The sequence below is a fragment of the Zosterops lateralis genome, assembly GCF_965231275.1.
Source record: "Zosterops lateralis genome assembly, chromosome: Z".
NCBI lineage: Eukaryota > Metazoa > Chordata > Aves > Passeriformes > Zosteropidae > Zosterops > Zosterops lateralis.
Window position 1 is genome coordinate 37,293,350 of NC_139800.1, and position 218,302 is coordinate 37,511,651.

At 38.2% G+C, this 218,302-nt stretch overlaps 3 protein-coding genes and 1 long non-coding RNA gene across 5 annotated transcripts; 1 reads left to right on the top strand and 3 right to left on the bottom strand.

Annotated features, from left to right (window-relative positions):
• Nucleotides 1-27,754: 27,754 nt before the first annotated feature.
• On the bottom strand, nucleotides 27,755-154,324 carry FRMD3 (FERM domain containing 3; the record flags this gene model as incomplete). The annotated part of the gene is made up of 14 exons (XM_083883424.1): nucleotides 27,755-31,176; nucleotides 42,611-42,732; nucleotides 45,830-45,898; nucleotides 46,462-46,536; nucleotides 49,811-49,899; nucleotides 50,933-50,996; nucleotides 53,223-53,311; nucleotides 55,102-55,189; nucleotides 65,728-65,851; nucleotides 66,901-66,998; nucleotides 78,744-78,822; nucleotides 83,579-83,621; nucleotides 96,466-96,570; nucleotides 154,226-154,324. 14 exons carry the CDS (start codon nucleotides 154,322-154,324, stop codon nucleotides 30,581-30,583), a joined length of 1,740 nt encoding a protein of 579 aa, XP_083739550.1. The 3' UTR covers nucleotides 27,755-30,580.
• An 11,141-nt stretch (nucleotides 154,325-165,465) lies between these two features.
• On the bottom strand, nucleotides 165,466-168,123 carry LOC310922496. Its single transcript, XR_014592442.1, has 3 exons — nucleotides 168,016-168,123; nucleotides 166,631-166,745; nucleotides 165,466-165,856 (listed from the first exon to the last, which is right to left on the bottom strand). It is a non-coding gene; the product is annotated as an uncharacterized lncRNA (long non-coding RNA).
• On the top strand, nucleotides 167,842-183,012 carry IDNK (IDNK gluconokinase). The gene is made up of 5 exons (XM_083883101.1): nucleotides 167,842-167,937; nucleotides 168,034-168,064; nucleotides 168,715-168,801; nucleotides 172,527-172,570; nucleotides 174,516-183,012. Exons 1-5 carry the CDS (start codon nucleotides 167,894-167,896, stop codon nucleotides 174,874-174,876), a joined length of 567 nt encoding a protein of 188 aa, XP_083739227.1. The 5' UTR covers nucleotides 167,842-167,893; the 3' UTR covers nucleotides 174,877-183,012.
• Nucleotides 183,013-183,578: 566 nt separating this feature from the next.
• Nucleotides 183,579-210,406, bottom strand: UBQLN1 (ubiquilin 1). 2 transcript variants are annotated; one of them, XM_083883100.1, is made up of 11 exons: nucleotides 210,232-210,406; nucleotides 196,776-196,927; nucleotides 192,935-193,050; nucleotides 191,296-191,558; nucleotides 190,433-190,591; nucleotides 189,584-189,827; nucleotides 188,947-189,089; nucleotides 188,013-188,096; nucleotides 185,590-185,705; nucleotides 185,107-185,275; nucleotides 183,579-184,329 (listed from the first exon to the last, which is right to left on the bottom strand). In XM_083883100.1, exons 1-11 carry the CDS (start codon nucleotides 210,385-210,387, stop codon nucleotides 184,177-184,179), a joined length of 1,755 nt encoding a protein of 584 aa, XP_083739226.1. In that variant the 5' UTR covers nucleotides 210,388-210,406; the 3' UTR covers nucleotides 183,579-184,176. The 2 variants fall into 2 exon arrangements, with proteins under 2 accessions (XP_083739226.1, XP_083739225.1); XM_083883099.1 differs by having other exon boundaries at nucleotides 183,579-184,332.
• Between the last annotated feature and the right edge of the window lie 7,896 nt (nucleotides 210,407-218,302).

Genomic DNA, 218,302 nt, shown 5'->3' on the forward strand with positions numbered 1-218,302 from the left:
TCCCCATTTCAGGAACAGTTTCCTTGGACATTATAATACTATCCACTTTCCAATGTAAACACAGTTGTGCACATCTTTACTGAGACAGGTCAAAACAGATGATGAAACTTCCAAGCTAAAAACTTTTAAGCTTTTAAGATAAAAATTTTAAGCCAAAAACCCTGCATCGTCACAGTAAACTGATAATTTTACTACACATAATTTGCATGGCAGTTATCTTTTACTGTGTTTTGCAACCAGGATATTTAAAGTATTATCAGTTATCTGGCATCCATGGGCAGAAGAAGTACCTCGAAACTGAAATGCAAAAAATTAATGTCTATTTCTCCAGTCTTGAAAGGAAAAAATGAAAAAAAAAAAATTAAGAACAGAAAAGGGAACAGAAAAGCAGACACAAGACAACAATAACAACAACAAAACAACCCAAAGCTGCCAATTTCTCTGGCTTCAGATTTTTCTTTTTAATAGAATTCTACCACCACATTTAAAAATACATAGGCACATGTATATATGTAAACCTACATAATTCATGCACTATGTATTTTTCATATACAAAGAGTAGACTAAGATGTGGAAAATTAGCTGTGTTTGCAATACCTTACGTGTGTTTAGTTACGTGTTTTGTATGTTTCAAAACTCAGTAAGTTTTTCTGAAGGTGTGAATAGGGTACACCTTTGCAAAAAACTAGCTGTTTATTGATGTGGCTGCATGCTGCTGAGTTTCACTTCAGTTTGAGTTGAAATTGTTATACCTCAGTGTAATAGATATTCTCAACATTCTAGTCCAGTATAACTTGTTTATTAGTTAAAGTCACAAATGTTGACTAGAAAATAATAGATAGTAAAGGTGATTTTTGTTTCCTTGGTCTATTGTTACAAATTAAATTATAAACTGGAAGTAGCTGGGGCATTCATATTTGTTCTATCAGTTTTAAATGTCCAAAACCCCTGCTGTAAGTTAAAAGCAGTTTTAATTCAACTTAAAACAAATTCACTGGAGAAATGCTCTACTCAGGAGTGATTGGTAGGTAGCTACATACACCAGTTTAGAGCAAAAATTGGAACTCCTAGCTCCCACTCTGCTCAGCCTCAGGAATTAGGAAGCATGAGCTGTGGGCAGCAACAGTGAGCGATTACTCTCCCAGCCCACTGTCAGTTCATCTTTAGTTAGTTCTCAGTGTGGTAAGACTCACCACACTCAGTCTTATGGACAACCAGTGTATATTTACTGTGTGTGTAAAGACAGCCAGCACCTGTGTCCTCCGTCACCTGCTGTTCAGCCAGATGAATCCCCTATCCCAACCCCAGTGGTGCAGTAAAGCCTTTGGGACCTGTGCTTCGCTCTGTCCTCTGAACAGGAAGCAGGTTCACAGCTGATAATCATATTACAAGGCTGTCCTTGAGGCACTCCTCACAAAGCGATCTAAAGTCCTTTGTAAGTTCTGTTTTTTTCTCTTGGTTACAGTCCACTGAATGCCAGTGTCTGTGAACTCAAGCCTGGTATTATGGGCTGCCCCACTCAGATATCCCCTGTGGTTTTCCTCTGGTTGACAATCTGTCCCCTTGGAAACTGAAATCTTTCTGCCCCTGCTCTGAAACCTATTCACTCCAGTAGAATGAAACCAATTGTAAATGCCAGAAACTTTACTATGGTACCACAAATCATTTCTCTGTAAGACAGGATACAAACACAAATTTCCAATGAAGGCAATAAAATTTGTGTTAATCAATGAAAGACTTATTATTATTCTCCTATGGAATAAAGCATTGAAACAGGTTTCTATCATATTTTTGATAATTTTAAAATCAATTACGAAGTAATGGTTCACCTATGCAATCTTCAAATCACTAGGTACTACAAATAAAACACTTCTATTGAATTGGCTCATTGGACTTCAATTAAGTATTTTAGTTTCTTTCCTTTTCTTGCTTTCATATTTGAAATGATAGATATATTAACAAGATTGAAAATTATTTATAATTTTAATCCAATATTTTCCTCCTACTCATCTTTCAAGATTATTTTGTCTTTTCTAGGATTGTGTTATCATCATGCTTGACAGGTAAAGAACACATCTCCCCAGTGACCTCTGGGAATAAAAGTGTCATGATTAATCCCATAAAAATATGAACTGAAGAGATGGATATGAGAGTTCTTGAGCTGCTACAGAGCTGTGCAACCAGGCAGATTTCTTCAAGTTTTATATAAAACACTGGAAATAAGACCATATATAAACTTAAAATAAACATCAAAACCTGTAAACAAAGAGGAAAGGAAAAACCTATCTCTCACAGTAACCACTAGGATCATTTCTATTTTCTGTAATGGAAATTTTATGGGCTCTGAACTGTAGTTATATTAAACTACATTTGAGTAGCTGAGCTCATCATATTGAGCTATGAGTGGAAAGAGTATTTAGTTCAAATTTCATAAAATATAAATTTCCCACCACCAGAGCTAAGAATTAATACTGTTACCAAATAAAGTCCTACTAAATACTGGAACATATATCCTGTAACTGCCATATCAGAGTGGATTTTTTTCAATTCACTCCTCTGAAACTTACAGAAAAGGATATATAATGAAATAGTTATTGCACAAAAAGGAACTGCTGCAGAAATCAATTGAACTATTCTTAGTAATCTTCTATGTCTTAAAACAATTTTACTGTTCAATCTAAGACTCTCATTAGGATGCATGCAGCCACAGCTAACATTTGGAAGAAAACTAGTAAATTTATGTAACTGACGATCTATTTATGAGTTAATTTCTTTTACCAGTAACTTTGGGTTTGCTGCTAAAGGATTTGTTCACCTTACTTGGTTGTTACCCAGATCAAACTTCTGATTTGGGGCATAATAAATATGTGAAATGTGTAAAATAGTTTGTCTATACCTATGTGTTTGCAACTGTACTCTTACCCAGTTGCATATGAAGTATCAGTCTCTAACAAGACTACTTGAGTCCTGTTGTTGAGAGATTTTCCAGTAGAACTGTGAGCAGTAGCAGCTCTGAAATTCCATCAGTTGAAATGTCAAAAGCTATCTTGTTTCTTCACTTCTTGCCTGATGTGAAGCAACATGACATTACTGATACATACTCAGATTTGTTACCTAATCCTGACTGGCAAAGCCCTGCCACACCCCCTCAGTTTGGTTTCAACTACAAAGCCAGAAATATCATGAGGACCGCCACTGAAAACTCTAAACTATAGAGGACCAAAAGCAAAGACTGCGAAGGGCTCAAAACATTCTTCTCTACTAAAACAAATCACTGCCATCTTCTCTTGAAATAGATTCCAAACATTTTTTAAATTTATTTGTAAATACTTGCACATAACATGTTTCCCTTGATTGCTTGTGAAAAGTACACAGAAAACAGTGTCAAAACCTTATTTGCTGTCTACTCTTACTCTCTCTTCAAGAGAGCTAGCATATTGCAGAGCAAGGTAGGATTGACTGAAAGAGAGTCTTTTGCTATTTTTTTCCCTTCACTATTAATAGTGAAATTTGATTATTTCTCTGAAAATTTCTCAAGGAATGGAAGTTATACATAGTACACTTGCTTCTCCTCCTTTCAAAAATAAGCACCGGTTAAGGGCTTTTATTCTTCCAGGACTCCTTTCTCCACAATTATAACTTTATATATATGGCTGAGGTTTTATCTGCCTGCATTTTAGGAGCAGTAGTCACATGGAAGCACAGAAGGCCAAATCAGCTGCAAACATGTAACTTATCCAGGTCTTCTCTAACCTGTGTCTCCCCTACAAAATGTTGAGCACTTAGCCTTTCATCTCTGTTGTCAATGATTTTATCCAAATGACTGTAATTACCTTATGTAAAATTCAATCTAAATATTTTCTCCATGTTGTCTGTTAATCACTCTCCTTGTCCAAATACAATATGGACAAGGAAATACAATACAATACAAATACAATCTTCTTGCCACTTTTGTAGAAAGACCTCCTGTAACTTGGGATAAAATGTCCTAGCTATATCTCCTCCGGAAATATGTAGCTATCTTGTTAATAAACACACTCAAATTGTGTGTAACAGCTCCTAATAATGTTTCAAACACTAAATTCTTGTGTCCTCTTATAGTTGTGAGACAGTTCCCTGGGAAGCCATTATAGATCTAAGCTCCCCAGTCTTACACTATGCTCACACTTAATTAACAGAAAATGCAGTATATTTTCTTTGTAGCATGAGGCCTTGACAGTGGATTTCTTCTGCTTTTCTGTATGTTCCTGTTCACCAAATAAGTTGTGGATGTCCCACATCTCTGGAAAGAGATGGCAGGTGGTTTGGAACAAGATGATCTTGCGGGTCCCTTCCAACTCAAGCCATTCTGACTGTAGGTATGCAAAAGTATATCTGTGTCAATTGCTGCCTGTGAACATTTTTCTCTTCAGTGTGGCAACACAGAATGAAAACTAAACCTAAATAAAATTTGATAGAAAAAATTCTGAACTCAGTAGAGACCCGCTGAGTCAAATGACCTTCAGGACCTTCTTTTTTTTTTCTGGTTTTATACAAAATAAGGTTCTTACCTGTTCAATCCTTCCTCTACATAAAGGTGACATTCAGAAATCTACTGTATCAGATAACTTTTCACCAGTTTCTGTTGAAGAGAAGGCTAAAGACTTGTAACTACTAAAGAAAAAATGTCATGGTACCTCTTTTAAACCACAGAGGATCACTTGCGCAGTGTATTATAAAAGGAAAAAAAAAAAGAGCAAGCATGGTGACATGAGCTCCCCCTCGTGGTTTTCATTATGAAAGATTGTAATTCTGCACACAAACCCCATAAATTTACGAGGACTAGTAACAGACAAGCAAGGGAATGCTCTGAAAGGAAATGTGTTCCGTGTAAAAACGTTTTTCTAAATCATCTGTAAATGATCACAATCGAAGAGTTCTTGATTCATCATTTTTAGGATCAACAATTAATTAAGCATACTGACAGATCATGCTGCTAGACATCTGGATCCTGTTAAAGGCAACCAAAAGTTAATTATGCTTATGGTTGCATTTGCTGGAGTGATATGGCTGGGTTTTGAAACCACATGTCCAAGATTTATTACAGGTTCTGCATCAGTCTTTCTCTTGCATTAATGTGGAGATTTGTCTGTCTGCCTCCCCGGCTCTGGGCTTTTTGAATGTTTTTCAAAAGAGGAGATAGGTTTTATTAGCATTGATGTTGCTGCTGATGGATCAGGAACACTCCCGATTTGGTATAAAAAAGGTACAAATGAGACAAAAATTCGCCGGTGGCTAGCCTCATGCATCCAGGTTAATTGTTCTTTGCATTAGCTGTAAAACCAAGACAAAAATTATGTACCATAGCAGAAGTGCTGCAGAGTTAGTTAGTCTCTATTTTAATCTGAAAACCTAATTTATGATACAAATACAGAGAAATGTAACTGTATTGGTTCAGTAAAACAGACCTTTAATTAACCAACAGGTCCTTAGTTGACTTGGGTTAAGAAATACCCAGTAATTAATGAAAATCAATAGTTCTGATCTAGGCCTTGTCCTACAACTGCAAGACCTGTGCCACTGATTTCTCTAGAATGACAGTTCAGATTTTTTACAATCTGACTGTGTATGAAAATTGCTTTAATTACCTGAATTTTATTTCACTCCACTTAAGAGAGAAGAACTTATGATATGCCTAAACTAGCAATACAAGACACTTAATATTAGCAAGCAATGCTTCTCCTATTCAAATTCAGTATTAAATGTGCAGATTTCTTCACATCTTTATTTACAGAAGCAGCAATATACATTATACAAAAAAAAAAAACAAAAACAAAAAAACCCAAAACAACCAAATGAAAAAAAAATCAAAAGAAACCAATAACAAATGAACAAAAACATCAAAAAACCTGAAGCTTGCTATCTCCAGATGAGACCAGACAAAAAATTCCTTCTTTAATATCTTTGTAATAGACAAAAAGAAAACCTGAGGACTTCTGAGTAGATGTCAAAATATTTGTTATACAACACTTCCATGCAATGAGCAGTAAATCATAACATTTATTAATACTGTAGAAGTGAATTGAGAAGCAAAGGGTTTACACAGAACAGTAAATAGATCTTCTTTAATCTCAGTAGAATAAAAACGAATTACTAGATTGCAAACTAGTGGTTGCTTGAAGATCAGTCATTGTAGCACACATGTATTCATTAGGGAATACATAGTTCCCACAGTTTATTTTCTGTTCAAAAGGGCTAAATTTCCCACTGCAAAAAGCTGTAAGAAAAACTATTGGGAAGAAGAATGCTCAGAGAAAACTGAACTGTGAGCTATTTAATAAAATTTGAAGTAATGACAAATGCTGTGTTTGGCATAACTCCTTAATTCTGGCAATCTCTGTCTAAAGAACAGAGAACAGCATTTAGAAACAACAATTAGAAAAAAAATAATTAACTTAAAAAGAAGAAAATTAATTATAATACAAATGAAATTATAAAGTGTGGGAAGAAGATTACAGAACTTAAAGATTTCTGAAATAAATATGGACTCAGATATAAGGACAGCAAGATAGACATATTTCCTATAAATTAGCAACAAAGAAAATAATGCCAATTATATACTCCCGCTTCAGTGATGGAAAACCATTTACACTGTTATTATATATTTATACTGTTATTATACTATTTATATATAAATATATATATATTTATACATATATACTATTTATAGATGCATGAAAGGAAAACCTGTGGGTCCTCTGGACAAGTCAAAGCCAGCAATTTCCCAAAAGAAGACTAAGAGTTGCCTGGGCTGCCTTAGGAAAGTGTCGCCACAGGTTGAGTGAGGTGATCCTTCCACTCTACTCAGCACACCTGGAAAACTGGATCCATCTCTGGGGTCCCAGGACAAGACAGAGATGGACATATGTGACCAATGTTAGCAAAAAGCTGTGAAGGAGACTGATGCTCCATGATTAGAGAACTTAAGCATCTATCACAGAAGGAAAGGCTGAGAGAGAAGGGAGAAGAGAAGTTTCAGTGTGCATAATTACCTGATGGGAAGTTATAATGAAGACAGAGGTAGACCTCTCTCAGTGGTAATCGGTGGCAGGACAAGAAGCAATAAGCACAAAGTGAAATGCAAGAATTTACATTTAAATACATTAAACCCTTATTGATAATAATGACTATCGAACACTAGATCATGTTGCCCATGTAGGCTGTGGAGTCTCCCTGGTGAGTCTCCATCCCTGGAGATATTCAACACCTAACTGGAGACAGCACTAAGCAACCTGGCCTAGCTGGCTGTCTTTGAACTGCAGTATTGGACAAGCCAATATTTAGAGCTCTCTCCTACTTCAGCCAATAAGCGATTCTGTGAAACAAAGAAATCCAAATATTGAGAAGATATGCCAATTATCAAATCACTTTCTAAAAATTCTCTCCTCTCTTCATTTAAAGTCTAGTCTCAATAAATATAGCTCAAAATCTTTTACAAATCCACCTGTTTAGTGGAAGCCTTGCTAAGGCAGGATTGAAGATCAGCTGCAGCAAAAGCAAGCTGGCTTACCTTAAACGTCCAAGTGTTTCCAGCAGGATGTTAATCCTTATGGTAAATTTTCAAATATTGTCCCTTGTACGGAGTCCTTGTGAGTGCATCTACAGCAGGAAATACCATACTAGGGAAAGAGCTGATCTAGTTATTAATGAACTGGAACACCACATTGCCATACAACAATATTAGCTTATGTATCTAAAAGCTGTGTAATCGCATCAGCACAATGCTACATCCAGACTAATTAGCTCTGCCAATCAAACTAATTAGCATGGAGCAGAGCCATGCTGAATAGCAATTCTAGCTTCTGAACTACTATCAAAGCACTACTAGACAATGAACACCAAATAAAAATCATTTGAGTATATTCAGCAGTGAAAAATTCTATAATTCTGTCCCTTCTGTAAGTGTGTGTAAAACTTTTAGAAAAAACCTTTTTCTTGTTTTTCAAGACACATCTTTTTTATCACATTTGAAGTCATTGCAAAAAATAATGTGAAGATTTTAAAAATGTGCTTTGCTGAATGCTTGTTACTCTGGGAGATGATTAGATGCTATAGCAGATTCCTGTAAGTTTATTTCTCATACAAGGTGAATCTATAGAAGGACATGGATTTCATAGATGAGAGTTTGTTTCTTCACATAGTGCATTCACAAAGTTCTGCTTCCTTTAACACCAGTGGTGTAAAAGCACAGTCACTTTTATGGTTTTCTACTACCACTTTCTTTGAAGTGTCACCCCCAATTTTCATCTACATTTAAAAAAAAATGTAGTTTCTGATGTTTGGTACATTTTTGTATTTGTTTCAAAATGTTCCAATAAAGTTTGGGCTAGCTAGTGCTTGCTCAAAACTGAAGGTGCACTAGCAATTTCCTGTAGCATGTCAGGCTTCCATAAAGAGCAGCTCAGCCTTGGTCATGCTCTGCTTATTGCACAGAAAATGATCATATTGCTCAGGTGGATCATGTTTATTTCACCTGCTCCCAAATAAGTAATGTCTTTGATGTCAGCTAATTTGTTCTGCACTGTTTGAGCCTGTTTAACAACATTTGTGTATCTGGCTAACATAATAAAACCTTTCAAGAAAACTCATCTAAAGTACACTTCTCAGGTCATACTTGAGAGTGGATTCACATTCCACATTATGTTTTGAATTACCTCCTCAATATGGTCATGATGTGACAGTAGTTTCCATCTAGGCAAAGTCCTTCTGGACTTGATAAAACTTTTCTTCATTTTGGTCTTGAAAGGATCTTAATACCCAAGATTTTACTGTATTTCTCTCCAGCTGCGACTTTATTTTGAGCTGCTCATTTGTGAAAGTGCTTTAGCCTTGGCTCCAGCTAACTGACTTTGAACAAAATTACTGAGGCAAAATCTGAGCAGAAACTTGAGTTACCTCTGGCATGTATCTAAATAAAGTATCCAAAACACTCATAATACATGCTTAAATGCTAATGATTTCTTATTGCAAATGTCAGTTTGACTATTACTGCTGAAAAATTAACCTTAAAGGTTCAAGGTTTTCCAAGTTGCTGAAACTTGAACTACAGAAGGGCGCCCTGGAAAGTTCAGTCCTTTTCTGTTTGCAGCACATTGTATACTAGTGCCCATAGCAACCCCATAAGGAATCACTGCTTCAGGGCAGACTTCCTTCTCCAAGCAGAGGACAAGGCAAGGCACTAATAAATGCCACCTCAGTTACCTCCCTTTCTCTGTTTTGAATGTTGTTACTTGCTTCATGATCCCACATCAGGAAGTACTGTATATAAATACCTGAAATACACTTTGAATTAGCTACTTAATGTCAAGAGCAGTAGACAGCAAGAAAAAGAGGAAAGTAAATCTCCTAGTCAAAGATTAAATGATGGAACTTTACTAAGCTCAGTGCACAAGAAGGAGAATCCAAATCTAGGACATGAAAAATAAGTCGTATTTTAGTTGTTGAAAGGGAAATTCTAACTGAGATTGCTCAGCAGTGGTAATTTGTGACAGAGTGGAGGGCAAGGAGGCTTTGCTGAAAAAAAAGGGTTAAAGTGCTGGGAGCAGGAATGCCAAAGGCAGAAGAACTCTTTGACAGGGATTAGTTTCCCTTGGTGATGGGATAAGAAACAAGACTCAGTATTGTCTTGGACTTTCCTGGAGTTGGAGAATGTGGGGCAAGCCTTGGGGCAACAGAGCCGGGCTGGGGAATGGACCCACGGCAAAGCTTGGGTGCCTCAAACAGCTGCTCAAGGGGCTGGTGCTGCTGATGGTTGAAGTGCCTATAAGGGATCTGCTTGTGAAGCATCTTTGCAGAGTCCGTGTAGAACCATGTATTGCAGTAAAACTTTGCCCAAGCATTGTTCATTGAATTTTTCTATTTTCAGCACAAACATGTTGAATTCTCCTTGAAGAGTATCATAGAAATTCCCTAAAAGTTGTCAAAACTATCTTAAAGAACACGCAGTGAGTTCAGGTGGTAGGACTGCTCTGTTTATGTATACCAGTGTTTATGCTGCATGCAACTAAAGCAATACAGAATAATACCTGTTAGACTATTTCATATGGGTCTTCACATTCTCATTATTGCAAAGATATTCAATGTAAGAGCAGCCTTAGTTTGCACTTTCATTTGAAACATCTGTTTGAAGAATCTGTTCTAGTAATGAGAAATATTTGAGGACACCCTTTAAACAGCTGGTTGCTGCCATTTATGAATTGCTCAATTTGCCTCTATAAGGATCTACAGCTCAGGATTTCAGATTGTCACAAAAATATATTAAGATCCTATTATCATTTATTCCGATTTATTCACTGTCCTTTGCTTCAAGTATCATTAAGTTAATCTAGAACAAATCTAAAATACTTTGCTTACTTGTCAAAAGTATACCACATGCACGTCAGATGGTGTATAAATGGGACAAAAGCAATAAAATATTAATTCAGAGAATGTCTAGAATCTACTGTTTCTCACGGTATGTATTATATTACCTTAAATTAATCTCCTTGGTGTCTTCTTCTGTGTGCCAAAATTATCTCTAGCATTTGATAACAAAACTTAAAGCAATTAAAAGTAACTTAAATTAACTTAAATTGCAGTTCCAAAGAAAGTACAAACAGATTCTGTGTTAAATGACGTGACTAACCTTAGTCATTTCAATTCACTGACTTAATCTCTTTCTTCTCATTCTGGGATGTACATTACTTCAAACTGTACATATAAATGACTGTGTTGTATGTAGTATACTGACAAGCTAGGGCTTTGCTTGGAGATTATGATAAAATCCCCCAGGCTTTATTCATCTACAGAAGCTTCTGGTACTCCAAGAATGAACCCAGAACAACTCTTTGCTTTCTAGGGTTTGTAACTCAAAAATTTATTTCTTCTAAAATCACTGCCTCTATGGCAGTTACAAACATGTATTTATATACATCCATCCATGCTTTGTATTCATACAAAGCTTAAGAAAAAATCAGTAACTTTTGCTAGGACCCATTTTCATCTGTTTTCTTAACGAGATATAGGACACAATATAGCTGATCTAAACAAGCCAGCTATTTTAAACAGTCAGATAACAGTTTATTTACTCAAATAATTCCATTTCCTGAAGAAAAGTGCCTGATTACATGAGATTGCCCTATGCTCAGTCCCCAAATCCTTGCTTAAGTGTCACTCCCTGAAATTACTTTTGTCATTACTACAGACTAGTAGTGATTATATCTAAACAACTGGTTGGAACAGCAATTAAGAGTATGAGCCAAGCAGTAGAAGTAGAAAAAGGCTGAATTTTCAGCAACATAAACACTGAAGAGCAGGAACTATGCAGGGGGATGCCTCCCACTCCACTCCTGTTGCATGAGAGAATATTTCAGAACCAGCTGAGAGAGTGCTAATGAACCCAAAAACAGCTGTCTTCACTTATGACTACAGTGGAGCTAAATGACATAATTATTTCTAGCTCAGCCTGATGAGGTAATATATTTGTTTGCCTATAAAATACCCATGAAAAGCTAATATAGATATGTAGTTTTTCCTGTAGTCTTAAATATAAAATATATGCCAATAACACTAGTGGCTAGAATAACCTACAGAAGCTGATTACAGGAGAAACCAAGGACCTTCACATCTTAGTATACTCAGAATACTAGCTCTACCATCCTGCCATTCTTTCTGTTCCAGCAACTGGAATTTTTCTGTGAACTTTCCCTCAATACCACCTTGGTGCTACCATGCAGATTTTTTATAGTTTTCTTTGTATAGGCTCCACCACTTTATTTCCCTACTCTTAATTATGCCAGTTAAGATACTGGTATGATTGAAGTGGAAAGTAGCTACAGTTATCAAACATATGAATACAGGGATTTATGAAAAATTTAAAAAATATACATATAAAGTACATGATTGTGTTCACAAAGTGGGCTGAACATGATTTTGTATCAGTATGAAATGTTAGGGTGAGAAAAAGGCTGTCTATCCCTTGAAACACCTTCAGCTCAGAAAAAAAAATAGTTTAACTTGCTAGAAGCTTCCTATCCAGCTAAAGAGGACCCACATTACCTTCATATTTTCAAACTTTGTGCATTATAAGTAGCAGAGTACTAGCAGCATGGGAATGAACATACAGAAGTATCTGCTGTCAATCATAACAGTGTACCTTAATAGAGTCTTGGAAATTGAGTACATATCCTATCTTTGGAAGTACTGCATAACTACCCTGAAAGAAAGCTGACAGCCTTTCTTATGCATCTGGGCATGTACAGCTGAAAAGACCTTGCTGAGTTTGAAGTTTTGGTTCATGACATTCACAACAACCAAAGCGAACTAAAGTACAAGAACCAAGAGAAAAACCCCTCTGACTTGCTTTTTTTCATGCCTGGCTGATGATTGCCATTTACATATGAGCGTTACCTATAGTTGGTAGCCTGTGACACCAGACAAAATCCTGCACAGAGGCCTCCTGCCTTGCTCTGTCCCAAGCTGTCCTGTGCTGTGGCTCGGGTGGGCCGGGCCTTGAGGAGATGCGGGTTCTGCTGCCGCCGCCTCTCCACAGGAACAGTACGCTCCACTGCTGGAACGTTTGTTCAGCTCTGCTGAAATGCAGCCCCTGACGTTTGTTTGTGCAAGGTGTATTTGCTCAGGAATTCACTGTGAGAACGTGACATAAGCCGTGACAGAGTTACCCTGCAGCAGGTGACCTACAGTTTTGTTTACTTCTTTAGTCACAGCCTTGAGTTCCTTCTTTTTTTAGAAACCACCTTCCTTATTAACTATTCTGGTCATCCAATGCATGCAGGTTTCTTTTGCTTTGTTTCTGTTACCTTTTGGTCTTTGGCTAAAAGTTTGCTGATGTTTTCACTTTATTGTATTTGACTTAAATTCTTGTGAATAATGAAAGATTTTTTTTTGCCAATGGAAAACATTTGATTTTCTTTTTTTTCTTCTTCTTCTTTAATAATTTAAGTGAACTGAAGCAACTTGGGTTCACTGAGTAGTCCTAGTCACAACAGAAATTTGTGGTAAAAATCTGAATGTGGAAGTCCCTGATCATAAACCTACAATTCCCCTACATACACGTGTGTCTAGGTGGTCAGAAGCTCTTCTAAAAGACAGCAGAAAGCATTTTTCATCACAGAAAACTTTCTCAAGTAACATCTGTCATAAGTTGTATACAGATTAGATCCAACAGAGTGGCATGTATCTGTATGTTCTTCTGTAACAATAAAAGCATTTCTTTCACTCTTGGTATACATCTAGCTGAATAATAGGACCTTCGTTAAGGAAAAACATCAAAGGCTCAGTAAAAGCAGTTATCCTATGGGAAATAGCAACAGACTTTTGACGGGGCAGTATTTCCTTGTATTTTACATAGCACACATAATTCAAAATACGTTTCTCAATGCCACACAAACAATCCCAATCTACCTGGTTGATATTCCAGTTGGTTGTGTGTTGTCAGACAGCTGGAGAAATAGATAAAGAGGAATTTCATTAACTTCAGCAAAGGGGAAAGAAAGGTTCTTTTCCCGGGGAGAAATAACGACATGCTTCAGAACAAGCTGGAACACTACAGCTGAGGACAAACTTGATAGAAAAAGACTTAGGGGTTCTGTAGGCAACTGAATATGAGTCATCACTAGACCTTTCCTGCAGATGTGGCTAACAACCACTGTCTGGGCTGCATTAGGAGAAGCATTACCAGCAGATTGAGTGAGGTGATCATTTCTCTCTACTCAGCACTGGTGAGGCACACCTGGAAAACTGGGTCTAGCTCTGGGCTCTCCAGTATTAGAGAAACATGGTCATACTGGACTGACTCCAGCAAATGGCCACAAAGGACACTGATGTAGAGTCTCTGTTCTTGGAGATATTCAGTACCCAGCTGGAGATTGGCCTTAAGAAATCTGCTTTAGTTGTCCCTTTTTTGAGTGGAGACAGTGCATGAGGCAATCTCTGGAAGTTTCCTCTACTTCAGTGACTCTGTGATTCTACATTCATCCAGGGGCCTATTAACTCCCCAAATTTTTCAGGAAGTGCTCTGATTTTTATTCGTTATTAAGGCTTATCTCAGCAATGTGAACAATAAAATGCTTAGCTGAAATAATCTCATGATAAATGGGGTGACATTACTTTGTATATTTAAACTTGCAAGCAAAGAACAAAGCACAACCCCTTGTGAACATTTTTCAGCAGGAGTAGAATGTAGGCAGTGGAAGTCCTCACCAAAAACATGGAGAATAAAATCTAAGAATGCCAAAGGAATGAAGGAAACAAGTTCATATATGGCATGTAGAAATAATATACTTTTGAATTAATAATCAGTTACATTTTAAAAGTAAGTATAATGCATTTGGTTTTTCAGAGTCAATCTTTCAGTAACTTTGTGTACCACACAGCAGAGTTAATTGGAAATAAGGGAAAGTTAATAATCGACGCTGACCCAGAGGGTCCAAGTTCTTCTTGGCAGGAAAGAGACACAATATGATTATCACCAAACACTGGGATGCTATACTAGTCTAGTTTTGTACTAGCTGTGAATTCCTAGGCATATGTGAAATCCAGTTCCACTTTCTAAGCTGATAAGAAGACAATTCTATGCTTCCTTTTCACTGGTTCATATTGTCTATTTAGAGTGGGATAGAAGACAGAAGAACATCACATTTAATGGAACTGATTCAGAGAAGTGAAACAGGAAGAAACAAAGGGAAGAATATTGGGCAAGTCAAATGCATCACTTCCCCTTTCATCAAAAAATCATGAAGTAATCATTTCTGTTTTAATTAGTATATACAAAAAATTGAAATCAACTTTCATTCCTTTATGAGGTTCAATAAGGAGAAGTGCACTTGGGTCACAACCTGATGCAATGCTGCAAGCTGAAGGAGTTGTTTGGCAGAAAGGTACTTGGGGGAGCTGGCTGAATGCAGCTCAGTATAAGCCAACAGTGTGCCCGGGTGGCCAAGAAGCCCTGTGGCATCCTGACCAGCATGACTAAGGAAGTGATTATCTCCTTATACTCAGCACTGGTGAGGCCACACCTTGAATCCTGTTCAGTTCTGGTCCCCTTGCTCCAAAAGGCCTTTGAGTTGCTCTAGCATGTCGAGAGAAGGGCAACAAGCACTCAAGAGTTTGTCTTGTGGGGGATCTGGGTTTGTTTAGTCTGGAGAAGAGGAATGTCAGGGGTGACCTCCCCTCTCCACCCTGAAAGGAGGGTGCAGTGAGGTGGGGCTGTGCCTGAAGTGGTCTGCTTTACTGTGTCTTCAGTGAGAGGACCAGAGGAAATGGCCTTAAGATGAGACAGGAGACATTCAGAACTTTTTTCCACTTTCAGGGTCAAGAACTGGAATTGGTTGCCCAGGAAAGGTGGTGGAGTCACCATCCCTGGAGGTGCTCAAGTCTGGATCTGTCGCTGGGTGGTGTGGTTTAGTGGTTAAGAGATTGCTGTGGTAGTGCTGGGTGGATGTTTGGATTTAATGACCTGGTAGGTCTCTTCCATGATGATTCTATGATTAAATTTACCTCCTATGTAAAGGCTTATAAACTTTAGCCATGCTAAACAATCTACTCTACCTAAGTACACAAGCTTTCTATTTCTAATAGTTATTTTCTATTGCCTGTCTTAAATATGTCTCTTGACTAAAAAAAAAGAAAACAAACAAAAAGAACCACCCAAAACAAAACAAGAACTAAAAAAGAAGCAATGAAGTTCTGAAGACTTTGAATAAAAATATTACTACACAGATATTATGGAGCTTTAGAGCATATTAACAATACAGGACCTGTCTTATTTATGGACGTGCTTCAATGAGATAGAAACATCGATTAAAGGAATGTATTCATTGTATTCTACCACTTTGCTGAAGAGTATATCAAAGGAAAGCTCTGAAAACAGTATTTTGATTTATTTGACCTAAATAATTCACTGGACACTCCATAAGGTAAGGCACTAAAATTTGAGAAAAAATATTAAAAATAAAGGTAAAGATTGAGAACACTGCAGTTTTAGAAATCAGAATTAAAGCCCTTGGTATAATATTCCTAAAAGATAAGAAATATCTCATAATAAATGTGAATTTTAAAAGTAAGCCAATCTTGGTTTCAGCTGTCTTTTTAGGTAAGATGACTATGCAGCTCTGGACTTTTCTGTGTGCATCCTTGGATGGTTCACTTTTGTTACAAGGACTATTTGTTTCAGAAACTTTCCAATCTATGCTACGTAACAACACTTAGTGTTACCAAATACATTTATTTAATGCAAATCATGATGAATGTTGCTTTCAATAAGGAAAAAACAAAACTTCTCCACTGTAAAATAACTGTGTCATTTTAGCATAGTTTCATAGTTCTCCATTACATTGTGCTGCATTACAATCAGTTTTTGATATTGTTGCTTTGCGTATCTGTCTCTCAGGTCAGCTCAGCGTTCGGCTGGACCACCCTGCTAGCTCTGATACGCCCAACAGTACCTTTGCGTGGGTCTTTGGCTCTGCAGCACCTTTGCCTTGGCTGTCACGGCCATGGTTCGAAGGAGGGGACACTCTCAAGGCTCAGGAAGAAAGGTTTTATTCGGGGATCACAGAGGCAGTCCCTGGTTCCAGGCCTGTGCCTCTGGAGAGTGACCCCCAGCCTGGTTTGCGAGGGGTTTTTGTTCCCCCGAAATCTCAGGGGTGGGCACAAGTTACAAGACCAATGAAACAAAGCCAGGTGGGTAAGGCCAAATGCAATATACAACATTAACAAATCAGGTGAATTGGGATGGGGTCCTGGGAGATCCACCAATCACTGTCTGACACCTCTCCGAAGGTTTTGGGCCTGGGGGATGATGGGCATGGGGGGGAGAATACATTGTGATGGGGGAAAATACAATAGGATGACCGAAACTCAGGGCAGAGGATTAGGTTGCCTTGGCAACTCTTATCAACTTCTGATAAGAACAATCCAAGCCAAGAACTTTACCTGGCTGGGGTTAAAGTCCAAATCACATCAAACCTACAACTAAAAAACCTATGAAACAATTTCAGCACCCCCACATGATATTATCCCAGGTGAACACTCAAAACCAGCTTTACTTCAAATGACTTGTGTAGAACCAGGCTGTAGAAGTGCTAACATTAGCATTATACAAGCAACCTTTATGTGTTGTTGGATAACACTTTTCAAATGCAGAAATTGACTGTGCTGGAATAGATCTATCTATTAAGTAGTTATTTTTTTTTAAAGTAATACCTTTTCACTTTCACAATGCAATTCTTCCTACTACTACATTAAAAACAGGAGCAAAGTGTATTTATTAAATAATTAATAATAGCCATATAAAATGCATGACTTGTATTTAACAGTCATTATCATATTAACAGAATCACAGAATGAATTAGCCTGCAAAAGACCTTTAGGATAACAAAGTCCAACCTATGACCTAACACTTCCTCATCAACTAAACCACGGCACTGAATGCTCATCTTCAGGAGCTCGTCTGTTTACTGTTCAGTAATGGTGATGACTGTAGATTTGATCCTGCCTCCAGTAAAGGAAATTCTTTAATGGGGACAAAGACCTTCAAGATGAAGAGCTCAGAAGATACCAAATGAAGACAGAACTGTATTCATTTATTGCATTAGACTACATGCCTAACATGAAATAAGTGAGAAATTTAAGGTTTTTTCAATTACAACATTCCTGCAATTAGAACTGGGTATATGCCAGCTGGATTCTCTCCACTGCCTTTTTAAAAGTAACCAAAGTTTGATGCTTTCATAGCAAATAAGACATGTCATTCAAACTTTCCTTTACTGTCTTAAACATCTAGAACATTTTTTCTTTATTTTCTTTTAATCTGGATAAATAGGCTCTGATTGTATGAATGTATTAATATTTTAAAATAGCTGATGTTTAATTTAATAAGTTAGAAAGCAAGAAGCCTTTTACAGAGTATTCTATTGCTACTTTGATATATTGCAAATCAAACCACAACTACATTGACTATTAGTTTAAGTGAGATGCAATTATACATGAAGTTCCAGCTTTATCAAAACAGTATGTTTTCCGCTTATTAAACAGGATTACATTGCTTGATTTGAAAATCAAATCAGAAATTTAAATGGCACAACAGAAATAAAACTATGAAGGTATTTCCATAAAAAATTTCTTGGAACAGAAACATAGTATAGGGTATTAAGTAAAATTGATACTTAATGAATCAGCCGTGGAACTTAATAAAAACTATAAAACCTAATTTTAAAATAAAATTCTTAATCACAACATACTATTCCAAGGGTCCAATGAGTGAAGTTCTCAGTCAAAAAAAATAGGAAGAACATTTTTAAACTGTTAAATATTCAACAAACTCTCCAATATAGACACATGTGCCTCCATAAAATTCTTTTGATCTGCTAAAGCTACATGAAATCCCTACAACCTTGAAGTGAAATCCTGACTTCATTCAGATCAGTGAAAACATTTCTAGCAGTATGAATGCAAAATCCACAGTTTTGTTTGTTTCCAAGGTCCAGCAGAGTCTAGAAGGCTCAGAAATACTAAATTAGGTCAGCTTTGGGAGACACAAGCAAGCTCTCCTGAATGCACACTGCAGTTCATATAAATTCATTGCCTCAATTCATATGAAATACACTGACATTGCATGTCAGATAAAATTTATTAATCAAGATGTCATTCAAAAAGGATTATCACATATTTGAATTTGATGTTTGTCTTTAATATGAACAGCTGCAAGGAGGTTGATATTACATATATGTTTTGTTGTAAATCTAGATTTGCATGGATCTTACTGATGGAAAAGAGGTAGTAATGGAAATAGCAGGAAGTCTGGCCCATTCATTCTTCACTTCAACTTTCAACTTCGAATATATAGATAGCCTAGGTTAAACAAAAAGCTGCCCTTTTCTCTCTGTTACAGCTTAATGCCAAGAGCTTTCTTCCAGAATGCAATCAAATAAGGAACTGTTGCTATCATTATCTTGCATGGGACTGAATATATAAGGCCTGAGTAAGGGTTAATCTCAGAAAGTTTTCAGTGCTCACCTCTGTAATCATGAATTCCCCTTAAGATGAAGGAACTTCAACAATGTCTCATTCAGGCAGAAGTGCTCCTTTGAAAGTAGATACTCTTTTAAAGTACTTTCCTTGAGTATTTCAGTCCTTGGAGTCCTTGGAGTCCTATTGCTACTTTTTTTTTTTTTTTTTAGGAAATAAGGCAATAAAATATGTTACAAGTTAATAAATCTCAATTTTAATGATCAAGAAGAAAGGAAGAGTGAAAAGGAAGGCAGGGTTGAACTGACAGCACATCCAAGACTGATTTTGCATTTTCACAGATCAATTCTGCAAGTTAAAATAATCATTAACATAAATTCATTCAGAAGCTGCTTTTGGGACAAATTCTCCCAACACAAAACTAGCAGATAGTTTTAATGCAAGCTAGATTCCTTAAAGTCTGAAGATTCCACAGGGTTTAAAGTCATTAAGGTGAATTGATACAGATTATCAAGGATTACAGGTGAAACACTGAATATTCTTGGACTTCTGTTCCCACCTTGATGTTACTCCTTTGCCCAAGGAACTCAACTAAACAGGCTGACTCATACAAAGCAAATAAGAAGTCAGAATTCACAAGTCATATGATATAATTTTTCAGGTTTAAGATATAGATTAGACACCCATTACTACCGACAATGGTCTTCCACTTCCTCCTTCTTTGCCATTCTGCTCATGGCCCAGAGGACACATGGATCCAGCTATCAAAAGAATCAAGAAAAAAATTACTACTCTCTTGATTCTCTGCTCCAATGAAGTGTTCTTGCATATCTGCTGGCCTCAGGAACAACATCCACATCAACAAAGCCAGTGGGGTGAATCCAAGGAGCTTGCACTGCCCAACTGGTTCCAGCAAAGCAGGCAGCATCATCACCACAAGGCTGTCAGAAGAGCAGCCAAATACAAATGACATCTGATAGTTAAACATGGGAGAATTCCTCTGAAATTATGGGAAATTAATGACATCCATAAAGAAGTAGGCCCCAAATGAAACCTATAATAAATTAAATGTTAATAATATGGTTTTTGCAGATCTGAGGATTGCTACCTGCAACTAAAAAAAAACTGTGTAAGATAGAGCAGGAAATAAAAAAAGGATTACAGAGGAGATAGTGAGAAAAAACAAGTCTTCTTGTTAGAAAGCTTACTTGGAGGTCCTTCAAAAAAATCAGTTACTCATTATTTCACAAACTAAGTTTCTTTCTAAATTTTCCTTTGAAGGCCCAAAGACTTGACATTCCCTACATATTAAGGGTGTTTTCCTAACTACTTCTGAGTTGCTCAATTGATCTCTATTCTCCAATTTAGACACCAAGAATAATAAGGGTCTTACAAGCATTTTCTTAATTGTTAAAGGTAAGAAAAATATCAAATAAGCAGTTGACTCCAAATCTTAACCAGCAGGGCAAGAAATTCAACCCAGCCTAATGGGTTTGATGAAAAGCAAGATAAAACTAATAACTTACAAATAATATGGGCACAGAAACAACACCCAGGAACACAGAAACTAACTTCATCTTGCAAACACCATCTGAACAGTCAAGAACAAGCTTATTTATAATCACTCTTCTCAGAAACCTGGTTTTCAGGTTATCAGCCCACAGTAGTTTTCAAAGCAAGCCTCTCCCACATGATTTTGCTTCCTTGCCTTCTCCAAGAGTAATTCTCAAATATCCTTGGTTTTCTTGCTAAATGAAGTCTAAACCCACAGCTCTCTCTCTTGGTTAACTTTTTTTTTTGTGAGTGCATCCTCTACAAACTAAATATTAGAAACTAATTTCCTTTTGTATCACCTCAAAGATTTTTCAGGGAATAACCAGACACTACAACAATTTTATCAATGCTAGTTCTTTGATAAAATTCAAGAGAACAGATTGATAAAATGATGGAGATGATGATTTCATTTTGACCATTTCATGAAATGTAGCAGAGGCCCTGGAGCTATTCATCTGAAAATGAACAGTGCTAGCAGGAACTTTTCATACCAAATTTGTCAGTGAAAAATCCTGCTCCATGAAAGTACTGTGAGACCTTGCTCTTTCTTAAGTAGTTGACTGTTCAAGAGACAAGCAATCCCTTATAAATTAAATATTTCTTCCTGGCATTTCATACCTCATCAACTACACAACAGTATTGGCTTAATTTCTGTTCCCTCTTTTTCATGTCTGCTCTCCAGCACTGTTTTAACCCATTTTCCAATGTGATATCAGATTCTTGAGGTCTCCCATCCTACCACACTGTGCTCAGGAGCAGCTGCCTACATAGAAATACAGCCACAGTCATTAGCACCTTTTAGATCAATCAGTGAGGTGTATGCACATAGAGGCCATCAGCCCTGGATGGACGGATTTCTCTTCTATGATTCTGCCCAATACCCCCATTAACTTCTGGGATAGCTGAACTATAGCAGTCCTTCAGCAAATTAAAAATCACCTGTTATTTCTCTGAGTTTGGTGAGAAAAGTAAGTTCAAAAGCACAGGCAGCAGAAAAAAGTGACTAAAGGTCTTCCATTTGACTAAAGTGGAAGAATCTAAGCTGTGGCTGTCCACATTTATCCATGATACCATCAGTTGAACCTGATAGCATAACAAACACTTTTCCAAGCGGGGTTGAGAGGCATGGCCAAAGGCAAGCATGACCTGTAGAGCAATGCACAGTGCCAGTGAGAGGGTCCTTAGAACCACACCAACCCAGCCCAGGACCTAAATGCAGGGTGCTCTCACTATACCTTACAGACACAACTCTATCATATGCCTATGTATACCATGCAGTGCAAATACAGGGAGACACATGTGTTCATGGACCTGCAGGGGGACCAACAGTGGCAGAGCTCTGACCAGGACAGCTGTGCATTTACAGCTCCATCCAGACCCATCCCCTTGGGATGGCAAGAAGGGATGCTGCTGGAGACCTTTGGCATTGTGTCTTCCTGAACCAGTGTAAAAGCTTGTTCCCAGATCAACTAACCTTGAAACACTTATTCCTAAGATTATAAACACCTATTCAAACAGGTTTGCAAATATTTATTTAGTACCACTAAAAAAACCCCCAACAACTAACAAAACAAAACCTACAGAACCCCAACTGACTAACCAAACAAAAATATCTACAATAACACCCTAACCAACTCCAGAACCTAGTGGTGAAGAAAAGTGTTTCTACACAAGGCAACTTCATATGACTTATTCTATCATGCCACAAGAGGACACTCTTGAACAGTGTTTTTTTTTTTTAATGAGGACACATGCTTGATGAGTTATTTTGTATTCAGTGGTAAATACAGATTTCTGATCCCCAGGATCCCAGAAGATAAGGACATCTCTTCGTATTCATTCAATCTTACTTAAGCTCAAATTTCAGGTGGTAAATAATTAACAAGTTTTGTTGTTATAGCTGCTTTAAAAGTTTTAGATAAGCTAGCAGTCGTAGCCCTTTATGTAAGTTGCATTAGCCTTGGTTTATAGAGCTTTTTCTTATACTCTGTTCACAGTTTTTCTCTGAAATCATATAATATATTCACAGTTTTTCTCTGAAATCATATAATATATTTTACATTTTAGTTATAATATTGTTGGAAATGTGCTGTTTCCATATGTATACAATTCTGGTACCAATACCTTGTGTCTTGTCTTTACTTGCTAGAAGCAACTAAGCACGTATAATTTTTTAAAGAAAACAACTTAGGAAACACGTTTTGAGAAACGTAAAACTACGTTCTTAAAATTAGTGATTGCATTAAAAGTATTGAAATAACTGCAGAGATGTTGCTTCATGATTATTTTAAGGCATTTGGTAAAAGTTTTTTAGATGGAACAAAGCAAGTGATTACAATATGTGAATCATACATTAAAACATCTGGGATTATGTAATCCAACAATGACTTAGGGACAAAAGGAAAAGAAAGAAATAAAATATCTTGCTTCTTTATAGCCAACTCAATGAAACAAGTATTTTTATGTAGAATTTACCTCCATTTGGCCTTTATATTACCTGCAGTAAGTTCTGTGGCCTGAACAAGAACAAAAAGAAAAAATAGTTAAATGATAAGTTAATGTCTTCATACATACATCTTAACAAGAACCTGATTAGAAACAATAGAATTTAAGATATCTGGTGATACTCATTGTATTTGGGTTAAATGTATTTCATACTTCACTTAATTTTAAAGTCGTAATGAAGTTGAGTGATACTGTTATTCAAGCTGAGTAGGACTTTAACACTTTTACCAGAATGGTTCGTTGTTTTAGGGGGAGGAACTTCAAGTTGTTATTGAGGGGTGCTAAATTACACTTTTAACTTTGACTTTCATCATGGCAGCAATTAAGTAGGGGCAGGAGATTCCAATTACCTGAGCCTTGACCAGTGTGTCTGGCTCTGGGACATTCTGCTAAGTCTTGCATAGGTCCTCCATATCTCTTTACTGATTTTAATTCAGTCTGATGTGGTACTTACCTTTAAAACAGCTTTTCCCACATTACTAGCTCCTGTCTGGTTCATTACAGCATTTCCAGGGGGCTAAATCCAACACACACTCACCACAAACAGGAAGGAATTGCAAAAAGAAAAGATTTAGAAAGTCGTAGTAAAACAGTCTCTGAAGAACACACAGTTAATAGCTGATAATACCACTGTGGTATTTGTCATTGCTACTTTTTGTTTTATAATCTATATGGGAGCCAAACACTTGGATAAATACAGCTGCAAATAGGATTATACTCTTTACTTTGCATACCTATAAATACCATAATTATCAAGGCTTTCTCATGTACATTCAGAGTTTTAAAATGTTTCGCTAGATGTGAGGTCTACTTTATTAACACTTAGTAGTGATTACACAATTTTAGGTTTGCTATATCCTTTTTTCTAAGTTGCTACTTTGTGATGTATTACTCAAACTTCTTGGGAGGAATATCTTGAGATTTCAGAGTTTTGCTGATCAATTTTTACTAAATGCACTTCTTGCTGCTGTGCCAAAAGAGTATTGATAACATCAGAAGTCAATATGCAAAGTACAACCATAAAGCCAGAGCTGTTACTCAAAGGCAGCAGTGACATCAAAATCTTTGAAACAGATGTTTCATAAGGGTTCTGATGATTTATAAAGTTTCTGAGAGTGCTATTATAGTATAATAGTCTAAAATTGTGGGGTTTTAATAAAAATAGCAAAGTGAGCGCTGCAATGCAAGTCATAAAAATTTGCACAAGTTAGGCACTGTTATAAACTTTAAGAAATTAGTTGCACTGTCCAGCACACAATATTCAGGAATGAGTTGTACACATCTTACACCTCAGGGGCTATGCTGAACTTCAGTACAATTGTTTGTACATCCAGGATGTGTACTAATTTGCACATGAAAGGTGAAAGCAGAAGAGAGACTTTGGAAATGACATTTTGACATGTGGTGCTTTGTGCTTTGTGGAGGGTAATTGCCTAAATCAGAACAGCAAAGGAGGCTTTGATCCGAAGAACGACATAGACAAAGGAGGAAGTCATAAGTACATGGCTGGCAGTAGAAATTCTGTTTTCAGCTTCTGAGTTCCCTTCCCACATGAAAAAATGCCTGCTGTGCTATTGTAAGGACACTTAAAATAGTACAGCTATGGGGCACTGTGACAAGGGGTGCTCACACATTAAAAGATGAATCCTTTCTCTGAGAACCAATAGCAATTCTGCTCTTTAGAGACAAGATGTTTTACCTCATTTCTGAGGTTCCAAAATAATTTTTTTGGGAAAACAATGTGTTTGGGAAAGGGTAGGGGGAACTGCTGAAGAGGATGTCCCACACATCTGAGGATGCAAAAGTTGTGGGAATATAATAATGGTCTCAAATATAGAGTAAGAAACATTTCTGGTGATCTGTCCAAAGAAAATACATGTCAGCTATTCTGGCCCAATAGTAGGTTCAAATTTCAAGAGCAAGTTAGACAGCTATGAAACAAAATTGACTCAATCTATTTTTCACTACCAGTTGATGTTTGGTTTTATGCCCATTAGTACAGCAGATATTTCCTTACATTACCTTTGTTATTACAATTTCCTGTGGTCGTATCAGGATCTCAGGCAGAAATGGCTCATGCCATGAGCTAAGCAAAGCCAGTAAAGTAGTGCTGATGGTTGCTGTGCTACTGAGTTGGGTATATCCAGTGGTTATACACCTTCTGAGGGAGGATTACAGCTGTTGACTTAGCTCTCAAGGAGAAGATTTAAGCAAACTTGGTGCTTAGAAGGTTTTATTTTGGTTTTGGTTTTGCAGAAGTCCCTTTTTTCCCATATCCAAAGTGTATGTCATTCTGTACATACAGCCTTATCATGAGGAAGAAGAACCTAAATATTCGAGAATCTGAAGATTTGAGAAAAACACATTAGACGACATTTAAGTTCCTATTGAGAGGTTCATTGCACTAGAAGTTAATTCAAAAGAAACTGCAGCTCTATCAAAACTTCTCTGTAGGGAATTATTCATGTGCATAATACTGCAACACAGAAAATATTTCAAAATGGATCTAGAACCAGACTTTTCAGGAGACACCATATGCAGTAGAGATTTTTATTAAGAATTTGAAATAAGACATATAGTATTACAAATATGAGGCTTTCTATGTTCTTCTGTCTACATTTTTTTGTAGAAATAGGTGCCCTATTCAGTCAACATACTTAATCATTCTTCTATTTGGGAAATACTATATAATTATATACTTATTGCGCATTTAAATACATATTTAAATTTTTATATATAATTAAATATATTCAAACAATATACGTTATTATTCTTCAATCACAGAAATGTGATCTGTTTCACCTGGATTTTAATCCATTTAAACCAATGATGTTTCTTCATCTTTTGCAACTAGCAGGTAATATTTGGTCATCATGACACCGATGAAGATTCTAGGGGGCCACTTTGCTTCTCCAAAGTATCAACCATCTCATGAGCTCAACAGACATTTCTTCAGTGAAATTAAAAGTGAGCTAATATGGGAATGATCAGAATGAAATAAATAGAACCAGTTATTTTTCAAGCACATGTTGAATTTTTACTTTTATAACTATGCTTTGCACTCCATCACCATATGATGCTGCAGAAATTAATGTCTTATTATTCTTCAATGTAACACACAAGCAATGATCTGTAGTTAGTTATAGCAGTTGATGTGTGCGTGATGAGTTGTGCCACAGCTATAAATTCATATTACACCCTTAAGCATCACAGGGACAGATAGCGCCCATACTTTCTAGTGATGAGCTACGAGACCTGTGGGCAGACTGTTAATCTTTGTAGCAGTGCAAAATAAGATCACTGCAGAGAGTTCCCCTGGCTGAGATATACATCCATCCCCTGCCTTTTGAGAATGAAACTCCAAGCAAGACAGCTTCTAAATGGCACAGCAGCTCCCCCAGATTTCTGAGGATAAAACTGTTGAGGGAATCACCTTTGTAAAGAGGCAGTATGAAAGATGTAAACTATGGGATCAGTCTTGTAGCATGTCATTTAAGAGCTGTGACACCTGAAATGTTCACAGGGTGTCTCAGACAAATGTCTTTTTCCATATAAAATGACAGCTTTAAGGAAATCTACAGCAAATCCATGCAAATAGGAGAATTACTTCCTTTGGGATTTAAACACAACAAAAGCCAACACAACCAAACAAATTGCTAAGAAATGTACCTTGACTTCCAGATGAAGTTTTCTACCTTCCAGTGCTTGTGATCTCCAGTTTGATCAACACTGTTGTCAAGGACCTATTGCAAACATCAGCACCAAAAAATGCAGCCTAATTTCTTCAAATTCACCTCTGGCATGACATTTCAGTGAGTTGTAATTTTAGAGAAATTTGTCATTATTCAGAAAGAATTTATGGCAAATGCTGAGTTTCTGCCCAAAGTAAAAAAATACTTTGTTTCACAGATGCTGGTTTCATAAATTATGGTAGGGACTTCAGAACACAAACTGTTGAGGAGGACATATTTATTCTTATGTTAAAGCACAAACACAACCTCTTTTGAAGGTTGTATTACAACCTACATCCTTTTAATTGAATAAATAGGTCTACCTGTACTATACAGTCCTGGTTTTTTACATTTCAGGTTGCCAAGGTGTATTTAGATTTTTGCACTTTCTATACAGTACAATAATATCTTCATCTGAATGTTTTATGTGCTCAGGAAGTAGCTTCTATTTCTCTTAGCTTCTCAGAATTATTACCAACTGCTTCATTGCAGACTGTACATTTCTTACCAAACACTTTTTCTCTGTTAGAGCTCCAAACCAACTCAGTGTAAGAAAGCAGATTTTCCTACATAACACTCTAGGAGACCTGCCTCTAAAAGGTTGCAGCCATGTGTCCATTGCCAGAGCCTGACTGTAAAACCAGCCTTTCAGGTTTTACTCTGTTTGTAGCAATTGTATCTCAGGACTCTGACTCACTCTTATGTGGTAACCAGGCAAATCGACAGTCTCTTGGTAAATGAGCCATGTTAATATCATCCTATTTTAAAGTACTGTTTAGTGTCTGACCAGCTGATGAATAAAGAAAATTACACTGTAAGAGTCGTAAGAAATCTGTACTATATTATATTCCAAGTAGTTTGAGACAAAAAGTACTGCTTATATGAAACCTTTCCCCATAAGAACGGTCATAACTACAGAAAGTTTTTCTCCAGTGTAATTTTATTAGGGATTCCTGCCATCATATCAACATACAAAACAATCAGGATGTTGACATATAGAAATGTGAAATTCACTGTACAAAGATAAGGCTCAAGTTACAGGTATATTTTCCCCTTACACTCCATGAAATAAAACCATTTTTAATTCTTCCCAGAGTTGTGTTTATAAATGTTAGACAAACCACAAAATAGATTTCAAGTACATAACATTTTACAATATAATCCAAGCACAGACAGAAATACACAATACTGTAGCTACAGACGCTCCATAGTCCAAGTCTGTCATCTTTACTCGTAAAAAGATGCTACTCTCTGAATGTGCCCACCCACATCCTTCTATGTATGACATGGTCCTGGCCTTTAATTTCTAAGACTCTCATGACTTTTAGTTAAATTACTTTGATAGACCAGAGAATATCAGAAATAAAGGTGAAAATTTTAAAAGGCCATGTCTGAATGCACATGGTTAGTAAATGCAAGCACATGTGCAGACACACTTGCATGTAACCCTACATAAAACTTCACTGCACTGGACAATTTTTGAGATTATGTTCTCATGCAACTGAGCTATTTTCTGACAAGAGTTAAATCAAGCATTACAATATTCCTACTTCTGGAGTGCTGTAATTCACAGGGTCAAGACTGTTGTATCCAACTTTTTTTTTTTTTCTAAGTGATTATCAGACTTTCTAGGAGGTTGTATGGAACCATGTGTTCACAATCCAGCAGGATGTCTTCTCTCACAGCCTTCACCACTGAAAACACATTTTCTGACCCCTTTTGTTTACCAACAATGCAAATGAATAATTTCCGGCTAAGACCAAATGTCTACATTTGTTCACTCTCCATTTCTATTAGGCTGAATGATTATTACCTTGTGAGAAAGGATCATTTAGCTGCAAGTAGCACAGGAAGAAATAGACATTAAATAACTAATCATTAATGACTCTTCTGGGAAACAGATTAGCAAGGACAAACAAAGACAATAAAAAACCACAGTTGTTTAATTTAGTCTTTGTTGGAGAGGACATGAATAGCAATCTAAAAGTTTTCAGCTAAGGAAAGGAACTCCTAAGCCCCAAAACTGTTCTGTCTTTTAAAAACTGGAGAAGATTAGAAAGGAAGGAAAAATCCTCTATGAAAATTGCCATTTTAAAACTAGATACTTGCAAAAGCTTACAAGAGAAAACCAAGCAAAAAAAGATTCCCTGATACTGAAACTAAAGGAGTTTATTTATTAGGAATTAGACGTGTGGTTACAATCTGTTAAATGCACATCTAGTAAAATAGCCTCAAATATGCCTCCAATTCATAAATGTCTATGCAGGAGAAGGAGTCTGAAGCCAAAATTCAAGTTCCTTAATTTAAATATGAAACAAGGCTGCACTAAGATTGTGGGAGAGGAGGAATAAAAACCTTCTTGTCTTAAATACAACCTCTGTGGTATATTTGAGGGCCTTCAGATGTTCTCAGCATTGGCAAGATTTTACGTAAGCATATTCTCTAAGCTATATTGGAATACCTTTAGAGATACAAAATCCATGTTACACAAAACAGCATTAGATTTGTAACTGGGCTCATAATAACAAGGAATGAGGGTAAGTATGGTGCTATATGTGAAAGGAAGCATATTAGTATGCACAGAAAATATGTTGACTTAGAGATTAGTCATAAAGGGCATAAAGCATGAAGATGCATCTCTTAAAAGTGTTTAAGCCTTTAACTATGAGCCAGTAGATTATTTTTATATTAACTGTACAGCCTAATGCTTTGCTTTTTAAAAGAAATATGAAAAAATTTATTCCTTTTTCACCTTTTCATCTTCTTTATGGTTTTTAAAAGTAGATCACTCCCCTACAGGTTTATTTTCAGGTTCTTTTTTTTTTCTTTTTTTTTTTTTTTTTTTTGCTACTTACTATTATTGTCTTCCATTATGTACAATAATCTACATTTAGACTGAAGAGTCGATCTTTCTCTAAACAAACTTGGACTATCTCTATCTTGTAAAGACTTTCTACAGAACTGGTAAAGTGGAAGACAAGCTGACAGATAAGAGGAAGGATCATCTCAGTTCTGCTCAATTCCCCAAGCTTTAGAACTGTGCCTTTGAGAAATTCTTTTGCATACTTGCTGTCGTTTCACCTCCCCCAGGTAGCCTCTACTGAAATTGAGTGAACTTTCTGTGTGTTTCCCAAACAAAGTCCCTTTGTATAGGGCTACATTAAATTCATTCATTCTCCAGCCATAGTTTCAAAACAAATAATTTGTAAAACACTAAAAACACCCTACATGCCCCTCTGCATTATTCTTACCAATTTGTACATTTAAATAACATCATAAGTTGTCTTTTACTAAAAATTTACCAAAATATCTTAAACACATAAAAATGTAAAAAAACAAACAGAGAAAAAAAAAACCAAAACAAAAACCCCAGCATAAACATTGCTTGTATAGGCATTGGTTAGAAGAGATTGTTGTACTAAGGATTATATTCAAAAAGGTTTCTTTCAAGATCATCAGTTTTAGTGTCATGGATTGAAAGGTTAAGGACAATGAAACTTATTGTGACCCTGTCTTATATAATGTAATAAATGAGCAGGAAGTCTGAAATGTAATTATAAAATAAAGCGTCTTTTTGGTTATTGAGAGGCAACTGTGTAAGCTGGTAACTAAAATGACAATTTAAGTATATAAAGGGAACTTAAGAACCTCCAGAGTCTGCAACAGAAACTGTACATGAAGATATGAAGGCAGCTGCCAACAGATAGGCCTAGGGGCATTATGGAAAGCTCTCACTAACTGAAATTTTGAATATAGCCCTTAGTTGTATCATATTCACGTAAAATTTAAAAGCTGCCCAGCATATCACGGATGAAGTTTATTTTGCAAGCCATCCATTGCCTAAGAGGGCAGTAATATTCAATATGGAACTGCTGAAACTCCGGTGTCTGGCGGATTTCATGGAGGAAAGAGATTTGAAGGTCCGACTCCAAGAGAGCAAGGAAAAGTGGGAAAACAAACAACAATAGTCCAAGGCCTACAAGAAAAAGTCTGGAGAAACTCTTCACAAAAGCATTCACCTCTATGTTGCCCATTAGAAAGTCATAGCTCCATCTCAGAGCTCTCCGAGCTTCTTTCAGTTCTTCCTCCTCTGCAATTAAAAATGCGTTTTCATCTGCTTCAAGTTCCTCAAACGAATCAGTTTCATCTTTCTCATTCTCTGCCCTTGGACAGGTATCAAACAGCATGTCAATCTCATCATCAATGGGTGTGGGCAGCAAGCTGGCACTTGGATTGTATACCAGCTCTGAGATGGTTAATGGCTCCTCTTTCATCTTCTCTTCCTGTTCAATGGCAAGGTCAACATCCTTCCCAGTATCCTTTACTGGAGAGCTTGAAGTCACAGGTATTAAAATCTCCTCTTCCTTTGGCAGTTGGACACCTGAAAAAATGAGATTAAAACAATGACACTAAATTTCTCACAGCCTGGTGGCAAAAGTCAGGCTTCCAATAATATCTAATAGATGTATGGAAAGAAGATTCTGCAATAATTTTGCATATTAAAACCAGACTGTACACAATTATGAAAAACTGGAAAAGCTTTTTGAAGAGGACAGTATCTTTACAACACTGCAGTACATCAGATCTGCTTAAGAGGGTCTGACACAACTACTGACGATAATAGTGCAGTGCAAAGCAGAAAAGAGAGCAGCTTATTTTCTACTGGCAATCTGACTTCTGTATACCTACAGAATACCTACTACTGTAGGTATACTTCTGTATACCTTCTGAATACCTATTACATCTGTGACTTGGTGCTCCTTCTTGTATAATAATAATAAGAATAACAACAACAAAAACCACCAACTCTCATTGCTTTGAGATTAATAACTGTGGTAAGATAATAGCTAAGGTTGAGAATAGAGCATGACATTAAAAAGAGAGAGATTATAATGATAAATTCATTTTAACAGTAAAATGGGCAAAAGGAGAGGAATGTTAACACATGATATGTGGGTTAGATATCATTGGAACTGCATTCTAATAGCCTCACCAGTTTAAAAAGTTTCTTCTCATGTCTCTTTTTTTCTGTTCATCTAGATATTTAGCTCTTTTCTCTCTCCCCTTTACAAAGGAGGTTTTCTTGTGACACTAGTCTCTGCTCAAGCCCTTTCCTCTCAAACTTACTCTCTTTTTTCCAGTCTATCTCTCACAGCAATAAGTCTGCAAAGAAATCTAGCTGTTTACAGATACTTAGTACCTCAGTAACTGCTGCTAGTCACAGGAGTGGGAAAGAGGACACTTGGGGACACACTGCCTTACAAAGCAATGTTAAGACACCTCCTCATGGAAATTTCCCTTTTCAAGTATTCAAAATGGCCCAGACAGATCTCTTCCCCTGTAATTTGTTATCTTTTCCTCGCTCTCTAGACCTCACTGGCCATGCCTCCAGGTGAGGTTTCACATTTTGGCCAAATTACCAAAAAGACATTTTCTGCTTCCTTTCATTTCATCTGAGCAAAGCAAGCTTGGGTTAGCATCTGAAGTTTTTTCTTCCTGAGCTGGCTTATCATGCGTTCTTGTGGAGACAGCACATAACCAGGGAAGAGAAAGAGAGCAAGAGAGTTCCTTGCAGCAGCAAATGTGCATAGCTGAAATGAAACCTTGTCCTCAATAATTATTAGTTCAATAATTTAATTAGTTTAATCTTCATAAGTTTAATTTGACTCTCTACCTAATAATTCCTGGGCTCAACTACTTTGTCCTCTCTTATGACAGCCAATTTAGGAATTCAACACTTTTCAGCACAAAACTTGTTTTGTGCTGGAACTTAATTGTCCACACCAGTCTTTGCATTAAGAAATACACTTGTCAGTCATCAAGAGGAGGATACAAACCATATGAAATGAGACAAAACAGTGTATGACCACCAAGAAATGAGAACAGATTTTGAGGACCTTTCTCCTTAGCAACTTTATCCTAAGTAACAGAGGATAATGCTGTATCATCAAACCATACTCAGCTACTTGAGAGTACACCCATAATATATTAAATTACAAAGGCCAAAATTGTTTAACCCCGGGACCCAGAATTAAGAATCTACACATACATTTAGATATGTAAGTACTACCATTTGATTCTCAAATATGCTTTTCAATTTTTCTTAATATGAGTAAAATTTAAGTTGAGCCACTTACTTAGGCCTTTCAAAATGATTGAAAGTACCCAATTTTACTCTCCCAAATTTGAGAATTCTGGCCATAGGCCTCTCTATACCAGCTTAGGTGCAAGGTCAGTAATGTATCTTCATCTTTTTTCTCATCATAGAGGACAGCTACCACAAAGAAAAGTCATCCCAATTTATGATTCTTGAGCCTCCTCTTCCTCCCCAGAGAAAGTTCCAGCTTGCATAAAATACATAGTGAACATGAACAACATGTATCATATTAAATTTCATTAAAATTGTATTTTTGTCAAGTAACTAGCAAACTTCTGACTACGAAGTTAGCCTGTTGATAGAAGGCAACAGAGGAACTTTTCACGTCAGTGTTTTTGTTTCCTGAAGGGATTTTATTAAAATTGTAATGTGTTGCAGCTCTGAAGCACACATGAAATTTACATTCCACTATTTAATTTCAGCTGCTAAGTATTTTCAACTCCTTTATTCATTATTTAAATTAATCAAATCAAAGTAATTGATTTATATCAGTCAAATACATTTTATATTAGTCAAATACTAGTGTAAATCAATATTTGAAAATTTAGAATGGGCATTAAATGCTGCTTCTCTTGCAAGCTCATTTGATATTTTAAAATTTTAAATATATAAACTTGTTCTTTTTGTTCCTTCATAATCTTTGTAGCACCATAACATTTTTAAAGTCAAGGACTGAGGAAAGAATAGGCTAATAATCAGGGTCAACATGACTGATTCCAGCCAAGTTCCAATCAAATTGCAATATATAGATAAGTATGTCAGGCCATTCATATTTTGATGGTTTCAAAAGACATAACTGTGAAATCATTATGGCAAATATAATTTACAAAGCTTATGCAGGTCTGAGAATATCACATTAAAGTACCAAAATTCCACAGTACAACGAATATTCCAGAAACACAAATTTAAGAGAGAAGAAAGGTTTTCACATTTTTTTTACCTTTCAGATACTCATAGTTTTTTTACTCAAGAGATCCAGTTATCTGAAGTAATAAAATCAAGTTAAAAAAAATCTTCAAAATATTCCAATGAAAAAAAAAAAAAAAAAAAAAAAAAAAACACAACCAACAACCAAACCCACAAAGTAAAAAATTTAAAGAAAGCCCAAATCCTTATACTATTTAATTATTCTATGACTCTACTGGAAATCCTTTGCTCCTATTCATACATAACAATTATTTTGGTACTACCCTTATAAGGCTATCATTTTATATAATTTGTTGGCAAGATTTCGAAAAGTCTATTACCTCTTTAACAATAGTAAATTTATGTGGCATTCAGATTTAAAGGACTATGAGCTGAGAATTAAATTACATTTGAGAAAAACCTCTTATTTCCATTCTTTACTTTGTATTCTTATTGGCAATTTTACATTCCATAAATTAGAAACATCTAATTCCTATTACTGGAATATCAGGTAGATAAACTCAGGTTTGTTTCTTATATTTCCACAGCAAAAGTTTGCTACATTTTTCTGGCAACTGAACAAATTTTACAAAGCCAGAGATCTCATTCTCCTAGGTGAAACTCAATATTCTTCTTCCACCAAATACTGTGATTGCTCTAAACCAGGAGCATGAACAGCTGAATAAGACATACGATTACTGTGGTCATCTGCTGTGAACATGAACGTGCAAGAGGTCAGACATAAAAATTGTTGGCTGCTAGTATTTCTACAGGGGCCAAAACCAGCAGCAGAGGATTAACAAATGAAGGGCAGGTCTAGCTCCACCATTCTTAAGAAGCTGCAGTTGCTGGAATACAGCACAGAAAAATGTATCATCTGCTTATTAAAAAATTCAGTTCATACATTGTCTGTTGGCCGGATATCCTGGACATGGCTTGTCTTACCAGAAATACAACTACATACCTGTATGTATTTGCCTTTTTTGTTGGAGAAAGGAACAAGTGTGAATATACCCTCATTTTAAAGAGAGAAATGGAAAATTAGATATGGTCCAGAGAGAGCAGTGCTAGGAATATTCCAGACACACAGGTAAACAAAAAATGCCAGCCAGGCTGCAATTAGGAGAAATCCGTCCTGTCCTTTTTCTCTTCCTCTAGAAATATCTGTATCCTTTGCTTATTTTCTATGTGGACAAAATTCATTTGTACTGGTAATAGAATGACCTTTCAGAGGAAAGAAGAAGGGGATTTTCTCACACGAGCAAAGTGCCTGAATGTCACAAAGAAAATGTAGAAAAATGAGACAGACTCTAGAATTGCATTGAATTTGAATATTTCCCTACACAGGATCTATATCAAACAGGATTTGCATCACAGCCAGATCTCCTGCCCTCTGAAACAGGAGGTCACAGATTTGTACCATACCCACATCTTGTGCCCATAAAAGACACCTCTTATAGCTTTGCAAGGAGAGTTAATCAATGACAGTTTACAGTAACTCCTTTTTAGGCAGTGACCTGGCTTTCCTGCTGACCATTACTGTTTGCTTTAGTCTAAGGAGAACTTCTAGAAGGGAGCAAAGCCCTGTCCCAGGTGCCAGTGTATAGGAGTTGCGTGTTTTGTGGCATTACATCTCACCTCCCAGCTGTGCTGTGTCATGGTGCACAACGTCACGGCTAGATAGTACAGCCACTAAAGGCCGCTGCTCTGCTTGTCACACATCACAAAGGGCACCCAAAGCACAGAGGCGGGAGCAGAGCAGAGCATACTGCATGGCAGGCATTCTGGGATGCCTGTCTTCAAACTCCCTTTGCATACTGCATGGCAGGCATTCTGGGGTGCCTATCTTCAAACTCCCTTTGGCCTGGAAGGAGTTCAACCCAGAGTAGTTGATCCCCTTCCAGAAACAGGATTAAGCAGCAATAGGACTGAAGGAAGCATGAAGGAGAGACAACTGTGTATCATGGGAGCAGGAATGAGAAGACAAGATACATCTGTCAGCAGTTCAGAAAAAGAGGGACCTGGTGATGGGACTGCAGTGGCTCAGTGTCCAGCACTACGCCAAGGACAGTGAAGCTGAGAAGAGCTGAGTGCTGATGTGAAAGCTTAGCACTCAAGCAAAAGGGCAAGTGGGACATTTCACCATTCCCACTCAGCTTGGGTGACCCCTCCTGGCACAAGTCAGCCTTGTTCTGGAAGGGTTGCAATGGAGTCCTCCTGAGGAGTTACGTCCCATATTAGGAGTCTTGCACAAGCTACCTCCTCTGCTTTGGTGCTGGTATACATGTTTTATATGCTGATATACTTTTTTTTATGGCATGTGTGCTTCAAAAGGAATAACATACTACGAACAGTACTACAAAATCAAGTTGTTTAAGAACTAATGTAGTCCCAACATACAAATCTCCTATGATTGGTATCATTATATTAAAACAACAAGATATCTTGCATTTATTTAGAGCCAATATTTAACCTCTGAGATATAAGAATACAAAACACATGTCATGATTTTTCAATTTGGTACTATTTTTGAATCAAGGGAATTAGGTGCATTCTCATAGATTCTCATAATTTCCCCTGGGTGGTGCATTCAGGACGCAAAGACAACCAGGAGCTGCTGCTACTCAGAGACAAATCACTGCAAGAAGCAGTTTCTCCTATATCTACTGCACTCACTGTATTCTAATTTTCAGATATCAAAAGAGTAACAATATTCTAATCTTTGCCAGAACGTTTCAGTTAGTTCTTGGATTAAAACTAATTTCTGAAATGAAGATTAATAAAAACAGAAATAATTCAACCTATAAATGCCCAAATATCAAAACAAACAGTACTATGGAAATAATGAAAAAACAAATTTAAGAAAAGCCTTATGGTATTAAGGAAATGGACATATTTACTGACAGGGTGGGCAATGGATCTGGCAAGGGCATTTCCAAAAAAACCCACCACTTTTCTGTGCAAAGCAATACTGAATGCTTTTTGTTCTTTGGGTTGCACTTCTCTTGTGTGTAGCAAAAAACAGAGATAAATCAGACTCTGCCCAAGCTCCACCTTCCTCCCCCAGCCTTATACTATTTTTTAGTATATGAAATTATTCAGTATTTAGAAAAATAAACCAAAGAAAGCTACAATCTGGAAAACTCATTGAAGTAAAAAGCTGAGCTGTCTCAACAACTGCATTCAGCTCATATTCAAAATCCACTACCTTCTAGTTTAACAGCTATGTAGTTTGGTCATAAATTACTAGAGTTTCAAAGTATTTCCTCCCACCTCTGTCCCAGAAAAATACAAAGGCAAAATTCCAGTCCCTCATTTGTTACCAATTAACAAATAAATCCAAACAAATTTTCTGTAAGATAATACAATCAATTTTTGTCTTTTCTCATTCATTCTCCAGGTTCATTCTTATCAGTAATTTCTCCCTATTCTCTGCTGTACATGTTATTTACAGTACAGTTCCTTTCCAAGAGACAACTATTAACATAAACTAGGGTAAGAAGGTTAAAAAAGGGGGTAGAGGAAAATAAATGTAAATTTACCAGCCCTTCTGGCTGTGATCTTGGAGCCATGCCGCAGTAAACGAATGCACACTTCCTTATTGCAGTGGTTAACCATCCGCAAATGAATGCTTCTCTTGGTTTGGATTTTTACAAGACATTTCACCATTTTGACTACTAATTCCTCTTCTCAAAGCCTTGTAAAAGCTCTAGCCATACCAGCTTTGACCTTTTATTAAGTTCCCACTGAGTTTTAAGAGACTAACAGAAGTCACTCTCAATGAATCAAATGACAAGCTTCTAATGTGGCCAACAAAAATATCCCAGCAGGGAACAGAACCAGAGGTTATTTTTAAACATTTCCAAATGCCTCATAACGTACAATACAAACTTTCACAGCACCCATCTTAGTTAGCAGTTGGTAGCATAACAGCTGAAGCACACACAGAGGCATAAAAATATCTAAGGCACCAAAACATAGTGCAGTTAAGAAAAGAGGCCAGCATTCATAGTCCCATTATTTTTCTAAAAGGCTTTAATATGCCAGCAATGTCATTTCCCCATCACTGCCTGGAAATTATTTATGAAACATGTCAATACAATGGAAAAATCCTATGCTGTGCTTAAAAACGCTAGTCACAAAGCAAAACAGTGAGACAAAAACATTCATTTCTAGCCTAAAATGAAAACTGACATGCCCATGAACAAGAACAGAAAGTTTCTAAGTCTGGAAAAAAAATTCTCTCTTTACATATGGGCTCCAGTTCCCACTTGAGGACAACCGTTGGACTTATCCACCAGAAAGAAGTGTTGTTTCAGAAGGCTGGGCACATCCCTGTTCCTGTCCAGCAGAGATATACAGGTTCCCAAAAAAATCATGATGCAGCTATGCTGACTGCTGATTGTTTTCTCCAGCTGGGACCTGGAAGGCAACCATACGTATAACATCACACTATCCTAGTGGGGAAGAAACTCTTTCCTGGTACAACAAAGCCACAGAGAAGAGATAAACTGGAAGTAGTGTACTGGTGGGGATGTAGTCTCTCACTTCCCAGAATACTCCCAGAATATATCCCAGTACTCTGTATTATTTATGACATGTTGAGCTATCTGAGTCTTCATTATCTGATGTCCTTGCTTTCTTTGTACCAAAAAAATCAGTGATGTGCATGCAAATATGTAGGAAAGAGAGTAAGAGGGGAAGAAGTCCTGCAAATGTCTACACTCAGATATCTCTCCCATAAAAGACATCTGCTTCAATGAAGATTTTGGAAAGCATCTTTATGGTGGCTCCCCTCCCCACACAGCCTGTATAGTAGAAGTATCCAGCAGAGGTCCTGTTAACTCCTTCCTCTGCCAGAGCAAACATTTCTCTCTTCCTTTCCTTCTCTGCAAGTGCTTTCTTGTGGGTGTGAGGAAAGATCAAGTACCCCTTCACTTCCTATCTCCATTTTGTCATCCCTTCAAAAGTAAGATTCTATCTTCTTTTCTCATTATTCTGGTAACTGTTGTAGCAACCAAAATAGATCATTAAATTCTAACTAAAAAGAGTTGACTCTTCATTGTGTACATGGCTACAAAAACTGGAAAGCATGAATTCTTAAAAAAATCTAACCACCAGTGTGTTCAATAGATAAACGAAGGCCTATACAAGGACTCAAGTGCCAGCCAGACAAGGTTGTGAAAGATTTCCAATATTTGAAACATTTCCAAATGCCTCAAAACATACATTGCAAACTTCCACAGCACCTAGCTCAGCTAGCAGTTGCTAGCATAACAGCTGAATCATACAGAAGCCTAAAAATATCCAAGGCATCAAATCTTAGCACAAGGGGAAAGAAGGCCAGTGTGTTCCTGCATATTGATGTTGAGAAGTAAAAGATATCATTTATGTTTCATGTGACAATGCTTATGCAAAAGAGAAATGACTGTATCAATTTCAAATCGCTCCCCATAGTTTTATCTACAGCTAACTAAGGGAGAAATCTTAAAATCTTAGAACTGACTCAGAAACTCCTGGTCTATACTAACTCTCAGCAAGAGACTATCTAAAAAAAATTAAAATAGTTGTACCTACAAAAGCTCCACATATCTCTCTCTCCTTTACAACCAAATCTCACACAGCTGAGTACCCTCACATAGACAGACAATTTGATTGATGGTAGCATGTGTGTGCTCATTCCTGTGCACAGAATCATAACAGCTGGAAAGCTCATCAAGTCTGTTAACCCAGCATTGCTATGATCACCACTGAACCACATCCCCAGGCACCACACCCACACACATTTTGAATATTTCCAAGGAGGTTGATTCAACTGTGTCCCTGGACAGTTTGTTCCAATGTCTGACCATCCTTTTTATAATAAAATTTTTCTTACATCCAAAATAAACCTTCTCAGGTGCAATGTGAGGCCACTTTCTGTAGTCTGTTATTTATTACCTGGGAGACAAGATCAATCTCCACCTGGCTGCACACTCCTTTCAGGGAGTTGTAGAGAGCAATAAAGGTCACCACAAGCCTCAAGACTAAACAACTCCAGATCCCTTGAATAATCATTATAGGACTTGTGCTCCAGACACTTCACTCACACCAGTGCCCTTCTCTGGACCATTCTCCAGCCCCGCAATGCTTTTTTTGCAGTGAGGGTCCCAGAACTGAACACAAGATTCAAGTTACAGCTTCAGCAGCACTAAGTACAGCTCAGTTCTTGCTCCATGTGTAATTGAACACATTATGATTCTTGTAGTGCTGCTATACAGATTCTGTGGCTCCTGTCTTTTACTATCTGATTTTGGTGAGACAGATTACTGCCTGCCCTGATCACTTGGCAACAGTTTTGCAGGTGGTAGTCCATTGTTTGTGGATTTTCTAGCACCAGATGCTATCACATCTTCACTAACTTGAGTAGACTATTTAAAAAAAAAAAAAAAAAAAAAAAAAAAAAAAAAAAAAAAAAAAAAAAAAGGTAAAATCATACCTCTCTCCAGTCACAGGATATTAATGTGTTTTTGACAAAATGTTGAAAACATCTTTTCAGTCACTTGATACTTCTGTGCTGAGATTTCATGCATGAATTATTGATCTGATAACATTGACTTTTGCCTTTGGAACAACAAGAGTGAAAATATGCTTCACTGGGCCGAGACATACACAGAGATACCAAGCTGTTTCATGTCTGTAGCACACCAAAAGCAGTTTCCCAAGGCAATTGTGTCAGTCTCAGGGCTGGATGCCTCTCCTCTCCCCACCTCCTGCTCATGCCCTTACCCCAACACAAGACCTTGGTTGGCCCTCTTGGTGAGCTACTCAAAGGTTGAGTCAGAAAATTACAGGACGCCATTAAGGGGGTTTTGTTTGGGTTTAGTTTTTTTTGTTTTAATTTGGTTTGCTGTTGTTATTGGGTTTGATTTGATTTTCTTGTTGTTGTTTTGAATTTATTTTATTTACTGTTTTGGGGGTTTTTAGCTCCTTCTCCCAGTTCACACTGGTGCAAGGGAGAAGGTTGGAATCCACAACAGTGGATGTTGGGAAGAGAGCCAGCCTCACTGTCGGAGAGCTATGAGGTCAGTTCAAGCTGCATTTTGATAATATAGCCAAGTTTTCTGCAGGAAAAGACTGCAAAAGCCTAAATACTGTTAACATAGCAGCTGGTGATATTTAACAACATATAAAGTTTGTAGTTAAATACCACCAGCAAATATGTCTATTAGCTCATCATAGTAACAGCAATCTGTCTGACTGAAAGAAAATGTAATTTTCAAGCTCATGTAACAAACAAACATTTAAAACAAGCACTGTATGGTGAGCATCTAGCAATAAGTCACCCATTTCCAAAGTTGGATTTCATTTGGTAAAGAGTTGTAAGTGTGGTTACAGGATGCAAGCAAGTGCAGGCCTGATATTTCTGAGTCTGAGGGATTTTAGCCTGCTAGCTTTTTCCCAAGGAAAAATTTCTCAAAAAAGCTTCTCAAAACAATCTTGGCAAGCAACTATCCTTTCTCAAAACAATCTTTCTCCATTTAGAATTCTAATTTCTAAGAATTAAACAATAAAGCCTTTTTTCTATGCTCTCTGTCTTCTGAATTATTTGGAGTCTCTCCTCTTTCTTTCATGTCCTACAAGGACAAGCAAGGACGCATGGTTACACACAGTAAGCTGTTGTTACTCCGTAGTGGTGACAACTGCCCAGAGGAAACACAGAGCTGGTACTCGGCTGCTGGCAGGAGAATTTTTAGATGCATGTATTTCACAGCAGAGGTAAAATAGTAACTGCTAAAACTAACAGCTGCCACTGCTAATTATAATAAGGTATGTACACAGACAATGTAATTCACTCTGTTCTTGCTACGTCCAAACTCTGAAGAATGAACAAAACATATTCATACAACTCCTATAAAATAAAATTAGGACATATTCCCATGAAAAGGAAGATTCTCACAGCTATTTTCTGTTTCCCAATGACCAAAAAAAAGCAACAGCAAACATCACATTTCCCAACCTTTGAAACAACTACCTCACTACATTTCAAGCAAGAACCAGTGTCAGATTTTGTTTGATTGGCTTCCTTTTTATGAGGACAGAGGCAATAATCTTAATTTAAGCTGTTCATGTCCATGTCATTGTTTGTAGTCACTATATCTCAAAAAAGAAAGGTATTCAATGTGATATTTAAAATATCAAGGAATACAGAAATACATGGAAAACATTGTTCTACAGAACAAATTCAAACTGATCTTCCAAAAACATCCCTTTTTGTCAAGGAAGATAGAATAACAGAAGACCTTTCCTAGATGATCTTCAACTAATGTCCTTTTTTTTCCATCAAGGAAATTAAATTAGCAGACTAAAGCAGAAAGAAGGAAATATAAAAATAAAGGGAATAGAGAAAAACAAAATATTCAGCAGTAAACTGCCAGCTTTTACTCCTGAGTGACTGCTGACACTACTTAGAAAAAGGTGCCATCTTGAGACTATTTATTTCCTTTTACCTGACAAGCTCCTTTTGCTCGACAATTTAAAAGATTTTTTGAAACAGAAATCAAATAGCAGTAACTTTCCTCACAATGTATCTCACATAAGGCTTATGTGCATTTTTTTGAGATAGTGATAATTTCTGAGTATGACATACAGAGGTTTAATGATGTATTTCCAATGAAAATTATGAGATTTTTTTCCATATCCCTGAGTCAGTATCACCCTTTTCCCATATGCTTTGTAATAAATATTGACAAGAATTGAGTAAATGACGCACCTTCATCTAAAGGAACCTCTTCCTCCTCACAGGGAGAAGGAAGGAGAGGCTGCAGAGGTTCCATGTTGATTATGAGTTGCTTGTTCAAGGACGGAGAGCTGCGACTCTGGGTAATGCTGGTTCTAAAAAAATAGGCAAAACAGGGTCAGTTTGTTTAGAAATAACTGCAGTCCAATAAGTTCCATCTCAGAATCATTTTGCATAAATTACTAGGCCTTGAGCTGTTGTGAAAAGCTCTATGCATTGAACGCTGCTTTCAGCTGAGTAATGTTGAACCCTCTGCAGATGTAAATATTTCAATATCCAAAGTGTGAGAGAAGTTTTGTGCTGATTTACCTCCTTTACACTGCCTGACTTCCTTTTGTCTTAGGCAGGATTTCTGTGTGTTGCTCCTCTCTACAGCACACAGCAAACATTAGTATTTGGATTCAAGGAAGGGGAAAGTTGTTCCATCACCTCCAGAACTGGATAAAGGATTTGTTACAGTTAGAGCATTGAGGATTAAAGACTAAAACAGGAACAACTGTATCCCTCTGGTTTACAGATACAGAGTGCTCTCACTGGTGCCCACGCACCCCAGCTGCGCCTCTCCACCATGGCTCCCGGCACTCAGGGCGGTTCTCTTTCTTGTCTTACTTCACTGTGAGGCTTTCCTGGTAGCAGGTGTTAAATATGCTCTGGAAAGTTTTGGGAATGTTGCTGATTTTCTTCAGTCGTGATGCTTATTAGCCTAAAAATATATTACTGAGAATATAAAATGGCTCTTTTGAATATGCTATTCGGGATTTAGATGATACAGGCCTGAAGCAAGAGTCCTGCAGTAAATCTTAACCATTATATTATAAAATATTTTCTTTGACAAAAGCAAAGATGAAAGGGAAGAGTATTCTACTTGAGTTAAATGGTATATTGATACAGTGCTGAAGTTTCACAAGAGGCATTTCAAGTCTGCACAAAAGACTCAACTTAAAATTCCATATAAACACACTGAACAATGAACCTATTGCAAGCCAGAAGATGGAACTGTGTATTGCTGAAAATTTAGGTAAACTGGGGACACAGGTGTGCAACTCTTAACCCACACTACTTGTCAGTAAATATTCTGTGGGAATAAACAAGCTTTCTTGCTCAACTGGCATAATTTCTTGTGCTGTAACATATGCTCAAAGATATCTATATCCTCATTTGCAATCTCTGAACACTCTTTGATAACAATTTAGTTTAAACTTTCACTCTTCATAGAAGGTTTCCACTCAGATTATTATAATTATAGTTACTCTAACCCAGTGGTAAATCCATAGGCTTTTTATGCAATCCCTTAACCTTTGTGCTTGTTGTAAAAAGCTCTCAAGCAACTCCCAAAACACAAGCTGTGCCTGGCAACACCCACAGGCTTCTGCTTCATACTTATTTACAAAGATGCCTCCTTTGGGCATGCCCTGGAAGCAAAACATTAAATCACTCATTTTGTGTTTGTCAGAAGAACTTTCCACTGCATTAATCTTGCATGACTACACACTCCAGCAAATTTTCAGTACACAGTGCTTTAGGTGTAATATCCAAACATAAAGATGCTGAGTAGTACCTTCCTCTCAACTGCATGTTTCTTTCTTAATGCAGCCATGGTAAAACTGAATTGACTCTGACGGTGAGGGCACTTTATATTGATATATAGATACATGTTTACTGTCAATCAAATATTTTTTGCTGAATGTTTTACTTCTGAAAAGCCTATCGTTTCCTATCCCCAAATCCTCTTTCAAAGAAAATTTTCTGAACATTTCGCCTGCATGTGCTTTTAGAAGGATCAGCTACCTCTGTCTCCCATTTCACAACTGGAGCTATAAAACCACCTGAAATCATTATATTCCTGTCTAAGAAATTGAACTTGGAGCTTCCATAATATTATAAATGCATGCTTTGTAAGAAGGTTAATGATAAAAGATATGTATCAATATTTATGGGTGTTAAATTCATATGATGTTGCTTTATAAAATTATTTTCTCTCTGGTATGTTTCTTTTTGTACACTAAGTTTTAAGCTGTATGTTTAAAATGCTTCTAAATAGAGAAATCAAAGAAAACAAAAAAAAACAAGATAAAAACAAATGTATGAAAATCTTTTCTTATCCTGGAAAATAGAAACCTCCTGGAAAGTAGGCAATAACCTAATTTCCTAAAGTGAGTACCTATTGTCATTTAAAAAACATTTGTATGCCCAAGTATTTTATACTGTCTCAATGATGAATCTATATTCTGCCTTCTGTGTTATCATTTAACACACTCTAGACCTTCACTTATCCCATTTTAAAATGCAATCTGGAAAAATGTGTTAGAAAGCATCCCTGCATAGTTTAACTATTAATTACATAGTAGAGCTGGACAACATATTATAAATATTTACTGCAAATATATTTCCATCATTTAGTGAAGACAATCCACTTTTATCTCAAATATAGACAGAATATCAGTAGTCAATTAAAAATAAATAAAGCATATTCTCCCCAAACATAAAACCTCAATGAAAATAGGAATATGGCTGTAGAATGTTCAGAGTGTTAAGTAACCTGTTTTTTGAAACCTGAAAATGTTTCAAATAGTTTTCCCTGATGGCTCCTCCTTTTCTGAAGTGCTTTAATCAGGTTCTTAGGAATTTTTACTGCCACTACAATGACTGATAAGGACCTGAAAGCATTAGCTTACTTGAAAAAACTAGCAGCTTATATCTTACAAGTTAAGTTTTCCTCCAAAAAAAAAAAGATTTTCTAATATTTTTCATCTTTACTGAATGAATTTCATACTTTTTAATCTGACTGCATTATGGAAAAACTATGAAGTATATTTTGAAACACCTATAAACATACACAAACCAAGAACTATGAAAATCAAATGAAACCTTGGAATGAAATTAGAATATACTTTTCTGTCAGGATCATATATTAACAATTTATGCCATAACACACAAAAAAATATAAGTCATCAATCTGACGATTAGTTAAACTCAGCTTCAAAGCAGCACAGATTAGGTTCTACCTTATAACAGACATTTGTCAGAATTTTTTAGCATTGTGAGACATATATTTTCTAAGGCTTGGATGCGTAATTGTGGAAGCTCAGAATGACAGCCATTGCACCTGATAGTAAAGGAAGGAGGATATTTCTGTAGAGAATAATAATCCTCCCTAGTTCTTAAAATTTAATTCTGAATATCAAGTCATACCTGTGAACTTCAGGAGGTTCCCTCTGGATTTTAGAGCTTGCCTCCACAACCTCTTTGGCTACTTTTCCACTGCATTAAAAGATGAGATTAATATTCAAATAAAGACTAAGATACATGCCAAGAACTACAGAAATGTGAACAATTAAGTTACATTAAACAAAAATTTAAAAGAAAGGGAAAAAATTTGCAATACAGTGCATACATAATGTCCCAGAATAAAATTGTGCTGACTACTTGCCTACAAAGCTACCAAAGAAAAAGAAACCTTTTGTAGTAGAACACCACGAGTGTAACTGGACTGTCTCCTTATCTCACACCTGGTTCAGAGCTGGTCAGCTACAGGGGGCATAAAATCTCTGTGGTGGCCACACATCCTTGTTTTTACAGAAGCTGCACCAAAAGTGGAGCTATCTGCTGTGGACTTAGTCTTGACAGAAGTGTCTATGTGAAAATTCCTGCTTATTTTTTAAGTGACACTAGAAAAGGCAAAAGAAAGACTTTCAAATCTAAACATCAACTAGGCATGAACAGATCCTCCAGCAGGAAAAGCCCTGAATTTGCCATGAGTAATTACTGAGATTTTCTTACTTCCTGAAATTATTTACTGTGAATAAGAAACAGCAAAAACTCACCTATAACGAAATCTACTGCCTTTAAAAAATATCTTGCTGCTGGACATTGTCTTGATCTGACTAGACTTTGCATACCTGAAGAAAAATAACAGAGGCTGTCACCTTTTTGAGGACATAATAACCAAAAATTAACAAGCCAAGCTACAAGCTTTGTTATTTTTATACCATAGAACAATATTCAAAAAATTAACTTTTCAACTTTTCAAGTTTATACAAACTAGACTATGAAGCACACATAAAGTCATTCAAACAGTTTAGAATTACTGAACATGGAACAAGTGATTGTCATGAAAACAAGAAAATTAAATGCAGGGCACTTGCTGCATCTCTATGTATTTTCATTCCCAGGATGCCATGGTATATCAAAAGTCTCTGGGACATGTCTCTTTACACCACCTTGTTTGTGGGAAAATATAGCTATTTCTGCTTTCCACTAGGAAAACAAAGAAATAATAAAGACAAGAACTTGTATCCTGAAGTAGGTGCTTTTCTCTATTCAGTCAACTTCTTAGTTGCATACATCATACCCTACTGCTTCTCTGTAATCACCAAATCCACAGCAACCTTTTATCGCAGCCTTTTATAACAAAGACCATGGAAGAGTACCTCACACATGTCATTTCCTTGATGTTCTCTTGAAAAATGGCAATCTGATTTTCTACTGAGTCTCTCATTCCCAGCCATGATTAATATCTACTTGAATAATTGCAATGGTGACCCCTGAACCTGCATCATGACACGACTAAAGCTCTATTTTTCAAAATATGTCATAAGATCATGACCTTACCCTAAATTCCAAGTCTCAAACTCTTCTAGGAAGAGGAGAGGACCAAATTTAATTAAGGCAAAGTGTCATTGCCATGATTCATATAATCTGACTATGTCTGCTTTAATCTTATTAGAATATCTTGTTGGTATTATACAGAACTTTAAAAAATGGGATTTATCTAATGCTGCTGAGTAACATTCCCCACTGTACAAATCTATTTTCTCTGAAACATGTGAAAACATTTCTTGTTTCAAAACTGCTATCTTAAGGCTTTACTTATTGTTTTGGCTTCAGTTTCATGTCTGAAGGATTATTGTTATTATTCTGCACTTCACATATTAAACATTACAATTTTCCAATCTGTTATTCATGTCCCTAGCCACTGAGTAACATTATCAGTCTTCATTTTATTAAAGAAATCCTCTTAAAAGATCCACCAAAATTGAGAGAGGTGAGGATAACTAAAAGAAATCATTTTTAAGAAATAATTCCACTCCATGAAGTAATTTGGAAAGTAGAAAAATAGATGAGAGAAAGAGTATTGGGCACACAAAGGTCAGAAAAGAATGAGGAGGAGGAGATGCCCAAGGTGTCGGAGCAGATTCTACCCTGAAGTCAGCGGAGAAAACTGTAGAGAAGGAAGGAGGCTGTCCCTCTGCAGCCAGCTACAGAGCAGATATCCTCACCACAGCCCAAGGAAGACCCAGCAGCAGGCTGATATGCCTGAAGGAAGCTGCAGCCCATTGAGAGCTCACACATGAGCTGGCTCCAGGCAGGCCTTGTGGCCCATGGAGAAGAACACAAGGTGCAGCAGGTATATCCTGAAGGACTCCAAGCCCATGGGGAGGACCCATGCTTGAGGAGTTTGTTAAGAAGATTGGAGTAGAGGAAGAATGTAAGAAGGAAGGGGAAGCAGAAAGGAACTGCAATCCCCATTCCCCATCTCCCTGAGCTGCTCAGAGAAAGCAGGACATAGAGGAGTCAGAAATGAAGGAGTAAAGTTGATCCTGGAATGAAACAGGGGAAGAGTAGTTATTAGTTTTGTCTCTTTTGACAATGTGAAATAGAGTAAAAAGATTAAAAGAAAGTCAAGTCTGTTTTGCCTGTGACAGTAATTGGTAAGGAATTTTCTCTATCTTTATCCTAAGCTGTAAGCTATTTTATCATACTTTTTACTCCTGACCTGTTTGTTGAGCAGGAGTGAAAGCATCTGGGTAGACATCTGGCATCTACCCAAGATCAAATCCCCTGAAGTAAGTATTTGTAACCAAACCCCCAATAGTTAATGTTACAGCCATTTAATAACAAGAGCAGAGATGGGATACACCTGTGACTTTCCCTGAGACATTTTAACATTGATCTAATTTCTACTCAAATAAATAAATGTCTCTTCTTTAGATGGAAATCATCTTCCATTGCTATTTATTTCTTGTAAAATAAAATAAAACTATTTAAACACCATGCTCTATTTTCCTACTTAAGTCTACTTCCAATAGAAAATGCTTCCAGATAAACTTAAAATTAGTCTTTATTTATAGACTATATATAGGGGCTTGATATAGCCTCAAGAAGAGTAGATGTTGACATAGAGAGCTAACAAAGGCATTGTGCCAGCTCCTACTTGCTATTTCTTTTTTCATCCAATTGAAAATATCAGTTGGATAGATTATAGATTATATTTGATTATATAGATTATATAGATAGATTATATATTGTTGTATCAATGTTGAAACTAAAGAGAGACCCTTCTCCAAATTAAAGCAGGTTATTAACATCCAGGTTAGAGGACACATTTTTCTACTTCATTTTTATTTATCCTTAGAGCAGCCCCCTGGTGTGGCTATGTGCCAAAAGAGAAAGTAATATTTATAAAATATGTGAGAGGCTGTAAGGAAACACTAAGTAGCAAGAATAAAAGCTACATGCCTAGAGGGAAGCATCAATAAATGGATCTATGTCAGTGGAGGGCAGAAAGAATGCAGAGGAGTTTTTAATGAGGAATTATTATTAGATTCTCCCAGAGAATAAAGAGGTAGATACTACTTCTTTTCTTTTTTGTCACTTTACGGATTTTTTTATGCATAACAATCACAGGTATCTTTCAAAATGTATCTAAATATTTCTTGTCTTCCTTAAATCATTAAAGGGAACTGTTTTTTTCCCCTTTCAACTCTAACTAAGCCTTGGATTTCTAGTGTAAGAACAATTACTTCCTGTCAGAAGAGCCCAGAGAATCAAGCACAACAGTTTTTTTCCTCCATTCTCAAGATGTTCCACAGCAGGGCTAAGATCAACAGCTATGTTCCCAGACAAGTGCAGCAGTTTATCCATCCAATATCTCGCTACTGAGCAGTTAAAGCACTGTGCTGGAGCCAAAATCCTCCTGTCTTGTTTGCATTCTAAACAATTTCTAATATTGGCTTGAAGTGAAATAATATTCCCCATTAGCTTGCATATTTTCTGTTTGCATTTTGGCTTCTGCTAGTTAAATGGAACATTTCACAATGAACAATCTACCACTCACATGCACTTTTTTTTTTTTTTACTTTTAGTATAGATAATGATTTGAGGTGTACATACTTGTAAAAAGCCTGGTTCTCCACCCCACACTTCCAAAGATGCTTACAGGCTGCTGGTGTAGAGGTATGGAATGATAGCATAGCCTTCTTCTAAGTGCAAGGAAAAGAAAGTAAATGAAAGTAAAAATGTTGAACTCCCAACATTTGAGAGTAACTATTAATATACCAATAACTATTGAAATAGCTGTACCTAATGGCATTACCTTTAACCAGATACATTGAAGACCAAGTTTTCCTACGTAGTGTAAATCTGTGGTTCACCCACAGGTGTACAACCCATACATAGTTGATATTTAAACTGCCCAGGCAATTTTTTTCAGAAATAAAAAGAGATGCTTGGAGGGGGCATGGAAGAGCATATGTACAAGTGGCTTTTAAAACAACTGTATAACTGGTCAAAATCAGAGGGAAATCTCTATGTCCAATATTCTACATCACAGAGTTGCTGCACTACTTACCACTCACCTCTCCCTCCTCCCTACCATTTGATGTCCTACCATTGGAATCTCCTCGCAACCACATGAGCAGTCCTGATATCTCTGGCATTATCACCTTCCTTCATTTTCTTTCCTCACCCCCATTCAAAATCATGACCGTAGACTATATCATTCTGATCTAGGGAAAGAACTGATTATAAAATGCCATAGGCAAAAGTCTCTAGGATTTCAATGACAGTGATAGGACTCCTGATTACATGATACAGACTCTAACCTTTTCAGCTCGCCTAGATTTGAGGATAGGATTGTAATTATCCAAAAAATAACGCACATTGATCCAAGTATCAATGCCTACTTGAATTTGCAATCATATACAGACGTCTTCCATACTTTAGATTGTGGGCAAGATTTAGCACTTTAAAATAAATTAAAGCTTGACTTTAAAGGTGTCTGAAACCATGAACAATCCACATAGCACAGGTTGAATATTAAGTGAGAAATCTCTCAATCCTTAAAAATTAGATATTTTTTTCAAAAATAGGTCATATTCATTCATATTCTATATTTTAGTCACAATATTAAATACGATTATTGATTATTTAGAAGGTTGTTTAGCTAAAAACATATATTATGTCTCATATAGTCTAAATCAAATACAGAAATTCTGTAAAAATATTAAATGTAACCTCTTTCTGAGCTCCAAACACATAAAATGTCTTCCCTTCAAATTTCAGTTTATAGACATCACACCTAGAAAGACAAAAAATATTTAAGTATAGGAGGAAAAAAAAAAAGATCTATAAGTAAGAAAACTACATGTAAGTTTCCTGATTACCAAAGTCAAGCAGGCTATCAAATGACAAAATCCCTCAACAAGTCTTACAAGCTTTATGATAAAATTATTTATTAGTTCAATTTTTTTCAGAGAACATAAGCTCAAAGTATTTCTTTTACATCCTTATGTACCTCTAAAGAATTAACTTTGTCTGTTGGAGAGTGAAGAGGAAATTGAAGGTAGACAGAGGCTTATATTTATATTATATTTATGGCATAGTTTGTAATTCCTCTTACATCTTAAAATCTTACAATGTCTATTGTAATTAAATTGAGAGAAAGATAATGTTCTTTTCTCTATACTTATTTCTCTGAGGCTTCATATCACATGTCTTAGTAACTGGCTACAGAACATAACATGAAAAAGAAAATGTTTAACAGCATTTGTTATAGAGAGGCTTTTTGAGTTAAGAAACTGTATCAAAATTTGATTTAATCAAGGTTGAGTGCTCAATCTACATATAGAATAACAGACACCATAAAAAGGCAACGCCAGGCCTCTGTTTAAATTGTAATGGAAATTTTATCATTATCAGAGTTAAAATGGAGACACTGTTGTTTTTCATAAATTTCCCTAAAGGTTTTGGATGTCAGAGTTGAAATAGCAATAATCTTGGAGGCAAGGACAATGCTGTAACTGAAACTTTACAACAAGAGTTTTCCTTTTACACAAGAACACAAAAATCATTGAGAAAGCTTTTACATTGAAAAGAAAATCTTAAATACAAATTTGAGTTTTATTGTGTAGTACAAATTTCAGCTAAAATAAGTTAAAAATAAGTTACAGCTACTTGCATTTACCTCTAGACCTCTGAATGGAAGAAGCATACACAGTGTTCAGATAAAACTCATCAAAGTGACCTTAAAGCCTCTACCGTAACACTAAGACAGTTTATTGGCTTTTCCTCTATCACTGCTTTATTTTTTATTTGGTTTACATATTAATACACTTAATAAATATGCCCAGATGGCCAAGAGGACACATTAGCCTCAAATAACATGAAAAGATAAATGTTGTGAGATTCATTTCCCACAGTATGGTGGTCACATGCTTGGCAAGTGCTACTCTCTCCTCAGTGCTACTCTCTCCTCAGTCATAGAGTGACTTTACTGTTATATTTTTTTTTGTGCCAAAACCACAAACCACTGAAGTACTGTGACCACAGCTCCCTGCAATTAAGTCTGGGAAAACTATAATGTAAATCCAGGATTGCAAATGGGTGGGTTTTGATAGGCATTACCCTAGAGCTCTATAGGGAACTCAGTTGTACAGACAGCACTACACTGACTTTACACTTCTGAGGATTTCAGGTTATATATTTCCAGAAGTTTCTACAGACATGCAGCAAGGAGCCTATCTTCACCTTTTTTTCACCTTCTGCCCATCTTGATCCCATAAGGCAGGCTGGTAGCTCACTTACACCTAAGTAACTGTTGTTGGCATGCATGTAGCAGCAGGGTTAAAATGAGATTATCAGTGTCTAAGCATAACTGGTCGTTTTGCAGCGCGCTGCTGAGGGTGTGGCCAGCTGCTCTTAACACCATCTGCAGAAGCTCAGCTTTACCTCTTCCTCAAATGTGGCTGAGTAAGGCTAACAAATTAAGTCCAGGAGTTCAAAAAAAAGCAAAACCAGACAAACCAAGGACAATTGCTTAAGTGCCTATTTCTTTAAAAACAAGGGAAAAAGAAAAAATAAATTCAAAGGCATTCTCACCTCCACCTCTTCTGCTTACCAAATAAGTTATTTTACAGCTTTCAAATTGTGGGTAATTAAATGAGGAAATTGCAATATTCCCAGAAGTCAAATAAAGATTAAGGTGGACTCTTGTAAGTATTTTAGATGTCTCTGCCAATAAACCTCACAGGTGTTTTACAGCATAGCTGAAAAATCAACTTACTCAATTTTAGCATTTGTTGACTAATGCCCCCTGGGGAATAATTTTCACTGGGAGTTGAACGAGACCAAATTGTTGTTGTTGCTATTCTTGTAGTTGTAATCTAAAATCCTTTAAAACAGAAACATGATGGGGCAGGAGATGTAATATTCACATGTTTCTCCTTAAAAACAATAAATGAAGGTGAAGATGGTAGGAAGAGAAGACATGCTTAATTATTAAAATATTCTTACATCATATGCTTACCATTTTAATAAATGAATTCTTTTGTTCCCCTGGAAAACTACAAATCCTGCAGCTGTGAAACCTAAAAATGTAGTTGTCCCAAATGAGTCCTTGAAAGAGAAAAAGAAACATAATATAATTTCCCCTCATCCAATGAGGTATTTCTTATAGACAGCATAAATTGTTACTCCATTCTAGATTACCTTTATTTTGTTTTCTTCTTCAAAACAAATTTTGCCTTCAAAATGTATACTTCTAAATGATAGGACTGCCCTTGGCAATAAAGGCATCATTTATTTCTAGGTATTTGCATTACAGTATCTTATGTTTTGTTTCCATCTACCTGTAGCTGATGACAGCAGGGACCCCTTAGGTAGACTTACCAAATTTATTGAAAACATACTTCTGTGAATGTCCCATTCTTAAAAGGAAGACTAACTACAAACTAGGGATTCATATCTGCTTCAACACTGATATTTTTTAAGATTTCACAATACACTGTTGCTCTGCAAGATGTCATGCTGGAAATACTGCTGATAGACAATATTTACTAATATAAGCTTCTGTTTTGTACTCATGTACTCTTCAGTACAAACCAGAAGTAATAGTTGTACTCGCCTTTCAAAAAAGAACTTTTAAAAAATATAACTCCATAATAAAAGTTCTGGCTTATCATTTTTGATTAATGATTGAGATGAATTTTATATTAACTGAATTTTCTGTCCATCCCAAGTTCCATACCCTCATCCTCCTAAAGATAATGCACTTTATTATGGCTTATGTTTTACCAACAAAGTAAAGGGGAACAGAAACAGGGATGGATTAGCAGCCACAGCACAAGAGGAGCATGCCATAAAGACTCAGGAAAGAACCTTGCTTTGCACTTCACTTCCAGAAGACAGAAATTTTCCTTAGGCATGGGTGATGAATCTCTGATTGTCCCCCACACTACAAGCTCTGCCACACACATAAAGAAGTAATTCTGAGCCAGTTACGCTCCAGTTTCTGAGATGCCTTTTGAAAATCTGCAGTATAGTTTCAAACTTTACTACATCCTTGACTTCACTAAAGCTCTGAACCAGACCCTGTGTTCCACACAGGAGCACCATTCCTCACAAAGTATATACAAAATCTTATGCAGTTTTGTGTTAGAGCTGACTGCTTAAGGATGCTCACCTCCAGAACAGCTAACTAAACAGTACTTCCATCCCAGCAGAAGAGATAATACATGAGCCAAAGCAAAAGCAGGAGTTATAACACAAAGCAAGTCACTCTAAAAATAAACACTGCAGATTATTCAGATACAACCAGGTAATTAAAAATGCATGCATACAAGATAATCATAACTGGTAATTAAGATCACCTTCTTATAGAGGACCACAAAATACCAAAGTGGGAATGGGAAGTGGGTACTCCTCCTTGTACATTTATTTGGCTTGTTGCTCTTCCTAAGATTTACATCTTTTGATGGTGTTTGAAAAACTGATCTGCCATGGACAGTGTGCTCCATCTTCTTGTCAAAATAATGGTAGATCCTGAAAATCTTGGCAATCAAAAAGTATTTCTTACTTGAAGTAATTAAAAGAAACCTTTGCACTAAATGCAAAGAAATTATGGACAATAATCAGAGCTTATACCATTACAATCTGCTAGATTCTCTTGTGATGTTCTTCTGCTTCCTCTGGAGAGACCCTATTTTTGACTGATGCAGAAATGCCAACCAGGCAGTGTTCTTCTAAAGCTCAAGCATAACATATAGTTCTGGGGCAGTTTTTTTTAAAAAAATGCTCCCTATTTGTGCTTGGATAAAAACCAGAGGTAAATCAATTCCATTACTAGCTTTTAACTAAATGTTAGTAAAAAGAAACTTTTATTAAAAGTTAGTGAAAAGAACTGTTACCTTGCATGGATGAGGATCAACACCATAAGTTTCCAAAGAATTTGCTTTTAGAAGCAAGTTAAATTCAGCGACAGCTGGGGTCTGACCTCTGAAATTACAAAAGAAAAAAGAGTTTGACAGCAAAAATAAATAGGAGAAAAAGACTTTCTGACTGGAGATGTTAAATGCCTAAAAACAAAGGAAAGGAAGGTTTTTACTGACATTCAAATAATTTCAACCATGTTTTGTTTGTAATAAAATGATAGAAATCTTTCATGTCCTTTCTTCTGCTGAATTGTACAGTGCCTAATGTTTTCAGGTAAATTATGATTTTTTTTAATAAATCCTAGGATAGCCACAACTAATCAGATTTATCTAATATTGTGCAAGTATTTCTTGTCTTTCGATATATGCGCATGTCAGCCTGAATATGAAAAAAATCTCAGCATCTTTTTTCCACAAACTCTTGCTCCCCATCTCATTTAAAAGGATTGCGCACATTAACAAACATTCCTTCCAGTGCAGAGTATAAACATGGCAATCATATTACACTGCCTACTCAGATGCATGCCTAATTATAGCAGTGCCTGCTACCAACATGATAGCTCAGAATCTGTCAGCATTTCCATTTATACACCCCTATTTTTAGGGTGTCTATAATCAACAGCGAATATACACTAAAGCCCAAAACATGGCATGAAGACTTGGAGTTTAGAGTAAGTTTTATCTGATTTTTGGTAACTACTGCCATTACAATAAGCTCTAATGCAGACTTATCATGCCTATTATAAAGTGAACCGCTTCAAGTATTATATAATTTCTGTATCCATATTACTAGAACACATGACCTTTTTTTTGGATAGATAATATACAGTTTTATATAATGAACAGTGCCAAGGACCTTTAGAAAACCACACCTCATAAATACTCTCCATGCAAATTATTTTTAAAAAAAGCTATAAACAAATTTTCAAGGAGCATAGCAGTAGTCATATTATTTTACCCCTGAATTTTTTGTGAGTGCATCCTCACATGGTGACCAATTGTACACAGGAATTAACATGTAATAACCTAACTCTTTATTGCTGTAGCGTAATTTCCCTGAAAGCCTGTTATTCTCCATCAGGTAGAAACCAACAAGCATTGACATGTGATATTCATTATCTGGTCCAAAGTTCAGTTTAACAAGTAAAACAACATCTAGCATGCTTGTGGACATCAAATCCTATTTTGATCATAATAGAATGATGACCTGTGGCAATGTACGTGTCAACAATCATTTCTTTTACAAAGTTTTAAAATTGATCATTTTTACTTCCTGTTTATAATGTCCTAGTCAACCCCATGATATTTCTTGGGCTTCTTCAGTACTTTTTTGACACTATACAACCTTCATTTTATTTCAGACCATATTTTTGTGAATATTCTACTTCTAAGTTAAGTGTATATATTAGAGAAGAAGTGGCCTTCTTTCTCTTTCCTGTTTTGGTCCCTTTCTCACCCCTTGCCAGTGGAGAAGAGCATGTATTAAGGGAAACACCAAAAACTACAAATGTGTATTTATATAGCTAATATTTAAGGAGAAAGCAGCACGAGAGAAGCAATCAAAACAAAAATGCACATTTGTCCCCTGAGTTTTTTGGTATCTCTACTAAGCTTTTTCTTCATTTTAAATACTACTAAATCGCAACTTTATGTGTCATTATAACTGTATGACCATAAATGACTCCTAAAAAGGCAACAAGTTTATTTCATGTACCAGTCAACTGCATTTGACAGAAGTAATTAAATAGTTTGACCTAAATTACTTAGAATAGTTATGTTGCACAGTGATAAGCCAAACAAGTAGTTTGGTTGCTTATTAGATGTTGGGTCTTACAAAAACAAAAGATTACAAAATGCTTTTTTTATCTACCTCTGTTTGCTGGTACAAAGGACAGTCAATCTTCTGTTTTCAGTGGACCAAAGAATGACAAGTTGTTTGCACCAATGTGGTTTGGAGAGTTGGCATATTCAAATGAGGAACGAATCTCAACTTGCTGTTACTATTAAAGAGACGTTTTAAAATGTATTATCAGGCTCCCCTCCCCTACAGCCTCTGCAACTATGATGATTTTGTATACATCAAGTGAAACAAGCTGTGACATTTGGGGAAAAATAGCAGAAGACGCGGACAAATTTGATCTTATCCGATTACAGACTAATCAAATGGCTACAGTGCAAAGCCTTAAAAGAGCATCACAAAGCACGAGAGTCAAGGACAATATCAAATGAAAAAAATCCTGATTCATCTCTTATCAAAGGATTAACATTTAAGCCTTGATAATATGCTTTTTATATGTGTAACTTAGTAATGAAATTTTTCTTACTAAATAAAAATATAACTGTAACAAATTCTACCAGCAAAGTCAATGTTTTTCTATCAATCACTGATCTAACATTAGATATGCCTTTCATTTGCTTTGTTTAAAAGCCCTTAAGCTTTCTATATGCAACAAACATCTCTACACAAGAATTTATATATGTTTACTCACTTACGCAAGTGTTTTACAGTGGAAAAACAGGGAATATTTAGGCAACACATATTTACTCTTTTGGAATCCAGTACTCTCAGGAAATTCAGGTCTCTCAGTGCATTTACTGTTCTTAACCTTATTTTTTAGTATTAATTCAGCATTAAGGGACAGATATATTCTCTTTCTATATGTTGCAGGCACTACAGCACCCATCTGCCACATAGCAAAGGTATTGAACAGGACCAAAAAAAGAAACTACTACTCAGAAAAGTTTCTTAGTTTCTTCATACCATACAAATGGTAAAAAGTGGATTTTTTTGAAATCAGAGCTCCACAGCCATTAGCTATGAATTAATGATTGAACCTAGGAATCAATCAATCCAAAAGTTCCTAATAAAATTTTAATGAAACAAATACTTCAATAAAACACTGAGAAGTATGCAACACACTCTGTTTTAACTTGAGGCTCAGGAGAAGTATGCATTAGAGGATGTAAAAGCTCTTTTTATTCCCCACAGGGTCCCCAACTCTGAAGCGCTTCAAAGGCAAGGAAGCTCAACAGAGAATAACTTCCAGGGTGTGTCGCAGTGATGGTCTACTTGCTTCACTCACTGCTAATACCAACTCATTCCAGAAGTTTCTCCCTTTTATACCTTTCCTTTGAAATATATACTGAAGTCATAAATCTTAGTGCAAGTTAAGGATGAAATAGCACAGGATTGAGCATTAACTCCTTTTGACAAAGACCACATAGCAAAAACAGTAAAGAAAAAACATTTTCAATGCTATTCCCATCCTCTTGGTTCCTGAGTGCCATTAATGAGTTCATTTGATCTGTCTTCTCTGATTCTCTTACTGACTTAAAGAGTGCTGTGAGATACTACTATTAACAAACTAGTAATAATAACATTTATAGTCCACCCTCATCTCTATGTCAAGAAAAGGTATTTGCTGCAGAATTCAATAGCAATATTTTATTAGAGTATGTTCTGTCTGCATTTAATAGACATTTGCAGTTTGTAAGGTGCATTAGTAATAGAGTAAATAAATATGTATATAATATGTATATAATGATCTGGCCTCTAGAGATGTTACGCATCCACCTCCATACAGAGACAGCATCCATAATGCTTTAAACGACACAGGCTCAGACTCCATCAAACACTCCTTGCCCTGCCCTGCAATCATGGGCATCTTTTCACTGTGATGTCAGGAGAGACAACAGTAACAACTTCAAGAAGGATGTCCTCCTATAAATATTCTTGCTGTTATATCCCAGAGCTTGTAGAGGACATCTCCCAGCAGAACTGAGCTACCTAGAATTCCTTTTAACCTAAAATAAAGCTAGAACTCTGCTGAAGAATCATACATTTACCTGCATTGTACATTAAACACAGGACTGCTTACCACATGGATAAGTTTTTTCTGTTGTGTCTTTAAATCTTTTTACGTGTAGCTGAGACTCCAGCTGTTATAAAATCACAGTGCTAATGGTCTTGATCAGCTCTTACTTTAAGCTCAGAATATTTTGGCAGATAGTGAAGATGTTTTTAAAATAAAGTCTTCTTGCTACTATTTTTAGTCACAACAATGGTACTATGTGGCATTGAAATAAACCTGCTATGATTCTGAATGTTTTAGTTGTAATGGAAAAAAAATAGCACAGAAATGTCAAAGAAAAGCACTGAATGAAGACACTGGTAAATTGCATTGAAGGCTGTAGTTCAGTTTATCAGAATGATAAGGCCAAACTCAGCACATTGCCCAAGCGGCACTGTATCTCCCCAGGAACTCCATGATCTGCCCAGCCTGGCACTGGCAGAGGAAAGCCTTTAAATGGGTCTGTATATGAAAATAACATTATCATCTTGGAAGTAAATGAATTGCTGAAAATTGCTGAGACTTAGAAAGCTGTAGAATGCTTAAATACCAATTTTAACTTTCACTGCAAAGTTGTTTTATTCTCTCAGACAGATAGAATTTGAGTAAAAGCCAAATAACCATTTTAAAACAATAATCAAACTCTTTTACTGAGTCTATTAAATGCTTATAGGTTTAATTTCACAGCATGCATGCTGTGATGATATGTGCCACTTACATAACTCCTTCAACCAGAACATTTCAAATTACTTGTGTGCCTTCAGAGATCAGACTGAGATGGTATCTCTGAAGTGTGTGTTCAGATATTTTTATTCAGCTTTGCTTCACAAATTGATGCAATGACACAGACAGGTCTAAGTGTATTCAAAGACACAATGCATTTACAGAAGAGATGCAGTTTTAATTTACCTAATATTAATTTAAAATCTATTCCTATGATATAGAGAAATCTACTAAGCTTTCTGCTTTTATTATCACAATAGATTAATATTTCTGGTCCAGACATATCTAGTCCATAAGGCCTTTGCCAAACAGGGAAGAGGTGAGGAGGGAGAAGGGAAGCAGAGGAAATAGCTCCTTCCAGCTGAAGAAGAAATCTGTATGTTTTAAAATTTCACACAGACACCTGAAGTGTGTTAAGTGTGCAACCTGAATTCAAATGTCACCATGAGACAAGCAAAATCAATGACATTTTCAGATCATGATTATGACCACTCTTCCAGAGAATAAAGAAGAAAAAAAATGCAGTGTGTGTGCAAGTGCAAGAAAAATTTTTCCTAAAGCTAAAAGATTATCAATGCTGCCATAAATTTTACAACCTTTTAAATTCAAACAGATTATCCTTTCTACTGAATACTTACTGGAATTATATTAAAAAAATCCCATGTATTGATACATCTTTTCAATTTTTCAAAAGAGAATGGGAAGGAAAATTCTTTTGTCTGTGAAGTTCCTTCCTCTAGATTACTGCTACAGCTGCCTCTTCCATTAAATTCCCACTTCAGGAAAGCTGTGCCTCACAATAAAGCTTCTGGAAATGTTCCCTGTACCATGCAAACATTAATTAAACAAAAAACATCTCACTCTTACTTTTTTCTAGTTAATGAAACCAGAATGACAAGAATAGTTCCTTGATTTGAATTAATTTTAAGTACACTTCTGTCAGAAGAAACATGGTTCAAAAGAAAAAAGCTTTGAGGAAACCAGCACACATGGAATTCTTCAGGGAAAGGACAAGGTAACTACATTCCAACTATCTCTCTGATCTATCCAGATTACAACTGATACAAATTGTGGAGTGAAAACACTGAGAAAATGTATCAGAATAGGAATAAATTATTCACCTATTACACCACTCACAATGACATTTTAACACTTAGAGAATTAGTTATTTTTGAAGCAGTGAGAGTTGTCAACATATGGCCTGATAGATTAATCTAAATGACTACACTGGGGAACTCTGAGGAAGCATAGGATACTAAAGCTGAAATGAATACGACATTGGACTCAGCATATTTTGTAAAACCAGGAACTAAAAAGCTTTGTGCTCTGAGGCCTGGAAGGCACTTATCCCTGCAGCAGCCTAAGCCCTGTTCTTTTCCAGACATCCCCTTCAGCTCCACATAAACCTCAACAGATCCTTGATCCCCAGAGAAGTGGTTTCTGTCTCCAGTAACATGACTTGCAAGTTTTGGAGCACACTGTCAGTCCTTTCAATTGAATTCCCTTGGTGTATATGAGGCTCTTAGATACCAATGTGATTAGGATAGTACTAGAAGCTAAATATAGGGTGTTCATGAGTGGGCCACCAGAATTAGACATAAAAACCATATAATATATACTTTTAATTCTAAGAAGCACTTAAATGAAATAAATCCACCCTATACTGGACTTGCTAAATCTTAATTTAGCTTTTAGTGTTTTTTAATATATTCAACGTATGCTGAATTTCAATGTATTCAGCACGCAAGTTGTTTAATCGCGAATGAAATGATATTAACACCCACAAAGAAAAGCATTTTCTAGCAACCATTGCCAAGTCTTTTAGGACAGCCTCCTAGATTGTACTCAGGCAGTAACCATTTGTAGTTATGCTTGCCAGTGGCTCCACTGACAGCTATACAAGACCTGGAGAGCCACATCAGTAAAGAGGGGGATGTACTGCTGGCACCAGTGTAAAAGCCATGTGGGGAGCTGATGGAATGGCTAAAGTAACACAGTAAGAATCAAAGCAGCACAGGAAACTGAAAAGTATTTAAATCCTCACTGAGTAGTTACAATGCAGATGATGCAGCAAAGGATAAAAGTGTTATATGCCTTTCAAAACAAATTTAAATTACACTTCTCATTTAGCTTGGATCAAAGACAAGCATTAATTTGATACTCTGGTTTTCAAGAAAATACTCCTTTTAGCTTAACACTTTAAATGGTTTTTGAGATAATTATTATCAGAAAATGGCAGTGATTTCACATCCTCAGAGAAAAATTTTCTTCCTCCAAAAGAGTCTTTCACATATGACTTCTGCAAAGCATTTGATACACGAAGCAGAGACAACAGCCAATTCAGTAACACTCAGGTATCTTAAGCCTGCATCCACATTGGCCATCCAAGGGAATAAAAAATAAGTTGCATTTGCCTATATGAGATCAGCATTCAAAATAGGCATTTGAACAGGTCATGTAGCTTTAAAAAGTAAATATTTGTGGGGGGCTTTCAGATAAATTCAAGGGTTTTTACATAACACTTCCATAAATACATGGTGCAATATTTAGCATCAGAACTAAAAATGAAATATTAGTTTTCAGATGAGATAGAAAAAGTGCTTGACTTTCAACCAGTGAGTTTTTTTAAAAACAGGAAAAAGCAAACAAAGGCACATCCCCCATCATCCCCCCCCCCCCCTCCAAAAGAAAGAAAAATAAAAAACCCTACCAAAACATTAGTACTATAAATATAAATTCCCTTGGGGAATATGCCCCCCGTATGTTCCCTTAGGGACATATATCAATATTTCCCTTAGAAACATCTGTATTTCCCAGTGCCTAGCCTCTGAGAGCTCCAGTTGAAAGGTATCTTTCCAAAACTAGGGAACTTTATCAAAGTAAGAAATTCTTTTAAAAGACGTAGGTAAGACCTGATATCAAGTTCATTAGAAGGCACTTTTTTCTTCTGTGTTTTGTCTTCTTCTGTACCTCCTCCTTGCTTAATGAAGGGAGAATAATTAACTAAAATTCACAAAACATTCACAACTCAGCAAACCTGCCATGTATTTCTGTCTGTCGCATTTATATTTTTGCAGGTGCAACAGAAAGTCACATAATGGATTACATTTTGCTAAAATCCAGTGATGCTGTTATAGCCAAAACCAATTAGAAATATTGACACACCGTCATACATCTGCTTTAAGTAATTAAAAAGGGCTTCTAAATAACACCCAAGGAGTTGCTAGAAGCTGCCACAGTACCCTACTGTTGCTTCCAAGACCTCTTGATCCTTATGTTCCTTTCTATTGCTAAATTCTTCCATCCTTCTGTAGGAGAGAAGAAAAGATGGGACCAATGAACAGGCCTTAAGGATGTTGACACAGTGTTCAGAGAAGAACTGGGCTCTTCCAAGCTCCAGGGCTTTGATGATATGGGAGCCTACTGCTGGAGAGAGTTGTCACCTTTCCTTGTTTACACATGTGAAGAAAACAAAGAATCTGGCTCACAGAGCTGAAACTGAGAGGTAATAATTCTGAAGGCAGATAAATGGCAGCTGGATTAAAAAGGCTCTCAGCCTCATCTATTTTTCTCTCATAGCTGTCAGCTAAAATGTCACCTGAGTATCTTACAAGAAAATACCTGAGGAACCTGTTGCAACTTTTAAAAATACTCACTGAATAGCTCAATATTAATTATTATCAGAAAATTCGACTTGCTGAGGAATGCATTTAAACACGTGCTAATTAATGCCATGGAGAAGCCTGGTTTTTCCTATAATTTTTTTCTAGCTAGATGTACCAAAATCTTATCATCTAGTGCTGAAACTCTTTGTATATAGTTCATTATGTGTCAGATACGTTTTATTAATTTGTACTGCTAGAATAGAGATCCATGGAATTAAATATCTAGAAAAAGACAAAACTTCTCTGTGACTGGTAAATGTCTGGTGTAAAAACGTTAGAGGATAATCAGTTTGGGGAAGACAAAGTGCTGCAGCGGGAAATTGCCAAATAGCAGCTATCCAGACAGCTCTGAAACTGCCTTTGTTATCTGAAAATAGTCAAATAGGTAAGGCACATGGTACACGGCACATAGGTAAGATGCTGACATAAACAAAGAAAACAGAAAAGAAAGATGGTGGTTCCTTAGGGCTACAAGCCACTGAGCCTAAAATTCATAGCATGCAAATTGACAAAATACAGAATAGAAAGCAAATTAAGGAACATATAAGTGGAATACATGAGAAGAATTCTGCAATAAAACATAGTTAGGCTTCAAACACCTCCTGGTTTTGTTTTGGTTTTTTTTATAGGGACCAGCAGATCGACAAGCAAAAAATATCAGCCTGATACTCTTTGATTTCCAAAAGGCAATAATGAATGGTGTCCCTTGACAAGACTACTGAAGAAATTTATGGATATCCTCATGTGCTGAGCAACCACTGATTAGAGGAATTCAGGACCTGGAGAATCCCAGAGGGATGGACCTGTGTGAAAGTTTATAACATTTACTGTCACAGGATCAGACAGATTACACCAACAGGAAAAGGGAATTTAAAAGATGAGCTCAAAATGTATCTGGTTATTCATAACAGGAGAACTAGATGATTACATTCACATAGGATGTGCAGAATTACACATACATAAAAAACAAACCAACACAGAAAAATACATCTCTCCCAGTGTTATATAATATAAAACCCACCAGCACTGGTCTATCAGTTTTCCTTCTCGTCTCCTAACTTTAAGTAAAGCATGAGCCTGTTCTTGAAAGACTGAATTTATCAGACTTTTCAATTGCACCTTGGCTTAACTAATGAAATATCTTGGTTTTTAAAGGTTGAATTTATCCTTTCAGAATCTGTAGATGCTGTATGGAAAAACACTGACAGTAAAAGAAATTATTCTTATTTAAAAATGTTGTTTCTATGGGTCTTTGTACAGTGTAGGCTGGACTGCTTTAAAAAATGTTAGACATAACCCATTTAAAACATCATTTCACTGAAAGAAATACAAAGAAGGTTTCAGGAAGAAAAAAAGAGAAGACACATTAATACTGAAAAGCTTATTGTCATGAGTGTTGCACTTTACTTGAAAAACATATTTTACAGGCTTCTGGAAATAAAAAGTATTTTAAGCTTTAACTCTCCTGAAAAGGAAATTTTCTCCTTTCTTTGCATATACTGAAATATGAAAACAACACAGGGTAAGCAAGTGAAAAGGGCCTTGTAATTTTCCAATAAAAACTGCCCTTCTATTTTATGTAATCAATCATTTGCATTCCTTTGGTTTTCTGTACATCCTTTGCCTTTCATTATGTTGTGAGGACTATCCTCAACCAAGCAAGATGCCAAAGGGCCTCATGAAATCTCGCTCTCAGAGTTCGGCATGTCATTCACTGACAACCCTGAAGAGGGTAGAGTTGCACAGCTCACTGGTTCTTCTTTCCTGAAGCTCATTTAACTTAAAAATCAAAAGATTGACTAATCTGTTTTCTCCTTTGCCTTTTGTTACAGCATTAAAAGTTTAGGACAGTAAAAAGAGCATGCACAGAGTTCTGGATCTCACCTCCTTAGTCTCCCAAGGAAGTTATTTAAATACATTTCTGTGCCATTCACCACTATGTTAACCACCTATAGATAAAAGAACCTAATTATAGTTTCAATCAGGTCAATATCTGTTAAGAATTTTAGAATTGCACTACAGACAGAAATTTCTGAGCAAAAAACATGTGCTCCCAAATGAAAGATGTTGTTCCACTAATCAGATAGAGCAGCTCTGATCATGAGAGCTGTTCCCACTAACCAGACCTACATTTCAAGCAAATTACCAGCAGTCATGCAGGAATCAGCTATGATTAATGAAGGTTAACAGGCAAAGAAAACCCCCTAAGCTGAAAACCACATTTTCAAATACAGCCTATTAGCATATTGGTAGAGCTACTATTATAATTCATGGAACAAACCCTCCTAAGTTAACATGCGCTTCTTGGAAACAGATGAAAGTATTTCTTAGCTGTCTCTTTACCAAACAGCATTATAAATTACCTGAATTCATTTTTATGCATTTCAGCTATTTTCTTCTCAAGCTTTTGTGACTGTTTGGGAAATATCTTAAAGTCGCTGATGTAATTCTCTGGGTGTTCATCAGGATCATAATCACCAAGCTCAGCTGAACAGATTCAAAGCACAAACAAAACAGAAAAATCGAATTGTAACATTAATTAATAGCAAAAAGTCAGTAAATGCAGTGCAATTCAAGATATGTCCACGCTCAGTAAGAACACAGCATGTCTCAAGAGATGCTTCTTTGAGGAATTTATAATTAACTGAAACAACAAAATCCTTATAACTGTCACTTTAATCAATGAGTTTCTAGAGAAGTTCAATGCCTTATTAACTACGGCATTAATTAACAATACTGAACTGTTTTCTGTGGCAGAAAAACGCTCGATAAAACAGAAGCATCGGCAATGTTCCCCTTTGAGTATCTTTTATTCTGGTACCAGGCAGAACTAAAATAATGCACTCCTGATTCTCCCCCTTTTCAAGTTATTTATCCACACTGGCATGGACTGGTCCTAATTCTGTTCTAGCAAAAAACACAGTCCACAATGTTAATCAATGTACTGGGCAGAACTTGATTTCTCTTCTAAAAAATGTGTCATCTAGGTACCCAGACCTGACATTTGGTGCTGTAATTTTCTGAATGAGCCTTGTTTAATAGGGCCTGGGCTCAGTTTTGATGTGGATACACTGCCTTGAAATGCATTAAGGCTTTGTTCAATTTAAGGCAGAATAAAGAGACCTTTCACACATATGGCTTCCCTAATCAGATATAGAGATGATTATTCCTCTCTGTACAATTCAAGACATATATCTGAATTTGATCCTAAGGAAATGATTGGGGGGCGGAGGGGGGGGGTGGGGAACCAGACAGGGAAAATAAAACAAAATTTATTTCCTCTTGAATTACATCTTCTATTTCTGTCAGAGATTCTATCATCACACAGGTCTTCTTTAACATAAGAAAGAGCACCAAATTACACTTTCTCCTGCTTAATTCAAACAGAGGAGCCTACATTTCCATTCAGGATCCCATTCAGAACAGAGGTTCTTTTTTTTGAAACAGTACAACAACAAAAAAAGTTACTGCCAGCTGTAGTCACACAAGTTCTGTATTGCTGCTTTGAGAGAACCAACACGAGCGCTCACACTTACCTTGGACAATACAGGCACCCAAGTAGGCAGCATCAGAAAAGCAACACAGCAAACGGCCATGGAAAATGTCCCTTTTTATTTGTAGATATAAGAGGTATCTGAAATATAATTTTAAAAAATAGGAAACAATGTGCTATTTTTTGTAACAGATTAATGTATCAATGTGAAGCCAGATGTGGAACTATTCTGGATCTTTTTCTTGTTATTTTAAATGGCAGGAAAAAGAGGCAAAACACAACCATATGGAAAAAATAGGGGTAAATAGTTGGGTTTTTCAATAACAGTGAAATAATAAGAGCACAAATAATAAAAAACCACTAAGAAATGTCATAGAACATGCTTTATTTAAAATACATAGATATTACAATGTTCATTAATAATGTGCAATAAATTATGGTAATGCAAGCTTGTTTGGGCAGCCCTGTTCTCATTATATACAAGTTTACACAAGGAAATCTTTCTCTTTTGCTGTAAGCAAAATAGCACAATGACCACAGTGGAGATTTTTTTCCTCTTCTGCCTTTTTTTTTTTTTTTTTTTTATTTAATCTGTAAAGAATCTCAGATGAAGTCTGAAGGCAGAAATAACTTAATGAGGCCTAAAGAGCATGGGAGCATGGGGTATCTGCCTGGGGTGGAGGTCACCTCTGCCATTCATCTCTTTCTCTAAAGAAATGGGGAGAAGAAAACAAAAGGTTCCTTCTACCTGTCCTCTGCCTTCTACCGCAGAGGATCTTTAATCTTTATTCCTAAGAGCAAGTAGAATGGTACAGCTTCAAGATCACCACTTTCTCTTCTGCTTTCCCCCCTGCAGAACAGACGGATCAAACAGCACACAGCAAGTCACTCACAGCTTCTTCTCCAGCACCTAGCAAGTCACAGCCACACCATCCAGCCACTCCACACCTCTGGGAAAATAAACTACTTAAACATCGCTTCAACTGGATGACATCTGCCATCTGGAGGGTTTGATCAAGACTCAGTGGCTTCTGCAGACCATCAGGACATTCCTTGACAGTGCAAGTCCTTTCCAATCTTGAGCAACATACAGCATAGCCAATTAAAAATGTGGTTTATGAGTAACACCAATGCAGACATACTTTGTCTTAGTTACCCACTTCTGTTACCTGCTCATATCATGAGATTCTGCATCAAGAGCAAGCCTGGAAATACTATCTGAAGTGCAAGAGGAACTTTTCTCTTTTCCTTGGACTTTTACTGAATACAATAAATGGGATACAGTTATCAATGAGAAAAGCAATTTTCTCTCATTGTAAACACATCCCTTCACTGCATTACAAGGTCTACAGGATCTTTGCACTTCAGGGCATTTTTCTTTTATTTCACAGCACCTTTTTTTCCCCCTGTAATCAATGTCCAGTAACAGCTCACAAATTCACTTCCATATGTTGATACTGCTATTCTACAGGTAGATCCCAGAGGAACTACCAGTACCAAAGGCCTCAGTGAGATGAAGTTAAGATTCTTAATCTGCAGTGACAGTGCACCAGAAAAGGTACAGTGTATTGATGTAAAATACCATATATACCTTGGGCAGTTGAGCAGTCCCTATGCAAAATAAAATTGGTAAGATTTTCCAAGGTGAAAAATAGGATGCCATTCTCCAGAGTGACTATTAGCTTGACGCCAAACTGTGTTCAGCTTTTGAGCAGTGCTGAAAAAACCCACCCAAGGTTTCAGAGCATGGCTTGTTAGCCAAGCCATGAGATCAACAGGCCAACATGTCATTTCTAAGGAAATAGTTTGTTCCTGACCACAATCAAAGATCCTCAGTGTCATTGGCCAAAAAAAACAAAGCAGTGTGGGGGTCTGTCAACACAGCTGCAGGAAAGAGATGCCATCCAGAGGGACCTTAACAGGCTTGAGAGGTACATCTGTGGAAATCTCATGAAGTTCAACCAGGCCAGCTGTAAGGTCCTGCACGTGGGTCAGGGCAATCCAAAGCACAAATATGGGCCAGATGGAGAATTAATTGAGAGCACCCCTGAAGAGCAGGGCTTGGGGATGTTGGTGGATGAAAAGCTCAACATGACCCAAGAGTGTGCAATCACAGCCCAGAAAGCCAACCTTCTGCTGAGCTGCTTCAGAAGAGGTGTGAGCAGCATGTCAAGGGACGGGATTCTGCCCCTCTACCCTGCTCTGCTGAGACCCCATCTGGAGTACTGCATCCAGCTCTGGGGTCTGCATACGAGAAAGAGGTGGACTTTTGGAGCAAGTCCAGAGAAAAGCTATCAAATTGATCAGAGGGCTGGAGCATCTGTCCTATGAAGACAGGCTGAGATGTCCAAGCAAGAAGAGCAGCCTGGAACAGGATTAATACTTTAGAGTTCTTTCCAGTGAAGAAGAAAAATGGATTTTCAATTGAAAGAAACTTTTGCATGTTTTGCCAAAGGCTTGTTAGACTTCAGACACTTCCTGTAATCCTGATGTAGTATTTTATACCCCAGGTCAGCACACTTATGAATGTATACCTGACTCATAAATTCACCAAGGTGTTATGTATGTACTTAAAACTGTATATACTTACAGAAATAACTTGCAAAATCAGATCTGGTTTTGCTTCCTCATGTGTCCTTCCACCACAGCTGCTTTTTCCAAGCCCCAGAATATTTTTATAACCTGATTTACAGCCTTAAGTATTCAAGCTTAACAAGAAGCTAGTAAACTTATGCTTCAGTGCTTACACTCACAAATGTCTCTCATTGGAATAACCTCATTTCCATCTATCATCTCTTTGCAATACAGATGACTCAACTTCAGGTCAGCCAAGCCTTTCCTGCCATGCAGATTAAGGGTCAGCAATATCTATTCTTGTTTTTAAGCAGGCATCATGACCCCCAGAGACCATGTTGCTAGCTGCTTAACAGACAATTTATCTATTTTAAGATGTTCAGTGAGGCAAGAAAGCTTTCCCACAGCCAAACTTTATGATTTGGCCACATAGTGGTTTTTTACTTTCTTCAAGTCATTTCACTCAGTTTATTCTCATAGCAAATGTATCTCCTAGTGTTGTTGCACAATTTACAGCTGACAGATATGGTCACCTCCAGAGATCCAACAATGCTTCAAAAATTCTTATCTCAGCATGTGTCTGACTTTGACTCCCTACTCTTTTCCATGGTACTGTGTGTACTCAGGTACAAAGTGGCAGAGGAAAAGATGAATGTGTTTACAATATTCCTGGATTGGGTCCCTTCTACCCAGAAGAATTTTGGAGTTCTTTAGGCATATTACTCTGAATACCAACTTCACATTTTGTCTTCCACAGTAGTACACACATTAAGTACACTGCAGGAACACTGTTTTCTACTAAATAACATGAGTCTCCACTAAACACTAGCTACTACATACAAGTACATAATATCACAAATAAGAGAACATATTTTCTATGCTTTACAGAGCCGTGAAGTGAAAAAGGCAGAACATAAGACTGCAATGTGTCCAGGCCAATGGCATCCCAGCCTTTATCAAAAACAGTATATCCATGTATCCAGAGATACTAGGGAAGACATTCTCCCTGTGTACTCAGCACAGGTGAGGCCATACCTCCAGTCTTGTGTCAAGTTTTGGGGTCCTCACTTCAAGAATGACAGTGAAGAGCTGGAGCAAGTCCAGAGAAGGACAAAAAAGACTGGCAAAGAAAAGAACTGCAGCACAAGTGCTACAAGGAGCAGCTGCAGGAACTGAGGTTGTTTAGCCTGGAGAAGAGGAGGCTCAGGGGAGACCTTATCACTCTCCACAACTGCCTGAAAGGAGGGTGCAGGTGGATGGATATCAGTCACTTCTCCCAGGAAATCAGTGACAAGACAAGAGTCACCAGGGGAGGTTTATGTTGGACATTAGGAAGAATTTCTTTGCAGAATGGGTGATTAGTCTTTGGAAAGAGCTGCCCAGAGAGGTGGTGGAGTCACTTTCCCTGGAGATTTTTAAGACAAGGCTGGATGTGGCAGTCAGTGGCATGGTCTACTGAACATGGAGATTTTAAATCATAGGTTAGACTGAATGGTCTCAGATATCTTCACCAACCTAATTGATTCTGTGACAGACAAAATAATTACATTAGCTAAAATACATTGCTTACTTATTTGCTAATACTTAAGAAAGATTTTTATGTCTTTTAAAATAAGGAAAAGTCATCACTCTGAAATCATCAACTCAGGGTACAGCATCAGCCAAAAGCAAAGCCAAGAGAATGCTGGGCATCGCTGAGAATGATTGTGTAGAAAAGACAGAGGGGCATTTTGTCACTACTTAAAACCTTGAAGTAATCACACTGGAATGTTTTACCTAGCTCTGGTCCCTGCAGCCTGAGTAGGACATAGCTGATCTTGATTAATAGAGAAGAACTAAAATGAATGAGAGGACAGAGCCTCCCTTACATGGCAAGATGGTGACCAAGGTCTTTCTCGCTGTAAGAGTGAGTCTTCTGGAATCATGAGGCTAGTGGGAAAGGCAAATGAGAACTGCTATCCACTGAATCCTGCAATACTAGAGCTAGGGGAAAAATCTGTGAAATCAGAAAATTCCTTAGGGCAGAGAAAAGAAAGCACCTGATAAAGCAGATAGTGAACCAACTTTCTCAGGAGGCTGTGAAGAAAAGCAATATTACCAAGTGAAAATATGAATGATTACACAAATGTGAGTAAAATATCCAGAAAACAATACTAAAATGAATATGCATTAATTTAAGTGTTGAAAGTCCTAATATAACAGTTCAAGTGCATTTGAATGGGAAGGAGATTGTCTATTAGTCTTCTTGTTTTTCTGAAACAATAGGAAAGTTTGGTTCATGATAGCATGGCTTAAATCCAGCTCTCCATTTATCAAACAGATTCATATGACAACAAGCATGCCACACTGATGTCAGTACAGCAGTTGCCCTTTTAACATATCTGATCAGTCATAAGCCAAATTCTAGCAGAGGAATTAGGAACTGGGGACATATTTATCATGATTTCAAAGCATAATCTTCATCCAAACACAAGAAAAAAGGAAATTCTATTTCTCTTAAAATATCTAATACCAAAAGTAGTGGGAATCACCTTGTTAGGTTATTTAAGAAACTGCATGACTAGTTCTGTATTAACAGGCACCTGTAGAAAGAATCGATCTTCTTGTTCTATGTCTTCTGAAGAGGTATACTAATGCTAAGGACTCAAAACATAATGAAGGTATCAGTACTCTATATCTCCATTCTGAACCTATCCCCCTCCTATACTGCCAAAATTATGCCTACCTAATAATAAAAAAGCCACCAAACACCCAAAACTATTCCTTAAAAAAGAAAAACTTCATTTTATGCCTGGAGTGGGGAGCGGGAAGGTGACTTTAATAACAGCTTTCCATAATCTCAGATCTCTGACTTCTGCAGGTGAGATTATGACTGCTGCTTGCATCAAGTATGATATGAGTTTGTCCTCCTGGCTTCAGAGCTGGTCAGTGCCTGCATTACAGTGTATGGTCTTTCCTTGAGAAAAGGCTGATAAATTACTGTCCAAATGAGTTACTTGACTGGGCTACAGGGGAGGAAAAAAAAAAAAAAAAAACAAAACCAAAACTTTTTATTGTTATATAATAATTAATTTCACTAATAAGTAAAGCAGGCAAAGGAGTGGTAAAAAATAGGCATTGTTTTGGCTCCTGGCTACATAAAAGTCCCAGCACAGCACAGGAACAGTCTTTTCTGCAAAACACCATGACTGCATTTTCTCTGCCATTCTGCTTTTCCTCAGAGGACCACAAGAAGAGCACTGAACATGTACAAGGTCTCTTACCCCTCAGTCAGAAGCTCCACTAAAAAAATGACTCTTCTTATTAATTTTTTACCCAAGCTGAATGCTACCTTTAAGCCTGCAGTGTCAAGTGCTCTTGCTAATAAAACACTCACTTTTAAGATTTATGCTATTCAATCTGATCGTGTCCACAATACTACTGAAACTATAAACTTTGGCAACTACCAAGATGGCCTTGACAAAGCCAAAATAGATAAGTGGAGTTTCATAGAGATCAAAACACAGCTGTGACTGCACACTTCAAGAGGAACAGAACAGGGTGCCAGGAGGAGCAGAGGTATTCCTAAATGATGTCTGGAACAGGGCTAGCAGCACAGGGCCAACTCATATGAACTCACCTTAGAACTATTAATCTATTGCACAAATTTCCAACTTGCAAATAAATCATGTAGTATTCAGGCATTAACAACCAGATTCATTCAAGCATTAACAACCGCTGTCAACCAACTGGCCTCCTGCTTCTGGAGGGAAAAGGACCAGACTCTTCCAGCACCTGGCAATATCAAGTACCCTTGAGATTGCAGAGTACAGCTGATTGAGACTGGACTAGATAAACACTGAGTGTGTCATGTTTATATATCCCAAGTTTTTCTTATTAAACAATTTTTTCATCTGCTTTTCCTGTCATCAACTACACTGATTTATGACAGACTTGTCATTGAAGAATTGCTTCTTGGATTAGGAAGTATGGATTAGGGAAAAATGGCATGATGAATGCTAGCTGATATAATCCATCTTTGGTTAATTCCACCAGCTACTCACCCATGCCCTCTTCTAGAACTGTTTGTTGTTGTTTTTTTTCTATAATAATAATGGATTACTGCTGATACAGTATTATCTGTAGCATTTTAGAGCATTCCTTTGAGAACTCAACTGACTTTATATTCTCTCATTTTAATTATGCATACACACTAAAATATAGGGATTTGAAGGTTGGAGAGCATGAAGCCCTGGGATGATTTCTTATATAAGAAACAAAAAAATACTGATTTATTTATTACCTAAACAAGAACACTGAAGATAAAAACAAAATAGAAATCCGTGTCCAAGTATGGTTTTTGGATCTATCTGTTCATAGGCCCTTGACTGTTCACATCCTATTCATGTACAACATGTCAGGCTTTCCCACTTGTGGACCTTCTCAGGGCTCTGAGCTATGACCAAGAACAGGGGAGAAGGGCACAGACCAAAATATCTGTGCTTTTCATAGAGTCTGTTGGGGTGCTACAGATTGAGTGATTTCTGCAGGTAAAACTTTCTTCACAGCAATTTTATGTCTTTGTATGCCATGCCGCCAGAATAACCTTGGGCATTATAATGAATTATATAATATTCTTTTCTTTTTACACACAGTTTGATACACACAGCAAAAGAAAACCTCTTCCATCAAGCTATTATGATTTCTGGAAAAATAATGGGAATTAATAAAAAAGAATTTATTTTTTTACAAAAGAAAATTAAATAATACCAAAACTGTATGTGTTGAAGGCCTCTACCCCCAGTCCTGACAAGTTACAATGCAAATGCTGATTTAAAAAGAAAAGAAACTAAAATTATGTTTTACAGGGATATGTGGCAGGGGAGATGTGAAGATCTGGTGTCATGTTGCTATTGCATAATTAAAAACTGGCTCTTGCTACTCTCGTTAGATATGTTCAATGATGATAGTTAAGTGCTATTTTCTGAAACTGAAGGACTTTGTCCTGACTTCACACCATCTGTAAGTGATAGATAACCAGACCTAGAAGGCCACAGATGTAACATTCAGAAAAGCCTGATACCCTTTACATACTATACATGGAACAGAGAAAAAACAGAGTGAGAACACGAGAGGAACAACTCTGCAGACACCAAGGTCAGTGGAGAAGGAGGGGCGGGAGATGCGCCAGGCTCTGGGGCCAAAATTCCTCTGCAGCCCATGGGGCAAACCATAGTGAGGCAGCTGTTCCCCTACAGACACTGGAGATCCAAAGGGATACAGAGATCCACCTGTAGCGCATGGACAAGCTCCACACCAGAGCAGGTGGAGGAAACTTTGATCATGGATATCCTATGGAGAAAGGAGCCCCCACTGGAGCAGCCTGTCCTTGGAGGACTGCACCCTGTGGAGTGACCCAGGCTGCAGAAGCTTTGAGAGGACTGTTGGGATGCCAATACTGGCCATGGGATGGACTCATATCAGAGAAGTTTGTGGAGAACTGTCTCCAACAGTGCAGAAGAGGAAGATCTCCTCCCCTTAAGCAACAGAAGAAACAACTTGTGATGAACTGACCATAACCCTCATTTCCCACCTCTCTGTGCCATTGAAGGAGCAGGTAGGGATGGGAAGGGTGGAGAGGTGGGAGGGAAGGCATTTTTAAGGTCTTATTTTACTTCTCATTAGCCTGCTCTGATTTTGTTAGTAATAAATTCGATTAATGTCTCAAATTCTACCCACTTCCCATGCTATTTGGTAAGTGACCACTCCTGCTCCTTGTCTCAATTCATGAACCCTTCATTACATTTTCTCTCCCCTGTGAGAGGTTTAGCTGTGCAGGAAAGTGAGAGAAAGGCTTTGGTGGGTGCTAGGCATCCAGCCAGGGTCAACACACTACAAGGAGCATCACTCTTCTGCTAAGTCTGAACATCTTTCTCCATTAAAAAGATTATAAAAACTATTCAAATACATATACATATATATATATATATATATATATATATATATATACTGCTTGTGTTGCAGTCTGCTGAACCTCCAGTGCACATGCAGAGGCCTAATCATTTAAGAAAAGTAAGTTAAATCCTTGCTACTTTCCCATCACGATTTTTTAAAAGGCATTGGGAAATTGCCTAATTAAAAAGAAAAAGTGTGTCTTTAGTCTTTCTCAAACATGTTTCAAATGTGCAGCCTCAGTACCCTGCTGTGGAAACTATTTCCAAAAATAAAGACAGATCTAAATCCATGTTGACACCCATTAAGATGATGATCTGAAAAGCATTGAAGTGCATTAAGATTTAGACTTCATTGGCAAGTAGGGTTTCAGGTGATCTAGTACTACATCTATAGGCAAGAGAGATCAAGGCAACAACCCCTATGGCCTCTGAAGATAACTTGTGAATTACCATCCTAACACCTGATCACCCAAGAGTAAACAGTGACACACAGAACTTCCCTTCCATAGTGAGAGGCAGAAATATTTTCCACAGAAGTTCTTCTTTAGCAGTAATATTTCAGAGTGCCTTGACATCCAAAGGCAGGCACTGATTTTACTTCAAAAGCATAGCTATGGAAGCAGTTGTTAATCAAAACAAGAGAAGATGAAAGTAAGGGGCTGGAAAGGTACAACGTGACTGACAATATTCTTAGTTGTCTATAGCAATGTAATAAAATGAAGTGACAGGCAAGGACACAGCATCATCTGTTCCCAAAGCACTCCTGGTCTGCAAACACACAGTGTACCACAGGGGTTTTTTCTATATACCATAGACATAGTCATAACTTCAGGTAGATCATTCTCCACTTTCATTTTCTGAAAGCAGTTTCACATGTTAAACTACAGAGTAACTCAAGGATTACAGTCAAGTCCAACTTGTAAAGGTAGGGCAGAAATGAAGCATCAGTAATCTGAAGGGACAACTCTTCAAATTTTCTTCCTGTAAGCGATGTCCTTAAATCCTAAATTCTGAAATCTCTAGCCATGTTACACTGGTTTCACAGAAATCGAACCTTTACCCCACAGACACACAGCTTCATGTACTGAATAGATGATTTTTTGCATAAGCTATTTCTATGGAGGAGTAAGAAAACCCATTCTTTTTAAGAATTGTAAGTCTCTCTGATGTGCCTAAGATGCTTTATTAAAGATTCCTATAAAGCTTTTACAAAGACTGCATCAACAATAATCCACATGACGGATTAACCATAGGGTTAATTGATGTTCTGAACCAAGAAGTGGTATGGCAGTGTGACAGAATGCCTTACTGTAACTTAATTTCATTATTCAAATGGGGACCACAGACACCCATCAGATTTCCACCCAACTGAAGAAGTGCAAGAACAGCTCTGGCATACATAGGCACAGACAGTAAGAGAAATGCACGGCACTATTACTCTCACTCAGGTCACTGTACATACAGCTGCAAAATTCAGATGGCTTTAAGTCAAAAGGTGACAATATTATTAATTTATTTTCAAAACATCTTAAGAACACACAGTAAAAAATACAATTGTCAAGTAAACACAGAAACACTAAAAAAAAAAAAAAGGTAAAGCAAAAATCTACCAAGAAACCAACTAGTCCTCAAGCTCTCATGACCATCCTCTGCAAATGTCAACAAACATTCTTCTGTTTGAATTTCATCAATCATTGGAATTCAAGGAAAAAATAACTCCAGACAATATAGAGCATCGCCTTGAATCTGACCCTCTGCTTTGGTCATGAAGCAATTCTCAGAGGTGGGTTACATGAGTGCACTTCTCTTGCTCATTTCAGGATCATTTTCTGTATTTTGTTATTGTGTAAGACATATGGGCAGAGATGAAGCAAATCTTCCCAAATAACAGCATTGGGAAACTACTAAGATGATCCAATACAAAAACCTGTTGAATCAATGATGTTTTGAATTATTTCTCCTTTTTAAGCTCTTAATGGTATTAATTTTTATAAACTACTGTAACCCATTTTTCACACAACAACTTGAGCTTAAAAATTCATTTGAAATATCCAAGCAAAGACTAAAACATACAGCACAATTCATATCAGTGAACCAATTCTTGGAGCTTTGCATTCAGTAAAACTTGTCCCGGAAGGATTTCCAAGAAGTTTTAAAAAGTCAAGTGATTTAGAATCTTGAATGAGAAGGGTCTATACAATCATGCTCTGGATCATAAAAGGTAAAATGTTAATCCAAGGACCAACAGTAGCAAATAATGAAAATCCACTGATTTCCTGGTTTAAGACCTGTTCACTCAGCTGTACAGTTTCAGTTTTTCATCCAAGATAAATAGCTATAATATGAACAGCATGCTCCAACTGTTCTATACACACTACAAATGTGCCATTCATCAGAACACAAGTTGTTTCTGAAACTCTCAGTATGAGGCCAGTGGTAATGGGATCACCCACTTTAATGAAGTGACTTGTGAGCATAAGCACATGCAGTGCTTGGGGAAAGGAAGAACGTAATGCAACAAGTGCTAAGGCACTTAGTGCTTCTGCAGCATGCAGCCAACAGCATGGCCTGCTCACTAACAGGGTGGTAAAGTAGATATACAGTCCTGCACAGCTGGTACAGAGCTCAATAGAACTGTTACTTTCCTATATTCTCCTCCCAGCCCCCATGTACACTTCTTGGAAAAATACTTAGAGCAACATAATATTCACAATGGCCAGTAGGAAGGACAAAGCTCCCATTCATTATGTACAACTGAGCTGTTGTACGACTGTTTGCACAGCATAAATTTCAAAATTCTGACAAAAACAGCAAGAATTCTTATCCTCCAGAGCAGCTGTACTCGAAAAATATGAATATATTGCACCTCTACATCAGATTGTTAAAGGTCTGTCACTACTTTGAAAAGATTATCTTATTTGTGATCCTAAAGACACGCCCAAGAGAAAATTAAGCGAGACTATACATAAACCTGTTGAAATATTTAGGACTGAATGAAACTTCCCAGATTAGGGAAGGAAACTTATCCCTTCCAGGAATCGGGAAAAATTTTGCCTAGGCATTTGACCACTGCTTCATTTCTTGAATGTTCATGTATAGTGTAACTACTTGTTTGTGTGTTATAGAAAAGTTTCTCTAAATTGCTTTTAAAAAAATCTATATCTATCACAGTAAAAAGAAGATTATCAGTATTGCAAATTTCAGCCTATGCTAGTTTTATCAGAAATAGTGAAAAACCTACCCTACACAAAGATCTGTCTTTTCTTGAACTTGTTAGCAATGCACATTGAATGCACAGACTAAAAAAAAGAACTGAAACAAAACAAAGAAGCAAAAAACAAACAAACAAACAAACAAAAAAAACCCAAACAAAAAATACCTGGTGAGCTCTTCTTTAATCTTCAAGGGTTCATGTGGGTAGAATTTCACTCTAAAGCACATAGTATATGGTGGATGAGCTGAAAAATAAAAACAAAAGCATGAGAACACTAGCAAACAAACATTGCTTAAGCTGCTCTTGAGACCTTAAAGAGTCTAACTAATGGTTAGTTTAAGCAGAGATTCAAATGAGCATTACTATATATGCTTTATTTTGGGGTGCTCTTTCTTGGCAAATGATAAGCACTAAGCAATAATAACACTGCAAAATTGAAGAAACCATTCAGTTAATGAAACTAAAAACAGTAGAAATATTTCTGTTCCCAGTATTTAATAAGGTTATAGTACCTAACACTGAGCAATGGTATCAATACCAGGCCTGACATGCAGTCCTTTCAATAGAAAAGAAAGAGGGGAAAAAGAAAGGGGAAAGGGGAAAAGGGAAAGAAGAGGAAAGGATCACAACAATTTTGCCTGCTTCTCACGCACTTTGATGCAGAGCAAAGTGCAGATATATAATATTCTATATATATAATATTCAGATATATAATATTCTAATTAGTTTTAAAATATTTTGGTCTTGGTATATTCTCAATGTACACAGTCAATTTTAAATTTCCAAGACCTTGAACGGCTGGTGCTTTTACAGCCGGAAAAGGGAAGGCAGAAGAAAAGGGCAAAAAACATTACAGAGAAAATAGAAGACAACACCAGGTGAAATCAATAATTACTTTTCAAAATTGTAAATTATAACAGTAATAAATAAGCTACCAGAATATTTTACTGTATTATCTTCTTAAGCTTATCAGTTCTAAGGCTCATATAAACATCATATGGTAATTAGTTCAACAATTATGATACTCATCAAGCTACTCTGACTGCAGTATTCACCTGTATGCTGCGGTGTTCCAGAAACACATCTCTGGATATCACAGTTCCATGTGATGTACAACAGCAGTAGAAAATAAAAATGCATTAAATCTTTTATTATTGTTGGTGTCTTCTGGAAGGCTCAATTCTTCTTGAAGATAAAGGAATATTTTCCTCTTTGAAAACCTCACATTGTACTTAAAATAAGTACAGTCAGCCTGAACAAAACTTTTGATTTCACTTTTAGTCCCTTAATTAAATTACTATTCATTTAGGACACAAGGAGGAATTTTGGAAGGGATGGGAATTAAAATACGAAAAACACAGGAAGAAAAAAAGCAACTAATCAGTAATAAATAGAAATTAAGAAGAAATGAAGAAAAAAATAAGCCTTAATTGTTCTCTAGAAATGGTTTGAATGTTCACACTTTTCAAATCTGGAGAAGCCCTCTGAAGGCTAGAGAAACACTCTGTTTTCTGTGGGCTTTGCTGTCATAGATGTGACTTCAGCATTGTCTTACAGTGACTGGAAACAGTCTTCAAAACGGAAGACATCATTCTGTCTTCCCTGCCCTTTAACAGCACAGTACAAGGTAAAGTGAATTCACTGTCCCAGAAAGGAAAGCAGCCATGCAGAAACTCATTAAGGATTCATGTTGTCTGGACAAAGCAAAACTAACTTAAGTCATCTTAAGTTCTGTCACTCCTCCACAGCCATGTTAACACTAAGCAAGGGAGGAAAATCTACGCTTTTGCAATACTGTTCCACTTTAAAAATGGGACAGAAGAGACAACCTGTATTAAACAAGCAAGAGCTCTTCCTCTGGGAAAAAAAAATAATTTTTTTTTAGAATTAGTTTGGAAATAGTGGTGCAGATATAAGAATAGCTAATGCATGGGTATTCAAGGCCCTAGCAAATACAAGCCTACTGCAAGACCCCAAATATGTACTGATTTTTACCCAATTTTACAGATCCAACTTTTAAAAAATTGAAAAATTGCCAATGGTAAAAATAAAAAAAAAAGAAAAAAAGAGTTATATTAGAAGACTCCCATTCTGGTAGTATGTGGTAACCACATATAAGTATCAACTGCCCAATGTGCCCTATATCACAGTAAGGAAATGACAGCATACACCACACTATAAAAATAGCCCACATTCATAGGAAAGGTTAAAGTAGGAAATGTTTTACTTCTAGCAGAAGAACAGTATGCGGCAGAGGTACACACCAATGCACAGGACATGCAGGAGATTTGTCAAGGCAGCTTAAAGCCTGTTTCTCAAATCTTTTCCTAGACTCAAGCTTCTGCAACAATATCCCTCCTCAGCAGTGCAGCAATACTATACAAGTATGCTGCAGCCTTCGAAGCCAAGATCCCCTCTCTATTGCTGTGCAAGAATGAAACAAAAACAACTTGCAGTTTGAAATGGTATAAAGAATATGAACATATCTTCTAATTCATCGCTGCAGATAAGAAGGCTCCCTTCAATTACAGAAGATCTTTCTCCATTTCTTCTTCTCAACTGGAAAACCAGCCACAATGAACATTTGAATGGGGAAGGAGGCAACCCCCGAAGCTATCCACTTTACTGTCCATCTTAATTTTAAGGTAGATCATAAGCCTAAAATTCCCCCAAAGACACATCTGATGATATGTAAACATTTAGCAAGGCCTTTATCTTGTAGATTTTACCACACTGGAGAAATGCACATGAGGACTTCATGTTCTCTCTTTGGTCTCTCATAGCAGAAACCAAGACAGGCATTGAGTTTTAACAGCTCAAGAGATATGACCATCAAGACAGATAATTTCTCAATTTCTTGAAAGTAAAATTACTTTTGAGTACTTACATATTAAAGTGGAAACACTAACAACAAACCTTCCCAAAACAAAGCAGAATTTGCAGAAGCACACTTCATCAATACAAAACTAGCAAGCACATAATTAGTTTTCTAATAGCTGTTTCTTATAAGCCTTTTCTTTCAGAGAATCCTTTATGTCCCAGATAAGGAACAGCTGGCATAATGAAATGCCCAAGGCTCTGTTCAGGACTTCCTATCATCAGAGTTCAATTTCTTACTAAAAACAATTCACAATTACAATAATTTCAAAAGATTTTAGTGCGGAGAATAGTATTGACAGCAAACTCCATTGAAGCAGAGCCATTAATTTGTCAGTTTACATATTAACAGTCCATAAGAGGTTAAGGAAAAAGTACAAATAAAATAATTTTTTGGTTATGTTAAGTGCTGAAACCAGTCATGATCTAAACAGTCATGAAGGAGCTACACACAGAGCATAGTTACCCAGGCAACTGGTTTTACGTTTTCTAAGTTCGAATTCAACTTCTGTATCCTAAACCTAAGGCAGGTAACAAAAATCCTTTGTTAGCATCTTATTCTCTTTGGCTGTTGTTCTTAAGACCTTTTCACCATGATAAGCAATCTCATGCTAGCTGCATTTTATTTTGTTTTTATGCTATGTATTCGTTTGTTTTTATAATTTTGATTAGAATTCTATAACAGAAACCACAGATATCCTCTCATGAGGGCAACAAATCACTACATCTATGGAATTCAGGGACTACCATGTATCACATCTAGGCAACATCTATATGCAGGAAAGGTTGCTTTGAATAAGTCAAAGCATTCTCAGCACATCTATTGGCAGAGCCCCTGCATGTGTTGCCATGCAAAGTATTCCACAAGAGGAATGAGCTCGTATGTTTTGTTGGGTAAAAGCAGTGACACAAATGCAGACCAGAGGACATATTCAAGAAACTATTCAACTTTTTATAACACATTGGAAGGAAGGAAGAGATTAAGATAATTTACAATTACTAAAATTACTCTGTTCTTCCTTTGTTTCTTCCTTTAATAGCATTGTCTGAGGAGCACAACTTAGTTCTAATTTGACATTTTTGAATTTAATTGTTACTGGATAGTAGTCCAGATAGATATATGTGTGTTGGCATATATACACATGTATGCATATATTGCACTATGGCTGCATTAATGGAAGAATCCCTTGAAGTATTCCATATAGTGCAGGAAACATCCAGCATTAACTGGTTTTGTGTATTAGACTGTCTCTCAAGCCTCACCACATTTTAAAGCAAATACATTATCTCCCACACAAGACTCCTTGTACTCATGCTTAAAACAGAAAATTGTATAGAACTATATACAAGTAATATAAGAATTCTCCTTCATTTCATAAGGTAGGTAAGTAGATAGGTAACAGCTAAAGCACAACTTCTAATACTCTATGTCAGTTCTCCAGAACTGTTAAATAAACTCTTCTGCTGCTGGATATATGCTTCTGAGTACCAAAGCAGTTCTGTTTCCTGAAGAGGTTCTCACAGTTCGACTATTTAATGGAAACCATAGGCCAGACAGAACATTTCAAAATGATAATTAAGATAATATATTCTTGTTTTAAAGACTTTTTTTTAAAATACTGATCCTAAGTCCCTCCCACCTGGTGAGGGGAAAAGAAAGCTCAACACTTAGCCCACAGTACTTGAGTTTGCTGGACAGTAACAATGATCTCAAGCCAATGTTCTGCATTTTCAGGAAGCAAGGGATAGCCGAAAGAAGGAAAACCAGAAAAGACCCAGAAGCAATTGCCACACTCCACTTTTATTGCCGATCTCCTAGGGGCTGATTGCATCTGACTGAAAATGAGCTGGAATACACAGGTCTTCTGACCAGATCTGTCCCCCCATTTCTGCTGACCTCTGGCTCTGGTAGCCATGAGCAGTAAAGAAACCTTTTCATGTGCAGAACACTGTGAGATGGTAAGATCAGAGTAGCATGTAATTTTTAGGACTCCATGTGCTAACATGAAAAACCTGTTTGCACTGAGAAGCAAATCAAGCTTATTCTAAATTACTGCATGGAAGCAAAAGAAAACCTTCAGTTATTAAAAATTGGTTTAAAAACATGAGCTTTCAAGACTTACATTTCATTTGCTTGAAGATGGACTTGTTGGGCTCAAGCCAGTGCTGGAAAGACAAAGCAGAGAGCAGAGGTTAATATGGACCACAGTAGACAAAAATAGCCTTGTAAATGTGTATGGTACCAAAAATGAGAAGTGGGAATTTTGTTTCACTGAGACATACATAAATAAGAAAAGCACCTCCATACAGTAATTGTACTGTATAAGCATACTTGATATCACCAGTGCCTGTAAAATAGACGTAGCTGAGATAGAAATAAGACAGATATTTCAAAGACACATTTAAAACAGACAGGTTGTAGTCCTCAGATTGCAGTAGACACTTTAGTCTCGTACTTTCAGCCATCTTTTTTCAGAAGAATGATCATATCAGATAGTAGGGCAGACTATTCCAAAACTTTAACACTGTCTTTTCCTTAGTGTTGTCTTCCACATTTCTTAAAACTAAAGAATGTCTAAGTACTATATTTGCAGTCAAAACACACAGGACATATTATTGTTCAAAATAAAAATTGAACAAAATATTGTTCTCTCCTAGCAATAACTAAAAATCTCAAGGGAGAAAGATTGCACTTTCCAGGAAATGTTCACAATACAGGCAGCTAATGTACAGCAGAGAGGTATGGATGCTTATCAGTAGGTGCATAACTTTACAGGGAAAGATGAAAATTTTTTTTTTTTTTTTTTTTTTTTTTTTTTTTTTTTTTTTTTTTTTTTTTTTTTTTTGGGTGCTTCTGTAACCAAAAGTTAGGCTCACATTTTATCTAAGAGCCTTAGCATATCCCCTGCTAGCACTAGCTGACCTCCTCAGGAGGATGTTTTGTCAGACAAAAGAACATGCTGATGTTCAAATGCCACTTCTGGCCACAGTCAGCAGCTTTTGTGTTAGTATTTTTCATGTAAGCAAAAACCTCCACAGTAAAATGAGATTTGTGCTGTGGAAGCAGCTGGTCAAAAAGCACAGCATTCAATTTAATAAGCATACTCAACACTGAAAGGCGTTGCACTAAGGGGTTTCATTTTTTAACCATTTCATTCTAGCTCTAAAACACTTCGGTCAACTGCAAAAAGAAAACCTAGCATTCATTAACCTATACCTAATACTTAAAATATCCTACATGGGCTACTATTTCTCTTCTTAAACTTTAATAATTCTATTACAGAGAAAAGTCAGGAGTAGATATTTTGTAGGAGTTGTTAATAGCTGACAGAAAAATATTACTTCTAAAATTATGACATGTCAAGAATTCAAATGAAGTCAGGATAACTGCAAATTAGTTTCCTGAAAGAGAACTTTTGACAAAAGAAATACCTTGGACAGAACATTTTCAAATATCTGCAGTTTATGGGCCATGGTTGCTCAGAAACACACACATATATAGTTTACAGTAGTACTGGAGATAAGCTCTGCAACACAATTCTATTTGAAGTTCACTTATCACTGAGAGACTGATATGGAACCCTGGTACAAACAAAACAAAACCCCAACAACCTCAAACTTCAAACAACACACACAACAAAACAACAACCCTCCAACATTTCTTTACCTATTCCATTTTCCCAGTATCTCTCTTTCTAGGGGAAAAAGATGAAAGAAACAGAATTGAATCAGCAATGACAGCTTCACTGACTTACCAGAAATATCTAGCTTAATTTAATTCTTTTTTTAGATCATACATTTAAATTATTTATATGTTTCACTCTGAATAATGGGGGCTGAGAGTTGCTCATAAAAAGGTAAAGACTGTCTGATTTAAGAAATCTTATACAGTCTGCAGTGTGTTATAGTTACATAATCCAGAATGAATTCACAGATAAGAAACCATACATACAGATATACAAATGCACTTTCCTTAACCTCTTCACAGACCCACCCCACATCCCCCAGGATCAGGCCAGTCCTAGATGAAGATTCAGACAGCAAAGCGGGATTTGGACAGTGAGCCATGCTGTACTGCTCCCAGGAAACTGAAAGAGTATTCATTGTTTTCATATAGCAGAAACACAACACAATTTTCTTGATATTTCTTTTTGGAATACCAAGCTGGAATATCAGCACAGACCAGATCAGCATTTAGAACTGTTCAAAAAAGTTAATTACTTATTATAACAAAACTGTCAGAGGTAAAAAAAAACAATTTGCAAATAAGAAACTCTCATTAAAACCATGTGAATAATGGAAGAGGGGAAACATAGATCAAATTTCCTCAAACCACCCAGAATGCAGATTTACCCAACGCATCCAAAATCAAACATGTTTCACTAAGGCCTGGCCTTCATGGGTTAAAAACAGATTGAAAAGACACCAAGCAATTAAGCAATCTAGGCTTTCACATGGAGGTCATGGAACGGAGAGTTTCTACAAGCTCAGGTTTCTGTTGTGACCTTCTGTTGGTGGAAGATTGCAAACGTTCACACAATTCAGCTGAATCTTCCAGAAAACTGAGGACTTATTTTATAATTTCTGGAGACTTTGAAAGACCCAGCAATTAGGTGCTTAATGCTCTCTGACTGTCAGGGGAAGATAAACACCTAGTCATTGCTAATACTTCTGGAAATAGCCACCCTTATATTTGTTTGCATATTTCAGTTCAAGTTTTAGGAAAGATTTTCCCCTGAGTACTTATCTTTCAGCCTTACAGCATTGACTATTAATGATTAATACTTGTGCCTCATCTCTACTATACAGTATCCAAGCTATATTTATTCCAAGATTAATTAGCTGTTATAGTTCGGAAGAGATTAGGTTCCTGTAAATTAATCAAACTGCGTCTGCAGAAACTTTAAATTGAAAAGTACTCGGTTTTCAAAAATGCTTTTTTCATATAGCAATATTTTTAAACAATTTTCCTGAAAAAGAAAAAAAAATCTTAGATGAAAGGATAATATAACATTTTGAGTGAGCTTGTCAAGATAAATTTTAGAAGCATTTTAAATTTTCAGCTGCAGAAACATGTCATTAATATGTATGCCACACTGCCTTGCAAGAACAGTCCACAAACATTTTTCAATTCTTCATTGTAAGGAGTTATTGTACCCTTCATTGTACTTGATAAGACTGATAAAAAACCCAAACAAAACTAATCAGATATAAGACTGTAACTAGAGACAATAATATTTTAATTTTTTATTAACACTACAGTGTGCAAATGAGGGAGAGAAAAAACTCCAGCAATTTTAAGCAGTTTCATTTCTGTCTCATGTATTTGACATTGTAGTCCACAAAGGCTGCTCTTATTGAAGGATGGCCTACACCCTTAAACCAGGTTGGCTTTATGTGTGATAGTACCTAATGATCGCCAGAAATCATTCCTGCGGGGGCTGAATTCTTGTTTCATTGAAAGCATGTTAGCAACGTGGTTGCTGCCCAATGGGGAAGGAAATACTTTGATCCTAATTCTGCTAACACATTGCCAAGCATCCTGAGAGGAGATTCATGTTCAGCACTACTAATTTCTAATCTCTTTGCCAAAAGAGGTTTCAGTAGCTGCTGGGTGTCTCAGTGATCAGACAGATACCCTCAAAGAAAACAGAAGAGAGAGAAAGATGTATAGAAATCTTGAAGGTCAGTCATGGGATAGCTAACAAGTCTTGGAGCTTCAAGTGCCAGTGGTGCTTAAGTAAGCTGTCATGGATATCACTTTTGGTGCTGGGATCCTAAAATATGCTGAACATTGCCTTCTGACTAAGATTTCATTGCAATTGTATGCTATGTTTCAGACTAGTGCAATTTTTACTTTGTAAATAGAGCTTTCACCTTTGACCAGCCCTTAAATGGTGCTGAGTAGTCATTAGTGAGGCCAGGTGTGTTCTTGCTTACCCACAAATGCTGAACAGCTGATGCACTATCAGCTTTCACAGCAAAAATCTCAGGGTGAACAAGGACACCCTGCAAGGGTAAAAGCTCCGTTCTAGAAAGTCAACTCCACAAACATGCTTTCAGTAAAAGCACTTTAACCTGTTTCAAATGAAGCCATTCACTGAGAAGGTCTGAGAGGACTGAGCTTGGTCTTGATTCAGCACAGGATTAAGATTTTTAAAATAAGAAGCTGTGAGGAAAGAGGAAACAGTGATAGAATCATAGAATGGTCTGGGTTGAAAGGGACTTTAAAGACTGGTTTTTTCCACCTCCCTTGCCACTGACAGAGATACCTGTCACAAGACCAGGTTGCTCAGAGTTTCTTCCAACCTGGCCTTGAACACTCCCAGGGATGGGACATCCACAGCTTCTCTGGGCAACCTGTCCCAATGCCTCACCACCCTCAAAGCAAAGTCTCTTACCTTTTCCAAGCCAAGAGGCTTTTGATTAAGTCCCTATGTTTGCAAGAGGAGCAGTTAGGAAGGGGCAACTGAAAGTGGCCAAGTACTACAAATACTTAAATTTCACTCGACAAGCCATACTTAGCCAAGTGCTTGGATGTGCAGACAGTAAAATAGAATCAGAAGAACCTGCAGGTTTTACAAAAATATTCCAGGCAAGAGCTGGATTGCAAAACTTTGTTTAATCGACAGAAAAGAGCAGGAGAATGGAGATATGAAACATTGCTGGAAAAGTAAAGAGATAATTTTTCTTAAAACTCCACCCTACATTAATCTTGAAAATGAACATCTAATCTTTTTCTTGAATGGATAGCAAAATCTAGGTAAATTTGCTTTAGCTTCAAAGAAATTACTTACATGGGGTTACCACCTGCCAAAAGAAAAAAACAAAACACAACAACAACAACAACAAAATATATCCAAAGCGCATGGAAGCACATAGGTGTCCACTCCATACAGGCACAAGAGACACCAAAGAGCCCAGGATATAACATTATAACATTCTCCTTCTTCATGCCCTGAGACCAATACCATTTTTTTAATGAATTCAAGAACTTTTATTCCAAGAATATTGACATTGTTCTGCTGTAGCAAAAGAGATGCTCCTCTGTATTTTTTCCAAAATCAGGACACTGATGCTATTTAGTGGCATGCTAATGAGGAAGAAACAAGGCACATCACTATCACAAAAGTTTATCTGGGCCAGAAAAGGTAGTCATATACACTGGACAGAATCACCATTTGTAAGATTCTGAACTAGAATTTATTAAACAAATTTCCAAAGTATCACTGCTGTGTGTTGGAGTGGCCGAACTTATCCATAGGCTCTATATCACTTGAACATTGCGCCATAAAATCTGCATATATTGATCTATGCATGAGCCACTACATTCTCACAGGCAACAGGTTCACAACTGATGGGAAAATCATCTTTGTTTTTATCAATATATCTTGCAAAATTATTTAGCTTGCAAGTTTATTAGTTTTCACACAAGATATTTTGTTAGTAATTCTGCTGAATTAAGTGTATATATGCTCTGCATGCTACTATTAATTTCTGCTACATTTTTGTTTAGTACATAAATGCAACTCAACTAGTAAAAGCAAGCTGCCATTTAACTCAGCACTTAATCTCTGAAAACCGTTTGAGGCAAGAATTTAGAAAAAAGGACAAGAGCAGTAGCTCCCACTGTGCTCAATGGGCTTTTTCCAGCCAGACTCCATTAAAATTTGCTTGTAAATCTTTGCAGGCTTTTACCAGTTTGTCCAAACTCCCATTTCTAACACTTCTTTCAAATTCATGACAGCTACAATTTTATTACTGCCCACGGTTTTCTAAAAACTATTTCTCAATACCGGTGACTTTATACTTAGTTTACTTTGGAGTGTTTCAGTTCTGAGAACTAGAGGGCAACTTTTCCCTGTTCACCTTCTTCAAGATAATTTACATCATATCTTTCTCTCTCATTCACTTTTGCTTACTCTCTAACTCTCTCTTTCTCTCTCTCACTTGCCTCTTTCCCTAGCTGTATTATTCTTGTCTAATCCATCTTTGGATGAAATCCATTTCTATTAGATATAATTCTCACAGCCTCCTTTGTTCCTTTTTCCAGTTCTACTATAATTTTTTTTTGAATCAGCATGACCTGAACTGTGCACAGCAAGCAGTGTTGCAGCAAGAGTTCACACAAATGCAATAACTTTTGTGATAATGCTGTTCTGGAGCAGATGCATGGATAAGGATTAAGATTATTATTAACCTATGGCTCAGTCTCTCTAGGGTTCTTCCCATAATACTTTTGTTCTACCCCTTAACAGAGACTGGAGATCTCTCAGACTGATCTCTTCTCCTAACTGTATGGAGTATTACAGCTCCTTATACAAAAACATAACTTCATTAAACTGAGGTTGCAAGTTATCTGATGTGTCTTTCTGCCAATCTTCACTGTTGGATCTAATCTCCAATAACGGGATAGCGCAACTGAGAGGCGTTCCACAAGTTTTTTATTCCATTTTCCATCTCAGTTACGGTGGAGACATTAACAGAAGCCAAAGTTCTCTTTGTTACAAGGCCTTTTAAAAGTTTTTTAGCCAATAGGCTAATGCTAAAATTTACAAGCACCTACTTAAGCTAATCAATAAACACTACACATGTACCTCACAGCATACAATAGTTGCTTGTTTTATATTTTTTGCGGCTCAGAAACTTTCTATGCTGTAAATATTTCAAGGCCTAAAACTGAACTCTGTTTCAAACCCCTGTCTATATAAGCTTATTACAATGCTGTGAAAATCCTCTGCTTTTTCAGTTCCAACAATTCCCCCTCTCGAGGGGGAATCCCACTCTCATGTGGGACTAGGTACACATTTTTAGAAACATATATTAAATACCTGCTCTTGCTAAAGGAGAGATCAGCTGCACCCAAGATTTGCTCACCCTTTCCAAACGTATCTTTGATGAGGAACTGCTGTACATTTTGTCTATAGCTCCCACTAAAAGCAGAAGCACTACTTCATGATAAAGAAATTAATTACCAACAGACTAGAGGCTACAATTTCCTTCCCTAGTAAATACTGGTACAAGGCTGAACTTCTTAGATTGTAAGCTTAAACCAATATTCTGCCCAGGTAAATTGTAAGTGACATACTTTGGTATACAATTGGGTCTCCCCACCCTTACTAGTGAAATAAATGAAATAAAATCTGACAACAGCCTTGCCCCACCCACCCCCCCCCCCTCCCAGCCCCCAATATCTGTGTAGAATTTTCATCATATTTAAGCTTGAAGGCAAAATGAGAATTGCATCTGTGACAGTCATTTAAGGGGAAATTAGCAGGGAGGCCAACAAACCCAGCGTCATTTTTCTATCAAAACACCAAACCAGGCCCAGTGCTCTGGGAAAGTCAGAAAATCCCAGTGTACTCAAAGCTACCATTCAGGATCAGCTGAGGGATACTCTCAGCTGAGGGATGCTCTCAGATACACTCCATAGAGGGAGTGTACTCACAGAGTAGTTTTGCTAATTTGAAAGCTTTCTTTTCATACCGCCAGACATACAAGCACAGAGCTAAAACCACTGCACTGCTCTGCTCCTCCCAGACAGCCCTGCAACACACTCACATGACAAAGCATCTTAATGCTTAAGGGTGATTACAATTTCAAACATCTCCGTAGTGGCAGGTAAGACTTCATAGTTTCTTCAGGGTCCTACAAAGCCTTTTTATGACACTTCCAACCTATCCCACGGGTACCTCCAAGGTGTTTCTGTCTAACCACCAACTCATACTTCCACATTCAAAAACAAAATCACAAGTACATGCTCAGATTGATCCCCTGGGAATGAAAAATAAAAGGAAATAAGTATTTCAAGTTTATATCATTGCTGAGGTACCCTTCTGAAGAGACTTAAAGACTATATTTTACCACACTAATATCTTTCTGTTGAATCTCTCCCTGTGCTCAAGAACAATGGCCTCTTTCAACAAGAAATCCACTCTAAAGAAGATGCTGAACTGCGGCGTCACTCCATCATTCTATTCTCATCTTGTACCAGTCCAAAACACAAAAAAGCTATTCAATAAACCCAGGGTATCTGGCACAGAATTAGCCATTCTGCATTTCCACAACTGTGAGAGTGTGACAATTGGCCTCAAAATAGTATCTAGTATATAAGAAGGTAGCAGGAATCATTCCTTGAGTAGGAGAATCGGTAACAGCTCACCCAGGCATGGTTCCTATTTGAAACTCTTAAAGTGCAAGCTCCAAATGATGGTTTCTAGGTTCTCACAGTGTATCTCACTTTACTCTCTTGAGATTTCCTGGGTTGGGTTTGCCCTTCAGTGTAAAAAGTAGGACGTATTTATTTAGTTTCCTCCTGTCAGTAAGGAAAATTACTATCAACCAATGTGGCAGCTTATCTTCATGAAACCATACTTAATTTAAGTATGTTGTCACTGTTACTTTCCCAAAGACTCAAAGATGTAAAAGAAGATACAATGCTACCTTCTGTTAAGAGTGTCTTCCAGAGTTTGGGTTTGGTTTTTTTGTCTGTAGTAGAATACGGAAAACTAGAAAATTTTTAAAAGTTTAAGTATGCCCAAAACATACACACGTGTTTATTTATGTGGGAGGAAAGGATTATTATAAAAGTGGAGCTGGGGAAAGGAAGAAATAGATATTATTAGTTACTTAAAAAATAACCTATAAAAACACTAGCTTTTTCCCACATTTCAAAATTGTTTTCTAACATAAGACAATTAGCTCTGTTTTCTATATTTTTTACACACTCAGAAATTCTGAATCTTCTAAACATAAATCTTGAAACAGGTAAGCATCTGAAATATTGAAACAAGTAATTTTTTAAGTTCCCAAACTCAGTCAAACATTTCAATATTCCTAAGTCAAAATGCTACATTTTCGTAGCATACCCTACATTTGGAAGACATTTTGGATTAATTAAAGCTGGTATTTTTGCCTGCTTGAGCTTCCTCATTACAAAACAAAAGGACTGCAAATTAGCTTTCAGAGAAACTGTGGGACCTTTACACAAAAAAAATTAGATTTTAATAAGATGGAGGCAAGTATCACTGCTAGAAATGCCAGCAGGAGTAAATCTGCATAATATTTCATATATATATTCGTGTGTGGTACGCTATATAACAATATACTATTATTTCATATAGTTTAGCTATTCAAAAAAGCAATCAAGAATTATTTACCAAAGGCCAGAATTAAATGCATGATTTTGGCAGTTTCTTTTGGAACCACTGATATAGCCTTTTCTGTGCAAATACAGAGACTATGCAGTCAAATATAAAATTCTACAACACATAAAATTAACATTTCCAAGGCATTCAGCAAAACAACATCCATTGTGTGCTATGTGCATCAGAATCAATAATAACTCCCCTTAAAAAAGTTCTGCTTTCTCGTTTCAGGTCTTATTACAAGATGTTTGAAAGAACAGTCAGAAGATGATGCTGAATCTCTATCTTTGCCAACATTTAATATAAACTCCTTCCATAAAATCATAGGGAATTTTCCTAAAATTATTTCCCAACCTGATAAAATATTTTTTCCCACTGTCTTCATTAGGACTGTCTCAGACAGTGCAGTTCTCACTTCCTTCAAGAACCACCTGCCTTGCTTCTTCTTTTTTCATTTTACACTCTGACGCATGTATGATCTATCTTCCCAGCCTTTGTTTCTTGTACCAAAATGTTGCAGCAGCCCTCTTGTTAGAGCATAGAAGTGAGCCAAGACACAGACTTCTTGTTTATCACAGCATGAAAAGGGTCGTGGTTTATTCCTCTTTACAGCTCAGCCACCCTAACTCCAACTATTCACTGACTCTGGCTGCAGCAAGCTCCTACTGTAGGTTTCCCTTGCAGCCTCTGACTGCTGGTTATTTCCTGCTAAACTCTAACTGCAGGTATTAGTTTGCAGACTCCGAATGCAGGCTTTTACCCAGCTGGACTGTGAGTGCAGGTTCCAACAACAGACTCTAACTGCAGACCCAGACTGGCCTCACAGCAGTGATCATCTCTTCTCAGAATCCTTCTTATTCATGATTCTCATGTTTGTGATGTCTCCTACACTACAAGGGTGTGCCCTTCTTAAAATCAACTTATGAACAACCCCTCCACTCCATGTTTCTAATACTCCTTCTCTCTTTTCTTCTTCAGTTAAGTTGATCTTTCATGAATACCGATATCTAGATCAGAGCAGCTGAGGTTTCATTAGAGTCTAATGGTATTAGTACCTTCTCGCAAATACAGTCCTAAGAGGCAAACAAAGCATTGTGTTTTACCATAGCCACATCAGCACCAAAACCAGACTAATTGATATACACTTTATTCATTTTCCCACATCACTTTATTTGCGTCTGGGGCACTGAAGTACATTGTCACACACATTATTAACTGGTACAGCATGAACTATCGTTTTCCTTCAGAGTAATTGTGGTTGGACAAACCACAAGGTTTAGATTCAGAAAGAATCTGTTGCTGAAATCCACCTACTGATTTTTACTGGGCTACTGTTTGTGTTTTGTGACACATCTCATCAAGCCCTAATAATGTACTGAAGAAAATATTTCTCCCTTTCTCTTTGAAGGAATCTGTAAGAATTCCATTGAGTCTTGGAAATTTCCTCTACCAAATTATTCTGCTGAGCTTTGAAAATTTCTTTTATGGAACTATAAGGTACTGTTATCTGTACGGTGGCTACAATCATACAACATTTCTCCTGTGATTCCTCCATATCCTATACCTGCTATAGCATACCTCTTTAACCATATACCTAGACAATTACTGATGGTTTTTTGTTAGATGAATTCCAGGCATCTAAATTCACAACTGCTGTAATAAAAAACAGTGAGGAAAACTGTCACATACCTCATAAATTCAAGACTGTAATTTCCTTAGTTTTTTTACTGAGCTATCCTGCTTTTGGCCAGGACAGAGTTAACTTTTTGCAGTAACCATGAGGTGGCAAAGCCTGAAGCTGTGAGGGCATGTCTGGGTTATACATTCACGTCATTGCTGGGGTGCAGAAGTAAGGAATTCTTGGACTTCCAGGAAGATGTTAATGACAATATAAGTTACTTAATACATAAATAGCTTATTCTGATGAATTGTAACGTAAAAGAAGAATGTAGGTTGCTTTCCACTCAACAAAGCATTTAAGTCTGTACAAAGAATTAACTATATCTGAATTAGTGAATAAATTAAAGAATAAATCATATCTTATAGATCATATCTGAATTAGTGACAGAATTTAAAATAAAGAAACAATGCCCAGTTAGAGATGTTATCGATATGCTTGAAAACAGTGAGAGCAATTGCAGATCAGCACTTAAAACTGCACTTATGAAAAATATAGGTTTGGCAAGTGTGTTTAACAAAATCCAGTTGAAGAGTGGACCAGTTGCTACAAGCTACCATGCTACAGGTAGTGGCAACAACATTCTCTAGTTGTGGGATACAAAGCGAAATGAAAGCACAAGACCTTTTAGGTAAGAACATTTTTTTTTCTCATATTGTCTTGTGCTGCTAAGCAAGAGAAAATTTTAGCTTCTGTGTAATCTTCCATAAATTTAACATTAAATTAGCTAAATTGTGAAATGTAAAACAACAACTGTATAGTCAAGATGGGTAAGAGACTGCAAGGAATTTAGCTAACAGTATAGCTAACAGCTCTTCAAAACATGGTAACTGCATTTGGTATGATATAATGGGCACCACAATGGGTTTGGGGTTTTGGATTTTTTTCTGAAGCACCACTGTTTTAAAGTATTACAACAAAAAATAAGGGTTTTACTTAAAAGACCTTCTTTATTTCCATTAAGTAAAATAACATTTCTGTAGCTTTTTAAAGTGACTGTCAGCAATGCTCAACAGAAGTAAGTGTTTATTAAGTCTTTCTTAATTGTAGCCCAATCCAGTGCTCCACCTAATTTTCCTATCAATTCCAAACAGGTCAATATCTCTATAATTTTTATGATTGTGAAGAATTAAGAGCACAGGCCAGAACAACTGGTAATTATTTTTACTTTAAAAGTGGATGACATGGAAATTATTTGGTGTAGTTTACAAAGTTTTTTTAATTTTATAAGATTGAGCTGATGGTGATACCCCAATTACAATGATTTTTGACAAAACTAATTAAGGTATAGCAAGAGATATCCAGGCAAATTATTTTTTCTCTCTTCAATCACAGCAGCTTTAAACTGGTAATTGTTTCCAGAGATTAATGCCATTATATTTACCCAAGATATTTAAAGTCACATATCTAAGTCTTAATATTGAGACCACCTGGCCAATATGGTGAAGAAGCACTTCTGAATTTCAGTGTCTGAGGACTTCTGCTTCCTGTGTTCATCATTTACTACTACTGTCATACAGGAAAAGGCATCTGAAGCCATGCAGGGGGTAGCAGTAGCAAATCACCTATAAAATACAACCTGCAGAACCACCCAACACCTAGGAAAGATGACTAATTACTGTACACAAAAATGCCTATAGCACAGGCCTGAGAATTTTATTGCAGAAATGCAAAGATGCTTATAGGGAGGACCAACCTGAAGAACCCCACGAGCCTTGAAATATCACATCTGTTTTTCTGTATTACAGATTTTAAATCCATGAAGCCTGTTATGGGTGAGATAGAATGACTGCTTTTACCTGATAAACATAATGGGATTTCTTCTTACATATCCCAAAATCATACACTAAGAGAAAACTAAAAACCCCAAATTGCAGTGCACTGTCAGAACCTGGAGCTGCACTGTCCCAACTCTGAGTCATGCCTATAGATTCTTTTCTAATTTAAGTGCCCAGAACTGCACAAATCAGAATATATCATAATATAATATCATAACATAATAATAATAATGCATGAAGTGAGGGGGAAATTAATTTAATAATGCCACTTTAGGAAACTCTACGGATTATATCTCAAGCACAAATACTCAGAGATACATAACTTTGCATTAGAACTTACATGCTTATTAAAAAAAAATCAATTAACTTTACTTAAAAGCAAATTTAGTCAGAGATTATATACATACCCTCTGCTTCTCAGGGTCAACATATCGAATGCCAAAATAGTCTTTTTCCAGCAAGCTGTAATAGTTGCAGATGTGATCTATAAGAAACTGACCTTTGGTTTCCCTCTGTAAAACGATAAAAAAATTATACATTATGTTAAGTATTCTGAATTTGCTGTCTACAAATCTATGCAAAGTGTCAAGGAAAATGGCACATGAAATTTGTTGTTATTCAGATGAGGACAAGGATTTAACCATTTATCTTCTCTAAAAGATTCAAGAGATTAATGATCAATACACTCCCTACATATTCACAGATTGGTTAAGAAAATATCATTACTACTCCTACCTCAGGAAAACTCATGTTGCTTTAATGGCTACAAATTTTAAGACTTAATATACTACTAGCAATCATATTTCCATGGATGCAATAATGGCATAACAGATATTCATTTACATATAAAATTTCAAAACACTCTGGGTTTTGTTTTAATCCCCCAAATTTGTAAGCAGATCTGAATGTGAGTATTCTACTGGATCACTACACAGTGCCCACAGCAAGAGAGATCTGATCCTTAATTCCCTCAACTAAGTCAGAGCTACAGTAGAAAGAACAAATGCCCAAATGACTGAAAGAGAGGTTTTCATCTTTGTGTTGTCACTGGATAACTATGCCCTTATCAAATCTTAGTGTTACATATGATGTTTAGCTAACAATCTCATTCTTTCTTTCTATTTTCCTCAATCTCAAGAGTATGTATCTATTCTCCTTTATTTGATGCCTAATATGGAGATCCTACATGAGTTTTCACATTTCTTCTGATCCAGCTAATGTGAAGTTTCATCTTGGGTATTTTTCTGAAATGTGATTTGTGTCAATATTAGCATGGAGCTAAAGTTGTTCATGGGGCTAAACAGTTCACTGCAAACAGACAAAGGTGCTTCCCTACACAGTGGTGTCAGGTCTCTGCATTTTTCTCCCTCTATGTGTCTACCCTGGTCCTGCACTGAGACATCTCTGCTGTGGACCAGGTAGTGACTCTCTACCCTTTGCTGGCATGAAACAATTTGAATTTAGCTCTTCAATGTCTACTGAATAGAAATTACACAGGACATGAAATCATGTTATGTAAAAATAATACCTAATTGTTTTTCTCCAAACTACTCCCTGAAAACTTTAATGCTATGCCTTGTTCAAACTTTTTTTGAGAAGTTAAGAGGCAATTTAAGCCATAAAGAGCATGGCAAGCAAAATTGACGGGATTGCACCAATATAACTCATGGTAGTTTACAAACCTGGGTATTGCTATCATCCTCATTTGGCACAGAAGCAGCTGAGCCAAAACCAGTACCATGGCCTGTTGGAGGTCATACTCTAAAGGGCAGAGGAAGCAATGGCCCAGGCACCACCATTGTCTGGTGAGACCTACTGCTTCCCACAGGAAAAATGAGACATGATTCAAGACTGGGGAGTTAGAAAATAATACAATCTGTAAACTAATTTTTTGTTCTCTTATCTTTACTATTAATAAAGAATTCTCATGTAGATTCAGTTGCTTGTGTTTTGGTTTCCACCACTCAACCAACAGATGATGGATAAAAGGCACCCTCAGTTGAGGCCATGACAGTGAGATGTGTTACCTTTCTATATGCTGAGGCTCCTGAGGACATAACCTTGCCTGCCATGGGGACCTCCTCTCCTCTCCTCCCAAATTCACTTCCAGACACAATGGAATTGCTCATTTCTCTATAGATTTCCTTTTCCTTGATGTGCATGCCTCTGTTTCAAATGCTAGCTGTGTAAGCCACTTGCTTCCCCTACTCTTATCTGTCTCCACCTTCTATCTCCTATAAATTTGAGTCCTATACTCTTACACACATTCCGACTTGCCTGGAGATATCTCTGCCTTGTCTGTACATGGTGCTTCCATAATTTGTTTTCCTATTTTTAAACAGCCATTGTCAAAGGATGTTAACACAATTTGTCTCTTCAGCTCATGCTCATGCTTTGCACCCTGCATTTTTACCTTTTTCCATGTAAACAGAATGCAACAGGTTTCCTTCTATAATTGTTTCCTTCCAGCCTCAAGACATTAAAAAGACATTAAAAAATCAACTTGTTTACTGTTAGGAGTGGTTAACGTATTCACTGACACTATTTTGTGCTGTATCCAGTTACAAGTATGGGCATTCTGGAGATAACATAGAGAACACTTTCCTCAAAAGGAGAAGTCCTATCAAAGACTGAAAAATAGAAAAGGAAAATTGTTACTCTCCCTGTAGGTGACCAAAAAAAGGTCTACCCTTATGCAGTCATATTTCAATTAACTGCTTTCTAACTTAAAATTTTGTAAGCCTCTGGAAAGTTTTGTGACTGTGAGAGACCATTGAAATATTGACAAAATTGCATTATGACATTTCATTACAAAGGCAGTAGGAAAAATTATAAACACAGATGTGACATTTAAGTTGCATACAGTTTCAAATGAATCTACAGCAAATTAAATAGGACTGGGAAATAACAGCTATTAGATGACTCAGGTGCAATCAAACATGAAAATAGATTTTACCAGCAACAGTGTACAAACGAAATCCATTTTTTAAAACATTGGAAATGAGGAAACCAGATTATCCATACTTTTATGTGACAGTATTAGAGGGTGTTACTGGAAGAACCGTCAGTAATAGAATTTCCTACAACAAACTACTAGAGGTTTACATTCTAATCTAGGAATTTTAGAAGCCCCTTGCTTCAGTCACCTAAATAATCACAAATTTCTGAGTTCCTGAAGAAACTGATGAAAGGGTACAGCACACATAATGTTTATAAATCCAGTAACAACATTCTGTTTCTAAAAGGAACTGATGCCCTAGTTTTCTTCCTTGGAAAATAGATGATGGGAACAAACCAAACGAAAAAGAGCAAAAAGCCTCCAAGCTAGATTCATGCTCTAGCAATTTTTAGCCTTCCATCGACAAATAAAGGGACTAGTTAATAGCTTCATCCTTGGTTAGTATACACTCTTCAGTTCATTAAATTTAAAAAAATATTTGAGATGAACAAAAGTGGGCAAATTCACCACACGCATAATGTAGTGAGAGTCCTCCTATGAAATTGTAAATGTTATTAAAGCCTTCTAGACACCTGAAATTTTTGAAAAAACACAGATCTTAACTGATACACAGAGGAAAGTACTTGATGTGGCACACAGTACATCACGTCTTAATTCGCCATGTATGACAAGAAGGATGGGCAATGGTGATTAATTCTATTTTCTGCAAACAGCATACATAAACATTTTCTACATTTCTCTAGCAATGCTTCAAATTCTTCTGAGCTTTAGAGTCTAAACATCTTTTTCTTACACATAACTACATATTACCATGCTACAAAAGAATATATTAAAATCAAATTTTATTCTGATTTGTGAAAGAATCTGAATAACATAAATTAAGAACAGCTAGTCATCCACAAAAGAGCAAAGGAATGGATTTGGGTCAGAGAATAATGAATATAAAACATTGCCTGATATTTCAGTCACTTGTCATACAGCTTTCCAATTAAGTGATCCTTAAAAAAAAAAGAAAACAAACAAAAAAAACCCAAACAAACAAAGACAATCCCTTAACCCTTCTATGCAAAAAAAGAACTTTGCAGCAATTCGGAAAAATAATTTTATATTACATTTTAGAATGGTTGTCAGAACATGAAAATATTACATAATATAGAAAGCCATTTCAAACACTACAGAAGGATTTCAGCCAAACAGCAGTAATCTCAAAGTAAAAATCAAGCCATACATTTAAAATTTTGACAGGTCAAATATTTGAGAATTATAACACAGTTCACTCAGATAACTCCAATTATTTTTCATTAAAGAAGATACATGCAGGCAGAAACAAGAGTCAGAAAAGTCTGTAAGTTAGAGATTTGAAAATGTCCTGGATTGTAATCAATACATTGTTTTCAATGAAATAATAACATTATTTAAGCCACTTTTTTCTAAGTCTATTCATTCAAATATATCTGTCTTTCTCAAATGAGAAATATTTTCGTTCAGATTTTTGTAACCCATGCACTGGCTTTGAATAAACTGCTATAATGTAGATATTCAATACACTCAAAACAAAAATTTGGATATTTCTATAAATAATTTAAAGAATGGCTTTCTGATTTATTTAGATAATAGGCACAGACAAGATTAGTATGTTTTTCCTAAGGCAGTATTTGAATATCTGACCTTAATACTGCTAAAATCCCACAACAAACCACAGCACATATGCAACAGATATAATACCATGTAAATGACAAAATCCCCCAACACACAAGGTCAGTCTGCAAATAATTGTTAAACACTGCTTTTTAAGCTGGATCAAAAGTTCTCGTTTCTATGGACACAAATGCGATCAAACTAAATTTGCAGCTTTGGCAAAAGAATTAAGCAAAACAGGAGATGTTCTCTACTCCAACAAGATATGAAAATATCATCACACAGAGTCTTCCATTGATGGACTCACAGGGCAACCTCATTTTGCTCCTCAGCTCCAGGAACTGAGTAAGAAACTGGAGAAATGCTTAATTTTCCCTACCAGGCACTCTTATTACAGCTTCTCTTTCTGCAATTCTGCAAATTTATGACTGAGTAACCTAATTCCTTGGTAATTTCTCTGATATACAGAAAGTAATCCAAACAACAATCTTTGTCTCTCTTGAGCAGTTACTATCCCCATCTCATGTTTGCATTGGGGTTTTCTTATTTTATTTCAACTATGTTGATGCAACTTAAAAAGCAAGGCAGAGTGTAACTTGTTCTACCAATTTACAATTTTCCAATGATGTAAAATGAGACCACAAAACCTTTGCAACTGCTCCACAAATGTGAAAGTGAGAGAAAAACTACTTATAGCAGTTTAGGATCTTACATTCAGTGAAATATTTTCCCCATTCACATTTGCTTCACTGTGGAGCTCTGTGTCTATTTTTCTGAATGTCTTCACAAGGAAGAGCAAGAATTACAAGCAGATTAAATACAATGTTTCTGCTCTGTTATCTAACTACTGAAGTCCTGCCAGCTGCGCTTATCTCTGTCAGGAAGCCACTGACATTATTAAGAAATGTGCAGAGTCATAAACACAGAATTTATTTGTACCAGGGATTTCAATCCTCATCCCATAAGTGTCTTTACTTGTGTGAACAGCTCCCAACAGTGACCCTGTGTGTAAAGCTGTTCACATACTTAAGTGCTTACTTAAGCACAAAGCCACACACAAAAAAACCCAAACAAGCAAAACAAAAAAACCAAACCAACCAAAACACCATTAACACAATAAACAAAGAGCAATGAAACCATCATTTCTGCCAAAATTAATGGGAAGGCAGACTCTCAGGCAAGATAAGTGTACTGTTTGATTTTGTATGCTAGTTTTCTACAACACATTTTTTCTGCAACATATTTTGAAGTTCTGTGCATGTAAAAGAATAAGTATTAAATACATGTGTTGAAGAACAATCATGAGAGGACCATAGAATGAAAATTAACCCAGTCAGAAAAATTGAGAAATAGTTCTGTGGGCCATACATAACAATAATTATAAAAAGCAACAGAGCTAAACTGCATCTTTGAATGCCACATCTCAGTTTTTGACTTTTCTTTGGACATCCTCTACCAGTGATAACATAATATTTCTTCTAGGCTTTTCATGAGAGAAATTACTTGAATCTCAAAAGGCACACGTCTTCCATTCCAGCAACAATGGAATAGTTCAGTAGGGGCCAGCTCTCGTACACCAAAATATGGCTGTGAAAGGATATTTCATGTCCATTTTGATACAGCTATCATTTTGATACACCTTTGCATTTGTCTCCAGTGACACAGCAAAAAAAGTTCATTAGGCATCACTGGACTGGTATGTGCCCTGGAATGGGACTCATTTAATATCAACCCTTTGAAGCTGAATAGGGAGGAAGAACAAAAGGCACAGAGAAGAAAGACAACTAGGCATGCCCGAATTTCTCAGTATCTTCTACTTCAATTTTTAAGTCTTGCCTGAATAACAGAATCTGGAACAGAACCCTCATTCTGCAGCAACCAAAGTGAGTGAGATGGAATAGATTCAACTCCAACATGGCAAAACTGGGCCAGTCCTAACCCTGACAAACTCCAGTGCTTTCTGCAAATTTCTTATGGCTTTTTGGATTTATGGATTCACTGAGACTACAAATGACAGCAAGAACTGACAAGACAGATTCACAGACAAGCAATTTGCTATTTTTTGTTCCTTCTTTGGAAACAAGAGGAATATATGAAAATGCTTCACGCGAACAGAAAATTGAATAATGCCTTTATATAACAATAAAAGCATGCCTGTTTCATGCCTGTTTCATTCCTTTCTAAAATGGTATAAGTCTTTCAAAGGAATTCCTTCCTTCCATAATCAGGATTGTACTGTATTTTATACTGTTTGAAAATACACTGGAAGTCTAGTCCAATATATAACATTTAACTGCAAAATTTTCTCACTTGTAAGAAGAGCCAGTTATAACTTACTTCTTTTATTGTAGTTTAAGTTCCAAAATAGAAAAGGCAACAAATTTTTGCTGAAAGAAAATTAACAAATTGAAAATGGAAGATTTTATTTTAGAAACAAAGTATTTATCACAGATTTTTCTTCTGCTAACAGTGAAGAATTAATTATATTTCTACAAACCTAAAACAAAGCAAAAAATAGGGCCAATGATTTTTAATGAAAGGCACAAAACATGATAAATTAGCTTGCATTTACTTAATTATGACAGTCCTCTTCTGCACATTATTTTATATTAATTATGTCTTGCAAAGTATATATTTTGTTCTATATACTGGTAAATATTTCTATATTAATTAAAATCATTTATATCAATATTATCTAATTCTAGAATCTAGGGAAGGAGGAATCTTTAAATCTGTCATTTAATACATTTTATTATGTATAAAATATGTGAATAGATGATAGAAAACATTAAAGAACTAATGCCCATCTTATTTCATTGGGAATTTACCAATCAGTAGTGATAAATACTTTATGTCTGAGACACAAACTACACATACTCCTCTGGGTTTAGAATTCATTAGGTAACCTGCAATGGGTCTTAAAGAACATAACTTTTACAAATATATCAGTCCTTAAATTCCAATTTCTAAACTTTTAATTATCAGTTGAGCCCAAAGCTATAGATACTAATAAAGGGAACTAAAGAGAAAAAAACCCCATAAACTAGTCTTTATTTATAGTTTATTTTGAGTAAGAAGTTTACAAATACATCTAAAAAATAAAGGAGAAAGGAAAGAAAAAAGAATAATGTCTATGTTGACAAGAAGATAAATAAGGGAAGAGCAATTTCAAGGTTGTATGTATGAAAGTACCAGAGAAAGTTCTATTAATCTTAAATAAAACTGCATGGCTAAATGCACACAGCATTGAAAATTTACCCAGAACTAACTGCTACAGTGAGGTCAGAAACATGCTTTTCAAATTTCTCTTATGTGCTAACTTGTTTGGAAAACAAACCTCATTTGAGGTTAATTTTTCTTTAATTTACACTATTCATTTGCCACAGATGGACAGACTTGTTCATAAGACAGCATAATTTTATGCTCTCTTAAATTAGAGGTTATTGTATGAGGATAATGATCAAATAGTAATAAATTAAGAGGAAAAGGAGAAAATTACACCACAGAAAAAATTCCACAATGCCAGTCCCATGCAATGAAAACTATTCTAAAAGCAAAGTACTATGGAAAATATATATACATAAAAGCAATATACTATGGAAAAGTATATTCTACTACAGAGTAAAACCTGGACAGCAGCAAAGAAGACAGGTAACAGCTTTCACACAATCAGTTCTTGACCTCAGTGATATTCTGCAGGTAAATGACTCATGGTAAGTTATAAATAATAAAAATAAATATTTATAGTTTGCATACTGCAGTTCTTAAAAGTCTCCACCAGTCTGGTCGGCAAGTGCTGAGGAAACCACAAATGCAATATTCATTTACAGGGCTCATGCTCTTTTTTCTCTGCACATGGGCATCACTTAGCCATTTAGGTTTTGTGTCCCTGAAGTGTCAGCCTCCCAGAAGGCTTGCAGCATTAACTGCTCTCTTCTCGTAACAGCTTCCACTAGTGCAGCATTTGTGATGCCATCTGAGGCACTATTGATTTCTTAAAAGGGATTGAGTCCTTCTGTCAACAAATCTATCATTTATACAGTATCCCACATTGTTCAGCAAACCTGACTCTGCTTTCCCTCTTTCATTCTTGACATCATACCACATCTAAGAAAGTGGATTAGAGATTTCAAGAATGAGTCCTCTACAAACCAGTCCACCTACAAACCAACAAAAATGGCAAACCAGGATTTCAATAAAAATACCTAATGTCCCCCAGTACAGGTGATGGTCAACAATCCTCCTTTAGCCTGAATCTTCTCAGTAGTTTCAAAAGACAAAGAAAAATCAGTATATATCAGGTACAAGTCCAAGTACCATTCTTTAAATACATCTTTTCCAGCAGATGCATGGAAAAGAAGTCTGCCCTTATTTTACAAGAAATGTTTTTAAAAAAGAAAAGCAACCAAAAAATTCTAGCCAGACAAGACACTTCCCTGAGCACAGGAGAAAGAGAGACTCAGCATGGTATGACACACCTCACTTATGCTGCCCACACAAAAACAGACAGCTGGACTTGCTGTGAGAATGCCCCTTCAGGAGCACATTCCAGGGCTCAGCTGAACATATTGAGCCATATCCATGGTAAGGGTCATGCAGGAGCAAACACGCCTTTGCTTCCACACCAAGTGGGAGAGAAGGGTGGCTTGAAAGAAGCCATGAGTAGAGCTAGGGAACCCCTGCAAGCACTGAGAGCAGCACCTCAGCTGGTCCCCCTCAAGCCCCTCACAGCTTGGGGTTATCCCTGCATGTTGGTTGCCTCGCGTGAGGAAACATATCATGAATACCTGCAAGCATGATATAGGATCTGCATGCATTGGTGGGAGGAATGGAGGAAGAAAAGTACGATCACGGAACATATTCCCTAAAGAGGATGAAATAACGCCCATTTGGAAAGGTATTAGAGTGATGTGAAAGGCTAATAGCTTATATAATGTACAGAATATACAAGTAGATATTACAGAAATTTGATCCATCACTATGTGGATTATTCCAGAATCATAAACCCAGTTGTGTAGTCATTGATCTGGCAAATATCATCTCTGGAGCACACCCAATCACAAGTGCTGCAACTCACAAATAATATCTCCTGATAGACAAGACCCTCAATCATGCTGACAAAGTCATCGGCTCTCAGTGACCCAGCTGAAAATGCAACTCACACATTAATCTGAAGTGATAAAGACCTAGATAAAAACTTCTGGTTAGCTGAGGAATCCTCACTATGGTATGCACTTGAACTGTCAGACAGACACACCATATAATTATATCATTACGCCTCAGAGGACGCTTGTCATAATGCCTACTGTGCATTTAAAAAAAACTTTATGGAAGAGTGTGAGAATAAACACAAAGACCTCCTACTTATTTAGAATCCACTAATACACATTTTTTTCAACTACGCATCTTGCTTACCTGCCTCAGGTAACTAATTCATTTCTATCCACCTTTGGTAATATTTCAGTATGCTTAATCACTTTTCCCATGTGCTTTGACTGCAGAAATTTTGTAACGTCAAGAATCATGTTGGCTCATTTCCCACTCAGCAAAGCATTTTATTCCTGTACTTTCTTTCAGCAGACTGTAGGAATAATTTCCCAATGAGAAACTACTTCCAAGCTGCTCAACTAGTGTTTTATAGACACATATGGTTAAATATATTTAGTACTTTATAGACCCATATGGTTAAATCTATTTCCCTGTCAGAAATAATTACCCAGTAAAGAATCTTTCATCAGTACTTTTCCCCCCTCATAATAATCCCAGTTGTTAAATGTTTGTTTTGAAGGAAAACAAGCATTAAATTTATAAGATTTGACATTCAATCTTCAGAAGAGCAAATGAGTGGTAGATTGAAAACACTGGAGAAAGAAGTCCTCCAGAAGCATTCCTTGGACATGGAGCCTACACCAGTGCACCCCAATGATATTTAATAAAAGCCAGCTATTGGCATCAGGGCAGGAACTCATACAAGTTTCTGTTCCCTTGCTAAAGAAGATGTTCCCAGCTCACAATATTTTGTAGTAGGGAAAGCTGGATTTTCTTTCTTTCTTTCTTTCTTTCTTTCTTTCTTTCTTTCTTTCTTTCTTTCTTTCTTTCTTTCTTTCTTTCTTTCTTTCTTTCTTTCTTTCTCTCTTTCTCTCTTTCTCTCTTTCTCTCTTTCTCTCTTTCTCTCTTTCTCTCTTTCTCTCTTTCTCTCTTTCTCTCTTTCTCTCTTTCTCTCTTTCTCTCTGTCCTTCAAAGACATACAAGCTGCCTTATTAGCACTACCTAAAATAAAACCTCCATTTGATAGCATAGCCAGAACTACCTTTGCATTCGTAATCATAACCTCACAAAATTACAACCATGGTCTTTTTTTTTTTTTTTCCACTCTTTAAGGAGCAGTTTATAAGAATTCAGATTTAAAACAAGTCTTTCTAAATTTCCTTTAACTATCATCATAAAAAACTCAACACACTATAGAAATTCAAATAGATGGCTCTACAGACTTATTCCATTAACCACAGAAAAAAAGATAATAAAGCAATACATTTTACAGACTCGTAATTGTTTCACCTTTACTAGACTTCATTTTCTCCCTTACTGTGCCAGATTCATCTTCATCTTTCCATCATGTGCTCAGACTTCCTGTTCCCACACATTCAGCAGAGATCAAATGCAAACTGACCTCACTTTTTACTGTTTCAGTAATTGGTCTGTTTTCCACACTTTTTTTTCAGTTGAGGAACATACTGACACACTATTAAAATACATCCTTTTTTACTAAGTTAGGAATTCATCATACTTTTTTTCTTCTTAGCTGTAGCTATTCTTGTATCCCTTTTAAGATGGCCTCCCCCAAAATAAATCCTAGGATGCTGCAATTTTTTCTTTCCATCTAGTAAATGGAAAGCAAAGCCTTGAATTACACACCAAATGTATACAGCTCACTTCTCCTGACCTTACAAAAATACTATTCTGTCTATTCTTTCCTATCTATTCAGGGCAAAATATTTATAAAATTTTAGCCCTTGGCTAAAACTGAAGGAAAAAAAGTTGGCAGAAAAAAGGCTGAATATTATATGTTTATATAATGGAAGTTTTCTGATACACTTCACAGTGGCTGGTATTTGGAGAAAGCCTTGAAAAATCAGCGGATGCAGTGGATCAGTGGACCCTTAACCATCCACATTGCCTCTTACAACTGAACACAAAGCCCATTAAACAAGAAGAAAAACAGAAGATGATGCTTAGCAGGATCACCTGTATTCATTTTACTCTGTGGAGTGGCAGATAAAAAACAATTCAGTGGAAGCTACCTCCTGTATGAAAATTAGCACATTTCTCCTGAGCAAATTTTTTCAGAGAATGTGCCTTGTTAACAGGTATTTAAGCATCAAACCATAATTTTGGAAATAAATTCCTGTTCTCACACAGGTGATTATGGAGTGGAAGGAGACCTGGCAAAAATTATAATATACAGTAACTTTCATAAATAGCATAGGTACAGCTGGTTCCAAGGTCATTGTTGTATTAGAAAGGCGTCTCTTTAAACACTCTTAAATTTAAAATGAAGCAGAGCAGAGCAATATCAAATATCAGGAAGACAACTAAGCAACCTGAAAAAAGGAGTGACTGGCTTAGAATATTATTGCAAAATAAAAAGTAAAGTGAGATTCTATATTGTTCCCTGAGGGTAGAAAACCTGTGCTGAACCTCTCGTAATTTGGGTGAAAATTAAAGCTACATTCTCCTCACCCAGGTCATCTACAAGTACTACAGGCTTATGTGAAAAAAGAAAAAAAATTTAAAGTTTCTTAAGAAAGAGCTAGATGCAGTGCAAAACTGACATGCATATTCTAAGAAGCAAAGCTCTGACAGCTTTGTACCTGCTCTGCCAAAACTGACTGCAAAACCTCAGGATGAGATTATTTTATAATGAACCTCTTTTTAAAACTGGAGAAGTTACATAAATGAGCAGATGACACCAAAGAAGAAAAGGTATCATGTCTTGCAGCACAAGACAACTTTTTTGATTTCTCTTTCTGCCTGACACATAGATGCAAAAAGAACTTTTGGGAAATAAGGCAAGAAACAAGCCAGCACGGAAATTGGCGAGAGAGCAATCAGATATTTCAGTGGCATTGCACCCTTCCTTGTGGGATGTAGCAAACATCCTTAGCCATGTGCTCTGAGTACAAGAAAAGCAGCAAGCACAAAGCAAGCAGAGAGCAGGGGAAGACCACTGGGATTGGCTCTGTTGGTTAGAGCATGGTAATGTCAAGGTTGTGGGTCCATCTTCATATGAGCTATATGCTTTAAGAGCTGGACTTGATGATCCTTGTGCATGCCTTCCAATTCATAATATTCTGTGATTCCATGATCCTCTGAAGGCTTTGCCATCAAGTGCACTGCTGCCATTAACCCTAACCCCGCCATTTTCACATGTTCTCTGGAAGAACCTTGAGGAACAGACTGCACTGAAAACTCAACTGAAAATGCACCAGCTAAGCAAAACCATATCAGAGATATGACACCCAGTAAACCAGGAAATATTTTTCTAGAAAATATGAAAGATTCCCTCTCTTACAAGCGAATTAAAACTTTCAATTAAAGTTAACTTAAACTTATAAGGGAATTTAATCCCTTTCTTAAAGGCATTTAAACTTTAGTTTAGTGCAGAAATCACACTCTGCTCTCATGCTGCCTAGTCTCACCGCCTAATCTTCTCTAACCCTTCCCACTTCTCTCATTCTTCTTCTTCACCATGCAATACTGGGTGGCCAGCTTCAGTTCATGCAGGTAGGTATCACACATCAAGGTACCCAGCAGCCAATCCTCTGAAGCTTTGTCTTTGTCATCTTCTCTCAGCAGCAAGCAGAAAAACAAATATAAATGAATATGAGCATGCATGCTCTAAGCATTGAGTCTTTACATTGGGTTATAGGCATGGCAGGAGGACAGCACAAGTGTACAAGAGTGCACAGCTGTCAGAAAGCACCAACCTTCTGAAGGATACAGTTTCACAAGATAGCTGAAAGGTGTTCCAGTAATTCCAGACATTACTACCTATTTAAGCACTGACCCTACTGAACCTCTGCAGTGCATACTCATACATGGCTGAAGATATTAGTCTTGAAATATTTAATAAAGAATCTCTCATAGCAATGGCCAATAGTTTAAATATGCTGATCATCATCATGCGTTTAGCTCATTAAAGGCATTTCCTTTTCTAGCTTATACTGCCTTTGTTACATCTCACACTTACACACCCTGTGTTTTTGTGCGTGTGTGTCTATGCATAGACACACATGTACACACTTTGTATATAAATATTAAAAAGATGTCAAGAAAAAGAGTTAAAGCATTCTAACACTAGAGAAGACCATTAGATGATTTGGCTATCTGCAAAATTTGAAACATACTATTTTATCCAACTGACAACTCATACTTGCTAGCCTTATCTTTTGTAAAATGAAATACTTGCATTTTTTTTCTACAGCATGTCTTCAGACAAGACAGTCAATCTTGATTGAAATCTTTTTTAAAAAGAGGTTAAAAATATGCAGATTCTGATGCTAGTTAATTCTACTGCATTATGAGCTTTACAAAACAAACTTGAAAAAAACATGCTTCAGTTGTACTGGCAACATAACACCACAGAGCACCATAATTTCCAACAAATATTTTTACTAAAATAAAAACACTAAAAAGGAGAGCTACCTATCTAGAACAATCTCTTTTCATCAAATGGATTTAATGAAGGACTATGATCTATTTGACAGCATTCAAAAACTGTTATTTTAAAATGTATATATGCTGTCATATTTAATAATATTCACTTTATCACAAGCCAGAACACATTCCAAAGTTTTAAGCATAGCTTTCCTCAAAAAGTTTTAAGGTACAGTTTTGTCCCTGTTTCCTCGAGTCCCTAAAACTGTTACGACCAGTCAACCTGAAGCATCATATTTGGTGAATTTTTTTACAGATCAACCAAATGAAGTCTTAACATATACATGCACAACAATCTACGTCAAACATCTGCCTTTCTCTTCAATGTCGTCCTTCAAAATTATTCAAAACTTCACAATCCCAAGAGCTCCTCATACATATACTGAGAAGCTGTAGAGATTATAAGCATTCTTTCCCCAAAAAAGTATGAAAGGAACAAAAAAGCATTTGAAAATTGGGAAAATCTCCTCTAATACCTGATGCTGAGCTAGCACCAAGGAAAGAGTAAAGGGGACAGATAGTCTTTTTATATCAGCCCTGGAAACACCCAGTCAGTTCATGGTAGGCTAATGAAACAGAAGGCAGGTGGTCAGCTTGCCCTTGGATGGAATTCTGCATTCTCTCCCATGAAAACACAGGAAACCAGATGTCAGCTCTGGCTCTGTGACTGTCATGATTTCTGTCTCACTGTGGTACAAATTTTCAGTGTTACCCTCTACCAGGAGGGAAAAATGGGCATGGCTCCTCCTTCCTGGCAGAATCATGGGAAATCCTCAGAGCTGTGCACTGAATTCTTGAGCTGAATTTTATATTTATCAAGGTTCTCAAATAAATCTCAGCTGAAAACAGATCCTGCTTACAGCAGCTGGCAATTCCTTCCACTTTAGACTCCTTGTGGCCATTTCAAACTCTCCTCTGTTTTTATGAAAACATTTCCCTGTTGACTTCATCCTCCCTCATCTGCCACTTGGAACAATGGGTTCTGCCAGAGATCTTTGAAATTACCGGAAAGCTAAAATATTAAGATTCTTCTACTGCAAAATTATTATTGGTCAACTACATTGTGTACATGGAAAAAACAAACAAACAAAAACAAACAAACAAACAAACACCACCACCTACAAAAAAACCCCAAAACCAAACTAAAAAAAAAAAAAAAAAAAAAAAAAAACAAAAAAAAAAACACCACAAACCACCTCTGACAGATTAAGCTAGAAATTCATATATGTTTTCAGCTTCTTTCTCAACTCATCAAAGGAAAAATTGCAATACTTCAAAACAAGTTGTACAACAGGAGCAGGTCTTAAATTCTCAACTACACAATGAGGTCGCAGCTGTCATACCCTTCCCTTGTTTCACACCACTCTCTGTTATGGGTAATACCAGAGGATGACAGTGACAGCTCCCATTATTGAACTAAAATCATTGTGATATTTGATATACTTCTGAAGGAATCATTTGCCATAAAACGGGGCAAGAATCTTTGGTTGAACTTAAAACCAAAATTTCTCGTGGAAGAATGAGCCCCAAGCTAAGGGATGTGCACACATCCCCTCAAAACACCAGAAAGTGAGAAAGGAAGCAGACACACTGTGTAAATATAGTTCTCTTTTCTTAAAAGACAATCTGCCCTTTTGGGGAGTGATTTGAATGTTTGGAAAAGAATAGCAATGTGCTGTGTGATATGCAGCAAATGAAATATTGCAATCAAAACAGTTATCAATAAACTATTAGCCTTCAACAGCATCCTGTCAGGAATACTTAAATGAGAATTCAACTCGGCTTTTCTCCTGAACATTGAGATATTAATCTATGTCAAGGACAAAGTTTCAGCTTTCCTAGGGCAATACCCTTCTGCCTACAACATGGAAAAGCAAACATCTAATGGTCATTTAAATCACAAACTTTAAATTTTAAATTGCAAAATTAATCCCTTTATTACATAATTATATCTGATCTATAAATCAATACAACACATTCCACTGGAATGCCTTAATGAATTCAAACACTAAAACAAAAACTATTTGTTTTACTGGGAAGTTCAACATTGCATTTAACTGCAGCTGCAAGACAATACAGAAGAATATCTGCTGTGTGAATTCTACACCAAATGTATAAATAATCTTTATTCTGATAACCTACGACAAGCAGGTTATCTTTTCCAATTAAATAAATCTTTTCCATTAAATAAATTTTCGTGGTTGGTAATCCAAGGTTTAATGACAAATTGGCTTGATTTAATGAATTATGTTTTGACAGTTTTCCGCCTTACCACTTGTTTTCCTATCATGTGCAAAAAATAGCTGTATTACACTCCTCACATTTTGATGTCTATTTTGCTACAGTGAGAAATAAGGTACTTTCAAACCCTATTTTATTGTATTCTTCTAGCTCTGAACACCCATAATACAGCAGGAAAACCATCTGCATTATTCAGCTTGTAAATCTAATCATGCATCCTTTTCATCCACTTAACAACAGTCAGGAAGACAGTCTTGGTCCAGACTAGCCTGAACAATTAGCCCCTCTACAGAGGGCAAATTCTTATTAACTTTTCATCTTAATAGGATGACTGTTTCCTGGCAATGTAAAAAAACATAGGTATAACAAAACTCCTCTGGAAAGGAGCTGCATTAAGGATGTAGGAGGAAATTTGTCTGGTAATAGCAGCATCTCAGTTGCTAGCACATTCATGGAAAACATCTAAGTAACAAAGATACATATTTGTTTTCTTTTTAAAACTGGATTTATTTATTCAGAATGAAAAGGTAAAGAGCAGCATCAGTGAATACCAGAGCTTGTCTGCCCTCAGAAACCTGTCTAGGGAAATATACTTCCTCTTTCCTAGATACATCCTGAGTTAATAAAATTCCTACCTACACTTGCACCTGCCAAAAGCATCACAGGGCAAATATAAAGGCAAACTGGAAACTTTCTTGCCTGTACTGCCTTCTCAGAGAAGCTCACAGGCAATTCAAGGTCTTAGTCAGACTATTAATTGCAGCCCAATATATCCTAAAGATCACATAAAGGAAATATGGACAACATTTTCATCCCCCAATGAAAAATGTAATTTTTGTTACAACTCAGGACAGGCAGATGATTCCAGTGGTGAGACACTATTATACAGGGTAAGGGAAAGCAGAATCATCACAGAAAACAGAGGAGGAAACGATTACTATGGGATGCATGCAGCGGTTGACTCAGCTTTGTCTTGGTAGAGTTTATTGTGGCTGCCTCTACACCAGCTTTACTGGTGACATGGTGAAATGCAAAAATAGCATTCAAACATTCAATACTAATTCACTTCAGGGTGTGCCGTGCCTAAGGCATGTAACAGTGAGAATGACAGCAGAATCAGCATAAAAGCAACATACTACTATCACCTCAGTAACACCAGCTTCTGGGCTAGCAACACAGACATGCAAGTTACCATGGCAAATTTTTCATGATTTTCAAAAATGCCTGTGTGAGAAGAATGGTAATGAAGAAGTTCATTAAGCCCTACTAAATCAGTAAGTAGTATAGCTAAATACATGTTCAGATTTCACTTTTAAAATACTAGCTGAAAAAATGGTTTTAGGGGATCCCTCCTGCAAAAGGTCATATTTTAAAATTATTCATTAGAAATCTTGGATCTCACTCTGAAAGTCTCACCAGCCTTAAAAAAAAAAAAAAAAAAAAAAAAAAAAGTCACAGCCTAATTCTGCAAGGGTCTGTTGCTGAAGTAACTTTACATTTGTTAGAGTCTGAATGAGTTAACAGCTAGGAGGAGGAAAAAAGAAAAATACTTTTTCCTCTGTGCACCACACAGCATTTTGCAGTCTCAGGCTAGCATCTCAGCCTACAATGCAAGCTGCTATTCACACATCACAAAAAGGCTCTTCCTGCTAATCTGTGGAGCTGAAATTCATACACAAATCTGGTGGTCAAATATAGAAATCAGAGCACAAATTCTCTTGTCATAGTCTCAATAAATTTCAGTGTATATATAGCATGAGTTAGCCAGAATGACCCTTTCTTGTGTTTCCCTTTGCACGCACTTACATATTTTTGTTAACCTCTATTTAACTTTTTTATTAGTTTCAGTGTGTTAAACATTGGAAAAAGTCAGCGCTGCCCATCACACAGACCTCCAAAGGTCTGAAACACATGCACATGTCATGGTAATGCCACATGCATACATCATGCGTTCTCAGAAGAAGAGAGACAGATTTGCAAAGCAAAAGTGTGTACCTAGATTACACTGCTCACTTGCAGCGTCCTCTGTGCAGGGCAGTATAAACCAGAAAACTGCCAGCTGTCACAAGGCTCAGTAGTAGCACAATGTACACTTGAAAGAGGCAGAGCAAAAGCAAAAAGCTTTTTACCAGCATATAACCATTAGCTAGGACGAGTGAAGGTTCAGCACTCAAGATATACATGGACGTGTAGTATCCCAAGATGCACAAGGACCTATGAAGAATAAAACAGCTACTGACTCCAGATTGCTGTATTCCTTTAACCTAGTTACAGCAGGAGACTTTGAAAAGTTTACTATATTCCCAAAGGAAAGCCAGAAAAAGTAGGCTTGTTCTCAGTATCAACCGTGCAGTCATGGGAAATTACATCAGACCACTGTTCAGAAATGGTATGAACTGGAAACAGTAGAACAAGAGGAACAACATCTTCAAGGCACAAGGATTGAGTAAATTATGCAATGAAACAGAATGATTAAGCCTCATTTCTTCACTCTGCTTTCATGTATACCAAAGACATCTGTGTATTAATTTCATTATTATTATGTTTTAAAGTTTTCTAGAGATGAAGAAGCTTATTAATTACTGCTGCTTTTATGTTCATTAGTTCAAAAGTAAGCTGACCAATAAGTTGCATAAATCTTAAATATTTTAAAAGTAGCAGGGCTTGAAGTTTTCTTTGAAATTCCTTAGGAAACTGAGTAACACAACAGATCTCTATTTTGCACAATCCTTACACCCTTTGATCTTTCTTTCCAGGAAATTACAGTTCCTCTTTATGTTTTAGCACATCTAATGCTACCGAAGACACTTCAAATGAGAGAGTGCACATTCTAAAAATTCAGCCTACAGGAATTTGATAGTGACTTTCTTTATTTTAAAAATTTAAAGGTAAGAAAGCCCTTTGTATTTAGCATTTTGATGAATTTAGCTAATCCATTACTGAACATTTATTGAACAATCATTTCTTAAAGTAAAAAACCAAAGCCATTTAAATAAAATAAGAGGAACAGAAAATCTACAATTTTGAATCATCTAAATAAAAATCTAGCATTTAACATCAAGTTTTCCTCTGGTAAACAAACATGAAGCAAATGGGTTTTGCATGTATGATCTATACAGTAAAAATAGTAATTGAAATGCTTTCCCAGCTCAAAGTAACATTCTCAACACTACTGAGCCATGCCTCCAGTGCATTGCCTCTAACAGGAACTTCCCCACGGCTTCACATAGATCAGTGATGATCTTACAACTTCTTCCTCAGTTCTACTGTGCATGTCATTGCACAGAGAGCTAACAAGGAATAGCACATGCTCTACAGCTCATGGCAATTAAATACTCTGCTCTGATCTCAAGAGCAGGTCTCCATTTCTTTCACTGGAGACTTGATGTTTGTAAATATGTTTATGAAAAACAAGAATAAAACACACATGCAGAAAACAATAAACTGACAAACAAAAGCAATCAAAGAAACCCCTACAACAACAACAAAAACATGCCAGGAAACTGAAAACTAGAACAAGTCAAAATAAAAAAAAAAATCAAATGCAAAGCCGCACAAATATGGGGCAGATGCTAGAATTCTACTTGGATGATGCTTTTTTCTGCTGATTACTTGTGCCTGCCCATTGCAGGGAGGTTGGATTACAGGACCTTTAAATGTCCCTTCCAACCAAAATTATTCTGTGATTCTATCATGCTATGATGATGATCTACTTTAAGGATCTCTGCTTGTAGCAGAAGTGCCCATCATGGACAGGTAAAAGAATTGAACCATCTAGTAAAATCAAGCACATTCTTCCCAATTTCACTAACCTGCAACAGGAAGATTTTTTTCTCTGTTCTTTTAAGCAAAATTCATTATGGATAGCATTCCTGGCAGCATGGCCTCTTTCCACATTTTCACGCTCTATTATTACTGAACACTGGCAGTGACCAGTGATGACTTGACAGTGCTTATACTTACAAAAACACAAGGAAATGTAATTACAATATGTATTTACAAGTGCAGATCAGAAATACTTGTTCCTTTCCTAGGTACTGACAGTTCCAAGCATATTTAAAGATCACATTAGTACTGAGGGGAAGTTAAAAATGAAAATTGTGTAAATAAGGGCTAAAGATGATTTTAAAATATACAAGTAAAATCAATCACAGATATTTCTCAATTTTTTAAGACCTTGTATTGAATACATATTGCAAGTGAACATAAAAAACCAAAGCGCCTTATTGGGAGTTCTAAAAAGCCTAAAGCAACAGAAAGCAAAGGTCGGGGGGAATTCTCAGTTTATGCTCCCTCAGGATGGTAAGATGAATAAGAGTGAAAAAAAAAATAATTAAACACCTTTATGATTCATCAGAGAAACTCAAATATTTTCTGGGAAGAACTATTTCTCCCTTTTCATGTTCCCTTCTCCTATCTAATTGTGTATTCACCATTCCAAGCTTGTCTGTGCAGAAAGATTGTTTAGCATTTCTTGCAACAAAAAAGGAAAAAAAAACAATTAAGTGATTCGTAATCTTCCTACTTACAGGTTGTTCACTATATTCCCATTGATCTGTCCTAGAGTTCACAGATTTACAAAGGAGATGAAGTCATTGTTGCTGATAGAAACTGTTTCTATTAAAAACATAAATACAAAATTTTAGAAAAGGTGGTAAAGAGGCTCACCTTTTTTAAAAAATTATTATTTAATTCATGGAGATTTAAAATTAATGGACAACTACTAAAAAATTGAACATGCAAAGGGTAAAGAGTGAAAACAGTCTTTATGTACACCATTGAACATTCAGCCCTCAAAATTCTATAAAAGGGGTTTATAAAAGAGATGAAGTGCTAGGCATTTGCCTCCAGCTTCAGCAGACTGTGAAACATGAGTATCCAAGGAAAGATCAATCTGTATGACAGCAACCCTTTGAAGGAACTGTGTGCATCTTTTTGCAGAAGCCAGATAAAACAACATCTCCACACTACATTACCAAATTTGCCACATATCACAACATTGCAAAAATGTATGAAAAAATTCTACAGTCATTCATTTTAGAGCCTAATATATGCCCCTATCTTTGTCACATAACACTTCTGGTAAATATTAATTTTGGAGAAGCTTTGTGATGGTTATTAGTACAATGCTTCCTATTTCAGCCAGGAACTAAGGTATTTTGAGACAGTTGGAGAAACTGAGTTTGGGAGCCTGAAACTGAGAATTTCAATAGCTGCTGGTGAAGGCAAGTTCAATACTTCACCCACATAAATATATATTCTGAGAACCTGTGAGTGTTCAGTTTTGAAAACCATAGCCACCGTAATTTTAAATCTGGAGGCTCACTGAAGGGCTTTCCTAAACTAAATGTAGAAGTGAATTTTCAGAGATACTCTCTCCACACATAAATGCTTCCTTCACCTCTTCTGTCTCCACTACAAACCAGTTCCCAAAGAAACTACTCAAACATTTCCAAGAGGATGCCAACAGAAACACGTACCTTGCTTGACAATGTAAGCTTTTATTTGCTGTTCACTTACTCTGTCTCATCCTTTTGCATGCCAATTTTGGAACCAAAGTGACAGGTCAGTGTCACAAGACTGTTAATACTATTTAAAACAAGCCCTAACAGACTAGCATTTTGCCAAAATGCCATTTTGCATCCCCATATGACAATTCTGCATGTTTCAACACCAATCTCCCAGTACAAATCTGATGTGGCATCAGCCAACAACTACTCATCTCTAAGTAATTTTTCTTCAGAAACATGCATGAACTAGGAATCTAATCCCTGTAACAAATACCAAAGAGGTTGTATTAAATAGGAATAAAACAGAAGTGCACTATTTTGTAAGGATGCTAGAGGCATGTGTCCCATTGCTCTCATACACTGCTCTCATACAAGCTCTGCCAATTTTTTTCAGGGAGAAGCAAGGAAAGCTTCCCACCACTCATTCAGCTTCCCACTTGCATACCAATTTTCAAGTGTAAGCATGAGAAATTAACAAGTGTGACCTCACACTACAGTGATGCCATTCATTTCATGGAGATAAACAACTCTGTTTTAGATGAATGCAAACTTTACAATTGCTTCAAATTTTACAGGTTCTTTTATTTTAAAAGGTTAATTACTATAACCAAATATTTTACATATTGTAACATAGGACCTCAGCACAAAGAAAACCTCTATAAAAGTTCATATAAAGAGACAAACTGCATTGCTAAAATTTACTTAAATAATCTTTCAGTTACAAATATTGGTGCCTAACATGGAAAAGCTTACTGATATAACTGTGACAACAGAACTCAGAGAATTGTTTACATGTTTTAAAATACTTAGCTTTTTCTTTCACTCTACACAAATTGTCTTTTTAAAAAGAATACCAGTATGGAATTTAAAGACAACTTAAAGTAGGATTACTGCACATTTTTTAAAAGTTCACACTTGTAAATCATCCCAGAGGGAACCTGTGTGAAGCATAGGGTAGAATCAGGGTGTGTAGCATAAATTTCTAAAGGGAGGCGAACAGAACTTTCAAATCTGTAAAATAATTGCTACAGAGAACCAACCACATTAAATTTTGCAAGAGGTGGGCAAAAATATATGTAAAATGGAAGCAAAGACAAGGTGGCACAACCATGACTTTGGCTTTTGCTGCTTGAGTGTTTTCCTTTAGGTCAATTGCTCAAGAAAATGTACACAATTTATGCTACCATGCAGAACTGGAGGAGCAAACATATTCACCTACACATAACTAAATTATAAGAAGGGCATTCATATGCTTAAATATTTATTAGAAGTGTCTCTCAGGTAACTTCTTTAGCTATAGATTCAATGTTGTTAGTTTCTTCATACATATTTTTCTGCCTCTAATACCAAATTCTGAATGCACTTAAAAGTACATCACACCCAAGTGAAAAATACAGAAATCCATATGGGAGTAAAATACACAGTGTTAGCACTAATCTCACTCACTCAGCAGTTCTGCAATAGATCACATCAGTAGCTACCTGTTAAAAAGGTGCACTACCTCTTGATCCTCCTAAACCAGTGTCTACATATTCTAAAGAAGGTCAGTGATTACAGACTTCTACAGGAAGGAAACTGCAAGTTCAAAAATGCACAGTAGACAGAATCAAAGAATCATAGAATGGTTTGGGTTGAAAGGGACCTTAAAGATCATGCCATGGGCACGAATGCCATTCACTAGATAACGTTTCTCAGGGCCCCATCCAACCTGGCCTTGAACACATTTGGGGACGGCGCACCCACAGCTTCTCTGGGAAATCATAATTCTAAGTCAAGCACTTACTCAGTCTCTCATGCTTTGCCAGTGACATGGTAAAAAAAAAAAAAAAAAAAAAAAAAAAAAAAGCTGGGAAGGAACATAGCCAGGACAGCTGACATACACTGGCCAAAGTGATATTCCACAACATAGAACAACTTTCACAGTATATAAAGTGGGGGAGTTACCTGGAAATGGGTCTCATAAGTGTTTGGGAATGGAGTCTGGCATCTGTCAGTGGGTGGTAAGCAATTGTATTGTGTATCACTTGTTTTTCCTTGAGTTTTACCCTTTTTCTAATTTAAAAAAAAAAAAATCTAATTTTATATATTTTATTTTGGGGGGTTTTTTTACATATTTTGTTTCAGTTGCTTAACTGTTCTAATCTCAACCTACAAGTTTTCCCATTCATTTTTCTTCCCCTTCCATCAGGGTGGGAGTGCAGTGGGTGCTGTGAAAAAGTGTGTGCCTGATGCTCAGCTGCCATCTGGGCTTATATGATGACAGTCAGTTAAGCCAGTGATATAAGGATACAGAAATTTGTTAAAAACTAAAATGACTTAAAATAGGAAAACATAAAGTGATAAAAAGTGATGAAGTGATAAGTGGTAAGAGATAAAGTGTGTTTAGCTTTTCTGCTTGCAAATTCCACCTCACACTTCAAGTGTTTATAGTGAGAAAATGGCACCTTGTTTAGTTTGGTATTTGCCGGTACTTGAATTTTCTTAGATAGATGAGCAGTATAGCCAATTTTAAGCCAGTAGCAGAAACTTGAATTTCACCCAAGCAATCATTTGAATTCTGCCAGAAGAGTCCTGTTCCAAGTTACTGGTGTTTCTTCACTTGGCACTGCATTGTGCTACTTTAATGTATGCCAAATGTTGAATCCCTTGCTGCTACTGCTGGTGTTGCATTTGCTCTTAAGAGAAGGAGAAGGTGCAGCTGCTAAATGGAGATGTTAACAAAAAACAAGTTCATTATCTTCCTTCTTAGCTCTAGTTTTTTATCATTACACCTTCCTCTTAACTGGAAAATCAGGAAACATTGCTGCTAAATTATCATAGTCTCAAGTGGCTATTGAATATTTTCTGATAAATGGCATTGCACTATGACTTCCACTGCTCTCTGAGAAGACCTGCAAAAAGAGTTCAACAATCAAAACATCAGAAAATCACTTATAAACCCACTGGAAACTGTCCTTATTTCAAAATTGTTCAGTAGGACTACTATTTCATGTTCTCACCTTTGTAATTTCAATATACTTCTAGTTGATATTAGCATCTGAATCTAGAATGAGTGCAGATTAACACAGTGTGTCATTTGAAAGCTGTGATTATAAATTTCCAGTTGGAATATACATTTGCTTTAGTTGCATTATTCTACAAGAACAGACATAGGAAATAATATGAGGCTAAGAGGAAAAGAAAGTAGAACTGAAAGTAAGAAATCTTATTTTGTAAAGTCTATTGCCTAGCAGATATTGCAAAGAATAATTGTCAACCTAAATTTCCAGGATTATATAAAAATCTTGACTCTACATATTACAGTTGAATGTATATGACACTGTTAGTCTCATATTTCAAACTACCTTCCATTTTCTTTGATGCCTTTGTTGTATTTAATACATGCCAAAAATGAAGTGGAGATTCAGAGAGAGTGAGTGAGGTTGTGTGGATGTGGGGGAGAGGAGGAGCATACGTGTAGGGAGGAGGAACAGACAGGAACAGAGGAAAATCTAATACAATTGAGGTTGATTGTAAGAACTATTGTAGTGGTATCACCATATATTGGTAGCCCTTGGAAGTGTTAATACTAGAGGAACGTTTGGTGTACTGAAAATTCTGATTGTCTATAATCCTATGGTAGTGATATTTAATAAAAATTGCTTAAGGTGCTGCATACAAAACTCTTTCAATATGGTAGATATTATTTTTCCTGTAATCAGAATTCCTGCAAGCATGTTTTGGATGTATCTTGTGTTAACAAACTACAGTACCTTAAAATTTAAGAGGTGTTCTGTTCATGCTAATATTGTTCCCAAAATCACCATTGACAGAAATAAAGTTCTTCTGTCTTAGAATAGATTTTCTTCTTTTCTTGGCTAGAATTCATCCAGTATTTTGAAAACTATTTTTAGTGTTTGTGGGAGGAATGTTCTACAATCATTCATCCTCTTTCCTCTGTCAGTTCTTAAATGTGCAAGTCAAGGGAGCTCTGATGTGACCATGCTTCTCAGATGATTTGTTTATGCCTTAGGGTTTGTATGCATGTGGGCTTCACAGCGTGTTTGTGAGGGAGAAATATTCCCTGCATCCATGCGTACAAAGAGCTTTTTTGCATATAAGTCAATTATGATAACTCCTGAGACTATAAGTGAGAGCGTGGGGGAGGAGCCTAATTATATCTTTAGCCTAATTATATTTTGATTTTCTGTTTTGATGTATTTTTAATCCTGTTATTGGTTGACGTAGATTACTGATTTTGATGCAGTTTATGTCTTCAAAGATATTTCACCAGTTGGCTTAGAAGTTGAACCATTGCTTGCAGTGAGCTGCTGCTGGTGCACAGCAGTAGGTTCAGGAATGTTAAACCTGTGAATTAAAATGAGGTATACTAATCAAGGATTCATGAAAATATAGAGCTGGTACTTCACAGCTGCCTTGTCCCTTAAGTCTTTATACATAAGTAATCTGAAAAAACAACTATGTTTTGTTTTCTTGGAGGGGAAGGGAAACATCACCCCCATTTTTAAAAGGAAGATCTGTGGAACTGCAGCCCAGGACCCTCATTTCTGTGTCTGGGAAGACCGTGGAGCAGATCCTCCTTGAAGATTTGCTAAGGCACATAAAAGGCAAGGAGGTGATTCAAAGCTGCCATATGGCTTTACTAAGGGCAAATTGTGCCTGACCAGTAAGGTGGCATTCTATGACATGGCAGCAACAATCAACACAGGAAGACTGACAAATGCCATCTGACTAGAGTTCTATGAGGCCTTCAGCTTGGTCCCATGTGACACCCTTATCTCCTAACTGGAGAGACAAAATGGATTTGATGAATGAGCTATTCAGTGAATAAAAAGTTGACTGGATGGACACAGGCAGAGAGTTGTGGTCAATGACTATACATCCAGTTGGAGGTCAGTGATGAGTGGTGTCCATAGGGCTCTGACTGCTGCTCTTTAATGTTTTTGTCAATGACACAGACAGTGAGATTGATTGCAGATGACATCAAGCTGACCGATGCAGCTGATAGACCTGAAAAACAGGATGCCATCCAGAAGGATCTGGACAAGCTCAAGAATTGGGCTCATGGAAATCCCATGTGGTTTAACAAGACCAAATGTAAGGTTGTGCACCTGGGACAGGGCAACCCCCAGTACCAGCACTGGCTGTGGGATGAACAGATGGAGAGTAACCCTGACAAGAACGACTTGGGAGTGCTGGGGATGAGAGGCTGGACATGATCCAGCCATGGGCACTCCCAGCCCAGAAAGCCAAATCTGTCCTGGGCTGCATCCAGAGCAGTGTGGGCAGCAGGGGAGGGAGGGGATTCTGCTCCTCTGCTCTGCTCTGGTGAGACCCCAGCTGGAACCCTGCACCCAGCTCTGGGGTCCCAGCACAGGAAGGACAAGGAACTGTTGGAGTGAGTCCAAAGGGAAATGAAGATGATCAGGGGGCTTGAGCACCTCTCCTGCAAAGACAACCTGACAGAATTGGGGTTGTTCATCCTGTAGAAGGGAAGGCTTCAGAAAGATCTCATTGAGGCCTACCAGCACCTTAAGGGGGGTTATAAAAAGAGGGGGGAGGGATTTTTTATATGGGAATGTAGTGATAGGATAATGGGCAATGTTTTTAAACTGATAGTGCAGTTTTAACTTAGATGTTAGACAGAAATTCTTTACTCAGAGAGTAGTTAAGCACAGGAGCATAGCGTCTGCCCCTCTTCTTCCCCCCACGAGGAAGATGTAGACTGCAATGTGCTCTCCCCTCAGTCTCTTCTCCTCCAGGCTGAACAGACCAAGTGACCTCACCCACTTCTCATACAGCTTCCCCTCAAAAGCCCTTCATCATCCTCATTGGACTTCTTTAAATGCTCTCTTAACAGTTTTTTTAACAGTCTTTCTCAGATTGTGACACCCAAACCAGCCCCCAGCACTGGAGGTGAGGCTGCCCCAGCTCAGAGCAGAGCAGGACAATGCCCTCCCTTGCCCAGCTGGTGATGCTGTGCCTGATGCACCCCAGGACAGGGTTGGCCCTCCTGGCCACCAGGGCACTGCTGGCTCATGTTCAACTTGCCAAGTCCCTTTCCATGGCACTGCTTACAGCAATCTCATTCCCTGGTCTGTCCATAGATCCAGTGTTGCCCCATCCCAGGTGCAGGATTCCGTACATCTTTGTTATGCTTCATACAGTTGGTGACTGCTGACCTGCTAGTCTCACTGTAGGAGTGACACTTTAAGGTGTCAACAGCATCTCCCAGTGTAGTAGTATTAATTATCAACATTATTCTCTTACTTTGAGCCCCAAAGAACACTGTACCAGCTGCTGAGAAGCAATTAACTCTACCTCAGCCAAAACCAGGACACTGACATTCCATATTCAAATTATTTTCTTCTCCTTATCATATTTTGAAATAAATCACTTGATTCAAATTACTTTGCAGGTGTCTACAGTACTTAATTTTATAGTACTGAATTTCAGCACTGTAGTTTCGCTACAACATTGAAATGCCCTGAGTACTGTTTTTATGCACCACTGTGTTACAACTCCATGGCTGCCATGAACCATCTTGTCCACAGATTTGGTCATCACAAAAGGCCTTTCACCTAATCTTAATAGTACATATCTTGCCTAGCAAACAGTATTAACCATGCCTATTGAGCTAGACAAAAGGAGAAAATTAAAACTCATGTGAAATTCTGATCCAATGAGATTGGTATTGTTTTTTGACAAGAATTACACAACAGATGCTGTCTTTTGCTAGCATGCAACTTGGCCACAGTTCAGCTGGTCATGCCTGTGGTTTCCCATATGCTGCATTTTATTTTATATTTCTGTTAAAGAGAGAAGCTGACTAAAACAGAGACTTGATCTGCATGCCAGCAGATCTGCCCCCTGCTAGAAATGGCTCTTTTTATCACCCCTCTGCAAAAAAGGGAGGTGCCATTCACACAAGAGGGAGGAGTCAAGTTGACTTTGGGAAAATGGACTTCTGAAAATTGCCCTAAAGATATGAACTGAATTTTAGCCAGACATTTTCACAGCTTGAAGGTGCAACTTTTACTCATGTACTACTAATCAACACTGAAAGGCTGGTTCAGGTTGGATTTTAGAAAAAATTCTTCATCATGAAATAGGATGCCCAGGTATATGGTTGAGAATATCAGCCTTTGAGGTATCTTAAAAGACACAGAGGCATGCCATCATGTTTTAGTGGTGGACTTGGCAGTGCTAATTTTATGGCTGGACTTGATGACCTTTTCTTGCTCTCCTTCAGTCTTTATTCTCTTTCCTTCTTTCCATTTCCTCCAAGTAAGATTTATCAGTAATAATCATTACAAATTACTAAAAGAAGACTTTACAAAGAAAGCGCAAAATATATAGGAGTAAGAAAGCAAAAGTGAAAGTGGGTGTCAGTAAGAGTAAGCTGCAGTTTTATATTTCGATTATAGTGCTGTAATATGTTGTAAAATGACAGCAGTATCTGCCCAGAAGCACAAACACAAAAGTAAACCCACCACACGCACAAAATCCTACATTTATTTTGAGATTTTTTCCAAATTAATTCTTCACTGTTTTGAAAGCAATGGCTGATGCAGAACAATTCTATTTGCTTACTGGTTGCTACTGCTTATTGGTTTCCAACACGTTAAACCAGGCATAAAATTATTTTAAATGGCAGATTCTGGTCCACAGCCAGCTTGTATTGTCAAGGCTCCACCAATGGCCCAGATACGTAATGCCTTTTACATTCTGGCAGGAAATTCTTCTCCCACTCTCCTAGGGCTTTGGGAAGTAGCTTCAACATGCTGCTTCAGTTCCCAATTGCTTAGAAAACATGCAGTGCTTTTTGGCATTGCAGAGCTGGAATCAGCACAGAGCAACTACTCCCTGATGCTTGTCCTTGTGAATAGTGAATTACTCAAGGTCTACTTTCAATAGACTCAAATTAATTACGTAGTTCTTTGTTAACTGTGATATTCACAGAGTAAATATCTCAATGACCAAGTCAGCATGATTCATTAAATAATTACAGATCATCATCAAGATAAGAGATTTTTACCCAAAGACGATGAATGGTACTTTGGGAAGTTGGTTATTGAGAGCCATTCCAGTGGTTCTGAATCCAGCCCCCTAGAAAGAAACTTTTATAATCTCTCTACAAATCACCTGTTATGAAAAGTTGCATCAAAATAAACAATTTGTCTTCACTGCGTTAGGAAAGTACATCTCAGCTTCAAAATGAGTTTGTAGCAGGGAGAATGAGAAATGGGAAGGTAGAGCAAGAGAGCTCAACTAGAGACAGATTGTACAATACTGCCTTCAAGCTGGTAAGTCACAATACTATGCTGAAAGAGGTAGCAGCAACTGAAAGCACATACTTGTAATTGCAAATTCAGAACTAGTCCAGGCTCTGAAACTGGGCCATACAAATCATTAATTTCCCTCAAGCAGATATTATGTCACCTGTGCAACTTCATATGGTTGATGATTGCCCAGACCCCTGATTTGTTAAGGTCTCTCTGCAGGGCCTCCCTCCCCTCAGCTCCTCCTCAACAGCTCCTCCCAATTTTGTATCATCTGTGAACTTGCTCAGAATCCCTTCCAGTTCAGTGTCCAGGTCATTTATGAAGCTGTTGAAGAGCAGAGGGCCAAGGATGGGGCCCTGTGACAGATTCCCAGTCTGACGTCACCCCATTCTCTATAATGCTTTGTGCCCAACCTGTGACTCAGTTGCTCACCCATCCCATGATGTGTTTATTCAGCTGTGGGCTGCACATTTTGTCCAGAAGGATCCTGTGAGAGACAGTGTCAAAAGCTTTACTGGCTTCCCTTGGTCAGCTGTCTGGGTTATCTTGTCATGAAAGAAAATTAAGTTCGACAGAAGATTAGGTTTTACTCTCAAAGCCATGGTGGCTATGACCAGTGACTGCATTATTGGGAAAGATGAGACAGGAAAAGCTTACAGATACGATTGCTTGGCAAGAGATTCTGGAAATATAAAGCCTATGAGTGAAATAGAAATGAAAGCCAGCTTTGAGATGTAAGCATGGCAGGCAGGAAGATGGTGATTAGCTGGAGGTGGGTTGAGTAATAGCAAACAAAGGGACACCTAGGGCCCCAGGTGAGGAGCCCTGTCAAGGTATCTGGGAAAATGTAGACTAGAAAGTAGCCTTTAAGGTTTAGAATACAGAGTGATATGGTAGTATAGCAGTTCTCATAGGCTGTATGTAAATCCTGTAGGATTTGTATTTCATGCCGGTGGGTTATGGTAAATTAGAATATTCAACAGGAAAAGAGATATAATGCATTGCAACAAGGGCCTGGCTCTCTCTGGGGGCACCTCCTCAGCTGAGGCTGGTGGCTGAAGGCAAGGCTCATTCACCCATGACCTATGCAATAAACGACATGTTTCAAGAGCCTCCTTGGTCTCCAGAGACCCTTCTCCCTGCCATCGTTGGATGCTCCTACAGTCCGATACACTGCATTACTCTTTAGTGTTTTTCAGCAATTCCCAGAAAAATCTTCTCCATAATTTTACCAGTCACTGAACTGAGACTGACATGCCTGTAGCTTCCAGGGTCCTCCTTTTCATCCTTGAAAACTGGGACATTTGACACATTTCAGTCAACCGGAACTCTTCAGATTCCCAAGATCACTCAAAAAACATTGAGAAACCTCACAATGACAGCAGGCATTATTGAGTATTTTAGTATTCTCAGATGAATTCCATCAGGCTCCATAGGTTTGCAGGTATCCAGTTGAAGCAGCAGATCCCACACAACTTCAGATGAGGATTAAGGGTTGTCACGCCCAAAGTCCTCCATCTCAGGACACTGGGTCTCCCAGAGCCCATCATCAGTGTTGAAGATAGAGGCAAAGAAAACAGTTAACAACTCTAGCTTCTCTGTGTCCCTATTCATGAGGTGACTATCCTCACTCTGCAACAAGCCCATGTAATTTCTGCACTGCCTTTTGCTATTAATGTATTTTTAAAAACTCCCTTTTTTGTCTCCCACAGTTTTGGCCAGCTTCAACTCCAGTTGAACTTTGGCCACATGAATTTTCTCACTGCAGTGATGAGTGGCATCTCTGTATACTTTCCATGTCACCTGACCTTCCTTCCACTGGGCTTACACCTTCCTTTTTTGCCTTATCACCAAAAAAAATTCTTGTTCAGCCAAGTCAGTCTTCCACTTTCCCTACTTGGGAACTGCTGCTCTATTACCCTTTGGATGAGTGCTTAAAAAGTGACCAGCACTGATGTACCCCAGCACCTTCAGAAACATTTCCTACAGGACCTCACTAACTAGTTCCCTGAGAAGCCTGAAATCTGCTCTCCCAATTTCAGGGTTGAAGTTCTGCTGCCACATTTCCTCCTGACAACAGAAATTTTAAACTCGATTGCTTCATGATCACTGTGGCCAAGACAGTGCAAATGACAACTTCACACACGAGACCTTCTCTGCTAGTGAGCAACAAAAAAAATCAAACCTGAACAGGCCCAAACCAAAGAATTCCAGGAAGGATTCTGGTAGATTTGATTCTTCATCCGCAGATTGACTACAGCAGAAAATATAGACCTTGCAATATTACATATGAATATGAATACTTTGCCTTTTGTGAAGATATATTTAGCATGCAATTAAAAAAAAAAAAGGACCAACAATTGAGAATATATAAAAAAAATTGAAGCAAATGTCTTTGGTTTACTACAAGTTAGGAATAAAATAGAGAACTTAAATTAATATATTAAGATTGCTTACAACCTGGCGAAGAATTATCCATAAAGCAAAGAGGGAAAGGCCCAATTCAGATTTGCTGAATTTTGCCGGTACCATGTTAAGCAAGTTCTGAGTATTCAGCATGGCTTAAACCAATGAGTCTGTCTCAATCCTGAAGACTCTTTGTACCATAAGTATATCCTCAACTAGAGGATAGATAGTACAATGAAAAAACTTCTAAGAGATAGTGTTTAACTGAACTAAGAAGAATAACATGAATGTCACACTGAAAATGCAATGTTCCATGGGTATTTTTTTGCAAAACTCTACAATAAAAGTGTAAGCACAACTTAATATAGTTACAACTATACCTTGAGGCATCCTATAGTGATTAGAATGGAAATATACCAAATTTGTATGTTGTAACTGGACTGCTGCCAGCTTGAGATGTTGAAAATGGCATAAATAAGACTAAAGTGGTTTTGCAAGCATTCTATAGTCCCAAAGAAAGAATATCTGCCCAACGAAGCTGATAAGGAAACACATAAAGAGGATGAAGTCAGAGAAAACTCAAATGTTTCTATACAAATACAATTTTGTCCTTGTTGCATCAGCAACAAAGCAAGTCCTTGGGGCCCCAGCTGCCATCCTCATGGGACTATATCCCAAAAGATTTGGGAGTCTCCCAGCTACACACAGATTTTGCCCTGTAGACATCTCTGCTGCCTAATACAAGTGGCATGACAAATTATCCCTATCCTGTATAGCCCTCACCATTATTTCCAATGAACTCCAAACTATCAATGTCCTCTGTGTCAACACAAGGAAGCAACCATACCTGCTACCAGCCAAGGTAGCAGAGGCCACCATGGTGTGGTTAGTAGCCCTGGTAGCACAGACACAGGCCATCACTGTCAACCTTCCATCAGATCTTGAGGTACAAAGGGATGTGTGAAATACATGTAGCAATGCCATGGTTCCTGTTCTTAACACTACATTGCTAAAACCTTCAGCAAGAACAAACCTGGGTCCTGCCTCCATCCCAAGAGACAAGACAACCTTATAAAGAGTGGGTGTGCAGGTCTGTATGAGGAAATGAAAACACTCTCTGCTCAATGGCATCACAGATAGATAGAATTGATTCAAGACCAGAGATGTTAAATGACTTAGACTTTAGTTACACATCAAAAGATAATGGGCCAGAAAGGTTTCTCTTTTAAACTATCAAGTGGTTCAGGAGCTGAATAATTGAGCTGAAAATTTCCGATAATGATTGCGGCTTCCAGTCTTCAAGCATTTCAGAATAATTTTAATACACTGCCCCTAAATAAATAAATAAATAAATAAATAAAAACCAGATGCATACATTAAAACACATCCTTTCAGCATATGGCTGAGACATACTTCAGTGCAGAATTTCATATACATGCACTATATGTGGTAATATTACCAGTGGATGTGGGTAATACTAGCCATGAGTAACACTACTTGAGGAAGGATAACTTTGCTAAATTGAGTTCCATTAAAAATTAAAATTTCTCCACAAGTGACACATATACACTTTCTGATTTTCTCCCGCCAGACAGATACAGCTTCCTTAAAATAAAGGAATAAATACATTGAAATCTACAAATAAGTAAATAAATGTTTTTACTACCAAGTAGTAAAATGTACTGATTCCCATTTACCTAAAAGCTTTTGGTGATACAAGGGCATCTTCTGTGATCAGGAATTTAACATTTAGTGTTACTATATAGAATTCAGTGAAGTACTGAGCAAGAATCAGAAATATGTTCATAATATTCCTCTCTATAAATTATGTTTTATGAGAAATTGCATGCTCCAAAATTTCTCTAACTGAAATAGGTGTGTTTAGAGACACACACTTAAATACACTTTACAGGCTAAAATTAGGTTTATGAAAATGGAAGCTAAAAACTTGCTTTGAATTACTTACAAAAATCATATTATTAATGGGCTTGATTACTTTTAGCTCATAAACAGAGTAAGACTTGTATCTTCAAAAACACTTATGTCCTATTCTCAGAAAACTATTATTAAAATTAATTTCCAATCTAACACTGTATCTCTCCTGCAAAGTGCTTTCAAACGTAATTTTGTTATGATAAAAAGAAAATAATACAAAAATAGGACTGACACACTTTTGTGACCTTTCTTTGAAGAATATTACGTACATTGAAAGATCTATTTCAGTAAATGTGAATACCTGGGATCTTTATATTTGTCTCCTCCTAAGTATAAAAATTAATTAAAGAAAACACAGCCAACACAGTCTGGCACATTCTCTTTAAATTGGCAATTCACTCTGTTTTGCAGGCCAGTGGCAGGAGTGCCCAGGAACATAAAGCAGAACAGTAGCACAGCACATAGTCAGTACACACACCAACATTCTCAGGCCTGACTTACGCTGCACTGTGCAATCACTGACTGCAGTCACAGACATCTGCATTTGAAGGTAGGATTTAGCCCCCAAGATGAACTGCAAAGGTGGAACTATTTACAAAAATACCTTATCACGCACAATTTACAGTAGCAAGGAATGATCCCCAGCTCCAGACTAGTTAGGATTTCCGCATATTAATTTTTGTCTGCAAAATGTGAAGTCAAACTGGCGCTTCAGCCATTACATACATTGAAAACCATTGGGCAAGTATTCTTGATTTAAAATAGCAACCCAGAAACTACTGACACACAAAATAAAAAATTGCATTTTAATATTTGCACCTTTTTTTTCCTTTAGATTAGTTGTCTGTAGTTGCTAATCTTCAAAAATGTAATCCAATTTAACCATGTCACATTATTGAATATACATACCAGATTATTTAAATAAATAAATATCACCATGCCTGGATTCAATACTTCCATTTCCATTTGGAAGACATCCTAAAGCTAGACATCGTTTCCATTTGTGTTCTGTTTTAACAGGAATGGGCACTAGAATTCAATTGAAAAGTAAACAAAATAAATGTCTACTAATTAAAATCAAACTATGGCTTGGAAGTGAGTTGGAGGTGTAGATTGTCTACAGTACTACTTTTGTGTATGTTCCTGGGCTTATATTTTTTTTCTTATCATTTCTTCAATTCTTATCAGTTTCTGAAATTTGTAGAAGACATTGAGGTGAACAATTTGTGTAATTGTTCAAGGAAAACTATTGCTGTAAACATGGTATATAGAAATACCATTAAAAAGTAGACATCTTTTCTAGGTTAGTCATTTTGGAAAGTGTTGTATGTTTTTTAAATTTGGTACTATGAAACAAACCAAGTTTCAGATTCCACTAGGTATTTAATTATTTAATCTTTCATATTTTGCAGGGAAAATGAAGCAAAGCAACCATTACAACTATTAATAACACTCTGTTATGACAATAGTTTGTAACTTTCCTTTTTTCCTGGGTTTTTCTGGAACTCAGAATTGCAGACTGGACTAGCATCATCACAGTTTGCACTAGGCATAAAATCAGCTTTATTACAGTACATAAAGCAAACAACCTCAATATGCTGAGTGCTTAAATAAGACCATCTTTGTGAGAACTATGTAGCCTTACACAAGTCATTTATTTGGCCTGACAGCAGTTCAGAATTGTTGCATAAAATTAACTTTCAAACCTCATGTGGTGCTCAAATTATTTTGGTAGAGAATCCTCAGTTTGTTGAAGAAACATTACCGAAGATACTAGGTGTAACATGTAAATTAGCTATTGCTCTTGATGGAAATCCAAGATTGTCAGTACCTCTGCACCAGCAGAACTGGATACAATATTCCAAACTTCTGTTAACTTCAACACAGCAAGCAGAGAAACCACTTACAGTACGTTTCAAAAACTTAAGACCACCATCAAAATGAAGTCATGCCTCTGAGAAAACAACCTTTTTCAGTGTAAGCTAACAAAATTGTAAGAATGCACATGATTTTCATAGCAACTGCTTTTATGTACTGTTCATGTGCAGAGTCCAGATTCTAAGTATAATTCAGGAAATAAAGGTGACATGTATAATTGATGTTCCTTCCACATACCCTCCACCGTGTTGCTTCCACTGACTGCATTGGAACCACTCAGTGGGTTTCACTCACCCTAATGCACATTGGAGTAGTTTTGCAAAAAGAGCTAACCATTTCTCCACACTGGAACTGCTAGATAAAAATCTCTGTTTCTCGCCCTGAGCTTTTGAAGTGGTTTGCACCTGAAAACGGATCTATTTCCTGCATGATGTTTTGCATTGAAAATTTGCTTCAAAGGGATGTTGCTAACTGGTTGAACAAACAGAAGTTGTACACGCCTTAATCTAAAATTTAAAAATTTGTGTAAACTCTGTGGATTATTCATGGTATGGTTTTGCTTAAAGCTGATGCAAATCATAACCTATTCCCACAGTAACATAGATTAGCTGTAAAGCACTACACATAGCTTCTAACTTCCCTCCAAATCAACTCTGCTAGGAGTTGGACAAACATGGATTCATCCAATTAGTTACATGCTTACTTAACTGACATCAGTGCATTTTATGGCACTTGAACTTATGTGCCTCCATTTTCAAAGATATGGACTAAATTAATTTTTTTGTAGCTAACGAAGACATGATCTGTCATACAGCTTACTTATAACTGATTTTAAAAAATTAAGTACACTAAAATTTATATGCAATGAAAGGTAGATGCATTTGAATATCTCTCTGCTCCATCTCTGGTATCAGCAGTAAGCAGACCACTATGTATACCAAATTCACTTCTGATTAGCCAATGAAGTTAAGGAGAAATCTGCTGCAAAATAAGAAAACCACTTTCATAGATTAGGTGTACCACATTGAACCTTACACATAATATCTCTGAGTGGTTAGTAATGAAGTAAGCATAAAGATGGTTTTCCTTCACATATGTGTTCAGAAATAGAAAACTGACACAGTGAGTTAATTCTTCACTCCACAATCTTAAATCACACTAAACAATTCTTTAAAGCTAACTGTGAAATGTTGATTTAAAGATACTAAAGTTATTTAACTTTGTATTTTTTTAGCAGACATTCCTTATACTGCTGTCTCTCAGCACTAACATATAAGCTGACTGCCTCATGCTGAAAGCCTGCTATCTTGTCTAACTTTAACTATTCTAGATGAGTAAACTAATCTAGTCTAATTCAACTCAATCTAGTCAAATGCCTTATACAAATCAACAGAAACATTTTTCTTTCCTACATGGAGTTTCATTCTCCCTAATATCTCAACTCCAAAACACCAAACTACATTGGAAGTCAATGAGCATCTCACCTGCTCTTGCACCTTATACAATCTTCCCTAACATTTTGCTAAACCTTTGAGTTTTTCACATCAAAAATTTTACATTAGAGATGCCAGCCGTATTTGATTGCAAAAAGTGTAATTTTTTAAAGAATTGAAAATCATACTTCTTAAGGTCAGAGTACATATGATTTGTTGTACAGAAGTATAGCAATTTTATAGTAATTGAAGTGCTCAATAGAGTTGAAACTCACCTTTCAAACTTATAGATAATATTAGAGACAACCCTGAAACATGGAAAATATAAATCTAGATGATATCATCCAGAAGACTGTGACCCTGCCAGCACACGACAGGGCAGTAGCAATCAGTCAGAATTCTCCATGCCAACCATTTATTAATTGCAAATGGGATTCCACTGCTAAGCATCCAGAAATTTATTAGCTTCTTGGAAGCACAACTTATACACAACCAGCTTCACAGCCCATGCATCCTTGGCCTGTCAAGGAATGCTTTTAAAAACCTCTTACTTGTTCAGTTAATTTTGAAGAATGGCAAAGTTCATGCTCCCATAACACACATCTACTTTGTTTCCTAAAATCATATTCTTACTACAAATAATCATTATTCATCCTAACCCCTAAGCAGACAAAAGTATAATAAATGAAGACATTATTTCATTATTGTTATTATGTGACTACATTATCCCAACATCATACCCTCTAGCCTGCCAAATGCGATTTTGCTCCACTGATGTCTTTCCAAAAAATGATGCAAAGATCTTTTCCATGGTCTCCTGCTTCAGCATATTTCTTTATGTAGTCAAAGTCCCTGGTTTCCACAGGGGACTTCAACCACTCTAACATCTGTTGTAGGAACAACATAGCAAAGCACAAACAATGCACCTGGTATTTGGAAAGTATTGAGGATGGCTTTCTGCTACCAGTGATAGAAGGGCCAACCAGAAAAGCTGTGCTGCTGGACCTTAAACTATATAATACGGAGGGTCTGGCTGAAGATGTGAAGGCTCTGGCAACCTTCATTATGATGACCATAAGATCATGGAATTTTGTATTGCTTGAGGAAGAAATATCCTGGGCTTCAGGAGAGTTAACTTCAGCCTCTTCAGGGATCTTCTTTGAAGAAGAGAGATCCTAGAGAGCCAATGTTCAATGATCACTTAATCCAGGCTCAAGACCAGTGAGCCTTACATGATGAGCAAGGAATTCCAGTCAAAACTCAAACCTAGACAGGAGATAGACATGAGGTGAAAGAAAAGTCAGGGCCACCTGGGCTGAATACTGTGATGTTGTCAGAGTATGTAAAAATGTAACAAGGAAGGCCAAGGCCCATTTGGAATTAATCTGGCCAAGAATATCCAGGGTAACAAGAAGGACTTTTTCCAACACATGAAGGACAAAAAGGAAAGTGTGAGCCTGTTTCTGTGTGGAACAGGAATCATTGCAACAGAGGCTGCAGGGATACTGAATGCCACCTTGGCTTCAGTCTTCACTGAAGACCAGCCCTCAACAATCCCTGACCCAGGAACAAGGTCTGGAGGAAGAAAACCTTTCCCTTGGTTGAGGAAGATTGGCTTAGAGATTGCTTAGGTAAGCCTGATATCTACAAGTCCATGGCCCTGATGGGAGTGATGGGAGTCCCAGGAATGCTTGAGGGAGCTGGGCTACTCACAATCATCTTTAAAAAATCGTGGTGATCAGGAGGGGTGCCTGAGGGCTGGAAGAAAGCAAACATCATTTCGGTCTTCAAAATGGGCAAAAAGGAGGATCCAGGGAACTACTGCTGACCAGCCTCACCTCAGTCCCTGGAAAGGTGATGGAATAGCTCATCCTGGATACCATCTCTGGGCATCTTGTGGATTCACAGAAAGGAAGTCATGCTTAACCAAACTGGTTACCTTCTATGATGGGACAGTTGGCTGGATGGATGAGGGGAGCGTGGTGGATGTCGTTCACTTGAACTTCAGCAAGGCTTTACCATGATATCATAAAAGGCAAAGTCAGGAATACCATCTTGATGAGTGGATGTGGAAGTGGACGGAGAACTGGCTGAATGGCAGAACTCAGAATGTAACAGTCAGTGACATAGAGTCTGATTGGAGGCCTGTCACAAGTGGTGCCCCCAAGGTTCAATACTGAGTCCAATGATTTGAGCAAAGGGACAGATACCTCCTCAGCAGGTCACTGACAGAACACATCTGGGAGCAGTGGCCAATACTCCAGAGTACAGCCTTGACAGGCTGGAGATGTGGGTAGAGAAGAACTGTCTGAAATTTGACAAGAGCAAAGGCAGGGTCCTGTACTGGGGAAGAATAACCCCAGACACCAGCTGGAGAGCTGCTCTGGGAAGAAGGACCAGGGGTTCCTGGTGGACAGCAAGCTGTCCATGAGCCAGCAGTGTGCTCTGGTGATCAGGAAGCCCAATGGTGTCCTGGGATGCATTAGGAAGCATAGTGCCAGCAAGGCGAGGGAAGTGATCCCTCCACTCTGCTCAGCACTGGTGAGGCACATCCTGGAGTGCTGTGTCCAGTTCTGGGCTCCTCAGTGCCACAGAGACATGGAGCTCCTGGAGGGCCATGAATATGATTATCTACAGATAACCTTCACCCACTCATTCCCAGTTGTAGTTCAGCCTATCAGGTACCTATCAGGATCCTCTCACTTTAAGCCTCCTTGTCTCCTTCCTCATGAGTGAGAGAGAATAACAACCACCTATCCTTCTCAGGTCCCACAGTACTTGAACTTCCAAAACAAGGAACTGTGTTTCCTTCCTGGTCAGACAAAAACTGAATACAAAATACATTTAATTATAATTAATTGTTTCTTGGCAAAGCTGTCAATATGCAGAGACCACCACACCACACTGCCCTGAGTCATTTCTTCACCTACTTGTCTCATCTACTGGTTCTCCTTCATCTAGGCAACAGTCTCAATTAAAGGACTTGGGCTCAGAACCCTGGCTCAAAAAATAACTCAGTTGCATTTGATGATTCAATAATTATTGCCTGCCTTTGTGAACGCTGTCCAACTGAACATATTAACATGTATCAGCAAAAAGACTTCAGCTTGCTATGTTTTCCCTCTCATTTGTCATGAACCAAGAGCACATACAGATTCAAGTACACCTTCTCATCTAAATGGAATCAAACTATTTTATTTATGTATATAACACACTATTCCACTATGTCTGCATTCATAGATAAGACAAGGAAGTGGTTCTTACTTTGTTGTTTGCATCGCAAAATGGGGTCCTTATCCATGTCTTAGGCTCTGTGGCACTATTGTGAAGATGTGATAACGCAGTAAACACTGCTGTCACTACCCATGGAAAGGCACTCCACATGGTTCATTCTGTTTCAAGCTGTCATTTGCATGTTGGCCCTCAGCTACTTGCATTCATTAGATATACAGAGAGACAACTGAAGCATCTGAGTGTTAGGTGTCTGGTGTGGCTTTTTAAAATTACAGAAATGAAATAATAGATATTATTAACAAAAGTTGCTCAAACTTTCACAGCATACATTTTAAAAATAGTAAATTCTGCAAAAATAAAATGGTAACATCATAGAGAAAACAAATTACTAGTATGGAGGGAAATTATTATCAGCCCCTTTTGCAAAAAAGAAGAAAAGAGTAGACTGAAAATCTGTGACAGTTCTGGCAGTGTGGAACAATGGAGTCTGAAAGAACATGCTTCTGCTTTCACCAAATTATAAGCCCCTGAGAGGCATGTGGTGTGATTTCTGGAAATTCTAAATGTTTCCTGTGCTATGCTCCCATTTGTATTCCCAAATGGTTGTCTCATAAACAATATTGAAAGAGAGTGCTTCAGATGATGTGGTGCGCCTGAGGTCTGGCAGTAGCACTGCTGTACACAAGGTCACAGCTTGCAAGAATAGCAAAGATACAGGAAAGCTTAATGCTTAACATACCTCAGGGACAAAATATCTACCCTGCACAGCAGAGGAGCAAATTTTTCCATTAAACTCCACCAGCTCTGGAGCAGGGACAGTGTAGAAACAGTCTGCACGTCTACTTCTCTCCTGAGCCCTTCGGGGGGACACAGTGACCTTGCAAACCTGGGGTGAGTATTACAGCTATGCTGTGATCAATGCAAGCTTCATCTCCTCTCTCTGCAAAATGGGAGAGACTCAGAAGGCAGACCATGAATAAGAATAGTAACTCATTTTTCCACACTACTCATATCAAAGCACATTCTCATTCATGAGCTCCGCAGAAGACAAGTTCCAGTGCAGTGCAAGACACTCTATCCCACACAGTCACCTGAGGAACTAAATGTACCTTTTGAATATGAATCTCAGACAGCATATTCCCACATGAATGTATCCACATGTATAGAGGGGAGAGCATTCTATCTCAGATTTTTTAATTTTATCATCTTTCTTGCAGAACTCAGATAGAGATAGTGCTCCAAACTAAACAGCCATTAGAGCTTTTATTTTTAAAATCTCCTCTAGTCCTTAAAATCTACACTTCTCAGCATGCCCTACAGGAACATTATAGATAGATATTAGGGGATAAATAATCCCACTAAAATCATAAAATCCATAGGAAGTATCCCTTATTTCTCTGAGGGAATGGATCACATTCAGTCAGCCTACTTCCCAGATGCAGCCCTGGCAATGACCCTAGGTTAATACAGACCCACTTCAGGCATTCTGCAGTCTCATATTGTAAGCCCATAAAAGTCCAATACTGCCCAGTCTGCTAAACATTCCTAATGCTCATGTCTAATTTTTTTACCATCTCCTACTGCTGTGTCCTAAATGCCAAATCTCCAGCCCAAGACCAAGACAGATGGATAGCAACAGGCAATTTGTACCTCTACACACTCTCATATTCTTTCAGGGATAAAGGCAGTCACTCAACATACAACTTTACCATTATATCTTGCAACATTTTATTAATTGCCTCACTGTCAGAGAACTCTTCCAGAATTTGCTTAATCAAATTCTCACACCAGATAAGCCATATCCCCATTGCACAAAAACCAGAGTTGCAAACATTTTTCATTTACTTAACAGAAAGCATGTTCCATGCCAAATCTGTAGCTGTAGCCCAAACCTTTTTTGTAGCTTTCAACACCTGTGGTCTCCCTGTATAATGAACAAAATTTGACTACTAGCATATTCTCTTTTACATAAATTTGAGCCTCTAATAAGGTGAAGGATGTCATCAATATTACAGCAGATCTGGCATCAGTTAAAGCAGATCTGCATAGATGAAGGAGCAACCATTAAAGCTTTACAGACACACCTTCCTCCGGAGTGTCTAAAAATCCTTCCCACATGCCCTCAAGTGCTGGAGTTCATTTTGATCTCTGATGTAGCTGAAAGATCTGCAAACGGAGGCACAACATTAACCACAGACCAAGTGCTTGAGACAACATTGTTTTGTTTATTCCAGTGAGTGCATAAAATATCTAGCTAGCATTCATGAATTGTGTCAGAATGTTTACTTTGAATAGAAATACACAATTATCTGTTCATAAAGCAGAAATCCATCTCTCAACAAGAAAACTCAACTCAGTATTCATAGCAGAGAAATACTGCTACAAGGATCCCACTGAACCAATAGGAGGACAGTACTTTCCCTTTTATTTCTGCCCTTTCTTAGGCATACATTTAGCTGATCTATTTCAGGAATGCATGGGCAAAGCTTCACAGTTCAAAATGAGAAAAATAATATCCTGTAGAAGCAGATTCAACTTTAATTACAAAGCAATATCAAATTTGTACAGACAGAATAGGAAAACAGAATTCACTAAACTGGCTTCCCCATGGATTCATAATCTTTCTGCATCATCCAGCCTACAGGATAAAACACTCAGAACCCTCCTCCAGCAAACGTTTTGGGTACTGCATAAGCAGGAAATCCTCTGGAGACAGAGAAGGCAGAGGGAGGTTAGAAAATGCAATTTCTTCTGCATGTCTCAGAGAAGTGCCAAACATTATGTAGGACACAAACCAGCTTTGCAGGTTCACCACAACCACAGCTCTTCTTGTCTTCAAGTACTGCAAAGTCAGTGAATCGGGAATTTCAGGAAGAATTTACATGTCACTGTAAACCTGCTTGTTCTTTAAAAAAATAGAAACTAGTAGAGCAGTTTAAAACACACTTTGGTGCAGTGAACAGAACAAAGAGGTCCTTTTCTCAACAGATTAGCTTTGTGACCAACTGTGAAAACACGGAGTTTTGCTTCAAGGGAAAGGTTAATAAAAATTATACTAGTGATACTGAGACACGCAGCAAGGGAACTACAGAGCTGTCTCTGAGGCAGGAGAGGGGTGAGGACATCACCAGCAAAACCAACAACCTCCTTGGGAATCAAGAATAATATATTACTTCTTGGGCCACACCTATCAACACTCAGTAGAATTTTAATCCTTCTCAGAATACCAACAAAATACAGCGTGACTAAGTGGAAGAAGGGCATCAAAATAATTTTTATAAATCGGTGCCCTCAAAATAACCAAAATCTCCTCCTGCAAAGGGTGGGGAGAAGAAGAAAGAAGGCAAAGACAATTAAATTCACATCTTCATCTTCCCTGTAATTTTCAAAACTATAAGAGATAAAGCTTTTAAAAGCATGCTATTGGAAAGACATCAAATGCAAATTCTTCCATCATCAGAATGCAGGCTATTTGTGGCAAATGTAAAAGGAAAATACAACTTTCTTACAGGTTTTGGATTACAATGGTAATTCTGACTACAAAGAAACAAGAGCATTCACAAAGTAAAAAAAGGAATGGTGAAAAATCAGATGTTGGAGCTGTGGGTGAAAAAAATGTTCAGTTTGTGTCTATTTTTTCAGAACAGAAATAACCACTAAACTACTTACGGCCTCATGACAGAAAACTATGTACCATTTCCTGGACATGGTGTGTAAATAAATTCTAGTGCAAATACACACACAAAAGAAACATCAAAATATATGAATATTCATACCAAATAACATATTAGCACTGCTGAGTTTTAACAGGAGGAACGAAGTTTAAGTCGTGAAAAATTATTTGTTTTCTCATGGTACATGAAAGTACCTGTAGGATCTAGAAGCATTTCCACTATTTCTGAACCGCCCCAGTATCATTCAGGATTTCACATGACAGTGCAAATAAAAAGAACAGGCAAAAATCTGTACTATAAGTACTGTAAGTTTCTAACTGTAAGTTTATTAAATTTCCATTTTAAAAAATTAATAAATACCATTAAAGCTTTGGAAATTATATTTTAAAAATGTGATTTGAGTTGAGAGGCATCAGCCAAGAAGACCATGAAAATGAAGATTTTTTTAAAAAAATTTTAAAATCAATTAAAATAAACTTTTAAGAATTACCAAGTTACGGAGAAAGGAGGTGTAGAAATTGAAGTTTTTAAGGTACAACATAGGTATTGCAAAACCTGATTCATATAAAAGAATTGCAAAAAATCCCCATAGAGACAGTTAGGATATTGTAAAAACCTTAGAACTTCACAGACTATTACAGGAAAATTACAGGGTGTGCACAAACACTCATTACCTTATGCAGATAGTATGTTACATGAGCAACAAAATACGGCAAGCAAGTCAAGATAATTCACAGAGAAAATAAATTCCAAAAGATTACTAAAACAAATGAACAAACAGGCCAAACAAACAAAGAAAACAATTTTAAAAACAAACAACCGAACCACATTTTAAAAAAAAATCCCCCTCAAAAAAAACCCAGAAAAACAACCTCTGTCCAATATATTGCATGGAACTTCTAGCCATCACCATCCAAAGGCTAACTCCAGATCATTATCATCAAAATGATGATCCAAAAAAGTACTTTGGGGTGAAAAAATTAATAGGACACAAGTAAGCAATGATTTACAGAATCTATAACAATTCTTTGAATAGTCCCTGTGAAATAATTGCAGGAATTAGCAAACTGGGGGATTGTTTATCAACCAATCTAGGCTTCTGTTTCCAAGACAGTATAATGTCCCACTTCCAAAGAAAAAGTAGAAATCATAGCCTGGAAGTGCCTCAAAGAGAATATGTGAAAAGGACTGAAAACTGTCCAGTGGGCTGAAGAAAGAGGTAATGAAAAAGAGGTGCAAATGGCAAATCAGATCTTGGCCTCAGAAGGGAGACTGTGTTTAGGCAGAGATTTGTTATCTTTACCCATTACAGAGAAGGCTGTAATATAGGAGATGCCAAAAGGCAGGAATAGCAATCAAAACCACTGTGGCTACAGAGAAGAAATAATACCTACTTCCCCTTCCTCCCCAACCCAACCCAGCCTCCTGTAGTTCTTCCTACATTCACAAGAGGAAGGAGCCTCTAACAGAGTCAGGAGAGAGCAAGTTATTTATGCAAATCTAGCTGAAACAGAAATCATCCCTTGACACCTGAAAGCAAATGTGAAATATAAAACAAGGAGGGAAACAGATTAGCAAAAATTACCTCAGTGTTTGCCATGATAGATTTAAAACTATGTGTTCTTTCACTGGAAAGAATGTTTGCATAAAAGAATGAAGCAAAAATTCAGGTAAAAATGCTGGCATAAGATGTAACCAATACTGCTATCTTTGCATTTTATCACATTACAACCAAAATCCCTACACAACTGAAATCTTATTTTTTTTCCCTTTCCACATGTTTTGGTTTGAATAAACAGGTATCTGCCAAGGAAGATTGGAGTCTCTCTTGGAAGATAAGCCCCCTCCCCCTTTTCAAGTTATTATAAATTTGCAATTAAAAGGCTGTCAGGCAAAGATTTTGGGAATAGGTATAGCAGCTCTTTACTAGAGATATTAAAAAAATTACAAATGTTGTAGTACAAAAGAATAAGCAAACAAACAAACAAGGAATCCCAGAAAAAAAAGAAACAAAAAAAAAAAACCAAACCTGACAGAGTCAGAAATACAACCTGATGCCCTGTTAATCAGGGCACTGGAAACAGTCCAAAGTCAGCTCTCCTGGAGCAGCAGATGTGTCCTGTTGGAAGCAGAGATGATGATCCTGTGGAGCCAGAGGTCCAGAGATGGGTCTGGTCTTCCTCTGGGAGTCCCATGGGAACACCAGAGTGCCTGGTGACACTTGTGGCTCCTTTTTATCTTGGTGGAAATGGTTTGCCTTCTGCTCCCTGCTAGAGCATCTCACAATAGGATGATGAAATGTGTCATGCCATTGGTGAGCTTTAATGGTCCATTAACAGAAGATATTCCCATGGGGGTAGTGGAAGACTGAGCAGAGATAAGAAACAATACTCCACCCAGTTTTTAACAGCTGGCTTGTTATCAGAGAAGGCAGTTACTCCCTCCCTTCTGGAGTTACAACAGATAAAGAAAAATCTCCCCAACCAAGCTCTGGCCATCTCTTTGTTTTGGTCAAGTACTCTTTAAGTATCCAACACTTAGTCTCCTTGGTAACTTATGGGGAAAATATTCTTTAAAGTAAAAAAGGAGCAAACCTAATACCAAAACCACAAAAGGGACAGAGGGGGTCTCTACCTTTATTCATATAAACTTGATTTCTGCCTCTGTCTCCTCCGTGGACACTGGCCTTTGGCAGCATGATTTTCCACATGCCCACATATACCAGCATCCTGCTATCAGAATTTCTCTTCTACAGCAGGATTTTTCCACACTTAAGTTAAAACTCAGGCCACCTGCACGACTTTCTTTGTGAGGTCTCATCATCACAATGTGAATTATTTCCCTACTGTGTTTTCACTGAAATTACAGCATAAATTCTTCTGGGTAAGATCAAACCAGCCTCTGATTCATTCTTAAGCAGCTAAGAGGATGAAAATTGCTACTTTTTTAGTGCATATAATGTTTTGTATAACACACCAAAAATAACCAGAAGTGTCCTGAACACACTGTCTTGAAACTGTGTGGATTGGTCATTTTCCATTTAGATGTGCCACTCTTCTTGCTTTAATCCCACGAGCCAGCAGCATAGTTTGGTTTGGGGACTGACAATTCCAGCTCAACTCTTCTCAGTTCTGTGGCTGCTAAGTAACAACTGACAGACCATATGAGAAAACTCTGGAAATCCTGGAAATGTGAGTGGATTCTCCAGTCAAAACAGAAAACCTCCCTGGATATGCACCTAGCAACTGGCAGGGGCACTGTAAGCTAGCTGCTGGTGTGATTTTATCTGAATGGCTGAATCTGCATACTGAATCACTCATGGCACTATCTGTAAAAGCCTCTGTTGTTTCCTTCCCTTTGCAAGGATGGAGCTAAAGAAAACTTACACAGAGCAGGAGCAAGCAGGGTCAATGCATGTGGTGCACTCCACCGACTGGCACACTGAATGTCTCTAAAGTCTTGAAGTCACTAAAGTTCAGGCTGGCACGGCACAGCTTCAGAGTTTAACTCACGCCCCAGCTAACTGTTCCATCTAACACAAGAGTAACTATTATCCTCTGACTGTGCAGTATTTATCTTTGTTTCTCAATTTTAAATTAATAAGGCGAAAGATTGAAAGATTCACTGCCTTTTGTTCTGAAAACCTCAAACAAATAGGTTTAGAAGTATGTTCTGTAGAATTTCTGTGGCATGCATAGAGAATCTCATCTGCATTTTTGCCAATACTCTTCAAATAAAGAAACAGCCACATCTCATTTATCACTCTTCTATAGGGCTTGGAGCTTGTGTCCACAAAAATAAAAACCGAACACCATTAACTGAAGTTGTGCAGAGTACTTTTTATTAGACTTCCTTGCTAAGAGCATTTAAGTGAAACAACAAACACATGCCCCACACATCCCCCCAAAAAATCAAGACTGTTATCACAGAACAGATTACAGGTACAAGTCCAAGATTACAGCCACATATGCTAAATGCAGATGTTTTGTAAGCACCTACTAAAACCAGTGTGACTCCTGGTTTAACTACCTGGTTTAACTATAACTGTTAAGATCCTCCTCCCAGTTCTTCAGATTTTCCACTTAAAATGAAGGTGTCACAAGCACAGCTATCATTTCACATGTTTTAGTATCAAACTATAAAATACATCTTCAGACATTAAAAAAAAAATCTCTCTTTTTTTTTTTTTTTTTTTTTTTTTTTCCTTTTTAAAATGGAGATTGCATCCATACTAAGACTACTAAAACCCTCCAAGCATTTTGGAGTGTTGAAATCCACCACCCATGCCAGGCAAACAGCTAGGACACTGCCTGACAACAGTACTGTTTCTCCTAACTAGCATTCTTGCTGACTAGTTCCCAGGTAATGACTGGTAGACAGGAGAGTTCAGGAAGCATTCCGAAAAGGCAGTTCATATACAGATACTCTGTTTTGGAGACAAAAGTGTTTGACTAGTCTCTGCACCTGGAAACAAAAGAAAACACACCATTGCAGTCTGAACTTCATGCCTCAATATCCTCACAATTGCACCTTATTTATATTCAATAAATTACTATGTCCGGTTGTAAATTCTTCTGACACTGTTTGGGTTTGGAAGATGAGGGTATTGTGTGTTTGTTTATGTTTTGTAATCCCATTTCTTTTTAGATTTCTGGTATGTGAAAAACTGTGAAAAGGGGGCACTCAGACTGATAGCATGAAAAAGGTTTTACATGGTGTTGTCAGAAGTTCCAAAGTTATCTTTACAACATTGCCCTCTTATAGCAAGCTTATATATTACAACATCAGAAAAAAATTGGCCAGATGGAAATCATCTTGGTTTGTGCTTTTTAAAGTACAATTCTAATCCAAAGGGAGTTATTATGGGGAAAGTATGATTGTGATATAGTATATAAAGGAGCAAAATTTGTCTTCAATACAAATTGTTTACTTCTTCCTGGGGTTCAAGTAAGCAAGGGAAAATTAACAGTATTTTTAATAAAAGTGTTTACTCATCTGATATATTTTCCAAAGGAAGCACTTAAAGAGCAATGATTTTGCAGCCACTTAATACTTATGTATCTTGATGCAATTATTTCAAATAGCCAGACTTCCAGCTATTTCAGGAGTTATTTCCATTTGTGAACACTACTGCCGAAGAAGAACTTAAGGTATACTGCCCTTTACCTTCTCATTTCTGACCATTAACAGCCTTGAGAAATTTTATACATTTACTTAACCACATACGGATTGGTATGACATATTTTCTCTCAAGTTTCCAGAGGGGAAGCTTTTCCTCTAAATGTAGCAGTACTAGATCAGCAGTGTTTATTCTTCAGAAACTCCCATAAGCAGCAACCACAAGTGTGATGATTACTGTTCACACTTGGCTTACTACTGGTATAGAACAGCATCTATCTTGAAATGGCAAGCACACTGAAATGGCAAGAGCTGATTATCAATACACCTCCACTAAAAACAGGTTAGACCCTGAGAAGAGGAAAACAGAGAAACACTTTTAGGAATTAAACGCCTGTAGCTGGAAAAGATAACATGAACTGACAGTAGAGGAGTGAAGAAAGAAAAGTGTGATGTTGCTATTATTATTGCTGTTGTTATCATTGTCATAATAATTTTTATTATTATTTCATGCCAGAAGGAAGAAGATTTAATAATAATTTCTTTACTGCTGAATTATTAAAACTGTGTTTTCACTATCACACAAGGAATTAAAAACACAGTGAGAAGAGGGAACAAAAATGTGACTTGTAAGGTCTAGAATGGGTCTCTGAGAAAGCAAGGACAAGGAGAAAAATGAGGCAGTATTTAAGCAATCAAAAATGAAGGAACAGACAAGAAGCCTCAGCTGAAGGAAGAACTGTAAAGAGATATATTCCATATGTAGCAGGGAAGGCACAGCCAAAGTTGTATGCTGACAGCTTGACTTTAACAGGAAAAGGAGAGAAGGATTATCTGGACGTTATGAGCATTGCCAACAGGTTGGCATTATCCACACTAGAGAGTGGAGGGGAAGTGCAAAAAGAGAGAGAGAGAACAACAAAGATGAAAAGGACCATTTCAGTATGTTTGATTCAATAAACCAAAATACCCAGAAGAACAAGGACCTGTGCTACAGAAAACAAGCATTTTATCACAGAGATAATTACTTTCCAGTCTTCCAACCCACCTTCTTTTTTTGAGGAGGAGGAGAAAAATCAGCTGCCATTTTTCCTATTCTTTAACAGAAGTGTTTAAAACTTAAGTTTTTAACAAAATATCTGTTACAGGGGATCAGCAAAAACCACTCAGATTTCCTATTTTACTTTCTCATAGGAAAGACATTCATCTCTCTTTTTCTTAAAGATCAAAGTTCAGGAGCATTGATACACACTATTAAATAATTTCTGACCTCTACAGGAAATTCAGTCTAGGAAAATACAACCAAAACATGAAAATACATTACTTCCTTACAAACTAATTATTTTGGCCAGTTAATTCTGCTATATTATTTCTTCTTGGCTGCCTCCTCTCTTCAATCTGTATCAGTGCACTGAAGGTGCTTATATAGATGAGGGTGTCTCAAGGTATAAGAAAACAGTGGTGGGGTGCCAAAAGCCCTTTCAAGATGCAAAAGTGGATGAAGTTTCTGCAAAGCATTCTGTATCCCACAGGAGCCACTTTTCTACTGCACAGGATCAAAATTATGATTTGCAGTTCAGCAATATAAGCTGTGCTGCATTGTGCTATTGATTTTCCATTTGACTTTTGTTATTACTTCAGCTCCACCTCTATTGTTCAGCTAGTGTCCAAACATGCCTGATCATGAAGAATGTAGAGTTTTTTATGCAAAGCTGAAAGAAAAATGAAAGGGTGAAAGTGAAAAGATTATACTTCTATTTTAAACCAGCAACCCTCCTTTTAGCTTGTTCCCTTTATATAGACAGCTTTGTGCAAGGATACCTTTATTTTTAATAATTTTTTTCCTCTAGACTTCAGCACCAGACCCACCAATATATTAAGTTACTTATCACCTACACTGTTTCTTTTTATTGAAACACACCTTCATCTTCAACCATGGATTGGGTAAGTCTTTAAGCACGCATGCCTTTATTTACTAGCAATCAAAATATAAATTGCAATGTCAATCACAACACAAAACAAACCAGCAGTTAAAAATCAAAGGCAAGATTATCGTCTTTAGGACAAAGAATTTTCAGATTTTGATCATTAATCAGACAACATGAGAGAATGGAAAAAAACTAATTCATCATTAATGAGCTTTATCCAATAGTAAAGCTGTTCAGCTGCAGTTTAGTATACACTGGATAAAGTCCTGTATAAACCAGCTTTGTGAGTATTCTGATTTAAAAATAGCAAGTCAAGGAGCTAAGAGCACATCCTTAAGAACTATTAATGTATAAAAACAAAACCAAATAAATTAACTCCAACAGACAGAAAATAAATACATTACAGCAACTTTAGTCAAACACATGCAATTACAACAGATATAGCTTTAAACCATAGGCTTAGCTTACTAGAGAGTCTTCTCATGTACAACTCTCACCAAGAGTACCCCTTCTAACTGTTCAATTAGAGGCTCGAGCATGAAGTCAGGAATACAAGCCCTAGTGAGCAGTTTCTAAAATGTGTTAACAGAACATAGAATATAACTCTTCCTGACCTGCAGCTCCTTCCTTATCTCATCTTACTATTTTGAATCACTGTAGTATCAGTCCAGCAGCTCAAGGCACTTGCTAGTTACACTTCTGACATTGCTTATAGGATAAATATAAATTCACTAAATCTCCTGCCTTCTGTCTACATAATCCCTTAACCTCTCCCTTTCCACAGCTATGATTCTCTGCTTTCTTTTTATCTCTGGACTCTCCACTATTTTCAATCTGCCTTCCCTTTTCACGTTGCCTTCCCTTTCCCACGTATTTCTTTTAACTTATTGACATTCAGCTTCCCTTTACAGTGAGACTTGCAGTCACTACTCTTTTACTTCACAGTCTGTTTCAGCATGTTGTTTTGGTTCTTTACACATTTTATTGAGGGATGGGAATTTTAAATAATGTTCTCTGGTTAGTAGATTTCTATATAAATTTAGCATTTGCCTGCAAGAAACAGACCAAGCAGACAATATTAAGCAAGTAGGCAACTTTACAGTGATCAATGTGCTACAAAAGGAATTAGACAGAATCCTGTATGTCACATTTAAGAGAAAATCAGAAATAAAAGAGTCAAGGAAATAAATTATTAGCCGAAGTACAGACAGCAGTATTCAAACTGCAGAGAAGCTGCTCCCAAAATTAGATTAGTAAGCACAAGACCATTCTACATTATTGAACCATCAGCAGCAGAAGGGAGTGAGCTTTCTCAGATTTTATCACCTTCATTTTAAATTCTGCAGAAAAAGTTAAAAGGTCTAACTATCACAGACCTGATTCCTAAGCCAGTTCTTAAAAATAACATATTTTCCTTGCTCAAAATCTGGACACACTTAGAAATTCAAGTTTTTTCTTTTAAGCAACAATCAAATAACTGTTTAGATGCAATTAAAAAAAATAAAAACCAGTATTGTAGCTAATTGATATTTTTGGGAATATCAAACCAGATTTTTGTACAGGAAAGTTCATACAAAGAAAAACCTGTGTCATTAAAAAGACCCTATTACAACACAATTTTATATATGGGCTGAGGCACAAGAAGACCCAGTCATGCAGTATTTCTACAAATAAACACACAGACAGCTAAGTTCATACCACTTTCACTAACAAGCTCCAAATGACAGAAAATCTTCAGTCATGCCAAACTTATTTCCAGGTGTACACAGCTGGACCTGAACATCTCAAGAAGTAAAGCAAAACTTGAATTAAAGAGTGAGCAAGTGGCACAGACTTGGTCTAGGGTATTGTTACTAAGAGGATAAATTGCTGCATTAAGTTATTGCTTGAAGTGTGCAAAAATGGAAGTTTTTACCCATTATGTCATTGATTCAGAAGAGAAGTATCTCATTAATACTTCCAGAAAGGAGGTCTTCTTGCTGCTCCAGACTCATTTCCAATAGTTTTGAAGACCTACTTCCCCCACTGCTCTCTTTCAAACCTTGGTTCTGTGTTTTATCAGGCAGGCTGCACAAGCAGGTCACCTCTTTCTCTTGCAAATGGAAACAGACAGTGGCCACTGGCCCTTCAGGCTGTTTTTCATAACCTCTCAATTTTAGCTGTGCCACAGCAGCTTCACCCTACCGCTGCTATAAGACTGTCTGATTACAGGTCACAGAGAGCCTCCACAAAGAAAAAACATGGGGAAAATAAACATCACCACAAGAGTTAGTTTGGTGTCCCTCAGGCCCCAGCTCACTCTTATGTCTGTCTCCCCCTTCACCTATTTTGCACTCACAAAGTCTCTCAGATGAGGAGGACAAGGCACTGAATCCTGACCTTTGAGCTGCAAACCTAGCCTTGAGCAACTTGGTGACCTACATGGCAGCTGCACAACTCGATAACTAGTTGGCTAGAATCGGAAAATGCATGATTCACTTCTGATTTTCCCCACACCACTCCATATGCTGTCACTAGACTATTTGCTAAAAAATGTTATTTCCAAAAGCAGACTTTATTAGCTTGCTGGCTTGATGAAACACTGTTTTGAAAGAACTTCAATAATAAAAAGAAAAATGTATTTTCTTTTCCTAACTAGACACTGAAATTTACACAATGTCAGATTATCCCTTTTTCTGATGCAGAGAAGGGGCTCCTGAGAGGCATTTTAGAAACTTTTATTCTATTTTTAGTCTCATGTGAAGGGTGAGGTGGTACAGATGTTACAATTCACACCATCACAATCAGAAGCCAAACTATTTCCTAATTACAACATATTATAAGCATTTCTTGGCCTATCAGCATTTGCTACACAAAGTTACCCCTCATAGGTCCTACTACAAAACATCTTACACAGTTCTATTTCTCCAAAGTATCTAGTCTATTTGCAAGGCCATCATTTGAAACTTGTTTCTAGTTCCATTTCTCTCTCAACAATGTCTGTCCTACTCCACGGTCTTTCTAAGTGTGGTTTTTATCTCAGAGTTTGCATACAGATGCATACTATGGGAGCCCTCTGTCAGGGCTCTCTACAAATCCATTTCCCACAACACAAGAAGGAAAAAAGTACACGCATATGCATATGCAGCTTCTGAATATATCTGCTCCTACTTATTTTTCCTAAAACTACATCCCAGTGTATTAGATAAGTAACATACAACTCTGGTTGCATATTTTGTAGGGTCAAGGATCTACAATGCATCTGAAAATTAGCATACACCTCTGCCCAGGAATGGTACCAAGGTCCTGTGATACTAACCTATGTGTACAAGCCAAGTGCTGGAAAGATATACTTGAAAAAGTAGCATGTGATAACACTTGCCGTGCTGAACTGCAGTAAACCCTATCTACATACCTCACCATCCAGATTAGCTACATCTCTCCCCCCATTTTCCCTGAAAATGCACAGCTAGAATTTCAGTTGTCACATTCCTTACTGCATCCTGTGTCCCTAGGAGATTCTGATGGCATTTCTCAGTGTTGTAGAATTAGGCTTTCTTATCCTCTTAATGACCAAAACACAGCTGTCCAACATGTTCCAGCTGGTACAGCCCTGGCACCTCTACTGTTAACCAGTAGCACATCATCTGTCCATGTGACTATTTTGTGCCAGTGGATGTTCATCAATAATGCACATATATATCTAACAGGCAAGTGGGAATTTCTTTCATTAAAAAAAAAAATAGTATTGCTTAAGCTTCTAGCAAGGTTTGTCCACATTATGAAGCTCAAATACAGGTCTGACAAAGACTCTAAAGACAAAAAGTTGAGTGGTTTGAGATTCATTAGTCTTGTGTTTTAAAAGCTTTGCACACTCAGGAGGACAAAGAAACAACATGAGCTATTCTTACATTTTAAATGTTCTTGTCAGTGTGTAGACTCAGGAAAACAAGTTCTAAATGAGATATACCAGAATTCAATCTTCAGAATTATCCTTAGAACTCTAATAGTTAAAACATTTTCAACAGTGATTTTTCTCCTGCCTGCAGAATGAGCCACAACAACGCAATAGCATGCAACTGGTTCTGAGCTCACTGCCTCACTTTGCCCCACACAACACCTAAAGTAACCCTTTCTTTTCTACCCTGTAGGTATTGAAAAGAATACTCTTATTACGTGTAATCCGTTGAATACTTCAAACCTAAAGAGTTGTCATACCACTGTCTCAGATTCTGACCTCAAATTTATGATTGTTTAAAAAGACTAATTCTTAAAGGTCCCAAATAAGTTAAGTAAAGCTTGCATTAAGCTCCAAGGCCATGCTGCTTCTTATCCAATAAATCTTATAACTATGCTCTTCATTAATAAGAGCATTAGAATGATACATGTACAAAATGTTTTCAGTAATTTCCTGCTACTTCCAGGTTACATGCTGTTCAAGAGTAACCAGCACACACAACCAGGGACTGGCAGAGGAGTGTGTGTAGAGCAGCCCTGCAGAGAGGGATCTGGGGGTGCTGGTGGGCAGCAGCTCAGGGTGAGTCAGCAGTGTGTGCCCGGGCAGCCAGGAGGGCAAACCCCATCCCAGGCTGCATCAGACACAGCAGCACCAGCTGTGCTTGGGATCATCCTGCTGGATTCAGCCGTGGTGTGGCCTCACCCTGAGTCCTGTGTGCAGTGCTGGGCCCCACAGGTTGAGAAGGGTGGGAAGGTCCTTGAATGGTCCAGAGGAGGAGAGCAGAGCTGGTGGAAGGGTTGGAAGGCACATCCTGTGAGGAGTGGCTGAGAGCTCTGGGTTTGTCTGGTTTGGAGAGAAGGAGGCTCAGGGGTGTGATCTCATTGCTGTCTACAGCTTCCTTAGGGGGGACCTGGAGAGGGAGTGCTGCTGGTCTTTTCCTGGCATCCAGGAACATGGAATGGGAATGGTTCAAAGTTGTATCAGGAGAGGTTCAGACGGGACATCAGGAAACATTTTTTACCAAGAGGATGGTCAAACACTAGAGCAGGGTTCATGGAATTGATGCCTCAAACCTGCCAGTGCCTTAAAAAGATATTTGGGCAATGCTCTCAAGTAACAGGCTTTATGTTCTGGTCAGCCCTGGAGCAGTCAAGCAGTTCAACTAGGTGATTGTTTTAGGTCCTTTAGGTGTTGAATAGCTCTGTTGAAACGAACAAAAAACTAGTTTGGTCCAAGTAAAAATGGAGCTTGCATTTCATGGTGCTTGGGAGTTTTTCAGCCATAATGGTCTTAGTATAAGATTACTGGCTCTATTTAAAGCTGTAGTTCTTTCTATCAGAGAGACAGAAATACCAACTGTGAGTGATAAACAGCTTCCTAAAAGACCACTCACATCTTCTGATCTGGATGCCAAGTTCATATCTGTTATTCTATGAACACTATGGTAATTTCAGAGGGGAACTTGATTTTAATGCTTGCAGTTAAATCTGTAAGAATCTGTAAATCTTACATAGCATTACCAGGGTTAGGTTCCTGTTAGAACACCTGAAATGCCCCTTGTAATGCTTTCACACATTACAAACGTTGCTGCTCCACCAGAAAATCAGAGTCCTCGTTGTTCATATCTTTATCCTTATTACTTTAGGGAATAAAAAGAGGGACTAAGTAATTAGGAAGAGGGACTACAGTGAAGTTGTTTGTATTTTTTTTCCTCAATCACGCAGCAACTACCATCACTGAAAAACCTGCTCCAAGTTATCTTTTGTCTTAGATGAAGCAGGGGCAGAGCTTCGCTTTGAACTCTGCCCGCTCTCTCGGTAACGGCGGTTCCCGACGCCGCGGGCCTTGCTCCCAAGGCTGGGCTTTCCCGGTACCGGGGAGCGGCTCCTCCCGCACGCCGGTTCCGCAGCTCGCGGCGCCCAGCACTGCCTGGCGGGACGGGGCAGTCGCCAACGGGATTTTCCTCCTCGCCCGGGCCACCGCAGCCCCGAGCGCTCCTCCCGCCCGGGGGACGCTGCGCCGGGAGTGCCGGAGCCCGTGGATCCCGCGGCTCCAGCGGCTCCAGCGGCGGCCGGGCGGGCTCCGCGCCGTGAGGTGCAACGCCGTGGCGCAGCACCGGGAGCCCCGCCGGGCACGGGGCGTGCGGGGAGTGGAGCTCCCGCCACGGCCGGGCCGAGCCGAGCCGAGCCGAGCCGAGCCGAGCCGGGCCCGGTGACCCGCCCGCCGCCCGCCCCCGGCCCCCCGAGCCGCCGCCGCCCCTTTCCGCGCCGGCACCTGGATGTGGCAGGAGATCTCGGAGTCGTCCAGCAGCCGTACGGTGCATTTCATCTCCGCGCTCAGCGACCTGATGCTGGAGCTCCGGAACCGGATCATCCCGGCAGCCCGCCCGCCCCGCAGGCAGCCGCAGGGGGCCAGCCTGCAACGGCGCCCGGCCGACCACGGCACGGCACGGCTCGGCGCGGCACGGCTCGGCGCGACAGGGCGCGGCGGCAGCGCCACCCTCAGCCCCGCGGCGCCCCGCCGCCGCCCGCCATCCGCCCGCCCGGCGCGGCTCGGGCCGCCGCTGCGTCAGGATGCGCCCCGCCGGCCGGCCTCAGCATCCTCCTGCGCCCGCCCCCGGCACGGCGCGGCGCGGCCCGCGGAGACACCTCTCTGCCCTCACCTGCTCCTCCCGCGTCCCCGCCCCGCGGTCCCGGCCGGGCTCCCTGCGCGCTCCGTGCCGCCGGGCCGGCAGAGCCGGGAGGGGCGCGGGCAGCGCCATCGCTTGCCTTCCCCGCCACAGGCGTGCCTCGCCTGCCTTGAGTCCACCCGAGCGACTGGTGCTCTCGGGGGAATGCCGAATACCCTGCCAACAGGGGACATCCCCCAGGCTGACGGCAGGGACTGGATCCCCAGGGTGCCCGGCCCATGGCGGGAGTCTCCGGTGTGCCCCAACACAGCCCGAGGCAGGAGGAGAAGCCTGTGGAATACGTGTACAGGGTCGTCTAAAGAAACCTCACCAAAGATGAATGTACCCTAATGAAACAGACGAAAACAGACTGCAACTTACTGTAAGAGTGTAAGCCTTGAAAACTTGTTTCCTCAGGGAAAAAAAAAAATGACCCATTAGGGAGCAGCGGTCACACCCCATTTGTTGTCTAAGTGGGAAAGAAAATAAAGCATCCAGTGGTTTCACTATTATGTTCTCCATCACAAAAGGGTGTACACATTTGTGTAAATCGCTGGCAGAAAGCAAGCACCAAACCTAACCAGCCTTGAAACGGGGATCAGCTCTGTGTTAAAAAACGAGCACTTTCCTTTGAACTATGAAATGAAAAAGAGCCAGAGCAAAACGGGACATGACTGGAAGTTTACAAATATAAAAGAAGGACTGACAGTCACAAAGAAGATGCAGTTCAGTTATTTTGCCTAGTCGTGATTACCTGTAAATGTCCAAATTTTGAAAAGAGTTCTGTGTGGATGTGTTGTTCCTTTGAAAATCCCATCTAAAAGCCCAAGTGCTGTTACTGCTGTAAACTCTTACTTTGTCTTTCTGCTGGCCTGCTAAAAGCAGGAAATACGGGAAACCGCAAACAAATGAGAAATGTATAATGCTCGCTACCATGAGCTAATAAATATGCAAAGCCCTTTAATGTGGAACATAAAAGAAAAGCTATAAATATATGCTTCTCAGATATGATAAATGCTTTCAATTGCATAGTGAATAGTGAAGCAAACCAGTGAGTATTTAAAATATATTATTCACCTCAGCAGCCACAGTCAGCCCACAGGTTATGGAAGAAGGTCCTTATCAGCTGAGACGCCAGATGTGGAAACCTACTCATTAATAATAAAAAAGCGCTTCATGTTCTTACAGTCCTGCAACATGGGAACTCAACAGCAGGATTTAAGCCCACATATACAGACTGACTCTCAGGTGACACAGATCCTCCTGCTTCTTCTTTTTAAGCCAAGTATTTTAGCTTTCCCTCAGTCTCTGCAGGACACATTTCTCCACCCAAAAGGGGAATTGTAAGAGGGAGCTGAGCCAATGATGAAGATTTGGTGAGCAGGTCATAGTCTACCACTGCCTGAAGGAGAGGTTTTGCTTTACTGTCAGGACCACATGGAGAAGGATGAGCTTTTCAGGAGTTCTCAGAGTTACAGCAGCAGTGATGACCACAACCTGAAATCTGCAACCCCTCACTGTTGCACAACAAGTGTGAACTATTATGTACCAAAAGCAGCACAGCTGTCTGAACACAGAGCTTAGAATTTTACTTGCCTGTTGTAAAAACACATCACTCTTGTCTTTTTGGTCACTTTATTTGCCTCTTTATTTGCCTCTTATGCCACGTTAACCTGAGGTGCCTGAGAAGTCTGTGAGACAAGTAACCCACCTCTACATTTCAGCTACTACAGCAATAGTTTTTACTGCAGAGAAGGTGGCAGCCATCTAACAGGAAGGCACTAGATAAATTAAACTATCAGAACCAAATACTCCACCCAAAGAGAAAAACAAAGAACAATCAAAAAAACCCAACCAAGCAACGAAACATTCTGCCCAGTTGCAATTTCATGAAGTAAATCCATGTTAATTTTGCATCACATATTAAGACTGCCACTCTTTCCTTATTCAAAAAGCATTCTAGACATTTTTTCCCCCTTACAAATAGAAAGCTCTTAAAGGTCTCCTAGCATTGTAAATTATGCAGACAAAAACCCACAAACTTACCTCAACACATACCATAGTGCACCCTCTTTTGCCAGATCTTGGAGGCCAAACAGTCCTTGTGCAGCTAGCATTTGGAAAGATCACCTGAAAAGTCACTTACTTGAGGATCTGGCATTAAACAGTCTGGCAAATAGAAGAAAACACAAAACAACAGATTTATCTAATTTAATAGATAAATTAATTCATTTATCAGAAAATGCTGAGCTGATGGAGTAATGTCCTGGGGTGACTTTAAGATGCTTGTACGCCAATCTCTGTTCTGTTTATGTTGGATATTAAGTTCTGCACCTTTAAGACTGGTTCTGAGAGTGAAAGGGAGAAAGAAGAAGCCCGGAGTTTGTTTTCAGAAACTGCTCTCATTCCTCTGCATTCTGCTTCTGGACTGTGTTGTCTGCAGCACAGACAGACTGTGGGACAGAGCTCTCCTTTGCTTTTAGTTAGGGTTTGGTTTGGGGTTTTTTTGCTAGCTGAGGCAGAGAAGTTCCCTGGACTGTGTTTTTTTCTTTTTCTCAGAACTTATCATCTTGCTCTGGACTGAAAACCCAGAAGAACATTGGGAGCTCACACCTGTGGCCCACCAGGGCCCAGGATGTAGCATTTTCCAGAGCAGGAGGGACTGATAAGAGACTGAGAAAGCTGAACTACACCTCATGACAAGGACTTTTTGAATTTGCCACCTCTTCAGAACTGCAAGAGGTTTTGTGGGGTTTTTTTGTTTTTGGGGGTTTTTTTGTTTTGTTTTGTTTTGTTTTGTTTTGTTTTTTTGTTTGTTTTTTGTTTTTTTTTTTTTTTTTTTGTTTTTGTTTTTTTTTTTTTTTTTTTGGTTTTTTTTTTTTTTTGGTTTTTTTTTGTTGTTTTTTTTTTTTTTTTTTTTTTTTTTTAATGCTTGTGAATACTTGTTAAATAAACAGTTGTTTCCATTTTTCTCTCAGGAAACTTTTTCCCAAACCAGTTGGGGGAGGGGCTGCTTGAATTTGCTTTTATAGAGGGATCCCATTTGGAGATTTCCTCCCAAAATTTGCCCTAAACTAGGACAAGTATATAAAAAAAATATGCTGCTTGAACTTGCAGAATATGCTCCTGACTCAGGGGAAGGTTATAAGCTACTGCTGCCAAGTTGCTGATAAGACCATGGCATGTTATTGAGGAGTTTATTGAAGTGCTCACCTGGCTTTGTACTGCAGACATTGGAAATTCTAACAGGAGATCTCAATACCAAGTAATGCCAATTACAAGAACTGGTTGGTGGGGGTGGTGGAAATGAATTTTAGATTCACCAGTCTCAGAAGCATTCAGTGCAATAGGCACATTCCTATTCCTTCTTCATCTAACTGGCCACTTTGCTTTGGGATGCGTACATGTGGATGGCCTAAAGGACAGCAGCCTACCTGCCTAGGAATTGCTGCCAGATACGAAGTTTTATTTAGAGACAGCAGGGAGCACTAATGAGCTTGAGTAGTACTTTGATATCTGGATGATTCTGCACAGAGTCAAATTACAGAATATAATAGTCAAGGATTTTCTCTTCAGTGGCTGACAATATCAGCAATTTTAGCTCTTTCAATTAATGTTTATAAGTTAACCAAATATGTAGATATTTGATTTGGATTTGTTTGGGTTTTTTCCAAATACTTGAAGATTAAATCATAAATACAGCTACTATGGCTGTAAACACTGCCTGCTATGGGTCAGACCTTGAGTTCCAGCATGGGTAGGCCAAATACACAAACCACTGTCCCCAGAGGTGTGCTCTGTAAGACACACTAACCTCCTTCCCCAAGGCCCACACCTCCCCTGTAGAGGTGTCTTGTCTCTGCCTCAGCCAGCCCCGACACCTCGACAGTAAAGGGTATGACTTGGTAACAGGACAAACCTCACCCATCCCTTGGGTTCTTGTTTGCCCGAAGGAGTGAAACAACGACAGCAGGAAAAAGAGGGAGGCTGTTCAGGATTACCTGCTGGCTTTATTCATCAGGGTATCTGCCCCAGCAGACACCCCTCAGCAGAAGCAGTGGGGAAGAAAGGCGAGGGAAAAAAAAGCAGGAAACCCCCCAATGTAACTCCTTTTACTGGGAGGAGGAACTCAGGGATGGTTTAACTGGGGTCAAATCAGGGACAAAGGAGGTATGGCTCTGCAGGTAAATGACACATTGTAACAAATCAGTAACTCGAGTGGGAAGACAGCTGAAGTCTGGTCCAATCACTTGGGGTCCTTCCTGGAACTTTCCAGACTTTTGGGAGAGACCCCAAAGTGACAGACAAGACCCAGGGGCTGGATAACTTCTGACTGACATATAGCTGGGGTTGGGATGAAACCACTAAGGGTGGAACATGGGTGACATGGGAAAAACCATTACAACTTACAAAAAAGAATATAAAACAAGGAACAAATACATATATAAAACTGATAACACCAAAACCACACCACTACACTCCTCATTGCCTTGGCCATGGATCCCTCATGGGACTCTCACAGCCAGGTCATTAGCTGGCAGAGCAATTAGCCATTGCTAAGATCATGGTGCCATAAGTAAACAGTGACTTACTTGTGAAGTCTCTGACAGTTTAGACTTTACTCAGTTCCCTTCTACAACAGGATTAGAAACTCCAATACTAAAATACTTCAGCTGAAGCCAGATGGTCTGGGCATTAGGCTTCTCCAGAACATATCCTAAAGAATAGCAGCTGGGGATTGAGCTAGCAATGAATCAATAGTTCAGGGAGCAGGTTCCTGTAGTCAGGAAAGTGTGAGTTTTGCCATCAAAGGCACAAAGTCCACAGGAAAGCTGGCTTCCTAGGTGTCCTAGAGGTCTTGTTACAGAGCAGAAGGTTTGAATGAACTCTGAAGGACCTGGTTCACAGGGCAAACAAATCACTCATACCAAGGCCACGATTTTTTTGCATACACTTTTTTTTCTTCAAGGGCATTACCTTTGAGACACACACTGTATAATTGTAAAATATATCTAGTAACTAACCTGAATTTAGCAGTGAGGTAATTCAAGGGCTGGGCATACTAGGCAGCATGCAAAATATGAACACAAATAAGGGATTCCATATGGGATCTCTTTTGTTTCAGTCTTAAGTAGTAATTTTTAAAAATTGCTTCCAATAAAAAACAAGTGAAAAAAAATAGCAGGGGGTTTGCATCTTGAAACAAAAGATTTCTTACATCTAAATATTACATCAGTAACTTGAATACTGTATGTAAAATATTAACACATATATCTAAAAAAACTTATCTAATAATGTCTAAAATCCTATCTAGTAATATCTAAAAGTATTACAATATACATAAATTACAAAAACAATACATTTAAATAGCAAAAGTTCTACTGTTCACTGGGGGCAGAGTTGAGTCAGAAAGTGAAACTTAAATTCACACAGGGTTTCTACTTTCTTTCACATTATAAAATCAGTACAACCCCATCACATATTTGTTGCATGAATGAGAAAGCAACAAGATACATAAAATACTATGTTATTTGACAGCAGTAGAAAAATGCTGGTACTTCAAAGGGAGCTGTCACTCCCTAAAATCCACTAAAAATGCAGGGCTATCTGTGATGTATTTGGCCACAGCTACCCCAGTAAAAAAGACCTGGAGTGTTATTGAAATCTGCAGGGTTATATCACAACCTGCATGGCACTGGTGGTCCTGTTCCTTGGGTGCACTTGTGCACCCCAACTATAGCTCAGGAGTCAGAAGTAGATATTTTCTTCCACTGCTTGAGTGTGGCAATGTCTACAAAGATTCAGAAAAAAGCATGGGAAGAACACTACAGTACTCCCTTCCAGCAGAGAATGACAGGTTGAATTTACTGTACAAACTTCTCAGCAAATTTCCTGCAGATGTCATCTGGAAGCTCAAACTCCAATCAGCATTTGTCTGAGTTAAACTGAATTGCACAAAACCACACTTGAAATTTGCTGATGGGAGCAAACTTTACATTGATTTTAATCTACATAGTACAACTACCAAAAAGGCAAATGTCAGCTTTCAGCCTTTGGTTTGGAGCGTACAAAGTCAGTGATTATTGTGATTCACTGGGTCTTAGGACTTGCCAAGATTTTCTTATCAGTAGGATCAAAATGTTTCTTTGGTACTCTTTTCTCTTTTCAGACAATATATATAACCATGTGTACTAATCTAATCCCAATCTAGTGAGTCTAATATCCTTCTCTGGAAAACTACAGCAGGCAGTGTACTCTCTCAGTTTCCCATGCTGCATCTCCAAGAACTGTCTCTCCTCTGAGGACCAAGTTTGTTCCTAAAAACTTCTTTCACTACAGGTTCTCTCCAGCTGCATTCACACAATCCATGCAGTACTCTTACAGGCTTGTTAACAGAAACCCTGCAGCTACTATTGCTGAAAGATTTTCAGGTTTTGCACATGACACAACCAGGGGTTTCAGTGGTCTACAGTTATTCAGTACCTAGAAGAACCTGATTGTCTCACACCAAATGCAGAGTGGCTGCCACACCCATATATCTCCACAGTCTATGATGAATTAAAAAAAAAAAAATACCAATGATTTGGTAATCCAAAAAAAAGGCACTCTTTTCTACCTCTTGATCAAGCCACAAATCACAGCTCTGTTCTTCTGACTGTATTTATCCATAGACAAAGAATATAGCAATCTGACTAACAAAAAAGTTTGTTTTTTAAGTAGGTAGAGATACATTGCAGGCAGTGTCACTAATTGGAGAAAAGATGTATTGCCTGTCTGTACCTTGAACAGTTCTTCCTTTTATAGAATTTGTCTAAATAAATTAGTAATACTCCAATTCAAATACAGTCTAATGCTACAACAAACAACCACATTTTTTCAACATTAATATTTCAGGTAGGATTAAATTTGATCCTTACTGTAATAATAGCAGATATAAAATATATAAAAACTACATTAGCGTCAGTTACCTGATGGCAAGTCCAGCAAAATATTCAGAGCCAGGCTTTGAAGAGCTCTCAGCATCCCAAAAGCCCTTCTTAAGGAGCACACAGAGTCCCCATCACACACCTTTCTGTGTATCTTTTCATACTGTTCTTGTTACTGGGTGGAATTTGGATGCTCATGGACAGATGCTCATGGACAGAATTTTCTTGCAGTAATAGCCTGTTTCTGTGGCTGCTGCAATGCACTTTGAAAGAGCTCCAAGTATGTAGACCAAATTTGGCTGGTTTTGTTGCTTCTTTTCTTCTTTTGGGGTTATTCTGATTTTAAATACTCCTATCATATGATTTGAATTTTACATCATCCATCTGCAGTGGTAGTTGTCTAACTTCAAATGTGTTTATAGTACTTTACCACCCAGGAATGATCCTCAAAATTGAGGTCTATATGAGAAATCATATTTTACACCATGTCTAATTTGCATAAATCAAGGTAAAGTCCAACAAAACAGATATTCTGCTTTGCAAAATTATATCAGGTTCCTAATATATTTTGTGAACAAAATAAGTATTACAGGAAAAACGTGTATGATATGCAACATGTTTTTCAAATTTGTTTGTCTTGGCAGCATCTAAAATCTGTTATTAAAGTAATTAGCACTATGATATTTAAATAATAATATGCAGTAACATTCAGTTTCTGATACAGCTCTCTTTATAGCTTCTGGGTCTTGTCATTAATTCTTTTCCAAATTACTGTGTGGACTGTTGCTTTTTATTGGTCTGGCCCTTTTAATTATGTAAAAGCTAATATGGACAGGGTTTGAAGTTGGAATTAACTTTGTTGTTGAACTTCCTTGCACATGAGGGGCTCTATGGTTTAAGAGCTAAGTGTGCTTTTAAGTGATTGCAAAATGGAGGCTTGGCTACCCAGGGAAGAGATGTGGACTAACTACATGGAAAAAATGAATCAGAGACACTAAGACAGATACTTCAGAAGCCTTCAATAGTAACTTACCTACTTGTAGAACCAGCATTTTAAGATACATACTCACCCTGCCACTTCCCAGAGCCAGTGGGTGGCTCCTTCTTACTAATGCTTTGAGTGCTTCCAAAATTAATAGTTCTACATCAGTGCATACTGTTGGTATTGTAAGTGCTGTTGAAATATAGACTGCATAACCTACATAACTTTTCCATCCTGGGTCTTGCGAGACAAATACAAGATGAGAAGATAAAATAATAAATCTGTTGCAAAACCTGTACTTCCAGTGTAGGCCAGACTCTTTTAAAGTAACAAAATACTCCTGTAGAAGCAACTTTACTCTCACATGGACTGGAATAGAAACTGTAAAGGTCTCCTAGATGCTCTTTTCAGCTCTGCCTGATTTCTCTTTGAAGAGACTAAAGAAAAGAAAACAGTCTTTCTGTAACTCTGTGGTCTTTATCTCCTGTCTGTCCCTACAGTAACATTGAAATTACTCCAGACTGCATGTGACTGGGGCCTGCAAGCAGTAGCTGTGCACTGCTAGCAGACTTTCACACCCAGGCATGTATTTTCCTGACTGTGCTCTGAGTGTCAGACATAACCCCTTGCCTCTCATTGCCACTTTTGAATCACACTGCTGCGGCTCTGTTACTCTGGACTGAAACTACTGTAATGTTCACATTTTTTTACTCTCAACATGGCAGATAAATAAAATGTTATTTTATAAATTAAGTCAGACAATTTTGCTTTTTGAGCATTTCTCTGGATTATTTATGTTAATCCACTGATTTTGGTCACATTACATGAAGAAACTTTTATGCGGTAAAACATTGTGATTTCTTATACACAATTACATTTGGTATGACCTTCGTGCAAACCTGCATTTGGTATTGAAAGATTTAACTAGGATTATTACACTGATAAACTCAAATCCATAAAATGAAGAAGTTTTCAAAACCTAAGGAACAGCCATGTAAAGAACTTAAGTAATTTTCCATTTCTTATCTACATTAATTTTACTGAAAGTTGATCAGCTAGCCATCATAAGCAAATAATAGTATTTCTTTCACTGTTGTTAGGAAAACCTAAATAATTTTAAAATAACTTCTCTTTTTAGAGCTATGTGTATTTCAACTTTAGATAAATGTTTTCTTAGGCTTCTTTGTACAGAAATTAGTGAGCTAGGACACGTTCAGGTTGTAGTATGGTATGAAGTACTGCATTCCTCTTTTACCTATAACTAGGCTCAGATGGTTTTGTCATTCTTTCAGTTTTGCAATCAAACTGAGAACATACTTGTGTCACAAGCAAAAAAGAAAAGCTGCTCCCATTCCCTCTTACCTATTTTTCATTTGTTTTTTTGTGTTTGTACTGCAAACTGGAAAAATAAGAAGTTATCTACAATGCTCCATATTTTTATTTTGTGAACACCATACCCTAAAGCTCTGAGCTTCAGTATTTTAAAAAAGGATGAGGTGATATATACAAATACTTCATGTGATTTTAAAAACATTCAGCAGCTTTAGGTTGATTTACTGATCACGAATGTCTGAAAGTTTGACACATTTATCAAATCAATGATTTTTTTTCTCAGTATTGGCAAATCCTGTTGGGTGCGGAAAGCCATTATGCACTAAATTCTCACTGGAAAAGACTTCATACAATGTATTGACTGACTTTGCACAGCATCAAACAAATTCTGAAAATTGTTGATAAAGTTCCCATCAACATTGCTGTAATTTGATGATTATTCACAATGAGGGCTAATTGTGACCAACAGAACACTGCAATATAGCTTCTTTCAGCTATTCTGCTCAGAGTGAACATATTGTATTAACACTCTCTGCCTTGTATTTACTATCAATGCATATTCAGGATTTGATTTGAACCCTTAAATGACTCCAAAGATGCGGGAAAGACAGTCTTACCCCCCTTAAGATTCAGGAAGCTCAGATTACCTAATGTATCTGAGCCCTACTTTTACAAGAAGCAGATGTGCATGATGATGGATGTTCCTGGCAAGCTTTAAGAGGCGTGTGCACTTTTACAGTAGTTCACCATTATACTGTGATAAATTTCCATTAGGAATTACCATGGGAATAATTTTTTTCTACTTTGAATTTGACAATATTCTGAATACAACAGACATTTCCTAGTATCCATGGGAAAGAGATAGATACAGTAAAGGGAAACAGAAATAACTCCAGGAAAATGAAATTCTCTCATTCATTTTTCATATTGCCCTTCTCTAAAATTAGGGAGCTAATTTAAGTAGAAGGTGAAGATTTACTGAATTCCATAAATTCAATATTAGTCAATTAGTCAAATCAGAAAGGCTCAGAAAGACACTGAAAACACTCCTAATAGCCATAAAATATACCAAATGCCATTTTAAAAAGTATTTAAAGGTACAATGTCTGGAAAGTTCTGTTGGGGCTGAGAAGCACTTGATGGGTTTTCTGGTAGGTATTCTTGAGGTTTTTTGGCTTTTAATTCTAGAATGTTCATCCTTCATTATTATGTTGTAATTTCACCTATTACTAAATATAATTTAAAAAATCATAAGATGTTTACATTCTATTGTTTCTATTTCAACTATGTGAATGTACTCTGAAACCTGTGAAACCATACAAGATTTTTTTTTATATATAACTACATCAAAGATTTGAAATCAAGTTCTACATTCTGACATTAGAAATAAAAATAAATTTAAATTATAGGAAGAAGACACCCATGCCACCTCCACCAAATGATCTTCAAAGAATAAGCATCAGGACAAATTTCCTAAGATGTATCTATATCACTAATTGATGAAGACAAATATTAAACTCTTTCATGTTATTAAAGAAATAATAAGCGTAAAAATATTTAATAGTCCTATGACCAGAACAGAATGAAAGGGAAATTCTCACTAACATGAAAAGGATCACATATTTTATTGGATTTACAACTTAATTAAGCACATCTTAATGCTTAACTAAAGCATATACAATCTGATGCTGTTACATCAACCATTTGGTTGATTTTTATCCAGTCATCTCTCCAGTTGACTACTAACATGAATTATATCTGCACAAATCATATCAGGCACACAAGCAGGAAGGCTGAATATAATTGCCTTCTTCAAATTGCCTATAGGCTCTTGTGTTTGTACAATTCAATCAGCTTTCTCCAGATCTTTTTCTTCTCATTGCAGCAGCATCTGCAGAGCACACTGCTGCCTGTACAGCACATGCAAACTCTGGCCAGTGCATGCTTATGTTATGTTATCCTGGGATTGAGTAAAAGAGAACTCCTGGCAAGACTTTCTGCATGAAAAAAAGATACAAAACAGCTATTAGATAACATCACACTAGTCCAATATGGCTCTTTTTCTAAAATGCAAGGATATGAACGATGAAAAGAAAAGGTGCCAAATAGAGAAGCTTGTTAAATCTAGTTTCAACGGAAGTCATTGAGCAGGCACTGTAGGCAGGTTAGTCAGTTGCTCTTCATGTTAGCAAAATCCGGGGAATTGTTTTGACAGAGCAATTAGAATTCTGGAATGGGAATAGCATTTGTGAGGCCTCCAGGGTAAAAGTGACTGCTGGTATTTTTGAGTTTGTTCATTTGGATCTCCCAGGAACTTTCATACTAATGAAGCATTTTTTTCCTGTCTCATAATTAATAAGCCAACAAATGGAAAAGATGCATGTAAATTCAATTACTTTAGCACAATCATACAGCTATTATGGCAAAATATGTATCCAGTCACATGGCACCTGAAAGAAATTGTTGTAGTCTGTTAGTAATTTGAGAACTAGCCTGTTTCACTAATAGCTTAATAACTTTGAAGGTTCTGGTCTTCATTAAGAATTTCTTAATAGGTATGTGAAATACAGGCAGTTCCAGATCTCAGTTAAATTATCAGAGACAGGCAAAAATTAACCAAAAAAAACCCCAAACCCAGAAATACATCATTAATAATGTTATTTGAAGCGCTGTGCAAAGGAACTAAAATTTCATGCAGACTGGGAGACTTAATGTACTTTCTGAGAATGTATTCCAAGGTTTGATTGACACAAAAAATATGACAGGGGTACCTGATGCCACTGTCACTGGGTGGAGCAGCTCTTACAGGTGCAGCAGATGCTTCTCCATCGCACAGGAAAACTTCAGCACTGGTCGGCAGCATCACTGCATTTGACCCTTGAAAAGCTTTAAAAATGTTGCTAAGTCAGATATAAGTACATGGTAATAGCAAGAACACTTGCTATCTAAGAAAATTTTCACAATTTTCCACAATCTTGCCCCTCTTCTCAGCCCTGGTGAGGCCATATCTGGAATGCCATGTCCAGTGCTAGGCTTCATGGAGCAAGAGAGCCATGGAGCCCCTGAAGCAAATCCAGCAAAGAGCTGCAATGATGACTGAGGGACTAGATCATTCTTACGAGGAAAGGCTGAGGGAGCTGGGCCTGTACAACCTTGAAAAAAGATAACAGAGGGGACTTCCTCAATGTTTATCAGTATCTGAAGGGAGGGTATCAAGAGAATGAAACCTGGCTCTGCTCAGTGGTGCTGAGCAACAGGACAAGAAACAACGGGCACAAACGGAAAAACAGGAAGGTCCACTGGAACACCAGGAAGCACTCTGCTACTGTGAAGGTGGCCAGCACTGGAACAGGCTGCCCAGAGAGGCTGCGGAGTCTCCCTCACTGGAGATACTCAGAAGCCACCTGGACAGGATCCTAACATGCTCTAAGGGGTCCTGCTTGAGCTGGGGTGTTGGAGAAGATGACCCCATTAGTGGTCCTTCCCAGCCTTACTCACCAAGTAATTCCGTGATTTAAGAGTATGACTGGATCAATGCTTTAAGAAACACTAAAATGGAGTTAGCCACAACATGGCTGATGCCTTTATTAAATTTAAAAGGCAGACTTTTATCACCAAAGGGTAATACAGAATTCAACGGGCATCAATGCACACTTTAACACGCACTGAAGAAATTATTGTTTCTATTAAATTTGCGTTGCGTTGCTGAGGCCGCAAAAGGTGAACACCGCGCCAGGAACAGCTGGGAGAAAAACGCCCGACCAGACTGAAAAGCCGGAGACAAAGAGGGCCCGGGAGAAAACCAGGTAAGTTCAGCACAAGCAGGGACAGCGGGGAAGGAGAGCGGGGACACGGCACGGGTGTGGCGGTGCCCGCGGGAGGGGAGCGGAGGCGGCCGGGCAGGGCGCGGGGCAGGAGGCGGCGCTGGGGCCGCTCCCGCACGGCCCCGCCGGGCCCGCACCGCCCCCGCGGCAAAGGCCGAGGGCGGAGGCGCAGCAGGGCAAAGGGGCAGCGGCAGAGCACGGCGGGCCGCCATGGTGCTGGTGGTGGTGGTGATGGGCGTCAGCGGCTGCGGCAAGTAGGTAGCGGCGGGGGGCGGGGGGCGGTGCCGGGGCTGCCGGTGCCGGGGGCTGCTGCTGCCGGTGCCTAACGGGACCTTTGTGCTTCCCCGCAGGACCACGGTGGGGTCGCGGCTGGCAGAGAAGGTAGGAGCGAGTCCCAGCCGCCGCTTGGGAGGCGTGCCGAGCGGGCGGGCACCTCCCCGCGCCGCGCCGGGCCCTTCCCTTCGCCCGGGCAGACCGTCCCCAGCCGGGTTTGGGTGGCGCTGCCGCCTGCACCCACTGCGGCTCCGCGCCCTGGTGCAGCTGCTGCTGCTGCTACCAGCTGCCTTAGTGTATTGGTTTTGTGGTGGGGGGGTTTTTTGGTTTGTTTGTTTGTTTTTGTGTTTTTTTGTTTGTTTGTTTGTTTTTGGGTTTTTTTGGTGGGTTTTTTGGGGGGTTTTTTTGTGGTTTTTTTTTTTGTTTGTTTGTTTGTTTTTTGGTTGTTTTGGTGTTTTTTTTTTTTTTTTTTTTTTTTGTTGGTTTTGGGTTTTTTTTTTGTGTGTGTGTGTGTTTGGTTTTTTTTGGGGGGGGAGGTTGTGTGGGGGGGGTTTGCTGCTGTTTTCAGTTTGTCTTTGTTTGTTTGTTTGTGTTTTTGTTTGGTTTTCTTGCTAATCATCGTGCTATAAACGGTGATTCATACTGTTGTGCAAGAAGCCTGTATTTTCTTAGGTGTTGTCTTAGTAAATTGTGAAGTAATTGTTACCTCACCTGATGTAGCTGAACGATCCATAATTATTTTATTATTGTTTTCGTAGTTGGGATGGAAATTCTACGATGCAGACGATTATCATTCTCTAGAGAATAAGAAGAAAATGGAAAAAGGGATACCACTAAATGATGAGGTACCTTGAATAAGCCCTGAAAAAGCTGTTGTCCACACATATATCTCTGTAACTTCATGCACATCTTGTTGAAGTAGATTGTGGTTTACTATGTAGATTAGTCTGACTGTAAACACAGGTCTGCCTTTGGTAAGGTGAGGGAGATTCTTGTGTCAAAAAGGATTCTATGTAAAAAAGTAGTTTACCAAATGCTTGTCAGCTCACAGCTGCTGATCCGGATTTGTGAGAAATCTCCCCCTCTACAGTCCACACACAGAGTTGCAGTTTATCAGAATCTTAGAATATCCTGAGTTGGAAGGGACCCACAAGAACCACAGAATCCATCATGTGGCTGTGCACAAGGAAACTCCAAAAATGTGTTACCCTTCTCTCAAATCACTTTTCATCATTTATCCCTACTCCTGGTTAACTTGGGAGGTCCCAGATGACTGGAGGTTGTCCAATGTGGCCCATCTACAGGAAAGGTTGGAAGGAGGATCCAGGGAGCTGCATGCTTGTAAGTCTGGCCTCTGTCAGGGAAAGTTATGGAACAGTTTGATTACATCACATGGCATGTGCAGGACAACCAGTGCATCAGGCCCAGCCAGCAGGGGTTTGGGAAAGGTAACTTTACCTCCTTCTATATCCAGGTGAACTAGTGGATGACAGAAAGGCTGTCGATATAGTCTGCCTGGAGTTTAGTAAAGCCTTTGATGTTGTTTCCCAAAGCATCCTCCTTGAGAAATTGGCTTCTCATGTCCAGGATGAGTGCACTGTTCGCTGGTTAAAAACTGGCTGGGTGGTCGGGCCCAGAGGGTGTTCATGAACGGAGCTACTGTTGATGGTCTGTCACTGGTGGGTTTCCCCAGGGATCAGCATCACAGCCAATCCTTGTTAACATGGGTATGGAGGGGATTGACTGCATTCAGTAAGTCTGCAGGTGACACCAGTTTGAATGGAAGTGTTGATATACTGTAGGATGGGAAGGCTCTACAGAGGGATCCAGACAGGCTGGATCCATGAGCTTAGGCCAATCATCTATTTCAACAAGGTGAAATGCCAGGTCCCTTGGGTCACAACAGCCCCAGGCAGGACTACAGGCTTGGGGCAGAGAGACTAGGAAGCTTTCCAGCAGAAAAGGGCCTTGGGGGGCTGGTCGGCAGCAGGTCAACGTGAGCCAGCACACACTCAGGTGTGTGGCCAATGAAGAAGGCCAATGGCATCCTGGCCTCTATTAGCAACAGTGTGGCCAGCAAGTGATTGTGGGCAGTCAGGGCAGTGATTGTTCCCCTCAACCTATACTTCACATTGGTGAGGCCACACCTTGAGTGCTGTATTCAGTTCTAGACTCCTTAGTTCAGGAAGGACATTGAGGTGCTGAAATCAGTGCAGAGAAGGGCAACAAGGCTGGTGAAGGGTCTGGAACACAAGTCCTGTGAGGAGTAGCTGAGGGAGCTGGGAGTGTTTTTACTCTGGAGAAACGGAGGGTCAGGGGAGACCTTACCAGTCTCTACAATTACCAGAAAGGAGATTGTGGTGAGATGGAAGTCAGCTTCTTCTCCCAGGTAGCAAGGAATAGGACAAGGGGAAATGGTTGCAGGTTGTGTCAGGGGAGGTTCAATGTGAATATTAGGAAAAATTTCATCCCTGAAAGAGTGGCAAAGCATTGGAATTGGCTGCTCAGAAAAGTGGTGGAGTAACCACCACTCTAGTAGTGTTTAAAAAAAGAAAACACTTAATGCTATGGTTGAATTAGCATGGTGGTATTCAGTCAAAGGTTGGAGTTGATGATCTTGAAGGTCTTTTCCAAGCCTAATGATTCTATGATTCTGAATTGCAGCATGTGCCTGAGAGCACTGACCAAATGCTTTGGAACTCTGTCAGGCTGGTGCTGTGACCACGTCCCTGAGAAGCGTGTTCCAGTGCCCAAACACCCCCTGTTGGAGGGTGGGGGATATTAGAAAAGGGATGAGGTCCTTTTCTAATATCCAACATGAACCTCCCCTGGCACAGCTTCAGGCCATTCCCTCAGGTCCTGCCACTGGTCACCACAGAGAAGACATCAGTGCCTGTCCCTCCTCTTCTCTTCCTCTCATAAGGGAGTTGTAACTGCAGTGAGGTCTGTTCTCAGTCTCCTCTTCACCAGGCTGAACAGATCAAGTGACTTCAGCCACTCCTCATACAACTTCCCCTCGAGGTCCCTCAGCATCCTCAAGGCCTTCCTTTGCATGCTGTCTAATATTTATATTCTTACTATATTGTATTTCCCAAAACTGCACACAGGAGGACTCAAGACAAGGCCGGCCCAGTGCAAAGCAGAGCGGGACAATCCCATCCCTTGACAGGGTGGCAATGCTTGAAGTATTAATAGCTTAATGGTACAGCTTGAAAAAAAGGATTTCTCCATTTGCCATCAATTAGGACAGTGGTTTTACAGTTAAAGTCACTTTTTCTGTACAGAATCAGGAAGAATTAGAAAAGTTTATGTCCACTACTTTTAGAGAACCATATACTTATGAATGTAGATAAAGACTTTTAAACAAAGAATATAAACTAAACAGTCCCGGTGAACATATGAAATCAATCTAAAAACATAGAGAGCTTAGAAACAGGGCAAGATGCAGTAATGAAATCTTTTGAAAAAGACTTTAAGAATTTAGCTGTAATAGAAAAATTTTGCAAAGCTTCTACTTTTGGGGTTTTTTTTTTTTTTTTTTTTTTTTTTTTTTTTTTTTTTTTTTTTTTTGCAAGGCTTCCACTTTGTTTTTTTCTGTCTCTCAAATCTTTTGGAAGGTGTCCTTAGCCAATTTACACTGAAAAAAATTTCTAGATTCTGGTTAAAAACTTGGATCTTTCATTAGTGGTTGGAAGCCTGTATGTTGTCTATGGCAGCATTGTACACTTGAATGACTAAACCATTGGTGTGTGATGCTCAGCAAGAGGAAAGCGTCTCTTCTGAAAAATGAGAGGTGCAAAATTGCAAGGGCCTTCTTGAATGCCAAGGAGAAGTTACTGTGTAATGACAGCAACAAAAAAATGTTACATTTATTTGTCGATGTTATCATTTATTGTGCTCACCCAGCAGTAACAGCATTGAAAGATTAAATGGGAGCAGTTGTTTAGTGCTCATTAGGCATGACTAAAGTTTGTGGGAGCTTCAAATTTCCAGTTAAGTAAACATCTGATCGATCACTTGTGTTTGCCTAAGTAATGGGCAAAAGTTTTGAGAAATTGTGGTTGTGGTTACATTTATTTGTGAGTGCTACTGACATAAATATAATTGTTTCAGATAACTAAATTTGGATCTGTCTGTTTCTGAAAGCTTCAACTTGGATCCAAAATGGGGGTGGGGTGTGTGTATGACACTATCAGGGAAAAGAAATAACAACTCTAGCTGTACATTTGAATGATATAATAGAAGCAAGAGATAAGTTGACTCTCCTTCAGAGGTTTACCAGGTGCATGCTACACTTGCATACATATTACTTCTTTTATATACTTGTAGGGACATGTAATATAAAAAGGACAATTCCACTAAAAGCATCTTATTCATAATGTGCCTAGCACTTATTATTAGCCTTCACAGGCAGTGGTAGCAAGTCTATATAGGAAGAAAGCGATTCAAAACTGAATTTGCTGTACAGTTTAATGCTAATTTTTACCTCTAGTCAAATATCTGAGATGCTAGTAGCAATTGTTTCAAATTAACTTCTGAAGAATTTTTAACTAACTTGTTTTCTTTCTAGGACAGGATTCCTTGGCTTTGCACATTGCATGATTTACTAAGAAGGTAAGAGAATATCTATTTTTAAAAAGTTTTAGCTAAAGACAGAAGTACCAGAAGTGTTTTCCCCCACTGCATTGCAAAGGAGAAGCGTAAGTGATAGTGTAAAGAAATTCTGCAGGTAGTAAAGTCATTCTATTTTTACTAATCTAAACTGTGATAGTAATTGCTGATGGTGAGGTAATCCCTGAGACATAAAGTGGGAAATTGTTGCCAATGATGGTTGTTTTTCTACTATCTGTGTAAAAATAATTTCAAGGATCCAGTTTATTAATAAGCTTGACATTAGCTACTTACAAAGAACATAACCATAAAATATACCAATTACAACAGTAGGATAAAATATTGTTATTTTGAATAAGATACAGTGTCAAGTTTGTTTGACACTGTTTCTTTGCCTCTAATTTGCAGCTGACACCAAAATGGGAGGAGTAACTGATGCAAAGGGGCCTTGAAATGGATTGGTAGGAACCTTTTAAAAATGCAAAATCCTGCCCCTGGGAAGGAACAACCCCAGGCACTCATAGGGACACTGAGGAGCACTCAGCTGGGAAGCAGCAGCAAAGGGCCCAAGGGAGCCATGGTGGACAGGCCCAGTTGGACATATGCCAGCAAAGTGCTCTTCTGGCAAGGCAGGCCAGCAAAATCCTGAATACTGGGCTATATTAGACCAAGTATTGCCAGGAAGTCAAAGGAGGTGATCCTTTCCCTCTCCTTTTGCACTGGTGAGGCCACACCTGAACTGCTGTGTCAGTTCTTGGCTCCTCATTATGAGAGAGGCATGGACATACTGGAGAGCATCCAACAGTGATGAAGGGACTGGAGTATGTCCCAAACTAGGAAAAGGTTGAGAGGGCAGGGAGTGTTTAGACAGGCTTTACACTTGCTTGTGCACATTAGGTGAGCATACCTTATTGGAACATGGGTTAATTCAGTGAGAAACTTGTTAGGATTGATTTGCTGGATCCATTGCTTTATGTTATGTGATAGCTCAATGCCACTGCCCAGCTCTGGAAACTTTACAAAATCAACTATATTTTAAAAGAGCCTAATGCCGATGTTTAATTATTAGTACTTCTTAGTAGCTGAGGCTGTAACTGACTTACCTAGGTGATAAATGTTATTAAGTATTAGAAGTTCTTACTTCCCTTTGACCCAAAATCTGATGACCACCAAATGATTTTTAAATAGGTTTATACCTGATTTTAATTTTATTACACAATATATTTTCTTAGGCAGGAATTTTATTCACTCTTCATAGAGACAACTAATTCTGGATTTGCTTTTTGGTAGGACAGACACACCCAGAGTTAAATGCATTATTTTAAGAAACCTTATCAGCAGAAAATACATGTGCAAAGCATTCACTGACCTGCAATCTCTTGTTTAATTGGAAGTGAGCATATATGCAATGCTGCCAATGAGCTGCAGGAAACATAAATTACAGTTAAATCCGAGACAGTGACAACAGGTGTTGAAAGTATGGTGTATTTAAAAATGGTGGTCTGTACTGTTTATCAGCCATTTACCTTTAGAGAATACTATAGAAATTTTATAGATAATGCATAGGTGTTTCTGTGGATATTTTGAACTGTTCCTGTTCTCAGCAATTAAGGAAACGGTCTTGACACTTCCTTGTGCTAGAATTGAATTTAATTTAGGAAAGAATGGTGGCTAATAGACAAGGTCCCTAAAACTGAGATTTTACCAGAAGGTTGGCTAGCTTGACCTCAATTTCAAATCACATCTTTACCTGGACTGGAAATTTGGTTTCAAAAATCCTGTCAAAATTACTCAAATACCACCATCAAAATGCCACTACTCCAATGGTTGTCCTTCTTGAGGAGCTAGGGCTTGTCTACCTTGTTCAGCAGAACTAACAAGTAATTTTTGTTATACCACACATAGGTATGTAAAAGTTTTCAGGTTTGTTTTTTGGTTTTTTTGATAGAGAAGATACATGTGGACAAGATACAGTTCTGGCCTGTTCTGCACTGAAGAAGATGTACAGGTGTGTGTTAATTAGTGGAGCATCTGCAATTGAAAGCAACCAGCCAGAGCAACCAAGAGAAAACCCACCACTGAAGATCCTCTTTGTTCATTTGGATGGACCTATGGACATCATTGCTCGCCGCCTGGAGGAGAGGAGAGGTCATTTTATGCCACTTGAACTTCTCAAGTCTCAGTTTGATACTCTAGAGCCACCTAGTGCACCAGAAAACTTCATTACTGTCAGTCTAGAAAAATCTCTCCCAGAAATAGTACTAGAGATTGAGAGCGCCATTCTTCAGGGTGAGGCTTTGCTGGAGTAATTTTCTGAATGACACATACAGAAATTCCCTGAAGGATAGCAAGGTTATGAGACAGGATTTTAATTATTAAATTTATTATTAAATCAAACCAATCTATTTTTAAGAGCTAGTTTACTACTTAGTTTTATCATGTCTCTGTAAAAGACATATAAGATGTAATTTGCAAGAACTGTAAACTTCTAAGCTATTCACTCTATAAAGTTAAAGTTCTCATTTTAGTAAGAGCCTGCTTTTGAAAATCCTGGTAAGGGTCACACAGAATAATTTATTTTCTTAATTTTAATATTTACTCTGTCAGACACTGAGATAGGCACATCTGCTATTACAAGATTAAATAATTTACAGCTTTGTTAAAAATAACATAATTTTCCTAGAAGAGGGAGGAACATGCATGATGAAGTTCCATATCTGACACTACCCTGTCTCACTGCTGGGTTTTCATCAAGTTACAGGTTCTGTGTTTGTGTATCCTTGTTGACCTCACCAGAGCACTGATGACTTAATGAGAACTTTTCTGATCCATTACTGTATGTATTGACCACCAAGCTGGAAGATCTGAGAAAAAAAAAAATGTAGTGGTATACAATATACAAAATCTAACTGAATGGAAAGCTTTAAAAATAAAGCATAAGTGGCATCATACTGGCTCTAAACTTAGAGCTTTCATGTACAAAGTGTACAAATCGCAGTTGAGTGTGAATGAACCAGTGATTTAAGGTACTGAATGCAAGGTTGACAGACATTTCCTTCTTTTTGAAAACTTTACTCTTTTGCAGTTGGACCTTCTCCTTCACTTCCCAATGCTGGTGGGCACCTCAGTGCATGGCAATGCAATTGCTTTAAAGCTTTTGATCAAACTTTTCTTAATACATATTTTTCTCATCTTTTTTGATGAAGACAAGAAGAAAGTTCCACATACCTAATAAATCATCTAGCTCACAGCATTTAAGGTTAATGTCCTTTTCAACCAGTAAGGTGTTTTTCAAAAAGTACTTCATGTCATGTTATATAAGATACGCCTTTTCAGCTTAATGTTATGAAAATTTCAGATAGCTTCTGCAAGAAAGATTTGAGTCTTGTCTGAATGGAGACATCTGCATGTGCTGTCACACATGGATTATTTTTATTGTGTCATGCAATTTTTTTTTTAATTCCTGGCATGATGGATGAACTCTGGTAGAAGAACAACTCATGTTTGAAAGCATCTTTAGTGTAATTTTAACCTAAGTAAGTAGTTGAAAAACATTAGTCATGGTTCCCTCTATGTATGAAAATAGTAAGGGCTGTGTGGTTTACTAGACAAACTACTGTGCTTAAATTAGTGCAATAAATGGGCATTATCTTACTGAATGCAGCAATTTTTTAGAGACAGAGTTGGTATTTTAGGCATTAACCTACCCAGAAATAAATGGTGTTTTGTTGTTTATTTGTGACCTGAAGGGAGAATACCAGGCAGTTACCAGTTTTAGTTTGTTGTTGTACACTACACAGTGCTCTCATCTTGGAGCCTGTTTGTTCCAAGGGTGCAAGTTAGGACACAGAGGCAAAGTTAAGTGCAAAGGATAGGGATGTCTGTATGCTTCTTAATACCCTCAAATTTCAGAGACCCATTTCAGACCAAGTGACTTGTCAGACCTGTACAAATTCTGTTGCTACGAAAATCACAGACACAGCACCCTCTTGTGGCACATCTGCTGTTAATAAGGTCTTCATCTTTTCCAGTACACCGTTTTACCAACAGTTGACTAATGTACCCATTATTAAATACAGATTTATGCTTACTTCTTTCACACACAATAAAGCCTGACCAGGACACTCTACAGCAGCTGCATCCTGTCACACACAGACACAATCAAACTTTTAAATATTTTTTTTAAAGGGACAGGTTTAAGTGTGAGTTCTGAGGCAGCCAGACTGATTTTCAGATCTACTTATCTGCATTTATAGAATACTCACAAAGTGACTTCACCTAAAGAAAATTGTACTCAACAGTTAGAAGAAGTTCTCTTTCAGAGAATTTTATGTAAACAGCTTTGATTTTGGAAGGCTTCTAAACAAAGTAGTATGTTTGTACTTACAGGAAGTTCATGCTTCAAATTAGGTCAGGGTATTTCTCAGTCCTTGCTTCTATGTTGGAAATATTTCCTTCCCTTACTCTTTTAATATATTTGCATTTTGCTTTTACTTAAAAGATACTGCAAAGAAGGTTGTTGTCAACCTAATCAGTTGTCTGTTACCTGCTATTCTGAAAGACAACAAAGCATTACTTCTGTTCACTTACATTCTGTGCATTACAAATTAAAGATTAAGATGTGAATTATCTCAATACTAACCATATAAAACTACTCTCAGATTTTAATCAAGTTGTGCATGTGTGCAGTGGAAGAAAAAGGCAGAAGAACAATCCCTGCTCAAACATAATCCTACATTTCATTTACTTGATTTTGGTTTCGTTTCGGGGTTTTTTTTGTTATGACTTTTTTAGTTTTGTTGTTGTTGTTTTTAAGCTAACACTGCTATTCAGGCAAGCTATTAATATTTAGTACAGCTTATCTGGATGCAAGCGTCTGTGTGTATTTTGAAATGTATTTAAAATGCAGCAAAAACTGAGGAGGAAACACCTAGAGTTAGAAATTGCTTTCTCTTTCTCTAAGCACAAATTATATGCACTATACATCCTCACAAATTTGTGAGCACAGTTTGTAACACAGTTTGTAACATGCTGTGTAAATACTGTACCTACTACAGCATATTCCAAACTGCACAAGTTATCTATATAGGCAAAGGAACAGGCTAGCTGCCTGTCACCTCAACTAAAAATTGATATGTGTGTGTGGGAGTTATTAATTGTATTTATTTTATTATGCCAGGTTGTGGTATTGCAGGGGTGGCACTACAAGGGTGGCTTCTGTGAGAAGCTGCTGGAAGCTTCCTCCATCCCCTGTAGAACCAATCCCAGCTGGCTCCCAGACAGATGTGCCACTGGCCAAGGCTGGGACAGTCAGAAACGGTGCCAACACTCCTGTGATAACAGATTTAAGAACGGAGAAAAAAACCCCATGATTGTGCAGCTGTAACTGCAGCCAGAAAAGTACAGGGTAAAAACACGTGATGAGAGGAACAACTCTGCAGACACAAATGTCAGTGCAGAAAGAGAGGGAGGAAGTGCTCCAGGCACAAGAGATGAGATTCCCTGCAGCCTGTGGTGAAGCTCCTGCAGCCCATGGAGGTCCATAGGGATGCAGAATCCACCTGCATCTTGTGGAGGAGCTCCACACAGGAAGAGGTGAATGCCTGAGAGGAGGCTGTCACCCCATGGGAAACCTGGGCTGGAGCAGGGTCCTGGTAGGGACCTGCACACCTGTGGAGAGAACCCATGCTGGAGCCGGTTTCCTGTAGGATGTGACCCTGTGGGACACATGCTGGAGCAGCCTGTCCTTGAAGGACTGCATCCCATGAACAAGCACCCAGGTTGCAGCAGTTTGTGGAGAACTGTTGCCCATGAGATGGACTGCAATGTTGGAGAAGCTCATGGAGAACTATCTTGCATGGTAGGGACTCCACATTGGAGCAGGGGAACATCTCCTTTCCCTAAGCAGCAGCAGAAAAAACTTGCGATGAACTGACCATAATCCCCATTTGCTGTCTCCCAGCACTGATAGGGTGTAGGAGGTAGAGCTAGGAAGGAGGGAGGAGTAGGTGAAAAGTGTTTTTAAGGTCTGTTTTTACTCCTCATTATCCTGCTCTGATTTTGTTACTAATAAATTCAACTAATATCTCTAATTCCAGCCTGGTTTTCCCATGATAATATTTGATCAGTCTCTCCCAGTCCTTATCTCAACCCATGAACCATTTTTTATATTTTCTCTCCCCAGTCCAGCTGCAGAGAGGAGGGACAGAGTGACTCTGGTGGGTGCCTGACATCCAGCCAGGGTCAACCCAGTACATGCAGTCACTGAACCAAGAAGAGAATTAGGCAGACTACAAATCCTTTACAATCCTTTACAAAACTAGCCATCTTGCAATCATATTCCCAATAGTGGATGCATGCATTTTAAGTCTTTTAAATTATATTTATCAGTTCAGATTATTATAACTTGTAGATTTTTTGGTTTTGGCACCACTTTTTCTTGCAGGATTTTGATGATCAGGCAAAGCAGTTTTGCAGACAATCCTGTCAGGTCACTTGGTCCACAGTAGAGGAAAATAAGATAGCAGGAAAATTAAAGAGATGACCTTCAGGCACACATGCCCTTCTGGCCCAAAATGCAAGCTGCAGATTTCAAATACAAGTTACCTAAATGCTCATCTGAAAGAAGAGGTAGAAGATGATAACTCTGAAGAGAGACTTTTAAAGAGATAGGTAAGAGGGAGAAGTGGGGAAGGGTGAACAAATAGAAACATTGTAACATAATCCTAAACCAGTAAGTATGGGTTTTCCTTTCATCATTAAAGATGTTTTTACCACTACTTACCAGAAAGCTAGTTTAGTTGACAATAGTTACTGATAAATATTGATTCTACTTCAAAAACTAAGCTTAGCTGAAGGCTTAGTATAGAACTTAGGTCAAACTTCATCTCTTGCTGAATTGCAATGAAATTTTACTTCAAATGTATTGTCTCAGTTTGTAACATACAACTGAAATGCTTAAAAAGGGTGAGCTGAATGATGACTCAAGAAAGTATTTGTGCTAGCTAGATTCATTCATTTAGTGTCCTCGTAAAAACTCTTCTCTTCCCCACATCACCCTTGCCCTTCAATCTGACACTTTTTGGATGTCATGTCATGGACTGTATTCTCAAAAAGATCTGCCTATTGAACGATAAGTCTTAACTTTTTTTTAACTCAAGGTTCCAGTAAGGCACACTTAAGTCAAATTATTTTCTTTGGAGATCCTAATAGACACTGTGAAAATAATTGTAAAAAAGTAGAGATTATTCTAAAGAAACTACTTGCTCTCTATTCTTTCTTATCAGAGGGTCCTGTAACCTTCCTCTGCCTGAAGGTCAGAATGAAACGAACAGAGGCAAGTCCTTGCTTGGGACAACAGGCAAGACACCTCCTTGCCCATCTCACCCTCCCTTTATGTGCCTCTCTGTATAATAATTACAGATAAGGAAGGTCATGCAACAGATTATATGAAGGTCCCTCTCCACCAGAGGTGTTATCAAGGCTAGAAAGGCCTACAGCTTGTAACAAGTTCAGTTCCATGAGGAAGAAAATAATGGTTATACTCATAGATGGTTCCCTTCTAAGAGGAGTGGAAGGTCCAATATGCTGGAAGAATATTCCCCTCAAGGAAGTTTGCACTCCTGGGGTCAAGGTTAAGGATGTCACCAAGAAATTTCCCAGCCTGGTACAGTGTTCAGACTACCACCCACTGCTGATCCTCCATGACCATGGTGATGAAATCACAACATGTAGTCAGTCCAAAGGACATCAAAAGAGACTTTGAGGCCTTGGGACAGTTGGTGAGGCAATCAGGGACACAGGTTATTTTTTCCTCCATTCTTTCACGTGTAGGTAGTGATTGAAACAAACTATCAACTCCATTAACATGTGGCTCTGAGGCTCATGTCACTGCCAAAATTTTGGGTTGTTTGACAGTGGGACAGCTAAGACAGCACCATTCTTGCTCCTATCAGGTGGGATCAGAAGCATCACCTCTCTCAAAAGAAGAGGGTTTTTGGTCAAGGGTTAGCAGGAATCATTGATACAGCTTTAAACAATTTATGATTGGGAGGAGGAAGGTATCATCCTATTAGTGATAAGGAGTAGGGTTACTTGCCATCCTATTTATATCAGTGAGGTGCCAGAGCCAGCAAGACACCCAGAGTCTGGAGGGGGATTGCAGATCAGCAGAACACATGGAGGGCAGCACAAAGGGATTCCAGTCACTCCAGAGAGAAAGTAATTTTCACTGGGAGGTCCAACTTAAATGCATCTATGCTAACACATCCAGCATATCGAATAAAGTAAAGATATGTGCATGCCTGCAGGTCTATGATCTTACTGGCACAATGGAAATATGGTGGCAACTCCAGACTGGAGTACTGGAATGGAAGGATACAGTCTCTTCATGAAGGACAGGAAGGGGAGATGAGGAAGAGGTATCAACCTCTCTGTCAGTGACCATCTGGAGTGCATGGAGCTCCACCTGGAATGGAAGAGGAGCTAACTTAAAGCTTATGGGTGAGGATTAAAGGGAGGGCAAGCACAGGTAACTTTGTAGTGGAGGGCTGCTACAGGCCACCTGACCGGGAAGACCAACTGAGCCAATGAAGCTCTCCACAGGCAGAGAAGAAAAGCCCCACATTCACAAGCTCTGGTGCTCATGGGGGATTCCGACCACAGCAACAGCCATTTGGAGGACCAGGTATAGGCACCTTAAGGACGTTTTGACTCAAACATTCTGACTGCTGCAACAGGAAAGTGTTGATTTGATTAGATTGCCCCTACAGAGGTGGGGCAGCCAGTGCTGTCCTGAGCCAACTTCCTTTTCCTTCCTAAGTTGTTAAGCTTGCAACTCTGCCTTGAGACTCATGCTTAGTGTACCTGTGTCAAGAGAAGGGTCAAGTTCCAGACACCTCACTAAAAGAGGCTCCAGAACACCACAGTCCACTGTCTCACTCATTTCCTAGGGGCCTTTAAATAACTGACAGTGCATATGTGAACAATACAGCAAGAATGGCACAAAAAAAAAAAATCTACTTTACATGAGAGGCATATACCAGGTAAACCATGAAAGGAAAGGGATTATTCCCCAGCATTTTCTCTCAACCCCAGATCCAGACCATCCACAGCAGCAAGACCAATGCAGGATCTAAGGACTGACTTTTTTCTTTCTCTCTCTCTCTCTCTCCTCCATGTATTCTCTGCTGTTTTATCCCGGCAATCATATTCTACTACTTACTGAACACCTGAAGTTTATTGTGAGATATAGGAGCTAGTTTGAAAGTTTGTTGTAGAAGTTGAAGAGCTTCTTAGCTAACACTTTTATAGCTAATTAGTGGGCTTAATTGCTTGAGTTAAGGTTACTGTATAGACATGTGGACCTTGTTGAGACAGAGGAGAATTTACAAGAAACATCACACACATTTCAGAGTTGTGACAGTCTGTTGGAGGCTCAAGACAGTAGAGCACGTGCATTCCGCAAAGTTTGCTGATGACAATTGCCCTCTCCAACTGATAAAAAGGAGCCAAGAAGAGAGGTGCTAGGCTGGATCTTGTTCTCAGCAATAAGGAGCTGGTGGGGAATGTGGAGCCCAAGGGCAGGCTGGGCTGCAGTGACCCTGAAACAGTGAAGACTGAGACCCTTGGGGCAACAAGGAGAGCGAGAAGCAAGATGACTATTCCGGACTTCAGGAGAGCTGAATTTGGTCTCTTGGAGGACCTCCTTGGTAGAATACTACGGGACAGAGTCTGGAGTGTAGAAGGCTGGATGATATTCAAGGATTGTTTCCTCACAGCTCAAAATTAATGCATTCCAACAGAGGAAATTACAAAAGGAGGCCTGTATGGATGAACAAGGAGCCCCTGGACAAATTAAAAACACAAAGAGGCAGCTTACAGAGTGTAGAAAGAGGGAAAAGTAGCCTGGGAGTAACACAGAGAAATTGTCCAAACACCTAGGGAGATGAAATTATTGTTGTTGCTGTTATTATTAGTATAATGAGAGAGAGACAGAGAGAGGGGAGCAAAATCCAAGAGAAAAATATTATGCACAGTACAGTGGCTCAGAACCCACTGACTAATACTCAGTCTGTTCCCTTCACTGTCAAGCGCTCCAGCCACACTGCCCAAGTTGTGGAAGGTGAGAACAGAAATGAAGAACTGCCCAACACAGAAGATCAGGTTTGAGAACATTGAAGGAACCTGAAGGTGCACAAGTCCATTAAACTGACACGAAAGAGTAGTAAAATGCAGATTCGCTTCAGCTTTTGTTCTGCTATTCTCAGTTCATCTAAGCCAGAAGTCTTCAACATCATCCCTCTCTTACCCTTCTCCCTCTGCATCATAGCACAGGAGTTATTTACTAGTTTTAGCACAGGGCTGTTAAGTATTGCCAGAGCTTGAGCTCACTCAAATGCTCTCAAGATGGACTGTCATCTTGATTTTTAGATAATGATCAACTGCAAACACATTGAAACAAGATGCGTAAAGATTTTTAAATTCATTTATTACCTGTGCACAAGAGAAATAACTACCAAGAGAAACTTAAAAGCTATACAGTATTTTTTTACTTGGTGGTTGAAAGTAATTAGAGTATCACATGTCCATCAATAGAGGTAATTTCTCCAATTACAAATCAGAATACATGTTAAAAGCTCAGTGGAACAAGCCAAATAGCTGTAGAAGCAATTCCAGAGCACAAGGCCATGGCTCTTTAATTTGGACAATGAAAAAAGTAATTTACAGTTAATCTGTAAATATTGAGATAATGTTATAATGCAAATTTCTGTACAGTTAAATGTAGAGACAACGAGAACCAGTAATTCTAGTATATTTTTACTGAAGTTGCTGAAGCATTTTTTCTCAGATAGTTAGCAAAGATCCTGGGCAATTCTACACCAAATAAAGTTCTATGACTTTTTTCCTGGTTTTGTTTTGGGGTTTTTTTTGTTTCGTTTCATTGTTTTGTTGTTGTTTTTTTTTTTTTGTTTGGTTGGGTTTTTGGTGGGCTTTGTTGTTGTTTGGGGAGTTTTTGTTTTTTTTTCATTACTTACAATTTCACTCTATTGTATTGTGTAAATCTCTAGAAATTAGCTGTCTCAGTTGTATATATTGTGTTTATACAAATTAAAGCCAAAGATGGTAGATTACTCAAGTGGTATAAATCTTCCAGCGTTTTGCTAGTCAAGAAAAAAAACCATGCCAGAATCACAATAAGCAGTATTGGTATCCACAGCTTCAGTTAATTTGTTTCCTTTTTAATGTGTAATCTACATAAATTACTACTGAAGGATACTATTTAAGTAGTAAATAAATTGGCCATTTGTAGGTCAGACAAAACTAGTTCTTTGTAGGTCAGACAAAACTAGTTCATCCAACTGTGAAAGCTGATATGGTTTCCAAAAAATCACAAATAATGCTGAACAAAAGAACTGATGCATTCAAAAGTGAAAATACATCAATTTCCACGGTCTGAAGGAAACTACTGCACTCCACCTTCAAATGCATCAGACTGGTTTTAGTTATAACAAGACAATCCCAAGAGTCAGAATGAAATAAAGCAATCTGAAAGATTAAAGAGCTGTTATCAAAAATAAATTACATTTTTTCAAGTTAAAGAAACACTGCTATGAAGGTTGAGAGCCAAGCAGCCTTTCAATAGCTGCATTGATGTCTCCTCCTGTTGCTATTAGTGCTTGTAAATTTGCTTCACGGTTCAGAAAGCCCATTGCGCTCAGCTGTTCCAGTTGTTGCTGAAATCGAACTTCTGGATTTTGTAACTGCTAAGAACAAAATTTCAAGCTATAAAAGCATAATACACATTAAGCAAAATACGCAATTTAAACATAGGTGGATTCTGCACCACTCTATCTTTTCTAATTTTTGACTACACCTTTTTCAAGTTCCAAAAAATATATTCAGACAAATTCAATTAGCAATTGAAGAAATTTTTTTAACACGTCAGCACCATTGAATTATCTACACTTATATAACACTCCTGAACTCCAGGAAAAATTGACTGTTTGAAAGAGGAGGATTCAAATTAAATTGGGTACATGTATGTCCCATGAAAGTTTCTCAAAGATATGTATATAGCTGGGGTTTTTTTAATGAAACAGAGTTCAACCTAGCAATGTGTAATAGCGAAGATTATGTTGTCAGCAGTCTTGAACATCACAGGCTTTATTTTTCCTCAATATAAAGATCACCTCTTCTGTAACACTCCCAAGTATTTGTTGACTAAAATTACCAAAATCCTGACTGTTAAAAAGCCTGAGTCTAAGGCAAAGTGTTAGCTGTGCTTTATAGAAAGATCCTGTTTACACAAACTCATGGCAAAATTCTGCACTTTCTCAACTGTATGCCCTCAGAGGCATGTTTTTAACCAGGACAGATGACTTCAGCATTTCCTGCACAGCTGCAATAGCACTTTTAAGCCTCCTCTACTGACCTTTCAGAAGAAGCATCCAGTGGGCTCTCCTATCTACTATCTTCTTTCCAGTGTTTACAATTAAGAATGGACATAAAAATATCTAGAATTTGATGGTGTACTTTACCTGAGCATTTGCACCAGCGAGTGCCTGCAACATCTGGTGGACAAACTGCTGGTGACCAGATTCAGCAGTTCCTGAAGCTGGACTTGTATTTTCAGTGGAAACAGAACTAGGTACGGTGGATGCTGTAGGAGCTCCGCTGCTTCCCACTCCACCCAAACCAGGATTAAATCTGTATAAATTACAGAGAAAGAAATACACCACTTGAATAATAAACACTGGTTTGTCTCTTCTCATTAACTAGTGGGTACAAATTCTGTCAAGGAGAGGATAAAAATTTGAGTAAAGTACTGAGACAAAGACCAGAGCTACTATTGTTTAGAATTGCATAGCACTCAAATGTGATAGATCCTAAAACAAGTTTAGTTAAACTAGAAAAGGCAAGAGGATGAATCTTTAATAAAAACTGTATGAATCTCAAAATCTAAAAAGAATGAACAACACAAGGGAAGACTTCCTGTCCAAATTTATAAGAACAATTCTTACCCTGGTATAAGCCCCGGTGCCTCTGTTGCTAATGTCTGCAAGCCCTGCTGAATCTGTAGCAGAGCCTGCATTGCTCTGGGGTTTGACATAGCTGATAACGTGTCAGGATTCTGCATCTAAGAGAAGGAGAAAAACTCTTCATTATAGGTAGATGCTCCAAGGTAATTTTGCTATATGTCTTACAGAATCTGGCATAATTCCAGAACTTGGCTTTTGATTTTGTAGTTGAATATTACATGAAATCCTTCACTTATTTTTCTTCTGTGAGAAAACTTCCATAGAAGGTAATCAGTGAACTCTCTATATGTAGAAAAAGCCTTTCAAATGAGAATTATACAAGGAAAAGTATTTTTCATTATAGATCTCAATCATTTAAGGCTACAAGACTGTGTTAGAATTAGTCATATCATACTACTAGTAAGCAACAATGCTGAACATGACGAAACCTGACCAATAAGTATCTAAGAAAAAGTACTAAGTTCCTTTTTCCTAATTTCAGATCACAGAAATTTGATTGTGACTATTTGTACATATCTTCTTATCTGTAGTGCTCTTACAGCCTGAAATGTAAAAAAACACACTGGAAAATATACCAGCAAGCAGATGTATAAAGTATGTATATTCAATGTATAAAGTAAAAATGTATATTCAAGGGTTCACATTCTGTGACTTCAATTACAAATTGGCTTTCACATCATCATGTAATTTAGAAGGCAAATCCTTTTCGCTTCTGAAACGAATCATCCAAAACTCTCATTATTTTAGACACAAACTCAAAACTAGTGGCTTATGCTCACCTTTGCATAGAAATGTAACAGGTAAGTGAAAAGTAATGTTTCAGTACTGAGTGAAAAGTAATGTCAGACCAAAGAGCAGATATGCTTACTAATCTTTGCAGCTTTCCCCTGCCAACTAGAACAGATTATTTTTGTTGAAAAACCACATTTGATTCATGTAGAAATCACAGATTAACGTGAAACTTCCTCTAGTGCATAGCAGAACTGCAAAATAGGACATGAAGAACTCTGATCTGAGTGCCTAAAGAGACTTCAGAAGAGCAATTTATATTCTCCATTCATCTCTTAGACATTTATCTTCATGATAGCTAAAAGTCAAAGAATAACTAAATATATAGTATATGAAGATTACTCAAGTTTAATGAGGTAAACATTTTGGGATCGCCAAAGAAAGTTGCTGCAACTACTTTATGAAAATATTTAAATCATGACTTACTGTCTGATATTTGAAGGTGTCTTACATAAATGATGGCCCAACAATTCTTAGAGCACTTAGGTGACCTAGATCTTATCTCTATTAATGTTATTAATTGCAGTAGGAACTGTTCTTCCCTAGTTCTGCTGGGCAATTGCCCTTAATTGCAAAAGATGCTTTCCATCATGCAGATTCCATGGTTTCTGTCTCCCAATCCCATAATATAAACACAGACAGATAAGCAAGAAAATACAAGTTGAATTATTACCAACATTCTGAGAATATCCAGATATTTCTCCACTTCACACCTCACCTGCTAATGCTGGTAATCATCTAACTTTAGACGGTGAATACAACAGAGAGCTATTTGTGCACATAAATTCCAAGGTGATAATAACAGGAGATACACAAAGGAAACGGGTATGATTCCTACTGTACCTTCATTAATTACCAATCACTCAGATTTCAAAACATAAATGTGGTACTAGCTCCTCAGATGCTACAGAGTCATTACAAAGCAGTAGCAATACCAAACACCACAGCCATTCATGTGGTTCAAATAATATAAACAGTATCTTCTGAATACTGAATATGATACTGTAATTCATGTATGTGTTCATTATTTTACTCATTAAACCTCCTGTGTGCAGGCAGATCTTGGCAATGCATATTTACACTGATTTGCAAGGACTGTCTAATGACAGAACTCATGCAATAGATTAGGTTTTCAATTCCTACAAAAATCTTGCTTGTGTCTATTTAGGGAAAACAGTACTACTACACACTGTGGGCAACTAACATCAACTAACACCAGAACTCCCTTCTTAGAAATTAGTTATGAAGATGCATGAGAAAAGCGTACTGAAACTTTAACTAGTAGTGTGAAAACTACTATTCTTTTTCATTTGTGAAACAAATCTTGTCACAAACAGCTGTTCTCTGGCTGGTGTGCAGTAAGAGCATTTATTCATTCTAAGCAAAGAAGAATCTTAGTGTTTGTGCTAGTCATAGAAAACAGTTGGGTTTAATTTTTGAAAGAGATGGAGACATTAGCAAGAATATTATCAAGGGACAATCTAACTTAGTATCTAAAGCTGATGAGAATATATTACAGCATCTAGCTATTAGCCAAATCAAAGACAGGCACCAGTTTACTAAAAATATTGTTCATTGACTGAAGACCTTTATTAAGAGCTAGTATCTCATCTTACTTGCTGAAGGAAAGTTGGAAGTTGTTGTCTCATTTGTTCCTGAAGTTGCGGATTTCCAACAAATAAAGGATTATTCAACATCATCTATAGGACAAAAATATTTAACTTCAAAGATCAAGCAGTAAAAACCACTGGAGGTTTAAAAACAACTACTGATAATACAGTAACAGTCTACGAAAATTACCTCACAGAATAATAATCATCTACTCCTTTGGCCAAAATTTTCTGGGGGTGTTTGTCTTTTTTTTTTTTTTTTAATTTGTTTCACTTTTGCTTCATTGGGGTTTTTTTTTTTTTCTTGTAAGTGAATGGATTTCCAGATACTAATGAGGCAGTCTTGCCAAGTATTACAAGAAAATCCTTTTCTATTCAGTCTCCACTACAAATCTAAGTAATAGCTTTGCTGTAAGTATCACCTGAAGTCAAGGATATTTCCAAGTGGGTATTTAACACAGAAGAGATAATATTTTTTCAATCTCAGTTCAGAATTTGACTTCCAATATTACCACTTCAAATAAAAACTGAAAGCACTTCTACAACACCATTCAGAACCATGACCAGAGTAATATCTAGATATGGCACCAAGTCCCTCCCTTCATTTCTCCCAAACTAGTGGGGGTATTTATTTACTGTTAGCTCTACCTTAATTTATAACCAAAGCACTTGTTTTGTCTGTTTATAATGCTGGATTACAAGTTTAGGGCTGTAAAAAACATACACAACAATTTTAGAAGCATGTCAAGTATGCTATCCAAGTATAAATTGAAGAAACTCACTGCAGAAAAATTGTTGAAAATAAGCAGGTAATGATTTCAGTGAGTTAGGATAAAAACTGGCCCACTTGACATAGACAACTGTTGAGCTTTTGGGCTTTGTATTTTGGTATTTTTTATTTTAATACACACAATATATTACCATAACAAATGAAATTTACCTGTACTGCAAGATCAGGATTCTGGCTTAATGATTGCATCATGCTTCTCATGTAGGGTGCCGACAACATATTCTGCATAAGTTGTGGGTTTTCTGTTATCTGCTGTAATAAGCTCTGCATCCCTGGTGTATTGAACATACCAGCTTAAAGAAAAGTTAAAGGGCACTTTAGTAAACATCCTGACCACCATCAGAGAAAGCAGACTAAACCCAGAATACAACCACTTGGTTTTCATGAGTTTAAGACCCTGAAATTTACCTCAGTGTGGCTCTGCTTACATAGACACATATACTTTAAAAGTTAAGAGAGATGTTGTAACCAACACACACTCCCATCAGCTATCCACATTATTAGCTGTTTTCCCATTTGCCTTAGAACAGAAAAAATACTACAATTCATCTACAGGTTCATTACCTTTGTTATTTTAAGGCAGTATACAAGTATTACTATCACTAAAATTATTTTTCATACTTTTTATTTTTCCTATTTTCCTTCAGAGGACTTTGATAAAAGTAAAATGTTCTACAAAAGTAAATAGCAATAAAAATGAAATCAAAAACCCTCTTCCTAATGAAAGAATCATTTCAGCAAGTTTGCAAGTATGTGCAAATATATACAGTTGCAGTAACAAACACACCTCCAAGCCCAGGTGCTAGATTCGGTCCAGTTGAGCTCTGTCCCGTAGTGCCAGAAGTGTTATTTTCAGCATTACTGCTGCCACTGCTCTCACCACTAGTGCTGGTATTTGTCGTGGAACTCTGTGAGCTGGACTGAGGGGCCCACGGATTTGGCAGAGGATCTCTATTTTCCGTACGAGATGGCTGATTATCCACTCCTGCTGATGAATTGCTTACTAAAGAAGCAAATGGGTTACCTCCAAACTACAAAGGAAAATAAATACTTATTATCTACAGATTTCTAAATCGTACATGAAAAGAAACGTTTATGGCTCTTAATCAGTTATACTCCCATTCCACAGTAATTAAATGTAAATACTGTGAAAAGACACTAACATTGAGATATACTAGGACCCCCCCAAAAATTAAATCACATTTCTCTTTGAAAGTAGTGTTGCTACTGCACTGTATTTTGGTCACAGTAAAACTGTACTTTGCATACTGGTTTCTGACTTTAAAGTCTTTTATTATTCTCACTTTCAGCTAAAAGTTACTAAACACCCTTAAAAGGAATTTTACTGGACCTCAAAAGCTTAAGGCAGTGAATTAAAGGAATTTAAAATGAGATAACAAACAAATCTATTAGCTTTAAAATAGCTTCTCAATCACACAAAGTGATAGCTTTATTTCTTTAGACTCAGAAGAACACAGGATTTTTAAAGCTTTTTCCTCTCAAGAGTAAGAGGGTACGTAGCAACTTTAAGTTTCAAGAACTGTTTTGTCAAGTAAACATCTGTAAATTTAAACTACTTAAATTCTTTTATTAGAAAAAGTATTTCCTTTCTGTGTCATTTGTAATCTTTTCTCACCTGCTCCTGTGCTGCATTCAGTATTGGCTCCTGAATGTCTGTGTACATGCGCCGCAATGCATTATATCCCCCTGGTATACTTTCAAGGTTGCTCAAGGCTCGGTCCTGATTTCGCATCATTTCCTGCATCATTGCAGGGTTTCTAGCAAGTTCTAGTGTCTAGAGAAGTGGAACGTTTAATCTGTATTAATAAGAAATCCATTCTAAAGTGAAAACGTCAGCATTTGGCAATATCTCAGTTATCCCTGTCTAACCCAGTTTAAAATTAAGATTAAAGCTCAATTAACCTGGCAGCTCAGTATGAATCAACACAATTAAGTATTTAGCCAGCATTCTACCATAATTCTTACTATTTCTAACATCACTACAGCAGGCAGGCTATGGTAAAAAATTTAAAATTAATACAATTTCAAAAGCACCTATCAATCTCTTCGGGTTTTGATACATTTTGCCACACAACATATTTATCTTTTAATTTAAAAAGCATTTTTAAGTACCCACAGTGAGACACAATGAAAATATGCAGTATTTTGGAGAATTACATTTTATGGTACAATTTCTAGCTAGACAACAGGTTTCAAGGGCAGACAGCCACATCCAGTTCTAGCCTCAGAAGACATGGCTACACAGTATTCAGAGACTTTCAGACACTATACTGCAGATTTTCTGAAATACTAATCTATTTTGAACATTAACAACAAGAAATGTAGGCCCTGGTTGTCTATGGCAACCTTTTATGGATTTTGAATAAGACTAAATACTTCAAGAATGTTTACACTCCACTAAACACATCCCATTCCTGCTCTGTTGTTTACATTAACAGTAGAATCACAAGTCATGAACTAATAGATCTTTCCACATACCTGTCTCATTATATCCGGATTATTCAGCATGTGACTGATTTCTGGATTTCTCTGTATCAATTGCTGCATTTGAGGGTTAGCCATAATTAACTGCCTCATCAGGTCAGGATTTGAAAGCATGCTCTGAACAAATGGATTCTCCATTATTTGAACCATCATTTCCGGGTTGGACATAAGTTGTCGTTGCATCTGACTTTGCAACTCAGAGAAGTTTGAAGTATTTAAGCCCAGGCTACTCAGGCCTGCCAAACCTCCAAGGCCACCTTTAAGAGGATGAAAAAAATGTGACTGACTATACTTCCAATTACAGATCCAGATTCGTTCTAAATACAAAATACTTGAACATATCTCATACTTCAAAATAATGAAAACGAATGGAAAGTCCCATCTTTTGCAAGGCTGTTCAGGAGTTACTCACTTAAGAGTTTGCTTCCTTAAATAATAAGACACACAACCAAAGATCCAACAAAGTTTACTCTTAAATAAAATTTGTTATAATTCTAACAACTTTTCTTCTCATTTTCCAAAGCCAAGATAAAAGAAATATTTGAGTTTGGGAGCCTTAGGTCATGTCCCACCCCCTCCAGCAACACTTAAAAATCACATTTGTAATAATCCATTATCTGTCTCCTCTTGGTTAGACTATAACTAAGAGAGAACTCCCAATATGAGTAATATTTCTTATTCTAATTAAAAGCAGATCCTGTGTTCCTCTTGGTAGTAATGCACTAAGAGATAATTACTTGAATTTTTGTGCTTTGCTGAATCTAAATAAAAAATTACAGAAGGTACTAGACAGAACAAAGAACCATTTAAACCTAAGAAATCATCTGTTTACTATAACTGGCTTTTTCAATTCTACCTCTTCCCCACTCCCAAATGCAAAAAAAGGACAAAAAAGAATGAAACAAAACCCCACCACAACTATGGAAATAGGTTATAATTTTTAAGTCAACAGACTGCAGCTTCTTCATTCATAGAAGTGAAGATTCTAATACTATCAGACTTGAAACTTGAGAAATACTTAATTGTAAGATTACTAGCAATTTTGTTTCTTTTATTGCAGATCTTGCCTTCATGTTACAGGTCCAAACTTTTAAGATTCATCTGTATTCAGGCAACAGGAATTCAGATGCACTTTTAAGAAGTACAGGACACTGGAAGGAATTTCATTACCCATAGTGCCAAAATATAACATTAGTAGCACCTTACCACTAAAGGTGAAAGTACAAATCCAAAGTTTGTGGTGAAACACTGGCACAATTTATCCAGGGAGGTGATGGATGCCCCATCTCTGGAAACATTCAAGGTCAGGTTGGATGGGGCTCTGAGCAACTTTATCTAGTTAAAGATGTCCCAGCTAATTGCACAGAGGATAGACAAGATCACCTTTAAAGGTATCCCCTCCAATCCAAACTATTTTGTGATTCTATATAAAACTAACAAAACAACTCTCCTCTGGTAACTGACTGATCAGAAACCTACAGCTAATTCAGTATATCTGTAATCACTTTTTTGGCTGATGTGCTTGTTTGGGTTTTGTTTTTCAAGTTCTGTCTACATTGTTAATAAAGCTTTGGGGGCAATTGCTTGAATCCAGGAGAAAATACCCACCATGCTACCCAACAAATATTCTTACCCAAGCCAAAGGGGTTACTATTTGTTGATGCTGGTGTTGAGGTGCTACTGCTTGATGTTGATGTGGTAGCAGTACTTCCAGTGGTGTTTGCCTGTTGAGCTGGGTGGTCTTGTGACCTAAAAAGGCAATTTTAAAACTTTATAGAGTGTATCAAGTTATTTTAAGTAGTGCCATTAAATGCAGCTACGGTATTATACTTGAGAATTTAAATTACATTTTGATTCTTGGTCAAAACCCAGTTATTCCCAGATTGCTTCCTGTAATAAATCTTTCTCAGACACCTGCCATGTCATCAGTTTTGCAGAACAGTAATTTCAAAGAGTAAAAAACCAGTTAGGTATCACTGCAGCCATTACCACCTTCTCACCCTATGCTGTGATGCCTGCCAATGAATTGTTTTCTCTGTCTTTACCTTGCTTTAAGGATCCATGTCCTATTCCACTATACTCACACACTACTGACAACATGCCCACACCTTGAAGAAATAAAGCCTGAAAAATTTAATGTGGAATTTATTTCATGCCACATCTCTAATAAAATGCTTTACTGAATGTGAAATTCCGTTAATGTCACATTTTATTAGAAGGTAAATCTCAGACTCTCAATAAGCTTTAAGACTTCAAGGACAGGCTGATAATGAAATCACATGAAGCTAAAGCCAGTATAATTTAGCACAGGCACTAAAGGCTACCCAGGCTGTATACTCACCACACCCTTCTGCTGCAGGGAGAAATACAGATGTTGCCATGCAGTAAAAGATATCAAGGAACTGAGCTTGAATAAAACTTACCTGGCCTCCCTGTTCTAAAGAAAAGAGACTACTTGGAAATCCAGATCAATTATCCACTGTGGTTCAAAAATCAATAAATGCCTGTATTTGCAATACTAGAGAATAAAATAGCTTTCAAAACTATGAATTCAGACTTCACAAAAAGATTTGAGAATTTGACAGTACACTAGACTTCATACTTCAGTTCACCTTGGAGCACCTTTCTCCTATAACATAAGTCTGCTCTTGCTCAACTCAAGCAAACATGAGAGAAAAACCCCAACCATGCAAAAAAAAAAAAAAAAAAAAAAAAAAAAAAAAAAAAAAAAAAAAAAAAAAAAAAAAAAAAATTCAGAAAGATGCCTTAAAATCCAGAGATTCTCCTGAGGTTTCTAACAGTTCTTTAACTTCATTATCAGCAACTGCAAACTTTGAATACAAGGTGACTACAATTCGCCAAGCAGCTGCAACTTGAATGAGAAAGATTACAGACTGTACACTGATCGTGATTCTCCTGCTAGGGATATTTGGTTTTCTTTCATCTAGAAAGCACACACATCTTTCCTCCATAAGCAAAATAATAACCATAAAATCCTATTTGTATATTCAACTGAGAAACTATTTTGAGAAGCAACTATGCTGCTTCATGTAATAGACATGAAAGGTCCTCAGAAGTGTGACAGAAAAACAGATGACACTGAAACTTCAAGTCCAATAGTACTCCCATGCAAACTGAGGCATATTCTCTGAAGATAATGGTTCATCCGAGTGTCAAGCCTGTTAGCCTCCAGTCTTTCAGCAATTCCGGTCAAGTGCACATCCTCTTTTATACCCATTTTGCCATTATGTTTCCTCCCAGCACTTGTGAACAAATGATACTTGTTGACCTAGAACTCTACTCAGAAATTCAATGTATCTTTACTGCCCACTGCTAATCACTCAATGCTACTCTGACACTGCAGAAGACAGGTCACAACATTTCACTGAAAGTCTGAACATTCTGGGAAATGTAGCACAGTAAAAAAAAAAGCAATCTTTTTTTTTTTTTTTTTAACAAAGATTGGCTGAGATATATGAGGATTCCTTTCCTATTCTGAAATTATACATGTAACATAGCTTAGAAAGGAAAAGATCACCTTCGGATCCAGTTTTGGGAAAGAACTTTTACTTATTCAGATACATAGCAGCAACAGTCAACAGCAACAGTCAACAGAAAAGTAAATGGCATAGAGTAAGGTAGCTGGGAACAAATCAATCTTGATAATCACGGCCAAAAATCAGCACCCTCCAGGCCACAAAAGCAGTGTCCAAATCTTGTCTTTTGAAACAATGTGTAAAATATAGATATTTTAGCAAGAATGAGATATTTCAGGATAATACTATACTTTCTCAGAGGTGATTTTCATTCTCTCCAGCAAGTTTTAGCATGTTTTTAGTTTATTCAAGCAAAGCTAGTGGGTGAAAACTTTAATGCATCATTTGAAGACAGCACAGGTACATACAAGGGATCTGTAGTTCTTTGTTTGTTGTTTCCCCAGATAATTAAAACATTCTGCAGATAATAGAAATACACTCTTCTAAAATGATTCAAAAAAAGCAGGTGTAAGTGAAGACATGGAGTGCAGTGCAGATGCAGGAACACCAAAAATTCCCCAAAAGCCACACATTTGACATTTGTGTTTCTGGGGGTTCTCTGCTCAGAGGCAAAGTGCAAGAAGGTCCAAGAGGCTGGCAGTGGTATTTCAGTATGTATATGGTATTTCAGTATAGCTACAGTAGGTTCAAAACAATAAACCCTCTGAAGACTGTGCAAGTCAAAAGCATCCTGCTAATACTACTCATGATGCCTCTCTGCTAGACTCAAGACTGTGGGCAAAAAAAGCAATAAAAAATAGCAACAGCAGAATACTCATTCAGATGCACAAGGCACAGAACTGCAGTATTACCTAATACTGTACTCAAGATTGGCATGGTTTGTATCAGCCTAAATTTCAGGTGGAGGAGCCACAGGGCAGGAAATGGAGACCTCTGACAGTAAAAACATGTATTTTGACTCCAGGACAGAGAACATAATCCTTCCAGGGCATGAATATAGAACTGACAATATCAGTTTCAAAATGTACCTACATTTAATGCTAATACCACTAGTTTCAACAAGAATTTGTATTTACTACTAATGTTACTAGCCAGCCTCTGTGTCTTGGTAGGGCCTTGAAAGGGAAAGCCTATTTCTGTTCTCTTCTACACTCCATGCTCTTTCCTTCAACATCTGACATTTTCACATCAAAGGGGATCCTCATCACACACAGGAAAGACCTAAAAGTAGAACAGGAGCAAAAACACTTTCACTCTAAAAGAATGAAGATGTTACTGACTAATACCAAACCGCTTTTGAGAAGTCTATTACTCTACTTGTTGGAAGGATTTTTGGGCATTTCACAGGAAGTGCACCCATCACAGCTAACTGATACAACTTTCTAACTGTCATTCTAATGCTTCTTTACCACAGGGGAAAAAAAAAAAATCCCAAACCACCTTAAAATCTAAAGTCTATTTAGATAGATAAATTCATTACACTAAAGCAGTTCTCAAAAATTTTCCTTTCTTGTGTCTTTACTCACTGTGTTGGTAAAAAAAGGAAAAAAAATCACTGCAGAGAAAAAAAAAAAGAAAGAAAAGATTCACTGCAAGTTTTCATGTGTGAAAAGAAAATCTGCGTAACATATGTTAATGGACAGCAAGAGATTATATCTAACAACTATGAAGCCAAAACACAGAACTAAAAGAAAAGTAATATAAAAAAATAAAAAACCAAAAAAACCAAACAACCAAAAGAAAAAAGCAAAGTATGCATTTAGAAATACAAACCAAATTAAAATGCAAGATAAATGAAAAAAAAACAAAACAAACCACTGTAATTTCATAATTTCACTGTTGTCCTGCAACAGCAGTAACTAAGGAACTGATTAAGGTGATTTAGTCAATTTTGCCCAACAGGAAGGTATTAATAATTCAGAGTTTAACTTTTACTTCTCTAGAGTTAAGCAGAAGACCACTTGTTATTAAGGTTACCTGTTTTGCGTTTTGATAACCAGGTGAACAGTGAGTCCATCATGAATTCCATGCTGAGTCAAAGTATCTTGATCTTTTAAAATTTTTCCAGCAAATATCAACACAAGCTGATCAATGTGGGACTTGAAACGCTTAGAGATTTCTTCCTTGAACTAAACAAAAAAAATAATATTATACATTTATGTAATTAAATACTGAACTACAATTTTTAAAAATAATTTAAGATATCTGTTTTTTACATTTGCTATATTACCTCACTTGTACTACATATTCTGTATTTCACGAACTAGAAATACTTTTGTTTCAAGAACTCCTTTTTGTCCATAGGAAGATAGGAAATACTTCTTTGTCATTCAGAAAAGGAAATCAGAAGAATTTCACATCTAGATCATTAACCATATGAGCCATGACAACAAAAATCTGGTTTCTTTTGAAGACTACTATGACTTCATTCAGGCATGCATCCATGATATAAATACATACTAGCAAATACAGTACTTAAACACACCCATATGTATACAGATGGTAAAGTACACATATAATTATACACTAGCAAATACACATATACAAATGTGCACACCACTGAAGCCATCCATTGCTGAAGGACTGACAATGCAACGTCACAAAGAGGACAAATCTGTCTAGACTTTTGCTGGAACTGAGTACACTCTCTCCTTAGATGTACTTTTGCTGCCTTCCTTTGTGTGTCAAAACTTGCATTCCTTTCCACACAGACAGAAGTTATACCTTACGTGGCTCTGCTTTCTGATTCAATGCATGACACAGCTACATGAAATGCAGCTACAGTCCAGGGCACAATGAATAAACACATTTTTCATTTCATTGGGAAATCATTACCTTACAAGACCTCTTACAGAAGAGGCTGCTTGCTAAGTGTTAACTGTCAAAAACACCTTAAATAACAGATTAGCTTCATACACCTTTTTTTTTTTGAGGCAGAATCATCTACACATAAGGAAAACAGAATCCTAAAAACATTATTGAAAAGGCATGTAAAGATCACCTAGTTCCAACTCCTCTGCCAAGGGTAGGGACACCTATCACTAGACCAGGTTACTCAAAGCCCCATTTAGCTTTGAATACTTCCTGAAATGGGGCATCCACAGAATCTCTGGGCAACCTGTATTACTGTCCCCACAGTAAAGAATTCAGTAAAGAATTTCTTCCTAAGATGAAAGAGGATAAAATCATCACCCTCATATCATCACTCCATGTCCTTGTAAGAAGTCCCTCACCATCTCCCACATAGGTCTCTTTTGGTCACTAAAAGGCCACTCTAAGGTCTCCCTGGACCCTTCTCCTCTCCAGGCCAGCCTGTCTTCACAGGACATGTGCTCCAGCCCTCTCATCATCTTGGTGGCCTTCTCCTGTCTCACTCCAACAGGTCCATGTTCTCCTGCACTGCGATCTTCAGAACTGGGTGCAGCACTCCAGGTGGAGTCTCACCAGTACAGAGCAGAGGGACAGAATCCCCCTTGCCTACCCCGCTGGCCACACTGCTTTTGGATGCAGCCTGGGACACAATCAACTTTCTGGGCTGTGAGAACACATTGCTGGGTCATGTCCAGCCTCTCATCCACCAGCACCCCCAAGTCCTTCTCCTCAGGGCTGCTCTCACTCCACCCTGCCTGTATTTGTATTTGGGATTGCCCCATACCAAGTGTAGGACCTTGCTGAACTTCATGAGGTTCACATGAGCCCACGTCTCAAGCCTGTCAAGGACGGCATCCCTTCCCTCCAGCACCTCCTTCACACCACACTGACTGTCACAGGTTGTTGGGGTGCACTCAATCCCACTATCTATGTTACTGACAAAAATGTTAAACAGTGCCTGTCCTTTTACCAAACCCTAAGGTCACCACATATCACTGGTCTCCACTTGGACAATGAGCTGTTCACCACAACCCTATAAATTCATTATTCACTGAGTTTGCCAAAACCATGTCTCTCCAGTTTAGAGACAAGTCATGTGACACAGTGTCAAACACTCTACATATGTGCAGGGAGATGATGTCACTCACTTTTCCCTCATCCACCACCACTGCAACTCCATCGCAGGCAACCATCAGATTTGTCCTTAGTGAAGCTGGGTTGACTGTCACCAACCTTTTCCTTACTTTCCATGGTCCTTAGCATAATTTCCAGGAGGTTCTGCTCCATCATCCTGCAAGGCACTGAGGTAAAACTAACCAGCCTGTAGTTCCCTGGTTCTTCTCAATTTCCCTTCCCAAAAATATATGGATGTTCTGTTTAGACTCTTCCAGTCTGTGGGAACTTCCATAGGCAACTACCACAACTTCTCAAATACAATGGCAATTGGCTTAGCTATTTCTTCGCCCAGTTCTCTCAGGGCCCGTGGATGTATCTCATCAGATCCTGTGAGTCTTGAACCTGGTCTTCTACAGAGGATGGTTCGTCATTTTCCCAATCCCTCTTTTCACCAACTTGCACAGTGTGGCTGGAGCACTTGCCAGTGAAGGGAATGGGCTGTGTATCAGACAGTGGGTGCTGAGCCACTGTACTGTGCATCATCTGTTTCTCTCAGGTTTTATTCCTCTCTCCCTCCTGTTCATTACTATTATTGTTATTGCTATTATTATTACTGTTGTTGTTTTAAATATTAAACTGTTCTTATATTAATCCATGAATTTTACTTCTTTTTGTTCTGATTCTCTTCCCCATTTCACTAGGCAGGAGGAGAAGTGATGAAGCAGTTGCATGATAATTGCTGGCTGGGTTTAAACCATGACAGATTATGATGACGGAAATTAATACATATTCGGCCAGTTATAAAAAAACTAATTTTGGTGTTGTTTAGGTCTTCAGTTTGCACAATGTAACTAAATAACAGTACCAGTAAATTACAGTTAAAATACTTCATCCACTGGGAAAACCAAAAGCAGGTGCTCAGCATCACTGGCTGGAAATTATGAGCATTTCTGTCCAATTCTCCTACTGTGGTGACTCCTCCTTTTAATTATCTAACTAACAATGTCAGCTCATTTGCTTTATTGTTCTAAATACAAGTTTTACTTCATAGTAAAAATACTATGCCTTATGGTATTACAAAAGTGTTCAGTCATATCTGGACATAGGAAACGACTCAAAGTTGTAAAAATAATGTTTCAACACACTTGACACCTAGTGTATTCATGGAAACTAGTTCATCGTACTCCTCTAGTAACTGACTACAGTAAAATTAATGTAAAATCATGTCAATTTTTTACATGATTATTAGAAAAATATGTGGAGAGAAACACAGTGGGAATCACACTAACACTGGATTAATGTCTAGCCAGAGGCCTGGTTTTCCTAGGGTGAAAAGCAAAAGGCATTCTTAACCAGAGTGAGTTGATTCAAGGTTACATTCTCCTCAAAGCATGGCAACTTGTAGATTTGACATGAATTCAAAGCTCATCTTGTTGAAGCACTTTGCCCGAATTGCCATTGTACCTCAAGTAAACTTGTTTATATAAACCTTTTCTTTGCTTTGAAATACAGGAGCAGTACAGTTTTTCATATTGAGAACACTCATTGGTTTTTTAGCAGCACACCAGCACTTCTTGTTTATATGCTTGTCATGGATTAACACAGCTTGGTTTTTAGTTAAAGAAGAAACAGTTCCCTGAAACTCTGTAAGGACCTGTTCATTTCCTGTGGAAAAGGCAGGGACCTATCAGAGGCCAATTTTTAGATACTTTAGATATTGCTTAACCACTGAGGAAGCCAGATGCGATTTGTGAATACACGTATGAGGCCGAGACTGTGTCCGAAGCTCCCTTTTCCTCGCAGCCGGAGGAGCAGGTAACAATCGGCCCCTGCAGCCGCTCCACAGACCGGCCTGGGCCCCGCTGCTGCTCCCTGTTGGGGGAGCCGGCCCTGCCCTGCCCTGCCCTGCCCTGCCCTGCCCGGCTGTGCCCTGCCCTGCCCTGCCCTGCCCTGCCGTGCCCTGCCCTGCCCGGCTGTGCCCTGCCCTGCTCTGCCCTGCCCTGCCCTGCCCGGCTGTGCCCTGCCCTGCCCTGCCCGGCCGTGCCCGGCCCTGCCCTGCCCGGCTGTGCCCTGCCCTGCCCTGCCCTGCCCGGCTGTGCCCTGCCCTGCCCTGCCCTGCCCGGCCCTGCCCTGCCCGGCTGTGCCCTGCCCTGCCGTGCCCTGCCCTGCCCTGCCCTGCCCTGCCCTGCCCTGCCCTGCCCGGCCCTGCCGTGCCCTGCCGTGCCCTGCCCTGCCCTGCCGTGCCCTGCCGTGCCCTGCCCTGCCCTGCCCTGCCCTGCCCTGCTCTGCCCTGCCCTGCCCGGCCCTGCCCTGCCCTGCTCTGCCCTGCCCTGCTCTGCCCTGCCCTGCCCTGCCCTGCCCTGCCCTGCCCGGCCGTGCCCTCGGGCTCTGCCGCAGCCCTGGGGGGCCGGGCCGGCGCCGCGGCTGCCAGAGGGGAAGGGGAAGGGGAAGCCACGGCTGTTCACACCCAGCCAACCCGGGCCCCTGAGAGCAGCCCCGATGGTCCCCAATGGGGGGCAGGAGGCCTCACCAGCCAGGCCTCCGCCCCAGTTCTCTTCCCCCTTCCCCGCGGCTTTGAAATCCCAGCAGCTGCCCCCGGCAGAGACCACAGGACCACCGCAGGCCCTGGGCAAGATGGCAACTCTTCCATCGCACAGATGACACTTGTAGAACACTGACCCTCTCTAGAGTGCGAGAAAAGGTCAGAGTGGGAGACATTTAAAGAGACACTATGAAGATACCAGGGTTGGTGAAAGAGAAGTTGTGTCTTAAGTGATGATGAGATAGAGAGGATGCCTTGGCATTTTAGGCTGAAAATCTTTTGTGAGCTGTGGTAACAGACTGTAATATGCTCAAATATTCCTTTAAACCGTGGACAGACTGGGGAGACGGACTGAGCAAAGGTTTCTGTGATTGACTGGATGAATATTGAATTAAGTAGCTGTGATCCTGGGATCCCATGAGGAGTTTGAACTGAGAGAGATGAGATAAGAAGCCCTCTGTGCCAGTGAAGAAGAAAAAAGAGATCTCTGTTCCAAGAGATGAAGAAAATCCTTTGTGTTTGGACTGTCCATTCTAAAATGACACCCCAGTTATGTCCATGAGCCATATGCAGCTCAGGAAAGCTGCCAATGGGAGAGACTTCACACCAGCAGGTTCCCGGGTGGCTGTTTTTGTGAAGAGTTAAGACCCACAAGAGATCTGTTCTATGTTGTTCGTGGAGGAATTCCACGGCAAACTAAAGAGACTTCTCTCTCCAAATGAATTGATGAGAGAGTATTTTATGGGTGGTAACTGACGAAGAGTTCTGAGTTTTGTCTCTTTACGTTGTTTGTGGGAAACTGAACACTTGTGGGGAGGAGGAGGAATGTTTTGAAAGTCTCATTTTGATTCTCATTTTCTTCTTTTAGTGTGTGTTAGTAAACTTATCTATACCTCTTAAGTGTGAGCCTGTTTTGCTTTTCTCCTAATTCTATCTCACAGACACTCAAACCACTACAATCCATGTCAAATACCCTAATCTTCATAGCAACTTTAAAATAACCAGCACTAACAAACTTGTCTTTTTTTGTTCTGTGTTAAAACACATGGGAAAAAACTCAACTGTCTGTGAAGCAAGCTAGGACTTTTACTACACTTGCTAAACTTGATTGCCTCTGGAGGTTTTTGCAAGATATGGATGGACACATAAAATGTTGATGTCTAGTGCTGAACAAATGCATACTGGTACCCAAGCCAGTCAAAGCAAACATCTGTCACCAAACAAAGCAAATATCTGAATACACATGAAGTATAACAGCTGACTAAACCAGATATCATTTTGCACTGTCACTTTACAGAGCAGATCCGCAATTTAAACATTAATCTATTAACATCTGACAACCTGGCCTTGAAAGGACCTGGTAAAGAGTTATTTCAGGAAAACTGAAAGTACTAACATTCAAACTCTCCTTCGACATATTGCCACCATATAATGATTCAAAAGCTTCTGTTGACTCATTTTATGTTATTAAAACCAGCAATGTAATAATCTTACTATCCAATCAGAAGACAAAGTGTTGTGAAAAGGTAATAAAAAGAAGAAACCAAGTAAATTAAAAAATACTTTCCCAAATTCTCTCAATCTCAGCTTAGTAAGTCATTTTTAAACATTAAATTACAGTAACAACCTGGAAGAGGTCTTGGGCAATTAACATCTAAGTCCCATTGAAAGTAACAGAAAACAGGCCCTAAGACCTTCAGCTACTTTGAAAATATTAAGCTACAGTTTTATCTAGATGACTGTGAAAAAAAGTATGGGTGCTGACTCTCCCCACATGAAACTCTGTTTTGAACACAATAGAGGATAACATGGAAGTAAACATTTGTACACAGAAGGCTGAACTGCAGTTTTCATTCCCAGTAGTCCTTCAAATAGTTCTGCTACAAAGAAAGATTTTGAAACAGCATTACCTTTTTTGGCACTGTTGTTTCAAAACACACCCATTATATTTAAACTTTCAACTGTCTTTCCTAACAACATACACAGTTAAGCATTTTGACTGAGCTCCAGTCTGTCTTACACCCACACTGAGCAGTCTGAGAAGCAAACTTCAATGAGCTCCAGCTTTTATACATCAGAACTAATGGTTAAAGGTCATCTTGACCCAAGAAGTAAGGAACCAAACACTCATGGCCACAGCTCATAGCTGTGTTTTCCTTCTGTATGAATCATGACCTGGTCATCTTACGACCGACTTAAACTGAGTCAGTAAAAACAGGGTTTAATCGCACAACTCTAGGACACTATACAGAAGGAAGACAAGAATTTGCCATTTCAAGCAGGAATACAAGCACTTTTGGCCCACAACAGATAAATCACAGCTAGAAAGAACACACAAAGTAAGGTTTCTATGTAAGAGTACACTGTCTTTCATGTCTCAACAGAATTACTATCTTACGGTGGCTTTGCCAATGACCCATGCTAGTTTTGCAATAAAATTATTTCCTCAGATGTCTGCAACCAAATCAGTCTCACAAAAAACCCACATTTCAAAACACAAAGTCAGATTCTTGATGAGCTTAAAATACTAGCAGCCCATAAAGGGTAAACTGCCTCAGTGCATAGTAGTGTGAAGGGCTCACGACTCAAGTTCTAGCCATTTCTATTCCTTCCGTGGATCCTTCATCAAGCCACTGCACTTCTCCAAGCATTTGTTTGGAGAAGCAATGCTTCTCCATAAAAGCACTTGGCAATCTACTCTCTCCCTGATCGTTATGTACCTGATCACTGGCAAAGCAACACAAACTGAAAACTCCATTTAGAATAAGCACTGTCCTGGCTCAGGCCAGGCCAGGGTTCATTTCTGCAGTAGCCAGGAGGGGGCAGGGCCAGGACCCAGAGGTTATTCTATACCACCTCTTGTCATTGACAGCAGCTGGGGAAATAGAATCTCTTCCAGGGAGAAGGGGTTCCTTTTGGTCAGGAAAACATGGTGGAGAGAGGTGTCTGGTACTGTCTGTTATCAAGGGAGTTTTTTCCGTGTGAATCATTGATTTTCTTGCACCCTCTGTCATTAGTATTGTTGCTGTTAATATTTGTTTTCTTATCTCATTGCTGTTTCCAGTAAATTGGTCTTATCTCGACCTGTGATCTTGACCTTTTGTGCTTCCAACTCTCCCCTCCAGCGTGCCTTGGGTTGACTGATAACTTAAGGACAGTGAAAAGAGAAAAAGGCTTTGTAAGTTACTTTGTAAGGACACTAACATTCAATTCAACCCATTGATGTTTTTGTGCTGCATAAAAATAGAAAACGTTTCAACTCCTCTCTTTCGCTGTTATTTTAATCTTGAAAACTCTTAACTGCATTATACAACTCTTAACTAATTTCTACAGCTTTCAACATTATTTAACAAATAAAGCATTGGCTCAGGGGGGAGAGGGAGGGAAAAATGTGGCAAAGAGAGAAAGTGGCAGTGTGGTTTGGAAAGTCTCAGGGGGGTCAGTGATAAGGGAGAAACATTCCTAAAAAACAACAGCACTGTTTAGCAAGAGCCAGAATTGGTGTGTTACCAAGATATTTTCGCACTTAATACAAAACACGGCACCATATCAACTACTAAGAAGAAAATTAACTCTATCTGAGTCAAAACCAGAATCTATGTCACCATATAATCAAAATTCTTAAGATTTTACCCTAACTTTACTCCCAGACAAGGACTCTATTTACAGAGACAAGGTTTATACTCACTAGACTGAAATATTTATTGGTTTTAAAAATCTTTATATGACACTGCTACCATAGCTGATTATTCATTAAGGTTTTTTACGCTGTTGGCAATTCTGAAGTGTACGCAGGGCAATTTTTTAAAACTGTGTGACACCTCCGACCAAGGGTGAGGTATTCTAGCAAAACAAACTCATGGGATAAATGCAGGCCCTATCTGACACAGATAACATTTTAAATTTATTTTTTTTTTTAATGAGTGTCTTACTTTTATTCAGTAAAGTATCTACACAAAAGACACTTTACACTACTACTTAAATAGGTTTTCTTATTTTACTCTGTCTGCCAGTAATTTATCAGAAAACACTTGTTGAGTACTACGGTCAGATAACTGATACCTTCAAGTTACATCTAACTAAGCCAATAGCCAGGAAAGTCAATATACTTTTACTTCTGAAGGTTCTTCTATTGAATAACCATCTACCATTGCTCTAAAACAATTTTGATATCACAAAATGAGGGGGAAAAAACACCCAGTTTATGAAATATGTATAATCAGAGTATATAATGAGGCAGACGCCATAAAGAATCACACAGATGTGATATAATGCACTGAGACATCAGACCATGGAAAACCTAACACTAAATGCTTTGTGTATTAAAGTGCCTTGAGACACCCGAAAAACAAAAGAAACCTGAATTACAGTCCTAGAAACAAAGAACAGACCAGATTCAATTATATAGTTTCAACTTATTTTGTTTGTACCATTCAGTAATCCCTGAATTACAGAAAAACGGCGAAACAGAATTGGATCATGTTAAAAGAATTGCTCATATGAAGTAAAGTTTCTTAAAAAGTAAAACATTACATCAGATATTAAAAGCATATGCAAGCCAGGAAAGATGCTCCACTACCAAATTACCCAAAGCTTTAAGAACTTAACATTTACACCTGCGTGATCTTTATAAAACAGAAGACAACCAATTTGGGATTGCAAGAACCAGGCACAAAAATGAAACCCTGGATTTATGGATTTGAAATTCAACCATAAACTGTGCTGAAAATTAATCAAAAAATTTACAAGCTCTCCACTTGACAAAAATCAGTTTCAACGCAGTGGATACGTTCACACTTAAAATCAAGTAGCTTATGAGTTTTATCTGTAGTTTAGTCTACTGCAGAAAGCACATTTGTGTTCACCTACTTTAAAATCACACTAGAAGCTGTTAAATATGCTATTGCTGAATACTGTGCTCCATACTGAAGAGACATTGTATTTAAAGGCTGAAGCTAAATAAAAATGGGGGGAAAAAATCCCCTAAACCTGCAAAAGAATCTAATCTGTTTTCTGTGGAACTGAACTCAATTTCATTAACTCTTCCTGATGGGCATTGCTCTGAAATTTTCATATAATCAAAGGACTGACAACCATTCTGTGCAAGAACTTCAAATTTCTGAAATTATTAGCACAGATTTACTGTATCCACTGTTTGTTTGCCTAGCAGTTAATAACACACAGCTAGACAGGTTACTCTGTTTCAGAGCTGTGATGCTCATAGAATGGACTACTCAGTATCCTGTATGTGTGCTACACACCCACAGACAGTAACTCTGATCAGTTATAATAACCTCATGAATACTTCAAATGTCAATACTTCAACACAGGGCACTAAAACAGCACCAAGAAGCATCAGCAAGCTTTAACTCTCCTAAAACTCCCTTATTCTCAATGATGAAGGCAAAAAAAATGTTTTTTCATGTAACCGGTTCCAGCACCTCAACACTCAAACAAGTCAAGTCATTGACTAAGACATGAAGGTGTGAGTTGTTCCCAAAATGAGTACACTTCTTCTTTGTAGACAGGCTTTACCAAAACACACTAAGACAACTCTGCTAGACATTGCCAAGACCCAGAAAATTGCCACGAATGCAGAAAATGAACCAAAGGGAAAAAACACAGGACAAGAGATAGTTTTAGTGAGCCCGAGTATCAGCACTGTCAGGGTCAGTTAAAGTGAACAAATTTATAAGTATTTATCTTTTACCAATCGTGTATTCATTGTCTCTGCTCTGAGCAAGACCAGTATCATACCCAGTCACAAATGGAAATATTTGGTCCTTGTCCTAATACTGAGCCAAATGGTGCTCAGCACAATCAAATAGTTTTCTGAGAATAAAAGACAGATGAACAGCAGTCGCAATCAACTGACCTTCCGGAGTGGCTTTGTACTTAGTTTATTTTCCATACCAACCTGCGTACTCACTGTTCTAGCTGCACAACACAAGATTACAGTAACAAATCTATTCTGCTGAAGTCTTCCAATACAGGAAAAAAATCTAGCCAGAAAAGCTGCAGACCTGGTTTACATCAATGGAGTAACATAAAATACAATTTTTTAGCCCTATATTTGGCCCTGATGACATGAAATATTTTCCTAGAAAATCTAGGTTTCTGTTCTAGCAGTATTCTGAAATGATTGTTAAGAAATGAGCAACTCAATTCTTTAAGTTCTAATGCTAGCTACAGAAATATACTGAGGGATTTTTTTTTTTTTTGCTGGTGTTTTTTTGGGGTTTTTTTGTGGGGTTTTTTTGGGGGGGGGGTTGTTTGTTGGTTCTTTCTTGGGGGAGGGTGGTGTCAGTCTACAAGTTACTGGCCCACCTATCTCAACCATACAAACCACTTGCTGATCCTAGGTGCATTTGAAAAAAATGTTGCCTGGTATTAAAGATTCATCTATTTTAAAGTCTGGCTCTAGAAACATTACATCTACTGTTGATGCTTATCAACAGCTCATTTTTGCAGTTTAAGCAAAAATGCCAGTATTAGTCACACTGCAGGGACAGTGCATTTTTCAGTGCTATTACACTGCCTGGGACTTCAATCCAATGGTCAGGACAGGAAAATCTTACTCCACAGGAATTAAGTCATAACTGCAGAACTAATATTTTAACAATAGTTCCAAAACAGGCAACATTCAGAGTTTAAGATATCTGTAGACAACAAAGACATCTGTTAATTCCCTAAACATGCATGACTGCTTTCAATAAAAATTCAAGCTCTTGATAGGTTGTACAACTATTTCGGTTTATGGCAACTGTTTATTTGAAAACCTCGCAGCTCCAACAGTATTCAAATCTGAAACAAACCCGTTAAAGTCAAATATATTACAAAATTCACACCTTAAGTAAATCTGTTTGTTATTTCCAAAGGACCTAAACTAATGGCTGACTGCTTTTCAGGACAAACACAATCCTCAGGTTAGATTTAGTTTATGAATGTCTTTTGAAATATTCTAACAAAAGCCCCAAACCTGCAAAGACTTTTACAAAAACTGCATTGATGCTGCTCAAAAATCTATGGAGAACAGAGAAGTGAAAAGCACTCCTTTCAGACTGAGATTGTAGAGAAAGCAATGGACAACATTAAAAAGCAAACACAGTCATTTTACTTTTGGGAGAAATGCCTAGATCAAGCTTGCAGAGAGAGCAGCTCACAGCACACAACATTGCAGCTACCAAGAGACTAGACAAGAGAAGAGAGCAGCTTCAATGCATTGACATCTGGAGAAAACCTCAGTGAAACTCAGGTCTGGGACACTTTTAGCCCAAATGCTGATATAAAAGGAAAAAAACAAAACAACAAAACCAACATAAAACCAAACTGAATCTAGATTAGATGTAAGGACAAAAAAATCAAAGAAATATTAGCATTTTCTCTATTCGCAGCAACTAGGTGAAACAAACTCTGACAGTCTAGCTGAAGTGCTGGCACTATGTTTGAAATTTCGAGCCTTTACTTCATCTTCTGTATCTTCTATTAACCAGGCAGTGTCCTTCAGCTCACATTTAAGGAATGATGTCAAGTTCTGTACTTAGACATTAGTGGCGCTTTCAGACATGTAATCTTTTTTTGATGAGGTCTGCAATACCAATGACACAAAAAAAAAGTGGAATAGCACAAAGTTGCCACATTTAGAGCCATTTCAAGGAGAAAATTGGGAAATCCTACGGAAAATTGAAGAAGTTCTGAATCCAGCAATGTCTACATCCTTTACAAGCGGGAGACTCTGTGCTTTTACATTTGTTAGCATCTTTTCTATGATTTGCTGCTTGCTAATTCAAATAAATGAAACTGTAGTCAATAACTGCATAGTAAACCTTCTACAAAACCAGAAGACTTGCAGGAAACAGTGTTGATGAATCAGCAGGTGTCACTAGTTTGAGACAGGCAGCTGGGGCACAGACTTTCACAGGAAGGCACAAAATCCCTAATAACTTGGTTATTTGACAGTAGTGCAATGCTAAGTACCATATTCATAACTGGCACATTTAAGTACAGGAGACTGCAGATTCTACACAGTACAAGGCTATGACTTCCCAAAGTTGAAGGCCTACATGCTGTTTTTAAAGATAGTGTTAGATCAAAATAACCACTGGAAATGCAGAGATAAAAGTGACTGCATATTTTTCTATGGTCATGTTAGCCAGCCAGTGAGACAATTGCCACCAAAACCAGTCAGATCAACACAACTCACAGCTAAAAAATGAGGAAAGACAAGGCTTTGGGATGGCCTATTTGTGGCCTTCCAGCACCTGAAGGGATCTTACACGAAAGATGAGGCAAGACTGTTTGCAAGAACATGTCCTGACAGGACAAGGGGCAATAGCTTCAAACTGAAAGAGAACAGCTTTAGATTAGCCATTACGAAAAAATTCTTTACTGTGGGGGTGGTGAGCCACTGGAATAGGCTGCCCAGAGAAGCTGCGGATGGACCATCCCTGGAAGTGCTCAAAGCCAGGTTGGATGGGGCTTTGAGCAACCTGGTCCAAGCTGAAGGTGTCCCTGCCCACAACAGGGGAGCTGGAACGGGAAGATTTCTTAATGCCTCCTTCCAACCCAAACCATTCTATAACTCAACGACTTCACGAAGGCGCTACATCCACCTTCCGAGACGGCCCTCTGCAGTGCAACAGAGAGAGAAGTCGGTGAGGAGGGTCCGAGGCGGCACGTTTCTCCACCACCCCCGCTAGCTCCAGACGGCAGCAGTCCTCTGCTGGGCCGAGATCGGCGCTGGTGCTCGCCTGGCGAGCAGAAAACCTGCTTTGTCACCGGGAAAGGCCCTGGCCCCGCGCAGCCGGAGGCGGGAGCGCGGCCCGGCGTTCCCCTCCCGGGCTCCACTCGGCCCGGCCCCAGCGCGGCCCCGCCGGCCCCTCCGCCTGCTCCGCCGCCCCTCACCTGCCGGATGCTGCTGGTTTCGGAAACGGCGAACTCTTCCTTCTCCTTGGGAGTCTTCACCGTGACTTTGATGATCCGCGGCTCGGAGGCCCCGGCAGAATCGCGGGAGGGGGAACCCGGGGAGCCCCCCGCGGGCCCCTCCGCTCTGTCCGACATTGCCGTGCGCGGCCGGAGCGGGGCGGGGCGGGGTGGGGCGAGGCGGAGCAGGGCAGGGCAGGGCAGGGCAGGGCAGGACGGGACAGGACGGGACAGGACGGGACGGGACAGGACGGGACGGGACGGGACAGGACAGGACAGGACAGGACGGGGCAGAGCAGGACAGAGCAGGGGCCTGGCCGGCGGCTCCCGGCGGCTCCAGCCGAGCGCTCGCGCCGCGCCCGCGACACCGGAAACGGCCTGGCCCGGCCGCCGCGCGCCGTGATGACGCAGCGCAACGGGGAAGTTGCTGGAAAGGGGCGCCGCCCGCGCGCGGCGCGTCCCCGAGGAGCTGCGCGTGCCCGCGGGGACCCGGCCCGAGCCGCGTGACCCGCCCGGAGCCTCCCCCGGAGCCTTTGTAGCCTCGGGCTGTCACATCCCTGCCCTCCGTCATCTCAGCCCCCACGGATAGGGCTTTGTGAGGAGTGCCGTGTCCGGTTCTGGGCTCCTCAGGACAAGAGAGGCGAGGAGCCAATGGAGAGCGTCCGGCGCCGGGTCACAGAGACAGTTCGGCGTTTGGAACATCTCTCGTGTGAGGAGAGACTGCAGGCGCTGGGCTGGTTTACTCTGCAGAAGACTGAGAGGGGATTCATCAATACATATAAGTATTTCACAGGTGGGTGCCCGAGAGGACGGTTCCAGACTCTCTTCAGCGGTGCCCAGAGACAGTGTGAGGAGCAATGGCCACAAACCAAAACACAGGAAATTCCACTTGGACATGGGGAAGAACTTTACAGTAAGGGTGGCAGAGCAGTGCCACAGCCTGCCCGGGAAGGTCATGCACTCTTCCGCTCTTGAGACATTAAAAACCTGTCTAGACACCTTCTGGTGTAACCTGCTCAGGCTGACCCTGCCTTGCCAGAGGGCTTGGTCTGGATTAATATCTTCAGAGGTCTTTTCCAACCCTAACTGTTCTGTTTCTCCGTGTCATTTTAGATTTTAGTCCTGTTTTCCCCTGTGTGCTTTAACCATTTAGTTAAGTTGGTTTAAAGTTGTACTTGCTTTAGTGGTACACCATTAATGATGCTAAAGTACTGTAAGTATCATACCACGCCTTGTCAACAAACTTTATTACATTTTCACCGTGACAGGATCCAAGGAAGTGGTCTGATGTTGTGTCTGGGAGGTTTAGGCTAGATATTAGGAAAAGTTTTATTGACCAGAGGCTCGTCTGGCCCTGGAGCAGGCTCCCTAGGGAAGTGGTCACAGCACTTTTTGTGGTCACTCACGCCTGCTTTTGCTGATGCCTTTGCTCGTGATTTTGTTGAGTAACATAAACCTCTCAGTTGCAACAGCCCCTCACCTGCTGTTCCAGGACCTTCCACCCCCACAGGCAGACAAGTGATGGGAAAGCTTAGTATTTATTGTCAGATGCAAGGGGTGTGTGCTTTGAATTTTGTAAATCCTTTCAGAAGGTCACCAGGAGCTTCCCTACTAGGATCTGGGAGTGCAGGTGCTGGCCATGCAACTGTGGTTTGCTGGAGCTCCAGTCTGTAAGTGGTGTTACAGAAGCTTGTAGTGAGATGCAGGGGTTTGATGTTGGAAGATGCAAGAAAACTAACTTGGCATAGTTTGTGAACCTACATCAATGAAATAATTCAGTACCTGTTGCTTTTGAGTTACTTGGCCCTAGCTAAAGAGTAATAATAAATACTAGACATTTACTGCTTTAAAGTTATTGCTAAGGTAGCATTCCTCAGCTGGAAGTCACATCTTCCTCAAACTTGGACGAAAAAACCCTCAAACACAAATTAAATTTGCATTACCAAATTAGGCATTCTCCCCAAATATTCTTGCCTCTCAGGAAATTGAAGGTGTCTGTTCCTGTTTTGGTGAAAAAGATGTGTGGCTTTGAAGCGTATTATCAAATTTCCTTTTTTGCTTAGATGAGAACAGATCTTTCCCACAGTAGTCTGAATCATGAGATGATTTGCTCGTTTGGTCTGCTCTTGGGATAACCTCTCAGACATCCTTTGTAGATTGGTTCAGCTAGTACTATAAAAAGTGCAATACAGCATGGTAGGCTCCAAAACTCTTAACATTTTTACTAAAAAAATTTAAGACCCGCTAAGAGACCTTAAAATAGGAATACCAAAGATTGGTGAAGGAATTCCAGCTTTTGCCTGTTCTAGAGTTTCTCTTTGTTGCAGATAAGAATGATTCCAGGCATATTCAAGTATTGAGCCTTTCTTTGGTCACACATGTTCCTTTTGCCCACTGGTTGTGATGCTACAAGGCGTTGAATTCTGCTGCAGCAGGACACTTGGACACATGCCTGTGCCACATGGTCTTGTTGACTGGCAGAGTGAAGGGACGTCATCCAGTAACATTCTGCACTGCAATCAAGTCGTGTTTTCAAGCAGAAATGAGATCAAAGAGCAAGGAGATATTCCTCATCACAGGCTGGTCATGGTTTATAGATATAGCTCATGCTGATTGTATCATTACATGAGTAGACTTTGTACAAGAGTAGCACAACTTCTACCTGGTTATAGCTAGCAGAATTTTACAAGTTAGAGAAATAATAATTTGTTTTATTTACGAATTATATTTGTTGTAAATGGCAAAGAGACTAAAAACTTACAGAAAATAACTTGGAAGCTATTGAAAGTTCTTAACTAAGCAAGGAGGGAACTTTAACAAAGAATGTTTTTATCTTTGTGTTAATTTTGATGCAGATAATAGGAATATGGGATCTCATTTTCCAGAACTGATAGTGTCCAGATGGAAAATACACTAAACCAGAATGACATGCATATGGGTTCTCAGTCAGAGAGTTGAGAACAAAGCTTATAAACAGTGCATGGAAAATGAAAATGATATAGCAAATAATCTTGAGTTCTTAATCCTCTTAGCCTAATGGATTTTTATTAAAAACACTTCTTTTGCTTTAACATTTCCTTCCCACTTTCTTCCACCTGTGATTTTATTTCCCCTTTCTAAAACTGCCTGTGCAACGTTTTTTCATTAACTGCTGATATTAAAGAACAGAATTCATCATATGTATTAAACAGACCAGCCTAATTTTTATGCCACTTCATTTTCCTTACCTACAGTTACTGGTGTTTACTGCAGTTCGGCTTAATTCCCAACGCTGACTAGACAGCATCAATTCGGTATTTTTTCCACAGTTAGTTGATGTAACCAATGTAAAACCATCTAAATTGGCTTCAAACAAACAAACAAACTGATTCAAAATACTTTCTGATCACTGCCCATTTTCAAAGTGAAAGTAATGGCTCACATCAAGTTGAATCAGATAAAGAATATTAGCAAAAGGTTTTGAACCAGTTTGAATTCTGCTTAATGTTTTACCTGACATTAGTGACACAATCTTGAATTTGGATGAGGCCTTAGGTGGTCTAATGACAGTAAAACTTACATACAGTATCTCCAAAGTTCTGCTGTAAATAATCCATAACATTCCTTGTATTTCTGAATATTCAAACCAAAACATAATATAAACAGTAATTTATTTTTAATGTAAAAGGGAAGAATATAGACTCCTACTCTCATATGGCATTAAAAAGATATTCTATTTTTTTTTTCCATTCCTGATTTGCCAGAACAATGGCTAGGGCTCTTGCTTTAGACTCAGTTAAGGGTGTTAAAGAAGCTTCATGCTAAAGCGTGACTGGGTAGACAGCCATTATCTCCTGCTGTGGTTAGGGGGCTCGCTGTGTGGATTCTCTGCCTTTTCTACAGCACATCTCAAGCCTTTGTTAGTAGTGGGTCTAAGCACTGGCTAAACACCAGTGCACCCACTAGAATTTTCTCACACACTTTTTCAATTGTGAGGTAGCATTAGGAGAAGAGCAAAGCAGGCTTAAACTTAAACTTAAAAGGGGTATAAAGAACACTTCACTACAGAACTGCAGGGAAAAGAAAAAAAAATAGTAAGAATCAGAATAAAACTTTCAAAACACTCCTCCTCCCCCTACAATCTTCTTTTCTTTCCTACTGACAACATACAGAAACAAAACTTTAGGACTTAGGTCAGTTGACCACTTCTAAAATAGTCTTTGATCAGTTCTTTTAGGGAGAGGAGTCTCTTTTGTCATGTCGTGGGGACTTTTCCACAAGAAAACAGTTCTGTTGTGGCTTCAATTCTCCACCTGGAAATCTGCATTCCTGAAGTCCCTCCATCTCATGCAGCCTTCCCACATTTGCATTTATGGGCCATATTAAACTCATGGGCTACTGTTTTAAGCATGAGCTCTTCAAAGCAAAGGTTCTCTTCATTTATCTCTGAGATCACCTTCATCGCTGGGAACAGAGGTAGGTCTTCCCTGAGGGCAAGTGGTCTTCATCACTCATCTTCCTCTGTTCAAGCTTCTCAAGCGGTCACAGCTACTTCAGCATTTACTTGTTTTAGCACATCTGCAATTTGAACACTTCATCTCCCCATATTGTTTTCATAAATTAAAGGGATATTCGGTGTATCAATAGTCCATCACCATGGCCTTGCAAAAGAATTTCCTTAGCCTAAGACTAAGGCATCTCCTCATTCTCCTCCTATCTGGGACTTAACATGAAGACACCAAGGTCAGTAAAAGAGGAGTTGTCTCTTTATGTGTTTTCACTCTGTCCTTTTTTCTCACTTGAGAGGGGATCGGTGTTTTGTAAGTTTCATCTGTGCAATAAAAGAGTTAAATTAATATCTTCCCCAGCGCCTGTAGATGGTCAAGATGGTGGGCGGTGGCCAAAGCAGTCACGATAATGGATTTCAGGCCACGCTGGGGACTGTGCCAGGATCTCAGGGGCCCAGCCAGAATGGCCACAGCCATTGCATTGCAGCCACATGGCTGTCTCAGGCCGTAACTGCATGTAATTCCAGCCAAGGGTCTGCTGGAGCAGGCCGCGGCGGAGGGAGCCGGCCGGAGGGCGCGGCAGGCCGTGGGCAGGCACTGGGGCCTCGGCCTCCCTCCCTGCCCGCAGCCCGGACACGCTCCGGCGGCACCGACGGGACACAGGGAGGAGCGGCCCGCGCCCGGTACCTGCTCCCAGCCTGGAAGAAAAGAGAGCTTTCCCGGCCTTGGTTCAATTTTTATTTAACACGTGTGTTCACAGAGGCGTGTCCAGGTTTCTAGTGATCTAAGGAGGTGTCACTACTCAAAACTAGTCACTGATTGGTTTTGTCAGACACGGAGGAGACTCTTAGCAGTTCCTCTTAGAAAGATCCTTTCTGTGAGTGGCTTCTTCCCTGCTCACTAAATGTCAATCAATGCAAAACCAGCACACTTTAGCACAGCAAATCTCAAGCACGTGCCCTTGTTAGGTGTCAATCAGAAGGCAGCATCCTTGTCAGGTTTTCAGTAATTCTAATACATGAAATAATCTTGTCTCACTTTCAGTGGGAATTTTTTTTTGGTGATTGATTTTCTAGTTCTTACATGGAATCACCCATTCAAAAGTTTGGGAAAAAGAATCATCCCTTTCATTATCCCAATCCATTAGCAGGTGTTTTCCAATTGTACTCTATATAACTTTTGCCCTAACCTGAGTTATTTTTGTTAGTTTGATTCACTAAAATAGTATTTCAAGTTTTGTAGTTGTCTTTAGTCATATCCATCCCAGAATTCTTTTCTCCAGCTCTTCTCTACATGCACACTGTGCTTTGGTCTTTCCAGCAAGCCTCTTTGTCACCCTAGCCTCTGTTACGTGGAACTTTTTGTTTTGTTGGGAAAATTCCTCTCATTTCAAAACTTTAACTGCCTATATTTTAAATCTAAACTCTTTCAATGCTCACTAAATGAGAGCCTTTTGACATTCATCTTTATTGTGGCTTACTCACCTCAGCCTTAGTTATGAGGGTTTGATTATTTTTTAAATTAATCTTTTTTGAAAAAGAAAGGTTTTATTGTGTTGTGACACAGTTTACAGCTTATTTCAAAGTAACTAGAACAGGTAAAAAATAGTGTTAAACATCTGAACAGGAAATCAAGAGAATAACAAAGCTGTCTATTTACATATAGTCACATTCTAAAGTGTATCATTGTGAGAAAATAATATCGAAACAATTGCAGAATTTTCCAAAGAAAGCATACGAGGAGTATCCTTTCTGAAACAGACTGCAACAGCTACAAAAAAGAGCTTTGTCTTTGTAAATAGTCACTCATTACAAATGTAAAAGGAACTAGATATGAGAAAATACAATTATTTTTTCCAAGAAAAAAATAGAAAGAATTAAAGAGTAAGAAAGAATTTAAGAGTAAGAAAAACATAGAAGAGAAAAAAACATCAGCTGGTTGAAGAATTTCTGTGTCATTTATATTGGATAGACTAATTCTATACTGGACAGGCTAACACAGCAAGTGGGAAAGGAGTTGTGTTGAATAAGAACTGTATTCAGCATTGCCCAAGTTAGAAACCTGTGTCTATTTCTTTAACACTTAAAAACTTTTTATGGACTCTTTTTTATTATTATTATGGAGTCAACACACACTTCTAGAATCCAATTTTGATTTCATTTGAACTCCTGTTAATCAGCAGGCATTATACAAACTAATTTTAAAGTATCTCAATAGCCCAAGAAACAACACAGGTTTGTTCTACAGTGGGGAATGACAGGGCAGGGAGTGGGCAAAGCTTTAACTAAATGTCCTGAAAGAAAAAGAACATCAAACCAAATCTATCAAATAGGGATAGGTGGACAAATTAAAACTTAAGGGAAGACAAATTTATACAATAGCAGGTAATCAGTCTTTTGGGTTTTGGTTTCTATTTTATAATTTAGAATAATCAAATATCTCTAAAAATAATCTAGCAATTTAATGGTACCTTGAAACAGACTAATTAGTTTTTGTGAAAAGATAAATATAGTGGATTTTCTAATTCAAAATAGCTTACAAATACAAACATGTTGGAAAAGAACTCACATCTCCAAGTTATGGACACCACTGATTTGACTAAATAAAAGTCTTGGTCTTGCAACCCTTGGTAAATATCTTCTGTGGTGCAGCAGATAAAGAAAACACATACCACCTCTGTGAATGAAGGGGGTTTAGTTTGAATCAGACTAGTAACAAAACTGATTACTTCATTCCACCCAGAAGCATTCCATCTGTCAGGATATAATGATGCAAACTTCATCGTGTGTGTTCACATGGTCCACAATTCTGAACTGTGACATCAGTACCATCCTGAAGATACTGTATTTGAAAATTATTTTCAAAGAGTTGACCAGAAAACAAACAAACAAAGGTAGGATAAACAAATTGGTGAATCTACAAAAAGACTTTCAGCATTATTATGAAATCTGAATAAATGTGGACTGCTAGTTACACTGTTGCATTTCTTTGAAAAGTCTTATTTCACTGTCAGCATTTTCATGGCACTAGTTTTCAGAAGTCAGGAATAAGTTGTAACAGCATTACAGATTCATGGTGCCTTAATAGACTTTTGTCCCACTTTCTCTCTTGCTGCCCACCCAAGTGAAGTGCTCTCTTCACACACTTTATTTTGGAAATGGCTTAGTGCTATAGTGCGTGGAAAAAAGTTCTTTAGACTTACAGGTATTTTGCTTTGTCTGCACTTTGGTCTCTTCTCTGGTTCTTTCCCTCAAACTTCCATGTTTTCTGTTTGTTTCCCAGGTTTTCTAATCTGCTTCTAACCAGCCAGCTCCTACTCATAGTTGAACATTCTGTAATCTTCAACTTCAGCAACTATCACTAAGTAAGATCCCAGAATTTAGTACCACATTCAGTGTGGAACAAACAATTCTACATTTTTATAGCCATATTGCATTCAGTGACAGTTAACATGGGACAAAAGAAATGTTTGAGCTTTGTATTTGTAGTACAAGAGGAATTGTTTTATTAACAGGCTAGCTCTGGAGAATGACACATGGCACTTTCCTTAACACTTAACAGGCAAG

Excerpts from the sequence above, each read along its gene's own strand:
- IDNK (XM_083883101.1), top strand. The coding sequence starts at position 167,894 with ATGGTGCTGGTGGTGGTGGTGATGGGCGTCAGCGGCTGCGGCAA. Across the intron at positions 168,802-172,526 it reads GGATACCACTAAATGATGAG|GACAGGATTCCTTGGCTTTG; the intron begins GTACCTTGAATA and ends TTTTCTTTCTAG. Across the intron at positions 172,571-174,515 it reads TTGCATGATTTACTAAGAAG|AGAAGATACATGTGGACAAG; the intron begins GTAAGAGAATAT and ends TTTTTTTGATAG.
- UBQLN1 (XM_083883099.1), bottom strand. The coding sequence starts at position 210,387 with ATGTCGGACAGAGCGGAGGGGCCCGCGGGGGGCTCCCCGGGTTCCCCC. Across the intron at positions 191,559-192,934 it reads TAGTAACCCCTTTGGCTTGG|GTGGCCTTGGAGGTTTGGCA; the intron begins GTAAGAATATTT and ends ATCCTCTTAAAG. Across the intron at positions 184,333-185,106 it reads TCGCTGGTGCAAATGCTCAG|CAGTTACAAAATCCAGAAGT; the intron begins GTAAAGTACACC and ends TTTTGTTCTTAG.